This window comes from Myxocyprinus asiaticus, chromosome 5 (assembly GCF_019703515.2).
Source record: "Myxocyprinus asiaticus isolate MX2 ecotype Aquarium Trade chromosome 5, UBuf_Myxa_2, whole genome shotgun sequence".
NCBI classification, from domain to species: Eukaryota; Metazoa; Chordata; class Actinopteri; order Cypriniformes; family Catostomidae; genus Myxocyprinus; species Myxocyprinus asiaticus.
The window spans coordinates 26080028-26323732 of NC_059348.1; the positions used below are offsets into that span (position 1 = coordinate 26080028).

General features: G+C 38.3%; 7 protein-coding genes and 2 pseudogenes across 12 annotated transcripts; 5 read left to right on the plus strand and 4 right to left on the minus strand.

Annotated features, from left to right (window-relative positions):
- Nucleotides 1–499: 499 nt before the first annotated feature.
- LOC127441156 (probable ATP-dependent DNA helicase HFM1) lies at nt 500–16004 on the minus strand (annotated as a pseudogene).
- A 9433-nt stretch (nt 16005–25437) lies between these two features.
- On the plus strand, nt 25438–59318 carry LOC127440592 (zinc finger protein 644-like). Its single transcript, XM_051697272.1, has 7 exons — nt 25438–25551; nt 43684–45865; nt 54372–54815; nt 55348–55902; nt 56961–57086; nt 57631–57733; nt 57899–59318. The coding sequence occupies exons 2-7, from the start codon at nt 43708–43710 to the stop codon at nt 58089–58091; spliced, it is 3579 nt and encodes a 1192-aa protein (XP_051553232.1). The 5' UTR covers nt 25438–25551; nt 43684–43707; the 3' UTR covers nt 58092–59318.
- A 2072-nt stretch (nt 59319–61390) lies between these two features.
- Nucleotides 61391–67891, minus strand: LOC127440593 (volume-regulated anion channel subunit LRRC8D-like). 2 transcript variants are annotated; one of them, XM_051697274.1, is made up of 2 exons: nt 67644–67891; nt 61391–65113 (listed from the first exon to the last, which is right to left on the minus strand). In XM_051697274.1, the coding sequence occupies exon 2, from the start codon at nt 65109–65111 to the stop codon at nt 62613–62615; it is 2499 nt and encodes an 832-aa protein (XP_051553234.1). In that variant the 5' UTR covers nt 65112–65113; nt 67644–67891; the 3' UTR covers nt 61391–62612. The 2 variants fall into 2 exon arrangements, with proteins under 2 accessions (XP_051553234.1, XP_051553233.1); XM_051697273.1 differs by lacking the exon at nt 67644–67891 and adding an exon at nt 66714–67039.
- A 1376-nt stretch (nt 67892–69267) lies between these two features.
- Nucleotides 69268–76940, plus strand: LOC127440978 (transcription initiation factor IIB-like). Of its 2 annotated transcripts, none has more exons than XM_051698075.1 (7): nt 69268–69369; nt 70645–70751; nt 70898–71031; nt 71151–71297; nt 72162–72291; nt 72478–72759; nt 76110–76940. In XM_051698075.1, exons 1-7 carry the CDS (start codon nt 69353–69355, stop codon nt 76241–76243), a joined length of 951 nt encoding a protein of 316 aa, XP_051554035.1. In that variant the 5' UTR covers nt 69268–69352; the 3' UTR covers nt 76244–76940. The 2 variants fall into 2 exon arrangements, with proteins under 2 accessions (XP_051554035.1, XP_051554034.1); XM_051698074.1 differs by lacking the exon at nt 69268–69369 and adding an exon at nt 69720–69757.
- LOC127440977 (serine/threonine-protein kinase N2-like) lies at nt 76844–110211 on the minus strand. 2 transcript variants are annotated; one of them, XM_051698072.1, is made up of 22 exons: nt 109908–110206; nt 104081–104372; nt 96536–96690; nt 93771–93900; nt 93536–93681; nt 93207–93435; nt 92483–92665; nt 92231–92340; nt 91660–91803; nt 91344–91419; nt 82797–82959; nt 82289–82406; nt 81840–81979; nt 81669–81753; nt 81496–81587; nt 80340–80516; nt 80136–80198; nt 79940–80016; nt 79717–79859; nt 78760–78867; nt 78542–78622; nt 76844–78429 (listed from the first exon to the last, which is right to left on the minus strand). In XM_051698072.1, exons 1-22 carry the CDS (start codon nt 109926–109928, stop codon nt 78226–78228), a joined length of 2937 nt encoding a protein of 978 aa, XP_051554032.1. In that variant the 5' UTR covers nt 109929–110206; the 3' UTR covers nt 76844–78225. The 2 variants fall into 2 exon arrangements, 1 of the variants encoding a protein (XP_051554032.1); XR_007897259.1 differs by lacking the exons at nt 76844–78429; nt 78542–78622; nt 78760–78867 and having other exon boundaries at nt 79795–79859; nt 80106–80198; nt 109908–110211.
- A 10328-nt stretch (nt 110212–120539) lies between these two features.
- LOC127441097 (heparan sulfate 2-O-sulfotransferase 1-like) lies at nt 120540–134214 on the minus strand. Its single transcript, XM_051698277.1, has 7 exons — nt 133848–134214; nt 126423–126655; nt 125185–125270; nt 123291–123429; nt 123105–123202; nt 122864–123021; nt 120540–122712 (listed from the first exon to the last, which is right to left on the minus strand). Exons 1-7 carry the CDS (start codon nt 133969–133971, stop codon nt 122486–122488), a joined length of 1065 nt encoding a protein of 354 aa, XP_051554237.1. The 5' UTR covers nt 133972–134214; the 3' UTR covers nt 120540–122485.
- Nucleotides 134215–135177: 963 nt separating this feature from the next.
- LOC127441236 (selenoprotein F-like) lies at nt 135178–141237 on the plus strand (annotated as a pseudogene).
- A 12196-nt stretch (nt 141238–153433) lies between these two features.
- On the plus strand, nt 153434–212527 carry LOC127440521 (protein FAM110B-like). 3 transcript variants are annotated; one of them, XM_051697153.1, is made up of 3 exons: nt 153434–153558; nt 188450–188540; nt 207996–212527. In XM_051697153.1, exon 3 carries the CDS (start codon nt 208296–208298, stop codon nt 209514–209516), a length of 1221 nt encoding a protein of 406 aa, XP_051553113.1. In that variant the 5' UTR covers nt 153434–153558; nt 188450–188540; nt 207996–208295; the 3' UTR covers nt 209517–212527. The 3 variants fall into 3 exon arrangements, with proteins under 3 accessions (XP_051553113.1, XP_051553115.1, XP_051553114.1); XM_051697155.1 differs by lacking the exon at nt 153434–153558 and adding an exon at nt 168546–168601; XM_051697154.1 differs by lacking the exon at nt 153434–153558 and adding an exon at nt 168824–168946.
- A 19523-nt stretch (nt 212528–232050) lies between these two features.
- On the plus strand, nt 232051–237862 carry LOC127440520 (cytochrome P450 7A1-like). The gene is made up of 6 exons (XM_051697152.1): nt 232051–232187; nt 234604–234844; nt 234954–235558; nt 235905–236035; nt 236144–236322; nt 236889–237862. Exons 1-6 carry the CDS (start codon nt 232105–232107, stop codon nt 237186–237188), a joined length of 1539 nt encoding a protein of 512 aa, XP_051553112.1. The 5' UTR covers nt 232051–232104; the 3' UTR covers nt 237189–237862.
- The last annotated feature ends 5843 nt before the right edge of the window (nt 237863–243705 follow it).

Sequence of the window (243705 nt, forward strand, 5' to 3'; positions counted from 1 at the left end):
TATTTTCATTTAAATTTGTATACATTTATAACTTATTTATGTGTAATGTATTATAAATTATATCTTTATTATTATGTATTTTTTTACTTTGTCTTTTTGTTTCTCCAATGCAGATCTTACTGTTTTTTTTTTTTTTTTTTTTGTAATAAATAAATACATATAAAAAGTACTGTACTCTGAGGTGAAGCAGTAGTTTGCAGTATTATGTTCCAATGCTGGGTTGTTCATTTCAGAATAAATGTCTCCCCGGTAAACGTTGTACCCTGCAGATAATTTGACTATTGAATTACTTCATAGTGCTGCAAATTTTTTTACTCACCTCACATTCACCCAAACTAAATTTTATGTCAACAAATGTAATTTTGTCTGTGTATGTGATTTTTTATTAAGTATATAATTATATAAATATGTACCATCATAAGAATTCTCCTGGGGTGTAACAAAACACTTTTCTAATTCTGTGTTTTCATAAGCACTTTGTGTATAACACTGACTTCCCTCAAACCTTGAAAACAAAAATAGCAAACCTTTTTGCTCCAGAATAGAATGCACTGAAATTCTGTTGTATGTCCAGACCCACTACACAATGAAATATTATTAATTATTTAAAAATATTACCAGATAAATCTCCATTCAGAAGTTTATGCAATTCAAATATTAAATATTAATATAATAAAAATATTATATACATAATTGAATAAGACATTCTAAAAAAGTATAAGGATTAAATGTCAAATCCAAAAAGTCATTATGACTTGTTAAACAACAAGGTTATCAGATCAGAAGTTGATGAGGTTGCCAGGCATTGGCTATGACCACTGACCATATTCAGAGCTTATCAAATTCATGCTGATATCATCTCCCTTAGATATTTTGTCATTGATTCTCTTTGACGAGCTTCCAGATTTCAAGAGCACTGTGTCTCTGGAAAAACAAATTATGCACCTATTCCATCTTTTCATTTTTTATTTTTTTTTAAAGATAACTTTTCTGCTGGAAAACAATATTATTGTCAGTCCCCAATAATCAGAGTGGCATGATGGTGGTCTCGTGCTGTCCATTTCAATGCCAACTCCTTAAAGTTCTTCAAGTTCATGTTGACAACAATCTCAGCTATGGAAAGACTGTATCGTGGAATCTAGAAAATGTATTTTAAATGATATTTACATTATCAAAAACAGATTTAAATATTATACAAAATGATTTGTGAAATTGTAAAATCTAGAATAAATTCTTAATGATGGTTCAAACTCCACGTGGGTAGTTGACACACATCTATGGACCTTTTATCAACATCAAAATTTTAGGTTAAAATGTATAAGAGAAAGTGTAGGTTATATCTTAGCTAGTAAAATGCTGTTTAAAATATTTTATATTACATATAGGATGTAACATTGAAGGACATTAAGTCACAAATATTATGTCAAGAGATTCCAGTGTATTAAATATAAAAAATTTTTACCTGTTTTGGAAGTTTGCAGACAGCTTCCTTAATCTGGTTTCAAAAGGGTTATATTGAATTACTTCATAGTGCTGCAAATTTTCACAATCTTGTTAAAAATTATGTGTCAGTACTAATTCCAGGATGGGAGATCATGGCTTTGAAAGATGTTTTTCTTTATACAATTCTGTATTTTTGGCTTACAATTTCTAGTTCTCTGGGACCGGTCTCCTCATTTTTGCTGAATGTTGCAAAAAGCCCTGCATTCACCATAGAAGTGGCATGTGATAGTCCTAGAAAAGAAGACCCCAAAAATAAACACCACACCAAATCCACCACACGAGATCTCCTATATCTTTAATCAGTAGGTTCATAAAGAAATATTTCATCCATTAATTTTGCCCCTCAATTGACTAAAGACATCTTTAATTAATCAAAGATATAAAATTCAGCTCTTGAGGAGGTGCTCTCCAACCTATCTTCTCCAGCTGCTTGGAGACGTAAGGTGAGTTCTCCCACAGTTCAGCTCGGAAACACTTGGCAAGAATCAAAGAGTTGAGCTGAGCAGAGAAATTCTTTCTGGACTGATGCCTGAGAAACTCAGTCAAACCTGACAGAGACCAAAAACTGCATGTTGTTAAAACTACGCTGCGCAGAAAGTGGCACAAGAAAGACAAGAATGAAAAAGACAACCGAGACTGTTGGAGAAAAATGAATCCTAATAGTTTCTTACCAACTCGGGCAAAATCTCTGTTCCAGTAACTATACTGAACTGCCTCACAGTGTCAAAGGCAACAGAGTTCCTGGCTATAAGTTTTCCAGTCTCTGTGTTGGTCAGTCACTTCATTTATATGGATATTGCAATCAATGGCAAAATTGGTAGAGTGCCACTGAAATAATCATATACAGTAAAAAGAGAAAAGGAGAATAATATGAATCGTCATATACATTTAAAGGGGAAAAAAAGCTAAATCGGTCACTTGTGGGTTTGATGTTAATATCTTCATCCAGAGTAATCAGGTTCAATGAAGCCAAAGAGTTCAGGTTCTTCAAACACAGTTTTAAAATATAAGAGCGTAAATCTTATTCACACAAGCTGTTCTGTTTAATTGGCTTTTAAATTGAATGATTACAGTATCAACTGATTGACTTGATCAGTTACATCACTTTTGTCATACCAATTTAGTTTCAATTCCACATTTGTCAAGCTCAGGGCAGAAACCTGAGACAAAATATGAGACACTTGAGAGATTAAAAAAAACTAGCTAGTAGCACTTTTAAGGGTTTTCAACTTTAGTGTAGAACTGACCATAGTGTTTGGAGTTTTTCAAAGTGCGGATGTACAGGAAGGTGGAGCGAATCCAGTCTAGAGCCATGTTCACATCAGATATGATGTGGAGAACTAGCTCAGCATTCAAGTGCTCCACCAAGTTTGTATGCAAGCTAAAAAATAGTCATTCTATTATGCTAATCACATTTACATAAATTATAAATACGTTAAATCAAATAGACAATCAAGGTTATATATAGGAAATTCAATCTGAAACTATAATTATTCTTCTGAGACTAAACCAAAATTTGATTGCTTTCCCAATCATCTGCAACAGGTCAGCTTAACTGTACTCTTCACAAGCGCCACCAACGTAGTGCAATGTGGATTTGATGACCACAAGGTGGGCTGGAAGATTCACACCCATGGCTAAGGTGCTCATTGTAACTGAATAAGGAGAAAAGATTTTTCCAATTCAAGTGTTTGCTGCATTATGTGAGAAATAATTAGCAATCAAAAATAGGGGCCTGGGTGGCTCAGTGGTAAAGACGCTGGCTACCACCCCTGGAGTTCACTATCCAGGGCGTGCTGAGTGACTCCAGCCAGGTCTCCTAAGCAACCAAATTGGCCCGGTTGCTAGGGAGGGTAGAGTCACATGGGGTAACCTCCTCGTGGTCGCTATAATGTGGTTTGTTCTCGGTGGGGAGCACGGTGAGTTGAGCGTGGATGCCGCGGTGGATGGCGTGAAGCCTCCACACACGTGTAACACTTCTCAGTGGAAGGAGGAGGCGAGAAGCAGATTTCCTGGTTCAGGTAAGCATTTTATTCTCCTCACTGCCGCAAATACACTCTTTCAGGGCTTTTACACTGTTCAATAACTCACTCTAAAAATACACAAACTACTTTACAATAATAAACTCTTGGCTTCACAATCGGGTCTCTGGTGCCCAGGCTCTCTCTCTCGTCTACCTGCGGTGTAGCTCTATTTATGCCGCTCTCCCCGTGCTCACTGAAATTAGAGACAGGTGTTAGACATAATTTAACTCAGGTGTAAGAGCCCTTACCGCTTTCTCTCTCTCCAGAGAGATGCTTGAACACGCCCCCGCTGCCACATATCCCCACCGCCCAACTCAGGCCGGGGCGACATCCGGCCTGTCTACCACTCCCCCCCCATTCCTGGAAAGGAAGTCGGTGACAGCCATCTGCGCTCCTGGTCTGTGGACCACCTTGAACTTAAATGGCTGAAGAGCCAGATATCAACGGGTGATCCAGGCATTGGTATCTTTCATGCGGTGGAGCCACTTGAGTGTGGCGTGATCGGAACAGAGGGTGAAGGCCCGCCCCAACAGGTGGTATCGGAGAGTGAGGACCGCCCACTTGATGGCGAGACACTCCTTTTCCACGGTGCTGTACTTAGTTTCCCTCATCGAGAGCTTACGGCTAATGTATAGCACCGGGCGCTCCTCCCCCTCCACCACCTGCGAGAGCACGGCCCCCAGCCCCCTGTCTGAAGCATCTGTCTGTAAAACAAAAGGGAGAGAGAAGTCAGGTGAATGTAAAAGCGGCCCCCCGCAGAGTGCGGCTTTAACTTGCGTGAATGCCCGCTGACACTGCTCCGTCCACTGGACCGGGTCTGGAGCTCCCTTTTTAGTGAGATCAGTCAGCGGGCTGGTGACGTCCAAATAATTAGGTACAAACCTTCTATAATAGCCAGCCAGCCCCAGGAACTGTCTCACCCCCTTTTTGGTCTTGGGTCTCGGGCAGGTCGCAATCACCGCTGTCTTGTCAATTTGGGGACGCACCTGCCCGTGGCCCAAGTGGAACCCCAGATACCGTACCTCCACCCGCCCAATCACGCACTTCTTTGGGTTCGCTGTGAGTCCCGCTCGGCGCAGCGATCTCAGAACCGCCCTCAGATGTTGCATGCGATTAAACATGCATCCAATCATTGCTATAAATGATGATGTCATCTAAATAGGCAGCGGCGTAAGCTGAATGCAGTCTGAGGATTCGGTCCATGAGACGCTGAAACGTAGCCAGGGCTCCAAACAAACCGAACGGAAGTGTCACAAATTGGTGTAATCCAAACGGTGTGGAGAAGGCGGTTTTCTCACGGGAAATTGGTGTCAAGGGGATCTGCCAATAACCCTTCGTCAAATCCAATGTCGAATAAAATCGAGCAGTGCCCAACCGATCGAGCAACTCATCAACGTGAGGCATTGGATACGTATCAAATTTAGACACCGCGTTGACTTTCCTATAATCCACACAGAACCATACAGACCCGTCGCTCTTATGCACTAGAACAACTGGGCTGGACCAATCGCTGTGGGATTCTTCTATTACCCCCATATCGAGCATTGCATCCAATTCTTCCCGAACGATTTTCTTCTTGTGTTCGGGTAATTGATAGGGGCGGCTACCTACCACGACCACCGGCTCGGTCTCGATGTGGTGATGGATGAGGTTTGTACGTCCCGGTAGAGGGGAGAACACATCCGCAATCTCCTGTTGCAAGCTAGCAACCTCAGCGAGTTGACTCGGTGAGAGGTGGTCTCCGCAAGTGACCGGGGTGAACTGTTTATGTTTTGAACTCACCTCCGGTCCGAGCTCCGCCTTCTCGGGAACTACCGTAGCCAACGTCACAGGAACCGCCTCCCTCCACAATTTCAGGAGATTGAGGTGGTATATTTGACGTGCGTGCCCTCTATCAGTTCGTTTAACCTCATAATCGAGATCTCCCACTCGTCGTGTGACCTCAAAGGGTCCTTGCCACTTGGCGAGTAATTTAGAGCTCGATGTGGGAAGCAATACAAGCACTTTATCTCCTGGTGCAAATTCCCTTAGCTGAGTTCCCCTGTCATACAGTCGGCGCTGTTGTTCTTGAGCTTGGAGCAAATTCTCTTGTGTTAGCTGTCCCAAAGTGTGGAGTTTTGCTCTAAGATCAAGAACGTATTGAATTTCATTTTTACTGTTTGAAGGTCCCTCCTCCCAGGCCTCTCGCAATACATCAAGCACACCGCGTGGGCGTCGCCCATACAGCAGCTCGAATGGGGAGAAGCCAGTGGAGGCTTGCGGGACCTCCCGTACTGCAAATAACAGGGGGTCGAGCCATTTATCCCAATTTCTAGCATCGTCGTGCACGAACTTACAAATCATGTTTTTGAGGGTTTTATTAAATCGTTCCACCAGGCCATCCGTTTGAGGATGGTATACACTGGTGCGAATCGATTTAATACTTAACAACTCGTACAGTTCCCGTAGTGTCCGTGACATAAACGTTGTGCCCTGATCGGTGAGGATTTCTTTCGGAATCCCCACCTGGGAGATTATTTTGAAGAGTGCCTCCACAACACTGCATGCTGAGATGTTGCGAAGAGCCACTGCTTCTGGATATCGCGTTGCATAGTCCACTAGGACCAATACAAAGCGATGTCCTCGTGCTGACCATTCTAATGCCCCAACGAAGTCCATTCCAATTCTCTCAAAGGGGACCTCGATCAAAGGGAGAGGGCGCAATGGTGCTTTTGGGGTGGCCGGTGGGTTAACCAGCTGGCATTCGCGGCATGCCGCACACCAACTGCGGACATCGCCGCCAATGCCAGGCCAATAGAAACGGGCTATTAGACGGTTCAGTGTTTTCCTTTCTCCTAAGTGACCCGCCATGGGATTATAATGAGCCGCCTGGAATTCCATTTCCCTACGGCTCCTTGGAATCAAAAGTTGGGTTGTATCCTCTTTAGTCTGAGCGTCCTGTGTCACCCTATACAACCGCTCATTTATAATCGCAAAATAGGGGTATGAAAGGGCAATGTCCGGCTGGAGTCGTTGACCATTGATGACTCTCACTTGGTCGAAGGCGTGTTTGAGGGTTTCGTCTCGCGACTGCTCCAAAGGGAAATCCCCCTCAGGGAATTCCCTGAGAAGGGGAGGGGCTGCAGCCTCTCCCCCTCTCTCATCATTATGACGCGGTGCTGTCGAGGACGGCCCTGGCTCCGCCTCCCCTGCCAGAGCATCGCACATTGCACATCTCCCTAACTTCATACAGGACCCATCTGCGCAAATTCCCTTTAGTAAAACTCTAAAATCAGGCCAATCAGTCCCCAAAATCAGCGGATGGGTGAGGCGGGAACTAACCGCGGCCTGCACTCTATGATTTTACCCCCGGAATTTAATCATCAGAGTCACCACTGGATACTTGTGAATATCCCCATGCACACATTTCACCCTCACCGTTTTAGTTGTGTCCAATGCCTCGGGTTGAACCAAGCATTGGTGGATAGTGGATTGATTACACTCGGTGTCCACCAGCGCTTGGTGAGTACCCCCCTTGACACTTACCGGTATCCAGTACGCTCCGGCCCGGTCGTTATGATTTGTTATGAAGATTATGATTTGTTAAGAGATGTCCACATTAAAGAGCACCTATTATGGTTTTTCAAATATTACCTTTCATGTAGTGTGTTATATAGCTGTTTGTGAATGTAAAAAAGTCTGCAAAGTTTCAAAAATCAAAGTGCACGATAAATGGAGTTATTGACTCCCAAAAGAAAGAACCGATTCTGAACACTTGAAACGAGTCGTTAATAATTCCAGACTTACTTCCTGTACTAACCTATGTAATTTGGTAACAAAACCCGCCTCTGGTCTTCATTGGCTGCTTGCGAACAGCTTTGACCCGCCCTCAAACACTACACTAAGCGGTAGACCAATCACAACAGACTTGGTCATCTGACCAATCAGAGCAGAGTAGGCTCTCTGAAAGGAGGAGTTTACAATGAATCCTTTAGAACAGATCATTGAACGAGTCGTTTCTGACACTGGGAAAAAAAGGTAATGCTGCAATTTAAATTATGAGCAAATTTCTGACCTTGGATGCATGTAAATCTATTGTATAAGACCTTTAAAACAAAATTAGGCACGTTTAAAAACCATAATAGGTGCTCTTTAAGAGTACAAAAAGTACAATTAAAAGGACAATCCATTTCTGGCAAAACATCTGTGGTTGTGCAACAAACAGACAAACATTTTTGTTGCAGACAAAATCACTTTGTTTTAAGTGTTCATTAATTTCAAATCGAAAATGCATTTTAACCGGCTATGTAATATGATTATAGATACCATTGTTTGTGGTGAATGCTCATAATGAACCTGCCGTCCTTGGCAAGCACACACTGTAAAACAAAAATCTGTTGTTTTTACAAAAAAAAAAAAAAAAACTGGCAGCTGTGGTTACCAGAATAATTATGTAAAAAATACAGTAAAAATGTAAACAACTTTACAGAACAACCTGTACATTTTACAGTTTAAAACTGTTGTAATTTACATGACCACAATGGCACTGTGAAAAAACAATTCTGTTAAATTTTCAGCAAAAAACATCATAAACTTGATATTAACCTTCTGAAACTGTAAAAATCTACTTTTTACTTTATAAGGTATTGTTAATCACTGTATTAATTACAGAAAGGCACATGATGATATGAAGTTCATCAATAGTGGCTCTTCCAAGAGCAATGACCAATAAACATGTACAGACAGTCCTCAGTGTCACTCAAACAAACACTAAACACCATCAGGGTAACACATGTGAAATTTATATAATGCAATAAAAATGAAACTACATCAAATATAAAACAGAACACCCCAATGTACATAACTGATATTAAAAATAAGAAGAAACATAACTATACCCATAAAAAATAATGATATATGTTGGGTCATGCAGGGAATTGTGGGAATGACCGATTATTGTTTTTTACTGTAATTTTAACAGTAATTTACTATAAAAAGTACATGTACTCTCTTGTTAAACAATGTACATTTTTACCATTAATTATACAGAAAAATCATACTCCTTAAAGTTGTAATTTTTACAACATTTTAATGTAAAAACTACTGTATTGTCTTTTAAAATATATTAAAAAAATGTACTGTATATTTTACAGTTAATATTCATTAATCAATTAACGTTTTATTTCTGTAGCATTTCTACAGTCTTTTACCATTAAAATTACAGACATTTTTTACAGTGCAGCAGCAGACTGTTGAACTCCTTCTTGTGGAGCAAAACTATTACAATGTCAAAAAAAATAATTTATAATAATAATAATAATAATAATATTTTAAAAACACAACCAAACACATCTGTATTCACAAACATTCACATACCACAAGTGTTGTTGTTTTTTTTGTTTTTGTTTTGTTTTATTAAATTTTTTATTGATTCAAATAAACAGGATAACACAAACAAAGCATACACACACTGAATCAGTTTATAAAATGATATGTCCCTTCCCCTGCTTCGGATTTAGACCAATTAACTTTGTAGCCTGAGAACTTGGAAAAGGAATTAATAATTCTGTGGAGGCAAGGCATAGATCTAGTAGGTTCAGTGACAAATAATAAAATATCATCTGCGTAAACCAGAAGCTTATGTGCCACACCTCCTGCAACCACCCCTGGAAAATCATCCTCCTTTCTTATCATGGCTGCTAATGGTTCCAGGGCAAGACAGAACAATAAAGGGGAAAGAGGGCAGCCCTGCTGAGTGCCCCAATCCAGAGTAAAATAATCTGAAATGAATCTATTTGTTTGTACCGCTGCTACAGGGTGTCTATAAAGTAACTTAATCCAACCAATAAATGTACTCCCGAACCCATACATTTCCAAAATCTTAAAAAGATAATCCCATTCTACCATATTAAACGCCTTTTCGGCATCAAGTGAGATGGCAGCGACCGGAGACTCATTGGAGATCATTCGCCACTGACCACATGATATTGATGAGACGCCTGATGTTATCAGAAGAGCTATGGCCCTGAATAAACCCCACCTGATCTATATGTATAAGAGATGTCATAACCTTTCTTAATTGGTTAGCCAAAATTGTTGACAATATTTTTACATCTAGTTGGATCAGGGAGATTGGACAGTAACTTTTACACTCGCTTGGATCTTTGTCCTTTTTGAGAATCAGACTGATCCGGGCTTGTGTCATGGTTGGAGGAAGCTTTCCATTCTTTAATGATTCTGTATAAACTTCTAACAAATGTGGAGCCAGTTCTGCAGCAAAACCATCTGGCCCCGGAACCTTGCCTGTAGGTAGGGACTTAATTACCTTATCAAGCTCCTCCAAGGTTATCTCAGAATCAAGAGCGTTTTTTTGCTCAGTCTTCAGTTTAGAAATATCTAATGGTTCCACCAAGTTTTTAATATCTTCATCAGTAGATGAAGACGTGGAACTATAAAGATCAATATAGAATTCTTTAAAGGCATTATTAATATCAGTGGCCGAGGTAAAAATTTCACCACCAGCAGATTACACTGAGGGAATGATAGAAAGAGACTCTCTCTGCTTTATATATCTAGCCAAAAGTTTCCTGCTTTGTCCCCTGTATGACTGTCTTTCCCTTAATAACCAAAACTCCACTTTCCGCGTCAAAATAGTATTATATCTATATTTCAATCGGGTCAATTCTCTGAGGCCATCAGCTGACATACGGGGCTTCAGCTCAGCCTCTGCATTTTTAATATTCCCTTCCAACTCCACGAGTTCTCGTGCTTTGGAGTTTTTGATGAATGAGGCATACTGTATGATCCGACCCCTAAGAACCGCCTTAAGTGCCTCCCAAGCCACCCCCACAGAGGATACCGAGGACCAGTTGGTCTCCATATAAACATTGATTTCAGCCTTTAACATTTGTTGAAAATCAGGATTTTGCAAAAGGGACACATTAAGGCACCAACTATATGATTTCTTTTTCTCTATATGTAGCATCACCTCTAAACTCACCAGAGCGTGATCTAAGACTAAGATATTTCCAATTGAGCAATCCACAACAGATGAAATGAGGGATTTGGATATATATATATAAAAAAAAAAATCTAATCTAGAATAAATCTTATGGAAAAAAATGTATAGTCCCTACCAGATGGGTTCAAAAGTCTCCAAATATCCATAAGACCAAGATTTTTACACATCCTGTGAAGTGTCAATGTTGCTCTAGGGGGTTTACACACTTTTGCTTCACTATGATCAAGGACTGAGTCCATCAAAAGATTAAAGTCTCCTCCCAATATTATATCATGAGGGGTGCCAGCGGCTTGCAAAATCCCTTCAAGATCTATAAAAAAGCCCTGATCATCAGCATTAGGTGCACAAATATTAGCCAAAGTCAACCTTTGACCCTGAATTTCAGCTAAAACAATAATGACTCTTCCTAATTTATCTTTAATCTGTTTGAGACATTTGAATTGTAAATGTTTATTTACCAATATAATGACTCCCTTGCTCTTACTTGAGCCAGCACTAAAAAAAACATGTCCACCCCATATCTTCCCAAATTTTTCAGCTTCCTGCGGAGAGAGATGTGTTTCTTGAAGAAACACTATATCATATTTCTTACGTTTAAGAAAAGTAATAACCTTCCTTCTTTTTATGGGGTGCCCCAACCCATTCACATTCCATGTGGAGAGAGATAGTACACTCATAATAACGTTTGACATTTTGATATAGTAGAAAAAACAAATTGTGCGTCAAAAACAAAATTATACAGACCACAAATCAAACCCCGAATTTTCCCCCGAACAAAACAAACAGAAAAAAGAAAAAACGTGTGCATTAACCCCGCACACGAAAGTGCCAACCGGCAACAATCCCTTTAAATTCAAAAGGTCCATGTACGTCCACGAGCCCCCACGACAACTTTGCCATCAGATTGCTAAATTTTGCCTCACAAATTTGTGAGGCAAAATTATATAACAGAGAATACTTTGTCAAATAAACCCCAGCAAATAGGAAGAATGAACACAAAGAATGTGTAGATTCATTCACAGAGCTGTCTCAAAGGTGTGATCTTCCACAAGACAAATTCCAGCTGATATAAAACCATTCAGATTCCTTGGACAGACAAGCGAATGTTCAGAGAGCCGGCTGTTATGAGTTCAGCGGATGACGTAATCATTCCAGTGTCCCGTAAAAATACTCACAAAACAACCCACAGTCAGCAGGAGGAATAAGCACAAAGAACGAACAGATTAATCCACAGCTGTTCTAAAGGAATGTTATTCAATAGAACAATCTCCAGCCACTAGGCGGAACAAATGCAAAAAGAAACAAAACCGGCATCCCAGTTCCCCGGATGGTTGAGTCAATTCACTCGGAGGCCGCATAAACGTATATACCATGGCTTACACAATCCGTCAACTTTATAAAAGACATCCTTTGTGTGAGCATGTAGATATTTTGTGGTCATCCGTAGTATCCACTCTCAAACTGTCCGGGAACTTCAATGCAAAAGTAATCTTTCATCAATGCTAAAGTTTCTTTAAGGAAAAGTGTTATTCAGAAAACAAGCTCCAGCCGCTAGGCGGAGCCAACACAAAAAGAAAAAAGAAACCAAAATGACGCCCAGCTTCCTCAAGAGTAAGTACAGTGAGTCGACTCACTCACATGAGAAACATCCAATGGTTTACTCAGTCATTGATTCAATAAAAGACATTGCCTGATTGGGACAAGTAAATACTTTGCGACCAACCTTCGTTTCTATTCTCAGTTTGGCCGGAAACATCAGAGCAAACGAGATCTTTCGCCGATGTAAGAGTTTCTTACATTCCTTGAACCGACCGCGTTTCTCTCTTGTCGAACTCGCAAAGTCCGGGAACAAGAAAATATTATGGTTCTTCCAAGAAAGCTTCTCTTTGCTCCTCGCTTGGCGCAACACAAGATCTTTATCGGATGATATCAGAAATCTGGCCAGAATCAATCGGGGCCTGTCTCCCTCAGCAGATCTGTGAGCTGGGACTCTGTGAGCTCGCTCGATTTCCAGTTTATGGCCTGTTATGTCAAGCAGACTCGGGAAGAGCTCGTCTAGGAATTTCACCATATCTCTGCCCTCCTCATGCTCAGGAATTCCAACAATTCGAACGTTATTCCTGCAGCTTCTATTCTCAAGATCTTCAAGCTTTTCAAGGAGATGTTCCAGATCAAATTTGGTCACGGGCGGATTAGTGGTAAATTCCCTCTCCGAAGATTCCAAAAAGTCGATTCGTCTTTCATCTGACACTCTTGTAACTAGTTCAGAGAATTTTATTTCCATTGCCGCAATCGATCGACGTATCACAGCGAGATCCTCCAAGTCAGCAAGAATCTTCGTCAACATCACTGACATGTTGGACAACTGACGCTGGATTCCTTCTCCCGCCGCACCATCCAAATCGAGTCCCTGGACAGTAGACCTGTCGGGGCTTTCATCCTGAACACGTAAGTGTCTTTTAATGTCTCCAGAGCCCGAGGATTTTGACTTCTTTGCCATGTTTTGCATCAAAGAGCAAATGTGTAACTGGGTGTATCAAAATTCACCAGATTATAACATGAAAATAAGTGCGCAGAGCTCGTCGCTCACACGTCTGCTCCTTGCATGGCATTAGGTGACCCCCTCACAAGTGTTGGTTTTTGATCAGAGTAGGTCTGAATGATGTTGGCCATTTTATAGGTGAGAGAAAGATCAAACTTAAATTAATTCTGATTATTTCCACAGGGGAACCCAAGCACTACTTCCTTCAGTTTCACTGGCCCGTGACTCTCATCCATCTCCAGACAAGTGGCAGGCCCTAATTCATCCGAGAGCCATTCAGATATCTTCACAATGGCACATAACAGCACAGGAATAATCAAAATTAACCTGAACACACATAAAAAGTTTGATCTGTTTAATTCAGGTATGTCCTGAAAATGCTTACATCTTGGATGTTTGGGATGGAAGCTGAGACAGCCACAAATCTCATGGAACCTTTTGATTCAGGATTTACAGCCAGGCAATACGATTACATGGTTTTCATTCTGCTGACCACAACCTCAAGAGTAGCTCCATGGGTTTTGTCTTTCACCACATGTACCTTATGCTCATTTAATGTTTTTCATTTACACAACACTGCCATCTGTTTGAAAAGAATGTTTTGAACATTGTATTAAAGACTGGGAGAGAGTCAACAAAAGAGACCTCATCGATGAGGAAAAGGTGAACAGATGGCAACAAACAATTATCCCTCCACCTCCTGGTCATGCTGTCCTATTTTTCCTTTGAAGGGGGAAAAATATTTCAGGTGTGTTGGAAAGGGTGTTTCATCCAAATCTTATTATCAACTCATTACAATATTATTTACTGGAGTTATGAAAATGAGATGAGCATCCTGGATTTAAAAAATGTCATCAATCTCTGTGTCTCCTGTCAACTCCTTGCAGTTAAGTCCGAGAGGTCCAAATTTTGTTTCCAGTTCTCATATCGTTGACTGCTAAGAGCCTTAATTGGTGCCACTGAAACAAAAAGTCAAATTGTACCTGCAATACTAGGTTATTAGGTATTAAATAAAAGGAGAAAACTTGCTTTATCATAATCTCACTACCTACTTTATAATACTAAATATGAATTTGTAACACTGTATACATCTCTGACATTGTGCCAGGGCTCCGAAGCCTCAATCAGAAGTCGAATAATGGCCAACTCAAAGAGCTCAGTCTTCCAAGAGCCCGTGGGGGCACTAACAACAAAGTTTTACTGTGTACAGAACCTGAAAAGGAGCGAAAATTTGCCACAAACTACTGTATGTGTATTATAACTAACTATTTTTAATTATATAGACATAAATAGCACAAACTTACATCATCCATGCTCAGGGTTGGGGAATAACAAAATACATGTAACAGGATTACGTATTTAAAATACAAAATATAAGTAACTGTATTCCAGTTACAATTTAAATCATTGGTAATTAGAATACAGTTACATTCAAAAAGTATTTTGATTACTGATGAGATTACTTTGCATTTTATTGTCATTTGTTTCAATTAATATTTAGTCCTTTCAGATGGAAAACATTTATACATATATATGATGTGATCCAAAGTGCATTTGAACAGCTGTGAAACACTTTCTTATGATGTGTTACATTCATACGAGCAGACAGAGAAGTAAGTTTGAAGTAAGTTTGGAGCAGAAGAAATAGAAATAAACCTTGTGTAAATTGTCTGCTTTACACTAAGCTAAAATGCTATTTCTTGCCATTTTACATGCACGTCACCAGGCACGATCATATATTTTATCAAGAAAATTCACGTTAGATCATAATTTTTCTAGTAAGACCTTTGATATTAGGGCAAAAATCTTATTCTTGATAATAATTTTCATATTGTTTTCCTGTAAAAATATCGAAAAATTCTTAAAACAAGATCAATTTGATTGATCTTGTTTTAGAAGCAACACTGCATAAGACATTTAGGTTTTTCAGAGAATGTATTTTTAACATGTGTATTTTGTCTTACTGTACTGGCAGAGTTTTTATAGTCAAAACAAGTGAAAAAATCTACCAGTGCTGAAGAAGTAATCCAAAGTATTTAGAATACGTTACTGACCTTGAGTAATCTAACAGAATACATTACAAATTACATTTTACAGCATGTATTCTGTAATCTGTAGTGGAATACATTTCAAAAGTAACCCTCCCAACCCTGTATGCTTGGGATTGTACATAGTTAAAGTAGGGGAATTCTTTCAACACACTTCTGAATTTAGCAGCTAAGCATATATCAAGGAAAACATTGAACAATTAATGCATTACTAGACATCATACACAGTCCAAGGTATAAATGTGCATAGAAGGATACATAAAAAATTATATCAGTTACAGTTACTTCTTAGGTGAGCTAAATTCAAGAGGATACAAATTTCAGAGACTAGACGGAGTGTTCCTTTTCCAGATGTCCCTTGAAAAACCATATCAATATTAATGAAGATGGCCTATAGCCTTTATAATTTTTTTATAGATTTTATGCATACCCTCAAAGACTTCATCTTTCACTCTATTAAACTGCACGAAGATTCAACTTTACGACAGAAATGACAATAGCTTATGAATACAGCAAATTCTCATCTACGTTGTACAATAGAATGGTATCAGAAATTCAAACTGCTCTAAATTAGCCAAACTTAATGGCAAGTTAACTATTAGTGCAGTAGTATTTTACATTACCTTCAAATTCAATAGGCTTGGGAGTAAGATGGAGATTATGGGCTGTTTTTGCAGGAAATTCACATTTTTGTTCTGCAGAATGGTATTGCTCAGCTTGACCCAACCCTATAAAGGGACTACAGGTAGCAACAGCATGTGTTGTCTGCAGACCCCTGGTTGTCATAGCAACCTGACCAAGGAAAAGTTCGTCATTTGTTGACGGTATCATTGGATTTGAGAGACTGTCTTCACCATTGCCTAAATTCTTTCTTATTAGAGTTGTGAACAACCTAAAGCAAGATTTAAAACATTAAGAATTTAGTCTATTCACACACTTATTGTTATGTTGTCAATATCCATTTCAAACACAAAGAACTGTTTGTTACATCTGAAATTTTTGTTAACTCAATCAATGAAAACAAAGAGTAACGAGTCTTGCAGGCAGGAGCACTGGCAGGAGGTAAAGGTCTTGTTTCCAAAGGCAATCCATATCCTGTATTGCACCCATTGAGACTGTGCTACTCCTGACAGCCTGGTCTGTTTCTCCAAAGGCTTCATAGGACCACAGAAAAGATCCCACTAGCTCCTGTGATCTGACAGTCTGCCCTTGGACACTTACAGAGGGGTTGTGAATGGGTTTTTGTGGTGGAGGTAGAAATGTCTTTGATCGCTGAGAGTAACCTTTATGAATGAAGAGGATGATTTATGATTTTTATAGTCATTAAAGGAATATTCCGGGTTCAATACAAGTTAAGCTAAATCAACAAAATGTGGCATAATGTTGAGTACCACAAAATTTATTTCAACTTGTCCCTCCTTTTCTTTAAAAAAAGCACAAACCTGGGTTCCAATAAGGCACTTACAATAGAAGTCAATGGGTCCAATCCATAAATGTTAAAAATACTCACTGTTTCAAAAGCATTGCCACAAGACTTAAACTACAAGCTATTTTATTTGATTTTATTGTGATAAAATCACTTTTCACATGGATCTCTGGAATTCTCTATTGAAATTGGTCAGTGGTGGTACCATCTGGTCAGTGGTGGTATGTACTTCTTTAGTATTTTCTCTAGATGCCTAACAAAGTACCTCCTGAAACCATTACATCAACATCTCTGTGCAGAGGGGCAGGATTGCGCAGGTGCCTGGATGACTGGAGCACACAGGAGTAGTAATCCAGCTGATCTGGGAAGCATGTGAAGAGAATGGTGATCTACAGCTATTCTGTGGCTTGACCAGACCAATGCGTAAGATCCTTACCACACAAGCTGGTGGAGACAGCCCTAAGGAGACAACACATTCCAGATGAGATCCAGGACCTCATTCTGGATTATTACTAAATGCACATTGTCAGTCATCCTTTTTGCCCTGGAAATGATCGTGCTTGCCAAATCTGCAGAGGTGGAATGCAGGGGCCCATTGTCCAGCTCTGGTGTGTGCCAGCCACCCATTCAAACATTTATGGATGACTTGACAATCACAACTACGTCAGTGCCAGGAAGCAGATGGATCCTCCAGGGCTTGGACAGCCTTACTGGTAGGGCTCGAATGACTTTTAAACCTGAGAAGTCCAGGTTCTTGGTGATCAAGATAGGGAAGGTTGTGGACAAGTTCCGCTTTACTGTGGGAGGAGGCCAAATCCCAAAACTCTCAGAGAAGCCTGTCAAGAGCCTCGGTAAGACCTTCAGCCCTGCTTTCAGAGATACAGCATCCATCAAACACGTGGGTGAGGGGCTGCAGTTCTGGCTGACATCAGTAGACAAGTCAGTGCTGCCAGGGAAGTTCAAGGCTTGGATATACCAGCATGGCATTTCCCCATGGATCCTGTGGCCTCTTCTGGTGTACGATGTCCCACTGTGAGTCATGGAGGACCTTGAGAGGAAAATCAGATGGCATCTGCGCAGGTAGCTGGGTCTTCTCAGGATTCTGACCAGCATCGCACTATATGGGAAGAACAACCAGCTGAAACTTCCTTTTAGCAGCCCGAGTGAGGAGTTTATAGTCACTCGTTCCAGGGAAGTGCTCCAGTACAGAGAGTCCAGTGACCCCAAGGTCTCACAGGCAGGTATTGAGGTGAGGACGGGATGGAAGTGGAGAGCCCTGACTGCAGTTGAGTAAGCGGAATCCTGACTGCCACACAGCATTCTGGTGGGCACAGTGCCCATGGACAAGCAGGCTTGGGTAGCTTCCAGATGACTCATTACAAAAGGGCCACAGTCAGGGAAAGACACTGGATGGTCCAACAGGAGCTAAGGGCAGGAGTGGAAGAGATGTGTGCCATTAAGTTTGTGGGCATGTGACAGCAGGGTGCATGGACTAAGTGGAACCAGGTAGACTCTCATGACATCTTTTAGGGAGAGGCTGAGCCCCATCGCCTGATGTTCCTAATTCAGTCTGTGTATGATGTCCTCCCAAGTCCAGCTCACCTTTTCTGCTGGGGAAAATCTGAAACACCAGCCTACCCCCTGTGCTAGAGAAAAGGATCCTTGGAGCACATCCTCAGCTGCTGTGTAAAGTCCTTGGGAGAGGGGCATTACCACTGGTGCCATGACCAGGTGCTGAGAACAGTAACTGACACCATCTGCAGAGCAATTAGCCGAGAACAAGCAATCCCCTCCGGCTGTAACAGCCATGGATTTTGTAAGGGCAGGAGAGAAACTTCAGAAACACCATTGCACTGAGACAGGCACCCTGGGAACTGCGAGAGACTGGCAGCGGAAAACTGAAATTCCCAGTAAACATCTGCACAACCGCTTAGGCCAGACCTAATTCTGCTGTCATAGGCATCCAGGTAGGTGATCGTGCTTGAGCTGACTGTTCCCTGGGAAAGCCGCATGGAGGAGGTGCATGAAAGAAAGAGAGCCAAGTATCAAGGCTTAGTTGAGGAGTACCACAGTAAGGGGTGGCGGGCGCAGTGTTTACCCATAGAGATAAGCTGCAGAGGGTTTGCTGGGCAGTCTCTCTCTGTAAGGCCTTCAGTCAATTGGGCATATCAGGCACCCACAAGAGAAGTGCCATCAAAAACATCACGGAAGCTGCTGAGAAGGCTTTGCGGTGGCTGTTGATCAAGCAGAGTGACCCGTGGCAGAGCGCTGCTCAGACACAAGTTGGGGCTTGATCAACCCTGTCTGGGTCGCCCGGGCAAGGGTGTATGATGTTCAAAAGACCCAAAACACCCTATGACACCGCCCTATGATGTATCTGAGTGCATCATAAGATTTATCTTTTACTACAAATTTTTTTTGACATCTAGTTGTATCAATGTGCTTTTTTGAGTTGGCACAACTAAACTGACCAGTCAACTAAGCATATTAATTTGTGATTCTATCAACTTGTACTTTAGTTGATTTAACAAGTGTATTTGTCATCTCAAATCACTTAAAGGTGTTGTAAGCGATTTTAGCCGTTGTAGAATTTCCACAAACTGAGCTGTTGGATTAGCCACGCCCCCTCTTTCAAAAACCCCACACTCAAAAATACCAAATGAGCTTTATTGAGACCCACACTGAGCAGAAACGATTGTCAAAAACAACAGCAGCAATATAGTGCCCTCAGCTGACAACTGTTATGAGCAACATGGCATACAAATGGCATTAAGCCTCAATAATTTGCTGCAACTATGAAACTATGAGAATGTGCAAAATGATTGACAGGCAGAAAGCACAAGAGACCGTGGCACGTGGACACATTTTTGTTAGCTGTTTATGGAGTCTAGAGCTGTCACAGTGACTGGTGAGATATCTCGTGACACTTATTTCATTAATATATTTCAGTGAGTACGTAATAGGGACCAAGGCAGTCACAAGGAGAATCACACCAGAAAAGGAATGGTGTTCCATCAGAGGTGAAAATGTTTTAATATAAATACAAATAATAATAAAAACAGTCTTAAAGCTACACCTGTTTTTGGTACTAAGAGGATTACCTACAGTACTCCCCTCCCTAAACAATAGAGGCTGGAATATATCGTGCACAAGCAGTGCTAGCAACCTTGTCCATGTGCTCCAAACACTCATTGTCCATCTTGTTTTCTCTCTAGTGGTGGCTGATTTAAATGGGAACATTTTCTCTCCTTTTCCAATTGGAACATACCATTATTTAGATAATATTAACCCTCACCTCCCCATTCTTAAATACATGAATAAATACATAAGAATAAGTTAAAATGAGAGTTAAAACAAAACCAATAAATAGGATAGATACAAAATTTGCACAACAAAACCCCAATAAATACTGAAAAGTTGAGTAAGATAATAAATAAGTCCATGGAACACATTCAAATCCCGTGATGAGGCCGATTCACAGGCTCTCCATCACAGAGTAGGACAATATGTTGCATACCTTTCCCTGAAAAAATCGCTTATAGCACCTTTAACAAAGTTGTCTGAAAGACTCGCCAGCTCCGTGGATGCATTGCAGCATGAATAAATAATGAGGTTAGTGTTGTAGGAGTATTATTTATTTATTTATTTATTTATTTATTTTTGCTATTTGCAGACTTCATTTGTTCTGTTGTTGTTGTTTTTGTCATCACTGTTGTTTAATAGTTGTGTGGTGTTGTTAAGAGCTCATCTTTTACTTCTTTTAATGTTTGTTGAGTGTCACCATTACTGAGGTTTGTGTGTCAAGTATTGATATTAACATGCCTTATTATTGACGTACTAGATGTATCCTGTGTCTTTAGAGAAAAGGCAATCCTGCAATGCAAAACTTGCATGATACATGATAATTAAACTTACGTTAATTGAGCAGTACTTTCACAGCGACAGGATTTAAAGCTGAAATATGTACTTTTTTTAAGTGTTTAAATACTTTTTTCTATCCCAGCTTAATATGCAGAGACAATTGCAAGTCATTCAGAGGTTCCGTTTCTTTAAAAAAAAACTGTAAAAGCTTTGTCTCTGTGGCACTATAAATTTCCTGTGTTTGTTTAGAGCGACCCATTTAGACCAGCCCCAACAATGTAACTCAACCAATGGTGTGAGTTGGGGGCAGGACTATTGACGGTTTAAACAACAGCAGATGAAGGGCGTTTTCGGAAAGCTGTTCAGAAAACATTGTTTATTTTTGCATTTCTGTTCGGTGGAGCTAGTGTTGCAGAAATTGACCCTACACTAAGCTCTGCCCCCCATGGTTAACATTGCTCGCTCTGACAAGCTCTGTAGAACTCTCCAGTGGAATGAATGGGAGATTGCCGTGACGCCTAAATATTCTCATAAACGGAATGGATAATATTTTTACGTGGGCTGGTATGAAGAGTGACATTGTAATGCATATTTATCTGATTGTTTTTTTTTTTTTTTTTGTAAAATAAATAGTTAAATTACACAATAATTTGATTTAAAAACGGTGGAGACTGTGAATCAGAATCAAAGCAAACGAATATTACAGTCAATTGACAAGAGAAAAAATAGCGATTTAATAGCGATTACACATCTAATAACATTAAGCCCCGTTACACCGCGGGTGGCATGTCGCTAGACTTTGCGATCTGTGTCGCTGGTGGGCGTTCCTATTACTGCCGCTGCTCTAACGTTATTGGTGGACTGCCCAACTGACCATAGTAGCCTTTGAGATGCTGTTTACAGATGATACTGCAGAAAAAATCAGCAGCAGTGCTTAATGCATCATATCATTATACAAGACGAATGTTCTATCAATATATAAATCAAACTCACTCAGAATGCCGACATGGTTTTCCACGCATCATTTTATTAGGCCACATAACTATGCATGACTATAACCCGTTCACACCGCCCAGCAGCATTGCTCGAGACAGCGACACCATCCCATTATTTTTCAATGAGAGCACAGCGACTTCCAGCGACACGAGTTGTCGCGACCGCTGACGACAGAGATCGCTGTGGGGAGAGACAAGACAAGTTGAGAAAATGTCAACTTTATGCAAATGACGAGCTTCATTCGTGAGCGACTACCATTGAAAGTGAAGACAGAGGAACTTATGAAACACTTACACTATGGACAATATCAGGGCCTGAAATTCATTTCTGAAGGGGGATTGCCTCCCTTAGATGCCTGAAATTGTTGTGGATTTTTTCCTCTTTGTAGTCATGACACAAAGATATTTAATGTTGTATAATTATTAATATTATTATTATTACTACACTATTTCACCTAACTGTTTCTATCAGTTATCTCATATGGACCTGTTTTTCTTAATTATACCTTTTATTTTGATCAGCTCTTATGCATTATGATGCTTCTTTTGTCACATGTTTCCCAGCAAAGCGCAATGTAATCTATGCTGTAATGTGATGACTTCAATTTATTGCTGTTCTTTGCAGATACTTTATGATACATTTCATTTATTTTTCCATGTTATTAATGTTGTATTCTTATTTTAAATGCATTAATTTGATATAATACATAACAATATAACTTCTTTATAACATAACTATTAGCCTCACCTCCAAGCTGTTAATGATGATGTTTCTTTTCAACCTCTAAAAACTAAATTGTGCCCAAGACAGGAAATGACCAAAGCGGCAGTTGCGAGCGGGGTGGCCAATGGGGTGACCAGGCTTCGGTCCACGGTGGCCACAGCCACCCCTGGCCACCCCCTAGCTCCACCACTGGCTAAGAGAGTGACAGTAAATTTGGCATCTTCTCCGTCTTAATCCACTCTATTTTTTAATTCTTCTGGAAAGTCATTGATATATTGGATTTTTTCATTTGGTCTTGGAGCCTGCAAACGTTTACTTTCTGGTCCTGTTCTTAATGGCAACACTGGAACAAACAAGTAATCTGTAAAGGAAGACGAATGACTTAAAGCTGCTATAGCGAGCAGCCCCCTCTGTTGGTCACAATAAACAGCACATGATTAACCTTGTTGCCGGAAGGCTTCCATAGGGGCTTTCTTGCCATGTATTTTCACTTAGCGGACTGTTTTGAACGCGCAGTAAAAACGGGGACATTTCCAGGGACAGCTCCAGTCGGGGACAGACCGTCAAATACCGGAACTGTCCCCGGAAAAAGGGGACGTCTGGTCACCCCAACAGTGTAAAGCCCTACTCACACTTTATGAATCACTGGCCAGTCATAAAATAGGTTACCAGCGAAGATGCGCCTTCTTCTGTCATCTTGTGGGTGTCACTGACATCCAAGAGCACAAAGAACTATTGTAATATAGATTCTTGAGATATGAAACGTCTATATGAGGCAACACGATACATCGAAGACGTTTAGTGTGAACCCTCTTCTTTTATCCAGAGGTATTCACTGTTAGCTATGTGGCTAATATTTCTGAGTTAAAATAATAAGCAGTAAAGCAAGTGCCGGAGTATAAAATAAACTATTAAATGTCTAAACTCAATCCATATATGTGAATTTATGGATTTGAGGTAATAAAATACACAGTATTTTGTGAGAAATACTTATTTAATAGCACTCCCTTATGAACCCTCTCCATCTACTCTTTCCAGTTTTAAACTTCCAACTACTGATGAAATATCTAGTATTATTCGAAAATCCAAATCCACTACTTGTCAGCTTGATCCCTTTCCCACACTTGCCTAGTTAAAGCCTGCCTACCTACTCTAATCTCTTTAATAACTGATATTATACATTCTTCCCTTACTTCTGGTCTTGTTCCTTTATCTCTTAAAACTGCTGCAATAACTCCAATACTCAAGAAACCTGGTGCGGACCCTACCAATTTTGATAATTATCGACCTATCTCTAATTTACCATTCCTTTCTAAAACATTGGAAAGGATAGTTGCAGCACAGGTTCAAGTTCATCTTTTGGACAATAAATTGTTTGAACAATTTCAGTCAGGTTTTCGCCCGCTTCATAGTATGGAGACTGCTCTGGTTAAAATGACTAATGATCTATTGATGGCAGCTGATTCAGGATTTGTAACTATACTTATTCTCCTCGATTTAAGTGCAGCCTTCGATACCATCTCACATAACATCCTCTTCAAGAGATTAGCCTCTATTGGGATCATTGATATTCCTCTTTCCTGGTTCAGATCTTATCTCTCTGGCCGCACTCAGTTTGTCCAATTTAAAACATTTCGATCCCAGTCTTCCCCAGTCACTACTGGTGTTCCTCAGGGTTCTGTTTTAGGTCCCCTTTTATTTATTATTTACCTTCTTCCCCTTGGTCATATGTTTAGGAAATTTGGAATTAATTTCCATTGCTGTGCAGATGACACCCAGCTCTACATGTCTTCCCAACCTAACTTTACCCTTCCTCCGTCCTCCCTTTCTGATTGCTTTGTTGAAATTAAATCTTGGTTTTCATGTAACTTCCTTAAACTCAACAGTGATAAAACTGAGGTTCTCCTAGTTGGTACTAAATCTAATTTGGCCAAAACTGACCGTTTCTTTTTTATTATTAACAATTCCGTAGTCTCTCCATCCCCTCAGGTTAAGAGTCTGGGTGTCATTCTCGACAGCAGTTTATCTTTTGAAGCACATCATGTGACATGTCAATAATATTACTCGGTCTGCGTATTGCCATTTACATAATATTAATTGTCTCCACCCCTCTCTCACATCAAATAGTACCGCCATTCTTATACATGCCTTGGTCACATCACGTATTGATTACTGTAACTCTCTTCTTACCGGTCTCCCTTTCAAGCTTCTTCATAAACTTCAGTTAGTCCAGAACTCAGCTGCTCAGATCATTACCAGAACTTCCTCCATACAACATATTTCCCCTGTCCTTCAATAGTTACACTGGCTCCCTGTGAAATATCGCATTGATTTTAAGATTTTGCTTCTTACTTTTAAGGCCTTTCATAATCTTGCACCTCCGTACCTTTCTGATCTTCTTCAAATCTACATACCCACTCGTTCTCTTAGATCTTCATCGTCTATCTCTCTCACTATACCGTCTGTCCATTTGACCACCATGGGGTCCAGAGCCAGTGCTGCCCCTTGTATCTGGAATTCACTAACACATGACATCCTTAATAGTGATAGTATCCATACTTTTAAATCCTGTCTTAAGACTCATCTTTTTAAACTGGCTTTTTGGCTTCTGACAAACTTTGATTCAATGGTTACATTTAAACCAAGTATGTCTTGAGGTGAATTTTTGTTCATAGTGTACTATTTTATATTGTGGTGTCCTTGAGTGTCTTGAAAGGCTCCTATAAATAAAATGAATTATTATTATTACTCCCTTGAAGGCATCAACCAAGCACGCGATGCGCGTGAGCTGAAATTTTTGTGATTAAATACAATAAATGTAATGCCATTTAATTCAAAAGTATACTACTGATTTGTCTGGCTAGACGTATTTGGGGAGAAACACTGATGGAGGAATTTGTTCTATTTCCAGTTCAACCTTGATGTGCAGTTTACGTGTTCATGACTGAACATATAGCCTAAAACTGAAATACGCCGCGTTATGGACGTTATTTTAATAACATATCTCAGAAGCGCCATTGTTCTGTTTCCTTTCATCCACTGCTTATCTTCCTCTGTTCACTATACCGTCAGTACTTCTACTTGCCACCTATTTGGAATAGTCCACTTTCTGCTGGGGGGGCATTACTTACACGACTAATACAATGATTAATATTCATCCAATTAATCCTATATAAAATGTGTTTTTTTTTCAGTCTAAAGATCTATTTAAATTAAGTACTTTCAGAAGCGTAATCGTTACTGTAAAAATATTTTAAATGAATCGCTTCAAGCTTTTGGGGTTCCCCTCGATGTAGTGTAATGACTTTGTCTGTGCTTCAGGACCATCGAGCAAACATGGCGGCTTCGCTATAGATGGAAAGCTAGAGCGAGGAAAAATGAAATGATTTCGCTTCAGTGTTATTGTTCACAATCGCAACAGCAAAAAGGTAGGCCAAAACGTAATTGCCAACAACATTTAAAGGTGAAATTATGTCTCCAATATTCTTTCAGATGCAAGGGGTTTGAAGCTTGATGTGGAGTGTAATGGGCTTTATTGCTACCTTGCTAACATACTCTCACATTATTTGTTAACAGTAATGCATTCAAAAGAAATATGTCAAAAATGTATTTCAAGTAATTAATGCACTGCATTACTGATCTGCACTGCCAGCTTGATTTAATAAAAAAGATTAGTAAATTGGTTGTAGTGTTGCATGCAAGGCATGTAATGATGTTTTGTCAACCACTATGGAAAATGGCACTTGATCCAACAAAAATATAATGTGCTTTTGGGGAATTAAATTACGACGTTAATTTCTGAGTCCATGACAAGTGTTAATGCTTTTAAACGTGAAATCTATGCGTTTTGCTCATAGAGAAGTTGTCCTATCTCAGAACATGTGATTGCATACTTTTGTGTCACTATCTATTCAAAAGATTTCCTAACGTTATCTGTCGTTGTTTCATATTTTCTTTGTACAGTATGTATTAATGCACAAACGTAATTAAAATTCCTTCCTATATGTTTTATGTAAATTGTACCATTTGTGTTCATGTTCCTGCTATGGATCAGCTTCAAGTTAGTGTTATACATTAGTGTTATAATAACAGGTTTAGGTCTAATTTTATATGAGATTTTCATTACCACTTTCACATCTTTAGCCAGTTTAAGTATTTTAAGCTCAGCTTTGCAGGACCATCCAGTGGGGATGCTTGGCCATATGTAGGCATGTTGTGCAATAGAGCCTGATTGGCTTACCAATTTTATACATGTCATTGAAACTCAGTAAGTTTTGCCATTGTTTACCTGCTGCAGATGAGCAGCATGCATTAGCAAAAGTGAATAATTTACTTTAATGTGTCAGTGATCTGGCGCTGCACTTCTGATATATAATATAGGAAATTAAATACAGTTATGTCCAAAGTACAAAATGTAATCATCTGTGTAATTCAGCAACAACATGTTTTATCAGGCTGCAATATGTGCACTGTTTAGATTATATGAATTAATTGGCATTACATTAGTCAGAGTTAATTGTCTGTTAAGTTGTCTCATCTCCACTTTTTATACCGCACCATTATCATCTTCAAAATTCATTACTTGAGCCAATATGTATTTGTAGTTAAGATGTTCTTCTACTGGTTTTCTGATTATACTCACATATGTTACTTATACTGTACATTATACATCTCAACAATACAAAATAAAAGGCCTCAACTCCCTTTTTTTAATGGTCGATGGCCTTTAGTTTAAATCACAGCCATGAATCATGATTTGCTACTTGCTATTGTTAGGAACATATCTCTTAAGTTACACTATAGAGCTCAACAGTGCCAACCCAAGTCATTTTCCTATTCATTTCTTCCCTAGGGATTTCATTAAATCACGGCAAGGGCGCAATGGTAATAGCCTCAGAACTACGTCTAAATGTGTATCGACTAAATCAAATCAAATCATTTTTATTGTCACACAGCCATATACACAAGTGCAATGGTGTGTGAAATTCTTGGGTGCAGTTCCGATCAAAGCAGTCGTGACAGTGATGAGACATATACAGTGCATCCGGAAAGTATTCACAGCGCTTCACTTTTTCCACATTTTGTTATGTTACAGCCTTATTCCAAAATGGATTAAATTAATTATTTTCCTCAACATTCTACTAACAATACCCCATAATGACAATGTGAAAGAAGTTTGTTTGAAATAAAAAAATCACATGTACTTAAGTATTCACAGCCTTTGCCATGACACTCAAAATTGAGCTCAGGTGCATCCTGTTTCCACTGATCATCCTTGAGATGTTTCTACAACTTGATTGGAGTCCACCTGTGGTACATTCAGTTGATTGGACATGATTTGGAAAGGCACACACCTGTCTATATAAGGTCCCACAGTTAACAGTGCATGTCAGAGTACAAACCAAGCCATGAAGTTCAAGGAATTGTCTGTAGACCTCTCTGCAGCACTCCACCAATCAGGCCTGTATGGTAGAGTGGCCAGATGGAAGCCACTCCTCAGTAAAAGGCACATGACAGCCTGCCTGGAGTTTGCCAAAAGGCACCTGAAGGACTCTCAGACCATGAGAAACAAAGATTGAACTCTTTGGCCTGAATGGCATGCGTCATGTCTGGAGGAAACCAGGCACCGCTCATCACCTGGCCAATACCATCCCTACAGTGAAGCATGGTGGTGGCAGCATCATGCTGTGGGGATGTTTTTCAGCGGCAGGAACTGGGAGACTAGTCAGGATCGAGGGAAATATATGAATGCAGCAATGTACAGAGACATCCTTGATGATAACCAGCTCCAGAGCGCTCTGGACTTCAGACTGGGGCGAAGGTTCATCTTCCAACAGGACAATGACCCTAAGCACACAGCCAAGATAACAAAGGAGTGGCTCCGGGACAACTCTGTGAATGTCCTTGAGTGGCCCAGCCAGAGCCCAGACTTGAACCCGATTGAACATCTCTGGAGAGATCTGAAAATGGCTGTGCACCGACGCTCCCCATCCAACCTGATGGAGCTTGAGAGGTCCTGCAAAGAAGAATGGGAGAAACTGCCCAAAAATAGGTGTGCCAAGCTTGTAGCATCATATTCAAAAAGACTTGAGGCTGTAATTGGTGCCAAATGTGCTTCAAAAAAGTATTGAGCAAAGGCTGTGAATAGTTATGTACATGTGATTTTTTTTATTTATTTTCTATTTTTTTTTCTTTTTAATACATTTGCAAAGATTTCAAACAAACTTCTTTCACGTTGTCATTATGGGGTATTGTTTGTAGAATTTTGAGGAAAATAATGAATTTAATCCATTTTGGAATAAGGCTGTAACACAAAATGTGGAAAAAGTGAAGCGCTGTGAATACTTTCCGGATGCACTGTACAAATTTACAATAACATAAAATTAACACAACACAATTTAAAGTCTAATATACACATAATTACACACAACACAATATACAAATAATAACATACAATGTACAGTATACAATATAGATACACATTATTCAATAAAAATAGTATATATAGAATGTACAGTAGATTGTACTGTATTGACGTTCAGGCTGTCGGTTGATAGTAAGTTGTTAAGAGAGAATATAATAATATAATTTATGACAGTCCGGTGTGAGATGTAAGAGTAATAAAGTGCAGTGCGCATGTATTTTGATCATGGGAGATCAAGAGTTCAAAAGTCTGATTGCTTGGTGGAAGAAGCTATCATGGAGTCGGCTGGTGCGGGTCCTGATACCGCCTGCCTGATGGTAGCAGTGAGAACAGCCCATGGCTCGGGTGGCTGGAGTCTCTGATGATCTTCCGACCTTTTTTCACACACCGCCTGGTATATATGTCCTGGAGTGAGGGAAGCTCTCCTCCGATGATGTGTCTGGCAGTTCGCACCACGCTTTGCAGTGCTTTGCGGTTGTGGGCTGTGCTATTGCCGTACCAGGCGGAGATGCAGCCAGTCAGGATGCTCTCTACAGTGCAGGTGTAGAACCGTGTGAGGATGTGGCGGTTCATTCCAAACTTCCTCAGCCGTCTCAGGAAGAAGAGGCGCCAATGAGCCTTCTTCACAACGACTTAAGTGTGGATGGACCATGTGAGTTCTTTAGTGATGTGGACACCCAGGAACTTGAAGCTGCTGACTCACTCCACTGGTGCTCCATTGATGGTGATGGGACTGTGTTCTCTGTATTTTCTTCTGAAGTCCACCACAAGCTCCTTTGTCTTACTGACGTTGAGGGAGAGGTTGTGCTCCTGACACCAGTGTCAGAATGTGCACTTCCTCTCTGTAGGCTGTTTCATCTTTGTCAGTGATCAGACCTACCACCGTCGTGTCATCAGCAAACTTGATGGCATTGGAGCTATGTGTTGCCACACAGTCATGTGTGTACAAGGAATACAAGAGTGGGCTGAGAACACAGCCCTGTGGGGCTCCAGTGTTGAGGGTCAGTGACGAGGAGATGTTACTGCCCATTCTAACCACCTGGTGTCTGCTTGACAGGAAGTCCAGGATCCAGTTATCAAGCTTGGAGAGCACTATGGTGTTGAATGCTGAGCTGTAGTCTACAAACAACATTCTCACATAAGTTTTCTTTTTTTCCAGGTGGGAGAGAGCAGTGTGTATTGTAGATGCAATGGCATAATCAGTGGAGCGGTTGTTGCGGTAAGCAAACTGCAATGGGTCTAGAGAGAGAGGCAGCACAGAGCAGATGTAATCTCTGATTAGTCTCTCAAAGCATTTGCTGATGATGGGGGTCAGAGCAACAGGACGCCAGTCATTTAAGCAAGTGATTTTTGATTGCTTTGGAACAGGCACAATGGTGGATGTTTTAAAGCATGTCGGGACTACAGACAAAGAGAGGGAAAGGTTGAAAATGCCCGTAAAAACACCAGCCAGCTGGTTCGCGCACGCTCTGATGACGCGGCCCGGAATTCCGCCTGGGCCCGCGGCTTTGCGGATATTCACCCGTCGGAAGGATCGGGTTACATCCGCTACAGAGACGGAGAGTGAACTAACCTCTGTAGCTTCGGCCGCGAGAGCTCTCTCTGCAAGGGCGGTGTTATTTCCCTCAAAACGAGCATAAAAAGTATTTAGCTCATCCGGGAGAGAGGCAGTGGTGTTCATGGCGGAGTTTTTATTCCCTTTAAAGTCCGTGATGATGTTAATTCCCTGCCACATGCTTCTAGAGTTGGTGGTGTTAAACTGTCCTTCAATCTTGTTCCTGTACTGGCATTTTGCTGTTCTGATAACTGGCTTGTTTATGCTCCTCCACGTTCCCGGAATTAAAAGCGGAAGTCCGCACATTAAGTGTCGCGCGAACATCGCTATTAATCCATGGCTTCTGGTTCGGATAGATCTGTGTTGTTCTGGTCGGAACAACATCCTCTATGCACTTTCTGATGAAACACATTACGCTATCAGCGTAAAGCTTGATGTCGTCATCAGAGGCGGACCGGAACATCTACCAGTCCGTGTGATCAAAACAGTCTTGTAGCGTAGAGTCTGATTGGTCCGACCAGCACTGGATCGTTCTGAGGGTGGGTGCTTGCTGTTTCAGTTTCTGCCTGTAAGCGGGCAGAAGCAGAATGGAAGAGTGGTCCGATTTGCCAAATGGTGGGCGGGGGAGGGATTTGTAGCCATCCCGGAAGGGAGAGTAGCAATGGTCCAAAACCCGGTCCCCTCGTGTGTTGAAACTAATGTGCTGGTGGTATTTTGGTGCGACTGATTTGAAAGTCCCCGGTCACAATGAACGCGGCCTCAGGGTACACGGTTTCCTGCTTGTTTATACTCCCATACAGTTCCTTGAGTGCCCGGTCTGTGTCAGCTTGTGGTGGGATATACACAGCTGTGATAATGACCTCTGTGAATTCCCTCGGTAGCCAGAATGGTCGACACAGAAGCATGAGGAATTCCAGATCAGGAGAGCAGAAAGACTTGATAGAATGTACGTTCCTGTGATCACACCAGGATTTGTTGATCATAAAACATACACCACCACCTCTGCTTTTACCTGAGAGGTCTTTCGCTCTGTCCGCTCGGTGCACGGAGAACCCTGCGGGTTCAGTGGCCGAGTCTGGAATCTCAGCAGACATCCAAGTTTCCGTAAGGCAGATAATGCAGCAGTCCCTCGTCTCTCATTGGAAAGAGATCCACGCTTTCAGCTCGCAGAGCTTGTTATCCAGAGACTGAACATTTGCCAGTAGAATACTGGGTAGCAGGGGTCGATTTGTGCGGCGTCTTACTCTGATGAGAACGCCGGCTCTGTTTCCCCTTTTCCTCCTGCGTTTCCGTGGCTGTGCAGCACAGACAAAGGGCTCCGCTTGCGTGTTTGTAAACAGCGGGTCGGCATTGAGGAATTTGAAGTCCGGTTTACGGTGTATTGCTGAACCAATGTCCAAAATTGTTTGTCTATCGTAAATAATAAGGCAGACAACATCCAAGACAAAAAAAACATAAGAATTGTAAACAAAACAAACAAAACACTACCATGTTGTGTCGGAGCTCGCAACGCAGCAGCCATACTCGGCGCCATCTTGAGTCGATTAGGGCTGTCAATTGGTTAAAGATTTTCATCAAATTAATTACATGATGCACAGTTTGCTCAGTGGTTAGCACTGTTGCCTCGCAGCAAGAAGGTGACAGGTTGCGTCAGGATGGGCATCTGGTGTAAAACCCGTGCCAAGTCGGATATGCAGATCATGGATGGTCTGCTGTGGCAACCCCTAATGGGAGCAGCCGAAAGAAGAATTACACAATGTGCTGTTAAATTAATTGTGATTAATTTAATTAATCACATTCAGCAGTATTTGCTGAGAAAAGCCCCCAAATAAAAATAATTAAATAATGATGAAATAATTGTATTTAAATAATTTTAAATAGTCTATAATATACATACAGTAGAATATAATTCAGATAACAGTGCATTACAATATTGTGGCAGACAAGTAAAGCATTGATTAGACAATACAAAAAGTGGTTTTAGAAGGCAAGAAAGAGGTTTTTTTCATATCATTCAACATAAGCCTATTATTGGCCTACAGTCCACAGTGATCCAATTTGCAATTGATCTCATCAATCTGTCTGAAGTAAACGTATTATAAGGGCTTTTCAAAGTATGCATCTATGTACACATGAGACAGACGGACGCTTTTGGAGCGTCTCACTTTGGTTGTGTCGCATCATAAACAAAGTATTTAAGATGCTGTGCCAAGTTTTACGTAGTTTGAAACTTAGAAAAGCCCACCTCGAGAACCCTGCATTCAGAATTGCGCTCCATCCAGCTGTGTTTGAATGCAAGAACACCTTCTTATCTTGTGCTGTTTACTTTCAGTTAGCGTGGTTTGTTTTCTGTACCTGTACTGCTGGAGTTGCACTTACTGCCCCCTACTGACCGAGACTCATAAAAACATGAAGTTGAACATTCCTTGTTGTGGTCCGATGGTCATGATTAAAGGGATAGTTCACCCAATAATTAAAATTCTCTCATTATTTACTCACCCTCATGATATCCCAGGTATGTATGACTTTCTTTCTTCACCAGAACACATGAAGAAAAATAGAAAAATATCTCAGCTCAGTAGATCCTTAAAATGCAAGTGGATGGCGATTTCTCTTTTGAAGCTCCAAAAATCACAGACAGTTAGCATAAACGTCATCGCTTTGACACTAGGTGTTAAATTAATGTCTTCTAAAGTGACATGATTGCTTTTGTTGCGAAAAAGATAAATATTTAAGTACTTTTTTTTTCATAATCGATCATCGTGGAAATTAACGATCAATTAATCGATTAATTGTTAACGTTCATACCGCAAAACTCACGTGGAGGACTCCAAATAATATGTGCATGTAGCCTGCTGTTTAAATATAATTTAAATTATTACACTTAAGAAATGCAAGTATTGGCATTGTCCTCTTAAAATATTCTTAGTTCAGTGTATTTTAATACATTTAGACTGTTTAGTACAAATTTGTTAATTGTTTAATTACAGTTAATGAATTACAGTTAGTAATAACTTGTAAACAGGATATATAACTTGTTTATATATTTGAGTTCATTAAAACTTAATGTTGTGGATCGTGAGATATTTTGGACCTTTGGACATAATTTTTTATTTGAAATTAAATCATAACACACTGCATAAACACAGTAGCCTGCATAACATACCAAGTGTGCTGTTGAGATGTCAGCTGAATCTGCTTTCCCGGAGATTACAGACGTAATTGTAGGTTGGAATGAAACAAGGAGACCAGTGGCCGGTCACACCAGCTATACGTAAGTTACAACTTAGCCTAGTTGTGGCGTAAATGGGCACTAAGTCACAATTTACGCACTATTCAATATTTGAGCGTTGTTCCATTAAACTTAGGTAGAATACGACCCTATGTATAAACTAAATATTTACGGAAGCCTCCGACCAGGCATAACGGATGGAATAAAAAAGCAGACTGATATTTTATGACATCAATGAGCTCATGTTTTGCATGACAGGCATCAATCATTTCGACATACAGTATGACATTTTTTTACTTTTAAGTGGCTTTTCAGCATGAAACCGATCTAACGGTGCAGTTTTCAGGGTATGTCACCCGGTGTCAACACATTCAAAATATATCTAGGATATTAAAATGAAAAAATTTATATTTTTCCAGCCTGTTGTATTACTATTTATTTGTCACCCCTTATTTATTTTAGTTACAGTTCCTATATGTTGTTATTTACACAGGGCAAATATACTGTTTATCAAATCTACTTCTATTACGTATCGTATTTTAATGGGGATATAATTTATTACAGCTGACAGTTACATGAGCAAACAAGGTTTGAACATCAACCGTAACAAGATCAAATTAAAGTTCACAGCTTTTTAACACTTCTTTGTACAAATTTGAAGGCTGTTTATTGGATAAATACAGGTAAACGTCATATTATGCGACTACACATTACTTTATGGAGAGTTTACTACCTACTAGTTAAGTCTTGCCTTAAGAACAGGTGGTGCAACCAAATTAGACACTGACTTAGTTACAAACTAACTAGTAGTTACTAAGCCCTTAGTGTGAACTTTACGTCCTAACTTACATGAGAACTTGCGCACATCAGGTGCAAACCTACCCAGCAGATCAACTGTGCTAGTTTTCATGTTGTACTTTAACACACTAACACAGTGTATGCAGAAAAAATAATGTTCATTTATAGAGAAACGCTCCAATACTAATTACATTGACTCTGACAAGACATAACATGCAGGGCGCAAGCACCCTCTAGCGGCGGGTGACTGTATAGACAGCCTTATCAAAGTCTGCTAGCATGGTTACTGAACGCATTTGTCCTGAAATTAATTAATCGACGATCAATAAGCTTTATTGATCAAATTATTAATGGCGATTAGAGGTCAACCGACAGTGGATTTTACCGATACCGATAACTAAGTTGGGCAGTACCTGCCGATAACAGATTAATCAACCGATTTTTTTTTAAATTGTTACAGAATGAAAAAATAACACTCAAAGTAAAATAGTGCTGAAATTTATTACAAAAATAAACAGTACTGACTGAACCATGAAAATGTATTGTACTAAATATATAAATATTAATATATATGAACTAATATTCTAATTTTAAAGTCAGCTGATTTTTAAATTGACGTTGTTTCCTTAGTCCACAAGAGGGCACAATAAATACATAAACCATTCAACACCATTATATTATTGCATAGAACATTCCTATCCTGGCTGTTAAAAAAGAGCATTTCATTTTAACTAATGCGCATAAAATAAATGAATAAAAAGTTTTAGTTGGTCCATTTTCTCAAATGTTAAGTCAAAAGTAAAATGAGGGGGGAAAACGGCTCAATAGACAGTTCACATGGTGTTACACTTGCACTGATTCCTACTACTCCAGACTCAAAGCTTCATAATAACAGCAAAATACCACATTGTTTTTATTCAGTACAGTTGTATGTAGAGTAACAATATTCACAGATAGCAGTGGTATTCGGTTGAACTCAGTGGTGAAGCGGCTCAGACTATGAGCCGTTCAAACAGACGGAACACAACAGACTGGAACCGAATGCGAGGATTCTGAGACTAGTGCCCGACCGATATATCAGTCCGCCGATATTATCGGCCAATATTAGCCTTTCCCCAATATATCGGTATCGCCGTATATGTTTACCGATATGCGCAGATATGAAAACTTTTTTCAGAACATATAATGCAGAAAACAATGCTTTTGGTGTCATTACGTAGTTTGTCCAGCAGAGCGCGCTCCGACTCCACTGTTTACAGAGCTGACTCTGAACCGACGGTGGCAGACAGGGCGGAGTTAAGCGGTGCAGAGTTGAGCGGTGTCTTCGCGGTAAGTTGTTAACTAGTTTGTGAAATACATACTGGAAAGTTAATAAACAATAACCCCATCATTTTCCCTTTTCAAAATAACTAATATAACGTTAACCCTGTCCCTAACAAACATGTCACTCATGTCTGTTTGCTGTTAGCCAGCTATAGTTTGTCAGTGCAGTCAGTAAAGTAGCAGATTGAAAGGTAAACATCAGAGCATCTTTTTGCAGCTCAGCAGACAACAGTGCAGTGGTGGATTGTGTCTGATGAGTGTTGATTTCATGCTACGCTGGTACTAAGTTGGTGAGACGCAATGCTGGAAAGTAAATAAAGTCCATCTTTTACTCTCCGTGACAACGAGCTTATAGCTAACTAGCTAGCCACGTAGCTACTTTCATTGCTTGTCAGCTGAGTGGAAGCTAATGAGTAAACATGTATTCACTATATAACTGTTTTGTTCAGGATTCACAGTTTGGTACCACCTTCAACTGAACAATTCCAGTCGTTGCATTTATAAAATATAATGTTTAGAAGTCTGGTTTTCCACCGTTAAAAGTTTCCCCTGAACTTATATAGCAGAATACGGTGTAACACCGCTGCTTATCTGTTTATCTCTTGTCTCGGCAGGTGTAAATGCTTCTTGTTTTACAACCTGCCAATAATTGACTGGGAGTATTAAAATAGTCAGCATTTTTTATTTACTGTCATTATTTAGCTATTTATTTTATTTTAATTTATTCTTTATTTTAATGGTCAGCATTTGACTGATACTAAACAGTACTGATGTTTATTTAACTATTTATTTTATTTTTATTTTAATAGTCAGCATTTGACTGATACTAAACAGTACTGATGTTTATTTAGCTATTTTATTTTAATTTATTCTTTATTTTAATAGTTGGCAACTGACTGATACTAAACATACAGTACTGATGATTTTTAAGCTATTTATTGTATTTTTATTTATTCTTTATTTTCTCAGTGTTCATTTCTAGAATTTGTTGTCAATGTATAATAATAATGTCAAATATTCTTTGATAAAAATATTTAAAGCAGCCTTCATAGTCATATCGGTGAAGAATCCACATAGAAAAGGTCTGTTTTCATTCCAGCTCAAAAATTAACTATATCGGCCACCATATCGGTAATCAGTGAATTTTCCCCCTCTAAAATTGGTATCGTTCTCAAAAATCCCATATCGGTCGGGCTCTACTCAAGACACACATTTCCAAGTTGAACATCTTTCCTGACGAAGCGTTTAAAAAAAATCTCATTGCTTAATCTGTGAAATGCTTATAAGAGAGCAAGACGCAATGGCCAAAGACCTCCACCAACTGTAAGGGGCTGTTCACACCGAATGCTTTTGCAACCATCCGTTTGTTTTTCTATGTAAACGCGTGCTAGACGAACATCTTTGTTTCCCTTTGTTTTTGTTTATTCAGCGTCTCGTGTAGGAGCGCTATTTTTTAGATGATTAAAAAGAGCTTTAAAAGCATATTGAGACAACTGCTTTCTGTTAAACTTTATTTGCGCTGTGTCTAGCCTTTTGTTGCGCAAGAATGTGATCGATCTGAAGTCATCGTATTACAGTGAGGATCTTTTTTTTATTTTTATTGAAATCAGATGCGTTTCTGATTTGTTTATATGTTTCTCTCGGCTGCATGAAGATATTAATTTGCTTTCTCACGTCACTAGCTTTAAATTTGCAACTTAGCTGGCTAACGAATGCATAAATGTGACCAGCTGGATATAAACTAATGCAAATAGATGGTATTAGATGGTAACAATCGTGACATTTAAACATTTGGGTAGGATTTGCGTGTATTTTGTCACATTGTTCTAACCGCTTGAGGTTAGCTTTAATGATAGCGTCCTCTCATCCTTGTCGGCAAACATACTGCTGTTCTCTACTAATGCAGCATCTAGTCAACAAATTACTTAATAATGACATGACATCGTGTACTGTAGTGTACTGTATACATACCTTTTCGTTGTTGATTTTTTAAATAGGCATCTGAAATGTTCCGCTCCATGCAGAGTGTAGTCTCACATGTCAAAATAAACACTGCAAGGCATCAGTGAAGTGATAGTTTTTATTTAGTCTCTAGAGGCCGCTCTCATACTGTATAACGACAGCAGACTCTTCCAAGCCACTCCAGCACTGGACGCAACGTGGAAAAACTATCGGTGTGGATTTTTGCCGATAACCAACTTATTTGCCGATAAGTTCCATCTGCAAAACCAATATATTGGTCGACCTCTAACGGCGATTAATCGATTATCGATTAATCATTAATATCCCTATTCTGGTCAGCAGTGGTAAGCGCCTGTGACGTAATCGCTAGGGCTGCCCCCAACCAAAGATTTTCCTAGTCGACTAGTAGGAGTTAATTTAAGCCATTAGTCGACTAGTCGCATGTTTATGATATTAATTTAATTACTTGAATATATTTTTTTTTGGGGGGGGGGGGGGCATCAGAAAATGGTTTGAGTTCCAGGGCTGAGAAAGAATAAGTAACATTGCTAACACTGAAACACTTTATTATATTATTAAGAACAGTTGACAGATGACCGTATATGCGCATGTATGACGCGCTGATACGGAGGCGTGCAGCCTCGTGGAACACGTGCATGTAAAAAGTTGTCACTCTTTCTTTGTTTCTGTCTTCCGGTTTTTTAAAATGTTTTTTTTTTTTTTTTTTTTTTTTTGCAAGAACATTATCGTCTATGAGTGCTGCAAATGACCTCAGACATCTCAGCTCAGTAGGTGCTTTGAGTTCAGTTTGTTTAATTTCCACAGAGTAGTTCATTGTGACTACAACTCTGCAGCCTATACATCTGTGATTAAATCATAAAATAATACAAAAACATGTATCGAACCATGATTTATATTTCAGTGATTATTATCATCATTATAATTATTATTTTTACATTTATAATTGTTTTTATGACTTCATTTGTATAAGTAATTTTCTGCCATGATGTTAAGACGGATTCTTGCCTGACGGTAAATGGAAAGGTGTGTGTATATATATATATATATATATATATATATATTATTCTTTGATCACTTCATTATTTTAATTTCTTTTTCGTTTTGTTTGGAGTGCAATTTGAATTTAGAAATGTATTTGATTGAAGTTTTTCCTTTTTTAAATAAATGAATTTAATTTTCAATGCAAAATCACTAAAGCAAGAATATTCACCGATCCCTCAGCCCCAGGGTTTCCAATATAATTGGATATTGCTACACACACACACTATATAAAAATATAATTGTGCCACCATATTAATTTATTTAATTATAAAACTAATGTAATTAAAAAAAAAAAAAACTTTTAAATTGATGACTTGGACCAAATAATAAAGAAAAGCAGCCAATAAGTGCCCAACATAGATGGGAACTCCTTCAATACTGTTTAAAAAGCGTCCCAGGGTGATACCTCAAGAAGTTGGTTGAGAAAATGTCAAGAGTACACGTCTGCAAAATTCTAGGCAAAGGGTGACTACTTTGAAGATGCTAAAATATAACATGGTTTTGATTTATTTTGGATTTTGTTTAGTCACAACATAATTCCCATAGTTCCATTTGTTATTCCATAGTTTTGATGACTTTACTGTTATTCTAAAATGTGAAAAAATAATAAAGAATAAGTGTTTCAAAACTTTTGACCAGTAGTGTGTGTGTGTGTGTGTGTGTGTATATATATATATTTTGTGAAGGAGGGAACAAAACAAATTTATTCACACACATGATGTATTTTCCCAGATAACAAAATACCCGACCAGTAGAGAATGCACAGATAAAGTAGGTTCTTTGCCAGAGAGATGTTGACAACTGTTGTAAAGCCATCTTTCAAAAAGTTGAACAACACACATTTTAATTGCACTTATTTTTTTTCCAGTTTCATTTGAAATTTAGTTAAAATAAATAAAAAATAAAGTTCTAAGTTTGAAATCAAGGAGTCTTTCTTTATTGTGTAGGCTTAACCTTAACCCTGCTTAATGAAAATTACCCCATAGTACCACCTAGAGTCCAACCAGCGGTAATATCGGTGTTCGTCGTTTTTATGTGGAGTTTTTTCTGCGACCAACCGACCAATCAAAACTTGGTTGACCAAGACTCTTCTCATCGACTAACCTTTGGTCGACTATCAGGGGGCAGCCCTAGTAATCGCATTATCATTTGAAACACATGAGAACTGACGAATGTGCGTCACAGCCAGAAGAGCAGCGCTGTTTACAAGTGAGGAGGAGGAATGCTGTACAGAAGCTTGGTTGGTTTTGGTTTAGATCTGTATTGATCTGTTTCTTTACTCACAATGGTGCATTTGTGTGCTTATCCTGGATGTCTCAACCGAGTGAATAACGTAAGATTACGTTTGTATCATGGCAACACAAATACGTCACACGAGAGACTGCTTGGACTCCACCCTCTCGGAAGTGTTGGACTATAATTAAAAAGTACTTAAATATTGATCTTTTTCGTACCAAAAATAATCGTGTCGCTTTAGAAGACATTAATTTAACCGCTGGTGTTGTATGGTTGGCGTTTATGCTGACTGTCTGATTTTTAGAGCTTCAAAAGAGAAATTGCCATTCACTTGCATTTTAAGGACCTACCGAGCTAAGATATTTTACTACTTCAGTTGTGTTCTGGTGAAGAAAGAAAGGCACACACACCTGGGATATCATGAGGGTGAGTAAATAATGTGAGCATTTTAATTTTTGGGTGAACTATCCCTTAATTAAGTTTTAATTTATGTGTTATTTTTTATGTAATTAATCGCACTGAATTAACATGTTAAATTGAAAGCCCTAGTTTCAACCTGCTAATTTTAACTTTTCTTTATTCAGCACACTTCACCACTCCGAACAACAAATAAAGCTACATAGAGAAATATAGAAATATAGTGTCAATCAACAATATAGAGTACATATGGTTGTCATTTTACAAGTTTACAACAAAATTTTACAAAAATGGATGCAGCATAGTTTGCATCCATACCCCTAGGTGCAGCATATTTAAAAGCAATAGTTTTCGGTTACCAAAGCCATTGTAGAAATTTGCTACTAGTTAGCCATAATTAATTTAATCAGTTTGTTAAAGTTTCCAATAACGGGGTGGTTACTGAGGGATAGTTCACCCAAAAATAAGAATTCTCTTATCATTTTCTCACCCTCATGCCATCCCAGATGTGTATGACTTTCATCTGCAGAACACAAATGAATCACAAATGAAATGATTTTTAGAGGAATATCTCAGCTCTGTTGATCCTCACAATGCAAGTGAATGGTGGCCAGAAATCTGAAGGTCCAACTATCACATAAAGGCATCATAAAATTAATCCATATGACTCCAGTGGTTTAATCAAATCTGTGTTTTTTTTTTTAGTTTTAGTTTTTTATATCCAGTCGGTTTTGGGTGAGAACAAACCAAAATATAACTCCTTTTTCACTCTACATCTTACCATTACAGTCTCTTTGCACGATCAATATTTCAAGCTTAATTACTCTTCCTAGTGCTTGATGCATGTGCAGAGCTCTAGATGGCGTTATAGGAAGTGTAATCTAGCTTGAAATCATGATTGCCAAGGAGACTGCTGTCAAGGTTTATAATGAAAAAAATATTCAATTTTGGTCTGTTCTTACCCAAAACCGATTGGATCGCTTCAGAGCACATTGGTTAAACCACTGGAGTCATTTCTATTACTTTCATGATGCCTTTATGTGACATTTGAACCTTCAGAGTTCTGGCCATCATTCACTTGCCTTGAATGGACTTACAGATCTGAAATATTGTTCTAAAAATCATAATTTGTGTTCTGCAGAAGAAAGTAAGTCATACACATCTGGGATGGCATGAGGGTGAGTAAATGATTAGAGAATTTTCATTTTTGGGTGAACTATCCCTTTAAGCAAGTTGTGTTCGACAAGTCATGAAATCTTTACATGGCAGCCCCCATTCCCCCTGACCATCTCCATGCAGAATAAAACAGCTTTTACAAGGTTACTCATCTCATGTGAGTAGCCATTATTTTATCCATACATTTCCAAATTGCTATTAATTTCTTTAGGAGTAAAAGAAAAAAAAAATTAGATGCTTACATGACAGGGCTCCAGACTGCGACTAAAATGGTCTTAAATGCGACCAAAAATAATTGATTGCAACAATAATTTAAAATCTAGTAGCCATTGTTAACAGTCCGGTTGTGTGCGTTCATATGTGGTTTCGTCAGATGTCTTTGAGTTATTGAATATATTTTTAGAGCGTGCACCAATGTGTCTCACACCGCTTTTCACCCATTCTGTTTCTGACGAGCTCGCTGCACCGCACGCAACAATAAACCCAGCGCAAGAGAGTCATGAACAAATGACTCTTTTGAACCGGATCTTTTTCATGAATCAACTGAAAAGAACTGAGGGTTTGAACTCAGGAGCTCAGGTTAGCAGTTTCTTTCTCAGTGAATCGGCCTTCAGTGAGCTCACAACTGGGAGCACAGACATTTCAGAATAAGAGTCCCATGTGTATTTCGGGCGTCTTTATAATTAATTTGTCTACCACTTTTTTTTCTTCTGGTAATTATTGATTGAGATTGGAGTAGCACAATAAACTGCATCTGGGATTTCATTCAGTTTGCACTCTGTTAGTCTTTGTGTCTAGGGCCATCCGGTAAAAGTAAAGAAAGACTAAGGCAATATTTTAAAACTAATATACACACACACACACACACACACACACACTCTCTACCGGTCAAAACTTTTGAAACACTTGACTGAAATGTTTCTCGTGATCTTACAAATCTTTTGATCTGAAGGCGTGTGCTTTAAATGTTTGAAATTAGTTTTGTAGACAAAAATATAATTGTGCCACCATATTAATTTATTTCATTATAAAATTAATGTAAAAAAAAATAAAAGTTTTTGAAATTGAAGACTTGGACCACATAATAAAGAAAACTAGCCAATAAGTGCCCAACATAGATGGGAACTCCTTCAATACTGTTTAAAAAGCATCCCAGGGTGATACCTCAAGAAGTTGGTTGAGAAAATGTCAAGAGTGACTACTTTGAAGATGCTAAAATATAACACAGTTTTGATTTATTTTGGATTTTGTTTAGTCACAACATAATTCCCATATTTCCATTTATGTTATTCCATAGTTTTGATGACTTTACTATTATTCTAAAATGTGAAGAAAAAAAAATTATAATAAAGAATGAGTAAGTGTTTCAAAACTTTTGAACGGTTGTGTGTGTGTGTGTGTGTGTGTGTGTGTGTGTGTATATATATATATATATCAAGCTTTTGACACTTAGGACAATTGAGGGACTTGTACACTATTACACAAGGTGCAAACATTCATTGATCAAGAAGACAACACACTAGTTTATACATACTATATGTAATTATCTGCAGTGTAGATTCTGAAGAGCAGTACTAAATAAAACAAATCTTTTATCTCTTATGTTTGTATAGATTATGAAATGGGTGTGAACATTTGAGACAAAACAGAATGCAATCTTATCTTCTCAACTATATATACTGTTTATTAAACCTTCGATTAATGGTTTATCAGCTGACTTTCTTTTCTTTAGCTTTCTATCTTGTTTCTGAACAGCAATCTAAATCGAGAAAATCTGTGATTTGGCTACTAAAAACAGCCATTTGGCTCCTTAATATTTCAGTTTAGGAGCCAGTGGCTCTTAAGACATTTTTTTAGTCTGGAGCCCTGCATGATCAATATTAACTCGTATAGCCTATGTGAATATACAGTGCAATTAAGGAGTTGTTAATAATTAATTGCAATTATGTAATCAACCAACTTTGCATATGTATATGTGTATGTACTGTAAGCTTCCACTGAAGACCCTGACCATATTTGACCATATTGAGTGTGTAATGGACATGATGTTCCTTGCAATGTGGTTATATAAATGGTTATTAATTGGTTATGTTAAACTGGTTTATCTATGGTTCATCAAGTGAACAGCTGTAAGTTTGCCTTTTTTTTTAATTTGAGAGACAGTTGTCTCAAAATATATTGAGACAATCAGTAGTATATATTTTTTTTCAGAAGAAAAGAGAGCATGTATATTAAATGTGTAAAAAGATGAGTGAAAAGTTAAAACAATGCTTGATTAAAATATAGATGGAAACCTGATTACATTTCATTTAGGTGCTCAACTGCTGTTTCTTTTTTTGTTTCATCCAACCCCCCCCCCCCCAACAATTTTCCAGAAACAGTTCCTAGGACTCCTAGGAATGTCTGGTTTGACAGAGAGTGGCAAAGTAGAGGAAAATGACACCTCAATGTCAAAAATCTCTCAGTGCCTTTTGAACAGCCAGACAATCTCTCCACTGGGGACTTCATCAGAACAATCATTGCATTGTCCTGAAGACACCATGGCACTACTCAGTGACCAAGGAGACCTCCTGACCAGTATTGGTTTCATGGACTCCATCTGCACAGATGGACCAGCTAAAGCTGCTTATGTCAATGGATCCACCTCACCCGTTATCTCAGATGAAATCTTGTTGGATATTTCAAAAAATGTACCGGGATTCCTTCCTAGATCTTTACACGCACAAAATTCTCTCACAACCAACGTCCAATTTGAAGGACCCGATCCACTCAGAAAAGAGGGGGAAATAACAATTAAGCAAACTTTGACTGCTGAGGATGTGGAAAATAGGGGCATATGGGGCTTTGAAACAGAATCACCAGAAAGCTCATTAGAAAATTTTGATGATGGAAATGACCTTTGCTGGGATCCCCAGAAAGAATTTCTGAAGTTCTTCTGGGATGATGATAATGGTCTTGAAATGGAGGGAAACTTGTCCCCTGTTGCCTCACCCATCAACCAGAAAACAAGGGTTCCATCACCGCTCGGCCATGAAAGAAGAAAACGTAAATCAAAAATTTTACCTAAAGTAGATCCCTCAGAGGACCTCTACCCTAATTTAGATTTTAATTCAAAAAGCGATCACCAGGGTGAAGGAAGCCAGACAGATTTCAGTCCTCTTAAGAAGATTCGCTCTCCAAGGAAACCATCCAAGTCACGGTCACCCATTGTGAAAACTACCAAGCATTTAAATGGAGCTGCTGAAGCAGTCAAACACCTTTTTCCCAAACCAGCAAAAAAACCTGTTAGCAAGACTCACAAGTTTGGATTGATTAGAGAAAATTTGAAAACAGAATCTGAGGAGCCTATATTTTTTCCATGTAACAGCAGTTTTACAGGGAAATCTAAAGAATACAGACAAATTACAATTAATACAGACACACCCAGTTCAAGGCCATTTATATGTAAGGAATGTGGACAGTGTTATCAAGATCAGAGTTCACTGTTACATCACATAAATGTTCACCAGTTAAAGGAACAGAAAATTATGGAGGAAATAAATGAGGTGCATAAAATTAAAGATGCAAGGTTGCAGTGCCCCCAGTGTACCTTTGGAACCGACTGTCCGAACACGTTTGTCAAACATGCCAAGACCCATGAGAAGGACAAGCATTACTATAGCTGTAATAAGTGTGATTTTGTGGAAATGAATGAAGTTGAGCTAAGACGTCATTTGCTTCATAAGCACGGTATCAGTGATGCTGATCTGACTATTTGGAAATCGGATGGAGTTCAGTTGCGCAAAGTCGATAGATCAGACAAAAATTCTGCAGCACATTATCCAATCTCATACTCCTGCTCCTTTAAAAGAAAAAGTATCCAAAGCCAATCAAGACTTGACAAATCAATTCACACACACTTATCCAGAAAGAGACACAGCAACCAGAGAGCCTCAGAGTGCAACACTCATCAGAGTCCTGATGGAATCAGTGCAGCAGGTTTTCTTGACACAAGCAAATGCTTAAATGATGATTCCTTCGATTGTGAGACCACATTATCTAGAACTAAAAAGACTTCATCCCCTTCAAATTGTCTGAAAAGATCAGTTGATTCTAAAGAACGGAACACAAAAAGCACTTCTAAATTTGAAGGAAACATCACTTGTTCTGAAGATTTTGGAAGTAGGTCAGCCTCCAACTACACAAATTTAAGTTTGGAGAAGCAAACATTAAAAAAGTCACTCTCCAAAAGGAAAACATCAACACCATTCCACAATATGCAGGGCCAAGATATTCTTTTAGATTTTCCAAAATGTAGACAAAATTTCAAGAACCATGAAACATCCAACAAAGACTTTTTGTGTGATTCTAATCATGATCTTGGTGCTGAAGAATGTGAGGTTAAAGAGGATCCTAAGGTCAATGCACGTTTGATAAGAAGACAGATTTCACCAGCAAAGAGACGTTTTCGAGCCTCATGTAATCACTTTGAGAGAGATCATGGTTCTCCAAGGACGTTTTCTGTCAAGGAAGAAGAGGTTTATGATGACAACTCTGAGTCTATCCCAGCTGTGAAACGTGAGTCAGACACAGAGCTTGAGACAGATCTAAACACTTGTCCTTTCTTTCTACTTTTGAGTCAGGTATTAGTCTCTCTTATGTACTTGCAATGCATTCGTTGTATCTATGCAGTGAGTTTTTAATCAATTACATTTGTTGATAGAACCACTAAAGTTTGTAGTTAGGAACCAAAGCCTTTTTTGAAACTTCTGTCATTTTGCGGGATTAACAAGCCTTTTTTTTTTTTATTGTTGTTTATTTTAATATATTATATTCAATATAATATTTATGTATTTATTTGAAAAAATAAAATAAAAACAACTCTGATTTGGGTTGATTGGAGTCTAGAAATATTATTCAGTAGTTTATTATTTAGCAGCAACAAAGTTTTGTGTACAATACGCATCAGTTGGTCTGTGAGCGGCCTGTGGTCCATCTGAAGCTGAGACTATGCTAAAATAAGATATACAGTTGAAGTCAGAAGTTTACATACACTTAGGTTGAGTCATTAAAACTAATTTTTTAACCACTCCACAGATTTCATATAGCAAACTGTAGTTTTGGCAAATCATTTAGGACATCTACTTTGTGCATGACACAAGTAATTTTTCCAACAATTGTTTACAGACAGATTGTTTCACTTTTAATTGACTATATCACAATTCCAGTGGATCAGAAGTATACATACACTAAGTTAACTGTGCCTTTAAGCAGCTTGGAAAATTCCAGAAAATGATGTCAAGCCTTTAGGCAATTAGCCATTTAGCTTCTGATAGGCTAATTGGCTAATTGGAGTCAATTGGAGGTGTACCTGTAGAACATTTTAAGGCCTACCTTCAAACTCAGTGCCTCTTTGCTTGACATAATGGGAAAATCAAAAGAAATCAGCCAAGACCTCAGAAAAAAGATTGTGGACGTACACAAGTACTTAGGAAATGCCTGAAGGTACCACGTTCATCTGTACAAACAATAGTACGCAAATATAAACACCATGGGTCCATGCAGTCATCATACTGCTCTGGAAGGAGATGCATTCTGTCTCCTAGAGATGAGCGTAGTTTGGTGCGTAAAGTGCAAATCAATCCCAGAACAACAGCAAAGGACATTGTGAAGATGTAGGCAAGGAGGAAACAGGTAGGCAAGTATCTATATCCACAGTAAAACAAGTCCTATATTGACATAACCTGAAAGGCTGCTCAGCAAGGAAGAAGCCACTGCTCCAAAACTGCCATAAAAAAGCCGGACTACAGTTTGCAAGTGCACATGGGGACAACGATCTTACTATTTGGTGAAATGCCCACTGGTCTGATGAAACAAAAATTTTACTGTTTGGCCATAATGACCATCATTATGTTTGGAGGAAAAAGGGTGAGGCTTGCAAGCCAAAGAACACCATCCCAACCGTGAAGCATGGGGTTGGCAGCATCATGTTGTGGGGGTGCTTTGCTGCAGGAGGGACTGGTGCACTTCACAAAATAGATGGCATCATGAGGAAGGAAAATTATGTGGATATATTGAAGTAACATCTCAAGACATCAGCCAGGAAGTTAAATCTTGGTCAGAAATGGGTCTTCCAAATGGACAATGACCCCATGCATACCTCCAAAGTTGTGGCAAAATGGCTTAAGGACAACAAACTCAAGGTATTGAAGTGACCATCACAAAGCCCTGACCTCAATCCAATAGAAAATTTGTGGGCAGAACTGAAAAAATGTGTGTGAGCAAGGAGGCCTAAAAACCTTCCGGCAACTTATTGTGAGAAGGTTGTGGAAGGCTACCCAAAACGTTTGACCCAAGTTAAACAATTTAAAGGCAATGCTACCAAATACTAACAAAGTGTATGTAAACTTATGTCCCACTGGGAATGAGATGAAAGAAATAAAAGCTGAAATAAGTCATTCTCTCTACTATTATTCTGACATTTCACATTCTTAAAATAAAGTAGTGATCCTAACTGAGCTAAGATGGGGAATGTTTTCTATGATAAAATGTCAGGAATTGTGAATTTAAATGTATTTGGCTAAGGTGTATGTAAACTTCTGACTTCAACTGTAGGCTCTAATATTTGCTACTTGGTGAATATTTAGTGTATACTTGTGGGCATACAGCTACATTTTTGTTAACCACTAGTTTACTAAAGTGTAGTTATTTATCATAGACTATCATAGAGATATATCTGTTTTTCTGTTCTTTTTCTGGACACTATAAAATAGTTTAGCTGCCCACTGTATTTTCTCCTAGGTCCATACATAAAACTACAAATAGACATCAAAACATTCTGAGAATGTTTGGGATGCACTGATATGTAATTTCTGAGTCGATATGATAACCGATAATTAACAGCTCATTGTCGCTGATACTGAAATTTTTACTTTTTTTTGCATTTTAACCCTTTAAACTGTAGCTGCTAGCTAATAAGTTAAAAACTACTCATTTGAAACAAAATAGGTGTTGTTTAAAAGCTTGGAATCTGAACTTCTGGACTGTTGACCATCAGATCAACTCTCAACTGCTGCTATTTGTGGTTTGGCGGATATTACGTGAACCAGAATTGGGATTACCAGAATCATCTTGCATAAATTTATAAGCTATATCACGGCAACTATTGTCCCTAATTTATATACATATATGTTTTTTGTCACATTTTCACTTATTAGTTCATGAAACATAAACAGAAAATGGAAAACGGTATATCATTACTTAGAGCAGATGACCCCAGTTAAAACACAAAACAACACAATGCAATGCATAGATAATCATCACAGAGAGACGGAACATGCTTTAAAGGTCTACAACACAACCTCTTTTGGTCACGCATGCTGTAAAAAATTATTGACAAAAATGTTGCCGGCAATTCCACTATCGCAATAATATAATATTTTAATAATATTTTAATTTTTTTACTAACAAATAGGTTAGTTTAAAAAGCATTTTAAAGACTTCCCCTTAATATTGTAAAATAGGAAGCGAGAGGGACAAGATACACTATATTGCCAAAAGTATTCACTCACCCATCCAAATAATTGAATTCAGGTGTTCCAATCACTTCCATGGCCACAGGTGTATAAAATGAAGCACCTAGGCATGCAGACTGCTTCTACAAACATTTGTGAAAGAATGGGCCACTCTCAGGAGCTCAGTGAATTCCAGCGTGGTACTGTGATAGGATGCCACCTGTGCAACAAGTCCAGTTGTGAAATTTCCTCGCTACTAAATATTCCACAGTCAACTGTCAGTGGTATTATAACAAAGTGGAAGCGATTGGGAATGACAGCAACTCAGCCACAAAGTGGTAGGCCACGTAAAATGACAGAGCGGGGTCAGCGGATGCGGAGGCGCATAGTGCGTAGAGGTCGTCAACTTTCTGCAGAGTCAATCGCTACAGACCTCCAAAGTTCATGTGGCCTTCAGATTAGCTCAAGAACAGTGCGTAGAGAGCTTCATGGAATGGGTTTCCATGGCCGAGCAACTGCATCCAAGCCATACATCACCAAGTGCAATGCACAGCGTCGGATGCAGTGGTGTAAAGCACACCGCCACTGGACTCTAGAGCAGTGGAGACGCGTTCTCTGGAGTGATGAATCACGCTTCTCCATCTGGCAATCTGATGGACGAGTCTGGGTTTGGCGGTTGCCAGGAGAACGGTACTTGTCTGACTGCATTGTGCCAGCTGTGAAGTTTGGTGGAGGGGGGATTATGGTGTGGGGTTGTTTTTCAGGAGCTGGGCTTGGCCCCTTAGTTCCAGTGAAAGGAACTCTGAATGCTTCAGCATAACAAGAGATTTTGGACAATTCCATGCTCCCAACATTGTGGGAACAGTTTGGGGATGGCCCCTTCCTGTTCCAACATGACTGCACACCAGTGCACAAAGCAAGGTCCATAAAGACATGGATGAGCGAGTTTGGTGTGGAAGAACTTGACTGGCCTGCACAGAGTCCTGACCTCAACCCGATAGAGCACCTTTGGGATGAATTAGAGCGAAGACTGCGAGCCAGGCCTTCTCGTCCAACATCAGTGTCTGACCTCACAAATGCGCTTCTGGAAGAATGGTCAAAAATTCCCATAAACACACTCCTAAACCTTGTGGAAAGCCTTTCCAGAAGAGTTGAAGCTGTTACAGCTGCAAAGGGTGGGCCGACGTCATATTAAACCCTATGGATTAAGAATGGGATGTCACTTAAGTTCATATGCGTCTAAAGACAGATGAGCGAATACTTTTGGCAATATAGTGTATAAAACATTTATGGTGTTAGTATAACCATGACACTAGCCATTCCGTGTAGTGGAACATTGCATGAATAGCTCTGCTTCACACGTAGTGGGAAGAGAAGAGACAAAAACGATCTTAGACTGGAATGTGATACAGTGGCACTAGCCGACAGGTTAGTGTTCCAATGAAAATAACGATCTTCGTAATGTTGTAGCAGAAGAGAGAGGATGACATGGTTAAAATCAGTCTGTCAACATAAGCAGTGACCCTAGCCATCCATGGTAGTGGACACTACAGAAAGCTCTTCTTCGCACATAGTGGGAAGAGAAGAGATATAAAATGGCCTGAGATCGTGAATGTAATGTCATGGCACTAGTCAACAGGGTAGTGAAACATGGATATACACTCAGTGATCACCTACTTATGCAGGGTACAGGTGTAGCATCCGCTTTCTGTTCTTGGCTAACTGAAGTGGAACACGGTGTGGTGAATATACAAATATTTAAAAATGCTGTTGAAAGTGTTAGATGGAGTATGGCATATCACACCACAAGACATGCCAACTTCCCAAAAGTATTTCCTGCCACCCTCTAAAATGTTTTTGCCTACCGACCATATCAGCTGGATTGTACAGTGCAAAACGACAAATTATGGTGAATGTTTAGCAGAAATTACCTCATAATATCATTATTCTGTATATGTTGTTTTATAAATGAAAAGCATTGTACTCAAAACTGTCCACGCTTGTTTTAGCTGCAGAATTATGCCTGAAAATGCTCCGATGCTCTTTCATCGCTTAGCGTAATTATGGAACCCTAAAACTTCCATCCACGGTGCTAAAACATCAGTGGTGTCTAAGTATTCATTCTTAAATATTCAAGTCAATTTAATGAATGCTTGGAAGCCAGCGACGTTTTAGTAGTGTGTCAACCTTTGAAATGGTTCCTTTAGTAACATTTACGACCAATATTGAACTTAAAACTAATTTACCCCCACTAAAAATTATGCATTCATTATCCATTAACATTTTATTTAAATATAATTTGTTTGGACTATTTGCTGTGATATGGGGTCACTGAAGTCTAAGTGGGAAGTACAATAAGCAAACCAATGAAACCATTCTACAACTAAAAATTTAGGGAGCCACTTATTGACACAACCCCCCCCCCCCCCAAACCAGAACTGCCCCTGCGACTTGCAAGAAGCAGAGTATCGTCTATCGCCTTGTTGATGGGGTCCTGTCCTATAATATGGTGGTCTGGCCAGCTACGACAACCCTATTGAGCCAGACGAGCCTCCTTCAGGGGCCAGACAAAAAGTCTCCACAACTTTGGATGGGGATGCTAGATCTTGCCTCAGTCTTGCGAGAGCATATCCTTCCTTACAGGAATTTCCCATGGGAAAGCATCCAACAGCTCTACCAGCTCATCGAATCAAATTTGCTTGTTGGGCCACTGTGACGCAACCAGCAACATGTTCTCCCTGTCTTCCCAAACAATGCACATCACTACTTAGTGTAGCAAGTGGACGGGAGTGAACACATATTTGTGTTTCTCTGGCCATTTGTGAGCTAGGGTGTCTAAGCTCAGCAGAGCCTGGGTCATGGAGTACCAGAGGTATCTGGGGCCAAAACTGCAGTGTTGTCCTTGTGAATCAGACAGTGAACCTAAAATTCTGTCCGAAGAGCCAGGAGGCTTGCAAGCATTTCTTGGCAATTTATGTGCCACGTAATTTGCGTTCCTGTCCAGGTGACAAAGACTGAATGACCGTTGTATAGGGATTCCCGGCCTGTGTTTGACGTGTCCGCCGTGACAACTTTGCATCTGGCCTGTCAGCCGAGCGATATGTCCTTCTGATAGAATGTGGTCGTTCTCCACATAACTAGCATGGAGTGTCACTGTGAGATGTAAGATATCATGTTGCAACGTGATTAGTGACTCTCGAGTTGATCCAACATTAGAGAGGTTTCATTTGTAATAAAACCAGAGCCCACGGCGGCCATCAATCCCAAAACCCGTCGGAACATTTCAGCGGTAGGGCTACCCCTGGCTTGAACTTGTCAAGCACCTGAATATAGATTGAGTGCATTCGTCGATCAGATGCACCGAGTCAAGTTTAATTCCAAGAAGGAAACTTGCCAACTGGGCACCTACATGCTTTTTTGCCCAATTAACTTTGCAGCCCAAATCAGTCCCTCCAGGATTTTGCGATCGCAAGAATTCTTGCAAATTCAACCAATCTCCGCATTTTTTTTGCAGTAGCTTGCAATTTTGTATAATTTCCACAAATTTTCCACCAAAACATTTAATCTGAGCTTTCCTTCATGTTTGACATCAGCAAAACAAATGCTTGAAAAGCCTGAAGCAGTTGCAACATATCTAAATGCACAGCTGCCGTTTGTATCATCTCCACAGTAACAGTGTAAGTGTCTCTACCTCGCCTCCTCAACATTATGCGTTCACTATCAAAATTATTGTCTGAACTTTCGCGTGACTGCAGACTGCACATATGCCACATACATTGCAACTAGTGTTTAATCTTCACCCTGAGTGCTGCGAATGAGACACAAAACCTGCGTTTATACACAGAAACTCTAACATTCACTTAAAATCCCCATTAGTTGTGTAGTAAAATGTGATTAGAATTTGAAGTGCTTAATTCAGTAGGTTACGAATCTGAAAATGGCAATTTATGCTGAACACTTACATGTTGAAAATAAATGTTTTTTACTGATATAAAAAGGTCACTTATACATACAGTATATTTCAAAATATGACGAAAATAGCCATCGTAACATTTACATATGTAACATTTATTTGGAGCACTTGTGGAATTTAAATTTGTACATAAATGCTCAAATATATGAACTCTAATTGTATTTGTTTGTATATGGCCATATATCAGATTTCAATATCAGACAATGTAATAATTGCAACAGGCCAAATTAATCCTCATTGATGTTTTTAGTTTACAGATTTATTGTGCGTCTATTTTAAACTTAGGCTAAGTCTAAGAAACTACGTTTTCTTGAATTGTCTGAGGCATAGCATTTTAAAACTAAAATAATTAAGGGTCTTCCAATACCCACAGGCTTCACCTAAATGTATGGCAGCCTATTTTTGCGTGTAATTCTTTTTTTTTTTTTTTTTTTTTTTGCTAACTGCATATTCAGTTATTGTGCACTAAAATATTACATGTAATTGCGTTTACAATGTAATTAACACAGTTACAAAGGTATGATATGAGAGTATGTTTTAGCTGCACAATTACAAAGGTATGAGAGGTTTCACAGCAAAACAACACCAAAAAATGCCGCAAATTGTATTGCAAAAAAAAAAAAAAAAAAAAACGCAGCAAATGCAGTAATTTTGGGCCGCAAAAATCAGGGAAAAGTGCCACGAAATCCTGGTGGGACTGCCAAATGCTCCAGATTTGTGAGCAGTAGATCCCTGTGCTTGCATGCTTGTTCCACGGATTGTGTTAAAAGCAACCAAGGACACCGCTATGCATTGACACATTTCATAAATAAGCAAGGAGCCATGGACAAGCCGAAGGGCAGGAGCTGGTATGCAGTCCTCTTGAAGGCGAATCTCAAGAATGGCCTTTGACGAGGGGCTGTATGCACATGAAACAACGCGTCTTTTAGATCGACTGACATAAACCAGTCCAGAGGATAGCCGTGAGTCAAAATCTGTCTCTGAGTAATCATCTTTAACAGAGACTCTCCGCGTGTCCCATTCAAGCATCTCAAGTCTGTAGCTCACCATCCTTCTTGGTGCTATCAGAAAAAAGTGGCTATAGGACCCTTTCTGCATGCCGGTACGCTACCCATTGCATCTTTGGTAAGGAGACATTGAACCTCTGAGTGTAAAATCACTGTGACTGTGGAGAAGAGGACACAGTTAATTTCTGACAAAATTAGCATCACCGGACCGTCAATAGACATGCCAATTTCCTGGGCAGAGACTTTGGTGGCCGGAGCACAAAATCATGGACATAATGGCAGAGATATTTTGTTGCTGGGCTCAAGCTCTGTATCCGGTCCTCGCTAGCCACAGAAGGAATATGGCAGAATGAAAGACAAGTGGCTTCAGCTTTCAGAACGCTGATTGTAAAAAATGTATAAAGTATGATATTATTCAGAATAAAGCATCAGTATGCTAAACCTCAGAGCTTTAATTCAGTTTGATCAAATTTAATTGGCAATCAATAAATATTTGTTCTTTATTTGTGTCTGAACGTGTTTTTTGTTTTTTTCACTTGCACTACAAATTAATTATGTGTGGTTTTACTGTTGCTTTTTGATTCTAACAGAGGTGGACACATCCCAGACTAAACATCAGGCAGAACTGCCAACTGACTACCAACGAACAGAGCTCATGTGTCCACTCTGTATGGAGTTGTTTGACACAAGGACTGGGCTGTCCAATCATGTACGAGGCCATCTGAAGCGACTGGGAAAACCTGTTTCCACTTCATCAAAATCTCCAGTGATCTTATTGAAAGAATTGATGCGTGACAAGAAACAGTTTGAGATGAAGTTGCAGGTTCTTGAAAAGAAGTGTCGTGGTTCCAGATCTTTCTATCCTATAATATTGAGTAATGGTATAACCTTTGCATCTAATCAACCCAGCGAAGACAAATGGAAAGAGAATAATAAAGGCTCACCCCCACGTGAGCTGATTGGAATTTTAAAGAAACGTAGGACCGATGAAGAGACCAAAGCTAAGCATCCATCCCACACAGACTCACTCACAGGTATTATTTCATTTGTTTCTATAATCAACTGTAGTAAGATTCTAACAGCACGGCCACTACTGGCTGCTCTGTAAACGGCTGAAAAAAATATTGGATGCAGGTCGTGGCCAGATTCTTTATCAGTTGGAAGACTCTGCAGCACTTTCTGCCAGTCAGTCATTCTACGCGTTTACAGGGCAGCCCATATATGAGCACGAGGCAGTTGTCAGTTTGTGTTATAACACTGTTTTTCTACCATTGCTTTAGACAACTAACATTATAGTACCTATACAATTTCAGTGTAACTGTTTGTGTTTGTTGACATTAAATGGTATGTTTATATTATTTTCCTTATGTGTGACATTGAGACGCTCGCCTGTGACTACAGCGATGTCCAAGCATCTTTGTGTGCATAAATGTCTTTGGAGGACAGGGTTTTGGAAAGAGGGGGCATGTCTAATTTAGTGGCTAAGTCTGGTGGAAGTTCCAGAACAGCTGACATTGCTTACCTTTAATTACATGTGGTTTTACTGTTGCTTTCTGATTCCAACAGAGGTGGACACATCCAAGACCCAGACTGAAAAAACAGCAGAGCTGCCAACTGACTGCAAACGGACAGAGCTTGTCTGTCCACTCTGTAGGGAGTGGTTTGTCACTGGAACTGGGCTGTCTAATCATGTACGAGGCCACCTGAAGAAACTTGGAAAACCTACTTCCACAGCATCAAAATCTCCAGTGATCCTATTGAAAGAGTTGATGCGTGACAAGAAACAGTTTCAGATGAAGTTGCAGGTTCTTAAAAAGAAGTCTTGTGCCTCCAATTCTCTATATGCTGTAAGATTGAGTAACCATCTAACCTTCACCTCTACTGGCAAACGGCACAAACGGCATGTGTATTCTCGATCCAGAGAGAAAAAGAAAAGTATAGAGACTAATAAAGTCTCACCACCAAGTGATCTGATTGGAATTTTGAAGAAAAGAAGGGCCCATGAGGAGAATGATGCCAAGCATCCATCCCACACAGCGAGAAAGGCTCTCATTTTGTCTTCAGGCAAAGATCAAGGGCTGGTGATAGAACCTGTCAAAGCAGAGCCGAATTCAGTGACAGGTAGTATTTAATTTGTTTCTATGATCTACTGTAGAAAGGTTGAAACAGCAGGGCCATTCCTGACACTACACAATATAAATGATGCCCCCTCAAATTTAGTAAAAATTGGACATTTGAAAGTACATACTGTAACTAGTTTTTACTATAGCCATTAATTTGGTCTGCATACCCAAAAATAATTACACTGTAATCAATTTTAAATATTAATATAATTTTCTCAACTTTTAGGGTTCTTTAAAAAGGACTGATCTTTTTTGCTTCATTGACTTTTGATTAGATACTTGTATTTAAATGACTTATATGAGTTAAACAAAGTGTTCATTTGGCCCTTAAACAAGAGTTCCCTGGAAATACTTTTACTGTCATGTTAAAAAGTCTTTCTGAGCAGTAGATTTATGTATATTAGGCAGTTTATTAATCTCCAAAACGTCAGTGTTCAGTGGTATTTAGTATTTTCCCTAGAATATTTTGCTGGATTACAAATAATTTGAAACTACCTGAATAGCCGAAACAAGGTGGCGCTGTATCGAGACTTAACCACAAGACACAGACCTAGACCTGTTAGTCCAAAAACCGAGCTGTTTATTTTATTGAACTGAAATGGAGAATGCTGAATTTATTGATGATTTAAAACACTGAAACTCTTCACACAGTGGCTAAAGTAGTCACTCAGAGCCATGAAATACTTACAAATTCTCTGAGATGAAGATACTGTGACGTGTGGTAATTATGTAAGTTGGAAATTGACTGCAGTCTTTTCTGAGACCATAAGCCAAGACCCAGATCCTTACCAAGACGTCTAGTAATGAATCCCAAACAAAATGTGGTCTTGAAGTCTCCAACTCTTGCAGATTTCATGACAACTTGTAGATGACATTTCATGCCAACATTTAGATGTCTCATTTAAACATGGAAAAGTTAATTGAGTGAACCCAGTGTTTAGAATATGTGGGGTGTTTCTTATTCATAATGTTTCCACTATATAAATATTGTTGGTTTGCCATAGATTTATTCATACTATGCAACTTTTGTTTTGTTTATACTATATTCTGTTACAGACAAAAGTGAGCTCAATAGAAAAGTGTGTGTACACTGTAATGCCACTTTCCACAGTGGTGTTAGCCTCTCCAATCATCTGAGGGCTTATGAACAGAGAAAGAAAAAAGCCCTTCGAGATGGAACAAGTACGTACCATTTTTAAAATCTAAAGAAATGCATCTATGCAGTGTATCTGCCTTGGGTTATTTGTTATGGTTGGTAATGTGTTTTTCTATACTTTCCTTGTTTGTGAAGTAATCATTACCCTAAACATCTTGCCATATGAAAAATACTTTAAAGAGAATTGCATAAAGATAATCTAAACAAATACTCCAAATGTAAATATTCAGATTTTCATGTTCATGTGTCACATGCTCACTCCCTTTCCTAGACATTACATTGACCACTCTCATTTTCTAAAAGAAATAACATGAATACAACTTTTAAATAAACAATTAGAATTATTTTTGATGACCTTATGGATAATTTGGGTGATTCTGGACTAGTTGTAGAGTGGTCTAGTGATGTTCTGTGGTGATGTGCATTCTGAGCTCTGATTAGTGTGAAAATCACTAGATTGGTTGCATGAACTTGAAGGTGCTCTAAGATTTTTTTTGGTTTACGTTGCTGTGCTATACCACTTTGGAACGAATTAAGAATTTTTTTTTTAATATATTGTTCATTGTTTAGCCTATGACTGTAAACAGAGAAAGCAAAGATCGAGATCAGGGTCAAAGAAGAAAATCCATCCATTGCAGCACACTCAAGAGGAAATGTATACACTTACATGCAGGTAACTACTTTATTATATGTAATACATTGTGTATATATAGTAGATGTACTAATTATAATAAGAATTTGGTTTGTAGCATGTGGTTGGATTCTTATTTTCCATTAAATTTCATTATGTTTCTGATTTACTCATTTTAATCTAATGTGTAATTGCTTCCACGTGCAGGTTTTGTGATCTAGTCTTCCAGGGCCCTTTGTCAGTACAGGAGGACTGGATAAAGCATTTACAGAGGCACATCATGAATACTGCTGTACCGCACACAGGGGCAGGAATGGTGGAAATCACCTCATTCCCCAAGGACTCTTGCCCTAACACAGAACCACACGCACAACCTTCAGTAACACAAATATCCTCATAAGCCCAGGAAACTTAAGAGACAAACATTTGTCCCAGGAATATCACTTGTATGTAAATTGGTTGGTTCCCACTTAAATTTTAGGTGGTCATCAATATTGTATTAAATTTTATTTTCTCGTAATGAGGATCCACTTTCATCACAGACAGATTATTAGGTATTGTTACATTGTGCTGGTGTTGTACGTGGTTGATCTATAAACTTACGAATGGTGGGTGAATGTGTTGAGATTTTTAGTGGAACCCACCACCAAAAGACAACTTTTACCTCAGCTGCTTTTTAAGGCTTCGCATATTGGGTTTATTCTGTGGAGGCAGATTTGCGCTCTACAAAACCTGAAAATATTCTGTATGTGATTGTTTTTTTAACAAGCCATTTTAATTTGAGGTCCAACACTATTAAGTATTTCAAATGTCCCATCCATAAATCTTTGAAGGTGCAAAGATGATGCATATGTATAGAAATTTAAGTATATATTTACTTGATTATGTATTTTGCCCCATACAACACATCAGTCATGTGAAACAAATTGTTCTAATGATATTTAGCAGTACAGACAGTATGCATGTCATAACTTCCTCATTACACCATTTAAGTTCCAGTAACATTTGGAGTTTCACTAACAAGTATTACCCTCTTTTGATTTCATCTTAAGACCCTCTAAGTTTGCCATGTGTGCTGAAAAAAAAAATATTAACTGTTACTTGTGTAGGCAATTTTTTACAGTTAAAATATTTTTGTGTATAAACCTTTTTAGGTAATTTATGTGAAAATGTACATCTCTATAAACTGTTTTGTTGTTCAGAATAAAATGTTTGTTGTTGTTGTTGTTGTTGTTGTCTTCAACTTCAAGCTGTGAATGTAACTTTGCCACATAATATGTAAATGTGTTCATATTTACCACAGTCATCCTATTGCCTTGTTTATTCTATTACATCCTAAGGGTCTTTTTCACACATAAAATCAAGAGTAAGCTCAGATTTTTGTATTTTTTGTCACCAAAATGTTTATGTTTAGCAATATATTTAGTGAATCAATTTAGCTGTTACGCAAACATTAGCAGTACAATATCTTGTACAGTAGGGCTTGGTATCTTTTAATGTGGCAGCCCATAAGATCTCACTTTGTCAAATTTATCCCGGGCTAGATATTAAAAATGTCTAGGGCCAATAACAACAACAACAACAAAATGTAAGGGGGTGGGCAAATATTCTCTAAACCAACTATGATTTAAAAAGGAAGACGAGTTCAAACAGATCTGTATGATGTAGCTTATAAGGTAAAGTCCTATATCTACCAAAGGAAATGACAGTACACATATGACTGCCAAGCCAAGTTCCAAAGGCACCTTAGAATATAAAAACAGAAGTCTTGTATCTCAAATTCATTTTTATTTATTTTTTGCTGGTAGGTACTATTCTTTGCAAATGTCAAAGGTAAGCCCTTTGTGTTTAAGCGCATTGTAAACTAATTCTTCCATCTATTTAAAAAAAAAAAAAACAAAACATTGTAATATGTATCTGTGCCAGGTCCATATCTACGATTTATGACCATAATGAGAATAGAAAAAAAAAAGATACACTATATTGTCAAAAGTATTCGCTCATCTGCCTTTAGACGCATATGAACTTAAGTGACATCCCATTCCTAATCCATAGGGTTTAATATGACGTCGGCCCACCCTTTGCAGCTATAACAGCTTCAACTCTTCTGGGAAGGCTTTCCACAAGGTTTAGGAGTGTGTTTATGGGAATTTTTGACCATTCTTCCAGAAGCGCATTTGTGAGGTCAGACACTGATTTTGGACGAGAAGGCCTGGCTCGCAGTCTTCGCTCTAATTCATCCCAAAGGTGCTCTATCGGGTTGAGGTCAGGACTCTGTGCAGGCCGGTCAAGTTCTTCCACTCCAAACTCGCTCATCCATGTCTTTATGGACCTTGCTTTGTGCACTGGTGCGCAGTCATGTTGGAACAGGAAGGGGCCATCCCCAAACTGTTCCCACAAAGTTGGGAGCATGGAATTGTCCAAAATCTCTTGGTATGCTGAAGCATTCAGAGTTCCTTTCACTGGAACTAAAGGGCCAAGCCCAGCTCCTGAAAAACAACCCCACGCCATAATCCCCCCTCCACCAAACTTCACAGTTGGCACAATGCAGTCAGACAAGTACCGTTCTCCTGGCAACCGCCAAACCCAGACTCGTCCATCAGATTGGCAGATGGAGAAGCGTGATTCGTCACTCCAGAGAACGCGTCTCCACTGCTCTAGATTCCAGTGGCGGCGTGCTTTACACCACTGCATCTGACGCTTTGCATTGCACTTGGTGATGTATGGCTTGGATGCAGCTGCTCGGCCATGGAAACCCATTCCATGAAGCTCTCTATGCACTGTTCTTGAGCTAATCTGAAGGCCACATGAACTTTGGAGGTCTGTAGCGATTGACTCTGCAGAAAGTTGGCGACCTCTGCGCACTATGCGCCTCAGCATCCGGATTTTACGTGGCCTACCACTTCGTGGCTGAGTTGCTGTCATTCCCAATTGCTTCCACTTTGTTATAATACCACTGACAGTTGACTGTGGAATATTTAGTAGCGAGGAAATTTCACAACTGGACTTGTTGCACAGGTGGCATCCTATCACAGTACCACGCTGGAATTCACTGAGCTCCTGAGAGTGGCCCATTCTTTCACAAATGTTTGTAGAAGCAGTCTGCATGCCTAGGTGCTTCATTTTATACACCTGTGGCCATGGAAGTGATTGGAACACCTGAATTCAATTATTTGGATGGGTGAGCGAATACTTTTGGCAATATAGTGTATATATATATATATATATATAGATATATATATATATAGATATATATATATATATATTAATGCATTAATTACATGGGAGTGAATTTTTAAAGGCTTTTAAGATACTCTTTAAGGCATGAAGTCTATGATACAATCATAATGATAATGCATAGGAGAGGGCCAGTGAACCCCCAACAGCTTAAAAATGTCACTGGTTTTAATCAAGAGAGGTGCAGGATGTGCTTCCTCTTTTCTGGCAGTCTGTAATTCTTGATATGCCTTTTATCAGCCAAGTACAATTGGCAATGTTAAAGACAACATGTTTCGCTCTTAAAACTCTTAAAGGAAACAATATACAATATCGCCGACAGCTTGTCACAATATTGCTGTTGTTGCCTAACAGAAAAGTTAAACTTTCTTCATGTCTTTTGTCATGCCAGATCATGTCTTTTGGAGTGTATTAAAGGTTCAGAAGCACCACTTCTAAAAATAATTATGGGAAAGGCAAAAATACATAATATATAAAAACATTTTAATTTATTCTTTGCTTTACAATATGCAATCAAAAGCAACCTTTAAAAAAAGAAGGAAAAAAAAAAAAGAAAAATAATATGTGGCATACAGTCCTTTGGTAATTTAGTTTTAACCTTTGTGCGACCTTAGGGTCATTTTGCTGTGTTAATGCCAATGGCATAAATTTTGCCAAAGGTGTGTATTTTTGGGGGAATTTATATATTTCAACCTCAGTTTCTAAAATACACAAAATAGTTACACTCAGGACCTTCAGGACAAAAATGTTCCCATTGAAACCCATTAAAACTGCAATATTTGATCCCAGAGCCATTAAAGCATAAAATCCTAAATTCTGTGATATGCTATCATTCCGGAGCCCTGGCTTCAAAATTTAAATTTCTAATATTTTCCACCAGATGGTGACATTTTTTTCATGTTTAGCCTATGGAGCAAATACATGCTTTTTTCCTATTTTCTGTTAACTGTATTATAGAGCAATGCAGGCCAGTTGAATAAACAATGCAACTAAAATTGTGTGGGTGTATTGGTATGGATGTCAGAGTGTGTTTTGTATGTGTGTATTGAGAAATGTGTGTAAAAAACAGTGGCATTATGTAAACAAACTGCCATTTAAAGGGTTAAAATCCTGAAAATGAATGAATATTTGGTAGTTATGATCAGGACTGATGTTGGTTAAAAAAGTCAGTCAAAGTGGAAAATAATATTAATAATAATTTTGATGGCAATTTTTTTACATGGACATTTTTGTCCTCGAAGGACCTCTGAGTAACTTTTTTTTTATTGACGCACAAGGGTTAAAATTGAAATGTATGTGCATGAGTACAGATGCTCATCCTATTTTTAGGAATTCACTTTGGTCAATAGCCAAAAGATCCACTTTTCTTATATACTAAAAGTAATAATGCAAATGAATGTAAACAATAAAAATATTTACAGGGCAATTGATTTATATCAGGCAATTTCAAAAGAAAACCCTACATAAACACCTTTTGTCTGCAACTAAATGAATGCATCATCTAAGCTTGTTACAGACATTGCAAAAGTGTCAATTTAAGCATAGTCTGCATTAGGCTAACAGAAGCAAACTGTACAGATGTAAGCACAAACCTGTTTTGTGCAATGTTCCTCCATACTATTGTGCCACGTGTTTTTGCTTTCTGTCTTTGAGGCCCACTTATAAGCCACTAGTTAATGACACATTAGTCTCTACTGATACTTTCCTTTACCTCAATAGGCAGTGTGTCAAAAAGATGATCCTCCACAAAGAGGAGATTCTTGCGAAGAAGGCGACACTGGCCAAGTTGTAATGGAAGGCAGTCTAAACAGTTTCCTTTTAGCTCAAGCTGTGACAGTTGTATCAATTGCCCAATTGACTCTGGGATGTTGGAGATGCTGTTATGACCCACACATAACACTTTCAGTTTGGTACATTTAAATAATTGATTAGGAAGAAACTCTACCTTGTTCCCTGTGATAGCAAAATGTTGAAGGTTCTGCAGGTGTCCTATCTCAACTGGTACACTAGAGATGGAATTTTGGCTGAGGTCCAGGTGCCTCAGTTTGGGAAGATAAAACAGAGCTGGAGGAAGGGTCTCCAGTTTATTGTGACAGATAATCAGTGACTCTAGACTCTTCACTAGGCCTATAGATGGTGGAATAGCAATGATTTTGTTGTGCCACAATTTCAGGCAGGACAATCTCTTTAAGTGCTGAAAGCTAATGACCTCCTCAATGGTCCTGATATGGTTTGATTTCAAATCCAGTTCTTGCAAGTTAGTCAAGCTAAAAATGGCATGAGGAATCCTCTCCAACTCACAGTTGTGGAGATCCAAATCAACCAGGCTTGTCATCTTCTTGAGACTGTTTAGTACCAATAACTTAGTTCCATCATTATGTATCACCAGTTTGATGAGATGTGGTGACAGTTCTGTGAGATTTGTGGGTATTTTGTTGAGATTGCTTTTGAGGTACAATGACTTTAAATGTCTCAGATCTCTTAGTGACTCCAAACCAATCATCTTGTTGTGTTCAGAGTTTAAGTTACCAACCAAGTTCAGTTCCCTGAGGCTCCTCAACATGTAAATCCAAGGTGGAATTTCTCCAACATCAGTAAACTTCACGTGAAGGCATCGCAAATGGTCACGGAGAAAATTGAACGCTGTTTGTTCAACTTTAGCAGGGCAGTGATACAGATGCAGTTCCTGTAGATTTGTCATTTGAGAAACTTTAGCTGAAATCCTCATCTCAGGAATCAGCTCTAACTTGAGGATTTCCAAGTCAGTGAGATCAAACACGGCATTAGGAAGTCCTGAAAGCATGAAGAGGTGAAGCTCTTGCTTGTCTTGAGCATTGCATGTCACATGCTGACGCAATTTTTCAAATGTCCACTCGTGGTTTAGGCTAATTTCTCGTAGCTTGTTCTCACTAACCTCAGAGAGAAATACACCAAAGCGTTTGGAGTACAGCTGGTCATATTGGTCTACCATATGCAGAAGAAATGCAAAGTCATTCTTTACATCAGGAATATCACTAAAGCTACTTTCCTCTCTGACTTTCTCAAAAGAGTATTCTTTAAGAGGTCTCCTGAAGAGCCAGTAGAGGGTATACAAACACACCAGTCCATAGAGACATATCATAGCCATGAAACTGAAGAGGAGTTTCCTCAACATGAAGGCCATGTTGTGAGTGCAAAAGAATTGATCATACCCAGTCAAATGTTCGATTTTAGGTTTGCATATATGACCGAAATTTATCCTGGCAGCAAACGTTGATGTATAGCTCAAGATCAAAACGATCTTCACAGCTTTTATCACTGTCTGAGCCACGTAGAGTTTGTAGATGAAGTCACTATCTTCTACATGAGTTCGAAATTTTCGCACTTTCTCGAAAAGAGCCTTGGCCTGTTCTCCATCTTTTTTGTCCAAGATGGTCAAGCTGGGGACTTCTGCAATGAGCTTTTCAGTAGGAAACTGCACCACAGGAGTGTCAATCAAAGGAGAAGACTGACTGTTGCAGTCCTCTGACGATACGTGCTTCTGGAAAACTGCACCGCCGGTGAACCTCTGCTTGTTTCCCTCAGAATCTTCACAAGCTGTTTCAGACAATGCTTTTGTTGTCCACGGTGATTCAAAGCACCGACCCAAAATGGAAACAAAGTGTTCAATCTTTGAGCTGGTCTTTGGGTACTTGAACCAAAAATTGCTGCTTACCATCAGCACTATGGTGTGTATGAGTGCAAGGTAAGGGAAGTATTTGTTATACCACGGTAAGGCATCATGGTAGCACATTTGGTTGACAAAAACATACTGCTGATAATCTAGGTTTGTTTGACGTCCTTTGGGCCCATGTTGAGTTCGGGTCTGTTCCACATTAAAGGTAAAGGGTTGAGTGTTATGAATTTCATGTACAACGTTGCCAGGAAGATCTTTAGTTGTTGAGGGAGATGTGCCCAGAACCGATGTGTAACTTTCAAGTGGTTTTTTTGTTGTGTCTGAACTTGCGCTCCGTGATTGCACCCTTTCCTCGAGAAAGGGAAGGCATGCAACTTGGTCTTTGGTTAACTGCATAGTCCCAGAAAATATGGCTAACATCAACATTATTATCCCAATATAATCCATGAATACATCCCACCATGGTTTCAGAATGCGGTAGGTTGGCTGGATGTCATTAAGGGAGGCGACTTCAGTGAGACTAAACATCTCTGCAAAAAAAGAAGCAGTGAAGTCAGTACATATTAAAGGAATTTTATGGGTTCAATACAAGTTATGCTCAATCGACTGCATTTGTAGTATGATGTTGATTACCACAAAAATGATTTCAATTCATACCTCATTTTCTTAAAAAAAGCAAAAATCAAGGTTGCAGTGAGGCACCTCAATTTTCTGAGGGTTTGAAGGCAGAAATGTGAAGCTTATAATTTTATAAAAGCACTTGCATTCATTCTTCTGTAAAACTTGTGTATTATTTAAGCTGTAAAGTTGTTTAAGTCTTATTTTTTGTGGGATTACAGGGTTTTCGGTGTTACATCGTCATGGCAACAAAGTTGTAAAATTAGAATCAGAATGAGCTTTATTGCCAAGTATGCTTACACACACAAGGAATTTGTCATGGTGGCAGAAGCTTCCAGTGCAAAGAGAATGCAACGTATATACATACATACAAACATATACATGTAAACATATATACATACAGTGACATAAAAATAAAAAATTTGACATATCATTACACAGAAAAGGTTTGTAAGTGATTTTATCACACTACAATCATATAAACACACATATTGTGGCTATACTTTTGAAACAGTGAGTATTTTAATGTTTGTGGATTGGCCCTATTCACTTCCATTGTAAGTGCCTCACTGTAACCCAGATATTTGCTTTTTTTCTTTTCTTTTTTTAACCCAGAATATTCCTTTACGTAAGTGCATGTTTGAATAGAATTATTCGGAGTTTGTTTCTGGGAATAATTGATCTGTTTAGGAATGTCAATAATTTACCCATTTCAAGACTCCGGTGTTTAATACAAGAAATACTTTTAGTGAGGTTATTTTGTTTCCAGCACCAGAAAAAAAGCATATTGAGAATATAAACTTAACTGATTTGCGTGAAATCGTGATGTTACCGACTGCGCAAGACACAACAAATACCTGCAGACTACATGTGGCTTCAAGTTACAACATGAGGTCGCGAGAGTGTGTAGAAGTCTTGCATGTTCGTGTTGCATGAGAAACCTGTGCTATATGTCTATTCAAATCAAATACGTTTTCTGTGTCTAGGCTAAAAACATGTGGGTGGTATTAACAGCCTAAACGAGTCTTGAAACTTATTGCCAGGGGACATGCATTGCAGTTCGTGCCTTGCTAATTTCATGGCTGGTATTTCCCCGAATAGTGCATGTGAAATAGCGTTTGAAAACACAGCTGTAAATCATTAGGATCATTCGCATTTCTGGGTTTACAGAGATACACAAGTAAAGAAGGCCATGACTCTCTGACTTATTTAGGAAATAAGGAATATGTTTCCAGGCTGTTCTAAAGTGGTGTATTTTAAGTAGGCTAATGATACATGGTCTTAAAATAGAAATAATTCTCGTTCCTGTAATTTAGTATCATTACGTTTGGTTTCGCATAGGTAGATATGAGCATACATATATATGGATATGAGTATAAAGCGCGCAACTAAACTCTCATAGCCCGCCAAACAATAACCCCTGGGCATAATATACTTCACGGACCTGACGGGTATTCTGCGCAAAAAATACATCTCCATAATACAGAAGAATACATTAAACGGACTACTTACTGTTTCTGTTGACGTTTTTCACTCGGATGGAAGAGTGCGTGCTGTTTTTATCTCGATTGCCATTTTGTTGTAGACTGTATTTGTCAAAAGTTATCTTTGAGGGGGGAACGCACTACGAAAGTCAAATATATTTATATAATCCGCACCAAATAAACCTCTTTCAGCACAGTATCTTCATGGCAACGTTATAAATGCCACTACCCGGGTTAAACTCTGCGAGAGGTTTAAAGTGTGTCATTCCTTTTTCTACCTGCTCTGACTTGTAGTTCTCCCGACAATGACGGAGTTGTTCCGCTCGTCAACCGCGCATTTCATTGGACGAATGACGGAGTAGCGTTATGAACTCGGCGTACATCCAAAGGTTAAAGATGAATAGTCACAAAAGGAGTCTTAAAGCACAAAGCAGCGCCCTTTACACAAAGCGATGCCCTGGATAAAGGTGATTATAACATTATAATTTTAGGTGGAGTCTGTGAAGTCTTATAAATATTTTCTATTATAATTCTGACAATCACATTTATTTTTTATTTATTTTTTTATAATCCCACACATTCCGAAATAAAATCACGCTCTCTCTCTTCTTCCGTTATATTTAGAGGAAACTAGGACAGCAATGCATAAATACCTCTTATAGGGCATCATTGTTTGGCTGAATCAGGGTGCAGGAAATGTAGAAAACCCCGGATGGATATGGAAGGCCAAATTATCTTTTAATGTTCCCAGCGTTACTCGTCATAATTGCATTCTTACTAGTAATAATATAATTGCAGATCTCTATAATTTAATTAAAGAGCTCTGCAATTACATTCTGACTTGAAAGAATTGCAATTAAAGAGCTCTTCAATTGCATTCTTATTTTTTTTCCCTCCCCAGTTTGGAATGCCCAATTCCCACTACTTAGTAGGTCCTCGTGGTGGCGCGGTTACTCACCTCAATCCAGATGGCGGAGGACAAGACTTATGTGCATGACACTGCGGAGACTCCCAGCATGTGGAGGCTCATGCTACTCTCCATGATCCACGCACAACTTATCACGCGCCCCATTGAAAACGAGAACCACTAATGGTGACCACGAGGAGGATGCCCCATGTGACTCTCTCCCTAGCAACCAGACCAATTTGGTTGCTTAGGAGTCCTGGCTGGAGTCACTCAGCACACCCTGGATTCGAAATCATGACTCCAGGGGTGTTAGTCAATGTCAGTACTCGCTGAGTTACTAGTAAGAATGCAATTGCAGAGCTTTGTAATTGGAAATCTTGTAAGAAAGCAAAATCAGCTCACCATAGATGGTTTCTGCAGGTTTCAGCTAGTTTGTAAGAGGAACATTGGTGTTGCTTCATGCCTTTTCTTCCTCTTCTGTCATTTTCCCTCCACTAACAATCCTGTTGTCAATTGTTTCCCATAAAATACATTGATTTGCTAATGTATGCTGGTGATCTGTTGTTTACATGTATATTCATTTTTCTGTGCTGATGCACATGATCTTTACACCGCCACACTTTTGGCAAGGTTGCTTTTTAACACATATTTCTTTACACAAACAGTTGCCAGTGTAACATCTTTATACAATGTACTTGTTTATCAGTGCATTTGTTTCCTCTGTTCTCTTGAGGGTCATTAGAAGTGGGCAGATGATCTCAAGAGAGGTGGCACGCCTAACAGAGCACCCAACCCTTGGTTTTTGAGAGCACTGCACCTGAAATTGAACTCATAGCTTCATATGACATCTGCATCATTCAGCACTTATGAGCAATTAATCTAAAATGGTACATAATTGTCAAATAGAGCATTATTATTATTGGAGATTTGAAAGCCTCATCAGTAAACAACATAATTATAAAGAAATGTGAGAACTTGTTTGGGGATGAGACAGCAAATCACATGTATTTTCCATTGTAGTTACATTCACTAAAACCACATACATACAATGTTGTGTTTCAGTTCATTCATTCTAATTTATTGTTCTGTTCTATTTCAGAGACAATTTGAGTTAAAAATGAATTAAATATATATATTTAAAATATTCTATTGGTGTGTGTGTGTGTGTGGGCAGGTTATGTGGTTTACGATGACTTTTTTTTAGGTTACAAACTGGTAATTACAAGGGTATTATGCTATAAATGTGGTTTATGAGGACATTTTTAGTGTCCCCATAATTTAAATAGCTTAAAAAACATACTAAACAATGTTTTATTGAAAATGTAAAAATGCAGAAAGTTTTTTGTGAGGGTTAGGCTTAGGGGATAGAATATATAATTCGTACAGTATAAAATAATTATGTCTATGGAGAGTCCTCATAAGGATAGCTGCACCAACAAACAGCTTTAAATCTACTGATGTGCACAGAGTTAGGGTGAGGGGATAGAAAATATCATTAGCCTGCTATGAAATCAATGGCAGTCTATGAGATGTCCTCACTTATAGTGAAACAAACCTGTGTGTGTGTGTGTGTGTTTTGTTTTGCCTTTTGTTGTACATTTGACATTGTTGTTGATTTGAACTGTTATATTAAGTTTGGAACTTACGGCACACCGTCTCTGCCATGTGCACGTGACTTTAAAACCTATAAAGAGGGGTAGAGGGCGTCCATTGTTTGCAGCGCACAGTCACTGCTGTGGAGAAACATACTGTTGAACAGTATGGCGTCGATCAGCCGGTGAGTGATATTTCTGCTACATTTAATACTCGATCTCATGTCTCTTGATTGCGATCTGTAAATCTATGGCTCAGTGTGAATGTCCCGATGTGTACTTCCCAGCGCAGTTTGGCACAGAGAGTTGTTTAAAAATCATTTACGACTTTTTTAGGTCCTAACTCCTAAAATGTTTTAAAAGGTTTTACTAAAACCTATCCTTTAATCTTCTTCGCAAGTCCTCTTTATGCAGGTTTTAAAGTCAGAAGAAAGCAGCTGTCTGATAGCATGAACACATTCTGACATTTTGCAGGGCTTTGATGGGAGCTTTTGAAATTGGACGAAATGAGAACTGATTGCAGCATATAACTCAACACTTGCCATTGGAGATGATGCTTCAGATATATTTGAGGTTCTGGTGACAGAGTGATGTTTGATTAGGTGGTGTCAGAAATCTCTGCTAACTGCACCTAGCTTACCTCAGTAACAACAACACAGCGACTTTAAACTGTCAGCAAGTGATTTCCATTGGTTATTTGTCTAATATAAACGATGCTCATTAATTGTACTGAACAGGTGTGTGCGTCTGTTATTGTGGCGGTTTAAAAACGACTATAACACCAGTGTCTGTTAGAATGAATCATACTGTGGACTGGAGTGGATGTGAAAACAACAGCAGGCAGTGGTTAGTTAAATTAAAGAGTTGTCAGTGTTGTTACAGTCCTTGAGTCAAACATTTAAAACTGGAATGTTGAACCACTTCTGTTCTCCTGACAAGACATGTTCTTTGTTAATGGACAGTTAATTAGATGAATCATATATGCATATTTTATATTGATATATTTCATACTGTAAACATTTAAATGATTATACCATAGTGTAACAGATGTTAATGTAAAGACTGATTAGTAGATTTTAGATCTTATGATTTTATTTTATGGATTCTACCAAGGATGTAACCATATCTTCTGAATTGGTGGGCCATATGCTGTAATTTAAAAATCAACCATGTAAAAACATACTTGTCAAAATATTGGAGGTAGTTACAGGCCTGGACTGTGCACATGAGACCAGAAAAAAATAGTTTCTAAACTAATGTAATGTAAATTGTATTTCTGCCAAAACTGCATTAATGTAATGTGCACAACGACCTAATTTTGATGGATGTTTGTGCCGATGTTCTGTCTCATTTGGCAAACTTCTGTAGCTTTTACTGTAACCTAATCCACTGACAAACGGTAGAGTTCAAGAGTTCATGTAAATCTTCTGCCAACCTCTGGAATCTGCTTTCTGTTACAGTGGAGACTCTCTTCCAAAGGTGCAATGCCCCAATCACCCCGATGCACTCCTGGTGGAGGACTACAGGGCAGGAGACATGATCTGTCCTGAGTGTGGCCTTGTAGTAGGTGTGATACTCTTTGAATTTCCACTTGTTTAATATTCTATTTATATATTATATTATATTGAGTGAAAAAATAAATAAAGGTTTTTATGACATCACTTATTTGTCCAGTTGGGAATTAAAAATAAACAAGCTTGCTTTTCCTTCCAGGTGACCGTGTAATTGATGTAGGGTCAGAGTGGAGAACATTCACCAATGATAAAGCAACGAAAGACCCTTCTCGTGTTGGTGATGCTCAGAACCCTCTCCTCAATGGAGGAGACCTCACCACAATGATCAGCAAAGTGAGGAGTCGTCCTAATGACTTCATACAAATACCCATTTTAACCAGCCATACATTAAATCATCTTCCTCATTGTGATTGTTGTTTTTGTGTTTTTATGTTCTCCTTATGCATTCTCAGGGAACAGGTGCAGCAAGCTTTGATGAGTTTGGAAATTCCAAGTACCAGAATCGTAGAACCATGAGCAGCTCCGATCGAGCCATGCTCAATGCCTACAAAGAGATCGCCACTATGGCTGACAGGATCAACCTCCCCAGAAACATCATTGTGAGTGACCTGCCACTCCTCTTCACTACTACTGCTAATATCATGATCACCAAAGCCTTAAAGAAATAGTTCACCCAAAAATGAAAATTCTCTCATCATTTACACACCCTCATGCAATCCCAGATGTGTATGACTTTCTTTCTTCTGCTGAACGCAATCATAGATTTTTAGAAGAATATTTCAGCTCTGTAGGCCCATACAATGCAAGTGAATGGGTACCAACATTTTGAATCTCCAAAAAGCACATAAAGGCAGCATAAAAGTAATCCATATGACTCCAGTGATATAATCCATGTTTTCAGAAGTGGTGTGTATGAGAATCTGATCAATATGTAAGTCCTTTTTTACTATAAACTCTCCTCTCAGCCCAGTAGGTGGCGATATGCATGAAGGATGCTAATAGCCAAAACCGAAAGAAGAATGTGAAAGTTGAGGGCTTTATTAATAAAGGGCTTAAATATTTATCTGTTTCTCACCCACACCTATAATATAATTTCAGATGACACTGATTAAATCACTGGAGTCATATGGATTACTTTTATGCTGCCTTAATGTGCTTTTTGGAGCTTCAAAAGTTTGGTACCCATTCACCTTCATTAAAATAAGGCGAAATATGAAATATACTGTACAATATTGCATACTATATTGCTTGAAGTCATATATATGAAGAGGCTCCCTTTTTTGGTTTGCTTATTGTCTTGCATTACACTTGCATGTTTTCAAGTCTGGCGTGTAAAAACAAAAATTTAATAGCCAATGGCGATTCTTTCTCCAACATGTCCGTAGAGGATTGCTGCTGTAATTAATAATTCCATCCTCTTCAGCAAAACACACCTTTTAAATTTCTCTCTCATTATCCATCAGGACCGAACAAACAACTTGTTTAAACAAGTTTATGAACAGAAGAGTCTGAAAGGCAGAAGTAATGATGCAATAGCTTCAGCCTGCCTCTACATAGCATGTAGACAGGAGGGGGTCCCAAGGACATTTAAAGGTAAAAAGACCATATTCTTTTCTATTGCTTGATGTGATGTGCTGAATTTACTGATTTCTGGGCTTTTCACATTATTTATTAATCCAAATAACTGATGGTTATCTCCAAATATTGCAAAGAATATTCAGCCGTTGATATTTAAACTTATATATATATATTAATAATCCAAATCTCCCTCCACCTCAGAAATCTGTGCTGTCTCTTGCATCTCAAAGAAGGAGATTGGTCGTTGCTTCAAGCTCATCCTGAAGGCTCTAAAGACAAGCGTGGACCTCATCACAACTGGAGATTTCATGTCGCGTTTCTGCTCCAACTTGGGCTTGCCCAAACAAGTGCAGATGGCGGCCACCTACATCGCCAGGAAGGCCGTGGAACTGGACTTGGTTCCAGGCCGCAGTCCTGTCTCAGTGACAGCTGCAGCTATTTACATGGCCTCTCAAGCATCTGCTGAGAAAAAGACACAGAAGGGTAAGACATTCTAGTTGTGTGGCATGACGGAGGCTTGTGTAATGATATATCTGTTATTTAGGCTTCAGTGCTCATTTTGTGGTATTTATAGAGCTGGGAGATATATCAGATATTCACAATGGGGGTATTTTCACTTGGTTACTTGTTTTTTTTGCTGATCGGATTGCTATCTGATCATGAGAAGACCAAGTGTAAATGCCCTCCAAGACAGATTCGAGATGGATATAAATTCGACTCAAACCACCTCAACTTGGTCAACTGTAAATGCATCTTGCTGTTCAAGCCACATATGCAAATGTTACTCCGCCCTAGCATTTTGGAGGCCCTAAGCAAATTTTCAAAATGGGGCCCCCTACCTTTAGGCTATTTATTTAAAAGCGTAATGCTTAAAAATGCAAACATATCAACTGTAGTTTATCAGAACAGGTATAACTACTTCAGAAGTACAAAAAAGAAAGAACACGATTTTTTTTAAACTAACCAAACATATATCACAGACACATGCACAAATTAATAAATATATTTAATGAAATTCTGTGCAAATGAATGAGAAATAATTAAATTACCAACTTAAGGTATGATACAGAACACTTGCTGTAAATAGTGGCATATGGTATTTGCACCCTGAAGAATAATAAAACAGTATATAATCTAATAAGTAGGCTATTGTGACAGAACTGGCAGCGGGAAGAAACGCACGTGATGTATCACTTAATGGTACCTTGTCACTATTGTCTTCAGATGCCGAGAGTGCGGTTTCTTCAGGTCCAGGAAACGTGTTACCATGACCCTCGTTCTGCTGGCCCTTGAGAGGCCGAGCCGCTAGAAAAAGCCGCCAACCAGGCTGGGAAGGGCGTGCGTGCGCCCGTCCACCCCCTTTTCTGCACTGCCTAACCTTTAGTGATCACGACTAAAATGCTGTGTTTATTTTCAGTGATATCACAGTCCCCTTAGACACTTTATTTAGACCTTTTGTGTTCATTTTTATTTAAAATAAATGACTTTCCGATGGCATGTACTGTATGTCTTTGCTCACATAGATCGATTTGGGGAAAATACTGATATAGGCAAAAGGTGGACTTGAATCTGGATCGCCCACACAACTAACCAGCTGTCTAATGTCGCCACATCAGATCTTAGGCTGAGGAGGGTCAAATTCACATAATTATTTCTCCGTGTCTTCAAAGCGTATTTTTAATAGTTTTGACAGGTTCCATCGGACTACTGGCATGCATATAGCTGGTCTGTGTGCCCAGTGCTATTTCCACATATTGCAAATAATTATATAGCTATACTGAACCAGTGGAAGGGGGGCTCCTGGTGGCAGCGGAGGTGTCTCCAGGGGTTAACCCTCAGGACACAATGGTTTTTCCATCATAATTGCTGGTGGTCATAAGATTGTAAGGTGTGAAAATATTAAAAATACTTTGTAATATTGTGGTTCAGTAATTCTGTAGCAGATAGCTTGCCAAATGGAAGCTAACTGAAAAACACAGAACAAGAAATTTTTTAATTCATGATCTATAGCTGTGGTAATATACTATTATGTGTAACAAATTATTAAGAAGTCATTAAATTTATTTACAAAGATATATTTACACATCATAAAAGGATTTTGAAAGATTTTTACTCGGGCAGTGAATATAGTACTTTTTAAAAGTCCTTTGAGACAATGGAATCGTTAGAAATCACTATGACGTCAGATGCGGATTCTATTTTAAGGGTGGACACAATCACGACACCAGCTCTGCAAACAGCGCTATGTCAGCATAGGGGAAATGAAAAATACTATCGCTGTTACTGAATATTTGGATAGGGCTGGCATCACACAATAAATAATACCAAATTAAAAAGGATGCACGTTGGAGGAGAGACAGAAAATTTTTCTTTCTTTATTTGATAAAGATAGTTGATGAAACTGAACCCAAACACTGACAATAAGCACAGCTGACACGCATGGACATATCTTGCCTATGGCAAGCCCAGAGCAGAAAAAAAACACAGTGTGCACACACAGACACGTGCACTGTGCAAAGTCACTTCAAATCAATTAATAAATCGCATCCTTTAAATTCGCTGCCCAGCATTAGCATAATCACAGAAGTGAACTCTGTTTTATTTGCATATGATGCAGGAATTGAGGATCAGATTTATATCCGTTTGGTGGAGACACATTGATGTGGGCAAGTGTAAATAGAATGTGGCTGTGCTTATTCAGTCGGATAGCAATCTGTAAACGCGTGTAAACGTATCAGTAAAAATGCATGAAGTGACCAAGTGTAAATGCCCCCAGTATGTTTGAAATACAGGCAAAATAAAATAAGCAGCATTGTGAATATTGCAATAATTTTAAGGCACTTTATATTGAGCCGATGAGTTTCATAAAGGAATAGTTCAGCCAAAAATGAAAGTTCACCCTCATGCCATCCCAGATGTGTTTGACTTTCTTCTGCAAAACACAAATGAAGATTTTAAGAAGATTATTTCAGCTCTGTAGGTCCATACAGTGCAAGTAAATGATGACCAAAACTTTGAAGCTCCAAAAAGGCAGCATAAAAGTAATCTATACAACTACAGTGGTTTAATCCATGTCTTCTGAAGCGATGCAGGTGGGTTTGGGTGAGAACAGACCAAAATGTAACACCTACTTCACTATAGATCTTGACATTAGCTGTCTCCTTGGCGATCATGATTTCAAGCTCGGTTTTGTTTCCTAACGCCATCTAGCGCTCTGCGCATGCGTCAAACACTAGGAAGTAGAGCTTGAAATCTTAATCTTGCCTAGAGACTGTAATGGAAAGGTGAACAGTGAAAAAGGAATTACATTTTGGTCTGTTCTCACCTAAACCCAATTGGATCGCTTCAGAAAACATGGATTAAACCACTGTAGTTGTATGGATTACTTTTATGCTGCCTTAGTGCTTTTTCTCATTTGTAATTACGGCTGTCCATATTGATGGTTCCTCTGATTGGGGGGGAGAGGGGGACCTTTAAGCCATTTCAGACAAAAACATAAATATCAAGATTATAAAAAATCTGAAAACTATCGAAATATGATTATTTTAGTTTTATCGCCCAGCCTTTGAAGACATCAATATTCAGATTTAGCATGCAAATGATTGCAAAAGGCATGCATGTGGATTTATGCTGTATTTTTTGGACATACTCAAAGCAGACATTAGTATCCTGAAAAATCCAGCACCACAATTTCAGTAAATAAAGATGGAGTAACCCTGAATTACTGATTCAAACAGAATTTAAGAAATGTGAAATTAAGTTTGTAATGTAGTGATTTTGGTCAAAGCTTTTTGGCCTAGATATATGGAAGTGTTTTTTTCCTTTATGTGCAGAAATTGGGGACAGTGCCGGAGTGGCAGACGTCACCATCCGTCAGTCATATCGCCTAATCTACCCCCGTGCTGCAGATCTCTTTCCTCCTGACTTCAAATTCGACACACCAGTGGATAAACTGCCTCAACTGTGAACACCCGTGTGCCCCACACTCATTGCTCTTAGTACTTTTAGAATGGTCAGCCTTTTCTCTTCCCCTGTGAAGACACAATCCTTCTGAAAAGACAATGGCAGGGATTTGACTAAGCACAGAAGACACATTCCAAGGTTTAACACATAGCGGGCTGTACTTTCATCTGTGTATATATAAATTGTACATACGTCCAAGTGAGAATTTGATTGGTGGTTTCAACTAGGCATATTTTTTACTGTAAACATTTTCTTTTGTAGGAAATGAGTGTTATTTTGTTAGCTTGTTTGCATTATATTTAGTAATTTAAATAAATGCTTTTTATATATAAAAGCATTTTTAACATCTTGGAAATCTCCAAAACAGGTTTACCAATTTCTTAAGCTTTGAGTGAGCATAAAGCATATAGCTCATGAATGGTTATATTATTTCCCCCCTTTTTTTTTCATTTTCATGAGGGGTGTGGTATGAAGTAGAACTCTGTTTGTGTGTTTCTGTTCCTGTTCTCACAGCACAGTAAACAGCAGAGAATCCTTTTAGAAGTAACAATAATTCATTTACATCAGCTCTACAAACTGTGTAAAAAGAGACAAACTTACAATGTTTGTTAATTACATAAACATTTAATTTTATTTCATTCATAATGGCCAATTTTTTGGCAAACATTATTGAAATAATTATTAAAAATTATGCTTATTTACATCATTGTCAACTTAAACTTCAAGACTGTGTACCATTGAAAAAATTCTTTGCATAATACTCGACTTAAAATCTTTGTACAGTCATTTTGTCCACAATTCAGATAAAACATGGATAACTTAGAATGCATAAAGAATTAGTGCTTCCAGCTTAGTGTTTATGTAGTATAGCCTATATAACATGCCTAAAACTAGCATCTACCCCTCCATTTGGATAGCTCCTTACACATTTTCTTGAGGATTCTGCTCTGAATGAACTTCAAGACTTTCACAGGTTGGAACATCTAGCTAGTAATATATTTAATTTTGACATTTGGTGTCACTTATGGATTCCAGTCTGTTATGCCTCATGTCTAGTAGTTGAGCCACACTAAGTGTTTTGTAAACAAGGACCTATGTATTGGAGGAATTTAAGTAGGCACTAAGAACAACTGTCACATATAAATCCACTAAACGCTTGAGAGATAAACAACTCACTGAATGGAAGATATAGCAAACATTTCATGTTTTAGAGCAATGACATATTGTAATTCATATTTTTAGTTTTCACTGTAACTTGCATGAATAGTTGCAGGACCATAAATAGAATCATACTGTACTGGAAGGAGGGGTGTAGACTCTGTTGAACAAAAACATGTAGATACTAAGCCAGTTTTGGTAATGGAGGCTAAAGTTACATTCTTTGGTGAGGTAAAAATACCTGAAAGTGGCTACCTATCATCTCAGTCTATGGCTTTATAACACTTTTTAACCAGGTACCTTGACGACATTTCAAATACATAAAAATAAATGCACATTATTCTTAATCACGACGCTTAATGCGTAGCTGATGAAATTCTATGGGCAAGATAACTTGCTAACTTCAACAACTTTAGGGGTTGTTTGATAGCACAGACAGAGAGACCAACCAGAAGTAATCAACTCAGACCCCGGAAAGCTTATCACGTTACATTAAAACAAATGCAATGAGCATTATTTGGTAAGGCAGTTGGTACAGTTAACCTGTTCAACTGACATCATTTTTCGTGATCAGTGCTGATGCTCAATAATTTCTAATAAAATGCATTTTTTTTTATCCCAGACCTGAATGTGGTGGTAACTAAATACTCAATATTTTTAAATACATTTTCTTCATAAAGTAAAAAAAACTGGAAAGGGTCTTATGGTGATCTTACAGTAACACTAAGAACAACAGCTATGACATTGCAAATGAATAAAATGGACTGATTCACATTTTTTGCATGTGTGTGTGTCTGTGTGTGGAGAGGGAGGAGTGCCAACACATGGCTAACACCAGTCTGCTATATAGTCAAAGTCTGCAAACAACTCCTGCTCCTCCTGGTTTAATGGCCGGGCTTCTCTGGGCGGCGTCAGCACTGGAGCCTCTGAGGTAAATTCATCATCAAAGTTACTAACATCACTGGAACCTTGGATTGTGGGTACAAATGGTGGCTTCACTTTCTTTGCTAATAGTCCATCCCAGTCAATATACTGAAAAAAAAAATTAAAAAAAATCAAGCTACAAGTAATAATTTATTCAGAGAGAGATAAGATCAATACTTGGAATGAATGAGGACATGAGGTCAGATGGCTCTGAACTTACTCGGAAGAACAGATGTTTCTTGACATCCTCTGCATCGCGTTCACCAGCTCCAAGCCGTCGCTCTGGATTCCTTCTTAATAGCTATGGGCAAAAGTGAAAAAAAACCCCCAAACAAACAGATAAGGCTTTGGACAGATATTTCTACTAAATTTGCCTACAAATATTAGTACTAGAAGACATTTTGGTGAGTAAATGGAAAAGTTGCTTTTGGTACAAACCCTTCTCATAATGGAGATGGCCTCAGTTGAGAGGAATCTTGGGTAGCGAACCTCATCATTCACAATGCTGTCAAACACCTCTTCTTCATCATCACCGGGGAATGGAGACTATGGAAACACAAGTCACACAGAAAGGCTACAAATATGCGTAACAGTTTTTTCTTTGCAAGATGAACTGATTTATGAATGATCTTGATGTGACTTTCACACTTTGAAAATTTTCTTGAGTGAATGTGTACCCAAATTTGACTGCCTACCTCCCCCTGCCCACAATGTTTTTATGAGCTGCGATACATTTGCAAAATGCTTTCCTTTTCAATGGGTCCAACACTAGAAGCTATTTAAAAGAATAGTTCACCCAAAAATGAAAATTCTCTCATTCACTTACCCTGATGCCATCCCAGATGTGTATGACCGTCTTTCTTCAGCAGAACACAAATTAAGATTTTTAGAAGATAGAGCTCTGTCAGGTCCTTATAATGCAACGAGTGCCAGCACTTTGACGGTCCAAAAGTCACATTTAGGCAGCATACAAGTAATCCACACGACTCCAGTCGATCAATGAATGTCTTCTGAAGCTAATCGATATGTTTATGTAAGAAACAAGTCGATAATGAAAACGTTTTTAACTTTAAATCGGCGCTTCCGTCCAGGACTCTGATGCGACAGTCATACACATCTGGGATGGCATCAGGGTAAGTAAATAATGAGAGAATTTTCATTTTTGGATGAACTATTCCTTTAAGGACTGTCCCCAGGTAATATAGCTTGAAATCAGAAAGCATGAAATGGAGAGCAATGAACTAAATTTTATGGTCAATCAAACCCAGGTCTACACCAAAAACGCTAGTGTGAAAGCGACATTAGACAAACTAACTTAATTTGCCTTGACCAGGATAATGGTTATGATGTGTTTAGTGAGGTGAAGAAGAAATGATTATGTGGATGAGCTCTGACCTCCCCAACAAGCATTTCAAAGATGAGCACACCGAGCCCCCACCAGTCCACTGCACGTGTATATGATGTTTCGGTTAAGACCTCTGGAGCCAGAAACTCTGGAGTGCCGCAAAAAGTGCTTGTTCTGTCCTGGTAACCCATTCCTAACACAGAGACAGTATGACATTTGTCTCTGGTGCTTGTACAGCCTTCAGGGATAATAAGCAAGCAAACATTTCCCTACCTTCTTTGCAAAGACCAAAGTCAGCAATCTTGACAAATCCCTCTGTGTCTAGCAGTAAGTTATCCAGCTTCAGATCTCTGTAAAATAGATTTAATCATCCTCAAATTACTAGATTAAAATTACAATGAAAATGAATACCAGTACAGGCGAATACAGTATAGCCTACCACAGAGCCCCAACATTTTTTTCCTTATACCTGTATACAATCTTGTGCTTGTGTAAAAACTGTAATCCCAAGACAACACAAGCTGCATAAAACCTGCAACAACAAAAAATAAACAAAAAATATAAAGCTGATTACACATTTTACACTCTGAAAAGCAGTCTTTTGTGTGTCAGAAAAGATCAGGTCACTGCTGGAGAAACAGTACATTGCAGTCCTCATGTGTGTATCACTCACATGGCTCGTGGCTCTGAAAACACATCTGCGTGAATGTGCATCATCAGGTCTCCTCCCGCTGCATACTCCATCACAAAACACACATGCTCCTTTGTCTGGAAACATGCAAAAATATTGACCAGGAACGGGTGGCGTACACTGTTCACAGTCTCAAATATCCTCTTCTCACACATCAAGCTGAATTGAAAACAAAAACAACACAAAACGCATTAAATAGTGATATTAATTGATAAGTCCTGCTCTCAAATGATCAGATCGTGGCCCCAAAAAGCAGTTGGACACTTAAACTCCACTTAAAAATCAATGAATGTCATTGCATTATATATTGCTCTCTACACTCAAGAGCACGCATGATGATCATGATGAAGTGTTTTCAGTGTATGAGTGGCTTCACACATTCATTTAGGAGCGTGCACCACTTGCAGATTACTGTATATTTTTTATTAAATCACAAACTTTTGAGGTTACATTATCACACTAGGATATATCGTAATTTTAATTTGATTATTTGTGCATTCAAACATTAATTGTCATCCAAATATGTCACATTCCATGATTTTCTGTGATTTACAGCTAATGCCATTTTTTATAACTAGATTCCATGATTCTGTACATGTTTTCCCACATACTAGATGTGGTAACCGCAGTTTAAGCTGACTGCGATAATTGAATTATTGAAAACTAATTCACATCCTGAGGTATTAAGGCCGAATCGCCATGCTACCCACCCAGGGTGTGAATTAATTAAAAAACAATAATAATAATCTGTGGTCCGACCATCATCGTTGTCTAAAGTTTATAACAAGTGTTTTTTGGTTAGCAATGTTGGAACGAAAAAAATCGTATTTTGTACTAAATCAAAACTTAAACCGTTTTGTCGGAGAGAAGTAGAGATGACAGCAGATGAGCAGAGAATGAACTATGTGACAGGGATTCGTTTACTATATATTTTCCAGGACAAATAATTATTTTCCAGGACATTTAGGTATTTTTTGAATTTTCCATGACTGGAAAACTGCATTGCAAAATTCCAGGATGCGTGGGAATCCTGACTTGGTTTGATATTTTGTTATTAAATGCAATAAAATTCATAGATTGTCTTATATGTCCAAATAATTCTGGGACCACTGTCCATCAAACAAAGGAGAAGAATCACCTTTCAACCTCATCACGGGTGACAATATCTCCCTTCTTCAGGGCTTTGATGGCAAACATTTCACCTGTAATACTGTATTCGGCAAGTAACACCTGTGGAGAAGTGGAGAAAAGCAATGTAATATATGGATTCAGAACTGAAAAATGAAAAGGTAAGCATAACCAGTCACCTACCTTTCCAAAATGGCCACGGCCTAACACTGCAACACATTTAAAGTCTTTAAGGCTGAAATGAAATTGTTCTTCTTCCTCCTCTTCCCTAAAAAAATAAAATAATAAATAATGTTTTTTTTAGAAACATAGATTATGTGTACAAAAAAAAAAACATTAAATTAAATAGTTCACCTTATATCTGTGTTTGTTTGGACAGCTATGAATTGTAATTGTGGTAATGGCTTTGTCTCATGTTCCACAACATCTTCAAGATCAGATTGAACAATGATGCTGTTCCTGTCATTTCGATAGTCGAATGTGGTCAAGGTGTCCTGCAGAAGGAAGAAAAATATGCCTTTCAGATGTCACTAGTTTCAGTTCAGCCATTTATACAAGATGAGACGGAATAATCTGTTATCTTTACGCTAAATGAGGGTAAGAGTAAAGGCATTTCCTTTTCTTTTAAAATATAAGGGAGAAGATGAGAGAATAGACATGAATTACATGTCTGCTTAAGATCTTAATACTTGGAGTTTAAAGAAGTCTTTAACTGTACAAGTCCTTTCAAGGAAACAGATGGTATCAATACAGATTCCTGCACTGCTTATCTATACAGCAACCACATGAGTGTGTAATGGTACCTGTTCTCGGTCTTTCTTGGTGATCTTGTCCTCAGGCAGAGCTTCTCTAAAACTAACAGGAGAGTAGTGCTTTGGTGTAGCATCTTTGTCAAAGTCCAGTTTTGTCACTATTGGGTCACTATAGAGGACATACAATTACAAACCGCAAAATCAAATCCCCCGTCTTCAAAAATTGGCATTAAACACTGTCCAAACCAGACGCAATGCAGAAGATTCCAACGACAAACAATTTGTCTGTTCACACTGAACATGATAATGCTGCGTGACCCAGCACAAGCCAGCAAATAAGGACAAATTTGATATTAAATGCACAGTTATGAACAGCGCAATATTTGACCAATGAGAGTTGATACCGCAGAAATATTCTAACGCTTGTTGCGGTGGGTTAGGACAACAACTCTGATTAACATGGAAGAGATACCTTTTATCACTTGTCGCATCTTGCTTGGTTAAGGCATGGTGCATGTGTGCATGCTTACAAATGAATGGGTGTTGTGTATGTTCATACCTCCTCAAAACAGGGGTTCCTGGATGACTATGACTGTGGCCAGTCTCAGCTGCCAGCTCTGTTACTTGTGGACTAAATAAGTTATTCGGAGAGGGAATGGCTCTCTTCACCAGCCGGCCCCAGGTCCCAATGCTCATCTGAGGTGCCCGCAGGAATGTTCTCCCTATAGACACACAAGAGCAGCCATCAGATCAATCCAAGAGCATGAAGAGGAAACACAATGAACTGACCCCTATACAACTCTTTACTTAGACACCGGGATAGTATAAACAAAGTGGTTACAAAAGAAAATGTCTCAACTTGAAGCAAATGCTTTTTCACAAAAGAAAGCTGCCAGAATTTGTAGGTGGTGTGCAGATCTGGGGCTAAACAAAAGGTCTTTGAGAGGCTGGAAGACATCATAATTTTGCTACACTACAAGCCTACAGGGAAAAGGACTGTATCTCTTTTTGGCCCATTTCAAGGTTTTCAAATCATCCGCTTGATTTCAAACATTAAAATCTGCTCTTACAGGGGTAATATTGATCAAATTTTTCTTGATGTTTTGAAATAAAACAGTTTGAAGTACCATGTAAACATGCTATAACATTCAGAACTCCCTCCTTAGTTAAAAAAGACCATCTACTAAAACTACGCTGCAAAAACAGCCTTTTCTGAAATTTGTGCTTTTGTGACATCACAAGAATAAATATATTAACACAAGGCCACCCATATTTACACATCAACAACACATGTTTGGGCTGTACTGTTAACCATTTCACATGTGAAAAAGTGTTTACATAGATGTTTTAAAAGTACAGTAACAAAACATGACTCATTTAATTCGAAGGGTCAGAGAGAACTTGGAAAATGATCAACACAAAGCTGTTTTGGTGCAAGAAACCTTAAAGGAATAGTTCACCCAAAAATTTAAATTCTCTCATCATTTACTCACCCTCATGGGTCCGTATATGGTCCGTGTACGTTACGTTCATTCGTTTTTCGTTTTGAAATTAAAAACAAAAAAATTCAATTATGCTTTGAATTTTGTTTTTTTATTTGAAAAGAAATAGGCAAAAAAACTGAAAAAGTTTTCTGATCATTTGTTTGTTAAAAATAAATTATAATAAAAAAGCAAGAGATTAGCTCATTTGTCATGTTTATTGCTCATTGTTAGAAATGAATATTCAGCTTGAATATTTGATGTGCACATGTGAGTGGATCTGAAACATGATTGGTCAACCTGCGTTGTCACCTGTCAGGTGTTGTATCGAAGGGTTAGGGTAGGTAGTGTATGTTAGGGTAACGAAGGGTTAGGCAGGGCCGTTTCTAGGCATAGGTGAACTAGGCGGTCGCCTAGGGCACCACCTGCTGGAAGGGCGCCAAAGAGGAGGCCTAGTGCGCCAGAATGGTCTGAAACGGCCCTGGGGTTAGGCTTAAGTTTGTGCATGGGGGAACGCATTCTGACAGCGGAGAATGTTACGGTCAGACACTGTTCCCCCCATAAAGATCTGCTAGGGGGAAACAGAGTTCGACACAACAGCGGCTTCAATCAAACCCATCAAAATAAAGGCCTGTTCACACATTTTTTTCGGTGCGAATGTTCGTACTACGCTGCGTACCTTTTCTTCATTTAGTACAAAACTCTTCTGTAAACTCCCTTGATGGTTCATGCAAACTCCCATCCCTTCTATTTAATGGTAATGACGTTATGACAATGCTTCCCAACAAAAGTATTTGCTCTTGTTTTAATTCTACACTGTATACTACAGTTCCATACCGCAATGGTATTCTACAAATTTATGACAAACTATATATATATATATATAAAATTGCAAACCCATTATATTAATTTTCCAGTGACTCCTAAAGCAAAGGACACTCACTCTAAAATAATTAATAATTTATATCCATCAAGTGAATTCTTAAGAATTCGATTGAATTTTGACCACAACATTTGTAATTTTTGTCAAGTTGATGTAGACACAACCGATCATCTTTTCTTTATATGCACTCAAATATTTTCTGGGAAAATATGTTCAGTTGGCTAGATCCAGTTGCTACCTACATCGTCTAGAACTCTAATTGTATTTGGAGTTTTGCTGAAGGACAAGAAGGTAGAAAATGTAATGTTTGTCCTCTGTAATGTTTTTATTTACAAGACAAATCCTTACTTTTCCATTTTTAAAACAGATTTTATTTGTAATTATTTACCTTTAATGTGTATGAGAAGTAAACAAGCCTGCAAATTTGCCAAAACTGTAAAAGACCTCGATTTATTGGATGAGTAATTGGATTTACATTGCCATATTTGTTTGTATATGTGCATTGTCCAATAAAAAAAAACAAAAAAAACCTACTCTGCGTACCAAAGTTCAAGTTTGGTGAACTCTGAACCGTGAACACATATGACAAGAGGACGCGCGACCAACAGGAGACTGAAACGTCACAAGCTGACCTCTTGACTCAATTCAATGTGAAATGATACTTATTGCAAAGCTGCGAGATTTATTGTTACAGGAAAGTGTGTAGAAAATATATTTTAACATTTTTAATATAATATTATTATTATTATATTAAAAAAATAAAATCGCATGCTCAATGCCCAGTGTGACCACCCCTTTAATCCAGGCATTATAAAAAGAGAAGTTGGCTTCAGGTGTCCGTTTGTAATATGGAACTATCAAATACCAGGAGAGAGCTATCCGTTAGCATTCCCATTCATCTCTACGACTGTGCTCAGATAGCACAGGGTTCCCAGAAAGCGAGCGAAATGGAGGCTGCCATCTTTGCTCATGGGCGCTCAGTTCCGGGATCAGGTGTTATGTGACTGATCACTCCTCAATGGGAATAGATAGGGGAAAATATCAATCGATTTCACGCTTTTAAGAGCTCTTCAAAAACAGTTTGTCACCGGATGACGATGTGCTATAATGCAAATAAATAATTTAAACTGAAATGGTTCATGGAAACATTTTTATTTCATCATAAAGCACGGCTACTTCTGAATGGCTGTCTATGGAGGAACATGCTTTATGCCATCAGGTGGTGTAGTTCCAGCATCTTCCAGCAGATGCTAACAGGGACCTGCTAACCAGCCAATTCCTGACCCCTGGGTTTGTAATATAGCAAAATACATGTGCAAATAAATATCCAACAACGCTCTTTACTCATCTCACTCGCATAAAAACACACATTATATACTCATCAAAATGCAACAACACCATAGAAAGAACATAATGAAACAGTTATACCAAATTAGGTAAATAAATGTTTTAACAGCGTTCATTACATTAATCGCTTAACAACTGTGCGGACAGGAGACTGGCATAACAGCACCGCAACAGCGACGCCTACTTTACAGGAGTGAAATAGGTTGTAGTTTCATTATTTACAGACTCTGTGTGAATAGACTTTCCATCAGAGGTTTGTCTCTCAAAATCGTAAAAGATTTGGTGTGAACAGGCCTTTAAGGAATAGTTCACCCAAAAATGAAAATTTGCTGATAATTTACTCACCCTCAGGCCATCCAAGATGTATCCGAGTTTCTTTCTTCATCAAAACAGAATTTAAGATTTTTAGGATTTCATTTCAGGCCTCCTCCTTTAAACAATGCAAGTGAATGTACTCCATTTTTTTGACGGTCCAAAATGCATATTTAGGGTGCATCAAAATAATCCACATGACTCTAGTCGACAAATAAAGTTCTTCTGAACCCAAACAATTGATTATTTTTAGAAACAAAACAATACTTATATACTTTTTACCTACAAATGTTCGCTTCCGTACATCTCTGTGATGTGCGCTCATGAGAGGGATGACATAAGTTCGGTGGTAAGGTCACACGTCACGTGGAGGAGGAGGCAGGAAGCGCGTCATTGTTTTTTTATTATTATTATTTGGAAATGATTAATTTTATATTGTTTTGAAATTGTTTTGGACTGTTTTTGGTTTGTGAATGGCACTTGGTCTGTGCTCTGTGCAAGTTTCTCTTGTAAACAATGACACGCTTCCTGCCTCCTCCTCCACGTGACATGTGACCTTACCAACGATCTTACGTCATCCATCTTGGATGGCCTGAGTAAATTATCAGCAAATGTTCATTTTTGGGTGAACTATTCCTTTAAGAGTTCAACACGATACAGCTCTACAGATGAATTAATCTCATTTTTAATTCTGAACATTAACATTCTTCCAAACATTAGACAGTTGCATATTTATTACGACTCCGCTCTCGTGCGTAAAGCAACCAGACAATGGATTTATCTGACAGCCCACCAACTGAATGCAGAAAAATATATAATGATGTAGCTTGAATTCAAGAATACAGTGTTGTGCTGCAAATTACGAAAAATTTGTCTAAATGTATAATACATGTGAAGTGGGACACGTAGGTTATTGTACGTGATATTTCTTAATTTTCCTGTCTATAGTGTTCAGGGGATCTGTAGTTATTTAGAATGTATACACACTATAAACTTGAATTAGCTTGCCCATGTTTAACGTGCTCTGCCGCTGCATTATGGTTCTGAAAAGTATACTTATAGCTAACAATTGTGTAGAAATTGCTGATTTGGCTGAATATCGCTTGCTATAGCTTTTTGTGATTTTTGTTCTCACTACAGTTTTCCCACTGACAACATGACTATTTTAGAAGGTATATGCATGGACTCACGAACCATTAGCAACTGGTGTTCAAAGAATGAAACATTACTGCCCCTACTGATTATGTCTGTTATTCACCGCCTAATGCCATGTGATGCAACATGTTTGTTTTTTTGGGGTTTGTTTTTTGTCTTTTGTCATGCATTCTCAAAGGCTACGTCTGTATCATGTAAGGAGCAAATCCATTTGCAATCGTATTTTACAATTTCAGCTGCTTTTCAGTGAGCAGAAAACAACCGAGCGAGTGCACAAAGTTTAAAAACATCATTAACCAGTAGGCTATTATCTCACTAATGGAAGTCTAGTTATTTATAATGTATAGAAACGTGCAAATTTGTGGTAATGTTTGGTAATTCGCGTCACAAAATTTTAATAATAATCTATACCAGGCACGTGCACACATAGACATCAAAGGGGGCTTGAGCACCTGCCCTTTTTCTTCCTCGAGAGAAAGTGCCCTTTTTTTAATGTATTTATTTTTAAATATATATATATATATATATATATATATATATATATATATATATATATATATATATATATTCCTGCTTGCGCACAGCTTCCCTGTCAAACAAATATATTTATTGAATAAAAAAATCTAAATATCAGGTCGGGAGATAAGACTTTGTCGAGTTCCGATGCCCTCCCTCTCTCTCTCCCTCCGTGTCTCAGCACACATCGGCACATCAGACACACAGACAGGCAGGCAGCAGCCCCTCCCAGCTCCTATCCCAGTTGTGTAAAATTTGTGTCTAATAACGTTATTACAATTGATATGCAAATTAGGCGTTAACTAATTAAAATGCGCTAATTTGCATACATTTGACAAGGCACTGCAGGTGAATAGGATAAACAAAATAACTAAATCATATCACCACAGAACTTCCCCAGTTAATGACTTACTTCAAGAGTCTTATCCCCTGAAATGTTATGTTTAAATATGCAGATTAGCTTGTTTTGGTTCATTTAGAACAAATCTACAGATACAAACACCATCTAAATGTGTATTTTGGAAGTTTTCTTTCCATTAGAGTAAAAGAAGACATGGAAGCAAAATAGACCAACATCTCAAAATTGACCACTACATGAAAAAAGTGTCCTGCTTTAAACAGTAACTTCATAATTTTGATCGTAGGCTCCTTATCTAAAACGATTTATTGCCTTGTGCAAAATAAACAAATTATTAGTGAAACTATGTCCCTCTCCTTGGTGCAGTCATTTATTCTAAATATATACTTGAAACTAGTAGCATAGAAAACATTGTGGCATAGTTTCCTTTGCTGTTGCCTGCTCTTGTGATAAACCTAGTGAATACTAACGAAGACCATGGTCTCTGTGTGAACTGAAGGAAGTCAGAGTTGTGTTAATATATTTAACGTTTTGTTTAAAATAAAATGTTTAAATAAATAATTATGAGAAGTGCCCTTTTTTTCCACTTGAGCCCCTGCCCCCCAAAATGTCTGTGCACGTCCATGGTCTATACCCTGCCTTTTAAAACCGGAGCTACGGCATTTTAGTGAGTTATTGCAGCGTAAGTTGCAGGATAAAACAATTTTCTGGTTGCTTAACAAGCGACAACAAAGTTTTAATAAAAATACAACTGTCTAACATTTGGAAGAATGTTAATGTTCTGTTAAATGTTAATGTTAAAATTAGATTAATCCACCTGTAGAGCTGTATCGTGTTGAACTCTTATTCTGATGGGTTTGACTGAGGCAGGACAGATGACAGCGCAGGTTGACCAATCGTGTTTCAGACCCACCCACATGTGCACATCAAATATTCAAGCTGTATATTCATATTATATCCATGAGCAATAAACATGAGAAATTAGCTAATGTCTTGCTTTTTAAAAAAAATATATATATAATTTTCTTTTGAACTGAAAAAAACTCAATCCAAAGAATAATTGATTTTTTGTTTTTTCAAAATGAAAAACGAATGAACGCAACGTACACGGACCCCCTCATGCCATCCCAGATGTATTTTACTTTCTTTCTTCTGCTGAACACAAAGATTTTTAGAAAATATCTTAGCTCTGTAGGCTCATAGAATGCAAGTGAATGGTGACCAAAATTTTGAAGCTCTAAAAAGCGCATAAAGGCAGCATGAAAGTAATAAATAAAACTTCAGTGTTATCGGGGGCCTGGGTAGCTCAGCGAGTAAAGACACTGACTACCACCCCTGGAGTTCGCAAGTTCGAATCCCAGGGCATGCTGAGTGACTCCAGTCAGGTCCCCTAAGCAACCAAATTGGCCCGGTTGCTAGGGAGGGTAGAGTCACATGGGGTAACCTCCTCGTGGTCGCTATAATGTAGTTCTCTTCTCTGGTGAGTTGTGCGCGGATGTCTCCGCGGTAACGTGCTCAACAAGCCACGTGATAAGATGTGTGGGTTGACGGTCTCAGACATGTAGGCAACTGAGATTTGTCCTCTGCCACCCAGATTGAGGTGAGTCACTATGCCACCACGAGGACCTAGAGTGCATTGGGAATTGGGCATTCCATATTGGGGAGAAAATAAATAAATAAATAAATAAAACTTCAGTGTTTAAATCCATATCTTCAGAAGTAATCTAATCGATTAAGGGTGAGAACAGACCAAAATGTAAATCCTTTTTAACTGTACATCTTGCCATTGCAGTCTTTAGGTACTATCATGATTTCAAGCTGGATTACATGTCCTAGCGCTTTACTCATGTGCAGAGCATTAGGAAGTGTAATTAAGCTTGAAATCATGATCCCCAAGGAGATTGCTGATGTCAAGATTTCTAGAGAGAAAGGAGTTATAGTTTGGTCTGTTCTCACCCAAAATTGATTAGATTTGTTCAGGAGATATGGATTAACCACTGGAGCTTTATGGATTACTTTTATGCTGCCTTTATGTGCTTTTTGGCGCTTCAAAGTTTTGGTCACCATTAATTTGCATTGTATGGACCTACAGAGCTGAGATATTCTTAAAATCTTTGTTTGTGTTCTGCAGAAAAAAGAAAACCGTTCACATCTTGGATGGACAGGTCTGGGAAGTAACAGAATACATGTAACGGGATTATGTATTTAAAATACAAAATATAAGTAACTGTATTCCACTACAGTTACAATTTAAATCATTGGTAATTAGAAATCAGTTACATTCAAAAAGTATTTTGATTACTGAAGAGATTACTTTGCATTTTATGGTCATTTGTTTAACTTAATATTTAGTCCTTTCAGATAGAAAACATTTATACATATAAATGATGCGATCAAAAGTGCATTTGAACAGCTGTGAAACACTTTCTTATGATGTGTTACATTCATACGAGCAGACAGAGAAGTAAGTTTGAAGTAAGTTTGGAGCAGAAGAAATAGAAATAAACCTTGTGTAAATTGTCAGCTTTACGCTAAGCTAAAATGCTATTTCTAGCCATTTTACATGCACATGTTACCAGGCACGATCATATTTTTTTATCAAGAAAATTCACGTTAGATCATAATTTCTTTTTTTCTAGTAAGACCTTTGATATTAGGGCAAAACAGACCTTTGATATTAGGGCATATTCTTGATAATAATTTTTTTTACTGTTTTCCTGTAAAAATATCTAAAAATCATACAAGATACATTTGATTTATCTTGTTTTAGAAACAACACTGCATAAGATATTTAGGTTTTTCAGAAATACGTTACAAATTAAATTTTACAGCATGTATTCTGTAATCTGTAGTGGAATACATTTCAAAAGTAACCCTCCCAACCCTGTGGATGGCATGACAGCGAATAAATGATGAGAGATTTTTTTCATTTTGGGTAAACTACTCCTTTAAAGCAATCAAAAAATGATTTACAATTTTTTTTTTTTTTTTTTAAATCTAAGCACTCAACCGAACAGGCTACTTCCAAACATCATGTAGTAGAAATGCCCTCACCTTGTTGCTTTGAAAAAATCTTCTTCTGCCTTTGGAGTTTAGTTCTCCGCTCAATGACAGGATTAAAAAAGGTAACCTGTAATACAAACATGGCTTTTAGATCACGCTCAAAAAAAAAATAATCAAATGTCACTTGAGGGGACTACTTGGCTCAGGTTCTCTAGAGAAGCAAAATTGGGAAAACCTGCCCGAGGGTTTAATGGGCCACTAAGCGTGAGGAATTCCTCTTTGATTTTCTCACAGTTCTCTAGGCTGCTAATCAGAGGCCTCTTTGTGGAAACATACTGATTGGTGAGAGACAATATTGTAAAGGTACCTCTGCAAACAGAGTCCCTTGTGGCTCAAGGTAAAGGCACATTCCATGGCGCTGGTTGTCCAGGAAGTCCTCCAGTCGGAGGAATTTCACAGCACAAAGAGACCGCCAATCTCTCCAATACACTGAGATCTCCAGCTCCCGAGACTATGGTACACACAAACATTTACTGTAGCATATTCAAACACCCAGTACTGACATGAATGCGTCATGTGTAAATAAACTAAAGCTGAAGTGTGTAATTTTGTCACTACATGGATTGTTATGGTATTTAAAAAAGATTTCCTGAACATTCCCGTCTGCCATTAGTCAGGAAAAAATATAGTCCCACTCCACACTCATGCCACTGGTTGAGCCAAAACTGCTATGTCAGGTTGGTCGGAATCCTCCAACAAAGCAATGATTTGATAGCACCACAGAGCAACAGTGTTTACAGTCTTCAGGAAGTCAACCTACTAATGGCTTACCTACTGCATAGTCAGCGCTGTATTTTAAACTGAGACAGAAGAAAGTATTTTAACACCGAAAAAATTACACACTTCAGTTTTAACTTAAAAGGAAAGCCAAAATGTACCCGGTCTAGCTCTAATGTAAACTTCTGGTCCCACGACTGATTGCTGACAGGTTTCCAACTGGTCTGTCCAACTACTGTATTGTCAAGCTTCAGAACAGCACTAATCTCATCTGGACACACACATAGAACAAATATTTCTGAAAACAATTAAACCCTCAATTGCCACAATACTGTGCCTGATTAATTATGTTATGTCAAAAAGAAAGGTCTGTGGAGAACCAGTTTGAAGGTAAGTACTAAGAAGCACTCAACTGGACAAGTCGTCAGTTTTGGAGAGATTTCGAACACTGGTTCCTCTGCGGTTCCCACGGCTCATGAAAGAAGAGCGTGTTTCACTGGGGCTCCAGCCTGGCAGCGGCACTGACGTGGCTTTAGACCGGCCAGGAACATTCTCCAAAAGGTCCTGGCATCCCATCAGTCGAACCTCTAACTTACCTATTTTAAGTCAATATAAGTTGCCATTAACATAGTTCTGTGCAGCTGCAGCTCTATCAGGACTCAACAATATGGATGTCTTCTGCTAGAGCCAGTGGTTGAGATTTTTACTTGATTTGACAATATTTTTACTGGCCACAAATATGATAAACAGCAATTTTTTAGCAAAAAAAAAAAAAAAACTTGCTATAAAAATTATTTAAGGACTATAATTAGAATTTTTAATGCATTCTCACTGAAGCTTCCAAGACTATTTTGTGAAATCCAAGACAGATAATTTTACACTGGGGGAAAACAATGTTCAATACATCACAAAAATCCAAATGTTTAAGTTTGCACGGCATAAAAACATATGCACATGAACAACAAATTTAAATTGTAGTGAAAACACCACACTGGCCCAGTAGGTCAAGTGACAGTTCCGTCAACTGGTCTTAAACTCTCTCTCACCAGCCCTGGGCCATCCTTACAGTTAAACCCTGTTAATATAACACTTAAGGACCATGTTAAGCCAATTCTGAAGGCATTAGGTCTTGATCACCTGTGAGTGCAGCTGGCTTGGTGCTGTACTGGTTCTTCACAGTGCTGTGCTGGTTTTGTGTGAATACAAAGCTCTGGCGGGGACTGAGAGCAGGAGAGGACATAAGGGATAACTCCTCCATGATCAGAGTGCTCTTGGGGTGGTTCTTGGGAAGCTCATTGAGTCTCTGCTCCAGGGAATACTTCAATAGATCCAGCTTCTGATTGGACTCATTGAATCTGGCTTGGGCCTGGATAACATAGAATTACAACAGAGGAAGAATTAATGGAAATTACATAAAAGCATAGATGTGAAATTGATGATGGTGATGATAATGCAGTTGAAGATACCTCAGAGTGAGCCCTCTTCTCAGTCAGTTTGCCAGAGCCCAGCAGCTTCATGACATTCTTGGCCCCCTCGGCCACAGCGTACTCTATCCGTGTGTGATGGCAGAGTTCTTCCACCCGCAGGTCCAGTGGACTGATGATGGGCTTGGCTGCACAAACACCACCAGACAAATAACAAACTGTTACATTACAGATAATTTCGGAGAGCATATATACATATACAAAGTTTGAGTTTTACCAATGACATCATTGTTGTCAAAGCTGAGTTCGCTGGTTTGGCTGGCTTTGAGGATCTGCATTCTGATGAACTCGATCTTGGTTTTGCTGTCTTGGAGCATCTGCTGTGCTGTTGCAAGCAGTTTTCTGTCCTAAAAAGCAATGTCAACAACAGTGCCATAAAAGTCAAGGGCAACACGTTACAATAAGGTTCCATTTGTAAGCATTAGCATATGCATTGGTATCATGACCAAACAATGAACAATATATTTTTACAGCATTTATACATTTTATTTAATGCTAGATAAAAATACAATTGTTCATTGTTAGTTAATGTTAGTTCACAGTGCATAGATTTTACGTATACAACTTTTGATTTTAAAAATGTATTAGTATGATGAAATAAACATTAACCAAGATTAATAAATGCTGTAAAAGAATTGTTCATTGTTAGTTCATGTTAACTAATGTAGTTAACTAATGTCAACAAATGGAACCTTATTGTAAAGTGTTACCAAATCAAGTCTAACCACAGAAGGGAGCATGCAAACATCAAGACACAAACACAGATTTTAAGTGGTGGAATATAGACTGACATTATTATAATTTTTCCACCCCTATTTATTAGAAATTCTGTAAACCATTTGTAATACTATTTTTAATGTTGGTACTTGCACTTTTGTGCAAGCTGGTCAAATGGTAATAAAGTTCCCTCCAAATTCCACCAAAGTCCAGGAATACCGTGCTGACGTTGTGTGAGACAAAAGGCTTCCGTTTACAAGTTGTTTCCTAGTTGACATCAGCCCTTGCTTAATTTCTCATAGGGCTGCCTGTGCTGCAGGGCTGTTAATACCTCACATCCTGACGCTGTGTGTGTGGGTGTGCATGTATGTGTGTTTGTTGAGCCACAGGGGCGAGCTCACAGTCAGGCTGCTTCTGTGGCCAAACCTCTCAGGAATGCCACAGTAGTTGCATTTTTGTCATTAAAAGTAAGGCAGCAGTACTGGGGCCTCTGCTTCTAATGGAGTAAATTTAAATCGATACTTTTCACTCTAGAGTCTAGAGAAAAAAAACAATTTCTCTCCATCTGTCTAGACTGAGACTTAAAAGTATAATTAGTCATTTTTTGTTTAAGTTTTGATGGCCGACATAGCCGATATTCAAAAAATTAGTTTTTTGAAAAAGTTGTTTCAAATGAGAATGAGAGATTTAGTCAACATTCACATAAATGTTTTGGAAAAAAAGATGCAATGAAAGTGAATGGTGATTGATGCTAACATTCTGCCTAACATCTGTCATTATGTGTTCCAGTCTTATGAGTTTGTAACAACATGACTAAGTGATAAAACATTTTTTTTTTGATGAACTACCCCTTAAGGGTAAAACGTTTTAATGAGGAAATAACTGGGTGCACCCTTTTGCACTGAAGGAGCAAGAAAAAAAATTTAGCCAATGCAGTTGAAGTGTTGATAGGGGCTCTTGCGGCTGTGAGACCCCAGCTGGTTAGAAGAGTTTCGCCCGATTCCCGGAAAAACTTAAATTTCCATTATAAGCTCATTTACATGGATACCAGAAAGCTGTTCATTGTGAGGGGGATATATTGTAACATAATTTCCCTGCACTATTGGTGTAAATGATGAACATGGTGCCTGAGGACATCGCTGTTTCTTTTTTCTTTTACTTTGCTTTATTTCCAGATGTCCCACAGCTGTTGCCATATTTGTTTAAAAAAAACTTTCCATCGCGACCTGCCACGGCATTACTTTGCAAAAGTGGGATTCGCCCAGTGCACTTGAGCGCAAACACACATGCACACTCTGCAAAAACCTGTAAGAATGTCGCCAATGCATTTACATAGCCACATAAGCCGCGTTCTCTGCAGACTGATCTCACAGTGAAATCGGAAACAGTAGGTTGACATTTCTTTCGCTGAAATTGGTCTGTGCGAACTGAAATGTGAAACACTGCGCCCCCAGTGGCAAAAGTAGTAAGTGTTGCTAGGCATATGGGCATGTGTAAGCTCCATTTCACAACGGCCTCAGTTTTCCAGGTGAAATGTCCACGGAGGGGCGCCAAAAGCGAGTTGTGATGTGAGTTGTTTTCAGCTGTACAGGCAGTAATACAGTGAAGAGGAATGCATATTTTATAAACTCTACTCCCTAACCCAAACCTAACCATAAGTGGAGTAAAAATGTAATGCTACAGGGGAAAACTGCAACCTCTGAACCCCACACTGCTGACGCAATGCGCTTCCAGTTGTGCCACAGGGAAAGGTAAACACACTGGAGCCGATGCAAACCTGTCTGATAGTCAAATGTGGTCTGATAGGAGATTGAGCTTGTTGGCGTAAAGTGGATGATCCTGGGTATTGGAACTCTCAGAAACAACATGCCCACTTCCCATGCGATCATGTTTTTTTCCAGCAGAAACTACTTAGGTGTGTTAAACTACTTTCTCTTAATCCCTTAAACGACGCAAGGAAAACAGCATTCACGTTTACATGACATTTCAAAACTCTGCTTTCTGCAAAAACCCTAGGATAAACTGTTTTCTTAAATGCATGTAAACTGGGTCATTAATGGTGAGTTTTGAAATAAAAAATGTTGCGGTCTGATAACTTGATGTTTGTTTTCTGAAAATTTTGAAAAGGCCCTTTTCCCTGCACATCTGTATCACAGTTAGCCTTCTCTCCTGTGCTTTGTAAACATAAAAATCCTGGATTCTGCATCACCGGTCAAAAAGCCTCAAGCAGAAAGCATCAATAAATAAAACCAAATGGTAGATTACCTTTGTTGAGCCGTTTGAATACATCTGGATCATGTTCTCGGCCCCCTGCTTCACCTTCAATTCAATGTCGTTCTGTTTTTTAAGGGCAGCTAGTCTGCTGCTGCTAGTGCATATTCGTGCTTCACTTCTGGGGCTGTCCAGCGTGAGAGGACACTCTGGAAAAAAAGAATGGCAGAAAAGTAATCATTAAAGCACACACTATGATCTGGGACATTTGGTCGCATACTAGTTGCCAAATCAAAACATCAAAGGTGAAAGCATGAGTCTTGTAGTGTGCGCTTGGCTTTAGCAGGTACTTTCATCCAAAGAAATTCCAAGGTCAACCCTTCTGTTGCAACCTAGGGTTAGGTGTCATGCTCGAGTACACAATGGTGCGGATAACCCTTTGAGGGGTATAAACCTACAACCTTGATTAACGAGTCAAGATCTTTAACCACTTTGCCACACCACCACCAGAAAGGATCAATAAAAAAGGATACTACTCAGGAGTGAGACTTTAGTCTAGGAGCAACAAAACATTTTATGCAGTTCTCTATGTCTACAACTTCCAGATTTTCTGCTTAACCATAAATAACAGGAAGGATGTAGCAACAGGGTAACTGACTGTTTGTTTGACCTTTGAGAGTCATTACGAGTGACATTTAGAATCTGCACTAATCCAAGTAACAATATTTTAAGATTTATAATTTCTTATGCCTAGTTTATATAATAAACAACATAAACAGATGTATGGGTAAATATTAATAACAATAATTTAAATTCTTCTTAAGCCTGCATTCTCTTTATATTGGGTAAACTAATGGAATTAAAAATTCAAGAATGCAATCAGTGCACAACCACATTATAGAACAGTTACAACCCATACATTTAAGAGACAGACACAAAGGAGGAAAACTAATATCATTTAAATAAAGCACCACACTACTTTTCATGTCCAGACTAGAAAAACTCCCCCACCCCAACTATTTCACAAAGATGAATGCAACCTGTTTGACTTCTGTCTTTAACAGCCAAGAACATCAGCTTTTCTGAAAGCCGACTATGTCAACAACATCAATCAATATGTACCAACACTGAAACTTAACCCTCCATTGCATGCATTATGAAAGCACCTTTAAAAATAAAGTTTACTCACCAACTAATTTGAATTTCCTTTTCTGAGGGTAGTTCTCCAAAGCAGAAATCTGTATCCTCCATAAAGTGTCTTAAAATGGGCACCAGGATGTAGTGTGACCAGGTCAATGCTTTTGATTGGTTTATTAAGTCATTTCTTCTTTATTGAGGAGTATTTATTAAGTGAGTTATACTTAGAGATTTAATTGTTACCCTGAGGCAACAGGTGCAATAGAGGGAGAGAGTATTTTACATATAAAGAATCTAAAGTTAATAAAATGCTGTATACAAAATCCAGTTGGAATGCTGATTAAATTCAGGTACTCGTATGCTGTTTTTCTTTTGTATTTTGAATGGTTGTGTAGTAAATCTTTCATTGCCTGTTCGGTTGTTTGATGCAGATGCAAGGGAGTCTGTAATTAATTAATTTTTACAGAGCACCTTAGTGTGAGAAGCAATCGTTAATGAGGAAGAGTTGTCTTTTGTTGAGCACCTGGAGACTATGGAGTCACATCATTACACAAGGCATAAATACAGATGCCTCTGTTGTGGTTTTTAAAAATGAGAGACTGCAGGGTATAAGAGAAAAATGCATCCACACAGCAGGGATTATCAATCTATTACAATGAGACTCAAAGCAGATTAAAGGGCTATAAAGTACTGGACAAATTTACAATGTACTAAAATAAACAACAACAATAATAAAAAAAAAAACAATATGTTAGACACAAAAATAAATACTGGACCTTGAGCTAAGGTCCATTGATGTAATTGATTGATGCTACTGATGTAAGTTGATGGTGTAATGAGGTAGTTGACACATAACATGGACTTTGCTAATCAATATCAAGATTTTAGCTTATAATTTATCCAAAAAAAAGAAAATGCTTAAGGAAAAGTGAATGTCTTAGGTCCTGTGACTAATCACCATTTCATTTAAAGTTTTTCTTCATTTTTAATCACCTCTTTGCCTTCACTAGTTCATTTCAAACGGTCCTTTGTTCAAACGGACAAAGTACAAATATTCAATTAAAGGGATAGTTCACTCAAAAATGGAAATATTCTTCTAAAAAAAATTATTTGTGTTCAGCAGAAGAAAGAAAGTCATACACATTTGGAATAGCATGAGGGTGAGTAAATGATGAGAATTTTCATTTTCAGGTCATAAAGCTGCATGCATATTATTTTTAAAAGAATCAGCAAAATGCAGTTTAAAATAGTTTTAGATGGAGTACAGCATGTCACAACACAGGACAATGTAAACTTTAAAAAAGTATTTCATGTCAGCTGCTCAATGACAGTTGCTTCAATCATTTAAACATTACATGATGTACTGTATGAGATGTAATGAATGACATGCTAGTTGCTCAATTTCTGTGGAAAGTAAGTAACATTCTTCCCTTGAAGTACATATAATGGACAACCACCACATTAAATACAGTCACTGCAGAAGTATGAGATGAACACACAGCAAAGCAGTCCAAAGCAGAGGGCTTCACCCGGGTCACTACAGCCTCACCCACTTCACTGGAGTCCTGACAAGTGCTGAGCAACAGAAGAGCACTATGACATCATCAGTGAGGGACTCACACTAGAGGGCTGTTTTCTGAAAGCAGATCTGCTGATTTCTGCTCAGCATAGATAGACACAGACAAAGGAGGTTGACACAGAGGTGTGGCGTGTGGCAACATTCCTCTACTGTTGCATCACTAAACAAAAGACCCCTCTCAAGTTTTCCATGCCAGGCTAAATTTGGTCCTGTTTAAGGATGCGACTACAAGGGCAGGTTTGCCCAAGCATCAGGCAGATAGATTTCACTATGAAATAAAGTCCATAAGAAGTTGTACATTTGAGCTCAGTGTAGCCAAAGTCCCTTTAAAGGGACAGTCACACTAGGCTTTGGGCACATTCATTTTTTTTCCAGACAACAAGAACAAGAATATGATGTCACATGGGAGGACTTCTGATGTAAGTAAACAATAAATCACAAAAACAAATAATATTATATTAAAAATGTTAAAATATATTGTCTACTCACTTTCCTGCAACAATAAGTCATTGTAAATGTATCCTTTGAATTGAGCCAAGAGGTCAACCAACACGATCTCATGAAAAATCTTACATAATTTACGAGGTGGCTATTTCGAATGGTTTCGCACGATGTTGTTCGCATAAAGTCGTACGACTTCAAGTAAACGTGAGTTCCATGCACGAGGCGTTAAGGACATACTTATTAATATTACGCCCTTACCCAAACCCCTTATCTAAACTTAACCAATCAGTAGAGTGTGTAAACATGATAGGAAGCTGTTGTGTGTGACAGAAGTAATTGTCGCGTATTAGATGGAAACGATGTCCAGCGACGTCATTGGCTGTAGTGAAAGTGATAGAAGTGCAGTTGCACGATATCATACGAATTAGCCAAATTTAGAAAAGCTGTACGAATCCTGACGATTTCGCCGTGAGAGTGTGTTGGGTCAACATGTGATGTTTCGGTCTCCAATTGGTTGAGCGTCCTCTTGTCATACGAATTCACATTCAGTTCACCAAGCTTGAACTTTGGTACGCAGAGTAGTACAACATTTCTTTCTGCTGCATTCGGATGCGTATTAATGAGAGTGAATGGAGTGCGAAGTGTAGTGTGACCGCACCTCCAAGCAATTCAGTTCACACAGCAGCCACACTGGTAATGCCAGTTTCCTGTCATGCATGTACAGCCTTCCGTTCCAAAAGCCATGATATTAAGCAGTATGATGTCTCACCTTCATTTATATATGAGTGTTTAGTAGTTTTTTGTTTGTTTTGTTTACAGTTCTTATGTTTTTTTGTCTTGGATGTTGTCTGCCTTATTGTCTACAACAGACAAACACTTTTGGACATTGGTGCTGCAATTGCACACCATAAACTGGACTTCAAATTCCTCAATGCCAACCCCCTGTTTACAAACAAGGCAGTGGAGCCCTTTGTTTGGGCAGCCCGGCCACGGAAACGCAGAAGGAAAAGGGGAAATAGAGCCGGCGTTCTCATCAGAGTAAGATGTCTTGCAAATTGACCCCCGCTACCCAGTATTCTACTGTCAAATGTTCAGTCTCTGGACAACAAGCTCTGCGAGCTGACAGCATGGATCTCTTTCCAACGAGAGACAAGGGACTGCTGCATTATCTGCCTTACAGAAACTTGGATGTCTGTGGAGATTCCAGACTCAGCCATCGAACCTGCGGGGTTCTCCATGCACCGAGCGACAGAGGAAAGACCTCTCAGGTAAAAGCAGATTCCTCATGCTTCTGTGTCAACCATTCTGGCTACCGAGGGAATTCACAGCGGTCATTATCACAGCTGTGTACATCCCGCCACAAGCCGACACAGACCGGGCACTCAAGGAATTGTATGGGATTATAAGCAAGCAGGAAACCGCGCACCCTGAGGCCGTGTTCATTGTGACCGGGGACTTTAACAAAGTAAATCTTAAATCAATCGCACCAAAATACCACCAACACATCAGTTTCAACACACAAGGGGACCGGGTTTTGGACCATCGCTACTCTCCCTTCCGGGATTGCTACAAATCCCTCCCCTGCCCACCATTTGGCAAATCGGACCACTCTTCTGTTCTGCTTCTGCCCACTTACAGGCAGAAACTGAAACAGGAAGCACTCACCCTCAGAACAATCCAGTGCTGGTCGAACCAATCAGACTCTACGCTACAAGACTGTTTTGATCACACGGACTGGGAGATGTTCCGGTCCGCCTCTGATGACAACATCGAGCTTTACGCTGATAGCGTAACATGTTTCATCAGAAAGTGCGTAGAGGATGTTGTTCCGACCAAAACAATACTGATCTACCCCAACCAGAAACCTTGGATTAATAGCAATGTTAGCGCAGCACTTGATGCGGGGACCTCCGCTTTTAATTCCGGGAACGCGGAGGAGCATAAACAAGCCAGTTATGCCTTCCTAAACTATCAGAGCAGCAAAACGCCAGTACAGGAACAACATTGAAGGACAGTTTAACACCACCAACTCTAGAAGCATGTGGCAGGGAATTAATATCATCACGGACTTTAAAGGGAATAAAAACTCCACCGTGAACACCGCTGCCTCTCTCCCGGATTAGATAAATATTTTTATGCTCATTTCAAGGGAAATAACACCGCCCTCGCGGAGAGAGCTCTCGTGGCCGAAGCTACAGAGGTTAGTTCACTCTCCGTCTCTGTAGCGGATGTAACCCGATCCTTCCGACGGGTGAATATCCATAAAGCCGCAGGTCCAGGCGGCATTCCGGGCCACGTCATCAGAGCGTGCGCGAACCAACTGGCTAGTGTATTTACAGACATTCTCAACCTTTCCCTCACCTTGTCTGTGGTCCCCACATGCTTCAAAACGTCCACCACTGTGCCTGTACCAAAGCAAACCAAAATCACTTGCTTAAATGACTGGCGTCCTGTTGTTCTGACCCCCATCATCAGCAAATGCTTTGAGAGACTAATCAGAGATTACATCTGCTCTGTGCTGCCTCCCTTACTGGACCCATTGCAGTTTGCTTACCGCAACAACCGCTCCACTGATGATGCCATTGCATCTACACTACACACTGCTCTCTCCCACCTGGAAAAAAGGAACACTTATGAGAGAATGCTGTTTGTAGACTACAGCTCAGCATTCAACACCATAGTGCCCTCCAAGCTTGATAACTGGATCCTGGACTTCCTGTCAAGCAGACACCAGGTGGTTAGAATGGGCAGCAACATCTCCTCGCCACTGACCCTCAACACTGGAGCCCCACAGGGCTGTGTTCTCAGCCCACTCCTGTACTCCCTGTACACACATTACTGTGTGGCAACACATAGCTCCAATGCCATCATTAAGTTTGCTGATGATACGACGGTGGTAGGTCTGATCACTGACAATGATGAAACAGCCTACAGAGAGGAGGTGCACACTCTGACACGCTGGTGTCAGGAGCACAAACTCTCCCTCAATGTCAGCAAGACAAAGGAGCTTGTGGTGGACTTCAGGAGAAGAGAAAGAGAACACAGCCCCATCACCATCAATGGAGCACCAGTGGAGAGAGTCAGCAACTTCAAGTTCCTCGGTGTCCACATCACTGAGGAACGCACATGGTCTGTCCACACTGAGGCCGTTGTGAAGAAGGCTCATCAGCAATTCTTCTTCCTGAGACAGCTGAGGAAGTTTGGAATGAACCACCACATCCTCACACGGTACTACACCAGCACTGTAGAGAGCATCCTGACTGGCTGCATCTCTGCCTGGTACGGCAATAGCACCGCCCACAACCGCAAAGCCCTGCAAAGGGTGGTGCGAACTGCCAGACACATCATCGGAGGTGAGCTTCCCTCCCTCCAGGACATATATAGCAGGCGGTGTGTTAAAAAAGCTCGGAGGATCATCAGAGACTCCAGCCACCCGAGCCATGGGCTGCTCTCACTGCTACCATCAGGCAGGCGGTATCGAAGCATCAGGACCCGCACCAGCCGACTTCATGACAGCTTCTTCCCCCAAGCAATCAGACTTTTGAGCTCTTGATCTCTCACAATCAATATACATCAGCACTGCACTTTATTAATCTTATTATCTCACACTGGACTGTCTTAAATTATATTCTCTCTTAACAACACACTGGCAACTGACTATCAACCGACAGCCTGAATGTCAATACAGTACAATACAACCTACTGTACATTTTATATATACTATATATACACTATTTTTTATTGTATAATGTGTATTCTATATTGTGTGTATTGTATACTGTACATTGTATGTTATTATTTGTAAATTGTGTATATTGTGTGTAATTATGTGTATATTAGATTTTAAATTGTGTTGTGTAAATCTGATGTTTATTGTAAATTGGTATATGTCTCATCACTGTCATGACTGCTATGTTGCTTGGAACTGCACCCAAGAATTTCACACATTATTGCACTTGTGTATATGGTTGTGTGACAATAAAAGTGATCTGATTTGATTTGAGTGGTCTGTCTCCTCCCCTTCTGATATCTCTGGTGTACCACTATGTAACCATACCAGTTAAGGTTTTATGCATTGTTATATCTGTTACATGCTATTATCTCAAGTTTTCAGGAAAGTTTTCTCATGTTGTTTATGTTAATAAATATATATGTTTAATAAATATTTAAATGTTCATGCATTTTTCACAACTTTTAAATAGGTTAGAGTTTGGTCCGTTACAGTTGTACTTTTTTTTTTTTTTAATTTTATTTTGCACATTATCATCAACTAAAATCCGTTATATTGTATGCCATTTTAGTCAAAGTCAAATTTACTAAATTAATAACAAGGCATGACAAAATATAGACTTAATTTAAAAGACATTTTTGTCAAAAGATAAAAGTAATATGAAATCTGTAAGGTTGAAATAATTTATTGGCAGGAGCCTTGTTCATACCTAAGAGGAGATCTTCTGGATCCTTCACCACAATATGGGCGTTGAGTTCCTGCAGCTCTTGATGCAGCTCTTCTAACTTTTTGTTGGACTTTTTGAGCATATTATCAACATATGCCAATCTCTTTTTTTCAGTGGTGACCTTTCTAAGGTTCTCCACCCCCTCTTTGATCTTCAGCTCTTTGCGGATCTCCCTCTTGATCTGTTCCTTGATTTCGTCTAGCTTCTGTTGGACCATGGTATCAGACAGGTCAAGATTGTGTCCCAGGCCCAGCTGCTCCGAAACCATGTGAGCCTGTACAAAATAAATGTTTAAGTATACAGTAATCAAAAGAAAAACACACGAATGCAACATATTTGGCTGTCTATGACACATATATCAATGTCCTATATCTTTATGCATAATATTAGTTGAGAAAAGTCCAAGAGTAACTTTTTATGCTATAATTGCTTTGCTTTCAAAAATGAAAGAAAATATAAAACATTCATAGTAAGCACCTGCAGGAAATTCCCTCCTAAAGCAGAAATATCGCCTGTAGTAACATGAGTCATTGTACTGCATTCATCTCCCAGTGCACTCTGCATACTAACCCCACTGGCATACATTAATGTATGTGCATGCAAACACACACACTGGTGCACTTACACATAAACGCACACAGTATCACTGACATCAGCAGGGAGGATAACTGGTCTGAGTGGGTGAGCCAAATCCTGCTTAGCCCAGCTCTTCAAGAGCTCACAGACATGTAAGAGAACTAACACGGGTCATCTAATCTTCCTCCAGGGGGAAAGTGTAGCCATAAATAAAGCTTAAAAACAAGGCAGATCTATTAAGCTAAAATGCGCACATTCAGTTCTAGGGGAGCGTGAAGGTGAGGTCCATCAATAACGCTTCAGACAATTATACATTCAAAATACAGCAGCCCCAAATAGACACTTTTGGACATTTTAGTAACACTTAAAATTGAATAAAGTTCATTGCACAGATAACAAAATATCAAACCATGTGGCATCTGCCAACACATGATGCTAGACCTAACTTCAAAACTAACACTTTTCTTTCCATTTTTTGTAATTACTTCTAACCAGCTGGTCCCAAAGTAATTTTAGTGGATGTATGAGGTCAGTGACCCTCAAGTTCAGATGTCCTAGCAGAGTGACAGGTGTAGTTCACATTAACTCTATACATGTTCTGGTTTGACAACCAGAAATCTTCCAAATACTTCCATTCTAATTTTGAGCATGACATCTTTTGGTTTACTTAAAACCCATCAAACATTTTGTGAAATGTTTTGCTTCAAAAGAATGCTTTCTTTAAAATAAATGCATACATTTTTGTTATTTAATGCAGTGACAATCAAGCTTTTTTAAGACTTATAATTGACTCTGCACATTAAACTGGTATAAGAGAAAATATTTGAACACAGAAAAAGTTACACACTTCAGCTTTGTGTCCAATACATTTTTGGGCTACTGTATATTTGAATTCATAAATTCTCCTGCTGATTATGCTTTTACGTCAGATATAATCTAAATCACTTTAGATCTGCTCTTATCACTAAAAGCAGAAACGTAGTGAATCTTCTGAAACTGTATAGCTTATGTGACCCACTTGAAATCCCACTGTCTGCTGATCAGCTAAATAAAAATCACTCATGTAAATGTTTTGACTCTGCTTGAGCGGACAACTATGACTCATGAGTCAGATGAAGGTCATGGAAAAACAACTTCTGTCCTGTCCTACATTTTAGGTACTATCAGTGGGAAGAAGCCAGTACCACCTTATCTCCTCCTCACTTGTACTGCACATTGTGCTACACTCAGGACAACAAACACAATTTCAGGTCACAAAATGACACAATATTAAAACAGCACAATCTGCAGGAGAAAAAAAAATGGTTGCAGTTATTATGGGTTTTGATCATTAAGGCTTTCTGCTCTGAATGATCAAACCAACCCCAACATTTTTATAATTTTTTCAAAAACCAATGTTTTAAAACCTCTTATTCAGGATATTAAACAAAATTACTAAGCTGTAGTGCATCTTCAACTTTTTAACTGAGAAAAACTCTCAGAATACCAGTTGTTACCTGAAAACACAGGCAAAATGACATCTGTCAACAAATGATTCAGGATTCCAGGATACTGAATTCACAAAAGCTCAGAATACAGAAATCTTGTGATTACGTCTGTTCCTGGACAGCATAAAAAGTGTAAATAGATGGAGTAGAACTAATAATCAATTTAGCAAGAATAAAAGTCAATAATTAACAGTCTCATGTCCTTTACTGATATAAGAGTTATTGACCACTTCAAGGACTGTTTATCGGTTTAAGGAAGTGACGTCTTTGTCCCTTGAACATTTCCGGCTTGTTGTCAAACTCTTTCAAAACAACAGCGGGAGGCACTTCATTCATAGTGACTTTAACACAATTAACATTTTTACCATGAATACAATTGTAATAGAATATTATTATTACAATTTTGACCGTGTTGTTCGGTGGTTGGATGCTCCCTGACTGCCTGGAGCTAACAGAAATTAAAGTGTTTAGATCTCTGAGAAAAAACAACCACAAATGGACGCATGAACTGCTGCAGTGAAGCGAGATGGCTGGATACATGCAGTACTAACAACTGTAGCACACATCTTATCTCTGGTAGGTGAACAACATTTTTGACAACTAATTTTAAGTTTACCTGGATAGTTAAGTCAGAGTATTTCTTTACTGACTCTAAAAAAGACTATAGATCACATCTATTATACTGAATGAAGCTGCGCAAGTCATTTAAATGAACAATTAGTCGTTTAGCAGATGCTTTTATCCAAAGTGACTTACAAATGAGGAACATAACAAGCAATTTGTCACACAAAAGTCAACAATATCTGCAGTATCGCACTGCCAAGTTCTCAGAGTAGCCGGAGTAGTATAAAAGCTAGTGCAGAAGAGACACATAAGGAAAGGTTTTTTTTTAAATAATTTTTTCTTCTATTTGGGGGGATTTTCTCCCCTTTTCTCCCCAATTTTGGCATGCCCAATTCCCAATGCGCTTTAAGTCCTCCTGCCTCCGCGTCTGAGACAGTCAATACACACATCTTATCACGTGGCTTGTTGAGCGCGTTACCGTGGAGACGCAGCACGTGTGGAGGCTCCTGCTATTCTTCGCGGCATCCACGCACAACTCACCACGCACCCCACCGAGAGCACGAACCACATTATAGCGACCATGAGGAACTTAACCCAACATGACTCTACCCACCCTAGGAACTGGGCCAATTGGTTGCTTAGGAAGCCTGACTGGAGTCACTCAGCACGCCCTGGATTCGAACTTGCAACTCCAGGTGTGGTAGTCAGCATCTTTACTTGCTGAGCTACCCAGGCCCCCTGTTTTGTTTTTTTTATAATTTATAAAATTAAAAAAAAATTCCAGCGTTAACAGCTTCATGGATTATAATAGGAGCAATCCAGTATTGCCAACCTTACCACTGAGGAAATAAATTGTAAGCATCAACAATTTCATCTCCTCTCTCATGTAGATGTGCTCAGTATCAATAGCACTACTGGATAATTCACTTCAGGTAAATGTTTGATGTTATTTGAGAAAATTTGTTAACTCAGAGTCTTATTTAAAGGATCCAGTAATGACACTTCATTGTCTTTTTTATTTTGCACATATCTTGTTTGTTCTGTTTTAGCTAGACTCTAAAATTACTTGCTAGTCATTTTATTTTGACAGTTCTGGATTATTAAAATGCCGCTACCAGAAATGCTTCAGGCATAGCAAGGAAATAACTTTTGGGTGAGCCTCAATAAAAATGGATGGGCCAAATTATTTATTTATTTTTTTACCAAATTTTCCTTAATAACAGAAAAGCGGCGCATTTAAACAGTTCTTTCACACATTAAGAATTTAGAATTTATGCATTTTTTAACTACTTTTATAAATATATATTTGAAAAATCTGTAATATTCTGGGCCACCTGGCCCACCCTTGGCTACGCCACTGGCTTCAGGGCAAGACGTGCGAAGTAGCATTCTAATTGCTTTTTTATTGTTTATGTCCTTGAAATGGCCTAAGGGCTGACAGCTCACTGCAGTGAATAAGCTATCTTCTATGTGCTGACAACATTGTCATGAAGTTTAAGTTGACACCTCTTAAATAACCAAACTTTCATAATAACTTACACTTGAATTGTACACTTCACTACTCTGAAATGTCTCAAAATAAAGAGTTTCTAAAGCTGAAAGAATTTAATAAGACCTATGTTAACTATCAAAATAAACCACTCTGAATGTTCAAAGGAAAAGTGTACACTGTAAACACATTATGTTTATCTTTAAGAACAGCTTCAAAATGTTCAAAAGGAGCAAGACCACAATACTGAACACAAAAACCGATCAGCATAAATTTTTTGTCGGAAAACACATTTTAAAACCATCCAGAAACGGTTATGTTAAACTGTGCATTAGCTATAGGTAAATCTGTTTTAGGTTATGTCTTAAAATTTCGTAAAAATGCAGCACACGTCTATGATGTCCAAGTATGCTGCCTATCTAGGCAGTCAGCTCACCTGATTGAGCCGCAGCCAGTGGGTGATTCTCATGAAAACTGCACTCAAAAAAATTAGTTTTGCAGGTTGTTCAGTTTACTTAATTAAAATGAACTAAAGCAACACAATTCTAGAACATTTTGTCATAACTTGATTTATGTTCTATCCAATTAAATTTGTAAAACTGAAGTTTACTTAATCAGTTTGAATTAGGATTACATTAATACTTTTTGTAGCATCATGAAACTGGGCAGGGGATTTCCATTTCCCAGCATGCTTTGCAGGTGACTGGATGGGGTGAACAAATGTTGAAAGTGTTATTTTGTGCATTGTTGAGTAAGATAAGAATAGGAGGAGATTTATTCATGTTTAATGTTGTGTTATATTGGCATTTAAAAGGATTGTTTGTTAGGCTGGATTTTTTGGAGTTACCATTGTGGTGAAGACTGGTGCTTGTTCTTAGGTTGAGTAAAATGTAATTAGTTGGACCAACTTAAGACAATTAATTACATCTTATCTAGTTGGTCTGACAAAATTAATTTAAGTTTGTGCAACTAGAGCAAGTCTGTTCAAACCAATGCTTTTTTGTTGGTAAATTTTAATTTAAATGCGTGGAAAATTTTCCTAAATTTAATTAAGTTCAGTGAACCTTTTTTTTTTTTTTTTTTTTTTTTGAGTGTGTCAAGAAAATGTTCTGGTGCTATTTAACTTCAAAATTATTTAAATATAAATATACATGTATATATTTAAAATATGCTTAAATGTGCTAAAACAAATGTCCTATCTTACTGGTTTTAAATGTATTCTTCATTTTCTTTATGCATTATAATTTCATATATATTTAATTAGCCTATTGATTTGAGATTCAATATGACAAGGACATTTTCTTGACATGTTTCGTGAGAATCACCCCAGTACAACTCCGAGCAATTTTAATCGATAACTACACCAGCATTTCCTTTGGACAACATCGCATAAAATCAATCAGTGCATTTTTTTATCCAGAGACACTGCGACTTCACAGAGTAAAAAAAACTTCCTCTAAACTCCTGTCATAACTGTTTATCAGGCCCTATTCCCTGTTTTCCTGTGTCATAAGATTTCGGCGGAGGGAGAAGCTCTTGCCAAAAGAAGAAAAGCTGTGGTTTGAAAGAGAGAGCGAGAGAGAGAGAGAGAGAGCGGCGCATTGCGCGCACAGCGTGTTTTTATACCCAAAAGTTCAAACAATCTGACGTGCACTTTACATCAATATTTCATGAAATACAAAACTTTTCCTACCTGCATGAGATCGGCGGCCATTTTGGTTGTGAACTCTTTTGGATCAAACTCTGTGGGGAAGGGGAGGTAAGTCACTCCCAAAAAAACAAGCCTTTTGTGTTTCCGTCTCAAGCGAAAAGCGCTGTATTTGGGGTACGATCCACAGGATGACCAGTGGACGCAGGGGCTCCCATGGTTGGTTGAGCTCTTGATTTGCTATGAATGTAATGGTACACCAAAGCTCATAGCGGAGATCCGCGCATCTGGGGTGAACTCACAGAGCTGTGCTGCTATTATCGAAAGGGGAGGCGGGTGGTAGAACGCCCCAAGTGCAAGTTTCTGTTCCCGCACCCATTCCAGCCACGGCCAGTCCACCCTGGATCATGTGATCAATAACAGTTTCACAAACACAGAGGCTTCAACACAACAAGTTTATTATTCTGCACTTATTCTGTGGAAGCAGTACAGTTCATTCCATTGTGATTTGTTCTAAAGGTGCATATGTGCATTTTACATTTTATTGGGTTTTATTCTATAGGAGCAGCACCAATAATTCTAACGTTGTCTTATTATAGGAGCAGGACCAAATTCTATATTTTATTTGGATATATTCTATAGAAGCAACACCACGTTTTATAATTTATTGTGGTTTATTTTATTAGCAGCAGCACCAGCCATTCTAAGGCCTTAGTCTATGGGGATTTATTCTGTAGAAGCAACACAACTAATTCTAATGTGATTTATAATGTACACTCAAAAAACACTTTAGCCTGTTTTTAAGATTTACGCATTTTAATTTCACAACAAAATTCTATCAGATTGAACTGTATAATATTTAACCAAATTAAATGAATACAACTTAAAATATTTAGTTTTTTATTCGAATTTATTACAGATTACTCAATTCATTTTTATGGAATTTAGATAGAAGATTGAAATGCGTAAATCTTAAAAATAGGCTAAAATATTTTTTTAAGTGGAAGAGCAGGACACATCCTATGTTTTGGGGGAGGCTATACAGGTGCATCTCAATAGATTAGAATGTCGTGGAAAAGTTCATTTATTTCAGTAATTCAACTCAAATTGTGAAACTCGTGTATTAAATAAATTCAATGCACACAGACTGAAGTAGTTTAAGTCTTTGGTTCTTTTAACTGTGATGATTTTGGCTCACATTTAACAAAAACCCACCAATTCACTATCTCAACAAATTAGAATATGGTGACATGCCAATCAGCTAATCAACTCAAAACACCTGCAAAGGTTTCCTGAGCCTTCAAAATGGTCTCTCAGTTTGGTTCACTAGGCTACACAATCATGGGGAAGACTGCTGATCTGACAGTTGTCCAGAAGACAATCATTGACACCCTTCACAAGGAGGGTAAGCCACAAACATTCATTGCCAAAGAAGCTGGCTGTTCACAGAGTGCTGTATCCAAGCATGTTAACAGAAAGTTGAGTGGAAGGAAAAAGTGTGGAAGAAAAAGATGCACAACCAACCGAGAGAACCGCAGCCTTATGATTGTCAAGCAAAATCGATTCAAGAATTTGGGTGAACTTCACAAGGAATGGACTGAGGCTGGGGTCAAGGCATCAAGAGCCACCACACACAGACGTGTCAAGGAATTTGGCTACAGTTGTCGTATTCCTCTTGTTAAGCCACTCCTGAACCACAGACAACGTCAGAGGCGTCTTACCTAGGCTAAGGAGAAGAACTGGACTGTTGCCCAGTGGTCCAAAGTCCTCTTTTCAGATGAGAGCAAGTTTTGTATTTCATTTGGAAACCAAGGTCCTAGAGTCTGGAGGAAGGGTGGAGAAGCTCATAGCCCAAGTTGCTTGAAGTCCAGTGTTAAGTTTCCACAGTCTGTGATGATTTGGGGTGCAATGTCATCTGCTGGTGTTGGTCCATTGTGTTTTTTGAAAACCAAAGTCACTGCACCCGTTTACCAAGGAATTTTGGAGCACTTCATGCTTCCTTCTGCTGACCAGCTTTTTAAAGATGCTGATTTCATTTTCCAGCAGGATTTGGCACCTGCCCACACTGCCAAAAGCACCAAAAGTTGGTTAAATGACCATGGTGTTGGTGTGCTTAACTGGCCAGCAAACTCACCAGACCTGAACCCCATAGAGAATCTATGGGGTATTGTCAAGAGGAAAATGAGAAACAAGAGACCAAAACATGCAGATGAACTGAAGGCCACTGTCAAAGAAACCTGGGCTTCCATACCACCTCAGCAGTGCCACAAACTGATCACCTCCATGCCACGCTGAATTGAGGCAGTAATTAAAGCAAAAGGAGCCCCTACCAAGTATTGAGTACATATACAGTAAATGAACATACTTTCCAGAAGGCCAACAATTCACTAAAAATGTTTTTTTTATTGGTCTTATGATGTATTCTAATTTGTTGAGATAGTGAATTGGTGGGTTTTTGTTAAATGTGAGCCAAAATCATCACAATTAAAAGAACCAAAGACATAAACTACTTCAGTCTGTGTGCATTGAATTTATTTAATACACGAGTTTCACAATTTGAGTTGAATTACTGAAATAAATGAACTTTTCCACGACATTCTAATTTATTGAGATGCACCTGTAGGTGCAGCACAACTCAATCTATTGGGATTCATTCATTGGAGGAATGCCATAATTTAAGAGAAAAATCCTTATTAGAAAAACATAAATAATAGCAAATCAAGAACAAAGATGAAAAGTCAGAAATATGGACTGAGACTTAAGAGAGTCAAATAGTAAAGTAAGAAGGCAGAAGCATAGACAAAAGGTAGGCTAATAGCATCTTTAACCTGGGCTGAGTCACAAGAAGAATATACGTGCTGCAGGTGATGGGGTGGAGCTTAAATGGTATTTACCATGACACATACTGTAGGTTTTCTTGTAGTTTTTTTTTATTATATTAAAAATTTAGTTTCCGCTTTTAACTTTTTTCCAATCCACAAACATTTAATGTGTTAAAGGTGCACTCAGTAACTTTTTGTTTGTGTCATCTTGGACTTCCAGTGACACCTAGTGGTGTGGAAGCAGCATCATTGAAAATCAATAGTTTTCAGATTCAGATGCCATTGTAGAAATTCACTATTCACAGTCAGCCATGATTAATTTAATCCAAGAGTGAAAGTGTCCAATAACAAGACGGTTTCTGAGATTAGGCCAGTAGTATTCAGCTGGTCATGTGATTTTAAAATGGCAGCCCCCATGAGGGCGCCCCTGCCCCATGTAGAATAAAACAGCTTTTATAAGGTTACTGATATGACTAAAGTCCTCATCTCATGTGAGTGGTCATGATTTTATACATATGTTTCAAAACTACAATTCATTTCTTTAGGAGTAAATCTTTTTTAATGGGGAAAAAATGTACTCAGTGCACCTTTAATCCTGCATATAACTATTACGCTAATAGTTGTTTTTGCAAAGCAGCATAATGAAAAACACTTTTTGCAATTTATGCTTATCTTATTGTCATGCAAATAAGTTACTACAGATAGTTACAGTTTTTCCTTCAGCAAACAGAGGCAGATGTTTTCCATAGATTTACTGTCTGTCCATTCAGTTTTTAGAGTTCTTATATTTATCACAAATACTGAGAACACAAATGATTAAACATAGTTCATTTTAAAAGTTTGTTTGAAAGATTTTTATTATATTGAACAAAGCAAATAGTACCTGTTACACAACACAAATTAGAGACAAAACATAAAACAAACAACAACAATACTCCCATTGATATCCCTTGAAAGAAGTTTCAAAAGATGCAGGGAACCAGATTAGTTAGCTTACTGGTAAGAAATTTGGACTGCTTGAAGGAAACAGCTGTTAAAAAGTTAAACAGCTGTCCCATTAACAAAAGATAAATGTCACTCACACATCAGTGAAAGATGGGGTTATGTGTATTCACGGTTTGTCAGCAGGCACAGTTGCAGAGGTAGCCCACTGAAGTTCAGTATGCAGTAAAGCACAATTTTAGGACTGTTAGACACCCCAACAAAATTATTGCAGGTCTACAGTATATACAAGAAAGGTCAATTTGTGCAAACCAATTCATAATTGATTATGATACACAAGGGTGCTTGCTGATATTGCTTTTCAGCTCCAATGGTTAACCTCATTTACACTGACAGATATTAGCAGCTTATGGTGAATTTCCACAATATTAGACCTTCACAAAGCAACTACAGGGTTGTGTGAAGTCTTGTATATAAATCTAGGTGCTCCATTAGTGTCTATATCTTGGGGCTCAGATCAAAAGCAAAAAAATTATCTGTCTTCTGTTCTGAAATATTGTGCTCCCAGAGTGAATCCAAGTGACTGTTTGTGTCTGGAGAATCCGTTGGCCTGTCCCGCTCACAGAACAGTTGACCATAACATAGTGAAAATGGTCACCAGGCATTAGTTGATTATGGCAGATGGAGCATACAAAACACTCTAAGTTTTTTTTAAAAATAAATAAATGTTATCACTGCTGTGAAATTACTGTTATGACAACATATCAAAACACAAAACACACACTCACACACACACACACACACATACACACACATTAGTAATAAAAAGACACTTTAGCATAAAGCCTACAAACCAGGATTACAAATGTTTATCATTTCTGAATTAAATGTATTTGAATGGCTCAGTTTAATAAAAATGGATTACCTTGACGTGGAAAACATTTCCCTGTGCCCGCATAACCATTTCACATGCTGGCATGGATTTATTGCAAGCCCTGCAGGCACCACCATTACCAAATAATCTGTAGTAAACAGCATAATCAAACAGAAGTCTTTATATATGCAAGTTATTACTTAGGAAGCACTTTACAGCTTTTATACCTACTGTACTTTTTGATGCTGCTTCCTCATTAAAGTCATCAAACTCATCAAACTCATCAATGCCATTCTCTTTGTCTTGTTACAGTACCAGTGAATAATTAAATTGCATTATGATTATAAATGTTAATCATAAAGAATCTAACAACAAAACTGAGTGTTGTTCCTGTAGTCTGATCTTATATAGTCTCTTTTGCAGAGGATTTAGCCACGCTTGGTGAAACACGAAGAGCCCATTTCTGCCAGCTTTGCTTGACAGCAGGAACACTGGCAGTGCCAGTATCCATCCAAAGCAAACAGGAGGAACCGGTCAGAAATCCTGCACCATAAAGCATCCAACACACTGTTTCCATGCCAGAGCCCCCATTCTGACATGAGCTGGATGTGTATTGCAGGCAGCGTTTACATAACATTTGGGTCACTACCTAGAATAGATTTCAGGTAAACAAAACATGTTTCATAACAGAGAACACAAGATAATTATAGTAACTGGACAAGAAACAGCTGGCAATCTACCTCGATTGAACCTCATCTGTAAGCCATCTTACTGTTGAACTAGTACACAAATGTATGTTTACCCACTTAAGAGCCATTCACACCAAACGCATCCTTGCGCTAGAAAAAAAAATCCTAGACGCAGCGCCACGAAACGCAAGCGTCTCGACACGCATTTTAACAGTTGGCGTATAAAAACGAAACAGAAAAAGCGCATGTTTACGTCGGAAAACTTCGCGCGCGCAAAAAAAAAAAAACGTTTTCGGTGTGAACAGCCCCTTACACGATGTGAACTCTCACCTCCGTCAACTTTCCGCTCATGTCACAGACTCATAAACAGAACAAATAATTGCGCAGACAAACGATGATCCAGTTCAGTTCGCCAATTTGTTTAGACACCGACGTCAGACCATGTCTTGTCTTTTAAAGTAAAAAAGAGACATCTCATCAATACAGAGGAGACTTTATTAACTTACATTTAACATGACATACCCATGCGAAATCCGTAGGTTAACGGTGTACTGATTCCAGAACGCCGCGCTATGTTAACGCACTTCAGTCCCCTCATCCGTCAGGTGACGTCAGGCACGTTTCAGCCAATCACCAGTCTCCTACATTTTGGTCTCTTGCTCGAGCAGATGCAAAATGTAGACACTGCATTATTATTGATGTTATCGACATCTCAATGGCGCAATCATCATTTGACCACTGACATTTGACCTCCATATGCAGGCCTACACCAAAACTGATTTGTCAAAGTGACTTTAAAGAGGTTTAGAGAACACTTTTAAGAGCTGCTTCATATTTCTCATTTGGAGTTCTTTACAATGAGGGCTTTTTAACCACACACACACACACACACACACACACACACACACACACACACACACACACACACATATGTTGGTGCGGCTATCCTTATGAGGATTCTCCATAGACATAATGATTTTTATACTGTACGAACTATAGATTCAATCCCCTAATCCTACCCCTAAACCTAACCCTCACAACAAACTTTCTGCATTTTTACATTTTCAACAACAAAAAAATTGTTTAGTATGTTTTTTAAGTGATTTAAATTATGGGGACACTAGAAATGTCCTCATAAACCACATTTATAGCATAATACCCTTGTAATTACCAGTTTGTAACCTAAAAAAATGTCCCCGTATACCACCCAAACCTGTCCCCACACACACACACACACACACACACAGTGTAATGGCCAAATCACTAAAAGAAATGATGACAGCAGTCTGATTGGATGGTAATAGAAAATCATCTGTGAGAAAAGGACCCTGGCTGTCTTATCATCTGTCTGTCATTTAGACTTGATTACTGCCAGATTAAAGTAGCTATGTTAAAAAATGGTAGTCATGGAACCAGGAAAAACTGTTTATCTTGTCAGTTGATCTTAATTCAAACCTGCACACTCTAGTCTAGATTACAGAGATGTGGACACACAAGGGAAGGAGGGGGAAGAGTGCTGTGTTTGTGTTGGATGCTGTTTGCTTTTAAAACCTTTTATTTCTATTTAGGCTGTCTTATTTTATTTTAAAGGGATAGTTCACCCAAAAATGAAAATTCTCTCATCATTTACTCACCCTCATGCCATCCCAGATGTGTATGACTTTCTTTCTTCTGCTGAACACAAATGAAGATTTTTAGAAAAATATTTCAGCTCTGTAGGTTCTCACAGGGCAAGTGAATATAAACCAGAAACTTATGAAACTCCAAAAAGCACATAAAGGCAGCATAAAAGTAATCCATACTACTTCAGTAGTGAAATCCATGTCTTCTGAAGAAATATAAGTGTGGGTGAGAACAGATCAATATTTAAGTCATTATTTACTATAAATTCTCCTCCCTGCCCAGTAGGTGGCGATATGCATGGAGAATGCAAATCGCCATAAAACAAAAGAAGAAGAATATGGAAGTGAAAGTAGAGATTTATAGTAAAAAAGGACTTACATATTCATCTTTTTCCCAGTAGGTGGCCAAATGCACGAGGGCAAATCGGCAAAAACAAAAGAAGGAATCTTGGGAGAGAAGAGTGCTTAGGAGGGCTGTTTGCAAATGGAGTTTTATAGTAAAAAAATGACTTAAATCATTTTGCTTCTGAAGACATGGAATAAACCACTGGAGTCTTATGGATTACTTTTATGCTGGCTTTATTTGCTATTTTGAGCTTAAAAGTTTTGGCCACCATTAATTTGCAATGATTGGACCTACAGAGATGAGATATTCTTCTAAAACTCTTCATTTGTGTTCTGAAGAAGAAAGTCAAACACATCTGGGATGTCATCTGGGATCTACCACTGAAATGCAACAAAAACTAAGGCAAAGAATCATATAATATTTCGAATGAGCATGAAACCATCTGAAAGTCCAAATGTATCTGAATGATATGCATGAGCTGTTACACTGATTCAAAATTTCTTTGTAAAAGCAAACCAACCTTTATTGCTGTAGATTTTTCTGTAAATGAGACCAGCAACCCCCCCATCTACTAGATCATTATGTTTATGTAATGAAGTCCCAGTCGCTGATCTAATGGTGGAGCAGAGTATTTGAAATTACATGATTATATGCGTGCAGACAGGGGAGTGTAATGGTACAAGGTGTAATGGAAAAATAAGTCATTTTCTCCACAGCTCCATTACTTTAATTGTTTGCTGAGCAGAGGCATGTAGTGATGTATCAGGTAAAAGACTCACAGTGACAAAGGGTGGGAGCTGTCTAAGCATACAGTAAGATAAACACACGCAAACAGCAAAACAGAGACTTCATTATTTATAAAAGGTAACTGAATGTATTGGATGTAATCAAATATAGTGAATAGTATATATATATATATATATATATAGAAACGTCCTCTCACTTTCAACTGCTTTTATTTTCAGCAAACTTAACATGTGTAAATATTTGTATGAACATAAAAAGATTCAACAACTAAGACATAAACTGAACAAGTTTCACAGAAATGTGACTAACAGAAATGGAATAATGTGTCCCTGAACAAAGGGGGGGTCAAAATAAAAAGTAACAGTCAGTATCTGGTGTGGCCACCAGCTGCATTAAGTACTGCAGTGCATCTCCTCCTCATGGACTGCACCAGATTTGCCAGTCCTTGCTGTGAGATGTTACCCCACTCTTCCACCAAGGCACTTGTAAGTTCCCGGACATTTCTGGGGGTAATGACCCTAGCCCTCACCCTTCATTCCAACAGGTCCCAGACGTGCTCAATGGGATTGAGATCCGGGCTCTTCGCTGGCCATGGCAGAACACTGACATTCCTGTCTTGCAGGAAATCACGTACAGAACGAGCAGTATGGCTGGTGGCATTGTCATGCTGGAGGGTCATGTCAGGATGAGTATCACATGAGGGAGGAGGATGTCTTCCCTGTAATGCACAGCGTTGAGATTGCCTGCAATGACAAAAAGCACAGTCCGATGATGCTGTGACACACTGCCCCAGACCATGATGGACCCTCCACCTCCAAATCGATCCCGCTGCAGAGTACAGGCCTCGGTGTAACGCTCATTCCTTCGATGATAAACGCAAGTCTGACCATCACCCCAGGTGAGACAAAACCGTGACTCATCAGTGAAGAGCACTTTTTGCCAGTCTTGTCTGGTCCAGCGAAGGTGGGTTTGTGCCCATAGGTGACGTTGTTGCCGGTGATGTCTGGTAAGGACCTGCCTTACAACAGGCCTACAAGCCCTCAATCCAGCCTCTCTCAGCCTATTGCGGACAGTCTGAGCACTGATGGAGGGATTGTGCGTTCCTGGTGTAACTTGGGCAGTTGTTGTTGCTATCGTGTACCTGTCCCGCAGGTGTGATATTCGGATGTACCGATCCTGTGCAGGTGTTGTTACACGTGGTCTGCCACTGCGAGGACGATCAGCTGTCCTTCCTGTCTCCCTGTAGCATTGTCTTAGGCGTCTCACAGTACGGATGTTGCAATTTATTGCCCTGGCCACATCTGCAGTCCTCATGCCTCCATGCAGTATGCCTAAGGCATGTTCATGCAGATGAGCAGGGACCCTGGGCATCTTTCTTTTGGAGTTTTTCAGAGTCAGTAGAAAGCTCTCTTTAGTGTCCTAAGTTTTTATAACTATGACATTAATTGCCAACCGTCTGTAAGCTGTTAGTGTCTTAACGACTGTTCCACAGGTGCATGTTCATTAATTGTTTATGGTTCATTGAACAAGCATGGAAAACATTGTTTAAACCCTTTACAATAAAGATCTGTAAAGTTATTTGGATTTTTACAAAATTATCTTTAAAATACAGTGTCCTGAAAAAGGGATGTTTCTGTATGTGAAAATGTGCAATTTCTTTGTTCAGGCAAATAAAAGGTTTTCAGACAAATTTTAATTAAACATTTTCCCTAATTAATGTGTCCTTTTCCTATTGACCATACCCAACAATTATAAAGTGGAGCCTGACTGTCGATCAAATACAGAAAGGGGTTGTTTGAATAGCCTTTTATTTGTTGCTGTGACAGCTCAATCAACCATCCTGATCGAAGCAGGGGCGCTTCGAAGCGCTGACAATGACCATCAGACAGCCCTTCATTTCAGTGCTAATTAGAAAAATTATATCTCTGAAAGGCAGCATGGTATCTATTCCCAGCGTGTAGAGAGAGGCAAGCTGAAGACACAACGAGTTAATAGAAAAATTTATTATTTACACCATTATCTAGGCCATGCCACTGAGCGAATGACTGAACGATGCTTTAATTGTGTTGCTGATTACATTTCCACTGACATGGACACTGAGATCACCTCTTTGATGTCAAGAAAATGGTTTTGTTCAAATGAGATAACATGGAATGGTTCGGATGGAGAAGATATTGTTGTGATGCACAGCATTGCTAAGGCAAGCTCAGTTTTGGGCATGTTTTATGTATTTACCATAAAATAATGTCTGTGGTGTGCAGTGAGGTTAGACCAATGGGTTAAACTCATGTTGGATAAAGAGAAATTCTGGTCATTTATTCTAGATTAAAGAAGTTTGTGGGTGAAAAAATATTCTTCAAAAATGAAGACACTTTCTGTGTATTCGGTATAGGCAAAGAATATTAAATTAATCACAAAAACTTTGCACTGAAACAAAAGTAGAGTTAAATGAGATTTTGGTGTCTAATGTCCAATGCAATTTTCTCATAATGAAGGCACTATGTACATGGTATGCCTCCTTATGCTTTAGTTTATCTTTTGTTTAAAAAGGAAACTATTCTTCAAAGAAAAAAACTGACAATGCTGTTAAGTTAATATTAAATTGCTTGGAGAATAGCAGAGAAAACCTTCTAAATAAATCAAACAGTCTTTATTGTGGCTGACATACACAAAAATAAATCAGTTTTAAAATCAACCTCAATGTTGTAAGATGAAAAGATGAGCAAATTTCCTGGAGTTTCATTTTTGTTTAAATGAAGAACAAAGAATAGAGCAGCATTTGGAAGGGGGGGAAAAAAGACAGTAAAAAACCCCACCTCTTTTGTATATAGGCTATTCTTGTGTTTCATATATACATTGCTTTGATACTCTATAAAACTTCAAAAGGATCTGCAATACCTCAAAATACCTATTTTGAGGGAAAAAAGTGAGATTTTGTCACAAAGACCTGTTCTACGCACATTGTGTCTTAGAAGTTTTGGGGGCAAATGTGTAATTCCAGCACCCATTTTCTTCCCTAAGCAAACTATATAATGTATAGCAGAAATATGCACAAATCTGTCGCAAGAAATATCAACACTGTTAATATATTTTATATATATATATATATATATATATATATGAGACAAACTCCCATTATCCAAATGAACTTCAGTTTCACTGTTTTAGTAACATCACAAAGGGAAAAATATTTTACAGTGGTGCATTTCTTTTTAACTTTGAAACATCAAAGTTGAAATACACATCCATAATTTTTTGAATAGCAATCTATGCTACAGTACCATCAATTTGAACACGTAAAAATTTAAATATTCACATGCTGAGATGTCAAGTCATATTTACACTGGCAGTAGTAACAGCTGTGTCACAGAATTTGTCATAGAAAAAAAGGCACATTCCTAATGAAGCAGTCCCATTTCAGATTCTTTCACATCCAATGAACATCCACATTTAAAGTCTAAGATCTCGCAATGGTAAAGGAGCAAACTAATGGTATGTTGCAATAGGAAGACTGACATGCAAGTCGTTGAATTTTTTTTTTTTTTAGGTTTGAACAGCAAATGTAAAAACTGAAATTGCTTAAAAAAAAAAAAATAATAATAATAATAAATAAAATAAAAGACACTGCAGTCATAAAATCCTTAATATAAAAGCAAATAATAATATCAACTGCTGTTTGCCACTAATCCTTAACCATAAAATGATCCACATGCAGACATGGTTCATTTAAAAAAGAAAAGAAAAACATCATCATCTTCAATCCTTTATTCTCCCGTATTTAAACCTTTTGGTCCAACCATAACAAAATTACCAGTATTTACATACATATATATTTTCAGATAAAAATATATTTTCTGTAATTGCTGGGGAAAAAACAAATGAAGGAATGAACCTCAGGTTTGTGAGCAGAAGTTTGTGATTATAAAAAAAAAAAAAAAAAAAAAAAAGTTTCAGGCATGTCAAAGAATATGACATTTTTAACAATGTACAATAATCCTGTCTAATCTAATCTGTGTATTCCCTATACATTCCATAAACAGTCTTTTGAAAGTTCCAGAAATGTTTAAGTTGACTCCAACTCCAAATTTTGTCCCTAGGGCTCAATTACCATTCTGAGCTTGATAAAGATCTTCAATATATTCAGAATGCTTAGAAGACTTCCACTTTAAAATAAGATATAAAAACTCTCAAGCAGCAGCATTCAGTTACAGAACAACAATAACTATCAAACTATTAAATCACTATCAAAGACATTTTACAGAAAAATCTCTCAGGAAATGTGGCAGCACCTGTTTAAAGTCAAATAGCATATGGCAGAAATGTGAAGGTTGTTTTCAATAATGGCAAGATCTGTCACTTAAAGCTCAGCTGAGAGTTTTGAAATCATATGTATTAGGGGGTATAAAGCTCATGAAGTCTATTTGGCCCCAATACTCTTCCCTGTGGTACTTACTTGATTCAGTTCCTCTAAATGTACAACTCCAGATGGAGAACAGTTAGAAGAATGTACCTATAAATATAAGGTCTTCTCACCTCCAGTGTTTCTGACAACAGCGTACAAAATTATGGAGCACTCGAGTCTCAGGTAGTCTTTGGGTAAATCTTCTCATAGAAAAAATTCTGTGCCAGTAGGTACAGTTCTCCATCTTTTTCTCTCACCGCATGGGCCCGAACATACTGGAACTGCTCTAGTGCAAACTCATAAAACTCGTTCTCCATTTTCCAGATGTCTGACTGCTGCAGTCTGGCAATGGACTCTTTGGTGGGTGCCTTCTTCTCACTCGTCTTTCTTAAGTGTGATTTCTTCCCTTTAGAGGCAGACAGAGACACACATATGAGATAATCATCACACTCTGTGTTTCTATGTTTAATTTTTTTCCCCCAAAGTGTTTCAAAAGAAAATCCAGTTGAGAACTCATCTACAATTTTTGTAAAGTCAAGCTCCCTAAGCAGTCATACCAGTCCGATAGAGCTCTGTGGCCCCTTTAAAAAAACGAGGAAGTGCTGCCTCCAACATCATAACAAAGTCTTCCAACTCTTCTGTCACCCCAACTAACATATATTCATTCACAAGGTTGAATTTGGCCTGCTCCAAAGCCCATTTACTGCCAATGTTCCTGTGGGAAAAAAAGAGAAAATAAGATGAAAATAATAAGAAAACAAGTCTCTCAAGTATACTGAAAGACAGTGAACAGCCTACCAGCACTCAGAGTAGTGACCGCAGAAGAAGGGAATTTGAAGCCACAGTTTCTCTGGAGCACAATCAGATCCTCCTGCAGCTACACACTCATCAAACGTCTAAAAAACACAAAGATCTTAGAGTTTATAAAACAGACTTTAACATCAAAGAAATGACATCAATACTGACACTTCAACTAAAAATGACCTTTTTGTCCCCCTGCTTCCTGCGCCGTAGGCCTGGCCTGTAGTCATCACCAAAGCGCAGGAAGTAGTAGTAAGACACCAGGCGCTCAATGGGGTCCCGAATGACATTTATGTAAATAGGCTTTTTCTTCACCCCAAATCTGAGAAAGAAAGGAACAGCATCTATATTTTAAGTTGAAGTGTGTAACTTTTTCAGTGTTAAAATACTTTCTCTATATAGACAATAATAACTAGGCCATCCATAGGTAAATTTTCTAAAAAAAAAAAAAACGGTAAACACCATGTCTCTGTGTCGCTATAAAAATTCCTCTTTTTGCTTTGAGCGAACCATCCAGCTCGACACAACAAAATTGACTACCACTGGCGTGAGTTTGGGGTGGGACTATTTTCTGAGAGTTGTTTAAAAAACAGTTTATTTTTGCAGTTCTGTTTAGAGGTGCAGAAATTACACATTTCAGCATTAAAGGGATAGTTCACCCAAAAATGAAAATCTCTCATCATTTACTCACCCTCATGCAATCCCAGATGTGTATGACTTTCTCTCTACTGCTGAACACAAACAAAGATTTTTAGAAGAATTTCTCAGCTCTGCAGACCCATACGACTCCAGTGGTTTAATCCATATCTTCAGAAGCGATATGATAGGTGTGGGTGAGAAACAGATCAATATTTAAGTCCTTTTTGGGTTTTTTTACTATAAATTCTCCTCCCTGCTCAGACAATCTCCACTTCAGTTTCACTTTCCATTCTTCTTGTGTTTTTCGTGATTCACAGTCTTAATGCATATCGCCCCCTACTGGGCAGAGAGGAGAATTTATGACAAAACAAATGACAAATATTGATCTCTTTCTCACCCACACCTATCATATTGTGTCTCAACACATGGATTTAACCACTGGAGTCATATGGATTACATTTATGCTCCCTTAATGAGGATTTTGAAGCTTCAAAAGTTTCGCACCCATTCACTTCCATTGTGAGGAACTACAGAGCTGAAATATTATTTAAAAAAAACTGAAGACAAAAACTGTTCTGCTGAAGACAGTAAGTCATACACATCTGGGATGCCAGGAGGGTGAGTAAATGATGAGAGAATTTTCATTTTTGGGTGAACTATCCCTTAAAGGGTTAGTTCAACCAAAAAGGAAAATTCTGTCATTATTTACCCTCATGTCATTCCAAACCTTTATGACTTTCTTGCTAATGTGAAACAAGAGGAGAAATTCTGAAGAATGTTCACGATGCTTTGTTCCATTCAATGAAAGTGAATGGTGACTGAGGCAGTCAGTCATGAAATTCTGCCTAACATCTTATTTTGTGAAAAAAGAAAACCAAACCATACTCGTTAGAATGGCATAAAGGTGGGAAAATTATGAAAGAATTTTCATTTGTCAAGTCCTTGTTCTGTCTTTGTTAAAGAAGGTGAACCTATGACTTACATTGCATTACATGATGTACTATATGTAGGTGCATATAAGTGTCTGTTAATTCCATAATATGTCGAAGGGTATTTAAAGATCAACAAAACTGAAAACTAACATCATTGTATTGTATAGATTAGAAGAATATACAGTGACAGGACTTGTGCAGTTCTTTTCAAAACCACCAGGAGTCAGCAGCATCAAAGTGATTTCTATACATGATCACTTTAAGTGGTGGGGAACTTTTTTTTTTTTAATTATGCATTTTGCCTCTTTATCCATTCAAGAAATATGGATCACAAACCGTGATTTAGGTTTGTAATTATTCAGAATTTGGCAAAATCACTCGACACAGAACGTAAAACCTGAAACCAGTCAAAACATAATTTTCTTTCCATTCGTACAAGCAAACTGGCCCACAACAGACTGAGGGAATTTACAGTCAGAGAAATGGCTATAGTACACAGCACTCACTTAGTGAAGTCCAGAAAGGAAACGTGGCCATGGTAGAATGCAGGCTTCATCTCCTTCCATAACGTCACATTCTTGACAAATCTTACCTGGAAAAAAATAAATAAACAATGTTAAAATAATTTATCTTTCTCCAGCTTAATATGCAGCAAAAACCAAGAAAACCAAGTTAGTCATTTGTAGGTTGATTTCCCCAAAAAGTGTAAACACTGGGGCTCTTTGGGTCCTGGGTAGCTCAGTGGTAAAAAACGTTGGCTACCACCCCTGGAGTTCGCTAGTTCGAATCCCAGGGCGTGCCGAGTGACTCCAGCCAGGTCTCCTAAGCAACCAAATTGGCCCGTTGCTAGGGAGGGTAGAGTCACATGGCGTAACCTCCTCGTGGTCGCTATAATGTGGTTTGTTCTCAGTGGGGCGCGTGGTGAGCTGAGCGCAAATGCCGCGGTAGATGGCGTGAAGCCTCCACACGCGCTATGTCTCCGTAGCAGCGCGCTCAACAAGCCACATGATAAGATGCACGGGTTGCAAGATCAGACGCGGAGGCAACTGGGATTCGTCCTCCGCCACCCGGATTGAGGCGAATCACTACACGACCACGAGGACTTAAAAGCACACTGGCAACTGGGCATTCCTAATTGGGTGAAAAAGGAGAAAAAAAAAAAAACACACACACACACACACACACACACACACACACACACAACAACACTATCAAAATATAGCTCTATTTGTTTGAGCATCACAACTAGCCAAAAACGGCAACACTGGCTCAACCAATGGTGTGGATTTGGGTGGGACTATCTGATTGCATCCAATGGAATTATTTTTGCAATTACGTTTGGTGATGCTAGTAGCAATAAAATTACACACTTCAGTTTTCAAGTTTTGATATGAAAAAAAAAAAAAAAAAAACCTTTATCGAGTTTCACGAGAGTACAATGTGCCTCTTTTAAGTCTCCTAAAGGCATGGAATAATATAATGCAATCATACTGAACATCTGCTGTACTCCACTATTAAGAAAATGCTTTTTGTCATTTAGAGACTGTTTGGAGCATTTCAATAAATGGAAACATAGGGATGCTTTCAGTATTATAATCTGCTCTTTGGATGGCTGCAAGTGGGAAATGCTGACAATGAACATCCACAGATTGTACAAAAACAGTCAATTCAACAGCCCACACTTTGGGCTAACTGACTCTGATTTTGCATTGTTTGATAATTTGAGAAGAAAGTAGTCTCTGACCTGGTCCTGAAGGGACATGACGGGGTTGTTTTTGCTAGTATTAATGTGCAGCACATGGTAGTGGTTCTTGTTACACAGGTCATAGGCGATGTTGGTAAAGGAGGTGCTGGCTGTTTTTGGTACTCGGTTGTAGATGACCACCATATTGTCCTCCTCTTGCACGTCCTCCTTTGCCCACTCCTGAATGTGCCGCTGCTCAATCTCTCGTACCTCATGTATGGCAATGGCTCGTTCTGCAATGTAGGGGGAGAGATGCTCAAAACAAATCTGTTTGGCCTCTAAGATGAGGAGGTATTTTTGCATGATCCATTTAAATATCTGTTCAACACAATATTGCAAATGAACTTGCCAAACCAGATATGTACAGAAATGTTCGCAGTAATGTATGAGAGTTGAGCAGAATTGAAAAGACTACTGGAGCATGTATAATCATCCCCTAAGGGTAAATGTATATCTGAGTCTTTTTTACTAGTCTAGTTTACTAGTTAATGAATACTAGAATCCTATTAAATGCTTAAAGGGATAGTTCACCCAAAACTTAAAATTCTCTCACCATTTATTCAACGTCATGCCATCCCAGATGTGTATGACTTTCTTTCTTCTGCAGAACACAAATTAAGATTTTTAGAAGAATGCAAGTGAATGGGTGCCAAAATGTTGACGCTCCAAAAAGCATATATAGCCATCATAAGTAATCCATATGACTCCAGTGGATTAATTAGTCTTCTGAAGTGAAACACTAGGCGTGTGTAAGAAATGGATCAATATGTAAACCTTTTTATACTAAAAATGTTCACTTCCGGCCAGCTGTGGTAAGTTTTGCACGTTCAAGAGGGTCGAGGTCATGCAGCCTCTCACATGACATAAGCACGATGGCAAGTTCATGCAAGAACTGACGCGTGAATAACGAAAAATACGGAAGTACAGCGTTGTTTATAACAGAGGAGGTGGAATGTTATACAGAAGCTGAATTGGTTTTCTTTTTCAAAATGGTGCTTGCTTGTGTATTCCTGTATGCCTCAACATACTGAAAAAGGTTTGATGACGTCCACGGGTATCAATCGCAAGCGGAAAGACTAACTTTTCACATATTCCCTATCAATGATCCTGAGGGACTGAAACTATGGCTGCTCGTTGACTCAATACACCCATCGAGTCACTCAAAATATAGAGGGTGTGTAGTAATTTCCCCTGCCAATTTTAGACCAGCCAAGGGATCCGGCGATATCAGCATGCCAACACACGTACACTGCAAGAGACAGTTTGAACTCCACCATCATAAACGCGCATACCACCGCTGGCCGAAGCAAACATTTTTAGTAAAAATAAACTTTTAAATATCGAACTATTTCGTTTCAGAAGACATTGATGAATCCACTGGAGTTGTATGGATTACTTTTATGGTGGCAATATGTGCTTTTTGGAGCTTCAAAATTAACTTGATGAACCTACAGAGCTGAGATGTTCTTCCAAAAATCTTTGTTTGTGTTCTGCAGCAGAAAGAAAGTCATACACATCCGGGATGGCATAAGGGTGAGTAAATGAGATGATTTTTGGGTGAACTATCCCTTTAAGAATTAACAACCAAGGAACACTTGTCCACGTGTGAAAATGCTTCTTTTTTCCTATTTTAATAATGTTTTTTTCCAGTACAAACTATATTACTTCCATGACAATTTGTGTTAAAGTTGTTGAAAAATCAACATTTCAATTTAGAATTTCAGAATGTATTAGTATTTGGTACTGTATGTCCCCCTTTTAATGACAGCATGGGCAGTTTGAGCCTGATGATCCATGTTATGCCAGCATGATTTAAGAATGTTCCAAAAAGCATGTGTGCAAAGAAAATCTGTCCTTTTCTTAATCTTAAATATTAAGTATCTTAAGTATTTCTAATTCATATTATGTTCATCACATTAATTCATAACATGGTTTTGTTTTAAATTGTTCAAAATCCTAAAACCAACTGTTTCTTTTCAGGTTTAAGTTAAAAATTTTGAAATCCATATTTGATTTTTTTTTTTAATTCTCAGAACTATGAACCCCACTGTATCTGTATTGCTGAAGCATTGAAAAGAAATGCTGGCCACACACTATTATGGAATAATAATAATATATTTTTTTTACTGAAATCTGCCAAAAAGCAATGACATGCTTTACCTTGTACATTGATGTACAGTACTACTCCTCTCTTTGAAGTAATTTTGAATAAAAGCATCTGCTAAATTAATATTTATCATTTAAATAAATGTGCAATATCAGAGGAATACAGGCTGGATTTGAGTAATGCAAAATACAGACCCAAACTACACCTACTTAAATGGACAAAATTCACTTTGCAGACAAAACAGACAAAGCAATTTGGCTTCTGGCCTCATAACACTCGTGAGATCTCAGGATGGAAACTTGACAGTGGTCATGTGGTGACACTTAGTGTGTGAATGCATGCAAGCTGGCGTCCGGCAGCTGCTCATGTAAAGTGATGTCAAGCCAACCATAGCACATTCCCTCTGTGACTGCTCTTGGTCAAAGAAACCAGTCCCCAGCCATCACACACAGACAACTGGTGCTGCCCATGACAACAACTGTTGCTGTACCACATTATGATGTCAAACCCGACATCGACAACTGACAGAGAATCTTGCTGCTCTTGCGAAAGGCATTTAGATTTTATAATCATCAGGAAATTGAATTTTCTATGAAAACAATGAAAACACCTTCTATAACAAAAATTACAAAATAAGGCCTAAAACTAAAATCATGAAGTCATTCATTTTTCTTTTTCATCCAATGTCAGTGAAAGGAGGTAATTCAGAAATCGCCAACAAGACTTAATACTATTGGTTGCTTTATATTATGATGTGCAATTTTTGCAAACCTATTACCAAAATGTCTTGACAAAAATGATAAAAACAACTAATTACAGTTTAAATCTTTGATTTGTTTAACTTCATTTTTATCAATAAACATTAAGTAAATAACTACAACAGAATGGGTAACAGAGTTGCAGTTAACAGGGTTACAAATTTAGCCTGAATTGAGATTTCACTCAACAGCGACCAGCCAGATTGGGATTTGGGACCAAACAATGATTTGTATGTGGTTATTGATAAACTTATATTTCCAGTTAATTAAAGAAAAATAATTCAAATTTATATAATTTTTCCACACAATAACTTGGATGACAGGCTTGTGTGGCTAAGCTTGATAAATGCAAGGGTTCGGGGTACAGACAATTTACTTTTCATGCTACTGTGGGTTAATTTCATGTTAGATAATAGTTTCTCACATATAAAAAAAACATGAGATTTGTGGCTATGCTTTTAAAAAAGTCACCAAAGTGTACCCTATTCGCGATAAGTGCCAGATGCAATTTTAAATTTGTTATGACACCAAATAAGACTAAACTGCACTAAAGAAATCCACAGCCTTGTATTAGTCTTTTGCCTCTCCGCTATATAACAAAACAAACCTTAAATTCATTTGTGTGTGACAAGCTGCAATGGGGGATTGTTTAAGGTAAAAGAAGAGTCAAAGCTCAAGCATTTATGGGTAGACTGTTTACCAGGCTGTTTCAGCATCTTATTTCTCATTACTACTGCAATACCCAACCCAGCCTAATGTAATAATATAATTGGAAGTTAATGAGAAAAATGCCCTGAATCATTACCTATTTCCTACTTGAGGGACACACAACTGCTGCATTATGCTGAATGAAAGTGTTCATTTAAAACTGGACAGGCAGTGAAAGGGCCCTCAGGCTGTAACTGATGCTATAAGACTGGAAGTTCACTTTTATTGGACTTCACACGCTGTGTCTCTAATGATGAGCACCACTTCAGAAGTCCAATAACCAAGAAAGAAATGTCACTGCATTTTATTTTTTTTTTCTATTCTGTCTGTATGCATTAGAAAATATTTTTTGCCATCGTGTCTTTCAGTCAATTCATATCTGTACTTTCCTCAACAACAGGGAAAAACATACGAAGAAAAACTACTTGTGTCGTAAGCATTCAATAATGAGTAATATTACATTTAAAGACAGTAAAGTGATTAAAACATAATGACTCATGAATGTAATATGACTGCAAAACTTTTTAATGGGAAAGGTGCGTCTTGTTACAGTTAAGGCCAAAAATAATATGATGAGCGAATGAAACTTAATATCTACAAGTGTCAAGCAGCTCTGGAGGGGAGGAGGATTTATCGTGGTCAGCTGTCAAACCTGACGAGTTTTACTCTGACTGATGTCTTTTCAATGATTCAGAGACAAAATGAAGGTCACCTTGGGGCCATTTTTATGTTGACGCTTGATAACCAAGGTCTGTTAATTCAGTTCTCATGCAACAAGTTTACTGCCTTGACAGAATGACTAAGATTGTGTAAAAGAAATGGGATAGTGTGGCGTTTTCAGTGCAAAAGAAAAAAAAAAAAAAAACACATCTGGTGTCTTCAGTATAAACAATGCAATATAAATTGACTCAAAATGCAAGTACACTGAAAAAAAAAAAACATGATTTGTTGGCTCAACAATCATAATGTATGAAAATGAATAGCTTCTACTCATAAATGTAAATATTTATGACTTTTTTAGCTTTACTTAGTTTTCATTAAAGTGTACAACACAAAATATCAATAAGGTGAACTTATTGTTCACATTCAAGTAATCACGAGTTCCTGAAACAAATCCATAAAATAAAGACTTTAAGTACTACCAACTCAAACAATAAAGTACAGAACTGAGGTTGTCGGGAATAGCCATAAGCCATTGCGGTAAAAAAAAAAAAATTAAGCATGTTTGTTTGGTCAAAAGGAACTTATAGTTTATAACTTAACAATTCATAGAGATTTTAGCTATTTTCAGTGTTACTGATGTTGTTTTACTATAAATAGCTGTTTCATGTAAAGTCACCATTAAGGTGATTAGTGTTACATAAGTAGTCAACTTGGATCCTGTTCAATTCATGTCATTTTTCCTTGAGCATATGAATATGCATAGCTGAAGTGCAGCTTTAATCTTCAGCGAATCAAGTTTAATGCCTGACCTCAGTTATTATTATTTTTTTAGGGCCAAGTAAATTAAGTAGAAACAGTGATATAAATGTTAATTTGAAACAGCATGCTATTAGTTGCTAAATCCTATATTTTTTAGTAAAAACAGTAAGTAAAGACTAAGGCTCATACAGTTCTTTGCCCCAAATCTTATACCATCTGGGTAAACAACAAAACCTACCAACTGATTCTGAATTTTATTACACTATAACACACGTGTAAAATTAGTAGCCTATTTATAAACTGTCATTTTCTGAGAGCAATGCAAGCACTCCAAAACAAATTTTTCAGTTTGTTTGGTTGAAATTCTGTTCGCCACTTGTAAACTAAGCTGTATTTGTCTTTCAGTTAAAAAAAAAATCTAGTGGTATAAGGCTGCTAGAGTGGTAAAAATGTATGCTACAAATTGTAACAAATCTACAAATCTAGTGTACATGGATAGTGTACTTAATGCCATTATCATTTATATAAACCCTCCAATCAGATCTTTCGGAGGATGGAGAAATATTTTGTTTAGGATTTATGCCATTAGCTGGCTTCTAAACCTTTTTCAGCAATAAACAGTGCTTTCAAAGAGACTTTAGACCTCATAAACACATGGCTATTTTGGATCTAAAAATGTACAGTAGTCAGTGTAGTGTGTGCCAAGCCATAATACATGGCATTGGTTCTTTCACAGCTCACATCAGGGCAGAAAACAGTACCAAACTGAACCGTGTTCAAAGGGAATCCCGGAACTTCCATTAGCAAATGGAGACAAACTTTTATCAGGTTAGATATCAAATAACTTTCCAATACTGATGAACCGTGAAAGTGCTTGTCAGATGTCATCATTACAGTAAATGGAAAAATGTGATAAATCAAAGTGTTTAATTGATGAGAGACATAAAGGACAGTCAGAAAATACTCTTTAGCAATTGATGTGCATTTATAAAATGGTTTACACTATCTATGTCTTACAGACCCAACTTGTTTGCAGTTAACCAAGATGTGCTAGAGGATGACTGACAGGTTCATAAACAATATCAATTTATCCAGCGCTGAGACGAACTGCTCTCTCAAGTTATTATAACCAGTTGGAAAAACCTTTCTCTCACCTCTCTGGCAGCTAACATGTCTCAAATTTCTCTGTAGTTATGCAATGGCAATTATTTTATGTACTGTAAATAACTCAACATGGTGGGAACCAGCTAAGCCAAACTAAACCGGGATGTCAAATTTTTTTATTTATTTTTTGGCGCATTTTCTCCCCAATCTGGCATGTCCAATTCCCAATGCGCTCTAAGTCCTCATGATGGCGTAGTGACTCACCTCAGTCCGGGTGTCGGAGGGCGAATCTCAGTTGCCTCCGAGTCTGAGACAGTCAGTCAATCTATGCATCTTATCACGTGGCTTGTTGAGTGCGTTACCGCGGAGACCTAGCACGTGTGGAGGCTCACGCTATTCTCCGCGGCATCCACGCACAACTCGCCACACACCCCACCGAAAGCGAGAACCACATTATAGCGACCACGAGGAGGTTAACCCAACGTGACTCTACCCACCCTAGCAACAGGGCCAATTGGTTGCTTAGGAAGCCTGACTGGAGTCACTCAGCACGCCCTGGATTCGAACTCGCGACTCCAGGTGTGGTAGTCAGCATCTTTACTTGCTGAGCTACCAAGGCATTAATGTTATTTATTTAAACAAACAAACAAAGAATTATAATAACTTGAGTGTGGCACAGATACAGTGCATCTCTGTGAAGGTGCTGTGAAACAGATACGATGCAAAAGTGATGCGTTACAGTCCAAATGGTAAAGCATTCAAAATATCCAGTGCAGGACATGAAATAGCCCATATCCAATCACTCTAGGCATGTGGGTTTGACTTGGCTCAGGAACTTGTTAGACAGTTGGCCTGTGTTTGAAATCACACCTTGAAATCAAACCGAACACTGACTTTTGGAACTCCACAGATTTTTAACCTTCTTGTCTTTTGATTACTTTAATTGTTCTTTTGTAACAAAGATAAGAAATGTTACTTTACAGACTTAAATGGGTTCCAAGAGTACTGACCAGCCTGAAGCAATGGACAACTACTTACTTTAATGTGCAATAGTGGCATGTTTGATGCAGCAGTTCCATTTAATGTGCAATAGATGCACGATGGATACTGACGCATAAAAATATCCATTGCACAACTAGTTCTGAGTAAACTGATCTTGTATCTAGTTTGAATGAAAATACAGCTGCTGCCTTAGACATGGTGTAACATGTAGCACAAATAAACACACGAATGCTCGTTAAACCCAGTAAATTCTCTAACAAATGTATAGAATATGCTGACTGTCACCAGGACGTGACATTAAGAGTAAAAGAGAGTGAGTCTCACCCAGCTTTCCCCGTGACTCCTCAAGCTTCTGAATTTGGTTTTCCAAGAAGATCATGGCAATCGCGAAGGCCAATAGAGCCAGTAGCTGAAACTTCGGCGGCATCTTTACTCTTAAAAGCCCCATCAAAGAATCCAACACAGAGAGGGCATGCCGCGATGCAACGGGCAACACTGTTATTTCATGATCCTCAAACTCAGCCCACGAATAAACACAAACAGTAAACTGTACTGCAGTGGAGACGTCTTACTTTAACAAAAACTAGCTTATAACGTTGTATACTAATTGAATCCAAATTGCCCAGACTCGCCTGCACTCGAGCAGCAGCTGTTGTGTTGGCTCAGTTGTTATTAAATCCTGGGCAGCACAGTCACGTTGTGTCAGTGCGCATGCGCATTCGTCAGCTGTGACGTCAGACGCTCAACTGTCGTTTTGTGACTGTAGATGTTCACACTTCACTCAAATATGAACACTCAAATGCGTTAAATGACCATAAAACAGCAAAATCACATTTAGAGACACATGTCAAAGTAGACCTTTTATATCAAAGGGGTGAGAGGTGACGGTATATAAAATTATTAAAAGACTTTTATTAATTGTCTTGAACATTGAGGATTAACAAACATACAAGCACAATAAATCTTTACAATGTGCCTAAAATTAAATGTAACATTTATAGCAATAGCCACCAAAACAAAGTAAACAAAGAAAATACATTTTAAGAGCGTGTTTTTTGTTTTTGGTTTCTTGTGTTTTAGAATATCCAATATAATGTATCAGTTTGGGTTTATATTGGTAGTATATATTGGGTATATACTGTATATTAGGATTTGAGTGGTATTTGGGTGCGTGGGGCGTCCGAATGATTCTAATTGAATCGCGAACCGATTCAGACCGGTATGCCAACCCGATTGAGAACTTCGAAAATAATTTTTTTCACCTGAAAGAGTGATTCGTTTTCGAAACGTGCATCTCTAATTCTCATATTTAATATATATATATATATATATATATATATATATATATATATATATATATATATATATATATATATATATTATATTTAAATATTTATTTATAGCTAGACAACAATCCTTTGTGAAATTACGACTTACTGAGCAATGACCAATATTTAATAAAAAAAGTTCCAAAAACTGAGCTAGACTTAAAACATTAAGGGCTTGAATGGCGTATGTGAATATGATATTTCCAATAAATTGCAAATAGATTCATAATTTTTTTTAATACTGTAATATATTTATAGAATTACCAAAAAATAACATCTTAATTTTGATTTGAAAAATACTTTTATTATAAAGGCTAACAGCAGCCGATGTATGTGACGCACTTCCGATTGAACTCAAAGGGAGGAAAAGAGAAACACTCATGGCGGGGGAGGTTTACCTGCTGTGGTTACTGCCGTTATTACAAACGGTAGGTGAATAAACAATATCTCGGTGATTTAAACTATTTAAGTCGATACCCAACAGTGACAAGAAATTCACACGGCCATGTAAACTCTGAATTAATAAAGCTCGTGGGACTGGATAACTATGTCGCGAATGTTAGCTCATGACGTGGCTCAAACGTCAAACAGGCTCATTGTGCAAATAATGAGACCAGCATATAACTAGACCGAAATTATCGTTTTAATCACGTAATCTTATTATTTTTGTATTAAGACAACTGCAATGTGTGTGTGTGTGTGTGTGTGTGTGTGTGTGTGTGTGTGTGTGTGTGTGTGTGTGTGTGTGTGTGTTTACTTACCTCTTGGGATATTCGGAATTCTGGTGGTAACTAGGAAGCAGCTGTAAACAGCACACTTTTGTTATCATAGCTGTAGCCAAAGCGGTTTTTTTTTTTTCTGTCAAATTGCCGCACCTGTTCTTTATCCATTTGCCTTTTTTCTTTGGTTTTAACGACCTTTGAATGCAATACCAAAGACGCCGTCAACGAACAGCTGATAATTTCAAACACGCTTGGGCTGCTGTCATAAAGGTCAACTGGAAATTGGTTAAAAATGTCAATTTGTTTGGTCTACAGTGTTTAAAAATTCTCGACATATCTCCTTCACAGCTGGCAGCCTATGGAGCAGAGCTGTCTTCTGAGGCATGCAGGGAGTTGGGCTACTCCAGCAATCTCCTGTGTAGCTCCTGTGACCTCCTAGGTCAGTTCAGCCTGGGCCAGTTAGACCCAACCTGCAGACAATGCTGTCAAGAGGAGGCTCAACAGGAGTTCAAGAAGGTAGGGTTGCTCTGATATCAAAATGTTAGCTTCGGTACGATACCAGCCCTGGTACCTCATGGGGATGGGCTCGGATACTCAGACATGGCAGCAATGATCGATCATTAAAATGATGATCGATGGTGATCATGCATGACTTTTAACTTAATTCAAAATTCAGTGACAGTGATTTTGAGGGGTACATTGATTGTCAAGAGACGTCTCATAGCAACCAAACTGATATACAACGCTGCAATTCTATCGTTACGATATTAAAAAGAGAGTGTAATTAACTGTGTTTGGAACACCTGTCTCTGCAAAACGTTTGCTAAACACATTTTATTATAATTTAATGTAAGAACTTTTACTCGTTAATGGATATTATTTAATAAAAGTGAATGTTTGTCACTGACTGTAAACCTCCTGGCGCTGGGTGCTGAAATGTTTGCGTGACGTAACACACAACTGCATCTCGACGAAATGGGAGTTAAAGATTTCCGCATGAGTTTCCAAGTTAGAAGTCCGACATAATGTGTAATTCCGTTGCAATTTTCCCAGTTGAAAGGTGGAAATTCCAACTCTCCGAGTTGAATGTGGCAGTGGACTCAACACGCTGAAGCAGCGCGTATACAGTAGGCGAGTGTTTCAAACAGCTAGACAGAGCGTAGCTAAATGGAACAGAATGCAGTGACTGAACTTCAACTTAACACGCATATTAAAAATGCGATGGTTATGATGTCTCCTTTTAAACCGACTGCGATTTGAAAAAGTCAGGTGATCGCACCAGCACCTCCGGTGACCACAGAGGATTGACTATGTTATGTTATCAATAGAAAAAACATCTCAAACAGGAGCAATTCAAATATTGAATTTTGGGGGCATTTCCGACCCTGCACGATGCTATTTTGAGCCAACGCCTGTAGCTTGTTTGTTGTTAAGCTTAATGGAGGGCTATTGGTTAAGTTCTACTGGCACTGTGGAGATTTTTTTTTTTTTTTATATAGTGGTTTAATTTCACAGCAGTGGCAAACAATGTCGAAGTTTAGGGCAAACATTATCCTTACCTGGCTGTCACAAATGAAGGCTGGTCAGGTAGACTTCGATGTTGCTTCTCGGGGCGCTCGTTCTGCGTGCGTTAACTGTGTGGAGGCTGTGACAAAGAATGTCAAAGAGGGGGAGGGGCAGGGGCTCATGTGGTCTTGCAGAATTACAACTTAAATGCAGATGTCGGGCACACATATGAGAATTGATGCCAAGGGCCAAATTTAAATAAAAAAATAAAATATAAATAAAAAAATAAGAAATTACTTGCAAAAAGGGCACTTATCTAGTGAAAGAGGGCGGATGCTTGAGCACCATTTGGGGTCTATCTGTGCACATGACTGCCTGCTTGAGTTTCATCGACAGTCGGAGGCGGCACGCAATTTGATGGAGACTGTAAGGTGCGTGAGAAGTGCCCGACAAGACAGACACATCTATGGCAAGTGCTACAGGAAGTGTGGGGTGAAATGTCACCTGAGTATCTGGACAAACTGACAGCTAGAATGCCAAGGATCTGCAAAGCTGTCATTGTGGAGGATTTTTTGATGAGAAATCTTTGAAGTAGTTTAAGAAGTTCTGATTTTTTTTTTTTTTTACAATTGTAATAGTAATTTTTCACGTTATTAATGTCCTGACTATACATTGTGATCAGTTGAATGTCACTTTGGTGAATTATAAGTTCCAATTTCTTTCCATAAGGGCAAAATCTGTACATTATTCTAAACGTTTGGCCGCCAGTGTATATAATTTTTGGTAAAAAAAAGAAAGATGCACAAAAGAGCTTTACAGTATTAATGAAAACATTAAATGAAAACAATCTGATTACCTGAGGCAAAAGGCTGCCATGGCTGAATCACAACATACAGATATTCAGTACACTTGCTTATGTGATATTGCTTAATAGAGCCCGACCGATAACGATTTTAGAGGGGGAAAAATCACCATTAATTTTTGAGCTGGAATGAAAACAGACCTTTTCTATGTGGATTGTGCACCGATTTTGCACCAATAATCTTTCTTAAACGAATATTTTTATCAAAGAATATTTGACATTATTATTATACATTGTCAACATTGGAAAAAGTACCATATTTCCCTCTGAAATGTAGTGGAGTGGAAGTATAAAGTAATAGAAAATGCCATGGTAATACTCAAGTAAAGTGCAAGTACCTCTGAATAGTCCTAAAGTACAGTTTTCTTGCTTATCAAAACATCATCAGCAATGTTTCGCTGTTAATGTATAGCAAAACGGTCACAAACAATAACTCATGGTTCACTGCTGCCGAGTCTATAGATAAACAGTGGCAGCAGTGTTGCACCATATTTCGTTGGAAAACCAGACTTTTAAATATTACATTTTGTAAATGCAAGGACTGGAATTGCTTGGTTGAAGGGGGTACCAAACTGTGAATCCTGAACCAAACAGTTTGGTGAATACATGTTTACACATTAGCTTCCACTCAACTGACAAGGTATGAAAGTAGCTGCGTGGTTAGCTAGTTAGCTATAAGATCATTGTCAAGGAGAGTAAAAGATGGACGTTGTTTATTTACTTTCCAGCATTGCGTCTCACCAACTAGATAACAACGTAGCGTGAAATCAACACTCAACAGACACAATCCACAGCACCGTTGTCTGCTGAGCTGTAAAAAGATGCTCTGATGTTTATCTTTCAATCTGCTACATTACTGACTGCACTGACAAACTATAGCTGGCTAACATAACAAACAGATGTGATCAACATGAGTGACATGGTTGTCAGAGACAGGATTAATGGTATGTTAGTGTTATTGAAAAGGGAAAATGATGGGATCATTGTTTATTAACTTTCAAGTATGTATTTCACAAACTAGTTAGCAACTTACCAAGAAGACACCACTTACTGCACCGCTTAACTCTGCCCTGTCTGTAAACAGTGGAGTCGGAGCGCGCTCTTTTGGACAAACTACATTATGACACCAATTCTAAATCACCCAAGCATTGTTTTCTGCATTATATGTTCTGAAAAAAGTTTTAATATCTGCGCATATCGGAAAACATATACGCCGATACCGATATATCTGTGAAAGCCTAATATCGGCCGACCGATAAATCAGTCAGGCACTATTGCTTACAGATGATACTAATAATATAATCATTCAATATTATATTATTGTTACTATGAGTATTATTGTGACTGCTTTCAATATTACACTTTTATACAGTAGTAATATTTTTCTGTCGTAATGTCTTCCATTTCACGCAGTCAGTTGAATAGAGCTCTCATTTCAGCAGGACTTTTATTTTGAAAGATCTTTGAAGTTCTTCCTGTTTCTGAAGCGTTCGTTATATCAAACTCCCGCAACTCGCCAGCTGAAATCTCCGAGCTGCAACGGAGAAAGAGTTAATTTGAGAGTTCACAGCTGTTTGTACACTTAACACACTGATCTGTGGCTACTATTGGACACACTGCATGAAAATCAAGCATTAGTAGTGTGTTGCGTTTGTTTGTGTGTGTGAAGGAGATGACAGAGCAGAGAGGTGCCTCTTATACTGTGGCTCGCAGCGCATGTGGCTGTGTATTATTTCATTAAATGACATCCTTCTGCTGTTTAAAGTTCACACTTGGCCATATAGAGGCTTTTTTATTATTTTCAAATGGTCTTTGATTTAATCTCAACTCACATTACATTACATTTTGCTAATGGCAGGATACTTTAATATGGTACTGAAATTAACAACATGATGATATCATACTAACGAAATATGACTTTTTTTTGGTCTAAAACTTTACTAATTTTATAAGTGAACCTCAAGGAACATATTAAATAATAATAAACAGTCATGTCATGACCCCTTTAATTTATTTCCAGATTAATGTTTATATTGTCACTGTTTTCTTTGATAGCTTTACCCAGGAGCCATCCTTGAGGTCTGTGGATGAAAATTGGGGAGGTTCCCTCAAGTCCAAGGTAGGTTGAGCATTTGGTTAGCCAATTCTTAAAAGTTAATACTTATTTAAGCAGTTACTTGTGGCCTGTATGTAAATTTCTATATAGCAAAGTTTAAATACTGTATTTATTTATTTATTTATAGTGTTTATTCATGCCTGTTTTGTATATACAGTGTTTGCTCTTTCTCTTGTTCCGTGCCGAGTAATTTTTGTGACTGTATTTCCCTTTAGCTTTTGTCAGGAGTGACAAACCAAAGATGTTCAGGGGTCTTCAAATCAAGGTAAAGAGTTTTTGCATGTTATTGGTAAAAATATTCAAATAAACTTTAGACATTAATAAACATTAACATTGACAGTCACAAACTCTCAATGTTCCACAGTATTCATATGTAGACAGTACATTTTTGTACAGTTTGTAAAATTGTTACAAGAATAAGATTTGTCACAAGTGCAACGCTATTATTATTGGCTAGTTTATTGTAAATACTATTTCTTTTGCGTTTATTGCAGTATGTGAGAGGCTCGGACCCTGTACTAAAGCTGCTGGACGATAATGGGAACATCGCTGAGGAACTCAGCATCCTCAAGTGGAACACAGACAGCGTTGAAGAATTTCTTAGTGAGAAGTTAGATCGAATTTAGACTCGCGTTTTCATATTTAAAGACCCAGTTTCTCTGTTTGCTTTATTTGTATAGATCAGAAAATGAATCACAGGACCTCAATACATTTTTGTACTCAATAATGAATGTTAACAGATCATCCCTCTACAATGTCAAATTATGTTGTCTGATTTTCAAAAGTATCGGTGTCTGGTTTGAATTTAAGTGATCAATACGGTACTCGTACTTGTTTTGATTAGATTTTTTCCTGCTATTGTTTGAATCATTGATGTGTGGAGGCTTTTTTTTATACAAGTTTGTTGAATGTGCTGGTTTAGGAAAGCTTGTGGTGTCTGCTCCGAAGCAAATGCTTCTGTAGATTTGCACATTAGTGAAGGTCTGACAGTAAACCAGTCTCTGGAATGTGAGGCCTGAAGACCCGTGTAACTCTCTGAGCATGTTGTTATGGTGGGAGCCTAAATCATTACCCCAATTTGAGAAGGTGGAATATATTAATTAAATGTTTGTTTCAAAAGAACCTTGAATTGAAATTCCGTTTCATTTGTACACACAAATAAACTTGTTTTTCATATGAACCTTTTCCTTTTTTTTTTTTTTTTTTTTCACAGGAAGCTAAATGAATGTGAATGACGATGTAAGATAACAATGTCGCTTCATGGTACAAATAGATTTAATACTTAGTCACAGCTGGATTTGTGGTTTCTGCTTCCTCAAGGTATGCAGCCCTATATGGATTAGAAAAGACACGTTCAGCCATTGGAGACAATTTGTCCTGTGATTTGCAAGGTTATACAATAAAAAAAAATCCAGTGTTAAAGAGATAATTCACCCAAAAATGCAAATTCTCTCATAATTTACTCACCCCCTAATGCCATTCCAGATGTGTATGACTGACTTTCTTCTGCAGAACACAAATTATGATTTTTAGAAGAATATTTCAGCTCTGTAGGTTCATACAATGCAAGTGAATGGGTGCCAAAATTTTGATGCTGCAAAAAGCACATAAATGGAGCATAAAAGTAATCCATATGACTCCAGTGTGATATGATAGGTGTGGGTGAGAAACTGATCAATATTTAAGTTCTTTGTTGGTAGAAATTCTTTTAACTGCCCAGTTAGGGGTGATATGAATGAAGAATGCAAATCACCAAAAACACAAGAACAAGAAAGTGAAGGTTTACAGTGGGGATTGACTGAAGATTGCCTCTGAAGACAATGGTTTAACCACTGGAGTCTTATGGATTACTTTTAAGCCTTAAAATATTGGCACCCATTCACTTGCATTGTATGGACTAAAAGAGCGGAGATATTCTTAAAAAATCTTAATTTGTGTTCTGCAAATAAAATAAAGTCATACACATCTGGGATTGCATGAGGGTGAGTAAATGATGAGAGAAGTTTCATTTTTGGGTGAACTATACCTTTAAGATGTTAACTTCAGCATATAAATAGAACACATTTCTGAAAATTTTCCTGCCTTGTTTCGAATGTTGTAAATGTTAATTTGACCATATTGCCATTTAAAGTCAAGTCAGTGTTTGCTGATCATCATATACAAATATTAAAATATTTCACTCAGTGACCTTAGTGCAGACATTGTTATTGCATTTTAATAAGAACACAGACCGCTGCAAAAAGGAGGCCATTTTTTCTATTATATAATTACATTTGTGTAGGGTTAACGCAAAGTCTCTGGATGTCTGCAAATTGATAAGCAGCACTGAATCTGATTAATGTAGTGTGTTTGGAAATCATGCATCTCACAGATTTACAGTACAATGTGTTTGAGGTCAATCCTTATAATTTGGCCCTAATGTGTTAATCATCATTCAGACACGGCTAGTCACCATTTAGCAATTAAAAGATAAACACATTTTGTAGTTGGGCCATGGAAAATATAAGTTAAGAGATGGGTTAAGGCAAGCAGAATGTGCAGTTAAGCACCAAAATAGCAAATGGGAAGATGTTTTGGTGTATCTAAACGGTCCAACATAGGCCGATAAATACCAAAACTGTTAGCTGATTAGATTTCAGCATATTTTTCTATCATTAAGTCAGTTAATGTAGTTTTCATGCATCCACGTTACGAACACATTTCTGAGTAATAATAACAAGCCATTATGTAGTCATGTAGTGTAATCCATGAGTTGTAATGTTTGATTTTCACCACTAGATGCCAGTAGAAATTTTTGATGATCTCATTTATTGGATACAAGGAGTTAAATTATAGGTTTAATGACTATTAAAATACCTCATACCCACAGTAACGAAAGCTACGCTATTTTATACCTTGTACAAATTCGTACAGTCAAAGAAACACTTTTCATTAGCCTTCACAAAATGATGTCATAAGATGAATTAGGAGATTTATTGTCCCATGAAGACGTTTTCAAAAAGGCAAAAGACAATTTGGCACACCAACGCATCAGATACATTTGACAGATAATCAAAGGAAATTAATAACATTACTATTTGACAAATGTAATAGAATTATAACATAAAAATCAAAACAATTACAGTCGCTATTCCAAACTTTTAGTGTAGGCCCCTATTTATTTCAGAATTTGCGCAATGTATGACTGTTTTGCCCTATTTTTGAAGAATGCTCGAAAATGAGTAATAAAACATAAGAAGCCTAATTTAATATAATGAATCCAGTCTGATCTATACATTTATTTTAATGTATATGTATATTTGGCAAATAATACTTTTCACATATTTACACGATAGACCTTCTTCAAGCGCCATCTTTTATTTTTAATGGGAATGACAAGGAGGCTGTGAGGGACAGACATACAGTGGCACGAACGATAAAGCTCTTAGATCATATCTGATTTTCCACAGCTCTTATTGTCTGGAGTTCTTTGTATGCTTAATGTTCTTAGACAGATTTGTAACAACGTTTTGTCATAGTGTTTTTGGAACGATCCAAAAACACTAAACTGCAGTACAGCCGATTGAGGAGATGGTAAGTACCCGGATGATGCACTTTTTCAACCATGAAACGTAGTGTGGAATGTTGGACACTTCATGGGCTGTGTCTCGTTTGGAAGGCTGCGTGCTAGGTAGGATGCGTCCTTTGAAGGCTGCAGTATACTAAGCGTCCTCCTTTAAACAAGTCTCGTTTAAACGAGACGGCCTTCGTAGGACAAACGGAAAATGGTTGCTATGACAGCATGCCACTCTTTAGCAAGCGCCAGCGCTTTGAGTGAGAAGGGAACAAAGTCCCTCTGGAAGGGAATGTATGAGGTAAAATTTAGGAGAGTTATAATGATGTAAAGAGAAAAGAAAATAGATTTTACAGGTGTACTTTTAGTCTAATACTTTATTTTAATTATATATTCATATAATTATACATATTATATGCTCTGCACCCATCTACTGAGGTACTTCAACTTGGGTATTTACATTCCTTGCGTTTGAACATCAATATTTACGGGCATTTAGACATTTCTGTTGAAGCAAAGAATTGTGGGTTGTGAGTGCCCACGAAGGATACACCTCATGCATCCTCCGAATTCCCATGAAAGAAGGTCACTTTTGAAGGCCGCATTTGATGACGGATGCGGCCGACAAATGTGACCTCCGGAGGACGCATTCTTCCAAATGAGGCACAGCCATGAACTCAGCGCTCGTGGCTTGCCTTACATAGTGTAAGGGGCGGAGTTACAGGCAGCGATAGGCAAAACAATTGTAAATAATTGAGAATATGAAAACTAGTGAAACTTCTGTGAATACAGCACCTTACAAAAGTGAGTTAAATGCTTTACCATCATACCATGCTGTGTGAATATGTACAGTATATTATTATATAAGTGTGGAACTGAGGGTGGATAGTGCGCTAAAGCTAGCGGCAACACAACACTTGGGTTTGAAATGTCACTTCCATCAGCTGTTAAACGGCGAACACTTCCATGTAGTAAAAAACTGTTAAGTGTTTCACTTGGGATGAAACTACAATTTGAAAATTCATACACTACATCGCTGAGTGCATAGTACATTTTGTAAGTGCATAGTGTATAGTGTGTCATTTGGGACACAGCTTATGTGTTTGGAGTCATTCTTTGGCTGTGTCTGAAACCAGGAAAATGCTGCCTCCGGAGGCTGTATATGAAGGTAGGAAGGGACCATGGCACATCCGAATCTAATGTTCGTGTCAAATCCTGTCTACTGAGATACTTTTATCTGATAGATTTTTGAAGGCAGCATAGATGTATCCTTTGCTGCCTATGAAATTCCACAATCCTGTGCTCCCAAATCCACGGCGGATGAGCTGAAGAAAAAAAAAAAAAAGGCGGCCGAAGAATTTGCGTATAAATGTACTTTTTTCCCCACTTTTTCCAACTTTTGATTCCATTTCTACCGAGAAAATAGTATTTTAGTTTTGAAATATACACTTACAAATAAAAGTCTCTTGATTTTGTTGTAGATAATTAGACCATTGTGGTTCAGTTGGACTGAATGAACAGACCCGTTACCTTTTGTGGACACCAAATGGTGATAATCAGTTGCTGGTATCCTAGCAACGATGTGACATTATGCTGCCTCAGTAGCCTGTCCAAAACCAGTTTCCGAAGGTTCCTTCGTATGCAAACGCTGTCATTGACTGATAGGGCAGCGAGGCAACAAGACAGCTACCTTTGGTTTCGGACGCAACCTACAGAGATCCACTCAGTAACTTTTGTGTTTTTGTCCTCTTGGTCATCTACTGATACCTAGTGGTGTGGATGCAGCATAATTCAAAATCTGTATTTTTCAATTAAAGATTCCATTCTAGAGATTTACTGTTCACAATCAGCCATGATTAATGTAATCCAAGAGTGAAAGTGTCCCATAATAAGATGGTTACTGAGATTCAGTGAGTAGAGTTTGGCTGGTCATGTGCTTCCAACATGGCAGCCCCCAGGAGAGTGCCCCTGCCCCATGTAGAATAAAACTGCTTTCATAAGGTAGCCTAACTGATATGAAATAAGTCCTCATCTCATGTGAGTGTTCATGATTTTATACATATGTTTCAAAATTACAATTCATTTCTTTAGGAGTAAAACTTTTTTAACAAGGAAAAAAAATCACTGAGTGCACCTTTAATTTGGTCCTGAAAGTTTTAGTCATCAGTTAGCCACGGTTATTCACCAGTTCACAATGAAAAGATAAGCATTTCCAGAAACTCCTGCTACATATTTGATTTTTATGTCAAAACTCATTTTTGTGTCCTCAATATGTTTTTCTGATAAAAAAAAAAAAACAAACAAAAAAAACAAAACAAAAAACAAAACAAAAAAACAAAACAAAAAAACCTGATTCAGACACATCCATGTCCACAATTCAACAGCACATTCTTGTGGAATTCAACTAATAGCAAGAGCTTGTTGGTCTATGTTCCTGTATCCCATCTGTGTTGCTTTACATTTCAATGCCAGCTATACACACAAAATCTTATTGCATATCTAAAATGATAAATTAGGAGTTGTTGTAAAGGTCAGTGAAAGAGAATGTTAAACCATGTAGAATTTCCTACAAATTATAACAGCACTAACACTAACAAGAAATAACTGCATCTGCAAGGTTTAGGCCACATCCACTCTAATCCGTATTCATTTGAAAACTCAGTATTCAGCTTCCTAGCGTCAACCTTTTCCAAATTCTGTGGCAATAGAGCTGTTCAGCCATGATGGCTAATTCACCATGGGTTCCCTCTGGAATTTTCTATGGGTTTTTATAATTAGGTTTTTCAATTTATGAGTAAAATAAGGTCTGTGGTAAACATTATTTGAAGATATACTGATGTTTTGTTTTACAACATAAATTACACACAGTCATACCTTAAACGTGAAATCTGAAGCAACCGTGTTTTTAAAAAAAAAAAATTATTTACTGTATGTTGCTAACAAGTTGCCAAATAAGGACTACAACTACCACAAGCATGTAGATGGATGTGCCTGACGAAATGGAAACAAATTATAGTTCTTATCTAGCAACTTGTTAGCAACATACCAAAAAACATGGTGGCTTCAAATACCCTCAGTTATACCCCAAAGTTTTGGGTATGACTGAGCGTAATTTATATTGTAGAACAAAACACCCAAGTATCTTCAAGTAATGTTACCACAGACCTCTTTTACTCATAAATCTAAAACTGCCATTATAAAAACATAGGAAACTCTAGAGGGAACCCATGGCTTGAAGAATGCTAATTCTCTTCTGGATTTTGGGACTACAACCTGAACAGCTCTATTGAGACCAATTCTAAAAGTTCTATTTTCGTTGGAGGAAAATGCAGCTCTAGCAAAATTAATGTATTTTCCAGCGGAAATGTTTCAGTGAGGACATGGTCTAGGCTTCTTGTAATCCTAATTCGAAAATCTGTTAGACACTTTAGAGCATTTAGGCCACATCCACACTAATCCGTTTTCGAAATGCTCCATTTTTGGTGGAAGAAAACAATGTTCTAGTGTGGATGTGGTGTGTAAACGTAGCAACGTCAATAAATTTTTCCAATTAAGCTTTGTAATGTAAATATAACAGGGTTTGTCCAAGAATACTGAACATAAATCAATAGAACATATGTTCACAATTATTGTACACTAATGTAAAGTAAATGTCTGTGTGACAAGGTCCACAATGTCCCTAGATTAATTAAGACTTAATATCTGTTATTTATTTATCTATTTAAACAACATAAAGTTGCTCCCAAAGCATGCACAAGAACAATACAACTATCTGTGAAACATTATCATTATATTTGGGTAAACTTTATGGGAAAATTGAACTTATTTTCACTTTTATTTCTCTCAGGATGAGTAAAAACATACTGGCCCTTCTGCGGTCCAGGGGTAGCGAGTTGTGGCAGATCCTTTGCCAAGCACAGGACTGCAGACACTCCTCACCTCTGATGAATACCATATGTTCTCTTTGCTGCACTCTGCCTGCAGTCACTGCTTCTCTTCAAACATCATAGCATATTTCTTCCATTACACCTCATTATTTGTCTCCTTTTCATCCAAAATAATAACATATGCAAGCACACGCTGATTTGTTGATGACAATTGATTTGTAAACAAGCACAGATCATTTTGTGGGGCATTCCTGACAGTATTGTAATTTATGAGGAAGAGACTCTTCTCCTTATCTTAAATTATTTGTCTTTTTTTTTTACAACAGTAAAAACTCCCTTTCTATTCTCATGTTATACTGTATGCACACTGAATGGAACATTCATATAAAAGAAGCTCTTTTCCACCCCCAACTGTGCATCGCTGTTTGTCTAAGAAACATGTGGAACACACGCATTACAGCCAGTACTTGGTGGGTGTTTCTCTCAGTGGAATATATTGTAGGATTACTCTACACAAGAACAGCAAGTTCCTCCAACTGATATTGACAAAATATCAACACCCCTTTGACCTCTTTATAAAGAGATGTGTGGGTAACCCCAAGATGACCTTTGTTCAAAACATAAAGTGGAGCTGACTATATTCACTGATTTTGATTGACCAAGTGTTTTTCCTGACAAAGCTTTGCTTGTGTCTGTCAGTGTCCATCGAGGTAATGCAGATGAACAGGATAAAAGCTTTTTTGTACTCAGCTTTGCTGAATAAGGATTTCTGAATCTCCCTCTGTCTTTCTCTCTCACTCATCCTTCACTGTTCCTCTGTTTTGCTCTCCATCTCTGTATTTCGCTGGACCATTTCAGCCTCCTGGCTGAGCTGCTGTTTCAGTTGAAGCTTCCTTCCTGTATGAGAGCTTGTTGGAGTCGTATGATGAGTGAGGCTGCTATTATGACAAATGTGAAATGAAGCAAAGTATAAGACCAACATGAATTTCCATGCTGGTCCAGGCTGGTTAATGCTAAATTGGTGCTGGTCTATCAAGTGGGCCTGCATAGACGAGCTCATCACCAGCCAAAAATGCTAGTCAACCAATATGGACATTCTGGTGAAGCTGGTTGACTATGCTGGTTTGCTCAACCGGGCCTCCCATCTCTGGACTGGTCTTTTGGAACTAGTCACTTCTCATTGCTCAGTTGAGGCCTTGCTCTCATCCACTGATTCGTTTATTTTGTCACTCCTGATCGTGACCTCATGCACAATTATTGCTTGTTATGTCCTTAGAATTGAGTACCCAATTTCTCATCCCAGTTGTGGGAACTGTTCAGCCTTTAGCTGTAGCTGAAATTATATTGTATAATGAAAGCGAGAGATTTTGTGGATGTGCCAGTCCTCAACCAGTCTTTATGCAGGATGGTGGGAACTTGACCTACATAGTGTTTTGGATTGGTTGCAGATGCTGCCTGTTGAGGGGGAGATGGAGCGAACCTGCAATTGATTCAGCTAATGCAGAAGATCCTTTATTTGACATCCAGAATGCATTAATATTAATTGTGAAACATTAAAGGAACAAATCAAATGCATCAAAGTATTTAATTTAACATAACATAAAAAAAAAAAATAAAAAAAATGTTTTTCAACAAATGAACTCAAGGCAGAATAAAGTCTTTGTCACCTTTATGTTAATGTTTGGTTTTTCATAAGAAGATGATCGTAGAATGTTTGCTTTGTTACCACAATGAAACCACACGACTGTGGCAACATTTTTGCAAAATGACATTACGTGTTTCTTTAAATGTATCGCAGCAGTTCAGAGGTGAAATGTCCATTGAGTGGCACTAAAAGCGAGTTGTTCTCCCAAACAGGTTGAGGTTTTTAAGGTTAATGCTCTATCGAGTTTTAAATCAACAAACCTACCTACCTACCCTAAACCTTAAACCTAAACCTAACTGATAGTGCCATAATAAGCAAATGTAAAGTGAAATGTGCACTTGTTGAAGCAACCACATCATTTTTTTGGTGCATCTATGACACTCTTGTCTATCTTGTCTTTTGTATCACAAGTGTCATTTCTATCAGTTGAGCTATTACACAATTTGGCTGCACTCCAACAAGCTTGTAAATGTTGTTGGTTATTTATTGCAGACGTTACTTAGAATGTATTGCTTTACAAGTCATGCACCATGGGAAAGTGTTTTGTTGGCCTAAGTTAGAATTGTAGAGGAACAGGTAAAAAAGTAAATGTTTTTAAACTGATAATCTGCTGTTTTACCTGTGATTTTTGTGAAAGGAAATTAAAGTCATTGTTGTTGTAGTGCCTCTAGTGTGCATTTCACCAGGAAATTGTTGCAATATGTAAAATTCATGTAAAAATCACTTTGCAAAAATTGTAGTAATAGAATTGTGATTCTGTGAGACCAGACCAGGTCAGCATTTGAAAAGTGGATATTTGTAGAAATATCAGCATTCAATGTTATTTTTAAAAAGCACCTTGAGCACAAGGCATGTAATGCCAGATTCAATTGAAAAACTATCAACCCTGTTACGTTTCATAAGGGGACAACTTTTTTCCCCCGACTAAAATATATGGCATTTCCTTTTTTTACCATGGTTCTCACCAACATCCTTAAAAGAACTCTGGAAATGCAGGGAAACAGATTAGTGTGGAGAATCAACCCTGTCAGCCTGTATAGCTCTGGGTCATTCTGTTTTAAAGAGAGCTCAGAGATCACTGACATATGTTGAGCTTCAGTACTACTCAGCCACAACTTGTGGCACAGAGGGTGGAATAAAAATGAAGGAAAGAAGAGCACTGCTCTTTATGGATGAAAACATTGTTCTTCTCTCCAAAATGTGTGACTCAATGAGAAATTACACTTTTCCAGTTTTGCAGTTTTCCAAAAGAATTGCCACTTAGACCTTCTTTCATGAATACATTTTCCATAGAATTAAATCAGAATAATTTCGAGCATAGCTCTGGTACGCACTTCATGCTGGTTTGTAGTGTTTGCCTTATAAATCAGGAAAGTTATTTTCTCTTTGGATTTCTGTGTGCCCTAAATTGCCCTATTTATCTAAAGTTTTTATTTTCAGCTGCCCTAAATTGCCTAATTTCTGTAAGATTTTTTATGCTTTTGGCTACCCTAAATTGCCCTATCTGCTTGTTACCTTTTATACGTTAGATATCAATTTAATTTAATGTCATGTTTCCCTCAGTTCTTACAGCAGGGTGGCTAATATTGCAGATTAACACATTAACAGCTGAAAAAGAGTTTGACTAATACAGCCGCATTTTAAAAATCACAGAGCATTATAGAAGCTTACAAACTTTTTGTGTAACTGTATACTGTCCGGTTCAAGAACGGGTCAGCTAGGGCTTTGCCCCATGAGACTAGAGACTGAATGTCACTCGTAATCTGCTCTCACAATGTCAACACTCCAGTGGCTCCTTCAGCGCAGCGGGAAGCTGTCTTGGAACAACAAATCCACATACGGAGAGCACATGCTAATGTCTCACTCAGCATTTACAATTACCTTATTTACAGTATGTGTGATTTTCAAAGGCTAATAAAAATAGAAAACAACAATTGAGTAAAATGAAAGCATATTATATCAGTGATAATGTAAATCTTGAAAATAAACTGAGAATTTGCCTTTCTAACACTCAGCTAGTCAAAGACATATGCTGTTGATCGACAAAAGTGCAAGGAAGCTCATACAGTTCCACTTTAGAGCTGAGAAAAAAGATGTTTTAATTCAGCATATGTGATGATTTAATTCAACATATACAATATTTATTTGTTTTCTTAATGTACAACAATTGTTCACACACAAGATGTGCTTCTTGAATTTAGTGATGTAAGATGATGTTGATTATTGAGCTGCCTCTGCCTGACAACATGAATTCCAATTTTCAACTCAGTTTATCTGTTGCCTGGTAACAGTGGAAGGTCTGTGAAGTGAAACCCCTCAAAAGCCTGTGCTGGAAACAGCCTTTTGAGATTAAAATATAATTAATATCTCATAATGTTCAATATTTTTCATGACTGAATATAAGGGAAAGATGAAAGATACAGTTACAGTTTAAAGAGACTTGTTTAATGACAGTTGTATGTTGTATGCTTTGGTGAAAGAATGAAGAATAATTTAAAGGGCTCTAGTAATCAATTTCATAAATAAGCTTGTGATCAGTTCAAACTTACTGAACAATGGAAGCAAAACTCACACCAATACAGATGCTGCTAAATTTATGGAAGCCCTCCCCCTCTCTCTTATTAATGTAATTCTTTTTTTGTTTAAAATACTGTTAGACAAGAGTACATGAAAAAGATGGTTATTTCTTTAAACAAGCTGTAGTATTTGGACAAGTGAACAAAAATTCTGTTGTAGTGTGTAATTTAAAGTAATAGGTCACTCAAAAATGAAAATTCTCTCATCATTTACTCACCCTCATGCCATCCAGATATGTATGTCTTCCTTTCTTCTGCTGAACACAAACAAAGATTGTTTGAAGAACATATCTGCTCTGTAGGTCCATTCAATGCAAACGAATGGTGGACAGAACTTTGAAGCTCCAAAAAGTACATAAAGGTAGCATAAAAGTAATCCATAAGACTCAGTGGTTAAATCCATGTCTTCTGAAACAATATGATAGGCGTGGGTGAGAAACAGATCAATATTTAAGTCCATTTTTTACTATAAATTTCCACCTTTGTCCAGCCTGGGACCAGTAGGTGGCGGTATTCATGAAGAATGTGAATCGCCAAAAAATAAAAGAATGTGGAAGTGAAAGTGGAGCTTTATAGTAAAAAAGGACTGATCTTTTTCTCACACACACCTATCATGGATTAAAGTGTTTTGTTTTACTTTTATGCTGCCTTTATGTGCTTTTTGTAGCTTAAAAGTTCTGTACATCTTTCGCTTGCGTTGTATGAACCTACAAAGCCAAGATTTTCTTCAAAAAGTCTTTGTGTTCTGCTGAAGAAAGAAAGTCAGACACATCTGGGATGGCATGAGGGTGAGTAAATCATGAGAGAATTTTCATTTTTTGGGTGAATAATCCCTTTAACAGAAACAAGAAATGTCAATATTACACCATTAAAATAATTCACCATTATTATTGTCGTTCCAGAGTTTCAAGAACTGTATGTTATTCAGTGAAAACAGTTGTTGAAAGTATCTGAAAGTGTTTTTATAGTTTTTTTTAATTGATTTATTATAGCAATTTAGATTATTTTATAGCTTATTGACTTATTTTAAATAATTTTAGTCATCTTGAGGCCCCCTTTGAAGTTTGCTGAGACCCGCTAGTGGGTTCCGGCCCCCTGGTTGAGAACCACTGGTTTACATGACTTTATATTTTGTCTTATTGTGTCGGCTGTAGTTTGGGCTATAGACTTTTTTCAGAGTTGCGCCATATTTGGTTTTTGATGGAAATGAAAACAAAGCTGTGATGGATAGTATCTGTTCAATGGCATGCACTTTATAAAGCTCTAATTTTCACAACTTGTGTTTTTTTTTTTTTCCTTCTTTCTGGAGTGCAGCCCATTAAATTAACTGTAAGACTATCCCTCACAGCCTCGTTTTAATTCGCGTCAAAATGTAAATATTGCACTACTCTCAATAAGCTCTATAATGCTTTTGTGAAACCCCAGATAGTGCCAATCAGTTGTACGCGGTTAACCAGTAGTGGTCCCTTTAACAAAAAGGACCGCGGTATTTTCAAATTAGGGGTGGACTGTAGGTTTGAACATTGAAATATAATTGTACAAAGAATATATATTACACATGTTTAATATATTCATTATTAAAATAGTTTCTTATTTTCTATACCATAAAACTGGAAGTCAGACAACTCTAATAAGTGGAACAGATAAAGTCTGTTTGGACGATCCTCCCCCGCTTTCGCTCAACAGTGCATTCTGGATCCAAGGCTCACGATGCAATGAGACTGAATACGCGGGTAGGTGCTGCCCAACGCAAGGCTTTGAGCCCTAGTCGACAACGAATGAGCACGGAAATATACCGCAGCATCCTCATTCATTTGAAGTCATTACACAGATCGTAAAGGTAAGTAATTTGTTTTCTCGACCATTTCCTTAAATGATGTATTCAGGATGTGTGTGTTTAAAGCTCATTAGAGCCCAGTTCAGTATCAGTCAGTAGCATCCCTCACCTATTGTTCAACTGCAGACATCCACATTCCATGGATATGAACAGTGGCAATGACATGTTGCATGTGGTTTTACAGTACTTCATTAGTTTTCCTCGATTTTAATGTAGAAGTAGCATTTTCCAAGAAGCATTCGCTTATTACAGCCAGTGCTTGCATAATAATTTTCCTCCTAACTGGATTTAGCAGCAAAAATGTGGGAATCTTGTTGTCATTATACCGCATGGAATCTCAAAGCAGTCAGACAGTATTACGCTTACAGTAACAGTGTAGGTTTTATTCCACATGTGACTTTGTTACCTGCCATTGTAACTGTCTGATAATTTAGATGCATGAGCCTTGCTTCCCATTGGAATGTGTTGAGTTGGTTATTGATTGTCTATCAGGGCTGTTACTAATGTAGCTGCACCATGCCAAAACACACAGATTCAACAATGCCTTGTTCCTCAACCTTGACCTTGTTCCTAAATTTCATGCTTTTGTTTAGATATTGCTTATTTTTTGGAGCTTTCCAAGCTTTGGGTGAAGGAGAAGCAAAGTCATCCAGACATACCAGGTTTTTTACAGGGTGCCTGTCATTGCAGTGGAAAATGTGAGACTGTTGACCTGTTGTGTTTATGCATTATTGAAAAGGTGCAATTGAAATACTTTGTTGTTGTTCGAAGTCATTCAACCAAAGCCCATGTTTTGGTACACAGCTGCTCAAACCAGATTTAGAGGCTTGTTTGTCTGGACTCCCAAAGTTAGACTTTGAAGCTCAAAATTCTTGTTTTGAGTCATTAGACAAAATCTCACTATATTAGGTCATTCAGTTCGAGAAACCACAGACTGTTTCCAGTTCTGAGCACAAGGAACTGCTTGCTAATCACTACTTTGTAGTTCTTGTCCACTTTCTTTAAAAGAATGCAAATGTGAATGGCACATCCTATGACAAGGTTGCCAAAAACATCTCTGCTGATCCCACTGGCCATGTACAAACAGTTGGTTTAAGCAGAATAGTTTAGGTAATGTCTTTTACAATTCTGGGCTTATAGGGATAGTTCATCCAAAAATGAAAGTTCTAAATCATTTACTCACCTTCATGGTGTATCCAAACCCCTGTGACTTTATTTCTTCAGTTGTACACAAAAAGAGATGTTAGGCAGAATGTTAGGGATTGACATTCACTAATATTTTATGAAAAAAAAAAAAAAAAAAAAAAAAAAAAGAGCAGCAACAAAATTCTTCAAAATTTCTCCTCTTGATATCCATCAGGGCCTCAGACTAAAAAAATTACTTTGGAGCCATTGGCTCCTAAACTCAATAATTTAGGATCTAAATGGCTGTTTTTAGTTGCCAAATCAATAGTTGAATGAATGTTTGCACTTAGTAATAGTTAATAGTTGTGTAAGTTGTGTAATAGTTGTGTAAGCTGCATCTCACATACATAAATACATACATATAATATAATATAATTTAATATAATTCTTAGTCTATCTTTACTGTGACCGGATGGCCCAGACACAGAGGCTACAAAAGTGCAAATTGAATGAAATCCCAATGCAGTTTATTGAACTACTCAAATCCCAATCAATAATAACCATAAGAAAAAAAAGAAAAAAAAACATGATTTGGTACATAATGCAGGACTTTTAATTTTAAAGAAGCCCGAAATTCAACTGAGACTCTTATTTTGAAATGTGTGCGCTCCCAGATGTGAACTCACTGACAGCTGATTTGCTGATAAAGTGACTGATTCAAACTGCTAACCTGAGCTCCTGTGTTCAAAACCTGAGTCCTTTTCTGGCAGTTCATTAAAAAGACCCAGTTCAAAAGAGTCATTTGTTCACGAATCTGACATTATAGTTCGTGCTTTGTTTGTTGTTGCATGCAGCAAGCTTATCCCAACAGAAAGGGTGAAAAGGGGCGCGAGACACACTGGTGCGCACTCTAAAGATGATGACGAAACTGCTTATGAACGCATAGAACCCGACTGTTATCAGTGGCGACTAGATTTTAAATTATTGTCACAATCATTTATTTTTGGTCGCATTTGTTACCATTTTAGTCACAGTCTGGAGCCCTGTCCATGGAAGAAAGTCATACAGTTTCGGAATGACAAGAGGGTGAGCAAATTAGAACAGAATTTTTAACTTTTGTGTGAAGTAACCCTCTAGGTTTATGGGCTTAATTATAGTGTTTTCCCTCTATCCCCTGTTTTTGGAATATAACTTTTATCCTTTCACTGAAATGCATTAAAGTTACAGAAGTGCTTTGAGGCAGTAGTAATATTACACTGGCAACTTACAGGATTGCAGTGCTCTCCCTCCTTCAACAGAGTAAGAGGGGATCTGGAAAGAACAGTATCTTGAGATTGGAAAGCTATGATTATATGAAGAATGCCACGATGACTTCAACAGAGATGCGGAAATGAAGTATGTTTAGAGGTATCAGATGAAAATGCAGTCAGACTGAGTCTCCGTCTGCACGCCTGAGAGGACTTGAGGTAATAAAGGGCTTAAATGCCATCTCCACTTTGGCTATGGAATTGTTTAAAAAACAAACAAACAACTTACCCCACCCCCACAAAAACAAAAGAAAACAAAAAAACAACAACAACAACGGCAGAGCAGTCTATGAATAGCTGACAAATTTTGACATCATATTGGCACCTTGCCTTACATAGTCAAGGCCTGATCGTAAACCAGCTGTGATTGGATCATAACTTAAGATGATCCAGTGGGTCATTCAGGGTGAGTTTTGTTGTTCAGATGTGGGAAGTCTTGGGCATTTTCCTGCTTCTAACAATAGAAGAGGTGAGTCACAGGATAAATCATGAGAGTAATTACTAAATCCAGTCCGTATATAACAGCTTTTCAAATGCCCACTCCTCCTACCACTACATAAGCCAAGGGTGAATTCAGCCATGTTTTCTTAACAGTGGCTCTGCTGCCTTCAATCTGCCCAGTTCAGTTGTGTTTATCATATGCAATCCCTAATATGCAAGTATACACTTCCTTTGTGGACTATTCATACTTCTGCTGCATACAAATGAAATTGAAATCAAGTACAAGAATGACAAAACAAGCTATTTATTATTGTTTGTTAAAGGTGAAGTATGTCATTTCTGCACAGCTAGCATCAAAGGGATTGTAAAAATGTTCACACAGGTTTCCGGAACACACCCCTCGTCTGCTATAGGTCAGAAACACAGATAGTCCCAGCTGTCCCGCCCAAACTCACACTATTGTTTGAGTAAGTGTTGCTATGTTGAGCTTGTCGGGATAGTCAAACAAGCAGAGCAATATTTTGAAGGCTTATAGTTGACTCTGTGTATTAAACTGGGAAAGGAGTATTTTAACTTTGAAAAATGAAACATATTACCTTTAAATCAGGATGATTCAGAATTTTGTGATATTTCATTCATAATCAGAAGAGGTTCATCACCTCTAATTAACAACATTGATCAACATTCAGCCATGGAGGGGGAACGGGAGAGGCTGATGGGTCAGGTAGCTTTTAGTAGAACAGCTGATGGAAGACATGAGACAAAAAGTGTAGGGACAGGACAAACCCATGCAGTCATGTCTCAAAGCATGGAAAAAAGGTTACTGACATGGAAAAATCATTTAAACTCTGAAGATGGCATTCCTTACATTTTGTTTGAAATATGTTGAAATAACATCCAGTTAAACTTAAATGTGATTCTGATTCATTGTTATGACATAATGGACATTATTATGTCAATTGTATAATGAAAGAATAATCAAGAAGTCTTTAACATCTGTGACTGCTAATGTAATTTAGGCAGCTTGTCTGCTTGACTGATGTAATGAAAGCACAGACCAGTTTGGATGCCCCCTGACCTATAGTTATTAGTCGTGATGAAACACTTCTGTGCTCAGGTTGACTGTGCTATTGTTATTGTGGTTTCATGTTGCCTTTGTATTGTTTATTCTCTAGGGGTGGTTTAGGCCCATCTGTCTGATTCTTCACATCAACAGGGGACGCAGCTGCATAGCCTGACCCCCAGCAGGCCTTTGTAATGTGCCCAGCCTTGGTGTGTGTTTGTGTCTGTGCATGTCCACGTGTGTACGTAAGCTATCGACTTGGCTTTCTGTGGAGGGCGTGCCACTGGTCTGCTTTAAAGGGTCCTTGGAATAGGTGGCATATTACTCCCAACAGAAAACACAAGATGCAAAGCTGTTTAGTAACCAACTGAACAGAAGTGCAGGCGTCCTGTCAGCAGAACCACAGCTCTGTTGTCAACAGTTGGCTGCATGCATACAGGGGCAGTCACACTGGAGTTTGAGTGTTCAAAATGTTTTCGGACACCACAACGGACAGGATATGATGCCACGTGCAAGGCCTTCTTGTTTTAATAATTAAAAAAAAAAAAATGCTCAAATAGCAAATAATATTTTCAAAATGTTAAAATATACCATCTGCTCACTGTCCTACAGCAATAAAACATGCAGCTTTGTAATACATGACTGCCAAGAGGTCAGTGTGTAACATTCTATTGGTAACACGTCTTCTCGTCATCCAAATTCGCTGGTCCGAGTTCACCAAACTTCCATCTGCAGAGGAATGTTTGTTTGTTTTTTTTAACCCCCTTTTCTCCCAATGTGGCATTCCCAATTCCCACTACTTAGTAGGTCCTCGTGGTGACGCGGTTACTCACCTCAATCCGGGTCAATCCGCACATCTTATCATGTGGCTCGCTGTGCATGACACAGCGGAGACTCCGCATGTTACTGGCTCAGCGGAGGCTCATGCTACTCTCCGCGATCCACGCACAACTTACCACGCGCCCCATTGAGAGCAAGAACGAGGAGGTTACCCCATGTGACTCTATCCTCCCTAGCAACCGGGCCAATTTGGTTGCTTAGGAGACCTGGCTGGAGTCACTCAGCACACCCTGGATTCGAACTCGCAACTCCAGGGGTGGTAGTCAGCGTCAGTACTCGCTGAGCTACCCAGGCCCCTCTGCAGAGTAATGTTACATTTCTTCTTCGCATGAGCTTGTGTTTCTGGGTCTCCCTTGTTCGGATCTGTTTGAATGAAAAGTGAATGGAGTGATCCTTTTGGTGTCCTAAGTATTTTCAAAATATACTAAATATTAACTAAGCCTAGCATAGCTTTTATTTCAGGATTTTACAAATAGTACTGTATGTACAGTATTAGCAGACACAATCTTTGTTTAGTTAGTTAATAAAGCTTTTTAATTACTTTTGTATGTGAAAAAATATTCTTAAAATAAATAGTTTTATTCTGTATGATATTTTCAATCAGTGATTCAATAACTAAAACCTATTCATCTTATTTTTCAGCGTGAGTAGGGCGCTGCCATTATCCATCTTGAATGTGGACCTCTTCCGGTATAAGCCACCTCCAGCTTTTTTAGCGATACAAAAATACTACATTATGTTGCTTTATATTGCAGACTGGCAATGTATGTCATCATATTATCACTATTAATCATTATTTTCATAAACATATTGGTTTGCAGCGCAAATAGTTTTACTGTTTATCGCATTTTTGCCATCGTTTCATCACACACTGTTGCACAGGAAGAAAGAATGAGAGACCAAGCACTGATCATCTTTTTAAATAAATAAAGGCAAAATCTGAGGTTTTGCAGATAAATATGAATGGAGGTTTACATGGATACATAAAAAAACTGCATCGTCATGCTGTCGGTAAAGTAAGAAGCAGATTTGATTATTATCTCTTCAATGCAACACACAGCAACAAGTGAATGATCTGCTGTACTTACTCTTTTGCTTTAAATGCTGATTGCTGATGTTAGAAAATGATCCGACATTGGCATAGTATTCTGTTGTACATCCTGTGGTTGTGTTATAGTTAACAAGCCCATATCACTAAATTCTGGTCTTACTATCCTTACATTGCGGTTAGTGAAAGCGTAACTCTGTCACACTTGCTGGAAACACAGCCGTTTGCTTGCTTCCGCATTGCAAAACAAGGTAGATAAATTTACATTATTTGAAAATACAGGTTTCAAAACTATATAACACATTCAGAGTTTAAAAGTGTATTATGCTTTTTCACAGTTAATATTATGCTTTGTATGTTTTTTTTTTTTTTTTTTTTTTTACATTCACTTCTTATGTGTCACTGACCAATGATCACGACCCAAGTTCTGATTTTTAAGTCTGCCTTGTTTCAACTATTAACACAACTATTAAGTGACCACAACCCAATTCCAATGTTATTGTTTTATTGCTTTTTTAAAATATCCTGTTGGCTAACACAAGGCTGATTTAGAGGCCCTATTCGTATATCACAACTACCACAGGCAATCTAGCAATACAATGCCTGCTACTAAATATGGCTTTGATTTCACAGAATGCATCACCAAAATAAAATCATTTTGCAATCAAAGTGGATCAGGCCTTTATTGAATCTCTAAGCACTTATTCCGGCTCACGCCTTGTCGGCTTATATCGTAGAGAAATGTGATCACATCTTGTTTACAGGCTTGTGAGAAATATTTCTGCAATGAGCTTGGCCCAACGCTGGGTCAGCTGAAGGAGGATTAAGGCCACACTGCTGTGAGTGTGAAGAGCTCAGCAGAATGTGTTGATGAAAGCAGCCCTATGGTGGTGCTCCACAGCAGATGGCACACACACTGGGGGCTGATGTGAGGTGCCTGGTCACATTCCTTCCCCCACTTTCTGAGGATTATTAAAAATCACTAAATAAGACACTTTATTTGTGGCAGCATTATAATATTCTGCTTTCATAGGTTATCTGCTTAGGAGGTGAAAGATGTGGAAAGTAGGGAATTGTTGTCACTGTTATGGTTACAATGATCAATATTATGAATGTTTGTATAGCCCACCAAACCTTTTAATGCTTTGCCCACAAATGCTTTCCATTACATTTCCTAGCTCCATGAATCATTTATATAAAAAACTAAATTGTGTCATTTATGGACGCAAAATGTCCATCTGAAATTGTTGGCTCATCTCCAATTTCTAGCAGTTGCTTGGATATGGGAATTCATCCCAATAGAAGAAAATTACATATTAATATGCATTCAAATGTGAAATGTTTCATTTTCTTTATTAGCTATATGCAAAACTATAGTATACACATTTTCAAAATCAGATAATTGGTGGGTTGCCTGAACGTCTAGGTGACTAATCAGTCTCAAGGAAGCCCTGAATAATTGGGCTGGTTGCATGGGCGTTCACATGACACTGATCAGACGTGCTACTTAGGTGGTGTTCACGTAGAATGCGTTATGTGTTCAAAAACAGCTGGACAGAGCACATCAGAATGGAATAGAATGCAGGGGTCTTGAGACATGTAAAAGTTAAACTATTTATAACTTGACACTCCAACTTAGGGATGTCAATTTTCAGACATTTTCATAATCTATCCTCGTGGAAATGAATGATCAATTAATGGATTAATTGTTAACGTTTATACTGCTTAAATATAATTTAAATTATTACATTTAAGAAATGCAAGTATTGGCATTTTCCTCTTGAAATATTCTTAGTTCAGTGTATTTTAATACATTTAGGCTATGTTTAGTATGAATTTGTTAATTGTTTAATAACTATTAATGAATATCTGTTAGTAATAACTTGTAAAAAAGATATATTGGTCGTTTACATATTTGAGTTAATTAAAACTTCACGTTATGGATCATGGGATATTTCTGACCTTTGGACATAATTTTTTATTTGAAATTAAATCATAACACGTTCCGTAAACACAGTAGCCTACATAATATACTATGTGTGCTGTTGAGATGTCAGCTGAATCTGCTTTCCTGGTGATCACTGACATAATTGTAGGTTGGGATGAAACAAGGAGACCAGCAGAACAATTACACACAAACTCATTATAAGAAATGTCACCTTTAGATATGTTGTTATTTTAGCATGAATTTACTCCAGAAGAAGCTGTTTCTCTGATTCTCTATCATTACCTCTATAAGGCACTGATCCCTCTTGTTTGAACGAGACTTGTTACGGCGCAAGCGCTTGTCTGCTTGTGTCTTTCAGCATAAGTTAAGATGAGCGGAAAAAGAAATAGTTCCTATCCTGCACATGTATTTGCTAATATGGCCTAATCTATTTTATTTCACTTTGAAGCTTATGATTATTGTTTGTGTTCATGGTAACCAAATAATATTATCCCTATTAAAATTTTTTTTTTAGAATCGATATTTTTGTGTGAGGATTGAGATTTTTTGATTCAACATCAGTATTGGAAATATTGAAATTTTAGGATCGATCCTCCCATCCCTTGTGTCACTGTATCCACTCCCCTCCGTTCTTATATCCACGCACCGCATCGCCAACCCTAAACGTGGAAGTGTTCCACGATTTGACTGTTTTCAATTTCTGGTCTCCAGTGTTTTCACTCGCATCAGTGTATATTCTTAGTGAGTAATGTAATGTTTAAGGTATTACTTTTGTAAAAATTGTCAAAAAACATGCCTATACTTCACAGAGTCGAGATGACCATTTTTTATAGACAGTGCCTAACCTGAGTGTGTAGATGACATGAAGCGATGGTCAGAGGTTAGTTACGTTGATATATCATTAATTCATCTGAGTTGTTATGACAGCCAACAATGGCACAAGTTGAGCCTGAAATTCATTTTTACAGTAAGTAACACTTTATTGGTTGTTGTTCTTCTCTGGATCGCTCGTTTTGGCAGATTTTACTTGGCGTCTCGAGACCAGAAATACAAAACAGGCAATTATAATCTTCTTTGGTGCCGCCTAGTGGTTGCTCAGGAAAACTTTGGATATGAACAACCTGTTTAGACCCCCCCCAACAATGTTACTCATCCAGTGGCATTAGTTGGGGGCGGGGCTTTTCTAGGGAATGAGGTCATAATTACAAAGCATAACATTTCATAGTGTTGTTCACAGCAAGGCCTTGGCATTTTCTACAGAGGCTCATCAAAGTGATATGTACCAAGTTGAACTCCTTCCTTTGAGGAAATCATTTGATCTTGTGAGGATTAAACCTATAATTTCCTACACTCTTACCTGTTTCAGGCTCCATTATCATCCGGACAGTTTTTTCATGCAAACAATAGGATTAGCCTTACATGTTTAAGAAAGGCAGAATCCCCCTCTAATTTATGATTAAGGTTTCATACCAAATTTTTTCCTTATCTCCACTATTTAGTTAAATGTCAGATATCAGCAGGGAATCAGCAGGGACCTGATGATACAATATTACATCGATATCTGGGTTGCAATATGATAAAAGTTTGATTCTTAATTTTTAGTGTATTGAGATTTAAATCTGTGATACAGTACAATCTTTTACATGTTTCTCATTCATCTTCAATGGGCATTGTTGTGTGCTTCCTGGTTTACTTCATGGAGCCATAGAAGAAGTGTGGAGCACACACAATATTGTCAGAAAAAAAATTGACACAAGGGAATAGCGTTGGTTCCAGCGTGTTTATCAATACACAAAACTCTTGAAGTCTAGTTGTATGGAGTATCTGACTTATTTTCTTAGCTTGTTCTGAGTTTGCATTTTGGTTGAATGTAAATAGTGAGTGGTGGTTCATCGCTTTTTAGTTTCCCCAACAATATAAATGTGAAAAATGTAACTAAACATGCCTATACATGATTTTAGAATATTGAGTAAGTATCATGAGATAAAATATTATAATGCTTTGAATTACCAATCCCTGGCACTGGCAGAGGACCAAGCATGATACTCAAACACTGACCTATTACACGTTGTCCACAATGTGCTAGTCTAGAGGAAAGATAAATTACTGTCTCCACTGCCATCACATTTCAGGTGCTTATTTATTTGGCACTGTTTGTGCTATATTTTGGCATTAGCTCTCTTCCAGCAATGGTTACATCCGTACTAGCTCTCCCACTGGGCATCTAGCAGCAACAACATGGTGGAGTGTGCAGTTAATGCAACTTAGAGGTTGTAAAATGCTTGAGTCTACCCTGGCCAGGGTGGAATTGTGCCCCTCTAGGGTCCGTTAGTGTGGCAGTGCATTAGCACGCAGTCACGCACACCAGATACAAATTCTCATGATGGTAAATCAAATTCTCTGGTAGCATGTCATTAGTAGACAGGCAGCTAAATTGCCTACGTATACACACACAGCGCACAAACATATACCATATAAGTGTTTTATAAAGGTCTGGGAAAAGTCAGGAAGTATGTGTTCTATTTTGCAGGTTTGTTTTTATTTTTTATTTTTATTTATTTTTTATTATTAATAATTTTTATTGATTCCATGCAGTAACTTAAATAGACATAACAGAAAATGCAGAATCAAATTATATGAAATTATAACCCTTCCTCCCGAACATTAAAGCCCACCCCCCCACCTGACACACAAAAGCACCCCAGTGGTTAAACGTTAATTGACAGTGACACACAGATAGACAATAAAACAGCAGAAAATATTTAGAAACATAAAAAAAAAAACATAAAAAGCATACTTTCACACACACATTTAAAACTACTAGTCTCTCTCCACTGCCCCTCCCTGAGAGCCTTCTAAAAAGGCTAAATAGCTGCCCCATTTCTTGATGAACAAATCCATGTTGCCTAGCCTTCTATATGACATTTCTTCAAATGCCACTACCCTGCCCATCTCTGTGTACCACTCCTGAAATGAGGGCGCTCCAGCTGACTTCCATCCCCTAGGATGACCTGTCTGCTGATCATAACACTGGCTAGGACCCACTTTTTATGCACTTATCCCCTATAGTAGTGACTGCCCCATCGCCTAAAATACGAGTCTGAGAGTCTGGGGCAAAATGAAATTTGAGTGCCCAAAATGTCACACATAAAACTATGAAACCTCAACCAAAATTCTTGGATCTTAACATGCCACCAAAAAACATGGTTTGTGTCCCCATCTTCTGATTGGCATCGCCAGCAGTTGGGTGTGTCTAAGACCAAGCCTATACAATCTAAAGGGGGTCCAATAGAATCAATGTAAAATCTTAAATTGCATAAGGTGCACCCTTGCATCTCTAGATGTAGACTTGATGTTTTTTAGAATCCTAGCCCACACTCCCTCCTCCAATACCAAGTTTAAATCTTTCTCCCATAATCTCTTGAGAGAAATTGAAGCTCTGTCCCCCAGACTCTGAATTAGCAGGGAGTAATAAATTCACTGATGCCTCATGACCTTTTCAACAACAACAGATGAAATGAGGGACTTGAATAAATATATATATTCTGTTCTATATCTGTTCTAGAATAAATCTTATGGACTGATGAAAAAAATGTATAGTCCCTACCAGATGGGTTCAAAAGTCTCCAAATATCTGTAAGACTAAGATTTTTACACGTCCTGTTAAGCATCAATGTTGCTCTAGGGGGCTTACACACTTTTGCTTCACTATGATCAAGGACTGAGTCCATCAAAAGATTAAAGTCTCCTCCCAATATTATATAATGAGGGGTGCCAGCGGCTTGCAACATCCCTTCAAGATCTATAAAAAAGCCCTGCTCATCAACGTTAGGTGCATAAATATTAGCCAAAATAAGACTTTGCCCCTGAATTTCTGCTAAAACAATAATGACTCTTCCTAATTTATCTTTAATCTGTTTGAGATATTTGAATTGTAGATGCTTACTTATCAGTGTAATGACTGCCCTGCTCTTACTTGAGTCAGCTTAGAAGATCATAGAAGATAATCTATAAAGCAAACTCCAGCCAATAGGCGTAATAAACACAAAGAATGTGTAGATTCATCCACATAACTGTCCCAAAGGTGTGTTCCTCCAAAAAACAAGCTCCAGCCGCTAGCAGAACCAGCAAAAAAAAAAAAAAAAAAAAAAGGACGTTCAGTTTCCTCGGACAGTGAGCCGGCCCATTCGGCTGCTACGTGAGTGCAACAAATGACCTAATCACTCCAATGTCTTGCAAGAAATACTCCACAAAACAAACTCCAACCAATAGGAGGCATAAGCACAAAGAATGTGCAGATTCATCCACAACACTGTCCCGAAGGAGTGTTACTACATAAAACAAACTCCAGCCGCTAGGCGGAACCAGCACAAAAAGAAACTAAAAAGGCGCTCCGATTCCTCAAACAGTCAAGTGAATGTTCAGTGAGCCAGCCCACTCGGCTGCAATATGAGCACAACAAGATGACTTACTCAAGTCAATGGACTTTATGAAGGACATCGCTTGCTGTGGGCATGTGAATGTTTTACGGCCATCCTTATCTATTCTCAATTTGGCTGGGAATATCAGTGCAAAAGCGACCTTCCGTTGATGTAAAAGTTTCTTGCATTCCTTGAATCGATCATGTTTCTCTCTTGTCGAATTCGCAAAGTTTGGGAACAAGAAAATGCTGTGGTTCTTCCAAGAAAGCCTTCCTTTACTCCTCGCCTCTCGTAACACAAGATCTTTATTGGATGATCTCAGAAATTTGTCCAGAATTGTTCGGGCCCTGTCTCCCTCTGCGGATCGACGAGCAGGAACCCTGTGAACTCGCTCGATTTCCAGCTTATGGCCTGCTATGTTGAGCAGATTCTGAATGAGTCCATCCAGGAACTTCCTGTCCCTCTTCTCCCTCAAGGACTCCGACGATACGGATGTTATTCCGCCGCTACGGTTCTCCATGTCCTCCAACTTCTCCCAGACTTGTTCCAAATCCACCTTGGTCGCTAGTGGATTAGCAGATAATTCTCTCTCCGATGACTCCAGGTAATCGATCCATTTCTCGACATCCCCCACTCTTTTAACCACATCATTGAACTTCGCCTCCATGGCAGTGATCGATCAACGTATCACAGCAAGATCCTCCAAGTCAGCAACGATCTTCGCCAGCATTGCCGACATGTTCAACATCTCTCGCCGCATTTCCCGCACCTCCCCGACTAAGTCGACTCCCAGGCTTGCAGCCAGCTCGGGGGCATCAGCTTGAGCACATAAGTGTCTTTTAATGTCTCCAGAGCCCAAGGATTTTGAATTCTTTGACATATTGTCCCCCTAGAACAGTTATGGAACAGAGTGTATCGAATCTCACTTGTTTATTCACGTGACTCTCGGCAGGTATGTTTTAGGCATGGACATTTTGGTCATTTTCTGTTCACAAGTACTCTATAAAATCATTTCGGGGCGGCTATTTTGCAATATTTGTTAATTATTTGTCTATACATATGTGTCAGATGGACGTTTTTGTCTGTTCATCAGGTTAACTGATTTTTGAGTGTCTCGTGACATGAACATTGTGTTTTTAAGATACGGTGTCATGTTAACAATGTCTAAAGTCGAAAAAAACAAAATACTTAAAATAAATGTGTCTCTAGACCCCTGAATTCTATTCCTTTTAGTTGCGCTCCATCTAGCTGTTTTTGAAAGGAAGAATGTGTCCTGTGTTAATGCCCTCTAAACCTTTCTAGACTGTGGATCGCTATTACTGCTCTGGACTGAAAGCGCCATTTACAGTGTTGACATATCGTCTGATGAATCAGCCAAAATGACACTTGGCAGGTTTACATGCACTATTTTAATGGAGCTACAACAGGTTTTTGTGTAGTATCTATCTTTCCAAGTATACATGACATAGTGTATAATGGAATGTTTGAAGGTAGGATGTCTGTAACACTCTCAATGGAAAGGAGGCGAGAACCGGCTTGGTAATATAAATAATAGTTTAATTATAAATTGAACCAAAAGACACACACACAGGTGTTGGGCAGCTGCCCGTAACACTCTCTCTGTCGCACTGCCATCCCCGGTCGCCTTTATCCCTCTTGGGCTTCATCAGCATAATTAGGGGCCGGGTGTCACAACCCGGCCCCGCCCTCCGCCCTGCCACAATGTCAAATAAAGAGGGTTAAATAATCCTACATGTAGCACATCACATCTGTCTTTCGTGTACACAACAGCGAGGCCAATTGTGAAAATCTGACAGAAGTGCTTGCTTAAAATTTTAAAGACAAATTATTAATTATTAAATACAAAATTAAAAATGAGGCCTCTTTTTGACACTATTGTGTATTGTTTTTATGATCGATCCTTACAATCACTTCCAAGTGCTCATCTACTTAAACCCATCCCTTGGATGTTTCACTCAAATTTTTAAAGGAATATGTTCTCTACAATATTTGTTGTTTTAAATTTAAAGATGGTGACATTCTCACAGTTTTCAACACAGCTCTAAGAGACTCACAAGCTGCTTTAATGTCAGCATTTTTTTTCATGCCTCAACTCACTCCTTTCAGCGTAGGGCCCTTCATTATCTCATAAATGCTGAGGTGAAATCCCTTCAACTCATCCTCACCTGATGTTATCAGTTCTTTCCTTTCATTGGCCAGTCGTTGTTACCGTCTGGCTCAAGGTCATAAAACATGCAAATCAAATCAGATCAAATCACTTTATTGTCACACAGCCATATACACAAGTGCAATGGTGTGTGAAATTCTTGGGTGCAGTTCTGATCAACATAGCAGTCGTGACAGTGATGAGACAGTACCAATTTACAATAAGATCAAATTAACACAGCACAATTTAAACATCTGATATACACATAATTACACTCAACAATATACAAATAATAACATACACTGTACAGTATACAATACGCACTATATACATACACATTATTCAATAAAAATAAAAATATATAAAAAAAAGTATATATAGTATATATAGAATGTACAGTATTATACTGTATTGACATTCAGGCTGTCGGTTGATAGTTGTTAAGAGAGAATATATACTGGTGTGCACTGGTGTGTCTAGGTGTTTTTTTAGCTGGACTGGACAGTGAGAGCGGTAATGACACTGTAATCCCACTGAAATCTGGCCTACAATCTCCACTGATGGGATTAAGATGTTTCTCAAATCTTTCTTAGGGTAGGTGACTCTTCAGAGCCTCCATATGTCTCCATATGGACCCTCTTAACTGTGCATGGACCTGTAACTACATACCGCACTCCTGTCCAATGGTAAGAAAATCAGCATATCTTCAAATTTGAGATACTTCTGTTAAAAAAAAAAAAAAAAGGGTAAAAGGGTAAGCAGTACTATGTCGACCTGTGATTAAGGAAGGCAGTCAGACTGTATTAGATTAATAGAAGTTGACAGAGGCCGAACTGCCTTCCTGGCTAGTGCAACCAATCGGTTGTAAGATTGCGTTTAGCTTGGAGGACAGTATCATTCTGGTGCCACAATTACAAGACTAGCCGGCAACAAAGTATGTCGAATGATGTGTACTGTGATTCTGTGCTTCCTTGTACGGCAACTCTGGAAATGTGTCATCTCTGTATGGATTTCACGAGAAGCCTCTGCGAGTAGGTATCTTTTGGTGTTTTTTGTAAGGGACATTAGTGACAAAAGATCTTCACTACAGCTTTGGTGTTGTTGCTTGAGCATAAATACAGTAGCATTATTACAACAAATGAACGTAGCTCAACTCTAAGGATGGCCCGGAGCCAGTGTTGGAGGACTGCTATTAATGTAGTAATTAGTGCCGACCGATATATCTGTGTATATTTTACCGATATGCGCCGATATGAAAACTTTTTTTCAGAACATATAATGCAGAAAACAATGCTTTAGAATTGGTGTCATAATGTAGTTTGTCCAGCAGAGCACGCTCCGACTCCATTGTTTACAGAGCTGACACTGAGCTGATGGTGGCTCTGCAGACAGGGCGGAGTTGAGCGGTGTCTTGGTACGTTAACTAGTTTGTGAAATACATACTGGAAACTTAATAAACAATGACCCTATCATTATCCCTTTTCAATATAACTAATATAACGTTAACCTTTTCCCTAACAACCATGTCACTCATGTTGATCACATCTGTTTGTTATGTTAGCCAGCTAATGTAGCAGATTGAAAGATAAACATCAGAGCATCTTTTTGCAGCTCAGCAGACAACGGTGCAGTGGTGGATTGTGTCTGTTGAGTGTTGATTTCATGCTATGTTGTTACCTAGTTGGTGAGACACAATGCTGGAAAGTAAAATAAACAACGTTCATCTTTTACTCTCCGTGACAATGATCTTATAGCTAACTAGCTAAGCACGTAGCTACTTTCATTGCTTGTCAGCTGAGTGGAAGCTAATGAGTAAACATGTATTCACCAAACTGTTTTGTTGAGGATTCACAGTTTGGTACCCCCTTCAACCGAACAATTCCAGTCGTTGCATTTCCAAAATATAATATTTAAAAGTCTGGTTTTCCACTGTTGAAAGTTTCCCCTGAACTTGTATAGCAGAATACGGAGTAACACCGCTGCTTATCTGTTTATCTTGACTCGGCGGTATTAATATAATCAGCATTTGACTGATACTAAACAGTACTGATGTTTATTTAACTATTTATTGTATTTGTATTTATTCTTTATTTTAATGGTCAGCATTTGACTGATACTAAACAGTACTGATGTTTATTTAGCTATTTATTTTATTTTTATTTATTCTTTATTTTAAAGGTCAGCATTTGACTGATACTAAACAGTAATGATGTTTATTTAGCTATTTATTTTATTTTTATTTATTCTTAATTTTAATGGTCAACATTTGACTGATACTGAACAGTACTTATGTTTATTTAGCTATTTATTTTATTTGTATTTATTTTTTTTATTGGTCAGCATTTGACTGATACTAAACAGTACTGATGTTTATTTAGCTATTTATTTCATTTTTATTTATTCTTAATTTTAATGGTCAGCATTTGACTGATACTGAACAGTACTGATGTTTATTTAGCTATTTATTTTATTTTTATTTATTTATTTAAATGGTCAGCATTTGACTGATACTAAACAGTACTGATATTTATTTAGCTATTTATTTTATTTTTATTTATTCTTTATTTTATTGGTCAGCATTTGACTCTTACTAAACAGTACTGATGTTTATTTAGCTATTTATTTCATTTTTATTTATTCTTTATTTTAATGGTCAGCATTTGACTGTTACTAAACATACAGTACTGATGTTTATTTAGCTATTCGTTTTATTTTTATTTATTCTTTATTTAAATGGTCAGCAATTGACTTATACTAAACATACAGTACTGATGTTTATTAAGCTATTTATTGTATTTTTATTTATTCTTTATTTTCTCAGTGTTCATTTCTAGAATTTGTTGATATTTTTATCAAAGAATCAAATATTCTTTGATAAAAATATTTAAGAAAGCAGCCTTCTGAGTACCTTTGCATAGTCATATCGGTGCAAAATCGGTGAACAATCCACATAGAAAAGGTCTGTTTTCATTCCAGCTAAAAAATTGTATATATCGGCCACCATATTGATAATTGGTGAATTTCCCCTCTCCAAAACCGGTATCGGTCTCAAAAATCCCATATCAGTTGGCCTTTAGTAGTAATAGTAACGTTTATTCTATGAGACTAGGTTGCAAAAATAGGCATTAAATTACTCTTTCTTTGATTTGCATTGGATATGTGAGCTGGTAAACATGAAAAAATAAAGAGGAAAAGCCAAATGCCATAAACGCAGTTTTCGGATGCTTGCTATTAGTGTTCATGAAAGTTGGGTTCTTTGGTGAACTTCGTATCGTGTTCCACATCAAGTTTTGGGATTCGGGCTGCAGAAGGTCAGTTCATGACAGATATTTGTGAGACTGTTGGTGTTGTAAGTAGATGTGGAATCAGACTGGTCGACTGTAGAACATCTCATGTAAAGTCTTGCTGTGAGAGCAGTGTGAGAGCATACTGTCAGGAATGTGTGCTTTCTGGGAGCTGTTTTCTCACTAAAGACTGACTGCTCCTCTGACTTGCCTTCTGTCTGGAAAAAAAATCTTGTTGTCGAGTACCGGTGTTTTTTGATCCATAACTCCTATGAAATGGCTTTCTCTTTGTCATTCACTACAATTGTAACCTTACTAAGTATCCAAGACTGATTTGGGACTTTGTCATTCAGGGGTGTACAGCAAAAACCTGTATTATTGTCTGTCTGGATGGGCGACTGCCAGAATTAATCTATTTTTAATGACCATGAGAGGATTATTCAGATTCAAACCCATTTCATGTGGAGAGCAATACAGTAAATCATCTCAGGAAGGGATTGGAGGTTAGCATTGAACAGGCACAGACAATGAAATGCAGAGTCCTTTAATAATTTATAGGGACTTTCTTGGATCTAATTAGCAACTTCTAATTGAAGAACATCCTTCCAGATTGCCAGTTATAAATTGTTACGCGTTACAGGATCTGGCAGTTACCAAGAGCAGTTCATGATACAGTCAACAAAGCTAATGCATTTAGCTTGTGGCTGCACTTGAGCATTTAGAATGGAATTCAAGCCTGATACATACTTTTTCCAGGCTAGTTTTCACTATTGCACATTAATGTGGTTCTTTTGAGGCTGAGAGTTCGATGTTTAATGTTGTATGTGCTGTGATGTAGTGGGAACTTTGAAACAGCAAAACAGATCAGCAACAAGCTGAATGTTCATTCACTGTGGAAAGTACATTCTCGTACAAAAGCTCTCTTGACTCTCAGCATGGTCATGCTGTGTTCAGAGAAGCACGACTTGGAAAAAGGTGAAACTGCGCTTATGAGCTCTGACTCACATTGGACTTCCTGTGAGCCAACCTTTCCCCATACTACTGCAATGAAACTCAGAAGCTCCAAGAAACATTTCACAAGCCCACAATATCAGCATTCTGTATTCACAGTCACTTTATCTAGTGTTCATTTCCATTTGAGTCACATTAGTATTATTTAGATAAATAGGTCAATATTAATAGATTATATAAGGCCCTTTCGCACTGCAGCAACTAAAGCGGAAGCACTTTATTTTATATTAATGTTTGACATTTACGTACCATATAATTACAGCAGAGTAATTGCTAGGTACTAAACCTAAACCCAACCCTAACCTTGATCCATATTAAGTACATGTAGTTACTTAATATTACTCAGTAATTTCTTGGGTAAGCACCCTGTAAGTATACTGAAAGTATACGTACTGTAAAATAAAGTGCAACTATGTTTTAGGTACTTTTTCCCAGAACTAGTACTTTTCGTTGTTTTTGCACATGAGGAACTGTAGTTCCTCTTAGCCGTTAAGAGGGACTTTAGACAGACTTTTTAGCTGCTACTCTGGGGTAGGTACTTCTACCCTCTGTAAAAAAAAAAAAAAAAGGGCAATTCCCAAAAACTTGCTGGTCTCCAGTCCATGCAGGAACCGATTACATCAGTGAGCAGAGGGTGGGATAATGTTTTAAAGTCTACAAGGAGATAAGGAAAGAAATGTTGCATGCCAGCTTTGATCGGACAGTTGGCCAAATCATAAACGAAAAAAAAAAAAAAAGAAACTTGAGCACAGGGACCATAAGATGGACCTAAGCAAAAGCAGCAGTGGATGAGGCAATGATGTCTTGGACACCTATCATTGGCTTGGCCAGCTATCTAACTGGGGCATTTATTTCAGTCTGTCATGCTTGAGACAAACACTGAATCGCCAGTGTCCTCTGTAGCAGATCTCGGTAAGTTATGACATTTGCCAACTTTGTTAGCTTTCCTTACACTCTTCTCATCTTATTTTGTGCATTTTGTTCAGTAAAGGGACTACTCACTTTGTTATGAAGATCGCTGCTAACTGTTAAGTAAACCAGTGGGATTATCAATCAAGATGTAAACGTAATATTATATATGCTATGGCAAAAGTCCAAATATAACCATCTGCTACACCAATGTTAATAACATTTCCACTGTTACAGTCTTTAGTACTTAACGAGTTAAGCCACATTAAAAATTTAATTTTGTTACCTGTCATCTTGAGCATAGATGTCATCTCTGGCTAGCTTGTTAAGCAATGTAATAACGTTGGATTGTATTTCTCTGTATGGTTAATTATGTCCTCAAAAACAGGAGTAAAAGCTGTAAACAAACACTGTTATGTGGCATGTTTGTTTGGGGGCAGGTAAGGTAGTCACATAAAACTACCATGTAACCATGTAACCCGTTACGTCATCGTTCGGTTCTCAAGATAGTGGAAAACGTGGCTGGAAATTTGAGATTGCCCCAGTCGTAAACCAGCCGAGCACAGGCCTGGCACAAGAACTATCACCATTTCGGTGGAAAAATGCACACGAGAGGAGTCGGCAGCTGCCATTAGTAAACAAACTTGCAGCTGCTAACCTGTTGTTTAGAGGACTAGACTAATTTTACAATTACCTTAACAGAAAAATAAAAGCAGGGCTCCAGACTGCACAATGGCTGCCGTAGCATCATCCAGGTGGATGCTGCTACGGTGGTTGAGGAGATCCCCTGTTCACTATGTAAAGCACTTTGAATGTAGTTTCAGAAAAGCACTGTATAAATGTACCTTTCATTCATTCATTCATAACATATCTCATTTCTCTATTTATTTCACATTGTGCCAAAAGTCTCTGTCACACATTCAAGTGTTGTTCGTCTATCTACATAAATTTTGCATCTTTATAAGCTTGTTTCTGGGTGTTGTGCCGTAGTAGGCCTCTCCGCAATCAGATAATCTAAATCGGTCCATAATCCAACCTTGATAAGAATAACTTTTTAAAACATCTCAGAAATTACAGTCTGTAGTATCTGGGCCTCTCAGCACAAACACTACAGGGGCAAACCTAAATTGTTGATCGCTCCAAATGAGGTCATAGAGTATCTGATGCTGTGGATCGGTTCATGTTTGTTGTTCCTGCCATGGATTTTAATTGTTGAGAGCTGAGAATTCAAGGTGTATGGCATGACAACAGCCTCCTCATTAACAAGCTCTGTTGCTCAACACATTCAGGGATGAGGGTTCTGTTGAAGCGCTTTAGTTGTTCTCTAAGATGGCATTTTGAAAGTAAGGTTATGATGAGGACTGTGGTTTCACAGCATCTTTGTCCACCCAGTCCATTTATTAAAAGAACAGCAGTATAAAAAGGTTGTCTTGGAAAGATTTGATTTATGAAAATTTGATATAGCCGATACTGCGCACTGGCCCCAGTTCTGCCACTGCTGTCTGCCAGCACAAGCAGCTGGTTTTGGGGCTGTAATTAGATTAGAGTGGGAGAGAGTGAGAGAAGAGTGGGTGGCAGTGGGCAGTTGAGCATATGTGTGCATGTGTGTGTGTGTGTATGACTTTCTTTCTTCTGCAGAACACAAATGAGGATTTTTAGAAGAATATCTCAGCTCTGTTGATCCTCACCATGCAAGTGAATGTTGACCAGAACTCAGAAGGTCTAAAAAGGACAAAGGCAGCATAAAAGTAATCCATAAGACTCCACATAAGATAAGTCGTTAAATTCACATCTTCTGAAGCAATATAATAGGTGTGGGTCAAAAACAGATCAATATATAAGTCCTTTTTTACTGTAAATCTACAGTTTCACTTTATCTTCCACCTTCTGGTGAGGAAGTGACTTTCACTTCCACATTCAGCCACCTACTGGTTGGGGATGGTCAAAGGTGGAGATTTATAAAAAATTGACTTAAATACTGATCTGTTTCTAACCATCACCTATCATATTGCTTCTGAAGACATGGATTTAACCACTGTAGTCATATGTATTACTTTTAATGCTGCTTTTATCTCCCTTTTGGACCTTCTAAGTTCTGGTACCCATTCACATGCATTGTATGGACCAGCAGAGTGTTCAACAGAAGAATAAATGATGAGAGAATGTACATTTTGGGGTGAACTATCCCTTTAATGTTATTTAATTCAATCTGCAATACTTCTGTAATGGTAGTTGCATTATATCGTTTGGTAAAGAAAATGTAATGTTAAATGAAAAATATAATTCTATATTAAGAAATATTTTATATAATTTTTATAAATATGTTGCTAAAATAACCATTAATCACATACAGTGGTGGCCAAAAATATTGGCACCCTTGGTAAATATGAGCAAAGAGTGCTGTGATAAAATATGTCTTTATTGTTTATCCTTTTGATCTTTCATTTAAAATATTCAAAAACATATATCATCTAATAGTTATCAAACAATTGCAAACACAAGTTTTATAAAAAAAATCATTTTTGTCAAATATATGTGTGGCACAATTATTGGCACCCCTAGAAATTCTTATGAGTAAAATATATTTACAGTATATTCCCATTCATATTTGACATTTTTTGTATACCTGGGTGACTAGGAATATGAAATTGTTCAGCCATGACTTCCTGTTTCAGAGGGGTATAAATATGAAGTAACACACAAGCCAGATACCCTCGGGTAAGACTAAAGTATAAAGTTATGATGTGCGGCAAAAGGTTGTTGAGCTTCACAAAATGGAAAATGGCTATAAGAAAATAGCTAAAGCATTGAAAATACCCATTTCCACCATCAGGGCAATAATTAAGAAGTTCCAATCAACTGGAGATGTTAAGAATCGACCTGGAAGAGGATGCGTGTCTATATTGTCTCCAAGCACGGTAAGGAGGATCGTTTGAGTGGCCAAAAATTCTCCAAGGATCACAGCTGGAGAATTGCAAAATTTTGTTGGATCTTGTGGTCAGAAAGTCTCCAAAACTACAATCAGACATCACCACAAGTTGTTTGGGAGGTTTTCAAGGAAAAAGCCTCTTTTCTCATCCAACAACAAATTCAAGCATCTTCAGTTTGCCAGACACTACTGGAACTTCAAAAGGGACCTGGTTCTATGGTCAGATAAAACAGAAATAGAGCTTTTTGGTAGCAAACACCAGAGATGGGTTTGGCGCCACAGAGAGGTAGCCATATGGAAAAGTACCTCATGGCCACGGTTAAATATGGTGATGGATCTTTAATGTTGTGAAGCTGTTTTTATGCCAGTGGTCCTGGACATCTTGCTCTGATACATGGCATCACTTTATCAAATACCAACAGATAAAAAAAATCAAAACCTGACTGCCTCAGCCAGATAGCTTAAAATGTCCCCTGATTGGATCTTTCAGCAAGACAATGATACACAACACATACCAAAATCAACACAAAAATGGTTCACTGACCACAAAATCAAGGTTCTGCCATGGCCATCCCAGTCTCCTGACCTGAACCCCATAAAAAACCTGTGGGGTAAACTGAAGAGGAGAGTCCACCATGTGGACCTCGGAATTTGAAGGATCTGGAGATATTCAGTATGGAGGAATGGTCTCAGATCCCTTGCCATGTGTTCTCCAACCTCATTAGGCATTATAGGAGAAGACTCGGAGCTGTTATCTTGGCAAAGGGAGGTTGCACAAAGTAATGAATAAAAGGGTGCCAATAATTGTGCCACACATATATTTGACAAAAATATTTGTTTTTTTGATAAAACTTTTGTTTGCAATTGTTTGATATTCATTAGAAGATATATGTTTGTGAATATTTTGAATGAAAGATCAAAAGGATAAACAATAAAGACATATTTTTCACAGCTTTCTTTGCTCATATTTACCGAGGGTGCCGATATTTTTGGCCACCACTGTATATGGAGGGCTAGTGAAAATGTGAACTACTGGTCCAACCAGGCAAGCAGAAAAAAAAAACCTGATGAGCCCTGCAAAAATTCTGTAGTAGAGGAGAGGTAGTTCTGGAGTAATCATTAGGAAAATTGCTTCATAATGCCTGCTTAAAATGTAGTCAGATAAAGAATGAGCTTTTAATTCCAGTTTATTTGATGCATGTATATCAGTATATGTGGGCTCAAATGTGTAGTGTGTATTTGTGTTTGTTCTGTTTGCATATGTATGAATGTGTGCTCCTGATGCAAGGTGCACTAGTGTTTGCATCTGATTCTAACCTGTCATACAGCAGCAATTTGGGTGTTTGTGTTTCTCTGTCTTTTGATTGGTTACGGAGACATTTTGGGGAGCAGAAAGGGTGAAGGAGGGAACGGGAACAGACTGCAGAGCTATTTTTAAAATTGCCAGGAAAAAAAAAATTGCTTTAAGTAAATTTGAGATTTACAGAGTAAATTTGATCAGAAATGTATTTACATTATTTGACCTAGCATTCCATAGTAATGATGGCATGGAGCATGATGAAATACTGATTAACTAGATTATGTGACGGATGAGTCTGTGAAGCTTTTGTTTAGGTTTCTAGTAAACAGAGGCCTATTCCTTAGGGAAAATGCACTGCCCAAAATATCTTCTTGTTAAAATAAGCATAAATGTGAATGGGCAAACACATTTAAAGGATTATACAGTAGCATATGTGTCTCAGCATGCTCATGCTGCTGTTGTTTTGTGATAGTTTTGTTTCTGTTGAGTCTCCAGCTGGCTTTCATACAGCATTACGTTATACGAGTCACTATACGCTAGCATCATCAAATGAAATTGCAAAAATTGTTTTCAAACAAGTTTCCAGAGTACTCTCCCTGTCTGTTATTGGTTGGACAAGTCCCGCCCCAAACACACACCACTACTTGGGCCAATGTGTTGCTGTGTCAATCTGGTCAGGATGCTCAAACAAACAGTCACAGTGTTTACATATTTTGGGAAAATCAACCTACATATGACTTATTTATGGTTAACCAAGGATAGGAAAGTATTTTACGTCTCTGGTAATTTACCATCGAAAAAATTTATTTATTTAAAAAATAAAAAATTAATTAATTTATAAAAAATTAACTTTATTACACTACTGAAATTACCTTTATTCCTCAGTGTATTGACAAAAATATTTTAAAAGTCTTTTATTATAGCTGTGTGAGCTGAGGAGAGCCCTTTAGGTGAGTTTCCTGTGAAAAGGCTCATGCTGTAGTTCTTGCCTTTGGCCTGTGCATGAGAGATGAATTCTACCAGCTGTCTACTGCTTTTCTGACCCTTCCCCTTAATCCTGAGTGACAACCCTTATAATGACAAGACTGCACGTCCTCCCTATCTGTCCAACATAAACAGTGGCTCACCTCTTTGTGTTAATCAAATTCCTCAGCAGCCATACTGTGAAGTTCATGTGTAAATCTTCTAACACACTGTACTGATGGGGTTTGACGGTTGTTTTGCTTCCAGTTGAGGGGCGTAAATTAGATCTGATGACGGCTACTTGATTTCATCCATTAGTTGACACTAGCAGAGTTTCTGTCCATGTATATTAAAAAGGAAATAGGCATAAAACATACTGGGTGGCAACAACAAGATGCTAATAAAATTCATCTCAAGCATCTTAATTGTTCCTCTGGTCATTCTGAGCCAAAGCCTGTCAGCAAAATGATTGGCTATTATTACCTACTATTACAGAACTGTCTTACATGCTTTCACTCTCAGACGCAAGACATCTGCTGCAGATTGCTAGCAAACATAAAGTTTGTCTGAGCTTTTGTCTGCATGCTCTAAACCACAATAATTTTGTTACATTTAATAAATGAGCCGAAGTGGCTTCCCCATTAGCTAAAACTTCCATTTCCATTTTGCGTCAATTTCCCAGGAAGTGACAGTTTTGTTCTCTTGAACACATGGGATGGAAACAAGGTTATATTCGCAAATTTGTTCTGGGATATTTAGATTTTTCTTTGTTGTAAACCTGACTATTAATGTGTTCACATTTTTATGAGGTAACAATATTTCTCAATTGGGGTTTTCCAGAAATTTTATTTGTTTTATTTTCAATTTGTGTTTCTCAGTCAGTCTGACAGATCAGTGGTCATTAATTTTTTTTTTTTATAAGATGTCTATATAAGTATGCACTTTAAAGTAAGTTCACCCTAAAGTGAAAACTTTGATTATTTACTCACCCTCACATTGTTGCAGATCCATATGACCCATCTTCTGAAGACTGGGGATATATTGTATAGTGATGGGAAGTCCATTTCATTTCTGCGAACTTGTTCTTAAACACATAAGGGTGTTTATTGCCATCAGTGTTTCATCCTGTGATCCTGTGTGTTGAATAGCCTATGACAAATATTGACTATATCTTGGATAAGTATCCAACATTAAAGTTTTGCACCTAAAGCACCCAGTACAGGCACTGATGCACAAACGTGGAAACGTTTAGGTGTCTAAAGCATATAAAGAGATCATCAACTCACAAGATACCCTGATTCAGCTTATAACAACTTAAAATATTATCTGCATGCACAATAAACAATAGTACAATTAATTTACATCTCTCTAAGTTTTTGCATGCTTTAATACAAGTTATATTTAATAAAACTCATCATAATCATATTTTCAGTACGTTTTATTAAAGAAACGTACATTTTGCCCCAGGCTTGTTCATGTCCTCAGTACAGGCAAGCTCATAGTATCAGCAGCTCACTCAATAGACTCCTCTGAAATCCTCTGCAAACTTCGACAGGTATTTGGACTGGCTCATTCGGTTCTTTTGAAAAAAAGCTGGCTTTCGATTCTACATGTAGTTTTGAGTAGTTAATTTCGAACAGGTTCTTTGGTTCAATAACCGGTCTAGTAAATCATAAGAGCCACCTGGTTACTTTCTGAGAATTGGCTCAAAAGAACGACTCGTTCAAGAATCAGACGTCACTAATATCGTAGTGGTTTGAATTTCCTTTATGGTGCTTTTTCATCCTATTTGGAGCTTGACAACCCCTGGTCACTGTCTACTTTTGTGGTATGGAAAACAGCAGCATGAACATTCTTCCTAACTCCTTTGAGTTCCATGGATATAAAAGTTGTATAGGTTTGGAATGACATGAGGGCGAGTAAACAATGAAAGAAGTTTCCTTTTTGGGCAAACTATTCCTGTGAATATGAAGCCCGAAAAGCCAGTCTCAGCTTAGTATTAAATCTGAAGTATGTAACTTTTTCTATGTTAAAATACTTTCTCCTATCCTAGTTTAATATGCAGAGACAGCTATTAGTAAGCAATTCATAGGTTAATTTTCTAAAAAATGGTAAGCACTGTCTTTTTGAGGCACTTTGAAAATTGCTCAGTTTGTTTGGAGCGACCCGCTTGGAGCCACCCCAACAACGTTACTCAACCATTGGTGTGAGTTGGGGCTCCAAGCAGGACTATCTCTTTGTTTGACAGACAGGGGGCATATTCAGAAAGCTGTTTTGAAAACAAAGTTTATATATGCAATTTTGCTTGGTGGTGCAGAAATTACATACTTCAGCTTTTTAAGTCTAAAGTATACTTCAGTTAGATGTGAACGCTTAGCATCTTGGCTTAGGACGCGTGATGCTAATTTCGTCAACAGCAGAATGCTCAAGCACTAAATGTGCATGGCCCGATTTTCCTTAACATGCATACTCTGCAAGCGCAGCATGAAAATATTTGCACTAATTAGTGGATCCACAAATTGAGCCGTTGCTTTCACAAAGAAGTGCAAGAAGAAAACGGAATCACTGGTAAACTTTAAGAGACGAAGGTGGAAACAACAACAGTGGATGTGCAAGTCAAGAGCACGTGTGTGAGGAGGTCAGGAGAAACCCACATTTATATAGGCCTAACTCGAGTCTGAAGGAAAATGAAGACATCTTTATAGGTCTAAACTGATGAGAAATCATAGTATCTCATAGCAGTCAAACACGAATGCTCCAACCATCTGTGTATGCATGCACAGACAATTGGAATATACTTTGAAAGGCTGAGAGTTTGGGCTTTAATACTACTTGGTGAGTTAGCTCAGAATACTGACCATCTCTCCTTTAGAGTGTATTAACGAATGTTTTAAATATTACTTACTAGAAACCTGTGTGTGTATGTGTGCATGGTGAGTGTGTGCCCTTCATTGAGTGATTGGGTAGAGTCAGTTGGCCTATGTGTTGCCTCCCTCTCTATATGAGCTCTCATTAAGCTGCTCTGGGTGCCGGCCCACAGCGTGGTTTCTTTCTTACAGTAAGCCGCTATGCAAGGATTTTCTAGTGAAGAGATGCTCCTTGTATCCAACTCCTAACATACTAACAAACCGATTCATTTCCCTCCTCAAAGTAGGCCAGCCTCTCCCTCACTGCCCTTGTTGGTAAACAAAAGGGTCTGTACAAAAAGCTGCCACACCTCCAACCTGTTTGGCCCCAATGGGCCTAGTTTCCTCAAACTAAACCTCTCTCAGTCTGTGGCAATGAGGAATGTTCCTTTTAGTGGTTTGGGACTGTCCTGTTTTCCAGTAGTAGAGCTTAAATTAAAGAGAGCCCCTAGACTTTTTTCCCCAATTGTTGGATGTCCTGAGAGAAGCAGGGACAGGTTCATCATGAATTGTTGAAATGGCTCTTTTTATGTTTTTTCCTCCACCATTGGATTGGCGTTTTTGTTTTTATGTTGAAGTCTCAACCGCATCTGCAGGGCACAGAAAATTAGAACAAGAGTGGGAGTTGCTCCCAAGTTGTCTAAATCTGTGTGGCCCGCAGGTCCATTCAGACACTGACTTCCTCTCCTTTAGGGAAAGATCTTCTCTGATGTTCTCTGGCTCTGTATGGCCTTCTAGCCTCCACTGTTGCCTGTTTACTCAAAAAAACTTCTGTCATCATTTACTCACCCTGTTGTTGTCATTTGGACTGCATTTTGCTGGTGTGTACCAGAGTTCAGAAAACCACTTTCACATCATAACCAAACTAAAGCGTAGTTCTAACAGGAAGATCTCAGGCTTCATTCTTTCAGGTATCTCATCCAATCACAAAACAGCCTCAGCTTAATAAGCCTGCTCAGCTTCCTCTCATTGTTCATGTGAGTGAAACACAATCATGTCACACGCTATGCCTCGGTTTTCCAAGCAGCAGTCGCTTTATGTTGGATTATTACTTATGTTTACACTCCTCACTGCAAATGGTCTCCATCAGGAAAATACGCTACATGTAAGTTCTCAGTCTATTCTTCTTTTGGGGGAACAATCATCAATGCATATAGCTGGTGGTTGATGGGGTATCAGGCTTCCTGCTATCAATGTTATCAATTATCTGTTTGTCATATCACTTATACTGCATCAATTTTGCATTTTACTTGATTACTCTGTTCTCACCGATCATGTTAGGTGACCGTGCTTTCCACCAACGTGGGGCCACTTTACATGGGTAACCAAATTTAGGTTCACAAATGTTGATCTGTTTACCACAGTGTTTGCATGCCTGAGTGTACTCCCCATAGGGGAATCAGGTTCCAGTAATCATGCACGTCATTATACGCAAGTACTTCAGTGTACAGGGTCTGATCACATCCATTAAGTTAAGATGATTTATCTGTCACTCCCATCGCATGCTAAATCACAAAGTGTTTTCTTGACTTCACATGTCTACATCCGCTGTTCTCCCGAAAGGGGAAGATCATACATGTATGTTGCTGTGTGCCCTCTGAGAGTTGCTGCATACCTAGCGATAGACATTACTCATTACATTTCTGTACTTCATTAACAGCACAATGCAGATTGCACTCTAATACAAGAAATTATCAATCAAATCAAGGTACTAATTCCTATACCAAGCTACACTATATTGCCAAAAGTATTCGCTCACCCATCCAAATAATTGAATTCAGGTGTTCCAATCACTTCCATGGCCACAGGTGTATAAAATGAAGCACCTAGGCATGCAGACTGCTTCTACAAACATTTGTGAAAGAATGGGCCGCTCTCAGGAGCTCAGTGAATTCCAGCGTGGTACTGTGATAGGATGCCACCTGTGCAACAAGTCCAGTCATGAAATTTCCTCGCTACTAAATATTCCACAGTCAACTGTCAGTGGTATTATAACAAAGTGGAAGCGATTGGGAATGACAGCAATGACAGGCCACGTAAAATGACAGAGCGGGGTCAGCAGATGCTGAGGTGCATAGTGCGCAGAGGTCGCCAACTTTCTGCAGAGTCAATCGCTACAGACCTCCAAAGTTCATGTGGCCTTCAGATTAGCTCAAGAACAGTGCATAGAGAGCTTCATGGAATGGGTTTCCATGGCCGAGCAGCTGCATCCAAGCCATACATCACCAAGTGCAATGCAAAGCGTCGGATGCAGTGGTGTAAAGCACGCCGCCACTGGACTCTAGAGCAGTGGAGACGCGTTCTCTGGAGTGACGAATCACGCTTCTCCATCTGGCAATCTGATGGACGAGTCTGGGTTTGGCGGTTGCCAGGAGAACGGTACTTGTCTGACTGCATTGTGCCAACTGTGAAGTTTGGTGGAGGGGGATTATGGTGTGGGGTTGTTTTTCAGGAGCTGGGCTTGGCCCCTTAGTTCCAGTGAAAGGAACTCTGAATGCTTCTGCATACCAAGAGATTTTGGACAATTCCATGCTCCCAACTTTGTGGGAACAGTTTGGGGATGGCCCCTTCCTGTTCCAACATGACTGTGCACCAGTGCACAAAGCAAGGTCCATAAAGACATGGATGAGCGAGTTTGGTGTGGAAGAACTTGACTGGCCTGCACAGAGTCCTGACCTCAACTCGATAGAGCACCTTTGGGATGAATTAGAGCGAAGACTGCGAGCCAGGCCTTCTCGTCCAACATCAGTGTCTGACCTCACAAATGCGCTTCTGGAAGAATGGTCAAAAATTCCCATAAACACACTCCTAAACCTTGTGGAAAGCCTTCCCAGAAGAGTTGAAGCTGTTATAGCTGCAAAGGGTGGGCCGACGTCATATTAAACCCTATGGATTAAGAATGGGATGTCACTTAAGTTCATATGCGTCTAAAGACAGATGAGCGAATACTTTTGGCAATATAGTGTATGTTACATGTTTCATGAGTCCTTCTGGCATCATTACAGTTTAGGGAGTCATATTACTATGGGTTACTGAAACTATTATTTTATTAGTGATAGGACCATGAAGCTTTCTACACAATGGGGCTTTATCACAAACATTTGAAATTCCAAGCTTCATTACTCAAGTTTCTGCATACAGTTCATTTACTGCTCCTGCTGGTCAAAACACAAACTCCCCATTAATGCTCTCTACGTTAGTTTAACAACAAATGTGTTCATTATATGTGCTTGTGGTCAGGGCAGTAACATTTAGTTGCAGGTAAGTAAGGTATTTGTATTACTTTATTGGGATAAAATCAGTGCTGGCAATACAAATGTGCTGGCAGCACAAATGTTCCGTCCAGACGCTGCAACTGCGGCTTGTCTTTCTTGCCATGCGACTAAGCATCCCATGACACTGCAACTGTTGTGTGTTTTCTGCTATCGGCTCAGTACATTTCCTAAGCAGCGCAAATGTGCTGTATAGGTGCCGCAACTGCAGCATGTTTTTCGGGCCGTGCCTCTAAGCGTCCCATGTCACCGCAAATGCGTTTTATATAAAAGCATTTAAAGATGCTATAAGCGTGTGTGTTTTTTATTTTATTATTTTTTTTTTCTTCATGGAAAGATAGGCAAAAAAATGTCATACTCCCTGAAAGATATTAATAAAATAAGTGTTGTGAGATATCTCATCGATCTCTGTGACAGCTCTAGACTCTGTAAACAGTACATAAAAATGTGTCCTTGGGCCACGGTCACTCACGCTTTCTGCCTGTCAATCATTTTGGTCATTCTTTTAGTATTGTAGTTACAGCGAATTATTGAGGCTTTATGCCATTTTTATGCCATGTTGTTCATAACAGTTATCAGTTGAGGACACTATTTTGCTGCTGTTGTCTTTAACAACTGTTTCTGCTCTCAATAAAGCTCATTTTTGTATCATTGGAGTGCAGGATTTTGGAAAGAGGGGGCATGGCTAATTCAATTGCTCGGTCTCGTGGAAGTAGAATGGATAAATCACTTATAGCACCATTAATGTCCCTTCACATGGCAAAGCATTGTTTATCTTTGCAGAGGTATTGCACAAATAATGCTTGCCCTCATTGTAGGGCTGAAACGAATAATTTTGTTCAAATGAAAAATGTTGCTTATTCTTTTGCAAAGGTATTGCACAAGCAACATCGCCTTTATCTAGGGCACAAACGCAAAACTTTATAAATCTTGGTCCCATCCTGGGCGGGGGTAAGCGTTGCTTCACTTGCTGTCCTCCCCTTTGGTAGGATCCGACAGTTCAAGCAAGCAATTTGAAACACTGCCCTCAGTGACAAAATTGTTAAGTGTTGGCATATGGGCACGTGTGAGCTCCATTTTCTGGGTAAAATATCCATGGAGGGGCGCCAAAAGTGAGTTGTGAAGCAAGATGTTTTCAACTGTACAGGCTGTAATACAGTGAAGAGGAATTAATATTTTATAAACTGAATCCCCCAACCCAAACCTAAACCTAACCATCAGTGGAGTAAAAATGTAATGTTAGAGGGAAAAATGCAACCTCTGAATCGCACTCATCACTGATTATGTGAATGTGATTACTTCTTGGTTTCATTGTGGGATCTGAACTGGGGTCTCCTATGCTGCTGATGAAATGCGCTTCTGGTTGCACCACAAGGTAAGGTAAACACGCTGGAGCTGATGCAAAAATGTCTGATAGGAGATTGCGCTTGTCAGTGAGTCGGCATAATGTGGCCGATCCTAGCATACTGGAACTCTCGGAAACAACGTGCCGACTTCCCGTGTGATCATGTTGGGTTTTGCAGCCACATTTACATGACTGAGTTAAAGGCATTGTAAGAGCGTCATTAAAGATAAGTAGCAGCCAAGGTGAAGAGTTTATGTGTGTGTGAGAGACATCATCAGAATCTCTCAACATAAATAGCTCTGCCGTCAGCAGCATAATGTGATTCTTGTGTCTTGCTGATGAGCGTTCTTTGATGGCTATTGTTTTAGTATTCACTGACATCTACAGATTGATTCTCCTTTCAAGGATGTTCCAACAATCATTTGCTAGATCATTTTTTTCATGTTTCACACTGTTATACTGGCTTTGTTCTTTAGTTTCACGCTGGAGAGGAATAGGAGTGCACTAAGTTAAGTTGACACTGTTGGTTTTAGATTTGGGAACTGACTCACCCACATGCTGTTGTATGTGATTCATGGCTCGGGACTCATTTGGAATAATAATGCAGCCTTTGGTGTTTGCTCACAGATAAATGAAAATGTGAAAGTCGGCAGTTCACTCTGTGAGGATTGCCTTCTGAATGGAATACAAAATGTCCATGTCAAAAGCGAGGGATGTCCCTACGACTGGATCTCAATTCTGCTCTCATTGGGACTTTTAGTATAGAAGTTTTCTAAAACATGTTCACCATGTAACATATTTGTCATACTTCTAATTTGTGTGGCAGTATTTTCAAGAATATGTTCTGTTAAAATTTGAAATGATAATTTTGCGACAGGCTGCTGAGGGCAGTAATAGCAATGAGAATCACATTTCTTATTTCCAAATATTTCTCCCTAAAAAGTACTAAACTATTGTTAATGGAAACGTTAAATTCCTTATGATTCCAGTCGCTGCTATTTTGAGAAAACAACCCACAAATGCCTTAAAATTGTCTCTGTACATTAAACTCGGATAGGAGAAAGTATTTTAACATCGAAAAAATTACACACTTAACCTTTAAATAGGCCTTACATTAAAATGGAGAAGCATAGACAAAAGGAGATGACCATGTACTTAAAGTGATGTAGTGTCTATCTGTGTCAAGTAAATGAAGGTTAAGCTGTATAGTCAGTTCAGAGGCTCAGGATCAAGCAGTATCAACCAGGCCATGCCATGCATACTTCGAGGTCCTAGAGGACACCTGGTTTTGCACAAAGGGGATGACGGATCTTATCAAAGGATAGACATAATGCTGGATTTAGGGCAGCTGTGATGATGTACAATAGGTATTAGGTGCATCTCATCACTCACTGCCAGTGGAGTTCTTGTATTGCGTTCTTCCTGTAAGACACCCACTCCTGTCATGAGTCTGGACATGAGCCAGTGAACAGGATTTGAGGAGAGGCAGATCCTCTGTCTCACAAGATATATAGACCTGATTTATTTGTTATCCGTTTAATTGTTTCTTTTAGCTTCACAGCATTAAGTTTATGGATTTGTAAGTGGCATAGCCTTTGTACAATGTGTGTGCAATGTAAGGATGAACCAGTTGATTGTAGATCTGGGTAGTAATTGTCTATGTACAGATACATCACAAGGACACCTTTGGTCGATGTGTCGCATCTTAATGTCTTTTAAATGAATCAAGAAGGTGGAAACCACCGTTCTAGGTGTTTTTTGTGATGACCATTCTAGTGAATACACAAGAAATACCTTTTTGAAATTCACCAGTGTGTCTTAATTAATGCAGCAAAACATGTTGAAAAGGGCAACAAAATGTAGCATTTATAAAGTGAGGCTGAATTTCGCTGTCAGGTTGTGTACTTGCTGTAACTCTGACTGAGGTGATAACATGGTTATTGCGCAATTAAGGTGCTGCATCTCGTTCGAGTCCTGTGCAGCTTCTCTGTTTTAACACCCGCTTTGCACCAGAACTCCACAAGTTTTCTTATTCCTTAGATGTCCATGTAGGGATGAACTCCCCCATGAAATGACAAACTGTATGTAACCCTGTGGGCCTGCAAAGCTCCAACATCTGCTGCTTTCTGTAGTGTCATGATGATTCATTAACAGAGTGAAAGGGAATGAACGCTGTGAGCTCAACATACAAACAATCATCATTCATTTTCTGCATATATGCGTTCCACTGTGAATGCCCAGACAATCAGATGACTTGCATCAGTGCTCTGCTGCAGTAAGAAACCAGACTTGTAGACTTTTTCGCAAATATATTTTGAAGCTCTTGTATTTGTTCTTCTTGTGATTACTATTTTATGGATCAAGCTATACAGAAATAATGTTCTTTTTTATGATTTCTTGTTTGTTTTTTCCCTGCATAGCTGACTACTGTTTATTGCCTTTGGAGAATTACTGTCAAAAATGAAAAAAACCTAGCCTACCATTCTTATTTGCAGAAGTTTAGGTTTAGGTTTGTTCCTTACCATAATGATTTGACCACAATTCCCTTAGCTTTTGATTCAATTAAATTTCTCAGTGTGACTGCAGCATCTTACCTTGTGTTTTCTATTGTTCAGGTGTCACCCCCACTGATAACCTACAGCAGCTGGAGGAGAAGGGTGGCTCGGATACCAGCTCAGATCCTGTCAAAACCTGAGCCAAACACAGGTTGGTTACTTATTTGCTATTTAGCAAATGCTTTTCCATCCAGTGACTTGCATTTATTTTCTCGGCAGATGCTTTTATGCAAAGTGACTTAAAGTGCATGCAAGGTATAAGGATCAGTTTGTATTTTCCCTTGGAATCGAACCCATGACCTTAAACATGCTCTACCTGTTGAGCTACAGGATATTTGTGTTCTACATGGCATTGTGCAACAGAGCATTATTTGTGAAGACAATACTTGGAACATCCTTGAGTCAAATCCATTATTCAGGGTCACAGTTGTGATAGTTTATGTTTGCATTCCCCTGTCCTGGTGGTGTAGTGTTTGTGTGTTTTACCAGATGTACCCTTCCTGCAGAGAGGGTTAGAAGACATTAGTTACCTGAGGGAGCAACTTTTACTGTAGGATACATATTTCTAATGTAATTTTCTCCTAAGCTTAAGGGGTGTACAAGCCAACAGGTTCTCTCTGATCATTCCCAATCCTGCACAACCCCCAGAATTGCACATCTGAGGAAAGACAGTGATGGAGTCGAGGTGTTTCAGCCTTACTAACAGGCCATTAAAATGTAATCACATGATATTTGGAACACCATTTTTCATTGTTCACAATCAGTAAACACAACTGCAGGAGACACTGGCAGAGTCTCCTTTGCAAACTGAGACTTTCAGTATGGAGAAATTGCTTCACACTCTGCAGTGTGTAAGATAAATTGTCATTAAACCAAACTCACAAGCCTCAGTAATGACAAATAGATTAAATAAATTATTAGATTATGTTGTTTAATTCATCTGTGGCTTGTCTAGTTCACAGTTTGTTTATTTTAATTAACATGAGATAACATTTCCAGAAGAATCTTAAAGCTACTTGATCTTAAGGCCTCCACCTGTGGTCTTGTTAGGAAACACATGTCCAAGGCCCTGTCCCAAATGGACACTTGATGTGGACTTGCGGTCTCGTGGCCTTCATTTGCGCATCCCCGTGAAGTCCACGAGACAGCAGGATGTCCCATTTGACATTTTAGCACTCAGAAGGGTTCTCACGAGAGTCTCCTTTGCACCCTCGCTGCACCCTTCCATGGAACCTGCATTTGTGCGAGTTCCCCAGCGGTCTTCTACCCAGCAGTCCCTGCTGGTGATTTAAAAAACTTTGTTTTATTCAGTTTATCAGAGATGGAACCACTCATTCACTTTCTATTGAATATTTATTTATTGTATTTTGTTTGGGAAGTTTTGCATTCATAAAAGTAAGTAACTAAAAACTAAACCTTTACTATTGTTGTTTTAAAGTGGATTTTAGTATTAATGTGAGTCTCAAAAATATTAAGACAGGACTTTCCTGCACATAGCTGTAGCTTGCAAGATATATTATATTTATTTCAATAGCAACGTTCGGTCTACCGCAATATATTTACCTGAAAAAGTGTGGCTGTGTATAAAAATAAAAGGATTTTTGCGATGTGTGTGAGATGCATGTTTTCTTTTCGATTCATTTGACTGTGTTATGTACCTGCATGCAACCATCCAGGTGTCTGAGTCATGTTTATTTGTTCTCTGAATAGACGGGGTTTTATTGTTGTTATATGTGCACTTTGTATTTCATCTTGTAATGCTTTATTGTCAGTATGTTGCTTGCAATTATTTAATAAAACACATATTCAAGAGTGAGTGTAAAGTTAGTTTAAAATTTTCCTTTTACCAATTCCTTTTTTTCTAAAAATAATTTTTTTAATTGTATGTATCTAAAAAACAATGTATAAAAATGCGTCATTTGATTAAAGTCTGGAAGTCTGTCCCAAATGGCCAGTTTTATAACTCATGCACCCTCATGGCCTTGCTGACTAGCGCCCCATCTGTCTTCACTCCCTTACGTCACCAAAGTCTGGACTCGGAGGAGGCCCGGAAGGGCATAGGGTGCCATTTGGGATAGGGCTCAAGACTGCTAAGCCAGTGGCTCTGAACCGGTCCATATATTTTACATTGGACATCAAGGGGAGACCCAACACAGTACCAAAACTCTTTATCTTACAAAAATTTCTTTAAATTAAACCGAAATTGATAAAGATCACAAAAAAACTGCATAGGCCCTATCAACGTACAAAGTTATTAACGTGACATAGGCTAAATAGGAACTGGCAGTTTTGTAAATGCATAGGCAAAGAGCAAGTTAATACATATAAATGTAATGTTCAAATATTTATATACGACAGAAAGTGTCATGTACCAGTTGAACCCATGGATGAAACACTAGGCCAGATATTGTATGCTAAATATGTGAAATTTATAGCCAGATGTTGGTATCTGACTAATTTGGCTGCCTTGTACCAAGTGATAGATGAATTTGCACCAAAATACTGTATTGATATATAACTGTTTTGCATTGACCAAATGGAGTTTGGTTTGATTTTTCCTCTTTTAAAAGTTGATAAGCCTATTTATTTTGCCAGTCCTAACTTTGCCTGATTATACAGTTAGTTGCATTTTATTTTATTTTATTTCATTTTATAACATTTAGCATTGTTTGTACCCTTCTGTACTCGACCCTATAAGGACAGACCTGTGATGACCCATTTTGGGGTTGCAACCATGAATTGAGAATCTCTTTGGTAAACCATTGCATTCAATCCCACCTTCTTAGTATGTTACATTCAGTTACATTCTTGTCAGAAAAAAATCTAACCAGGAACTACAATATAATCTCTAGACTAAAATTGTATAGCTTCAGTGTAGGTGTCATGACGAATCATGTTAACACATACTGAAAACTGAGACGACAAAGTGATTCTGTGTGAACCAATCCACAACGTTAGCTTTACCAGCCAACTCAGGCCATTCTGAGCGCTCTGTCACTGCTGTACTTCTCCCTGAGTAGCACTGACTGGATTATTTCTCCCACATCTGGGACAGATAAAGCATTAAATACACGAGAGCTTAGGGACTTCAATGAAGACACAATGCACTTTTTGATGGATGAGTTGCGCTCTGGGTTTCTTATGGTTAGAGATTCTATGTGAAATTGTATGCATGCAGTGATCATTCACTATTCTATGAGCGATCAAAGCCCTTAAGCTATGGGGTGATGAGGCAAGAGCAAGTTCATGAGTGATGAGATTTGTCCCATGATCTTTAGTATATTTTCAACTAGGTCACAGCATGGCACTCGAGGATCCTCTGTCTGCATTAATTCCCCATGCATCTGTTTACATCAGCTAGATAAACATTGCTCTCAGTGATTAATTCACAGATTTGATTAGATGTAATTGATTACTGCACCAACATCAAAAACAAAAAATTGCTAAAACATTTCTATTTTTATTGTTTTGTTATTGTATTGTTTGTGCACTGGAAGCTTCTGTCACCAAAACAAATTCTTTGTATGTGTAAGCATACTTGGCAATAAAGCTCATTCTGATTCTGATGTTTTTATGTTCAGTGCTATATTGTCCCCCTTTCATACTTTGTTGGTGATGCCCAATCCGCCTAGCAGACTCCAGCGTATCAGTAAATTGTGTTTAGTTGCATAACTTTAATCTGAAATTCTATTCATATTTCTAATCTTTTGCAACTGTATAATTTCATTGGCTGAAATAAATTAGGGGTGTAACGGTTCTCGGTAAAAAATCGAACCTGTTAGGTTGGCCACCCACGGTTCGGGAAGCATTGGCACCACGGTCGGTTCACCTAAAGTTTAATGACGCATCTGGAGCACAAATTTTGGTCAAGAAAACAAAGCGTCAAACAGACAGGCACAGTTACAAGCACCGCTAATGCACCTGAATGGATCTGTAGATGGATATGCTCCTCCTGTGTTTCACGTGGGTCAACCACTGATCTATAATATAGAACTGTCTGCTATAAAAACAGGTGCACAAACACCATTTCCTCAGAATTACTTCCTTTAAGACAGCGATAATCTCTTGTCTAGAAGCCCTCTACCTTTCACGTTGATATACACGAGTCAGCGGGCGGAATCTTCACGGCAACGAGAAGACTCTCTACTCCCCTGCAGTGCTCCGTCGAACATCACTCCCCCTTGCCGCTTGATGCTTCGGCAGGTGTTGTGTATCCTTACAAAGCAATTGTATATTGTGTATTGTATATTGTGTGATTATAAATATGAATATATATTTATTTATATATTTATATATCTAAAAGAGTCACTTACGTGTTTGTGTCTTTTTAAAGATGTCGTTCCGTAAGTGTTCCTTGTGCGAGAAGCACATTCCGCTGTCAGATCAGCATGAGAGCTGCATTTACTTTCTGGGCCACACCCACGCAGAGTCAGTCCTCATGGAGACAGACTGTCCTCACTGTGAGGGCACGAGTCTCAAAATACTTCGCTCGTGAATCGCCCTCGTTCTGAGGGACGATTCAGCCTCACGCGCCCTCCCACCTGCCTCCTTCTCTGAAACCTGAGGATTTACACGAGGAGGCACGGCGGGGCTGCGAGGTCGAGCCTTGTGCCGGCACATGCCACGCGAGCCCCTCAATCTCCACGAAGCGCATGTTTTCAGATACGCTATGTGCGAGACGAGCTCCGGCCTTCTGAAAGAGCACGTGGCCTCACCTCGTTCAGTGGTTCTGACGCTGGGGATAACAATGACGATGTCATGTCTTTCGCTGCATCAGGCGAGTGGTCAGTGGATGATGCTGCCGCCCCTCCCCCCAGCGAGGGCAAGGAGCATGCACACACCACTGACAGGTAGATGCTCTGCGTCCTTACAGGGGTGGTCGAAGATCTTAACCTTAAATGGTCTCCCCCAGAGGAACCTGAACAGTCTCGCCTCGATGAATGGTTCCTGCAGTCCGGACACTGTCAAGCGGCCGCGTTCCACAAATCTACCCCATTCTTCCCCAGGTGCGCGCCCTTCTCAGCACGCTTACGCAGTGACGCCATCCTCTCTAATGTGGATCACAGGGAAGAAAACGGTTATGCCCAACTACCCCCTGTGGAGGAGGCAGTAGCGGCACATCTCTGCCCAGCGAGTAACAGGGCATGGAAATCACACCCCATACATCCTTCCAAGCCGTGTCGACAAAGGTCCGCACTGGCTGGAAAAGCTTACTCAGCGGCAGGACAAGCTGGATCAGCATTCCACGCAATGGTGGAGCTCCAGGTATTTCAAGCCAAGCTCCTCAAGCAAATGGACGAGCAAGGCTTCAATCCAGAGACATTCAAAGAGTTCCGCACTGCTACAGACTTGGCGCTGTGTGCCACAAAAGTCACAACACAGGCCATCGGCAAGTCCATGGACAACCTGGCAGTTCTGGATTGACATATATGGCTGACCATCACAGAAATGAGTGATAGGGAAAAAGACACACTGTTGGATGCTTCAGTGTCTCCAGCCAGCCTCTTTGGCGGCTCTGTGAATACGTTTGCTGAGCATTACGTCACGACTCAGCAGCAGTCACGGGCTATGAGACAGTTTATGCCCAAATGTTGTATCACAGCCAGTTTGCCCTCGCTCTGTTTCAAGCCAGCGCCCAACTAAAAGCCCCATACCTGCTGCCTCAGCACTGGCACCTGCTGCTGCCGGCAGAACACCCCCCCGTGCAGCAAAATTGCTCCTGACGAGCACAGCCCTTTGAAGCGGAAAGCAGAGCCCGCTGTTTCCTCCGGGTCTGCTTCAAAGAAGGCTCGAATGGAGACACAAAACACTATTCCTCATCTCTCCACTGCTGTTTGTCAGGAAAGGAATATTGTTGTTCACAGTATTGTTCAAAATGTTGTTTCTGTGACTTGCACTCAAATAAATGCAATAAAAAATGCAATTAATGCGAAAAAGAATACAGCACTCATTGCAAATGCACAAGATGCTCACACATTCTCAATAAAGAGCCCATTTCCTCTTCAAAGCACACACATTATGCGCAACCACTTCCCTATGGTGAGCGACGCATTATATCGTATGGTGAGCAAACCAAATTGCCCTCTGTCCCGTTACGCAGACGCGTGGCGAGCCCTAGAGGGTATTTCAGAATGGGTGCAAAAAACCGATCAAACATGCTTATACGATCCAATTTGCACGCCAGCCACCCCGTATCAATGGCGTTCTGTCTTCCACGGTTTCGTCCGAAGACATGCCAGTGTTATGAGCCGAAATACACAAACTCTTCGTGAAAAGCGCGATAGAGGTTGTGCCAAATTGTCAAACCCAAAAAGGGTTTTACGGCCGTTATTTTCTTGTCCCAAAGAAAGACAGTGGGCTCTGGCCGATCCTGGATCTGAGACATTTGAATCGCTCACTCATAAAGCACCCATTCAAAATGATTACTCGGAAACGGATCTTATTGCATGTAAGTTTTCTGAGCAGAAATCATGGTTTTGATACAATTAACATTGGTTTCATAACAGTAATACTGTAGTTTCTATATAGTAACCATGATTTTACTATATATTATAACCATGACAGTAACCATGTTTAAATTGTGGTTACTATGATTTTACTACAAATGCCATGGTTAAATTATGGTTACTGTTGTAAAACAATGATTGTTATTTAAGGGAAAACCTGTTGAAGTGTTTGCCAAATAGATTATTCTTTGGATTTGGCAGTAATATTTTTTTTCCTGAACAAAGCAAATTCCGAACCATACCGAAACTGTGACCCTTAAACTGTGATACAAACCGAACTGTGAGAAATTTGAACCGTTATCCCCCTAAAAAGAATCCACTGTGTATTTCTTCTTCTTTATCTTCATGTGCATGCAACTATAAAGCATGTACAGATGTCCAATACTGTACAAACATCTGACAGCAACTTCCTTGAGGGTAACCCTCAGGAAAATAGGGTGCATCATTTCAATGTGCTTAAAGCCTAGTAAGTTGCTTATTAGTTGCTTTCTCAAATTACATTTCCTGTGGCCCAACTGGTAGTGCATGGCCAACGTCAAGGTCTGGGTTCAATTCCCAGTCACATACATAGTGATAAAACGCATACCATAAAATAAAGTCCCTATGGATGAAAGTATCTGTCAAATGCATATATTATACAGTATATTGTTTGTATTATAAATCCATATACTGCCCTCTTTGACCCAAAGAAGATATGGTTGTGCATGATTTTGATGCCTTCCTCAGAATACACTGGTACAACAGGTGCACTGTTGCTACCTACACTTGCCAGATAGCCCACAATATGTCATTTTCTTTATTTGGATGTCAGAATGATGCCTTTAACAGATTACCTGTTTACCTTTGGGTTTATTTTCAGAGACTTTTCTCCATTACAACCTTTTATGTTTGAAGCTCAAAGAACCACAAATATACAAAAAAAATAAAAAATAAATAAAAAACTGTAGTCCTTTCGTTGCCAGTGTTACAAATAAAATTAAAGTGTCTCAGACAAATACGTTTCTGTCTAGAAATTTTGGCAGAACAAATGTCAGATGGTGAAAAATTCCAAACTAGACATGCCAAAAACAGATTTGTGTCTCTGCCACGTATTGACTAATTCCTACATAAGAGTCCTTGATTTTTGTAAATGCTGTCCCTTCTCTGTTTGAACAGACTGATCACACTACGAATTCAGCAGCAGTAGTTCGAAAGCTTTGCAACCAAGACGAAAGGGCTCTAATGTATGTATTGCATTCATCCTCGAATGGTTACGTGCAATCAGTAGCGCTTGAAGGAGATGTGTTTGCATTTGAATTGAAGCAGAAATGTCTGATGGGGGATGGTGCTTGTCAGATATTCTGTTGAATGGGGTTGATTTCAGGGTTCATGAACTTTCGGAAGCAACATGTCGATTTCCCGTATGATGTTGGTTTGAACAAGTTTAGGAAGCTGGATGAGATGCACATAAGCCTGGCTGAGCCTCTGTGCTGTTGGTCACAAGCAAGCATTCTCAATTTACTCCTGTTATATATTACGTGACTGTGCATTTACATAAAGTTAAATCTTTACAGCTAACTTCGCCAAAGGTTGCTGTTGCTCATTTCGCCAGAATTCACCCACTTGCATTGAAAATAAATGACTTTGGTTGCTGCAAATTGCTGTCAGTGTGAGCACATATTAGATACATTCTCCTACACAGATTAAAAGTAAAGCAATTGTACATTTGTATAAGGTGAATTGTCTAATCTTGGCATTTACTAAAGGACTGTTAATGCTAAATATTATTTAGAAAACAGAATGACTAAACTGATGTTTTACAGAATGTATGATGCAATTGTAAACTTGACAGACACCTTAATTCAAAATGGTATTTTTTGGTATTCATCTTCACTACATGTATCTGTGTAGTTTAGACCTAAGGGAATCTCTTTTGTTTTTTTGTGATGATGCTGGGCTCAGGCACATTTACACACACCTGCTTTGTTGGTGGGCCTAGGCCTGGATGAGTGACTGCAGGGAAGAGCCAATGAGCTGCTCTCCCCTGAGGGACAGGACTCATCTGCTAGCTGCATGAGTCACAAGTCCAGCCCATTGCACACAGCACACCACCAGCTCTAATGTCACAGCCCCGTGCTGCTGCTGCTGGTGTATAGTAGATAACAGATGGACACAAGAATCTGTTGCTTGTATAGCAGTTTATCAACAGACTGACACACTCAATATTACTGCTTGCTCATTTTAGCAGTGTGTCGGCACAGCTAGCGTTGGTGTAAATCTTATGTAACCATCCCAAAAATATGAACGTAAGGGAAAGACAGAAATCTCCAAAACAGTTGGTCAAGATTACAATAAAAGAACATACTTCAAATCAGCAATAAAATCTGACAACAATGGTATCATAAATTGTGCTTCTTTACCTCAGATTATGCAAAAAAAAAAGTGCTATTTTCCCAGCTCGTCTAGCTGCTGTGCATGGGTGTTCTCGAGTTAATTTGCCTGCAATGTCTGTATCTAAAAGGTGATTGATTCTTTTAACTGTTAGGCGGGACTTCTTTTTCTACATCCGTTGATCATTAGGCATTCCAGTTTCTTCCATTCATTAGAAGTGGCCCGTCTCTGCTAAATAGTCTCTGTTATTAATCATGGTTCATGTAAATTTACAAGCATAGTACTGTTCATTTTTAGTTCATATTAAATATATCACTTAAATCATAACTCTTAATGTAAATGTGTTAGTATATAAAGTAATATTTACCCAGATTAATAAATGATGTATAAGTTTTGTTTACTGTCAGTTCATGTAAACAATTGTGTACTAATGTTGACGAATATAACCTTATTGTAAATTGGTACCAGAGATTTTTACCACGGTTAAGGGCTTTGCTTCATTTTCTTACCTGTAGTAAATTCACGGCCCTGACTGGCTTGTTGCTTTTTAAATGGCAGCAACAGCAGTTTAATAAATGACAGTAATATTCAATATGTTGTTAAATTCATGAAAAATAAAAATAATTTAGTATACATTTCTTTTAGCTTGACTGTATTATATTTACTATTCCCAATTTACAGCGACGACTTCAGTCAAAGATTATCCAATCAAAATGTAATACCATATTTTATAAAACAAAAAATTATTGAATTACCAAAAACTGAAACAGTCTTAACTAAACTACATCTTGGTCTTGTGCAGAACCAGAATCTGTATCTTTCCTCACCCTGAGAAATGTTGCCAGAGGAGAGATCTTCAGGCAAATGTTATAAAGGATTTTAGCTGAAATCCAATCTTGTCTTTGTTTTATACATGACGTTGTAACCCAGTACACCCAGTGGGACACTGGTGCTTAATATCTTCTCAAAGAGTTCATCGATAAAAGCAACAGACTTCTAACTTAATCTAGAACTAATGTGATGCATATCTGCCAGCAAATTTTGCTATTGTTGTTTTGTACATGCTAGTCATATGGCCAAGGGCAGATTTAGTGATTTGGGGGCCCTGGGCAAAGTACAGGAATGGGGCCCTCTTTAATGACACACATTTACGTTGATTTTCTCTTAAATATGCTGTAAGCCTTTTTAATATTATTATTATTTTTTTTTATTTTTATGGAATGGTATGGAGAAAATATTCATATGTCCTGAAAAAGATATCACTGAAATACAGTAAGTGTCCTGAGATACCTCATCAGTCTCTGTGACAGCACAAGACTGTGCAAACAGCAAATAAAAATGTGTCTGCAGTTGTCTTTCCCCCTGGTTGTGCCAACTTTCTTAAAAGGATTGAGTAATAATGTTTGACAACACATTATATCAAAAACACAATCTGGCTACTATGAACTACAATATATACTACTACAATACCTTTTTTCTTTCTCACTTTTCCTCTTTCTTAATGCACTTTTCCTCCATCAACTTGACCTTGAATTAACTATATCCAAATTATTAGACTAAAACTTAACTTTGCATGATTCCAGAAGGCTTTGCTCAACTTTTACATTTGAAAACTTAAAGTTTGCAAGATTTACATTGCTAAATGCAAAAACACATCTGGGTTTCCATCAAAATGTTTAGCATTTTTATGCGCATTTCTAAAAATTAGACTAAAGAAAATACGAATCGTTGCACATTTCCATCCACTACTGTGTCATGCGCATTATCTTCAGGGAGCTGTGTCATGATGGAGCAGCTGAACGACCTCATTGCTTGGGGCAATTTTACAGTACTTAAATGCAGCCAGGATAGGCCGTAGAAAACTGTAATATCTGATATATTGAGTGATGAAATGGATGCGATGCCAATTTACCGCCATCCTCCGCATACCTGAGCGCCCACATTTAAAACTGTTCTGGCAGATAGTGAGGACCCACTTTAAAGACCAGCTAGGGGTTAGACACATCTGAATGTCAAGGGCTTCCCGAGGTTGAGACAGAATAGAATAATATAAGTGTAGATGCCAGCATAGTGTCGATTTTATTTTATTTTTTTATTTATTTATTTTTTTTTTTGCAGAGTTATAGATCATGATAAATGTTTCAGGTTCTATCAGGAAGACTTGCAGACTTGTGTGAAATTCAAGATGACATTTATTTGGGGGCCTGGGTAGGTCAGTGGTAAAATACGCTGGCTACCACCCCTGGAGTTCGCTAGTTCAAATCCCAGGGCATGCTGAGTGACTCCAGCCAGGTCTCCTAAGCAACCAAATTGGCCCGGTTGCTAGGGAGGGTAGAGTCACATGGGGTAACCTCCTCGTGGTCGCTATAATTTGGTGGTTCTCAGTGGGGTGCGTGAGTTGAGCGTGAAGCCTCCACATGCGCTATGTCTCCGTGGCAACGCGCTCAACAAGCCACATGATAAGATGCGCAGGTTGACGGTCTCAGACGTGGAGGCAACTGGGATTCGTCCTCCGCCACCCAGACTGAGGCAAATCACTACACGACCACGAGGACTTAGAGCGCATTGGGAATTGGGTATTCTAAATTGGAAGAAAAAAAAAAAGACATTTATTTGATGAATATAAAACAGAAAATGTAATGTCTCTATTTGGCGTAAGCCCCATCTGGTGGTCCGAAGAAGTTGTAATCGGAACCGTCATATCCTGCAGGAGATAGGAGGAAGGGGCGAGGAGCCTACCCCCGTGCAGGACGGGACTTGACTGGTGGTGGTGGGGTGGTGGAGGTTGCCGTGTTAGTACAACTGAAACAGCAATGTGATAATGTGAGCAGACTTATAAAGCAATGGCTTACAAGTGATTGGCTAGGAGTTACCTAGCTAATGTTGCGATGATGTACAGCTGCTAGTCTTCCCGCTAGAACTACGCTGTGCTTACATTTCTATCAGGAAGACTTGCAGACTTGAGTGAAATTCAAGATGACCTTTATTTGATGAATATAAAACAGAAAATGTAATGTTTCTCTTTGGCATAAGCCCCGTCTGGCGGTCCAATGAAGTTGTTCTCGGAACCATCATATCCTGCAGGAGATAGGAGGCAGGGGCGAGGAGCCTACCCCAAAAGGAAGAGAAAGTAGAATACTACCCCCAAAAGAGAAGATGCAGTCAGGTACATCCAGGTCTTGTGTTGGCGTTCATTCTGGAGGGGAAAAAAAGAGAGAGATATGAACACTTAGATTTGACATGGTGCGTGATATCTCTGGCATGGTTGTGCAATACCTTTGCCATAGGAAAAGCCGTGCGTTCTTTTTTTTTTTTTATTATTATTTTTTTCCTCCTTGATTTTGTCCTTGTCCTGTGTGGGTTTTATATTTATTTATTTTTTTATTTTATTTTTTATCCTTGTCCTTGAGTGTGATTTTTGGGCTCTCCGTCAAGGAGCCCCTGGTTGTGCAGAATCTTTGCCAAAGACAAACAACGTGGTATGAGGCCCTACGTTAGGCCAGTGTTGTTGTGCAGTATCTTTGTTGAAAGATAAACAACATTTGATTATGAAAACTCTCAGACGAGGGAAGAGTTGTTAGGATATCTTTGCCGAAAGGTGAACAACGTAGCGTAAAGCCATACGATAATGGCGACGTTGCGTGCAATCCCTTCGTTGAAAGAAAACAACATTTGATTATGAACCCTCTGGTGAGGGCGGACATTATTTAATGGTTATCTTTGCCAAAAGGTGAACAACGTAGCATAAAGCCATACGATAATGGTGACGTTGTGTGCCCTGAGAAGACATGAGGGGAGAGACCACAAAGTTTTAGGGTAGCGGTGAGGTGGTTTCTGAACCAGTAGTGCAACATGGGGGTTAGGGATGGAGTGTTGAATAGGGGAGGAAATTTTAGATGTATAGTGTGAAAGAAAAAGGAAATGAACACGCACACTGGGAGATCAGAATGGAAAATAGGAGTACTGTGTGATTGGCAGGAGGAGGAATAGTGAGTCCAGTCGTAGTTGTAGGAAGTGAGTGTGGACTGGGCAAGTCTTTTCTGCATGAGATTTGGAGTGGAATTGAAATGGGGTAATGTTTTTTTTTTTTTTTACATTGAAAAACCGAGGAATGTGTCTGGCTGAGATAATGAAGTTGCAGGAAATGCTCTGACATGTCAGACGTCTCATAAGGGAGATGAGGCTAGAGGAGGACTGGCCTTAATTGATTATAGTGAAACTTTTTATATAAGATTATATATTGAAACTTATTCCACGGTTCCTGATAATATCTCCCAGGGGAAGCGGAGAAAAGTAGATGTCCTAAAACTGATCCCTATGGCACTCCATACTTTACTTTTGTTTGATTTGACATTTCCTCGTTTACACAGACAAAGTGGTAACGGTCTGCTAAATAGGACCTAAACCATGCTAATGCAAGTCCACAAATGCCAACATAATTCTCAAGCCTATTCAAGAGGATGTAGTGATCTATGGTGTCGAAGGCAGCACTAATTGTCTTTAAGCGAAGGGGGCGACACTATCAAGAGTGCTAGAGAAGACTATTTATATTTTCTGTTATTCAAGTTTTTCTAGACTTTTTGGCTTACTGAGGACAGTATATGAGATAAATCTGGAAGATTATAAGTAAAGCTATCTTTAGTGGTCGAAAGAATAGTTCTACCTGAACGATAGCGTGGTGTAGATTGAGTGACATTAGCTGATCGCAGCATACAAGAGACGAGGTAATGATCTGAGAAACAGTTTTTTTTATTTAAAGATTTCATCAGCAGAATGACCCAAAACACTTAAAATAACAGTTCTACCCACTGAAGAGACTGTAAGTCTATCCCTTACAGCCTTGATTTATTCCCATGAAAAATTTAAGTGGTGCTACTGTGAATAAGGTCAGTTGCTAGTCGATAGCAGGGGGTGTTATGGGGAGGGACATTCTAATTCAAGAGAGCATTTTATTGGACAAAAAAGTGGAGTGCTGCAACTGCAACATCAATATTCCTTAATGTAGTCTGGTTATCTGGAAGACTGTAAATTTTAAATTTGTATATCTACCTTAAAATTCATATTTGTACTTTGAGGAGTGCATATACAGTATTGAAGAAGAATATAGATGGCATCAAAGCTAACAGACATGGATGTTATTTTCCCAAGTATGGAGATGACATACAGGTATGTTTCTGAAAAACACTGGATAATATACAGAGGTCCCTGTTTATAGAAATGCCTATTATACACTTTTACATGGATTGTTGATGTTGGAGCAAGGCGTTGTTTAATATCCGTCGTCTAAAATCGCTGTTTCATTTCAGCAGGCCAACTCTTCAGTGAGGTAACATGTTGTTCTTACATGGCCGATAAGGGTGAGTGGGTGCATCAAGAAAGCCATAGGGACTGTCTTGGCACTGCTAATTCAGATGGGCTTTGGAGGGAGATGATGTTAGATGGCTCCTGGCTGGAGCCCCACAGCTGGCCTTATTCTGTATTTTGGGGGGAGGGGGCTGCAGCACTCAGCAGAGAGGATTAAATTCCGGCTAGGGATTTTTTTTAATTTTTTTTATTTGTGGGGGGAGTTGGGGAGCTTGTTATGGTTATTACTCTCTGCATGACCTGGATTTTGGACTCCTTTCTGTTCTGTAATTATGTTTGATCGAAATGCCCATTCCCCATAAGTGCTGTTTAAGCACATAATCACTGACCCCTTCCTAAAACATACAAAAAAGTTAATTGTTGTAAATATTATTAATATGTGGGATCAGGCCTAAAAAAAAAAAAGTGTTGTCCCTCAAATTGCGACGAGCTCTATATTCATCCTGGTCTATTCATATTTCAGCAACAGACTTAAAACAGACTAATTCATAAGTCCTGTAAGCACTGCAAATATATTTTATTTGCCAGTTTTTGCCACACCAATATCTACTGTTGCAGATGTGAAATAATTTAGTTCAAATTTTGCAGATAGAAAATGGACATCGCTTTTTACATTGTGACATTATTTTCAAGACAGTAATGTACATTGTACTTATTCAATTCTAATTAATACAATGCGAAAAAAGTGGTTATTATGATATTTTTATTACCAAATATAAGTAAAGTATTTAAATTGTGTCTATTGATACATAGCAGTATTCCTTTGGTAATTTCTTTCATTTTCGCTGATGTTAATTTAAACAGTATTGTACAGCAGCATCTTTTTTTTTTTTTTTTTTTTTTTTTTTTTTTTTTTTTACTGTAATACAGTAACAATGGGAATAGTAAAACTAAAATGACCGGACATGTTGCAAAGATGTCACAATGCAAATCATGATGGTCCTGAATTTCGGCTTCATTTTCAAAACATAATTTCATATTTGGTTTTTATTGATTTGGGGTTAAATATGACCAGGAAATTTTCTTGATAGTTTTTGTGAAAATGTAAAATGCATTTATTCAAAACAGTCATTTTTGAGCAAGTGTTTAATTGACAAGTTTTTAAAGAAATATTCTGAGGGCCTGGGTAGCTCAGTGGTAAAAGACGCTGGCTACCACCCCTGGAGTTCGCTAGTTCGAATCCCAGGGTGTGCTGAGTGACTCCAGCCAGGTCTCCTAAGCAACAAAATTGGCCCGGTTGCTAGGGAGGGTAGAGTCACATGGGGTAACCTCCTCATGGTCTCTATAATGTGGCTCGTTCTCGGTGGGGCGTGTGGTGAGTTGAGCGTGGATGCTGCGGTGGATGGCGTGAAGCCTCCACACGCGCTATGTCTCCGTGGCAACGTGCTCAACAAGCTACGTGATAAGATGCGCGGGTTGGCGGTCTCAGACGCGGAGGCAGCTGGGATTCGTCCTCCGCCACCCGGATTGAGGCGAGTCACTATGCGACCACGAGGACTTAAAAGCGCATTGGGAATTGGGCATTCCAAATTGGGTGAAAAAGGGGAAAAATCCCAAATAAAATAAATAATTCTGGGTTAAATACCCAGAAAATAAAAAAATGTGAAGCTCTGAAATTTTATTTTCTGTGATAATTTGTAGTATACCACAGATGCTGTCGATGTGTGTTGATAGATAGGCTCTTACTGTGGAAGTCTATGGGGCAGTTATTGCAATTTTGCCCCATAAACGTCCGTAAACACGTACTGTCAACATGTTTATCGAAATTATTTAGCTTAACTTGGAATATTCCTTTAGAGGCCCTCTTATTCTCTGATCTTTAATACTTTCTTCTCTGATATTTCTAAAAGTTTGAAAAGCCTCTATCTTTAGTAGCTCAGATGTGGCCCTAGTGATGTTTTATGTGCCTGACTTGCAAAAAAGGAGTGCTTTTGGGTCCAGTAAGGTTCACTTGCTAAGGGGAGTATTGTGATTAAATTATAAGATATCTTTACAAAGCCAATTGCCATGAAACAACTTCAACAAAAACTTCAGATTTGAATTTAATCTGACCTTGTAATGTTGGTGACATACAATGTCACACCTTAAAATATGATAAAACATGATAACATTCCCGACTGCTTGTCTAAAACGTGACTAATTATTTGAAATAACAAACCATATACTATAGTATATGTTAAGTTATGTATATGTTATATATTATAGTTAACCCACAGAGGGGTTAAGTCAAAATACAGTGTATATACTATATATATATTTATATATATCTCTATTAGGGATGTGCGAGACTAAACGATTCTGTTGCTGCTTGTTGACACTGGAATTACTAGTCGGTTAATATTTTTCTCCATTAAACTGCTCAACATTTTTACACATTTACGTTTGGCTTTATATTTTTACAGAGGCTGCACTTAAATTACTGTCATTAATGTTACACATTTTAAATATAATTAATAATACAAATATTATAACAAAAAAAAAAAAGAGTATCTGGAGCAGATACAAAGTTTCATTTCACCTCAGGCTGCACATGCTTCTTCCCTCTCTCACTCGCGGCGCGCGCAAGAAAATGCCCTCCCGCTAGACAAGCAAACTCAGCAAAGTAGTAATGAAATCACTTCGGTGGTGGTGCAGGAAGCGGATTTTTGAAACGTTGGTTTGAAAATGGTTGTTTTAGGCAAGGAATGCCATTTTTTTTAATCTGCTGATTAAGAAGGCTATTTTCAACGAGGTGCCAACTGCTTTACGAGTTAAACTGTCTTTTATTCTGTGTGCACGTCATGTTTAGAATATATTAGGTTTATTGTAGGCTACATCACAGGCCTATTTTTTCTATCTTATGGCTACTTTTTTGTTTTGTTTTTTTTGTTTTGGTTTTTTTTTTTACAACTGTTATTGGTTGATGTTCTTTACCGAACAGCTGTCGTATTAGATCAATGACTAATGCACAACTGCACATCGTGAAATACCAGCAACTTTTAAGCGCACTTGTTTTCCCTTGTAGATTTGGCTTAGCCCGTCTGTTAATTATTTTCAATAATGTCCTGACTGTTTTAATATGTTAAGTAAATTTTACTTGGTGAATTACATTTAGAACAGGCTATTAGGGTTGCGCTATTGGTCCTGCACTACTCATTCAATTGTTTTCAGTAAATAAACCTATATTCGCTAAAGGTGAATGCATGTTCTATATTTAATGTACAATGATGATAATGCAAGGCGAACACGTCGCAGATAAATGCCCCTTTTCAGTGGAATTTTGCGGCGGATTTGAAATAGATTAAGTATTTTAAATGGGTCACAAACAATTTTTTGACTGTTTTCTGTTGGTTTCTTTTAGAGTAGTCGACTCAGTGAATTTAGTCGTTAAGCACATCCCTAATAAATAAATAAATATATATATATATATATATATATATATATATATATATATATATATATATATATATACACACACACACACACATACACTGGCGGCCAAAAGTTTGGAATAATGTACAGATTTTGCTGTTTCGGAAGGATCTTTGTACTTTAATTCACCAAAGTGGCATTCATCTGATCACAAAGTATAGTCAGGACATTACTGATGTAAAAAACAGCACCATCACTATTTGAAAAAAGTAGACAGGCCCCATTTCCAGCAGCAATCACTCCAACACCTTATCCTTGAGTAATCATGCTAAATTGCTAATTTGGTTCTAGAAAATCACTTGTCATTATATCAAACACAGCTGAAAGCTATCTGGTTCATTAAATGAAGCTTAACATTGTCTTTGTGTTTGTTTTTGAGTTGCCACAGTATGCAATAGACTGGCATGTCTTAAGGTCAATATTAGGTCAAAAATGGCAAAAAAGAAACCGCCTTCTCTAGAAACTCATCGGTCAATCATTGTTTTGAGGAATGAAGGATATACAATGCTTGAAATTGCCAAAAAAACTGAAGATTTCATACAAAGGTGTTCACTACAGTCTTCAAAGACAAAGGACAACTGGCTCTAACAAGGACAGAAAGAGATATGGAAAGTCAGATACACAACTAAACAAGAGGATAAGTACATCAGAGTTTCTAGTTTGAGAAATAGACGCCTCACATGTCCTCAGCTGACAGCTTCATTGAATTCTACCCGCTCAACACCAGTTTCATGTACAACAGTAAAGAGAAGACTCAGGGGTGCAGGCCAAGCTGTCAATGATGCACATGGAGGATTTTTTTGATGAGAACTCTTTGAAGTAGTTTAAGTTAAGTTTTTTTCAAATTGTAATAGTAGTTTTACACTTTATTAATGTCCTGACTATACATTGTGATCAGTTGAATGCCACTTTGGTGAATAAAAGTACCAATTTCTTTCCATAAGAGCAAAATCTGTACATTATTCCAAACTTTTGGCCGCCAGTGTATATAGTGTGTATATACTGTACACACATACGTACTGTATAAATCTGGAGGAAATGTAAACTTCCTGAGCTGAAGACCTGGAGCTCGTAAAATTAAAATGGGCCTGAGCTCAAAGATATAGATTCTTGGTTGCTGCCTCTGTAGTAGTGGTGCTGATGTTTATTTCATTTATTTAATTCATCTCTGCAGCCCTGAGATTGATAGGGAAGATTGTCACAGGCTGTTTTGCCATAAACTGCTTTGTCATAACAATTTTCTACACTGTTGTCCAAGAGCCCCTGTAATTACTTTTATTTATGAGACCGGGTAAGTTTTCCACCATTTTGTGTTGTTTCTTCTCTTCTCTTCCTTGTTTTTTTTTTCTTTTTCTTCTTGTTGCCCTGCAAACAGACCCAAGGTTTGGTAGGAACACTGAGCCATGATCCAACACATTTCTCTGAACTACATCTTTGACTGCTAAAAAACAAATGCACACACACATTGCTGAAACATAATTTCCTTACATTTGTATTAGCTGATTTTCACAGGGGAATATGGAAATCTCATTTGATATGAAATAATTATAAGCAATTAATGAAAGATGGCTTAGCAATTTCTGTTTTGTTTGTTTGGATGATTATGTAGACTGCAGTAAATGACAATGATATATAATTAAGGCTTTTCATATAGAAGTAAATGTAATTAAATTATACATATGGAACCACAGTGCAAAAATCTACAAAAATGTTCTTACATAAAGTACATTAAAAAAAACAAACAAATCTGATATTGTAATTGTCCCACACTCCTTAGCACATCACTCAGTTGTTATTAAGTCCACTGATATCAAGGTGCACATTTGTTTCTATTAGTCGTTTTCTAGTGCTTACATCATCAGCTGACAGCATGCCTGACTGCCATCTCTGCCTGCTGTTGCTAGGAATGTGATGTCACCTGCTCCCTTAACAGGGTTGGTCCTTGTGTGTTTCAGATTCTCAGCCTTGGCCAGGAACAAAGGAGCAGCGACAAGGCTTTTCCCCACAATCCTCCAGTGCTCCCTCCCGGCTGGCAGAGCCTGAAGGGGTGTGCTGACACTGACTGGAGCTGAGTGCTCTCTTTTCCTGCCGTGCGGGGCCTGGCTGCGTGAAGGGAGCGGGGGCTAATTAATGAGCTGTGAGTATGAGGCCTCACTGCTGACAGCCAGTGGAGACAGGATTAAGAGTTCGGTCATCTGGCTTGATGTGTGTGCCTCCAGACTGCCCCTTGACGAGAGTCCACTGCGGAATCCACCATGGCGTCCGCCGAGAGACCAGCAGAGATGCCCACCGAGACGCTGCAGGCAGATAGCAAGCCTGCCAGCCAGGGTGGGGCCTTTGCCTCCACAGTCCCGCTCCGCATCCTCAACAAGGGGCCCGACTACTTCCGCCGCCAGACCGAGCCCAACCCCAAGCGGCTGAGTGCCGTGGAACGGCTAGAGGCTGACAAGGCCAAGTACGTGAAGAGCCAGGAGGTTATCAATGCTAAGCAGGAACCCATCAAGCCACAGGTACTGGTCAAGCCCCCTATCTGCCCTGTTCCCGTAAAGAGGAGTGGTGTGGGATCAGGCCTGAAGGTCTCCAACAACAACGCCAAGTCAGACACCTGCGCTACCACCAGCAAACGGGAGAACCTCAACCTGGAGATCTTGAAGAACATCCTGAACAGTTCCTCATCCGAGGGGCCTGGCAAGGGGACATCGCACAAAGTCGGGGCGCGGAGCTGGGCGCCACATCGCTCCTCAGAGTTGTCAGAACCTGGATATCGTTCCTTTACTGAGTCACTTAAGGTACCATCCTCTACACAAGGTCGACGCAGTCCACAGGGAGGCAACTTGAACCTGAGTCGCAGGCTGCTGGAGGAAAGGTCATGTGAGGTGGATGGGGAGCGCTCGCCACTACACGCCTCTCATAGCTCCTCAGACATTTGCCGCATGTGCAATGGCAAGCCACTCAGAGCGGCCCGCAGCAGCAGCTCTTCTGCACCACCACTGCCACCCAAGCCCAGCGCCAAGGCCTTGGCTGCTTGTGACAATGCTCCCCACTCTTCTGAAAGAGAGACATTGCCCAGCACTGCCACAGAACTGGAGCTTGAGTTGGGCAGTTCTGTTGTCCGCAGGCCCTCTCTGCACCGCTCCAAGTCTGACCTGAGTGACCGCTATGCTCGGGCTGGTGCAGACGTAGAGCGCTTCTTCAACTATTGTGGGCTGGATCCTGAGGAGCTGGAGAGTGTAGGTGTGGAGAGCTTTGCCCGTGCGAACTCTGACATCGTCTCACTCAACTTCCGTAGTGCCAGCATGATCAGCTCGGACTGTGAGCAGTCGCGGCATAGCAACGACGGGTTAAGCGACGAAGAAGACGAGGCTGGTGAGCGCGTTCCCTATGGAATTTCAGCTGTGGAGCGGAACGCACGGGTTATTAAGTGGCTCTACAGCATCAAGCAGGCACGGGAATCTCAGAAAGTCTCCCATGTTTAAAAGTAGCAACCCCTCCCCTTCCCCATCTGAACTGGTACCTGCTTATTTTTTAAATCCATGCACTGTCTTTCTTGAAGGATTAAATGGCAAAGCCTTTTAAGTTGACGGCTCTTTTTAGTCGCTTTTTGCATTCAGTGTTCGTTGTCTTCTGAATCTGCATGGCTCTTTAGACACTCGACATCCTTGCGACCTCCAGGTATACAGCCCACATAGGAGCCTCTTTAAAGATGATTGCATCAACGCCAGCTCTGCAGAGAACAACTCATATTTCCTTTTCCTTTTTCTTATTCTGTTTTTTTTTTTTTTTGTCAAACTGATGTTATGATGCCAGCTCCTTTAAGGTGCTTCTTATTTCACTAGGGCACACTAAGCCAGGAAGCCATATTGGTATGAATGCAGAGCTGCAGTGTGTTTATACTTCTTTTGATTCTCTCTCTCTCTCTCTCTCTCTCTCTTTCTTTTGACATATTTTTATGATGGATACGAGCTGTATGTATATAACCCTCTGTGAATAGGCCCAGCGGAAGCATGTTTTAGTCTGTTCTCAAGATCTCCCCTGCCCGACTTCTCTCGGTCAGCCTTGCACTGGTCTCATTGTTCCAGCAGTATCATAACACCATTTTGCTTTAATTTTGGTTTGTTTTCACTTTGTCATCCATAAAGTTCCTGTTTGGCGGTTGATTATTTTTATGGTACAGTTGTTTCGAAAGGTGTAAATGCTGTAAGAATATGTATATAAATTTCAGAGTTGTTAGGCATTGTGTGATAACGAGTCTGCTATGCTCCACCATAGCTCTTGGTCTGTTTGTTCCCCTCTCTGGGCTTGCATCATGAGGCTCTGTGAGATTTTGTCCATGATCAAATCTGTACAACACTGTAGTTACAATTACATATATGTTCAGTATATTGAAGTTTGAGCTATTACTTAAAAAATGTCATCAGGACATTTGTTCACATTCAGTTCTTATTCATTTCAATAAATGGCTGATTTTGCCAACTTTTGCCATCAACCTCAAAAGTTTCATTGTCTTTTTCTGAGATATTTTGATGAAAAATGCTCTATGTATGTGGTGTTTCTGAAAGGAATAGTTCAATCAGAAATGAAAGTGCTTTCTTCTTTACTCACCCTCATGTCATTCCAAACCCAAATGACTTTCTTTCCTCCTTATAACACAAATTAACATTTTATGAACAATGTTCGTGGTGCTCTTTTCCATAAAAGAGCAGTCACCAGAGACTGTCAAGCTCCAAAAATGGCCAAAAAACAAACAAACAAAAACAAACAAACAAAAAACGCCATAAAGTGGTCCACATGACTTGGGCGCTATATTTCAAGACTTATGAAGCCATATGACAGCTTTGTGTAAGTAGCAAAATGAAATTTAAGTAGCTATTCACTGATAATCTTGCAGTAGCTAAAAAAAATAGCATTTTATCCTTTTTGGACTTTACAGCCCCTGGTCATAATATGCTTTCTTTGAGTGTAAATGAGCAATTTGAGTATTCTTGTAAATATCTTATTTTGTGTTCCATGAATGAAAGGAAGTCACACAGGTTTGGAACAACATTAATTATGTTTTCTTTTTTGGGTGAACCATTCCTTCAGTCCTGTAGAGTGATTTTGATCCATGCCAGCACAGTGGACAGAGAGTGGTGGAAAAATCTCAAAGGCCAGTCATGTGTCCCTCTTATGGCTGACTCTGAGAAAACAGCTGTCAAGTCTTATAATATTATACCTTCCATCTTTTTCATATGGATCTTTGTTTTGTCTTTAAACTGGTTTAAACTTTAAACTACAATGCTGTTGTAGCCCTTGTCTTTGTGTTTTTTTTTTTTTTTTTTGCAAAATATAGCTGCCTGCAGGAGGCTAGGTATCTTTTAATGTAGTCATTTGTGCTGCCTGCTTTCTCAGGGCAAGAGGAAATGATCTAATTCATGACAAATGTTTAGAAAGGCCAGACCGCTGCACTAGAGGCCCCCTCGCTCCCTAGAGCACCTAACTTACTCCAAAATACAAGTGCAACAGATCCACAGGTCACAAGTTGGAACAGTTACGTGAAACCTTGTTTTCATCCACTTTGCTCCACAGCGTAGATGTAGAGACAAGACTTTCAGCGTGATGCTATCAACAGCACTGAATTATTAGAGGTGTTTGCTTAGGAAACAGTATTACTTTTGCATTTACTAAATTACTGGTTAGGGATTTTTCTATAAGTTTAAAACATTTTTAAACCATTCTAAGTTCTAAACTGACCCGTAAATTTTCCCCACTGTTTGTGCTACAGATATTAACTTCAAATCACATGGCTTATTGAAAAGATGTGTGCTTTTTTCTAAATGATCGGTCTTATCAATCACATAGCAACACCTTGGCAACCACTTACAACACCAGCACACAGCAAAACACAACAGCATTGTGGTGGCGAGTTTTGCACGGAGAAGCACCTCTCACATTTTCTTCAGAATATGTCAAAATCTAAAATATATAAATACTCTTGTCTAACATCAAGGGACATTTCAAGTTACAGTGGTGTTGTAAACAGAGAATTTATATGTGACAAGAGATTTTAATAACCAAAATAAGCCATGTCTGTTATTTAATCAACAAAATGGCTGCTCTTGTTTTCTTGTTGTTCTGAAATTGAATGTTGTTTTAGGGTAATTACAGATGGCTTGTAATACCATTAGAGTGCCTGTTAAACAACATTTACACAATGCACCCCCCTCCCTTGCTCTCACAAAAGTGTGTAATGTAGGATTAGTGGATCCTCCCTCAAGCTTTGAATGACATGAAGATAATTTCTCAATAGAAGTAATGACTAATGGGGGTTTATCTGTTCATATGTGAAGAGCATGAGACTGCCGAGCTGTGATGGCAAAAGCCTTGCTTTCCCTGTCAGGACCTGGATTGAAACAAATTGGCACCCCAGGCAAAATCCAAGCTTGATAACGATGAGTAGGTGAATTTAAATTTCCATTTTGTTTCCTGAAGTTACACTAATAAAGGTAGTCAAAACCCCCTCCTGACCACTTTCATTAATTTCAATCTTACATGCCTGACAAAAGAGGCATTGATGAATGCCGTTTTATAGGTCTCTGCTCTCTCTCTGTTTGAGTTCCGTCCCACATTCTGCTGGAGGGATGCTGCGACATGGTTGTTGGGGTTCATTTTTCTGTCATCATTCCCTCAGCACCACAAAGGCTGCAAGTTTTTACATCGCTTTGACTCATGCTTTTCTAATGCTGCATACAGTTTAAGCCCAGTGCTTAGAGCTGCGGGCTAACATGACGTTTGCTAGATTCCCACTCAGCGGCTCTCTCTCTCTTAGGCCAGAGACTCACAGTCATCATGTGGTGTCACAACAGGCTGAGTGTGACCTCATTGTACCTCTTTTGTTGGCTTTGATTGAATTTAGTCTATTGCACTACAGGCTTGAAGGTGAAGTGAGCAATTTCTGTGCCACTGGCATAAAAAAAAACAAACAAAAAAACAGAATAGCAAAAATGTTGACTTTTCAAGCAGGTTTCCCGAACACTCCCACTGTCATTGGTAGAAAAAAGGAAGATCATCCCATCCCAAACTCATGCCAATGTGGCTGTGTTGGGCTGGTTGGGATACTCAAATAAAGAGAGCAATGTTTTGAAAGTGCCACAGTGTTTTAACTTTTCTAGGAAATCAACTAAATTAGCCTTACTTATAGTTGCTGCTTCATATATTATGTTGTTATTTAACAGTATTTTAACGAAAGAATAAACACTTCAGCTTTAATAAATGAGCTGAGATTTACAGTTAAATCCTCATATTGATTTTGAACAGGATTTTCTAATTGCACCGTCAGTCAATATTTATGTCTATACCAATATTACAATATCTATCAACCCTAGTCAGATTACATGACATATTTGACAAATGAAAATGAGGCTGGGTGGGATAGACCTACAGTACTTTTAACAGGTTGTCTTATTGCCTTAGGTCATGTTTTTTTTTTTTTTTATCCTCTGTATTATTCTGCTGAACTGCAACATACAAGACTATTGACTGAATGTCTATCCCTCACAGCCTCATTTTCACTTATGTCAAATTAAATATTGCATCATTCTTGATTAAGGTCTATCTGAGCTTGTATATCATTTTTATTTATAAATATTGATTTTTGCTAAGGAGTCTGATATTTATGCAGTCTCCATGCTTTGTCTTCCCAGCTTTGGCTGCATGGATTATCACTAAAATCATGGAAACAGCAGGATCAAAACCCAAAGTTAAGACAGGAATTTTGGAAATGAATATGATGCTAAAACATTAGAATGTTTTTCTAATATCAAAAATTAAATTAATTAAATGAAAGTGCATTACTGTTACTAATTATTACAGATTTGAGTATATGTGGTGTATATATATATATATATATATATATATATATATATATATATATATATATATATATATATAATATATATACACAGTGCATCCGGAAAGTATTCACAGCGCTTCACTTTTTCCACATTTTGTTATGTTACAGCCTTATTCCAAAATGGATTAAATTCATTATTTTCCTCAAAATTCTATAAACAATACCCCATAATGACAACGTGAAAGAAGTTTGTTTGAAATCTTTGCAAATTTATTAAAAATAAAAACCGTAAAAAATCACATGTACATTTACAGCCTTTGCAATGACACTCAAAATTGAGCTCAGGTGCATCCTGTTTCCACTGATCATCCTTGAGATGTTTCTACAACTTGATTGGAGTCCACCTGTGGTAAATTCAGTTGATTGGACATGATTTGGAAAGGCACACACCTGTCTATATAAGGTCCCACTGTTAACAGTGCATGTCAGAGCACAAACCAAGCCATGAAGTCCAAGGAATTGTCTGTAGACTGCCGAGACAGGATTGTATCGAGGCACAGATCTGGGGAAGGGTACAGAAAAATTTCTGCAGCATTGAAGGTCCCAATGAGCACAGTGGCCTCCATCATCTGTAAATGGAAGAAGTTTGGAACCACCAGGACTCTTCCCAGAGCTGGCCGCCTGGCCAAACTGAGTGATCGGGGGAGAAGGGCCTTAGTCAGGGAGGTGACCAAGAACCCAAAGGTCACTCTGACAGAGCTCCAGCATTTCTCTGTGGAGAGAGGAGAACCTTCCAGAAGAAAAACCATCTCTGCAGCACTCCACCAATCAGGCCTGTATGGTAGATTGGCCAGACGGAAGCCACCCTTCAGTAAAAGGCACATGACAGCCCGCCTGGAGTTTGCCAAAAGGCACCTGAAGGACTCTCAGACCATGAGAAACAAAGATTGAACTCTTTGGCCTGAATGGCAAGCGTCATGTCTGGAGGAAACCAGGCACCACTCATCACCTGGCCAATACCATCCCTACAGTGAAGCATGGTGGTGGCAGCATCATGCTGTGGGGATGTTTTTCAGCAGCAGGAACTGGGAGACTAGTCAGGATCGAGGGAAAGATGAATGCAGCAATGTACAGAGACATCCTTGATGAAAACCTGCTCCAGAGCGCTCTGGACTTCAGACTGGGGCGACGGTTCATCTTCCAACAGGACAACGACCCTAAGCACACAGCCAAGATAACAAAGGAGTGGCTCCGGGACAACTCTGTGAATGTCCTTGAGTGGCCCAGCCAGAGCCCAGACTTGAACCCGATTGAACATCTCTGGAGAGATCTGAAAATTGCTGTGCACCGACGCTCCCCATCCAACCTGATGGAGCTTGAGAGGTCCTGCAAAGAAGAATGGGAGAAACTGCCCAAAAATAGGTGTGCCAAGCTTGTAGCGTCATACTCAAAAAGACTTGAGGCTGTAATTGGTGCCAAAGGTGCTTCAACAAAGTATTGAGCAAAGGCTGTGAATACTTATGTGCATGTGATATTTATTTATAATATAAAAAAAAATATATTTTTTTTTATTTTATTTTTTTATAAATTTGCAAAGATTTCAAACTAACTTCTTTCACGTTGTCATTATGGGGTATTGTTTGTAGAATTTTGAGGATAAATTCATTATTTATCCATTTTGGAATAAGGCTGTAACATAACAAAATGTGGAAAAAGTGAAGCGCTGTGAATAATTTCCGGATGCACTGTATATATTTATATGAAACTAAGAATAAAGGCTGCAAACAATTATATTTATACCACTTAAGTTTTTACTTTTTTTTTTTTTTTTTTTTTTTTTGCTTGAGTAATCAAATTACACTAGTTATTTTCTTGATACACTTTCATGGTTTTATTGCTGATAAAGATCCTGGTAACGGGTTCATCTGTGCACATTTTTCCAAAGAAAAAAATCTCTTTGTCTTTCCTTTACCATGATTTTGTCAACAGCTTCACCAATATGTCACCAAGCTCTCCTAATTCAATCAAACCCTGAAAGATACAATCAAGTCTGGTTGAGGGATTCATTTTGTACTCCAAATCTTTTCCATTTTGACAATTAATCATTAGTGTTTGGCTGTAGCTTATCAAGCAAACATAAGCAGTCTGTCAATAAGAAATATCATTAGAAAGTATGTGGGCACCCATCATTAAAATTCCAGTAGCCTATTAAATCTTTTGTCAACGCCCTTCATTCACTTGTGTTGTGTCAGGAGAGCAATAGAGCTCTGTGTGGAATGAATGCTCCTGAAATTGAAATTCAAATGGTAGCCCTCAGCTAATCAGCATCAGCTGCTCCAAGAATCCTCTCTCTAGCATCTAATGACTGAAAAGGCCTCATAAAAGAGCTGAAAACCTTAATGAAACAACAATAAATTTGGCTCTGTATCACTTTTGTCTTTTCTCTAATTAAACCACATAGATTATCATGCCTTGTACATCACTTTCAGCCTGAAGTAAACAGTCTATATGTTTACAGAGAGATAAAATCATTATATACACATTTAGCCTCTTCTTGGAACCATGGTTTCCAACATATCTATAGCAGATTGCAATTACATCCCCCTCAACTGAAAGGGTACACATATTACCAGCAACATTAATCATTTGATTGAGGCTTTATTATTCTGATGAGAAATGTATCCGAATACCTTTAATGTGCATTATACTGAGACGATGTGCAGATGTTAATAGAGTGATTTATATAATAGCTTTTTTCTGCATATGAAATGCAGATTAAATAAAGCTTATACCCTGGTCATGAACATGAGCTCTCCATACAAGGTTTAACCCTTCATGTCTGGGGCTAGTGTGATAGCAAACACAATTTGTTGATTTATATATATATATAAACTACACCGATAATCTAGTGTTTTGGACTGTACATTTTGGGTGATGCCACTGGCAAGTATAAACATACTCAGTCAGCACAGTTTCAAATATAGGAAGTATTGCATGGAATATGTAGTTAAATTTACTTTGTATGTATAGAGTAATAACCAATATGAATGTATACAGATGCTTTAACATGAACTGACATTAAATAGGAGACATGTACTTGCTGTATGCATCTTTATGACAGATTTAGCCTATTGTGCATCCAAAAACCTTCTGTGATTTCATACTTTATCTTTGAACTTCAGTGGTAGAGAAAACTTTTAAAAATCAACTCTGAAATACTGAAAAGAAACAGGTATAATGTGTCTATGCACAGAAGTTACATAGTATACAGAGTAGCAGGGATAAAATGCAGAAGTAGTTTTGTGATCACAGTACCGAGGATGGATGGTCAGTCATGCAGGACTGTATTTGACCTGAAAGCATTAATTTCAGTCCTCAGTCCTGTATCAAACTCTTGGCACAAAGAAGGAAGACAAACCCTATATGGATCTGGAAATGAGGTTTTATTATAGCTGAGAAGGCAAGCCATGATGTAATTACAATAAGATTTAAGATCTCAAATTAATTCTATTGTACTATAAGCAGTGTATATGTGATGCTAAAATGCTATACATATACATTTCCATCTTTTTCAAAAACAAACTTCACATTGGTTTATTCAAGGTGCTCAGATGTCAGATGGCAACAGCCGTTCCAGACCAACCTCAACAATGTATAATGACAAACATAGACTGCCCCCCTGTGGTGCTATATGCTTCTTACATTGTTGAAAACACAAAGCAATCCATTGTGAAGCCTTTTTTTTTTTTTTTTTTTTTTTTTTTTTTACATAGTGTAGTGACAATTTTTTATACTGTGCTTCATTTTAGACGTGTTAACCTTTGAAACTATAATAAAGTGCAAAAACAAATCTCCTCGACCCATTACGCACAGACATAAAGAGGGCAGCATACACACAAACACGGTCCTCAACAAGCAAGAAGGACATATCCTTTTGCTGATATAAGGCAGATAAAGGCTCAGTTACTTTAGGATCTGCACTTTAGATGAACTCCTTTAAAATGCATGTAGCAAAACTGAACTCTTCCACTGTATGAAAGGATAATAAAGTTAATAAAATTAAGTATTTATTTAATCTGCCCTACAATGCAGTTTAAAACTTGTAAAGGACAAAGGTGAAGGTATTGTTGAGAGCCATTTAACTGTAGTGTCAACCTGCAGTGCTGGGTTCAAGTCCACCTTACATCCGAGTCTTTAAACAGTTGAGTCTGAATCCATAACAAACCAAGTACGAGTCGAGTCCGAATGAATCTGTTCATGAATCTAAATAAAAATTGTAACTGTAAACGCAACATCAATACTTTAAGCTTACTTTAACGTTTACAATTACAACTAAGAAAAATTATTTTTCAATATAAATGTAACAAAACACCTCTGTTGCATTTCAGAGGGGGGGGGGGACCAAACCATTTTGGGTGTGGGGGGTCGTGGGTGTCCTCAGTCCTTTAAAATAGTGAATGTGGTAAATGCAATAATTTTCTGTATAAAGGCTTTAAATGCATTAACGTTTTTTAAATGCAACAAAAATTTGATAATTTTTGGTTTTAAATTATATGTTTTTTAAGTTTACACAGTACAAGACAAACACCTTGTCTGCATTGCTAGCAATTTGCCTGTTTCAGTCATCTTTTCTTTTTTGTGCTGTCTCAAAGAAAAGATGAATAGAATTTGAATTTCTTTTCATCAATGATGTATCCGTAAAATGACATATGTCAGCTGGCTAGCAAAAAGAAAATACACGAAATGATTTACTACCCACAAGTTGTCCCTCACTGTCCCCCCCAGTAGAATATTAACACAATCTTTTCTTCAAGATGCTCTTTTCCATACAAAAACAGTTCATATTGACCACTGCTGTCAAGGTCCAATGAGAAGAAATGAAAATCATTATAAAAATACCATAAAAGTAGTCCATACAACACATAGCTGTTGTATGGCCCCAGAAAGTTTGGAACATAGTGCACTTGTCATATGGACTATTGTTATGATGCCTTTATGCTGAACCTTTAATAGTGCTTTATAGTATTTGTTCTTTATGAAGCTTGACAGCTCCTGCTCACTATAAACTGTCATTCTATGGAAAAGAGCTGCTTAAAATATCTATTTTTATGTTCCAAGAAAAACAGCATATGGGTTTTGAACAACATAAGGGTGAGTAAATGAGTGAGTAAAAGTAGATTTTCTGTTTTTAGGTGAACTACTTTAACTGGTGGCTCATTTTTTGAGCACAAACCTGACAAGGACATTCTCAAAATAAAGTGGACTCTTAGGAGATGCTGTACAAAATCCAGAATTAATTAAAGACATAAAGAAATTATTTAGAAAATCTTAAATTGATTGTTAATTACCTAATACTGTTTGCACTAAAAATATATGACACTGTCCTTGCCAAAACCTAAAAACTCATGGAAGCCAGAAGTCACAGCCTCAGGTCTTACCATGTTCTAGTTCTGATTCTCCTCCTGAGGCCCAGCAATTCTTTTTTGTGTCAGACGTTTGTTATTTAAGTTATTCTTAGCCCATACATGTTACAGTGGTAAATCTTGGGGTATTATTAGAGAGCTTTTCAGAGATACCAAATATTTGAGAGTTTGGCCACGTCAACTTCCTCTAATATGTGTTGAAATTTATCACAGTTCAATCCAGCACATCAAATACAATATGAATAAAACATTCTTTTTTCAATAAACAATTTTTATCATATGTATTTTATGCACCAAACATTGACATTTAAAAAAGGGAAATTGTAAAACTTTTTTCGCTGGGTCTCAGGAACTTATGGTAAGATGACATCATCATAGCATGTAATGTAAAATAATGAGATCTTTATCATGACAAAGCAGGCTGCCTATATAAAAATACACAGAAATATTAGTTCACACTTTTGTCAGAATTTTCAAAGCTCTGTGATTTTTTTAATTATTTTTTTATTATTATTATTTTTTTGGAATGGAATGGTGATTGAGAAATATACCTCAAAAGCCTGTTGTATCATATTTGATACATGTAATTACAACTGGCTTTTTAAATAAAACAATATACAAAATTTTAACAAAGCACAAGTTGCTTATATTAAGCAAATACTAAATTTAGAATATCAGTAACAATATAATCATTACTGTTACTTTTGCTTCATTAAAATAAGCTGTCATATATCCCAACATAAGTCACTTTTCTTGCAAGTCTGCAGCCATTTTGAATAGATTGATATAAACGTTTAAACCACTTTGTTCACAAATAACCACTAGATGGTGCCATAAACGTGAAACTTACATACCATATGTTTTTTGGTTTTTCAGCTTGAACAGAGAGTGCAACAGGAGCCATCAAACACTGTGTTTCATATTTGATACCCATGGCGTTATAGGGTTAAACACAGTGAAATAACTCTGGCTTCGTCAACAACATCAGGGGATGCTACAGCTACATGCAGACAGAGATGTTTAATTCTGTTTCGTAATTATTATTTTTTTCATTGCATCACAAATGCGATGGACTCAGCTGGACTCTAAAAAAAAAATACCGAGTCCCAAAGTCTCGAGTCCAAGTCAAGTCCAAGTAAAAATGCATCCGAGTCCGTGATAAGTCCAAGTCCATTAAAATTGGACTCGTGACTCGGACTCTAGTCCGAACTCGAGTACCCCAACTCTAGTGCTTTTTTTTTTATCCAAAAGCAACCTTTTATCAGGATGTGTTCCATGGGAATTGAACCAGCAACCTTGGCATTGCTAGCTCTACTTGTCAGCTCAGGGAAGACCTTACCATTAAAGGGTCATAAAACCCCATAAACATTTTTTTAGATGTTAAAAGTTATGTACACATTGCACTTCATTGAAAACAATGATAGCACTCATTATGTTTATTACAAAGGAGTGAGTTTGATTTGTACATTGATAGATCGTTCATCTTACTAATGAGATGATGCATTGAGCACTGCTGCAGGTTTTATAAAAACACTTTCTCCTCCAGAATATGCATTTTTAGGGACAAGAAAACTGAATCATTGTCAAATTAGAGTGATAGCAAAATGCCTCAACTGTGATCAGATTTTCAAAAGACATGGTCAACCAATAACGTTAGAGCGACAGCAGTAGAAACACCTATGAGCGACTTTACAGTACAGAGACTAGCGACATCAAGCGATTTTGTCGCTGCATGTGTGTAGAAGGCTTTATTGTTCCCACACTGTGCTCTCTTAACAGACTTGACATTTTTGCAAAGCAGGGATTTCAAAATACGTGAGGGACAGTTAGGTGAGAGTCAGAAGCCTATGTAGACAGACTGAGCAGAGACTGAAAAGTAATTACACCAAAAAGGAAGACATTCAGAGCCTCCGTGACACAAAACCGGGTAAGTTAAAGGATAGACTCATCATTAAAGATGACACTAGATGAGTTGGAAAGCTTCCTCATGTCATATCTGAGTAAGAAAAGCAGCAGACAGCTCCACTTCACTGTAAAAAAACAATTTGTTGAGTCAACTTAAAAAAGTTTGTTACCCAGCTGCCTTTAAATTTTGAGTTAACAATAAAATTCATGTTGAATTGATAAACCATGAGAATGGACTAAAAAACAATGTTTTGTTGAGACAACTAAATAATCCATTGACAAAACTGTTTATTTAAAGTTGTATGGACACGATGTGTTGAACTAACTTGAATATTCTGGCAGCCGAGGTACCCAGGATGCATTGCAGCACACACAGTTTTGATGTATTATGTTCTGATTAATTAACTCTAAATGATACATTTAAATCAGTTCACTTTGCCAATGGTTTCTGTGAAAAGTTAGATATCAATTATGGTAAGTTTTTACTTTTTTTGTTTTATGTGCTCACCATTTAGGAGTAAAGTAGCACCAGAAGTTAGGTACCTGTATTCTAATTTTCAAAACATGTTCTGACTTTAAAGAGTTCATTTCTGTTTGATTTCTTCAAGCGCTATAAGCTTTGATCTGTCTAAACTATCACTATTAATGCTTAGTGAGCTTGATTTATATGTCAAGAAAATCCAGCAATTTTGACTACTGTAGAGGAGACTGTCTTGATATATAAAGCCAGAATGTGCAACAGTCTAGTTTTGGAGGCACATAGATCTCAGCACCTGACACACAAACCTTAATTATGGTGACCATTAACAAACATCAAGTAAAAAAATAAGCTCTTAACATCACCACACAACCAACAACTAACAATGATGACAAAAACAACAGCATACTGTAAAGAAAATCATCAAACAGACAAACTTGTTTGTTTAGACAACTTTGTTAAGCTTGTTGGGACAGCATTTGTGATATTGTCTAATATGTGTTTTCATGTTGATTCAGAAGAATTCACATTACTTAGTGTCAAAGATCTCACGGTAATTGAGGAGTGACTTGACACCGAATGTAGTTGATTCAACAAATGTTTTTCCATTAACTCAAATTAAAAACAAGTTGAAACAATGACAACTTAACATTTTAAGTTTTTGATGGCGGTTAGTTGTCAAGTCAAAAAATGCATATTGATACAACTAAACACCAAAATTCTTTTTTACAGCGTATAGGAAATGAGCACATTAAACAGTGCTTGCATCAATCATCTCAGCAGTTTCTATAAAGATCAATATGACTGAATAAAAGGGGGTGTTATCTAAATAGGTAGACATTGAGTATGAACCATGTAACATCTAGAATGTGTTTATATGCACAATTTATTAGGACCTAGCCTTGAACTACAGACATTTGAAATGCTGTAAGCCTTTTCACTGATAATACAGTATCTGATGAAACGCTTATGTTGTTAGCAATAAAAAATAATACAGAAAAACAGAGCCACTAACCATTGTTGCAGAAGGTAAAGGATGTATTTAAAGCCTGCAAATGCAAATCAACTCAAAGGATGAAATCAAAAGGCATACATTTAGTTAGTTTGTTTGTCCAACCCCCTTTTAAAAAGTGCTCAAGGAATACAGTATGTTCAGGATCTTCAAGGTTACCACGACTATGTTGGCGCCAGTTGTGAGTGTCTGAAAAAAACATGATACACTTTTTCAGGTCCATCTGCTTCTGCCTATTGAACCAGAAATCTATACCTGACAGATATGCACTTTACCACTAATACATGTGCCAACAGATATGTACATTTACCAGTGCTGGCTCTCAATTCTAAAAAAACGTCTCATTTCTAAATTCTAATTTCTCAATTCTAGGTAAGGCTAAGAGTGTCATCAAGGGTTAATAACTGAAGAAAAATGGCAATTTACAGTATTTATTTTTGCCTTTGCATCTGTATGATGAGTTTGACCTATGGCCATGTTGCATGTTTGCAAATATAAGTTTTCTTACAGCTTAATGAGTTACTATTGCACATTTTGAAGCCTGACTCAGGCTTGACTCATTTGGGCAGCTGCAAATGAACAATGGCAATTGGCAAAACAGAAATTTGCTAAAAACTGTTTTGTCAGAATACACTGCTACTTTGCAATGGCTGTCAGTGGAGAAAGACACTGTAGTTAACCTGGGTACATCAAATACTGTAGATGCTGTCACCACCTTTAATCAGTAGGAATTGGTCCAGCGTTTGGACAAAACAGTGTCTGGAGAGTGACTTTATTTTAATTTAACAATACATCAAACTGTGACTTTTAAGCACAAGAGACTGATAAATATCCCTAGAATGTCTACACAACAACTGAGTAATAAAAACCCCTAATAAATTGTGTGGCACAGCAACTGACATGTGAATTACGAGAGTTCACTGCATATTACCTCAGTAGACAGGTATAAAATATAATATGTAAAATAATAATATATCATGTTAAAAAGGATTACATAAAGTAATTATTAATTCTAAAGTAGCAAATATAAAAGTACAGCTGTTAAAGTCATTTTCTTTTCTTTCTACATTGTTATAATTCTCCAAAAGTTTACCTTAGAAACTCCCTTCTCATAGGTTGAGAGCAAGGTGTGCTGTCATAGCAACCATGATACGTTCTGTTTCCGTTTGTCCTACGAAGGCCATCTAGTTTTAATGAAGCTAATTCTAAATTGAGTACGCTAGGTATAAGGCTGCCTACAGAGGATGCGTCCTACCTAGCACCAACCTTCGTAATGAGACACACCCACGGGGAGAGAGCCTAAGGTTACTCTGACCCCTTAGTGACAAGTGAGGAGCATCAAACAAATTCTTTGTAAACACACTGGCTTACCTTTCATGCTCCACTTTGCTATTGAGAATGGCTAATAATACTATTGAGGCTGTCTCAGATTATGTCAGAATAGGAAACAAAGTTAATGAGTATCGCTCAAGGACCTCAAAGCAGCTGAAAGAAACTAGCTCAGTTCAGCTTCATCCCATGAAGTTGGGTACTTGTGAAAATATCAGTGTTAACCTCATGCATGCGCCTCTTTTCACAGTTTACAAAGATAACTGTCCCCTGACGTACATGCTTGGGTCCACAAACATAATGTTGTGGACCATAGGTGGATTATGAATTCAAAATAAAACACTCTCAAAACACTCTGCAAAAGCATGTGGACACCTACACAATGACATGGTTCATGCTGGTATAAAAAGAGTCATTGTTGGGGATAAGATTGTATTGACCATACATTTTAAGAGAAAAAGTTTCTTTTTAAGTTTGAAAATGAACTTTTTTAGGACTTTTTAGGAAAAATAAAAGGACTCCCAGGGATCTCTAGCAACATGTTCAAGTGTGCTAACATCAAACCTTTAATATTAAACAAAATAGCACATTTTGTTTATTTCTGGAAACCGATTAAAAATTGATTTTGATTCAGACTAATTTGCTAATTAATCATTCAGGCTAATGAATCTTTCAGGCTGACTTGTAAACTATTTCTATCAATTAACTAAAAAGAACCTACTCAAAACAAGGATTCGCGTACAAATTGGACATCACTGTGGCTTGTGAGCATGTTTAACTCCACAAAAGCTCTAACCAAGAGCAATATTTAGGTGATGAATTATTTTCGAGCAAAGCATAACAAGAAAAATGCCCATTCACTTTACAAATGTCCATGACTTTTCCATTACTTTTAAGGTTTTGTTAATTTCCAAAACACAATTAAAATTCCCTGATATTTCCAAGTTTTGCGTGTTGACCATTACAGACACTTTTCAAGATATACTGTAAATCAGGGGTTCTCAACGGGGGCAGTACCACCTCCCCCCCCCCCCAGGGGGCATTCAAAGGATGCCATGGGGAGCTGAGAGCAAATTTGTAGAGAGGGGGGCGTTAGATTACAAATGGGGGGCGTTTATCAGTCATAATAATCAAATCTATCATCAAGTTCCTCTTTGCATTAAAACGTTTATCTAGACTTGGAGTATAACAGTTGGTTCTCAATTATACAGGTTGTTCTGATGGTTCATCTGATTTTGAAGTCTAGCAACGCATCTGAAGTATCTGGTTTAGCAGCGTCAAGTACACAGGTGGAGGCACAACCTCGGCTAATGCACCTGTATGGCTCTGTAGATGGATACAGCTCAATGGACAGAGCAGTGCGAGCGCAAAGCTTGAGTTCTTAAACTCGCAACTTTGCGAGAATCAGTGAGAAGCATGGGTGCGAGGAGCGGAAACCATTTGAATTCAGCACAGAATTCTACATCACCACACTTGAATTTACTATAGTAACACTAACTGTACTTTAGGCAGAAATAGATTGATAATAATAAAACCAAATCTCCACTTCAGCTCTATTAAATTTGGGGTAAGGGAATGAAGTAGGACGTTCATCAAAAAAAGGTTGAGAACCACTGCTGTAGATTGCATTGTATGTGTGCATAGACCTGATATGTCTATAGTCAGTACACTATGCATTACGTTATTACACATGAATTACGCATTACATTTATCCCTGCTTGCCCCCAGTTCTTTGTCTGATCTCTATTCCTTCCATGATGAACTGAGATAGAGCTCTTGTTAAGTTACAGTTAACAGTTCCCCTTTTATCTCTACATTGCCATTGCAACTTCAAGGTTAGTTATAGTCTTTAATCTCCTGGTGTCTGTTTTTCTTTTATGGCTCTGTTAGGGCCATAGTGCACAGTGCATGTGAAGCATGCTGACAGACATGAATGTCATATTACAGAACACACAACATATTCTATAAAATGGAATATTTCCTGTGAAGCAGGCCTGCATTGCAGTTTATCCAGCTTTGTTTTCTTTTTTACTTTTCTTTTGTGGTTGATTTTCAGCGGTGCAAGAAATGCTAATTGTTTAAATTTTTTATGTGCTTGGCTCATGATATTTTCAGATTTGCAGCTAATTATCCATTCATCAAAAATAGGCTCCCTTTCATTTCACAACCTTCTCTGGCAGTCATCCAATGAAAGTGACTGTTGAACGCAATGTAGAGTTTGGATGGTTATCTCTCATCAGACAACAAGCTCATGCTCATGGCAGTTTGACAGAGGACATGTCATACTTTTTATGCTTTAAAAACTAAAATGCTGGTCATACAATAATTTTGTAAAGATTGAAGTAAAGATTTCAGTGTTGTCAATTTGACTAAAGGCCTTTCACTGGCAGATTAGTCCAAATAAGAGTACGTTTTGCATGAAATTAGGTAAAATAAAAGCTGTTTTTCAGACTGGGGAACAGACCGTAGTACCAAACACAAGACTACCTGTACGAGGTGGTTGCAGTGGAACTGTGGCATGGTTCAAATGAGTGAGAACGCAACTGTTACTAGGGACCACACTTGTTCAGGAAGGAAAGTAAATAGTGCATGCGTTTTTGTCGATTTAAGCATGATGACATCAGCAGTTGCACAAAAACACACTTGCATCATGAGGGGAACGTAAGCAGGACTGCAAATGCATTGCTCACAACCAACTGTCTCCTCATAAAAGAGATTGTTTGTGCAACCGTTTGTAGATTTAACCGCCTTGTTCTCCTTATTTCTCCTGGACATAAACATCTTCTGATTTACAGCATGTGATGCACAGAGACGCAAGTATCCTTCACTCTGGGGTGCATAATGGTTTATTAAAAATTAATTAAAAAAAATTTAATAAAAAACCCACAAATATAGTGACGTTGTGTTCCCCATCATGTGCACTGTGCAATGATGTCACTAACTGTTGTGATGATGGCAGTTGTATGGAAATGTGCCAGGGTTCGACAGAATCATAGTCAGTCTGAAACCAAATCAATGCTGTGGGGGGCCTAAAACCACCTAAAACAAGAAATATTGTGATTCATTCTTCAAAAACAACAACAACAACAACAACAACAACAACAAAAAAACAACAACAACATATCAACATACTGTATGGATGATTCAAACCTTACAAAAATCATCATTATTACTTTTTCTCTTAACTTATGTGTTTAAATCAACAGTAGAAGTGAGATGGAACTCTATACTGACAATGATGCGAAAATGACAGTACTGACAGCGATTCTTGTGTACCGGCAGCCGTTATTAGGGGGGACTATGCCTTTAAGATACACTATATTGCCAAAAGTATTCGCTCATCTGCCTTTAGACGCATATGAACTTAAGTGACATCCCATTCTTAATCCATAGGGTTTAATATGACGTCAGCCCACTCTTTGCAGCTATAACAGCTTCAACTCTTCTGGGAAGGTTTTCCACAAGGTTTATGAGTGTGTTTATGGGAATTTTTGACCATTCTTCCAGAAGCGCATTTGTGAGGTCAGACACTGATGTTGGACGAGAAGGTCTGGCTCACAGTCTTCGCTCTAATTCATCCCAAAGGTGCTCTATCGGGTTGAGGTCAGGACTCTGTGCAGGCCAGTCAAGTTCTTCCACACCAAACTCGCTCATCCATGTCTTTATGGACCTTGCTTTGTGCACTGGTGCGCAGTCATGTTGGAACAGGAAGGGGCCATCCCCAAACTGTTCCCACAAAGTTGGGAGCATGGAATTGTCTAAAATCTCTTGGTATGCTGAAGCATTCAGAGTTCCTTTCACTGGAACTAAGGGGCCATGCCCAGCTCCTGAAAAACAACCCCACACCATAATCCCCCCTCCACCAAACTTCACAGTTGGCACAATGCAGTCAGACAAGTACCGTTCTCCTGGCAACCGCCAAACCCAGACTCGTCCATAAAATTGCCAGATGGAGAAGCGTGATTCGTCACTCCAGAGAACGCGTCTCCACTGCTCTAGAGTCCAGTGGCGGCGTGCTTTACACCACTGCATCTGACACTTTGCATTGCACTTGGTGATGTATGGCTTGGATGCAGCTGCTCGGCCATGGAAACCCATTCCATGAAGCTCTCTACGCACTGTTCTTGAGCTAATCTGAAGGCCACATGAACTTTGGAGGTCTGTAGTGATTGACTCTGCAGAAAGTTGGCGACCTCTGCGCACTATGCGCCTCAGCATCCGCTGACCCCGCTCTGTCATTTTACGTGGCCTACCACTTCGTGGCTGAGTTGCTGTCATTCCCAATCGCTTCCACTTTGTTATAATACCACTGACAGTTGACTGTGGAATATTTAGTAGCGAGGAAATTTCATGACTTGATTTGTTGCACAGGTGGCATCCTATCACAGTACCACGCTGGAATTCACTGAGCTCCTGAGAGTGGCCCATTCTTTCACAAATGTTTGTAGAAGCAGTCTGCATGCCTAGGTGCTTCATTTTATACACCTGTGGCCATGGAAGTGATTGGAACACCTGAATTCAATTATTTGGATGGGTGAGCGAATACTTTTGGCAATATAGTGTATTTTGTGATTAAATAATTGGTACTTTTATTCACCAAAGTGGCATTCAACTGACCACAATGTATAGTCAGGACATTAATAATGTGAATTACTATTACAATTTGAAAAATTGTAAAACTACTTCAAAGAGTTCTCATCAAAAAATCCAACACGTGCAGCGATGACAGCTTTACAGATCCTTGGCATTCTAGCTGTCAGTTTGTCCAGATACTCATGTGACATTTCACCCCACGCTTCCTGTAGCACTTGCCATAGATGTGGCTGTCGGGCACTTCTCATGCACCTTTCAGTCTAGCTGATCCCACAAAAGCTCAATGGTGTTAAGATCCAGAACACTCTTTTCCAATTATCTGTTGTCCAATGTCTGTGTTTGTTTGCCACTCTAACCGTTTCTTTTTGTTTTTCTGTTTCAAAAGTGCCGTTTTCTTTGCAATTCTTCTCATAAGGCCTGAACCCCTGAGTCTTCTCTTTACTATTGTACATGAAACTGGAGTTGAGCGGGTAGAATTCAATGAAGCTGTCAGCTGAGGACATGTGAGGCATCTATTTCTCAAACTAGAGACTCTGATGTACTTATCCTCTTGTTTAGTTGTACATCTGACCTTCCGCATCTCTTTCTGTCCTTGTTGGAGCCAGTTGACCTTTGTCTTTGAAGACTGTAGTGAACACCTTTGTATGAAATCTTCAGTTTTTTGGAAATTTCAAGCATTGTATAGCCTTCATTCCTCAAAACAATGATTGAGTGATGAGTTTCTAGAGAAAGCTGTTTCTTTTTTGCCATTTTTGACCTAATATTGACCTTAAGACATGCCAGTCTATTGCATACTGTGGCAACTCAAAAACAAACACAAAGACAATGTTAAGCTTCATTTAACGAACCAAATAGCTTTCAGCTGTGTTTGATATAATGACAAGTGATTTTCTAGAACCAAATTAGCAATTTAGCATGATTACTCAAGGATAAGGTGTTTGAGTGATGGCCGCTGGAAATGGGGCCTGTCTAGATTTGATCAAAAATGATTTTTTTCAAATAGTGATGGTGCTGTTTTTTTACATCAGTAATGTCCTGATTCATCACTTTGTGATCAGTTGAATGCCACTTTGGTGAATTAAAGTACAAATTTCCTTCCGAAACAGCAAAATCTGTACATTATTCCAAACTTTTGGCCGCCAGTATATGATCCTGTGTAGTTTATGATTACAACTGAGCATTTATGAGGTTGTATTTCACTGTCCCAGAAACACAAACTTGACCAGATTGTTTTATATGATGGTTTAATATATAAAATAAATGTGTAAAAATCTGTTTTCCTTAAATTTTATCTTTGAATCCACATGAAAAGTTACAGCAGCTGTAAAGCTTTATGAATAACTTAATGCCATAGGTGAACCCTTTCACACTGATTTTTATTATTGGTTTGCCCATGTGATACTACAGTTTACTTTTCAGACAAACATGTTGTGGCTGTTTGTGAGCTGGAACTGAAAAACACTGCAGAAAGAGACACCCTTTCACTGGATACAGTATTGAACAATTTGACTGCAGCAGATCAAGAGCGTTTTATCTTTAGTTTCAAGGTCAAAAGCATGCCTGACCATTGCAGTGTTAATTATTAAAGTTGATGAACATGGCCTTCATCTGGCCATTATCAAAGAGTTAACTCATATTAAAAAATATGAGTCAGTCATATTGTCAGATATTGAGATTGCTCTTGATAAGATCAGCAACAGAATAGGACTAAAAGCTGATTTTTTTTAATGGGTTCAATTTCCAAAAATATCCAAATAGTATGTATAATTTATTGTAATATTATCACACTGATGCATTTTAATTTGAATACATTTGATATGAAAAGATAAATGCCACACAGCATTTGTCCTTTTTTCTCTTTTTCTTCCTCTTTCTTTTTTTCATTAATTTTCTTTCTTTCTTTCTTTTAAAATAACGAATATTAAACTAAATATTTCTTTACCCCCCAATTTGTCATTCACATTTATTATAATTTTTCTATTTTTAATGCAATCTTTTTATTTATTTAATAATTATATATATATATATATATATATTTATTTATTTTTTTGTTTTTTATTTATTTGTTTTTATTTATTTATTTTTTTCATGAAAACTAAACTTTCATTTGAGTTACATGAAGAAGTTTTCAAAAGTGTGTCTAAACTGCTTGAACTCATTGATTGATAATGTAAACAAAGTTTTCAGGTCTCGGACACTGTCAGGTCACAGTCAAATGAAGGTTACAACAGTATAATCCTCTTAACTTATAAAAAAATAATATTTGTATAAAAAACAAATAAATACTCTACCAATTCATACAGATTTCTGACCTCATCTCATCACCAAGAGAGGGATGCACTTACAGTTGGAAACCTCTGTTCAAAATATGACTAATCATTCTCAATACTTGTTGATCTGACACAACAAAGTGGTATTTGGGACAAAAAAGATTTTTATTATTATTCAGGTATGTTTTGACCTTATGTAGTGCAATGGAATGTTTTCTGTTTAATATTCAAATGACAGATTAGCTTTTTAGTATTGCATGCAAGTGTATATGAAAATGGAAAATACATCTGAAATGCCTTAAATTTAACACTGATGTAGCAACCTCTGACTTTTCATCATCAATCAGGTTCTGTTGCAATCCAAAACACCAAGAACAGTTAAGGTCTGAACATTCATTGTTTAAGACTAGTTTTGTTTTGAGCCAATGTTGCAAAAGTTTAGAAGAACAGAACAACTAGTACAGATTAAGGTTTTAGATGTAATACATCAACAAGTACAAACACATAATTATTAAAGTTTAGTGCAACTTTAACAGACATGTATACAGGGAAAGGTTATGCTTTTTCTATATTAAACAAATGTCTCAATAAACATGCTTAAATATTTCAGTATGTTTAAACATACTAAAAATCACACAAATCAAAGACCTTGAAGCTCTTTCCCAACTCTGCAGTACTATCAAAGTACAGTCTGGACACAAACTGTAAAAAATTCCCTCAGGTGGAGGTGTCCATGGACTCCGTTCAAGGACATACACACACACACACACACACATACATGTTGGTGCAGATATCCTTATGAGGACTCTCCATAGACATAATGATTTTTATATTGTATGAACTATACATTCTATCCCCTAACCCTAACCCTAAGTTTTTTTAAAGCGATTTTAATTATGGGGACACTAGAAATGTCCTCATAAACCACATTTATAGCATAATACCCTTGTAATTACCAGTTTGTAACCTAAAAAAAAGTCCTCGTAAACCACCCAAACCCGCCCACATACACACCTATGCACATTTTTTTCCTAGAGGCATCTGGCATGTTGTCAGAAAAAAAGGGTGGGGGTCAGTCATAAGTTTGTTGAGCTACGTCAGTGGCTGTGGCTTTTGGCAGACCATATAAAAATGGAAAGAGTTCTAAGACTTATGAGACCATATGAGTGCATCTTCCAGAATTACAACCTCACTCTCGGTCCCCCAGTTTCTTCACTCCAGCAGTCATGATCTTAAGTATTGCCCTCATTTGGGCCATAGTGGTAGGGCTCTGTTGTTGTCTTTGGCTTATCACAGGAATACGCAGAAGGTAAATAACCACTTATTTGTCACTAAAAGCTTCACATAGCTGCTTTTCGTTTTGAACTTTGACTAAGGTGAGACAACTGATGTTACCTCAAATCCCTATCTCTAAATCTGCTAAATGATTTAAGGTTGTCAAAAACCTGGTGTGGTTAATGTTGGTTATGTTTTAAGATCTTAAATTCCAACTTGATTTATTGATTTATTTATTTGATTGGTATTGAACTAAATCAAGATTCAGTTGTCTTAAGGTGTATGAACGAATCTGTTTAGTTTCATACCCACTAGGAATGCCACGATTATACGGTTTCACTGTTAACCACGATTAAAAATGTTACGGTTAATTTACTCAAGAATTTATAATATATGTACTGTATAAATACAGCTGTACTGTATATATAAAGTTTGTAATATATAAATATATAATATAAAACAGTTTTTCGTTGTAAGCCTATCTCTTTTGCTTGGTTGGTTAGAGCAGCTGTTATTATGGTTACGGATGGTGGCAGCAGGGCCTTTCTAGGCATAGGCAAACTAGGCGGTCACCTAGGGCGCCACCTGCTGGGGGGGGGTGCCAAAGAGGAGGCTGCCGCAATGCACCCCAAACACCCATCCCCCAATGGGGGCAGCAACAGGGATCTCGCCTAGGGTGCCAGAATGGTCTGAAACGACCCTGGGTGGCCGTGTGGTTCTTGGCCAGGTGTAGCGGACTGAACGTGAACTTTCAATTCACGTGACACTGGGGCTTACACACAAACTCCAAAACATGACAGAGGAATTCAATCTACCAGACTTGTATCCACAGAAAAAGCAACTTAAATTTGAATGAAGCATTTGAATGAAGACAGAAGTCATAAGGTACAACGGGGCTAAATGCTCCGTGGGGTAAAAGGCTCCTTTGAGTTTATTTTCTCCTAAAACACTAAATAGTATCAAAAACTACCACAGGAATATTCTAAACACCTGTTTGTCACTATGCACTGCAAGATTTTCCTGTTCATTGAGATCATTGCATGTAATATCTAAAGGTTGATTTTGAGGCAATTTGATCTAATATTTAATATCTTTTTTAAATGTTGTACATTTATGTAGCGAAAAAATATCCTGGAAATGATCACATTTATTTTGAGACAAAATATTTATTTGTCATTTTCAATTTTGTTCAAGGTGATTATATCCCCCCAAAAATCACTAACTGTCCAATAAGTAAAAGGATAGTATTTGGGGTAAAAAGCCCCCCTGTTGCAGGGGCTAAAGGCCTCTGTTAAACACATTGTTTTTCTTAAGTGGGAGGAATAGATTTGTTATGAAGAATGTTCAAATTGGGATCACATTAACTGATCCAATCACAATGGAGATTCATTTGTTTATAGAATACTTGAGATGTAATAAAATGTCAAATGTGACTAAATTGAACAAGAAATGATGCACCCTTTTCTGAAATGTTTAATTTAAATAAGCAGTATCTTAATTTGTTACTCAAAAAAAAAGCATATTACTGCTTTAAGAGTATTTGCATAAGTTGACAAATTCTGCCCTATAACTATCGCCCTGGTATCTACACTATATCAATTTAACACCACTGGGGGCCTTTTACCCCAAGTGAGGGAGCCTTTTACCGCAGGTGTGGGGTAAAAGGCCCACTCGCCACCTTTTTTATTTTTTTATTCTAAACAACCTTCTGTTGTTATTTCTTTTCACACAAATGATGTTGCTTCATCAATATTCTGTACAAATAAATGTATTTCTTGAATCTTGATACACTTTTGTGACCAGAAGAAAGCTAATTTTCCTTAATGCATGCCTTTAGCCCCATTGTACCCTATAAAGTTAAGCATCCTACAAATGGGACAGGATGTTCTACTTAGTCATCCAAGAACCAACTAGTGAGTTTAATATTTTTTTAACTGTGGTGCTTTTAAAAGAATTAATTGAAAGATGCAACTTTTTGTAATGTTTAAGTGTGCTGACAGACAGGGGCGGATTTAGGCATGGGCGACATGGGCTGCTGCCCGGAACAGCATCTTGTGCCTGGGATGCAGATAAGTGGTGTTGCGTCTCTTATTATAACTTCTATTTATTTATTGTGCATTTAGCAGTTTTCCTTTTGTATGGATGTGCTTGGAGTCCATACTGTATATCCCTAAGAAACGTCCACTTACACATTAAATTGTGATTTGCCTTTTTTGCCTTAGTGCTGTTGCATAAAAAGAACATTTGCAAATAATCGTAAAACCGGTTTACCGCAATTTTTTCACAGATGGTAATCTAACCATCAAAATCTTACACTGCGGCATCCCTAATACCCACATATAGTATGTCTAAGGTGAATTGATCTACATGATACAACTTGCCAACTTGCGTGATCTTAAACCATGCATTTTGAGCTATTCTATAATTGTATAATACTGTGGGTGTTTCAGACAGCCTGGGGAGCCTCCAGTGGAAAATGGCTTGATCCCGTACCTTGGTTGTGCTCTTCAGTTTGGGGCCAACCCTTTGGAATTTCTTCGCAGCAGACAGAAGAAATATGGTCACATTTTTACATGCAAAATTGCTGGGCAGTATGTCCATTTCCTCTGTGATCCATTCTCCTACCATGCTGTCATCCGCCAAGGAAGGCATCTGGACTGGAAGAAATTTCACTTTGATGCCTCTGCAAAGGTATAGGAAATACATGCTTGTTTATTGCAGCAATTAAGAAGCCTACTATTTTAGCTACTTAAATTGGCAAGAAAAAGTGCATGTGAAGATTGTGCCTGTGTTTTTGCAGGCATTTGGTCATGAAAGCATGGATCCTAGCCACGGTTACACCACAGAGAATCTGCATCAGACCTTCCTCAAGACCCTGCAAGGAGAGGCCTTGCCCTCTCTCATTGAGACCATGATGGAAAACCTGCAAAGCACCATGTTGCAACCAGGCATGCTGAAGGCAAAACCCTCTGAGTGGCAGACTGATGGTATCTTTGCCTTCTGCTACAAGATCATGTTTGAAGCAGGCTACCTGACCCTCTTCGGAAAGGAACTGGATGGGGACCAGACTGTTGCACGTCAGCAGGCTCAAAAAGCTCTGGTGCTCAATGCTCTGGAGAACTTTAAAGAGTTTGACAAGATCTTCCCTGCTCTGATCGCTGGACTCCCCATTCATGTTTTCAAAAGTGCCTACAGTGCCCGTGAGAACCTAGCCAAGACTATGCTCCACGAGAACCTCAGCAAGCGTGCCAATGTTTCTGACCTTATCTCCTTACGCATGCTCTTGAATGACACACTATCTACCTTCAACGAGCTGAGTAAAGCCAGGACCCATGTGGCCATTCTGTGGGCTTCCCAGGCCAACACTTTGCCTGCCACCTTTTGGACCCTTTTCTATATGATCAGGTACTACTCATAGACAGCAAGTGCAAAGCATTCTGCACAGTAGTCACTCCCTAAGGTTATCATCCTGCAAATGGGAAACCACTGATAAATGAGTTGATTGTAGTGGTGGAGATAAGAATGACTCGATCCGATAACTCTTTCTTAACTGGTGCTCTTGGCAAAGACTTTTACTGTACCTGTAGACAACAGTTTCCTTAGAAAGTGATAACTGTAAACCATGGAACGGACCCACAATGTTGTAGAATGTTGTAGAATGATTTTCATTGACTTTAAAAATATAATGCAACATAGAAAAGTTGCACTAATCTACTTGTTAGTTGCTGATGAAACCTCTGCTTGTTTCCAGGTGCCCTGCGGCCATGAAGGCTGCAAGCGAGGAGGTGAGGAGAACTTTCGAAAGTTCTCATCAGAAAGTTGATCCCACAAATTCTCGACTTGTACTGACAAGGGAACAATTGGACAATATGCCCATTCTAGGTGGGTGGCACTTTGAACATTTTTAAAGATTTATGTTTTTGACATCATTAACGCACCAAAAAAGTGTCATGAGGACTAAAGCTTCCCCTTGATTTTTTTAAACAACAGACAGTATCATTAAAGAGGCTATGAGACTGTCCAGTGCATCCCTAAACGTGAGAGTGGCCAAGACTGATTTCCTTCTTCAACTGGACAACAAAGAGTCTTACCACATCCGCAAAGATGATGTAATAGCTTTGTACCCCCCAATGCTTCATTTTGATCCTGAGATCTATGACGATCCTCTGGTGAGTATATATTCCATAAGCTGGTGTTTAATAAGAAATTGACAGGCTTTTTCTTGAGCTTCTTTTTAAATATGTCCAAAGAAGCCTATATAGAGTAGGTATGTACTGTATATCAACTTTCCCAAAGTATTTAATGTCAACTACCCATGAAGTTTGAAAGTTGGCATGTCCTTTGAAGTGACTCTGCTATACTCTACCTATCAAAAACTATTTTAAACAGGATTTTACTCATTTTTGCTTTATAATTATAATGCATTATCTTTTTATCTTATATTAATTGAAAAAGACCACTGAATATTTGTCCTTTTTAAAATTAATTTGACCAGGACCATTTAAAGTGAACTATTGGATGATAAAAGGTGATTAAAAGGGTCAAAAGCTTGAAAGAAATGGTGATTAGTTACAGCACTTATACTTTCATATAAATCTTGATGTTGGTTACAAAAAAAAGTCCATGAATATGAAATGTGTCAATTACCAATATGGGATTTATACAGTATTGTATATTATATATAAATAATTCTCCTCATAAATGTTTATGCTTTTGTTAATTTTGCCGCAAACAGACATACAAGTTTGACAGATACCTTGACGAGAATGGACAGGAGAAGACCAGCTTTTACAGAAACGGACGCAAACTTCGTTACTATTACATGCCCTTCGGCTCTGGGGTGACCAAGTGTCCAGGCCGCTTCTTTGCTGTGCATGAGATGAAGCAGTTTCTGTCTCTAATTCTCTCGTATTTTGAGATGGAAATTTCAGACTCTGATGTGAAAGAACCGCCACTGGACCAGTCTCGAGCCGGCCTGGGTATTCTACAACCTACCTATGATGTCGACTTTCGATACAGACTCAAAACACAATAAGGACCAAACACTTATTTATTGACTCAGCTGTGAACTGTAAATAATGTATATTTTGTGTCATATCCAGCCAGATGAATGTAAATAGGATTCAGTTGTGTTTTCCAAACTTCCTAAAATCTCTCACAAATCAGCTTGAATAGAAGGAAGAGTGGGCCTGGGTAGCTCAGGGAGTAAAGAATAGCGTGAAGCCTCCACACGCGCTACATCTCCGTGGTAACGCGCTCAACAAGCCACGTGATAAGATGTGCGGACTGACGGTCTCAGACGTGGAGGCAACTGAGATTCATCCTCCGCCACCCAGATTGAGGCAAGTCACTACGCCATCACAAGGACTTAGAGCACTTTGGGAATTGGGCATTCCAAATTGGGGAGAAAAGGGGAGAGAGAGAGAGAGAAAAAAGGAAGTTTGAAAGAAATTTCAGGACTCTCCTTTTACAATTTTCAGTTACATTTACTGCACTTGAGCTGTGTCCATAGCATTCAACTCAATTTCTGATCTGTATAACAACTGGCCAGTAAACAAATATGCTATTGCACATTAATTAGAAAATGTAATCGGTACCAGCCTGTTTCATTGGCTGTTTTCCATTTTTTTTTTTTTTGTTATGTGCTTTATAATGCTTGTGTACATATTGAATTTTTAACCTAAACATCAGAGTGTTTCTTATTCTTTAAATGCACTCACTTACGGGAACAACCAAGGTTTTATACAAAAAAAAAAAAAAAAAAAAAAAAAGATTTTGCTTCCTAGTATTAGTATTGGTGATTGATTATATTATTGGTGATCAACCAGTATAGTAATAATTCAGTCACTAAGTAGCTTAAAATGAACAATTTTACATTATGGTAGATGTTTTCTATATATTATATTGTCTCTCCGTAAATATATAAGTATATAACAACAGTACTGAATTATATAAAAATGTAATCCAACCGATCACCAATCACTTTAATTTAAAAAAAAATATATATTTTTTTAAATGTTCAGACAAGATTATTTTATCCAAATAGACTTACAAATGAGAATGTGACCAGCAAAAGCAATTACTGTTCTACATTCAGTTCTTCCTGCGTTCTTCCACCATCACAATCACAACGTTTCAGTGAGCTGATGTCTGTCAAGGGTGGTGGGCTAGTGTGCAGGTCCTCTGACCCCAGGCCACACCTGTTAACCTTTTCCCTAATCTCTGTTAGCATTATCTAAGGATGCAAACTGTCAAAAGTAATCTTGACACTGACTTAAATCTAGTATTATAAACATATTTAGGTTGTGTCAGACAGATTGTATCAAGGACACACACTTAGCAACCACCCTCTTCTGTTGATAAGCATGGCCACAGAGTACATAAATATTAAAGTGACTCTTAGTAACCCTGAACTGACAATCCGACTATCCAACGTGAAAAAGTGTACTCGTTTGCACTTTGGTGCCCAGCTGTACACTTTGAACTTTGATCCCGTTACATAACAAACCTGCCAACATGCACAATAAAGGATCACTTTACTAAAGAATGGGAAGTTTGGATTAAATTTATAACAGTTCAAAAAGTATTAGGACACATAAGGCACTCAAAAATATTGGAATGCCATTGTATTAGATAACAAAATATCAAACCAAAGGCATTTATTGTAAAGAAAGATAACACAAGAACACTTTTCAAGCTAAACATTTAACTAAAAGAAGTCTGTTTGGTTAAAATGACAAAACAATAGATATACTGTTCAAATTTGAGATTAAAAAAAATATTTGGATACTTTCTGGTTGTCAAACATTGGTGGAACATGGCATACACATGTGGATTCTCTGGACACCTGTGTGAACTTGAGGAGAACTGACTTCATACATCTACTGAAAAATATATTGAGATCAGTGGGTTAAAATTAAATTTAAAAATGGCTCAGAAAGTGGAGTACGTTAAAGTAAAGGTCTAGCATCATTTGTTTGCAGATGCCACATTTGCAAGTGTGATTTAAGCATTCAAAAGTGTCCAAAAACTTTTTGGAACATCTATATAACTCAGACATATGGTGATCTTAAATGATCTTAATGCTGACTTTATTAAATTACTGTAATCATCATACATATCAACGAGTATACATGCCTTACAATAACATTGCTTTATATTTAAGACTATCCCTTGAATACAGATATTCAATAATTGTTGAATATGTGTTCAATAATACTTGAATATAAATAACACTTCTGATAAAGCAGGATAAAGATTCAGTGACTGTGAAAGAATTACATAAATTAGTTCAGTGATGAAAAGATGCGGTTATTATTATTATTTTGTTTTGCCTTTTCCAGTGAACTTGATGACAGAGCAAGCAGACAGATGCTGTATCCCAGTGTAAATAATACATCTGAATTAGCTGTTTGCTTGTGAGCTCGATAACTTTATTTTTAGCAGGACTGGAGTTGAGTTGTTTGTGCAAGTCTGTCATGAGTCTGCACATTGTAGGTTACTATCAGTTATGCTGTAACTTATAAATTAGGAGGGACGAGTCGAAATTAATTTTTGTGGTAATCAATATTATAGCAGAAATGCTGTCGATTGAGCTTAACATGATATTAACTGAATATTCCTTTAATTTAATAAAGAAAGTGAAAACTGGAGTAGTCCATTTTGTTATATTATCTTAACAGCTTTGAAAAGATAATCACAAGGCCACTGTAATTTATGGGTAATGATTTAGATATGGAATTCAGATATGGATATGGATTATTGAGTGACAAAAGTTTCTGCTGTTTTGACAAGCTGATCCCTTTTACTGAGTGCTTGATGGATCTACTCACCTCATTTTTTTTGGAACAAATGAAGAGACAGATAAATCATTAAAAATGCAAATTAGACAGAACCAGCCTACAAACAACCATTGCATGTCGCCGGGTAACAATGCCTCTATCGTGTGAACAAGCGGAGTGATACAGACAGTGAAGTGTCCCAGTGCTTTATATTAGTACTCTGCAACGACCCTTGCCCAATCAAAATAGTGCTGTACAACAGGGGCCATTCTAGGATTCCAATCTCAAGGGGGCTCAGCTCCCAATGACACTAAAAGGTATGCACATTTAAGTTATTCCCCTCTGATGCATAGATAGCGGTTTTTTAATTTTTTTTAAACGGTTTAAATCAATCAATATAGCCAGCTAAGCAATTTCACACAAGCAAGAGTGCAGTTGTGCCAGAACATTTGTGAGTGTGCAATTTTGCTTTTATAAGACATTTTAACAAACAGGTAAATCATATTAAATAACAAAAATTAGCCAGTTAGTTCGTGCATTTCTTCTCTGCCAGTGAAAATAGTTCTAAAAGAAGGTTCGTAAATGAATCCGTGTTTTAAGTAAATAAATCATTCTCGTTCATTTTTTTCTGCGGTGAACGATTGTAATGAATCAGTTGAGTAATGATTTAATGACTCACTTATCATAACATTAAATACAGTCATTTGTGATACAGTGAAGCATCCAACCAGATTCAAGGACTGGAACTAACTGTTGTATAATTGATCAGAAGAAACCAGGCATAAATGACTTAACATGCAGCTGTAAGCTCTCTGTGTTTCACTACTCAATAACTGACATGCTACCGTAATTGGTTAAGACAGCAGGATTACATAATGGGCAAGCTCAAACACTGCCATCAAAAAAGTCACCTCTTACAAAGTCAGTCAACCAAAGGTCAGAATATTGGCCTTTTTCTGTCCTTTTTTTTTAAATTTATTTATTTTTTTTATTTTTTATGACTCATTTATCATATAACATTAAAGAAAATCATTTGTGATGCAGTGAAGCATCCAACCAGAGGACTGGAACTAACTAACAGATTTTATAACTGATTTATAATTGTAACTTTTGTGAAATAATGATTTTAATTTAGATTGTTTTCTTTTCTTTTTTTCTTTTTTTTTAATCTATCAATTTGTACTATTTTGTACAAGTAGTTTTATAAAGAATATTACTCTAATCGTATTCGCAAATACCTGTAATGTTCATTCAGGGTAAAATTTGCTGTGAGCTTTGGTGTTAAAGTGAAATGTACAGTATATTTAGTCTATAGCCCATGAGGTTTGTTTACTCATGCAGGTGCAGGAATTGAAACTTGTTCCTAATTAAAGAAACTGTTTATTCTGGTAATGCATATGGAGAATTTAAAGCAGAGCATTATATCCCTAAGAGTGGGAGTAAAGTCTTGCTACATGTGGTCTGAAGAAACCAGGCATAAATGACTTAACATGCAGCTGTAAGCTCTCTATGTTTCACTACTCTATAACTGACATGCTACCGTAATTGGTTAAGACAGCAGGATTACATAATGGGCAAGCTCAAACACTGCCATCAAAAAACAGTCACCTCTTACAAAGTCAGTCAACCAAAGGTCAGAATATTGGTCTGCTTTTTTATTTTATTTTTTTAATGAAATTTTCTTTAAACATCATACTTTGTTGTGTGTAAAAGAAAATATGAAAAGGAAATTTATCTGCACATGTTTTTTGGGGCTAATATTGGTCATAACCCCTATATAGAAGGGTATAACAAATGGTATTAAGATACTATTTTATTAAATACATTATTACTGCTACCACTAGTATAATAGTATAGTACTGGTAATACTATCTTAATACATACTCAAAAGTACCTACTTTTCCATCACCAGTGAAATAGGCACTTTTTAAATTAACAGAAGTGCAGAATGCAAATTGGGATTCAGGTCTTCAAACATAAATTTGGCAGTGACCGATTTTGTTCTCATTGGTTTAGAAACATTTATATACATTTATATACTATATAGCTTTTTAACCTTAAAGAAATAGTTCACCCAAAAATGAAAATTCTCTCATAATTTACTCACCCTCATGCCATCCCAGATGTGTACGACTTTCTTTCATCTGCTGAACACGAGTGAAGATTTTTAGAATCTGTGCCAAACTTTTGAAGCTCCAATCCACATAAGCGCAACATAAAAGTACTCCAGATGACTCCAGTGGTTAATCAATGTGTCCTGAAGCGATATGATAGGTGTGGGTGAGAAACAGATCAATAACTAAGTTCTTTTTTACTATAAATTCTCCTCACTACTCAGCCAATCTCCAATTTCACTTTCATTTTTACATTCTCCTTCTTCTGTTTTTGGTGATTCACAGTCTTCCTGCATATCGCCCCCTGCTGGGCAGGGAGGAGAATTTATGATAAAAATTTACTTAAAAATCATGTTGTGTCTGAACACATGGATTTAACCACTGGAGTCATATGGATTACTTTTATGTGGATTTTGGAGCTTCAAAATTTTGACAACCATTCACTTGCATTGTATGGAGCTACAAAGCTGAAATATTCATCTAAAAATTTTAATTTGTGTTCTGCAGAAAAAGAAAGTCATACACATCTGGGATGCCGGGAGGGTGAGTAAATCATGAGAGAATTTTTATTTTTGGGTGAACTATCCCTTTAACAAGGCTATGACAAGACTGTTATGGTTTCAACTGAAAGGCAAAAGCAAGACCTGTACTATTTCTTTTTTTTTTTTTTTTTTTTTTTTTTTTTTGTGCATGGAGACTTTATCATCAACTGTATTTGGATAGCAACTGAACAAGTTACAACGGGTGTGGTCTCAGTGGAAGGATTTGGATGAAGTGATAAGGATCAGTACAGGGTGACATTAGTCATCAGTTGCACCATCTGCTAGCCCTTTTGTTAGTCACCTTGGTGAATCTCATTGTAAAAAAAAAAAAAAAAAAAAAAAATACTACTTAGCTGTCAAAAAAAAAAGAGAATTTATCCGGAACATGACTCACCATTTTACTGAAAGCACCTTGTTCAAACAAACAGGCACGTATGAATGATATTAGAACTTGTTATGGCAACAAGTGAGAATCTGTGTCCACACCATAGATCACGCCATATGCCTACTGTATTTCTGCCTTTGATCACTAGATGGCAATATTTTGCCATTGCAAAAAAAAAAAAAAAAAAAAAACTCCATGAGCTATGATGTTAGAAAAATACAGGGAGATGTTGTTTTAGCTCAAACTATATCCAATTAACAATATTAGCTGTGCATAATTAATTATTTATATTGTTTTGAATCTTGATCAAGTGGGACCTTTTAATAAGCCTCTGTGGCAGGAAATAATTAATCTGCCACTCTAATCTTCAAGACTCTTTAAATATATGTGTGACTGACCAACAATCAGTTACATCGCAGTTCCCATGAAGAATGAAGGAAAGAAAAAGTAGATGATTTTGTCAGGAGGGACATTAGAGACTAAAAAGCATACGCACTCCTCTGATTATCCCTCAACAGTATGCATTAGGTTGAGTATGCAGTATGTAAAAGTAAGGTTGTAGTCAGATTTGGAAACTTTAACACATGTTAAATGAAATGAAATTATATTGTTCCATTAGTTTGATGTCCTTAATGTTTGTGGATAATGGAGATAAAAGATTTATAGATACAACCTGTGCAGAAAAGCTGTCATATGCAGATTTATATATTAGCAGGACAAACATTAAGGC

Bases quoted from the DNA above. Each gene is read 5' to 3' on its own strand.
- LOC127440520 (XM_051697152.1), top strand. From the start codon at position 232,105: ATGATCTTAAGTATTGCCCTCATTTGGGCCATAGTGGTAGGGCTCTGT. The intron at 235,559-235,904 runs GTACTACTCATA...GCTTGTTTCCAG, and splicing joins ACCCTTTTCTATATGATCAG to GTGCCCTGCGGCCATGAAGG. The intron at 236,036-236,143 runs GTGGGTGGCACT...TTTAAACAACAG, and splicing joins GGACAATATGCCCATTCTAG to ACAGTATCATTAAAGAGGCT.
- LOC127440592 (XM_051697272.1), top strand. From the start codon at position 43,708: ATGTCTGGTTTGACAGAGAGTGGCAAAGTAGAGGAAAATGACACCTCA. The intron at 54,816-55,347 runs GTATTATTTCAT...TGATTCCAACAG, and splicing joins CCACACAGACTCACTCACAG to AGGTGGACACATCCAAGACC. The intron at 55,903-56,960 runs GTAGTATTTAAT...ATTCTGTTACAG, and splicing joins AGAGCCGAATTCAGTGACAG to ACAAAAGTGAGCTCAATAGA.
- LOC127440521 (XM_051697153.1), top strand. From the start codon at position 208,296: ATGGCGTCCGCCGAGAGACCAGCAGAGATGCCCACCGAGACGCTGCAG.
- LOC127440593 (XM_051697274.1), bottom strand. From the start codon at position 65,111: ATGTTTAGTCTCACTGAAGTCGCCTCCCTTAATGACATCCAGCCAACC.
- LOC127440977 (XM_051698072.1), bottom strand. From the start codon at position 109,928: ATGGCCGCCGATCTCATGCAG. The intron at 82,960-91,343 runs GTGAGGGCATTT...GTGTGTCTATAG, and splicing joins GATTTTTTCAAAGCAACAAG to GGAGAACATTCCTGCGGGCA. The intron at 80,199-80,339 runs GTGAGTGATACA...TTGTTGTTGCAG, and splicing joins TTTTCAGAGCCACGAGCCAT to GTTTTATGCAGCTTGTGTTG.
- LOC127440978 (XM_051698074.1), top strand. From the start codon at position 69,735: ATGATGCTTCAGATATATTTGAG. The intron at 70,752-70,897 runs GTGTGATACTCT...TTTTCCTTCCAG, and splicing joins TGAGTGTGGCCTTGTAGTAG to GTGACCGTGTAATTGATGTA. The intron at 72,292-72,477 runs GTAAAAAGACCA...CCTCCACCTCAG, and splicing joins GGTCCCAAGGACATTTAAAG to AAATCTGTGCTGTCTCTTGC.
- LOC127441097 (XM_051698277.1), bottom strand. From the start codon at position 133,971: ATGGGGCTTTTAAGAGTAAAGATGCCGCCGAAGTTTCAGCTACTGGCT. The intron at 125,271-126,422 runs GTCAGAGACTAC...ATTTTTTTCCAG, and splicing joins TCATGTCCCTTCAGGACCAG to GTAAGATTTGTCAAGAATGT. The intron at 122,713-122,863 runs GTATGACTGCTT...CTGCCTCTAAAG, and splicing joins CACAGAGCTCTATCGGACTG to GGAAGAAATCACACTTAAGA.